General features: G+C 53.1%; 1 protein-coding gene across 1 annotated transcript; it reads left to right on the top strand.

Annotated features, from left to right (window-relative positions):
- The first annotated feature begins 68,673 nt into the window (after nt 1-68,673).
- On the top strand, nt 68,674-246,808 carry LOC144505674 (disintegrin and metalloproteinase domain-containing protein 33-like). The gene is made up of 7 exons (XM_078231835.1): nt 68,674-68,822; nt 122,199-122,278; nt 142,380-142,456; nt 219,498-219,576; nt 230,705-230,781; nt 245,959-246,143; nt 246,743-246,808. Exons 1-7 carry the CDS (start codon nt 68,720-68,722, stop codon nt 246,751-246,753), a joined length of 612 nt encoding a protein of 203 aa, XP_078087961.1. The 5' UTR covers nt 68,674-68,719; the 3' UTR covers nt 246,754-246,808.
- Nucleotides 246,809-250,000: the final 3,192 nt, after the last annotated feature.

Raw genomic sequence — 250,000 nt, 5'->3', positions numbered from 1 at the left:
GGAGGTCACAGTAAGAAGTCTCACAACACGAGTTAAAGTCCAACAGGTTTATTGGGTAGCAAAAGCCGCTAGCTTTCGGAGCGCTGCTCCTTCATCAGGTGAGTGGGATTTCAGTTTACAAACAGGGCAGAGAAAGACACAAACTCAATTTACAAAATAATGGTTGGAATGCGAGTCTTTACAGGTAATCAAGTCTGAAAGGTACAGACAATGTGAGTGGAGAGAGGGTTAAGCACAGGTTAAAGAGATGTGTATTGTCTCCAGACAGGACAGTTAGTGAGATTTTGCAAGCCCAGGCAAGTTGTGGGGGTTACAGATAGTGTGACTGTGGTAAGCCACTGTTAAGTTATTGCCTGTGTGTATGTGTTGTGATATGGTACAAACTAATAATGGCATGATGGGAAAAGTGGCTACTTGCTCGAGGTGATACTAACAAGAAACCACAGAACAAAGCAGCTGCTAAACCATCTGGCCCTCGGCCACACTAGTAGGGTCGAACTGAGGCTAACTGAGGTGCCCCATAAAAGGCTGCTGAAGAAGATTAGGGCACACGGAGTTGGGGGTAGTGTGTTAAAGTGGATTGGGGACTGGCTATCCGACAGGAAGCAAAGATTCGGAATAAATGGGTGTTTTTCCGGTTGGAGGAAGGTAACTAGTGGCGTGCCGCAGGGATCGGTACTCGGGCCGCAACTATTTACCATTTATATAGATGATCTGGAGGAGGGGACGGAGTGTAGGGTAACGAAGTTTGCAGACGACACAAAGATAAGTGGAAAAGTGAATCGTGTGGAGGACGGAGAAGATCTGCAGAGAGATTTGGACAGGGTGAGTGAGTGGGCGAGGATATGGCAAATGGAGTATAACGTTGAGAAATGCGAGGTTATACACTTTGGAGGAAATAATAACAAATGGGATTACTATCTCAATGGAAACAAATTAAAACATGCTACCGTGCAAAGGGACCTGGGGGTCCTTGTGCATGAGACGCAAAAGCCCAGTCTGCAGGTACAACAGGTGATCAAGAAGGCAAATGGGATGTTGGCCTATATTGCGAAGGGGATAGAATATAAAAGCAGGGATGTCTTGATGCACCTGTACAGGGCATTGGTGAGGCCGCAGCTGGAATACTGTGTGCAGTATTGGTCCCCTTATATGAGGAAGGATATATTGGCATTGGAGGGAGTGCAGAGAAGGTTCACCAGGTTGATACCGGAGATGAGGGGTTTGGATTATGAGGAGAGGCTGAGGAGATTGGGTTTGTACTCGTTGGAGTTTAGAAGGATGAGGGGGGATCTTATGGAGACTTATAAGATAATGCGGGGGCTGGATAGGGTGGAGGCGGAGAGATTCTTTCCACTTAGTAAGGAAGTTAAAACTAGAGGACACAGCCTCAAAATAAAGGGGGGTCGGTTTAAGACAGAGTTGAGGAGGAACTTCTTCTCCCAGAGGGTGGTGAATCTCTGGAATTCTCTGCCCACTGAGGTGGTGGAGGCTACCTCGCTGAATATGTTTAAAGCGCGGATGGATGGATTCCTGATCGGTAAGGGAATTAAGGGTTATGGGGATCAGGCGGGTAAGTGGTACTGATCCACGTCAGATCAGCCATGATCTTATTGAATGGCGGGGCAGGCTCGAGGGGCTAGATGGCCTACTCCTGCTCCTATTTCTTATGTTCTTATGTAACTCTGCTTATCTTAGGGAAGGGAAGTAATAAAACAGAACACAAGGCCAACTAGCCTTGTCTCAGGGTGTTTTGACAAGTACCCGAGAACTACATGCATAAACAAGATAAGGTTGTAGGTGAGGGAGTCACTGAACCATTTCGTTCCTTCCAAAGACAGGATAATGTTACTATTGATAAGACCGAGGGGCCTCGGAAGTCACGGTGAGATGCCACTTGTATTGACGTTGCCACTAATTGTATCTATTACTCATTTTCCACGTAAGCCCCTGTCAAAAAACCTAATACTGATTTTGTATAAATTGTGGACTGTTTCTGGGGCTAGGCGCGGATTTGGTGGAGGAACAAGCAGCTGTATCAAATGCTCTCCGACTTCAAGTTTTAGCCACCTTCTGCATGCAGAGTTTTGTTATTAAAGGCTTGTTATTTTGACGAGAATGAATTTGCAGAGTCTGTCTTTTACAAGTAATTAGCAGGAAAAGAGTTACACTTCAACAGTGTGACATGCCTGGACATGCCCCTGCCGGCCCTGCCTGAGACTCCTCCCCCCTCCCCGGGTATAAAGGTGACTGCTCCCAACGCCCCTGCCTCAGTCGCCGGACCAGTTCATCAGCCTGGGTGTGCTCCAAGTCTTTTGTGAATAAAAGCCTGTTTGTTCTTGCGCACTAACTAGTCGTCGCATAATTGACGGTGCATCAATTTTATTCACAAAAGTTTGGGATGGAGCAGATATTAAAACCCGATAAATTAGAACTGGACCCTCAAGCTGTAGGAGCCTCTAACAGCTTCGATCACTGGCTGCGATGTTTCAAAACTTTCCTCACCTCCGCCTCCGCCTCCGTCGTCCCGACCGAAACCGACAAGCTCCACGTGCTCCACGCCCGGGTAAGCGATCAAGTATTCTCGATGATTAGAGACGCTGAAACTTACGAGGATGCGATCGAACTTTTAAAAGGCCAGTACAACAAACAGTCTAATGTAATCTACGCCAGACATCTTCTGGCTACTCGCAGACAACAGCCAGGAGAATCGGGCGAGCAATTCCTGCGTGTGTTGCAAGCTCTTGGCAGGGCCTGCAACTGCAAGGCCGTAACAGCCGCCCAATCAGAGATGCCTATGTCACGGGTATCAGGTCAAACTATATCCGACAACGACTGCTGGAACAGGGTGGGCTGGATCTACAAAAGATTGTGGCACTTGCCGACTCGTTAGAGGTGGCCTTCCGTAATCTCGAGGCCTACACCCCCGACCACGGGAGCGCATCGTGGACGCCGCAGTCGCCGCCACCTCTGTACTCGGGAGGGCCGCAGGCCTACGCCACGCCACGTCCCACCAATGACCCGACCGCTGCGGCAGTCTCTGGAGGCCTGAAGTGCTACTTCTGCGGCCTGGGGAAGCACCCCCGACAACGATGCCCGGCGAAGGATGCGACCTGCTCCGGGTGTGGAAAGAAGGACCATTACGCGAGGGTATGCAAGGTGAAGTTGATCACCAAGCCCAGTAGCGCCGCGTGCGACCTGCCATCTTGGGCACCTTCAGCCGCGTGTGAGCCACACGGGCCACCATCTTGGACGCCATCAGCCGCGTGTGAGCCACACGGGCCACCATCTTGGACGCCATCAGCCACGTGGGGGCCGTGCGGGCTGCCATCTTGGACGCCTTCAGCCACGCCACAAGATCCAACGGTGGCTTCGGTTACGCTGGACCAATCCAGGCCTCACCAACTCGCCAGGTCCATGATGGACATCGAGGTAAATGGTTGCACTACAACCTGTTTATTTGACTGTGGGCGTACGGAGAGTTTTATTCACCCTAACACAGTGAGTCGCTACGCCCTTTCAGTACTGCCAGTGAAGCAAACGATCTCCATGGCTTCAAAGTCCCACTCGGTGGATGTCCTCGGGTACTGCGTGGCGACCCTGACTGTACGGGGCACAGTGTACAAAAACTTCAGGCTCCTCGTGCTGCCACAACTCTGCGCTGCCGTACTCCTGGGGCTAGATTTCCTGTGTCACCTTAAGAGTGTCACCATGGAGTATAATGGGCCTTTTCCCCCGCTCTCTGTTTGCAATCACCAGTTCTTAGATCGCCCACCACGCACCACCTGCAGCCTCTCAACCCTTAAAGTCACCCCTCCCTCACTGTTCGAAAATCACACCCCCGACTGCAAGCCCATCGCCACCAAGAGCAGATGGTACAGTGCTGGAGACAGGGCTTTTATCAGGTCCAAAGTACATCGGCTCCTAGGGGAGGGGATCATCGCGGCCAATACCAGCCCCTGGAGAGTCCAAGTAGTAGTTGTTAAGACTGGGGAGAAACATCGCATGGTCATTGACTACAGTCAGACCATTAACCGCTACCATTAACCAATGGACCGAATGGTAGACCAGAACGGGCTGCGGGCCACCTTCCCATACCTGGATAACATCACCATCTGCGGCCATGATCAGCAGGACCACGACGCCAACCTCCACAAATTCCTCCACACCGCCACACTCCTAGATCTGACCTATAATAAGGAGAAGTGCGTATTCTGCACACACCGCCTCGCCATCCTTGGTTGTGTTGTGGAAAAATCATCGGTCCTGATCCCGACCGCATGCGTCCCCTCCTGGAACTCCCCCTCCCCACCAGCCTCAAAGCACTGAGGAGATGCCTGGGCTTCTTCTCGTATTATGCCCAGTGGGTCCCCAATTATGCGGATAAAGCCCGTCCGCTCATCAAATCCACCTCTTTTCCCCTGACGGCAGAGGCCCGCCTGGCCTTCGACCGCATCAAAGCAGACATCGCAAAGGCCACGATGCACGCTGTAGACGAATCCATCCCGTTCCAGGTGGAGAGCGATGCGTCTGACTTCACCCTAGCCGCCACCCTTAACCAGGCGGGCAGACCTGTGGCCTTCTTTTCCCGAACCCTCCAAGGCCCTGAAATTCAACACTCCTCTGTCGAGAAGGAGGCCTAAGCCATAGTGGAAGCTGTACGGCACTGACGCCACTACTTAGCTGGTAAACAATTCACCCTACTCACGGACCAACGGTCAGTTGCATTCATGTTTAACAACATGCAACAGGCCAAGATCAAAAATGATAAAATATTGAGGTGGAGAATCGAGCTCTCCACCTACAATTACGACATCTTATACCGGCCCGGGAATCTCAATGAGCCCCCAGACGCCCTGTCCCGGGGAATATGTGCCAGCGCACAAATAGACCAATTGCAGACTCTCCACAACGACCTCTGCCACCCGGGGGTCACCAGGTTTTTTCACTTCATTAAAGCCCGTAACCTGCCCTACTCCATTGAGGAAGTCAGGTCTATAACCAGACACTGCCAGGTCTGCGCAGAGTGCAAGCCGCACTTCTATCGGCCAGACAGAGCACACCTCATAAAGGCCACCCACCCTTTCGAACGCCTTAGCGTCGACTTCAAAGGCCCCCTCCCCTCTTCTGACCGCAACATATACTTCCTCAACGTCATTGACGAATATTCACGTTTCCCCTTCGCTATTCCCTGCCCGGATATGACCTCAGCCACGGTCGTCAGGGCCCTGCACAGCCTCTTCACCCTGTTCGGTTTCCCTAGCTATATCCATAGCGACCGGGGATCCTCCTTTATGAGTGATGAGCTGTGACAGTACCTGCTCTCCAAAGGCATAGCCTCGAGTTGGACCACCAGCTACAACCCCAGGGGGAACGGACAGGTAGAGAGGGAGAACGCGACAGTCTGGAAGGCTGTTTTACTAGTTCTGAGGTCTAAAGGTCTTCCAGTCACCCGCTGGCAAGAGGTCCTCCCTGATGCACTACACTCAATTAGATCACTCCTTTGCACAGCTACCAATGCTACCCCTCATGAAAGAATGTTTGTTTTCCCCAGAAAATCCTCCTCGGGGACCTCACTACCGTCGTGGCTGACATCCCCAGGCCCTGTCCTGCTCCGGAAGCACGTGAGGACCCATAAGTCAGACCCCCTGGTCGAAAGGGTCCAACTCCTCCACGCCAACCCCCAATACGCCTATGTGGCGTACCCCGACAGGCGGGAGGACACGGTCTCTATTCGAGACCTGGCACCCGCAGGTGCCCCAGGGACCACGGCGACCCACAACCCCACACCCCCAACCCCCGTATACAGCACGCCTGAGCCCCAGGAGCCGCCACCACGCACCCGACAACCGGAAGGGACCACAAACGACTCGAGCGACTACGACCTGGCGCCTGAACCAACACCGCAGCCACCGGAACCGACACTACAACCGACACTACGGCGGTCGCAGCGGCAGATCAAACCCCCAGAGAGACTAAATCTGTAATTCTGTAAACATTGTTCCACCCACCTCACCCCCGCCGGACTCTTTTTAAAAGCAGGGGGTGAATGTGGTAAACCACTGTTAGTTTACTGCCTGTGTGTGTGTGTGACATGCCTGGACATGCCCCTGCCGGCCCTGCCTGAGACTCCTCCCCTCCCCGGGTATAAAGGTGACTGCTCCCAACGCCCCTGCCTCAGTCGCCGGACCAGTTCATCAGCATGGGTGTGCTCCAAGTCTTTTGAGAATAAAAGCCTATTTGATCTTGCGCACTAACTAGTCGTCGCATAATTGTTCCACTGGAGCAAGCAGAGAGGGAGTGATTTGTGGCAGGAGTGCTGGTGAGAGATTTATTTATTTAGTCACTTAGTGTGTTTTTTTTGCCTTTATTTTTCTAGTAGTATTAGAACATAGAACATCGAACATAGAACAGTACAGCACAGAACAGGCCCTTCGGCCCACGATGTTGTGCCGAGCTTTATATGAAACCAAGATCAAGCTATCCCACTCCCTATCATCCTGGTGTGCTCCATGTGCCTATCCAATAACCGCTTAAATGTTCCTAAAGTGTCTGACTCCACTATCACTGCAGGCAGTCCATTCCACACCCCAACCACTCTCTACGTAAAGAACCTACCTCTGATATCCTTCCTGTATCTCCCACCACGAACCCTATAGTTATGCCCCCTTGTAATAGCTCCATCCACCCAAGGAAATAGTCTTTGAACGTTCACTCTATCTATCCCCTTCATCATTTTATAAACCTCTATTAAGTCTCCCCTCAGCCTCCACCGCTCCAGAGAGAACAGCCCTAGCTCCCGCAACCTTTCCTCATAAGACCTACCCTCCAAACCAGGCAGCATCCTGGTAAATCTCCTCTGCACTCTTTCCAGCGCTTCCACATCCTTCCTATAGTGAGGTGACCAGAACTGCACACAATACTCCAAATGTGGTCTCACCAAGGTCCTGTACAGTTGCAGCATAACCCCACGGCTCTTAAACTTCAACCCCCTGTTAATAAAAGCTAACACACTATAGGCCTTCTTCACAGCTCTATCCACTTGAGTGGCAACCTTTAGAGATCTGTGGATATGAACCCCAAGATCTCTCTGTTCCTCCACAGTCTTCAGAACCCTACCTTTGATCCTGTAATCCACATTTAAATTAGTCCTACCAAAATGAATCACCTCACATTTATCAGGGTTAAACTCCATTTGCCATTTTTCAGCCCAGCTTTGCATCCTATCTATGTCTCTTTGCAGCCTACAACAGCCCTCCACCTCATCCACTACTCCACCAATCTTGGTGTCATCAGCAAATTTACTGATCCACCCTTCAGCCCCCTCCTCTAAGTCATTAATAAAAATCACAAAGAGCAGAGGACCAAGCACTGATCCCTGCGGCACTCCGCTAGCAACCTGCCTCCAATCCGAAAATTTTCCATCGATCACCACCCTCTGTCTTCGATCAGACACAGTAGGAAGTTTAACAACACCAGGTTAAAGTCCAACAGGTTTATTTGGTCGCAAAAGCCACACAAGCTTTCGGAGCTCTAAGCCCCTTCTTCAGGTGAGTGGGAATTCTGTTCACAAACAGAGCTTATAAAGACACAAACTCAATTTATATGAATAATGGTTGGAATGCGAATACTTACAACTAATCAAGTCTTTAAGAAACAAAACAATGTGAGTGGAGAGAGCATCAAGACAGGCTAAAAAGATGTGTATTGTCTCCAGACAAGACAGCCAGTGAAACTCTGTGGGAGTTACAAATAGTGTGACATGAACCCAATATCCCGGTTGAGGCCGTCCTCGTGTGTGTGGAACTTGGCTATCAGTTTCTGCTCAGCGACTCTGCGCTGTCGTGTGTCGCGAAGGCTGCCTTGGAGAACGCTTACCCGAATATCAGAGGCCGAATGCCCGTGACCGCTGAAGTGCTCCCCAACAGGAAGAGAACAGTCTTGCCTGGTGATTGTCGAGCGGTGAGGTGATGAATCAGACAGCCAGTTACCTATCCAATCGGCCAACTTTCCCTCTATCCCACACCTCCTCACTTTCATCATAAGCCGACCATGGGGGACCTTATCAAACGCCTTATTAAAATCCATGTATATGACATCAACTGCCCTACCTTCATCAACACACTTAGTTACCTCCTCAAAAAATTCTATCAAATTTGTGAGGCACGACTTGCCCTTCACGAATCCGTGCTGACTATCCCGGATTAATCCGCATCTTTCTAAATGGTCGTAAATCCCATCCCTAAGGACCTTTTCCATCAATTTACCAACCACCGAAGTAAGACTAACTGGTCTATAATTACCAGGGTCATTTCTATTCCCTTTCTTAAACAGAGGAACAACATTCACCATTCTCCAGTCCTCTGGCACCATCCCCTTGAAGGGCTAAATGGCCTCTTCCTGCTCCTATCTTCTATATTTCTGTGTTACATGGTTGAGAAACGAGGGAAGTTCATTGGCAGTCTGGACAAATAATAAATCAAATCAAATCCTCTCCCTCTCTCTTTATCTCTTTCTTTCTCCCTCTCTATTCCTCTCTCTCTCTCTCTCTCTGTTCCTCCCTCTTTCTGACTCTCTCACTCTCTTCTTTCTCATAGAGTACTACACTTCGGCCCATCGAGTCTGCACCGACGCATGAAAGGCCCTGACCTGCCCACCTAATCCCACTTGCCAGCACTTGGCTCATAGCCTTGAATGTTATGGCGTGCCAAGTACACATCCAGATACTTTTTAAAGGATGTGATGCATCCTACCTCCACCACCCTCCCAGGCTGCGCATTCCAGACCCTCACCACCCTCTGAGTAAAAATGTTTTTCCTCAAATCCCCTCTAAACCTCCCGCCCCTCACTTTTAACTTGTGTCCCCTCGTGACTGACCCTTCAAATAAGGGGAACAGATGCTCCCTATCCACCCTGTCCATGCCCCTCATAATCTTGAACACCTCAATCAGGTCGCGCCTCAGTCTTCTCTGCTCCAGAGAAAACAAGATGTGGAGATGCTGGCGTTGGACTGAGGTAAACACAGAAAGAAGTCTAACAACACCAGGTTAAAGTCCAACAGGTTTATTTGGTAGCAAAAGCCACTAGCTTTCGGAACTGGCTGTTCCTTCGTCAGGTGGGTGGGAGATCTGTTCACAAACAGGGCACAAAGACACAAACTCAAGTTACATGAATAATGATTGGAATGTGAGTCTTTACAGCTAATCAAGTCTTAAAGGTACAGACAATGTGAGTGGAGGGAGCATTAAGCACAGGTTAAAGAGATGTGTATTGTCTCCAGACAGGACAGCTCGTGAGATTTTGCACATCCAGGCAGGTTGTGGGGGTTACAGATAGTGTGACATGAACCCGATATCCCGGTTTAGGCCGTCCTCATGTGTGCGGAACCTGGCTATCAGTCTCTGCTCAGCGACTCTGTGCTGTCGTGTGATAGATGCCATCAGGCCCTGGGGCTTTGTCAGTTTTAATGTTCCCTAAAAAACCTAACACTTCCTCTCTTGTAATGGAGATTTTCTCGAACGGGTCAACACCTCCCTCCGAGACACTCCCGGTTAACACGCCCCTCTCCTTCGTGAATCCGCGTGTCTGTACGTGTCTGTCTGTGTCTGTGTTCATGTATGCATGCATGTGTGTGCCTGTGTGCATGTATGTGTGCATGTGTGTGTGTGCGCCTGTGTGCACATGTGTGTGCCTGTGTGCGTGTATGTTTGCGTGTCTGTGATGGACCGGTGTCCTGTCCTGGATGAAAGTTGCTGAGAACCCAATGCCCTGTCAGGATGGAATTCAACTTCCTGAGACCCCGAATCATAGGATCACACAGCGCAGAAGAGGCCCTTCAGCCCATCGAGTCTGCACCGACACATTAGAAACACCTGTCCTCCACCTAATCCCACTGGCCAGCACTTGGCCCGTAGCCCTGAATGTTATGATGCGCCAAGTCTTCATCCAGGTACTTTTTAAAGGATGTGAGGCATCCCGCCTCCACCACATCCCGCCTCCAGCATCCCGCCTCCAGCATCCCGCCTCCACCACATCCCGCCTCCAGCATCCCGCCTCCACCACATCCCGCCTCCACCACATCCCGCCTCCAGCATCCCGCCTCCACCACATCCCGCCTCCAGCATCCCGCCTCCACCACATCCCGCCTCCACCACATCCCGCCTCCACCACATCCCGCCTCCAGCATCCCGCCTCCACCACATCCCGCCTCCAGCATCCCGCCTCCACCACATCCCGCCTCCACCACATCCCGCCTCCACCACATCCCGCCTCCAGCATCCCGCCTCCACCACATCCCGCCTCCACCACATCCCGCCTCCACCACATCCCGCCTCCAGCATCCCGCCTCCACCACATCCCGCCTCCACCACATCCCGCCTCCAGCATCCCGCCTCCACCACATCCCGCCTCCAGCATCCCGCCTCCAGCATCCCGCCTCCACCACATCCCGCCTCCAGCATCCCGCCTCCACCACATCCCGCCTCCACCACATCCCGCCTCCAGCATCCCGCCTCCACCACATCCCGCCTCCAGCATCCCGCCTCCACCACATCCCGCCTCCACCACATCCCGCCTCCACCACATCCCGCCTCCAGCATCCCGCCTCCACCACATCCCGCCTCCAGCATCCCGCCTCCAGCATCCCGCCTCCAGCATCCCGCCTCCAGCATCCCGCCTCCAGCATCCCGCCTCCACCACATCCCGCCTCCAGCATCCCGCCTCCACCACATCCCGCCTCCACCACATCCCGCCTCCAGCATCCCGCCTCCACCACATCCCGCCTCCAGCATCCCGCCTCCACCACATCCCGCCTCCACCACATCCCGCCTCCACCACATCCCGCCTCCAGCATCCCGCCTCCAGCATCCCGCCTCCACCACATCCCGCCTCCACCACATCCCGCCTCCAGCATCCCGCCTCCACCACATCCCGCCTCCAGCATCCCGCCTCCACCACATCCCGCCTCCACCACATCCCGCCTCCAGCATCCCGCCTCCACCACATCCCGCCTCCAGCATCCCGCCTCCACCACATCCCGCCTCCACCACATCCCGCCTCCACCACATCCCGCCTCCACCACATCCCGCCTCCACCACATCCCGCCTCCACCACATCCCGCCTCCACCACATCCCGCCTCCACCACATCCCGCCTCCACCACATCCCGCCTCCAGCGCATTCCAGACTCTCACCACCCTCTGAGTAAAAAAGTTTTTCCTCAAATCCCCCCAAACCTCCCTCCCCTCACTTTTAACTTGTGTCCCCTCGTGACTGACGCTTCAACTCAGGGGAACAGCTGCTCCCTATCCACCCTGTCCGTGCCCCTCATAATCCTGAATACCTCAATCAGGTCGCCCCTCAGTCTTCTCTGTTCCAGAGAAAACAACCCAAACCTATCCAGTTTTAAAGTTTAGGTTTAAAGTTTATTTATTAGTGTCACAAGTAGGCTTACATTAACACTGCAATGAAGTTACTGTGAGAATCTCAGCGCCAGGTATCCGAGATCGATTCCTGGCTTGGATCAAATAAAATTCCTTATTGTCTAATTTTATATGTTCCAATCAGGGAGATCTGGAGCTGATTAGCCAGCAGGACAGTCATAGAGTCAAAGAGGTTTACAGCATGGAAACAGGCCCTTCGGCCCAACTTGTCCACGCTGCACTTTTTTAAAAAACCCCGAAATTAATCCCAATTGCCCGCATTTGGCCCATATCCCTCTATACCCATCGTACCCATGTAACTATCTGAATACTTTTTAAAAGACAAAATTGTACCTGCCTCTACTACTGGCAGTCTGGCAGCTTGTTCCAGACACTCACCACCCTCTGTGTGAATAAATTGCCCCTCTGGACACTTTTGTATCTCTCCCCTCTCACCTTAAACCTATGCCCTCTACTTTTAGACTCCCCTACCTTTGGGAAAAGATATTGACTATCTAGCTGATCTGGGCCCCTCATTATTTTATAGACCTCTATAAGGTCACCCCTCAGCCTCCTACGCTCCAGAGAAAAAAGTCCCTGTCTATTCAGCCTCTCCTTATAACTCAATCCATCAAGTCCCGGTAGCATCCTAGTAAATCTTTTCTGCACTCTTTCTAGTTTAATAATATCCTTTCTATAATAAGGTGACCAGAATTGCACACAGTATTCCAAGTGTGGCCTTACCAATGTCTTGTACAACTTCAACAAGACGCTCCAACTCCTGTATTCAATGTTCTGACCAATGAAACCAGAGAAGAACTAAGAACAATACAGCAGAGGAACAGGCCCTTTGGCCCTCCAAGCCTGCACCGCTCATGTGTTCCTAACTAGACCATCCGCTTGTATCCCTCTATTCCCAGTCTGTTCATGTGGCTATCTAGATAAGTCTTAAATGATCCCAGCGTGTCTGCCTGTGGTGAACCATCGTTGGTTCCCACCAGGTAGTACAGAGCCAGGGTCTGGCCAGTACTATGAGTCTGTATATATGTTACTGTTGGGGTTAGGGTTGGGCTGTTCTACCTGTATTATAGTTATTGTGGTACATCCCAGTCGGGCTCCGCCTCCTGGGAGAGGTATAAAGGTCACTGCTCTGTCTGGGAGCCTTCAGTCTGGGATCGTGTATTATATATGGTCGCTCGATTGTTGTAGTCAATAAAAGCCTTTATTTCCCCGAGTACCTCTAGCCTCGTGAGTTATATCGCGCATCAATTTTATTGACTATTAATTGAACTCTCGTCGTTGAAAAAAAAAGGAAAACGACACAGAGAGCATGGAGCAAATGCTTAAACCCGAACGTCTTACGCTGGACCCACGTGCGGCGGGCGGATCCAACACCTTCGACCACTGGTTGAAATGTTTTCAGGATTACCTCGAAGCCTCCGCAGCGGTCACCACAGACGACGACAGACTCCGGGTCCTCCACGCAAGGGTAAGCGACGCTGTATATTTAGCGATCCGTGCGGCCACCGACTACAAAGGGGCCCTCGAGCTTCTTAAGAAGCGCTACATTAAACCGCCAAACGAGATGCATGCTCGATACCTCTTAGCCACTCGACGGCGGCAGCCCGGCGAAACGACGGAACAGTATGCGTGCGAGCTCCTACAGCTAGCCAGGGGCTGTAACTGCAAAGCAGTGTCGGCAGACCAGAACATGAACGACCTCGCTCGAGATGCATTTGTGGCGGGAATCGGATCGTCTTATATCCGACTTCGGCTGTTGGAGCAAGGTAATCTCGATCTCACTAAGTCTATAGAGCTAGCGGATACGCTAGGCCTCCAAAAGCCTAGCGATGTATCCCAAAGACCACGTGGAGACAGCGTGGCAGGAGCAGTCACAGATCCCACCTCGTCCCTTGGGTCCGAAAAGCTGCGTGATGGTGTGCCCACCCTCGGGCCTGACGACGGCAGCAGCTCCAGGCGGCCCACGGTGTTACTTCTGTGGGGGAGTGAAGCACACTCGGCAGCGATGTCCCGCTAAAGCGGTATTGTGCTCCGCCTGCGGCAAGAAGGGGCATTATTCGAAGGTATGTCGATCCAAACTTCCATCCAGGAACAGCAGTGCGGCGTGTGACTCCCCGGAGCCGGGTTCCTCGTCGTCGGCATCGTCAAGGGTTTCTTCCACGTGTGAGGCCAGGACGTCGCCATTCCAGACGACGGAGTCGCAAGAGACGCGCGACCACCAGGGGTCGCTGATTTTGGCGCCATCGCCCACGTGCGACCTATGGGAGCAGCCATTTTGGTCGGCACCGACCGCGAATGACCAACAGGGGTCATCATCATCCATCTCAGCTGCCTGCAGTGGCGCTCATGAACCAACGGTGGCGTCGATCATCCTGGACCAGGCAAAGCCTCACAGACTCGACAAGTCCATGATGGACATACAGGTAAACAAACGCTTGATTTATTGTCTGTTTGAATGCGGGAGCACGGAGAGCTTTATTCACCCAGACGCTGTGAAGCGGTGTGGCCTCCAGATCCAACCTGTCAAGCAGACGATTTCGATGACATCAAGGTCGCGGTCTGTCACCGTGCTCGGGAGTTGCGTGGTAAATCTAACGGTGCAGGGCACGGTTTACGAGAGCTTCAAGCTCCTGGTGTTACCACACCTTTGCGCGCCAATACTCCTCGGACTAAATTTCATGGTCCACTTGAAGAGTGTAACCCTACAGTACGGTGGGCCACTCCCTCCGCTTTCAGTGGGAGAACTGCTGCCTCCAAATTGCCCAACGCGCTCCACCTGTAGCCTCTCAACGCTTAAGATTACCACACCCTCCCTATTTCAGAATCTTGTGCCAGGCTGCAAGCCCATCATGACTAAGAGTAGGCGTTACAGCGCTGAGGATCGGATCTTCATTCGATCTGAGGTTCAGCGGCTCCTCAAGGAAGGGATCATCCAACCTAGCGCTGGTCCTTGGAGAGCGCAGGTCGTGGTGGTCAAGAGTGGGAACAAACCCCGGATGGTCATTGACTATAGTCAGATCATTAAAAGATACACGCAGCTGGATGCGTATCCCCTCCCGCGCATATCTGACATGGTCAATCAGATTGCGCAGTACCGGGTGTTCTCCACCATCGACCTAAAGTCTGCCTACCACCAGCTCCCCATTCGCCCAGAGGACCGACAATACACGGCTTTTGAGGCGGGTGGTCGCTTGTACCATTTTCTAAGGGTTCCTTTTGGTGTCACCAATGGGGTCTCGGTCTTCCAGCGTGCTATGGACCGAATGGTGGACCATAACGGACTGCGGGCTACCTTCCCGTACCTGGATAACGTCACCATCTGCAGCCATGACCAGCAGGACCACGATGCCAACCTCCTTAAATTCCTACGCACTGCATCTCGCCTGAATCTGACCTACAACAGGGAGAAGTGTGTATTTCGCACGCGCCGCCTAGCTATCCTCGGATACGTGGTGGAAAACGGGGTCATTGGCCCTGATCCAGACCGTATGCGTCCCCTCCTCGAACGTCCCCTGCCCACTAGCGCAAAAGCACTGAGAAGATGTTTAGGCTTCTTCTCTTACTACGCACAGTGGGTTCCCAATTACGCGGACAAAGCCCGTCCGCTCATCAAGTCTACCTCTTTTCCCCGAGCACCAGAGGCTCGTTTGGCCTTTGAAAAACTAAAAGCCGACATTGCGAAAGCCACGATGCATGCTATCGATGAGTCCATCCCCTTTCAGGTGGAGAGCGATGCATCTGATTTCGCCCTGGCCGCCACACTTAACCAGGCGGGCAGGCCCGTCGCCTTTTTTTCCCGCACCCTCCAAGGCCCCGAAATTCGACATTCAGCGGTGGAAAAGGAGGCCCAGGCCATTGTGGAGGCCGTCCGGCATTGGCGCCATTACTTGGCGGGAAAACGGTTCACCCTGATCACGGACCAGCGGTCCGTGGTGTTCATGTTCAATAACACGTTACGGGGCAAGATCAAGAACGATAAGATCTTGAGGTGGAGAATCGAACTCTCCACCTATAATTACGACATCATGTATCGTCCAGGGAAACTCAACGAGCCCTCGGATGCCCTGTCGCGTGGAACATGCACCAGTATACAGGAGGACCGTTTGCAGGCTCTCCACAATGACCTCTGCCATCCAGGGGTCACTCGGCTCTACCACTTCGTAAAAGCCCGGAATCTACCCTACTCGGTGGAGGATGTCAGGTCCATAGCTAGAAGCTGCCGGGTATGCGCGGAATGCAAACCGCACTTCTACTGACCTGACCGGGCACAACTCGTTAAGGCCACTCGTCCCTTCGAAAGGCTGAGTGTGGACTTTAAGGGCCCCTTCCCTCGACAGATCGGAATGTGTACTTCCTCAACATCATTGATGAGTACTCACGATTCCCTTTTGTCATTCCCTGCTCTGATACAACCGCTGCCACGGTTATCAAGGCATTTCGTGATCTTTTCACCCTGTTCGGGTACCCCTGCTACATCCACAGCGATAGGGGCTCGTCGTTCATGAGCGATGACTTGAGGCAATACCTGCTCTCATACGGGATTGCCTCTAGTAGAACCACGAGCTACAACCCTAGGGGTAACGGACAGGTGGAACGTGAGAATGCTACAGTCTGGAAGGCTGTCTTACTGGCGTTGAAGTCAAAAAGCCTTCCAACCTCCCATTGCCAAGAGGTGCTCCCTGATGCGCTCCACTCCATACGCTCACTCCTGTGTACGGCAACCAACGCTACTCCCCATGAGAGGCTGTTTTCATTCCCTCGGAAGTCTTCCTCTGGGACCTCATTACCGTCTTGGTTGACGTACTCAGGACCTGTCCTCCTGCGGCGACATGTAAGGGCCCGCAAGTCCGACCCTTTGGTTGAACAGGTCCATCTCCTCCACGCCAACCCTCAGTATGCCTATGTGGCATACCCTGACGGGCGAGAGGACACTGTCTCCATGAGAGACCTGGCGCCAGCAGGGGACTTGGAAACCCCTGTCGCTCCCATACCTCCTGTTAGAGACCCCCCAACTATTGTTTCCCCTCCTGACATGGCAGCATCGGGACCGTCACTTAACCCTTTTACTCCTGTGGACAGCTTGCCTGAGTCCAGGAGATGGTCGCCACTTCAAGGCGTGTCCGAGCTCAACGGATTGTCATCACCTCGGGGTCAACCGGCCCATGAGACAGTGGAGGAACCGTTGGACACCGCCTTGGGGAGAACGCCACCGCGAGTGCCTACTCCGGTGTCATCGCCGGTGTTGAGGAGGTCACAACGACGGTGCGGTCCCCCTGACCGTCTGAACTTATAGACTGATGACCAATTATTCTGTGTTTTTTTTGTACCCCACCGGCCTTTGTCTTCAAAGGAGGGGTGAATGTGGTGAACCATCGTTGGTTCCCACCAGGTAGTGCTGAGCCAGGGTCTGGCCAGTACTATGAGTCTGTATATATGTTGCTGTTGGGGTTAGGGTTGGGCTGTTCTACATGTTACTGTTGGGGTTAGGGTTGGGCAGTTCTACCTGTATTATAGTTATTATGGTACATCCCAGTCGGGCTCCGCCTCCTGGGAGAGGTATAAAGGTCACTGCTCTGTCTGGGACCCCTCAGTCTGGGATCGTGTATTATATATGGTCGCTCTATTGTAGTAGTCAATAAAAGCCTTTATTTCCTCGAGCATCTCTAGCCTCGTGAGTTATATCGCGCATCACTGCCTCAACCACCTTGCTTGGCAGTGCATTCCAGGCCCCCACCACCCTCTGTGTAAAATACGTCCCCCACATATCTGTATTGAACCTTGCTCCCCTTACCTTGAACTTGTGACCCCTTGTGCATAGAACAGTACAGCACAGAACAGGCCCTTCGGCCCACGATGTTGTGCCGAGCTTTGTCTGAAACCAAGATCAAGCTATTTCCTCCCTATCATCCCGAGGTACTCCATGTGCCTATCCAATAACCGCTTAAATGTTCCTCAAGTTTCTGACTCCACTATCCCTGCAGGCAGTCCATTCCACACCCCAACCACTCTCTGCGTAAAGAACCTACCTCGGACATCCTTCCTATATCTCCCACCATGAACTCTATAGTTATGCTTGTGTTTGTCATTTCTGACCTGGGAAAAAGCTTCCAACTGTTCACCCTATCTATGCCCTTCATAATTTTATAAACTTCGATTAGGTCACCCCTCATTTCCAGGGAGAACAACCCTAGTTTACTCAATCTCACCTCATAGCTAATACCCTCCATACCAGGCAACATCCTGGTAAACCTCCTCTGCACTCTCTCCAAAGCCTCCACGTCCTTCTGGTAGTGTGGCGACCAGAACTGGACGCAGTATTCCAAATGTGGCCTAACCAGCGTTCTATATAACTGCAACATCATATGCCAACTTTTATACTCTATGCCCCGCCCAATAAAGGCAAGCATGCCATATGCCTTCTTCACCACCTTTTCCACCTGTGCTGCCACCTTTAAGGATCTGTGGACTTGCACACCCAGGTCCCTCTGTGTTTCTATATTCCTGATGGTTCTTCCATTTATTGTATAACTCCCCCTTACATTAGATCTACCAAAATGCATCACTTCGCATTTATCTCGATTAAATTCCACCTGCCATTTCTCCGCCCAATGTTCCAGCCTATCTCTATCCTACTGTATTCTCTGACAATGTTCATCACTATCCGCAACTCCAGCAATCTTTGTGTCGTCCGCAAACTTACTAATCACACCAGCTCCATCTTCCTCCAAATCATTTATATATATCACAAACAGCAGAGGTCCCAGTACAGAGCCCTGCGGAACACCACTAGTCACAGACCTCCAGCTGGAAAAAGACCCCTCCACTGCTACCCTCTGTCTCCTGTGGCCAAGCATTCCGAATGCCTTCTTCACCACTCTGTCCACCTGTGACTCCACTTTCAAGGAGCTATGAACATGTGCCCCTAGATCTCTTTGTTCTGTAACTCTCCCCAACGTCCTACCATTAACTGAGTAAGTCCTGCCCTGGTTCAATTTAACAAAATGCATCACCTCGCATTTGTCTAAATTAAACTCCATCTGCCATTCGTCAGCCCACTGGCCCAATTGATCAAGATCCTGTTGCAATTGGAGATAACTTTCTTCACTGTCCACCATGCCACCAATCTTGGTGTCATCAGCAAACTTACTAACCATGCCCCCTATATTCTCATCCAAATCACTAATATATCTTCGGGGGGGTTTAAACTAATTTGTCAGGGGGATGGGAAAATGAGCTGTCGTCCAGTCGCCAGTGTTGAGTGTAGTGAGGTACTGAGGAAGGTATCAAGGTCGCAGGAGTGTACCGGCAGACAGGAAGGTGGGTTGAAGTGTGTCTACCTCAATGCAAAGAGCATCCGGAATAAGGTAGGTGATCTTGGAGCGTGGATTGGTACTTGGGACTACGATGTTGTCGCCATTACAGAGACATGATTAGAACAGGGACAGGAATGGTTGTTGGAAGTTCCGGGGTATAGATGTTTCAGTAAGAGTAGGGAAGGTGGTAAAAGAGGTGGAGGAGTAGCATTGTTAATCAAGGATAGTTTAACGGCTGCAGAAAGGCAGTTCGAGGGGAATCTGCACACTGAGGTAATATGGGCTGAAGTTAGAAATAGGAAAGGAGCGGTCACGTTGTTAGGAGTTTACTATAGGCCCCCAAATAGTAATAGAGATGTGGAGGAAGAAATTGCAAAGCAGATTATGGATATGTGTGGGGGTCACAGGGTAGTTGTCATGGGTGACTTTAACTTTCCAAATATTGATTGGAACCTTTATAGGTCGAATAGTTCGGATGGGGCAGTTTTTGTACAGTGTGTGCAGGAGGGTTTCCTGACACAATGTGTGGATAGGCTGACAAGAGGTGGGGCCACATTGGATTTGGTACTGGGTAATGAACCGGGCCAAGTGTTAGATTTGGTTGTGGGAGAGCACTTTGGAGATAGTGACCACAATTTGGTGTCTTTTATTATTGCAATGGAGAGGGATAGGGCCGTACGGCAGGGCAAGGTTTATAATTGGGGGAGGGGTAATTATGATGCAATTAGGCAAGAATTAGGGAGCATAAGATGGGAACAGAAACTGTCAGGGAAAGGCACAAATGAAAAGTGGAGCTTGTTCAAGGAACAAATACTGGGTGTCCTTGATAGGTATGTCCCTGTCAGGCAGGGACGAAATGGCCGAGTGAGGGAACCATGGTTCACAAAAGAGGTTGAATGTCTTGTCAAGAGGAAAAAGGAAGCGTATGTAAGGATGAGAAAACAAGGTTCAGTTGGGTCGCTTGAGGGTTACAATGTAGCAAGGAATGAGCTGAAAAAGGGGCTGAGGAGAGCTAGGAGGGGACATGAGAAGTCCTTGGCTGGTCGGATCAAGGAAAACCCCAAGGCTTTTTACTCTTATGTGAGAAATAAAAGAATGACCAGGGTGAGGTTGGGGCCGGTCAAGGACAGTAGTGGGAACTTGTGTATGGAGTCAGAAGAGATAGGAGAGGTGATGAATGATTACTTTTCTTCAGTGTTCACCAAGGAGAGGGGCCATGTTTTTGAGGATGAGTGTGAGATACAGGCTGATAGGCTGGAGGAGGTAGATAGAACATAGAAAAAATACAGCACAAACAGGCCCTTCGGCCCACAAGTTGCGTCGGTCATGTCCCTACCTACCTAGGCCTATATATAGGCTTACCTATAACCCTCAATCCTATTAAGTCCTATGTACTCATCCAGAAGTCTCTTAAAAGACCCTATCGAGTTTGCCTCCACCACCACTGACGGCAGCCGATTCCATTCACCCACCACCCTCTGAGTGAAAAACTCACCCCTGACATCTCCTCTGTACCTACTCCCCAGCACCTTAAACCTGTGTCCTCTCGTAGCAGCCATTTCAGCCCTGGGAAAAAGCCTCCAAGAATCCACCCGATCTATACCTCTCAGCATCTTGTACACCTCTATCAGGTCACCTCTCATCCTTCGTCTCTCCAAGGAGAAAAGACCGAGCTCCCTCAACCTATCCTCATAAGGCACGCCAACCAATCCAGGCAACATCCTTGTAAATCTTCTCTGCACCCTTTCAATCATTTCCACATCCCTCCTGTAATGAGGTGACCAGAACTGAGCACAGTACTCCAAGTGGGGTCTGATGAGGGGCTTATAAAGCTGCATCATTATCTCCCGACTCCTGAACTCAATCCCTCGATTGATGAAGGCCAGCACACCATACGCCTTCTTAACCACCTCCTCTACCTGTGAGGCCGATTTAAGAGTCCTACGGACCCGGACCCCAAGGTCCTTCTGATCCTCTACACTGCTAAGAGTCTTACCCTTGATATTGTACTCCTTCATCCCATTTGACCTGCCAAAATGGACCACTACACATTTATCAGGGTTGAAGTCCATCTGCTACTTCTCCGCCCAGTCTTGCATCCTATCTATGTGAAGGGGGAGACCTTTATGCTCAAGACGACTTTTATGCTTAATATCATGGACATTTTTACGCGTGTATATCAAATTTATTTTGAAATATTGTCAGCAGCTCACAGCGATGCGATGACCCATGGGCACCCCTTCATCACTTCAGACAGCCTCATCACTTTAGACTCCGAGCAGGGAAAACATAGACAATAGCTCAACTGATTAGATGATGCAAGAAGCTCAAAACACAAAGGGAACCCTCCAGAAAGAGATCAGCCCAGGGAAATGGGTTCACATCATCATCAGCCACAGATCAATTCCATCTATCTATAATGGCTTTTTAATGTCTTGCTATTGTGCTACTGCTTTGTGTGATTAGCAGGCACTGATCATGTAACTGGTAGTAAATGATGAGCCTATTACCATATGTTTGGCGTGAAGTTCAAAACCCTATAAATTGTAAAGTGCACAATGGCCGGGCAGAGCAGTTGACGAGCAGCTGCCTCTCCCCAGGCCTGCAGTTTCTGTTATTTTAAACAGAGAATAAAGTTTGTATTGCCTTTTTGTACTGTACTCATGTCTGCTTGTCTTTTATGCTGGTAGGAAGCGAGAAACTTCCCCTTACAGTTTGGTGCCGAAACCCGGGAGGAAGCGACACTCGCTGGACCCACGGTGACAAGGATCAAGTGGGGGAGAAGTCAGTTTCAGACCGCCAGATTCCGGAAGGATCCGAGCGCCGTCGGGACCACGAGGGGACTTCCTCCAACCTGTATACCAGCTGTAGACTGAGTGGGTACAAAACGTGCACTTACACTGATTGGCTACTGCACAAATTTCACTGATTGAGAACTTTAAATTTGTAACACGGTCAGGTACACTGCTGTCGGCTACCTATTGGTCAGCTACCTATTGTGAGAGGGACGTGTAAGCGTCCACAAGAGGTGGACCATTGTCATGGCAGACCTTCATGTCCCTGCTCACCACCCGGTGCGCCAATAAGGGGGATAAAGGAAAAGGCCTTATTGGATGGCGGGTAGGTTAGGCACACCTCTGCCAGCCAGGAACTTAGGGAACCGAAAGGGTTGACAGATTCCAGAAACACTCACAATAGGAGCGGGGTACAGGCTAGGGGGAATGCGAAAAGTACAGAAAGACAAGAGAGAGAGAAAGGGAGACAGACAGAATGCCCCATGAAGGAGAGCCCGAGGAAAGATTGCCCCAGGACAGAGATTCCGAAGTAGGTTGCGCATACGTAGGGGGAGGAAGGGAGCAAGAGGACAGCCTCTCCCTGGAATGGGGGCCAGAAGGATCTCTTAGCCGAGCATTTGGGATACAACAGCAGAAACTAATCAGGGAAATGTGCACGGAGGGATGGGACTCCTGCCCGTCCTTCCCCCTACAGAGGGAATAGCCACCAACGGGACGCTTCTAAAAAGCTGCAGTAATTTTAGTTAAACAGTTAGTGATCGCGGTGCGTATAGAACATAGAACATAGAAGAGTACAGCACAGAACAGGCCCTTCGGCCCACGATGTTGTGCCGAGCTTTATCTGAAACCAAGATCAAGCTATCCCACTCCCTATCATCCTGGTGTGCTCCATGTGCCTATCCAATAACCGCTTAAATGTTCCTAAAGTTTCTGACTCCACTATCACTGCAGGCAGTCCATTCCACACCCCAACCACTCTCTGCGTAAAGAACCAGGTTTACCAGGAAAAGATATAGAGGAAAAGAACAAGAGTATTGCAAGTTTAGAGGCTCGGATCACAGAGTTACGAGCTGAACCCCGTAAAATTAGCGCGCCGGAGACCACCATGTCTTCGGAGTACCGCACACTTCCCAGTGCACCACCCGAGTACAAACCCGGCAGCGTCCAGAAATGTGCCCCGGTACAGAGGACAGCTAATGGCCAGGATCACGATAAAGCATTCACTCATAAGAACATAAGAACATAAGAAATAGGAGCAGGAGTAGGCCATCTAGCCCCTCGAGCCTGCCCCACCATTCAATAAGATCATGGCTGATCTGACGTGGATCAGTACCACTTACCCGCCTGATCCCCATAACCCTTAATTCCCTTACCGATCAGGAATCCATCCATCCGCGCTTTAAACATATTCAGCGAGGTAGCCTCCACCACCTCAGTGGGCAGAGAATTCCAGAGATTCACCACCCTCTGGGAGAAGAAGTTCCTCCTCAACTCTGTCTTAAACCGACCCCCCTTTATTTTGAGGCTGTGTCCTCTAGTTTTAACTTCCTTACTAAGTGGAAAGAATCTCTCCGCCTCCACCCTATCCAGCCCCCGCATTATATTATAAGTCTCCATAAGATCCCCCCTCATCCTTCTAAACTCCAACGAGTACAAACCCAATCTCCTCAGCCTCTCCTCATAATCCAAACCCCTCATCTCCGGTATCAACCTGGTGAACCTTCTCTGCACTCCCTCCAATGCCAATATATCCTTCCTCATATAAGGGGACCAATACTGCACACAGTATTCCAGCTGCGGCCTCACCAATGCCCTGTACAGGTGCATCAAGACATCTCTGCTTTTATATTCTATCCCCCTCGCAATATAGGCCAACATCCCATTTGCCTTCTTGATCACCTGTTGTACCTGCAGACTGGGCTTTTGCGTCTCATGCACAAGGACCCCCAGGTCCCTTTGCACGGTAGCATGTTTTAATTTGTTTCCATTGAGATAGTAATCCCATTTGTTATTATTTCCTCCAAAGTGTATAACCTCGCATTTATCAACGTTATACTCCATTTGCCATATCCTCGCCCACTCACTCAGCCTGTCCAAATCTCTCTGCAGATCTTCTCCGTCCTCCACACGATTCACTTTTCCACTTATCTTTGTGTCGTCTGCAAACTTCGTTACCCTACACTCCGTCCCCTCCTCCACATCATCTATATAAATGGTAAATAGTTGCAGCCCGAGTACCGATCCCTGCGGCACGCCACTAGTTACCTTCCTCCAACCGGAAAAACACCCATTTATTCCGACTCTTTGCTTCCTGTCGGATAGCCAGTCCCCAATCCACTTTAACACACTACCCCCAACTCCGTGTGCCCTAATCTTCTTCAGCAGCCTTATATGACCCCCTGGGATCGCAGGGGGTTTGTCACATTGGGAGGGGGACAGGATAAAGCACCAGGAAAGGATTGAAGCTCTATCCCGCGCCTCAAAGCTGCCCAAAGAAGCAGCAGTAATTAAAATCAAAGCGCACAGAAAAATAGAAACTCCAGAACAAGCAGGGAACGCTGCAGCTGATAAGGCAGCGCAGCAGGTTTTAAGTCACACTCTCCCAACAGCTAATCACCACAGATAGTGTGGACATAGTCCAGTTACACCGGGACACCCCCGAGGCAGAGAAGCAGGTCTCCCAGAAAGGGGCGGGAAACCAGATGCCCAGGGTGTCTGGAGGAAGGAAAGAAAGGTAATAGCCGCAGACTGCATCAGGCACACCCTGCTGCAGCTAAACCATGGCCGTGATCACACCGGCAGAAACGCCATGAACCATCTCCTGAGTAGGGATTGGTGGTGACCGGGGATGGGGAGAGACAGAGCTAAATACTGTCAGCGATGTATCACATGCGCGCAGCACAACCCCGGGTGACCCATAAAGACCAGAATGGATCACCAGCCAAGACCCCGGGGGCCGTGGGAAAATCTCCAGACAGATTTCACACGACCACTTCCCGCTTCAGGGGGCAAGAGATATTGTTTAGTCATAACTGACCAGTTCACCCGCTGGGTGGAAGCATTCCCCACCCGGGATCGCACTGCTTCCCCACCCGGGATCGCACTGCTTCCCCACCCGGGATCGCACTGCTTCCCCACCCGGGATCGCACCGCTTCCCCACCCGGGATCGCACCGCTTCCCCACCCGGGATCGCACTGCTTCCCCATCCGGGATCGCACTGCTTCCCCACCCGGGATCACACTGCTTCCCCACCCGGGATCGCACTGCTTCCCCACCCGGGATCGCACTGCTTCCCCATCCGGGATCGCACTGCTTCCCCACCCGGGATCGCACTGCTTCCCCACCCGGGATCGCACTGCTTCCCCATCCGGGATCGCACCGCTTCCACTGTGGCAAAAATCCCAGCGAGTGAAGTAATTCCCAGATGGGGGGTCCCTTTGCAGATCCACTCCGATCAGGGCACCCACTTCACGGGAACGGTTATGAAAAAGACATGCGAGTGGATGGGAATAAAGCAGAAGTTCCACATCCCCGACCATCCACAGAGTTCAGGATTGGGAGAGAGGATGAATCGGACCCTGAAGTCCACACTCGTAAAGGCTTTACATGGAAAACACAGCAGGTGGACAGAGGTCCGACCCACTGTGCTTATGGAACTCATCCCCAAATCGCGTTACGGGATTAACCCCTCACAAACTGATGACCAGGTGGGCCATGCAATTACCCCAAGGCACAATGACCGGAGGGGAAGATTTGGGACCCTTAAAAGAAAAAATCAAAATCAGCAGATATGTCTTAGAACTGAGTGAGCAGCTAAAAGAAATGAGACAGCAAGCGAGAGAACAGCAGGAAGTTTAAGATAAAGAAAGGCAGTACCCTGAACAGGCCACGCTGCCAAAAGCAGGATCCCAAGTAATGGTTAAATTGCTACCTGAAAGGCCTGGTCTAGCGCCCCCGGTGGTCGGGCCCACACCGAGTCCTCATTAGTGGGGATACCTGCGCCTGCCTCGAAATCAGGGGAAAGGGGCAATGGAAACATTGGACACAACTAAAAAGATGTGAAGACGGCAATGATCCAGTAACGCGAGTCTAATAATAATAATTGTACCTCCAAGCTCATTGTAGCTGTTTTTCGGGCAGGTCACAGCACCGGACAGGAAGATGTATAAATCGCTGTTTGTTTTTATGCTTTACTGTTTAGCAGGGGAGATTGTCTTTCAAACCGTTACCGACGCGAGTTGAATGTAAATACGTACTTGTATATGTCACGTGTATATGCTGAGAAATGGAATGCATCTAAATGCTGGATATGTGCCCACATTCCAATACATTCCAAAGGTGGAATCCCCCTCAGGCCAATCCCTTTAACAGCCCAAGAGACCGGAGAGTGGGTTATACAGGAAGCCGGCAGGAGCCTCACGCACCACCTTAAATCTATACAGGAGAAACTACAGTCTGCTGGGTGCAAGGCAGGGACACTCGGTAAATGGCGACTGCCGGGTTACGACCGCACACACCAGCCACCCTCCCCGACCCTGACAAACACCACTGGGATAGGGCGCCCAGTCGGGCCAGTCTGTATATCCAAAACAGGGACAGACAGGGCCCTCAGAGTAGGGAAGAGCGACTGTAACCAGGCCTTCAACATTACTCCAGCAGCACCCGATAGTTCCCTTCGAGTCCAGTGTGCACCAAACAGCACGGGGCAGATCCTTCTGCAGCCAGGAATTTTACACAGCCCTGCTGCTTATAATGGAACTTACTTTGTCTGCGGTCCCAGGGCACACCCTTGGTTATATAAATGATTTGGAAGAAGGTGTAATTGGTGTAATCAGCAAGTTTGCGGATGACACGAAGATGGCTGGAATTGCGGATAGCGAAGAGCATTGTCGGGCAATACAGCAGGATATAGATAGGCTGGAAAATTGGGCGGAGAGGTGGCAGATGGAATTTAATCCGGATAAATGCGAAGTGATGCATTTTGGAAGAAATAATGTAGGGAGGAGTTATACAATAAATGGCAGAGTCATCAGGAGTATAGAAACACAGAGGGACCTAGGTGTGCAAGTCCACAAATCCTTGAAGGTGGCAACACAGGTGGAGAAGGTGGTGAAGAAGGCATATGGTATGCTTGCCTTTATAGGACGGGGTATAGAGTATAAAAGCTGGAGTCTGATGATGCAGCTGTATAGAACGCTGGTTAGGCCACATTTGGAGTACTGCATCCAGTTCTGGTCGCCGCACTACCAGAAGGACGTGGAGGCGTTAGAGAGAGTGCAGAGAAGGTTTACCAGGATGTTGCCTGGTATGGAGGGTCTTAGCTATGAGGAGAGATTGGGTAGACTGGGGTTGTTCTCCTTGGAAAGACGGAGAATGAGGGGAGATCTAATAGAGGTATACAAGATTATGAAGGGTATAGATAGGGTGAACAGTGGAAAGCTTTTTCCCAGGTCGGAGGTGACGATCACGAGGGGTCACGGGCTCAAGCTGAGAGGGGCGAAGTATAACTCAGACATCAGAGGGACGTTTTTTACACAGAGGGTGGTGGGGGCCTGGAATGCGCTGCCAAGTAGGGTGGTGGAGGCAGGCACGCTGACATCGTTTAAGACTTACCTGGATAGTCACATGAGCAGCCTGGGAATGGAGGGATACAAACGATTGGTCTAGTTGGACCAAGGAGCGGCACAGGCTTGGAGGGCCGAAGGGCCTGTTTCCTGTGCTGTACTGTTCTTTGTTCTTTGTTCTTTGTTACCCCATGATTGGACAGGGACAGGGACATGCTATCTAAGCTATGCTATTCCCTACATACACCACATCCCCACCCTAAAGGACCATCCCCGGTGGAAGGGGGGGTAGGCAGAGGAGGGGGTTCTTTCCGTACCTGGGAGTCCTTTTCCCTTCCCTGGGAGAGCGAGGATTACAGATGGGCGAACTCACAGCACGAGTACAGAAAGAAGCTCGCATTCTGGAAGAAGTTGCGAATGCTACTGCGGAGGCTGTGGCAGAGGTAAACAGCGAGCTGACAGCCCTTAGGACAGTAGCCCTACAGAACCGCCTTGCCTTAGATTATCTCCTTGCGAGTAAGGGAGTTACCTGTGCCTTAATAGGAACAGAATGCTGTACATACATCCCTGACGCCTCAGAGAACCTCACCAATCTAGTGGAACACATTCACAACGAAGTGACAAAACTATATGAGATCCCCAACAGCAGCTGGATGGATTGGCTGATGGGGGGCTCATGGGGGACATTTTTAATACAGGGAGCCATGGTTCTAATTGGCACAGTCATTGCTTGCTGTGTGCTGTCAGTCTGTATAAGTGCAATTTGTAAAGGTTTTGTGCCCAGGCTAACTGCTGTCACCGCGTATCGCACCGAGACCCCTTCTCCACCGCAGCTCCGTGACCACACTGCCCAGGCAGCGACAACATTTATTTAAAGACCACCATGGAGACACCCCCAGCTGACACCCATCATTGGAGCTTAGAGGAACACGGATCACGCCAGGTCTGTCAACTGAGAAAAAACAAAGACTCTTTGATGAACTACCGAACATCTTTTAAACGCTCCGGAATCTCAACTCAGAAATCATCGGACGATTCAATTGAAATGGTGTCCTCACTGGGGCGCAAGGACGGTGCCCAGGAGCAAGAGGAGGGGTTGAAGGGGGTGACCTTTATGCTCAGGATGACTTTTATGCTTAATATCATGGACATTTTTACGCGTGTATATCAAATTTACTTTAAAATATTGTCAGCAGCTCACAGCAATGGGCACCCCTTCACCACTTCAGACAGCCTCATCACTTTAGACTCCGAGCAGGGAAAACATAGACAATAGCTCAACTGATTAGATTATGCAAGAAGCTCAAAACACAAAGGGAACCCTCCAGAAAGAGATCAGCCCAGGGAAATGGGTTCACATCATCATCAGCCACAGATCAATTCCATCTATCTATAATGGCTTTTTAATGTCTTGCTATTGTGCCACTGCTTTGTGTGATTAGCAGGCACTGATCATGTAACCGGGAGTAAATGATGAGCCTATTACCATATGTTTGGCGTGAAGTTCAAAACCCTATAAATTGTAAAGTGCACAATGGCCGGGCAGAGCAGTTGACGAGCAGCTGTCTCTCCCCAGGCCTGCGGTTTCTGTTATTTTAAACAGAGAATAAAGTTTGTGTTGCCTTTTTGTACTGTACTCATGTCTGCTTGTCTTTTATGCTGGTAGGAAGCATAAGAACATAAGAAATAGGAGAAATAGGGGCGGCACGGTAGCACAGTGGTTAGCACTGCTGCTTCACAGCTCCAGGGTCCCGGGTTCAATTCCCGGCTTGGGTCACTGTCTGTGTGGAGTTTGCACATTCTCCTCGTGTCTGCATGGGTTTCCCTCCGGGTGCTCCGGTTTCCTCCCACAGTCCAAAGATGTGCGGGTTAGGTTGATTGGCCATGCTAAAATTGTCCCTTAGTGTCCTGAGATGTGTAGGTTAGAGGGATTAGTGGGTAAAATATGTAGGGGGAGGGCCTGGGTGGGACTGTGGTCGGTGCAGACTCGATGGGCCGAATGGCCTCTTTCTGTATTGTAGGGTTTCTATGATTCTAGAATGATTCTAGGAGCAGGAGTAGGCCATCTAGCCCCTCGAGCCTGCCCTGCCATTCAATAAGATCATGGCTGATCTGAAGTGGATCAGTTCCACTTACCCGCCTGATCCCTATAACCCCTAATTCCCTTACCGATCAGGAATCCATCTATCCGTGATTTAAACATATTCAACGAGGTAGCCTCCACCACTTCAGTGGGCAGAGAATTCCAGAGATTCACCACCCTCTGAGAGAAGAAGTTCCTCCTCAACTCTGTCCTAAACTGACCCCCCTTTATTTTGAGGCTGTGCCCTCGAGTTCTAGCTTCCTTTCTAAGTGGAAAGAATCTCTCCACCTCTACCCTATCCAGCCCCTTCATTATCTTATAGGTCTCTATAAGATCCCCCCTCAGCCTTCTAAATTCCAACGAGTACAAACCCAATCTGCTCAGTCTCTCCTCATAATCAACACCCCTCATCTTTGGTATCAACCTGGTGAACCTTCTCTGCACTCCCTCCAAGGCCAATATATCCTTCCACAAATAAGGGGACCAATACTGCACACAGTATTCCAGCTGCGGCCTCACCAATGCCCTGTACAGATGCAGCAAGACATCTCTGGACGGCATGGTAGCACAGTGGTTAGCACTGCTGCTTCACAGCTCCAGGGACCTGGGTTCGATTCCCGGCTTTGGTCACTGTCTGTGTGGAGTTTGCACATTCTCCTCGTGTCTGCGTGGGTTTCCTCCGGGTGCTCCGGTTTCCTCCCACAGTCCAAAGATGTGCGGGTTAGGTTGATTGGCTATGCTAAAATTGCCCCTTAGTGTCCTGGGATGCATAGATTAGAGGGATTAGCAGGTAAATATGTAGGGATAAGAGGGTAGGGCCTGGGTGGGATTGTGGTCGGTGCAGACTCGATGGGCCGAATGGCCTCTTTCTGCACTGTAGGGTTTCTATGATTCTATGATTTCTATGATCTCTGCTTTTATATTCTATCCCCCTTGTGATATAGGCCAACATCCCATTTGCCTTCTTGATCACCTGTTGCACCTGCAGACTGGGTTTTTGCGTCTCATGCACAAGGGCCCCCAGGTCCCTCTGCACAGCAGCATGTTGTAATTTCTTTCCATTTAGATAATAATCCAATTTGCTATTATTTCTTCCAAAGTGAATAACCTCGCATTTGTTAACGTTATACTCCATCTGCCAGATCCTCGCCCACTCACTCAGCCTGTCCAAATCTCCCTGCACACCTTCTACGCCCTCCACACGATTCACTTTTCCACTTATCTTTGTGTCATCTGCAAACTTTGTTACCCTACACTCAGTCCCCTCCTCCAGATCGTCGATATAAATGGTAAATAGTTGAGGCCCCAGTACCGATCCCTGCGGCACGCCACTAGTTACCATCTGCCAACCAGAAAAACACCCATTTATTCCGACTCTCTGCTTCCTGTCGGATAGCCAATCCCCAATCAACGCTAACACCCTACCCCCAACTCCGTGTGACCCAATCTTCTTCAGCAACCTTTTGTGAGGCACCTTATCAAACGCCTTTTGGAAATCCAAAAACACCGCATCCACCGGTTCTCCTCCATCAACCGCCCTCGTCACATCTTCATAAAAATCCAACATGTTCGTCAAGCACGACTTTCCCCTCATGAATCCATGCTGCGTCTGCTTAATCAAACCATTCTTATCCAGATGGCCTGCTATTTCTTCTTTAATGATGGATTCCAGCATTTTCCCAACGACAGACGTTAAGCTGACCGGCCTGTAGTTACCCGCCTTTTGTCTATTTCCTTTTTTAAACAGCGGCGTAACATTAGCCGTTTTCCAATCCGCCGGCACTACCCCAGAATCCAACGAATTTTGATAAATAACCACTAACGCATCCGCTATTACCTCTGACATTTCTGTCAGTACCCTGGGATGCATTCCATCCGGGCGAGAAACTTCCCCTTACATATGTGACCAGTGGAGTGCCCCAGGGATCTGTTCTGGGACCCTTGCTGTTTGTCATTTTCATAAATGACCTGGATGAGGAAGTGGAGGGATGGGTTGGTAAGTTTGCTGACGACACCAAGGTAGGTGGTGTTGTGGATAGTTTGGAGGGATGTCAGAAGTTGCAGCAAGACATAGATAGAATGCAAGACTGGGCGGAGAAGTGGCAGATGGACTTCAACCCGGATAAGTGTGTAGTGATCCATTTTGGCAGTTCCAATGGGATGAAGCAGCAGTATAATATGAAGGGTACCATTCTTAGCAGTGTAGAGGATCAGAAGGACCTTGGGGTCTGGGTCCATAGGACTCTTAAATCGGCCTCGCAGGTGGAGGATGCGGTCAAGAAGGCGTACGGCGTACTAGCCTTCATTAATCGAGGGATTGAGTTTAGGAGTCGGGAGATAATGCTGCAGCTTTATAGGACCCTGGTTAGACCCCACTTGGAGTACTGCGCGCAGTTCTGGTCACCTCATTACAGGAAAGATGTTGAAGCCATTGAAAGGGTGCAGAGGAGATTTACAAGGATGTTGCCTGGATTGGGGGGCATGCCTTATGAGGGTAGGTTGAGGGAGCTTGGTCTCTTCTCCCTGGAGAGACGAAGGATGAGAGGTGACCTGATAGAGGTTTACAAGATGTTGAGAGGTCTGGATAGGGTAGACTCTCAGAGGCTATTTCCAAGGGCTGAAATGGTTGCTACGAGAGGACACAGGTTTAAGGTGCTGGGGGGTAGGTACAGAGGAGATGTCAGGGGTAAGTTTTTCACTCAGAGGGTGGTGGGTGAGTGGAATCGGCTGACGTCGGTGGTGGTGGAGGCAAACTCGTTGGGGTCTTTTAAGAGACTTCTGGATGAGTACATGGGATTTAATGGGATTGAGGGCTATAGATAGGCCTAGAGGTAGGGATATGATCAGCGCAACTTGTGGGCCAAAGGGCCTGTTTGTGCTGTGGCTTTCTATGTTCTATGTCACGCTGCAGCTTCTGACATCCCTCCAGACTATCCACAACACCACCAACCTTCATGTCGTCGGCAAACTTACCAACCCATCCCTCCACTTCCTCATCCAGGTCATTTATGAAAATGACAAACAGCAAGGGTCCCAGGACAGATCCCTGGGGCACTCCACTGGTGACCGACCTCCATTCAGAAAAAGACCCATCTACAACCACTCTCTGCCTTCTGAAGGCAAGCCAGTTCTGGATCCACAAGGCAACAGCCCCTTGGATCCCATGCCCTCTCACTTTCTCGCGATGTTTTGCATGGGGGACCTGATCAAACGCCTTCCTGAAGTCCATGTAAACCACATCTACTCCTTTTCCTTCGTCAATGTGTTGAGTGACAATTTCAAAGAACTCCACCAGGCTCGTAAGGCATGATTTGCCTTTGACAAAGCCATGCTGACTACTTTTGAGCATACTAAACTTCTCCAAATGTTCATAAATCTTGTCCCTCAGGATCATCTCCATCAACTTACCAACCACTGAGGTTAGACTCACCGGTCAGTAATTTCCTAGGCTATCCCTATTCCCTTTCTTGAATATAGGAACTACATCTGCAATCCTCCAAAATCTCTCCCGTCTCCATTGACGACGCAAAGATCATCGCCAGAGGCTCTGCAATCTCTTCCCTCGCCTCCCACAGTAACCTGGGGTACATCCCATCCGGTCCCGGCGACTTATCTATCTTGATGCTATTCGAAATTTCCAACACATCCTCATTCTTAATGTCCACAAACTCAATCTTTTCAGTCCTCCGCAATCCTGTAGTACAACCACCCAGGTCTTTTTCCACTGTGAATACCGAGGTAAAGTATTCATTAAGCTCCTCTGCTATTTCTTCTGGTTCTGTACAGACTTTCTCACCTTCACCTTTTATAGGTCCTATTCCTTCACATCTCATCCTTCTACTCTTCACAAATTTACAGGGAGTTGGGAAATAGGCTAAAAGGTAGGGCCTCCAGGGTGGCCATCTCTGGGCTGCTCCCAATGCCTCGTGCCAGTGAGGCTAAGAATAGGGAGTTAGTACAATTGAATGCTTGGCTAAAGGACTGGTCCAGGAGGGAGGGCTTCATTTTCCTAGATCAATGGGAAGTTTTCAGGAGAGGATGGCACCTGTACAAGAAGGACGGGTCACAACTAAGTTGGCTGGGACTTTTGCGAGTGCAGTTCGGGGGGGTTTAAACTAGTATGGCAGGGGGGTGGGGATCAAAATATTAGGTCTTCAAGTGTAGAGGCTGGGGACGAGCTTGGGGCCAGGACAAGGCTGGCAAAGAAGAAGAGCACTCTGGGGGAGGATGACCTCACTGGGCCTGGAGGTCTGGAGTGCTTATACTTCAATGGAAGGAGCGTAGCAGGTAAGACAGATGAACTTAGGGCCTTAATGCTCACGAGGAATTTGGATGTGGTTGCAGTGACAGAGACTTGGTTGAAAGAGGGACAGGACTGGCAGCTGAATATTCCGGGGTACAAGTGTTTTAGGCGAGACAGAGGAGGGGCCAAAAGAGGTGGGGGAGTAGCAGTATTAGTTGGAGAGCACATTACAGCGGTGCAGAGGGAGGACAATTCAGAGGGGTCATGTAACGAGTCACTCTGGGTGGAGCTTAGAAACAGGAAGGGCGCAGTCACTATGTTGGGGGTATACTACAGGCCCCCCAACAGCCCAAGGGAAGTGGAAGAACGGATATGTCAGGGGATACTGGGACTCTGAATGGTGAGGAATTTGTAAAATGCGTACAGGAGGGTTCTTTGGAACAATATGTAGATAGCCCGACTCGAGAGGGGGCTATACTGGACCTAGTACTGGGGAATGAGCCCGGTCAGGTCTTCAAAGTTTCGGTCTGGGAACATGTGGCAAATAGTGACCACAATTCTGTTAGCTTTAGGATAGTGATGGAAAAGGATGAGTGGTGTCCCAAGGGTAAGGTGTTGGATTGGGGGAAGGCTAACTTTAGTGGGATTAGGCAGAAATTGGCAGCTCTTGATTGGGAGAGGCTGTTTGAGGGTAAATCCACATCTGGCATGTGGGAGTCTTTTAAGGAACGGTTGTTAGGGCTACAGGACAGGCATGTGCCTGTAAAAAAGAAGGGTAGGAAGGGTAGGATTCGAGAACCGTGGATAACCAGGGAAATTGAGGGACTGGTCAAAAAGAAAAGAGAGGCATATGTTAGGTCCAGGCAGCTAAAAACGGAGGGAGCTCTGGAGGAGCACAAAGAAAGTAGGAAAGAACTCAAACGGGGAATTAGAAGGGCAAAAAGGGGTCACGAAATGTCCTTGGCAGACAGGATTAAGGAGAATCCCAAGGCATTTTATTCATACGTTAGGAACAAAAGGGTTGTCAGGAAAAAAAAAAATCGGACCTCTCAGGGACAATAGTGGGGAATTATGCTTGGAGCCCAAAGAAGTAGGGGAGATCTGAAATGAATACTTTGCATTGGTATTCACAAAGAGAGGAATGTGTTGACTGCGAGTGTCTCGGAGGGGAGTGTTGACCCGTTAGAGAAAATCTCCATTACAAGGGAGGAAGTGTGAGGTTTTTTAGGGAATATAAAGACTGACAAATCCCCAGGGCCTGATGGAATCTATCCAAGGCTGCTCAGGGAGACGAGAGATGAAATCGCTGGGCCTCTGACGCAAATCTTTGTCTCGTCACTGGACACAGGTGAGGTCCCAGAGGATTGGAGGATAGCTAATGTGGTCCCGTTATTATAGAAGGGTAGGAAGGATAACCCGGGTAATTATAGGCCGGTGAGCTTGACGTCCATGGTCGGGAAGTTGTTGGAGAGGATTCTTAGAGATAGGATGTATGCGCATTTAGAAAGGAATAAACTCATTAACGATAGTCAGCATGGGTTTGTGAGAGGGAGGTCATGCCTCACTGACCTGGTGGAGTTTTTTGAAGAAGTGACCAGAATGGTTGATGAGGGAAGGGCCGTGGATGTCGTCTATATGGACTTTAGTAAAGCGTTTGACAAAGTCCCTCATGGTAGGCTGGTGAAAAAGGTTGGATCTCATGGGATAAAGGGGGAGGTGGCTCGATGGGTGGAGAACTGGCTTGGTCACAGAAGACAGAGGGTGGTAGTGGAAGGGTCTTTTTCCGGCTGGATGCCTCTGACTAGTGGTGTTCCGCAGGGCTCTGTATTGGGACCTCTGCTGTTTGTGATTTATATAAACGATCTGGAAGAAGGTGTAACTGGGGTGATCAGTAAGTTTGCGGACGACACAAAATTGGCAGGACTTGCAGATGGTGAGGAGCATTGTCAGAGGCTACAGAAGGATATAGATAGGCTGGAAATTTGGGCAAAGAAATGGCAGATGGAGTTCAATCCTGATAAATGCGAAGTGATGCATTTTGGTAGAACTAACGTAGGGGGGAGCTATACGATAAATGGCAGAACCATAAAGGGTGTAGATACGCAGAGGGACTTGGGTGTGCAAGTCCACAGATCCTTGAAGGTGGCAGCACAGGTGGAGAAGGTGGTGAATAAGGCATATGGCATGCTTGCCTTTGTCGGACGGGCCATAGAGTATAAACGTTGGGGTCTGATGTTGCAGTTGTATAGAACGTTGGTTCGGCCGCATTTGGAATACTGCACCCAGTTCTGGTCGCCACACTACCAGAAGGACGTGGAGGCTTTAGAGAGAGTGCAGAGGAGGTTTACCAGGATGTTGCCTGGTATGGAAGGGCTTAGTTATGAGGAGAGATTGGGTAAACTGGGGTTGTTCTCCCTGGAAAGACGGAGGATGAGGGGTGACCTAATAGAGGTGTATAAAATTATGAAAGGCATAGATAGGGTGAACGGTGGGAAGCTTTTTCCCAGGTCGGTGGTGACGTTTACGAGGGGTCATAGGTGTAGTGAATAAAGTGGATGAGCTTAGAGCGTGGATTGCTGCTTCGAATTGTGATGTGGTGGCCATTACGGAGACTTGGATGTCTCAGGGACAGGACTGGGTGCTTCAGGTGCCGGGTTTTAGATGTTTCAGGAAGGACAGGGAGGGAGGCAAGAGAGGGGGGGGAGTGGCACTGTTGATCAGGGATAGTGTCACGGCTGTAGAGAAGGTGGACGCCGTGGAGGGATTGACTACGGAGTCTCTGTGGGTGGAGGTTAGGAACAGGAAGGGGTCGGTAACGTTGCTGGGTGTTTTCTATAGGCCGCCCAATAGTAACAGAGATGTTGAGGAGCAGATGGGGAAACAGATCCTGGAGAGATGTAGGAATAACAGAGTTGTCGTGATGGGAGATTTTAATTTCCCAAACATAGATTGGAATATCCCTAGGGCTAGGGGTTTGGATGGAGAGGAGTTTGTTAGGTGTGTTCAGGAGAGTTTCCTGACACAGTATGTGGATAAGCCTACTAGAGGAGAGGCTGTACTTGATCTGGTGCTGGCTAATGAACCTGGACAGGTGGAGGATCTCTCGGTGGGTGAGCATCTTGGGGATAGCGATCATAATTCTATCTCCTTCACGATAGCATTGGAAAGAGATAGGATCAGGCAGGCTAGGAAAGTGTTTCTCTGGAGTAAAGGGAAATACAGTGTCATCAGGGAGGAAATTAGACGGGTAAATTGGAAGGAGGCATTCTTGGGGAAAAGTACCGAAGGAAAGTGGAGGATTTTCAAGGAATGTTTGTCTGGAGCTCTGCATGACAACGTTCCGATGAGACAGGGGGGTGTTGGTAGGGTACGGGAACCGTGGTGCACGAAGGTTGTGATGAACCTGGTGAATAAGAAAAGAGAGGCGTACAGAAGGTTCAGAGAGCTAGGAGGTGTTAAGGATTTAGAGGAGTATACGGGATGTAGGAAGGAGCTTAAGAAGGAAATTAGGAGAGCGAGAAGGGGTCATGAGAAGGCCTTGGCGGGTAAGATTAAGGAGAATCCCAAGGCTTTCTACAAATATGTCAAGAGTAAAAGGATGAGATGTGAAGGCATAGGACCCTTAAAAGGTGAAGGGGGAAAAGTTTGTGTGGAACCGTTAGAAATGGCGGAGCTGCTTAATGAATACTTTACCTCGGTATTCACGGTGGAAAGGGATCTGGGTGGTTGTACTGCTGGTTTGCGGTGGACAGAAAGGATCGAGCATGTGGACATAAAGAAAGAGGATGTGTTGGAACTATTGAATGGCATCAAGGTTGGTAAGTCGCCGGGACCGGATGGGATGTACCCCAGGTTACTGTGGGAGACGAGGGAGGAGATTGCGGAGCCTTTGGCGATGATCTTTGCATCGTCGATGGAGACGGGAGACGTTCCGGAGGATTGGAGGATTGCAGATGTGGTCCCTATATTCAAGAAAGGGAACAGGGACAGCCCGGGAAATTACCGACCGGTGAGTCTAACCTCAGTGGTTGGTAAGTTGATGGAGAGGATCCTGAGAGACAGGATTTATGATCATCTAGAGAAGTTTAGTATGATCAAAAGTAGTCAGCACGGCTTTGTCAAGGGTAGGTCGTGCCTTACGAGCCTGGTTGAGTTCTTTGAAAATGTGACCAAACACATTGACGAAGGAAGAGCGGTGGATGTGGTCTATATGGACTTCAGCAAGGCGTTCGATAAGGTCCCCCATGCAAGACTTCTTGAGAAAGTGAGAGGGCATGGGATCCAAGGGGCTGTTGCCTTGTGGATCCAGAACTGGCTTGCCTGCAGAAGGCAGAGAGTGGCTGTGGAGGGGTCTTTCTCTGCATGGAGGTCAGTGACCAGTGGAGTGCCCCAGGGATCTGTTCTGGGACCCTTGCTGTTTGTCATTTTCATAAATGACCTGGATGAGGAAGTGGAGGGATGGGTTGGTAAGTTTGCTGACGACACCAAGGTAGGTGGTGTTGTGGATAGTTTGGAGGGATGTCAGAAGTTGCAGCGAGACATAGATAGAATGCAAGACTGGGCGGAGAAGTGGCAGATGGACTTCAACCCGGATAAGTGTGTGGTGATCCATTTTGGCAGATCCAATGGGATGAAGCAGCAGTATAATATGAAGGGTACCATTCTTAGCAGTGTAGAGGATCAGAAGGACCTTGGGGTCCGGGTCCATAGGACTCTTAAATCGGCCTCGCAGGTGGAGGATGCGGTCAAGAAGGCGTACAGCGTACTGGCCTTCATTAATCGAGGGATTGAGTTTAGGAGTCGGGAGATAATGCTGCAGCTTTATAGGACCCTGGTTAGACCCCACTTGGAGTACTGCGCGCAGTTCTGGTCACCTCATTACAGGAAAGATGTTGAAGCCATTGAAAGGGTGCAGAGGAGATTTACAAGGATGTTGCCTGGATTGGGGGGCATGCCTTATGAGGATAGGTTGAGGGAGCTTGGTCTCTTCTCCCTGGAGAGACGAAGGATGAGAGGTGACCTGATAGAGGTTTACAAGATGTTGAGAGGTCTGGATAGGGTAGACTCTCAGAGGCTATTTCCAAGGGCTGAAATGGTTGCTACGAGAGGACACAGGTTTAAGGTGCTGGGGGGTAGGTACAGAGGAGATGTCAGGTGTAAGTTTTTCACTCAGAGGGTGGTGGGTGAGTGGAATCGGCTGACGTCGGTGGTGGTGGAGGCAAACTCGTTGGGGTCTTTTAAGAGACTTCTGGATGAGTACATGGGATTTAATGGGATTGAGGGCTATAGATAGGCCTAGAGGTGGGGATGTGATCGGCGCAACTTGTGGGCCGAAGGGCCTGTTTGTGCTGTGGCTTTCTATGTTCTATGTTCATGGTGAGGGGGGGGGGAAGGGGGGGGTGGGGGGAGAGGTTTACCACGGATATCAGAAGGACGTATTTTACACAGAGGGTGGTGGGGGCCTGGAATGCGCTGCCGGACACACTGGGAATGTTTAAGACATATCTAGACAGCCACATGAACGGAGTGGGAATGGGGGGATACAAAAGAATGGTCTAGTTTGGACCAGGGAGCGGCGCGGGCTTGGAGGGCCGAAGGGCCTGTTCCTGTGCTGTACTGTTCATCGATGTATCTAGTGTATAGCATCGGTTGAAGGTCCTGCGCGGTGAAGAAGTCTTGTTCGAACATGTGCACGAAGATGTTGGCATATTGAGGTGCGAATTTGGTCCCCATGGCTGGTCCGTGTGTCTGGGTGAGGAACTGGTTGTTGAAGGTGAAGACATTGTGGTCCAGGATGAAGCGGATGAGTTGTAAAATTGCATCTGGAAACTGGCAGTTGACGGCATTGAGTACTGAGGCAGTTGCAGCAATGCCATCATCATGGGGGATGCTGGTGTAGAGAGCTGAGACATCCATTGTGACGAGGAGTGCTCCTGGTTCAACTGCTCCATGTGTGCTGAGTTTCTGTAGGAAGTCCGTCGTGTCGCGACAAAAGCTGGGGGTTCTTTGTACAATGGGTTTCAGGATGCCCTCGACGTAGCCGGAGAGGTTCTCGCACAGGGTTCCATTGCCCGATACGATGGGATGGCCAGGTGTTACGCACACACGAGGACGGCCTCACCCGGGATATTGGGTTCATGTCACACTATCTGTAATCCCCACAGCTTGCCTGGACTTGCAGAATTTCACTGGCTGTCCTGTCTGGCTGTCCTGTCTTGATGCTCTCTCCACTTTGTACCTTTAAGACTTGATTCGCTGTAAGTATTCGCATTCCAACCATTATTTTGTAAATTGAGTTTGTGTCTTTTTATGCCCTGTTTGTGAACAGAATTCCCACTCACCTGAAGAAGGAGCTTAAGGCTCTGAAAGCTTGTGTGGCTTTTGCTACCAAATAAACCTGTTGGACTTTAACCTGGTGTTGTTAAACTTCTTACTGTGTTTACCCCAGTCCAACGCCAGCATCTCCACATCACAGGGATAGTGCCAGAGGACTGGAGAGTGGTGAATGTTGTTCCTCTGTTCAAGAAAGGAAGTAGGAATGACCCTGGTAATTAGAGGCCGGTTAGTCTTACTTCGGTGGTCGGTAAGCTAATGGAAAAGGTCCTGAGTGATAGGATTTATGACCATTTGGAAAGATGCAGCTTAATCCGGGATAGTCAACACGGATTCGTGAAGGGGAAGTCTATAGAAGTCATAATGTGGACCTCTCTCACCCTCCTCAACCACCTCATACGAGAGGACACAGGTTTAAGGTGCTGGGGGGTAGGTACAGAGGAGATGTCAGGGGTAAGTTTTTCACTCAGAGGGTGGTGGGTGAGTGGAATCGGCTGACGTCGGTGGTGGTGGAGGCAAACTCGTTGGGGTCTTTTAAGAGACTTCTGGATGAGTACATGGGATTTAATGGGATTGAGGGCTATAGATAGGCCTAGAGGTAGGGATATGATCAGCGCAACTTGTGGGCCGAAGGGCCTGTTTGTGCTGTGGCTTTCTATGTTCTATGTTCTATACACCAGCTCTACAGAAAACGCTGCAGCCTGGAAACCAAGATCGAATCCATATTCTCAACTTGCGCTCAGGACGCGGACCAGCTGCGAAACTCTGCCAAGCAGACGAGACACAGGAACTGCACCATCTACATGCACACCAAGAACAGGAAACTTGAGAAACTCGGCATCGCCACCAGCAGCAACCAAGCCTCCCCCGGTACCACAGTAGGAAACAGTACCACTGCAGGGAAGTCCATTGTCAACTTGTCCGACTACACACTTCAACCAGATGAAATCGAAGTTCTCAGCCAAGGGCTCAACTTTTGCCCCACCACCAAAATAGACCCCATCAGTCTCGCAGCGGACACAGAGGAATTCATCAGGCGAATGAGGCTGCGGGAGTTCTTCCACAAACCCCAAGAGGCCAACAGTGAACACAATGAGATAGCCAATGAACCGGAACAGGCGACAGAGAGATCCGCAGTGCAACCGAAGAGGAAAGAGTTGAATTGGACTCCTCCGGAAGGCCGCTGCCCTCGACTTGACATGTATGCCCAAGCCGTCACGAGGTGCGTCAACACCAAATTCATCAGCCGCACTCACAAGACAGCCCCGAACATCACCCAAGCACAACGCAACGCCATCCATGCTCTCAAGACCAACCGCAACATTGTCATCAAACCAGCAGACAAAGGAGGGGCCATCGTCATACTGAACAGAACGGATTGCTGCAAAGAAGTGTACCGACAACTGAACAACGAGGAACACTACAGACAGTTACCCACAGATCCGACCAAAGAACACACCCGTCAACTCAACACTCTGATCAAGACCTTTGATCCGGACCTTCAGAGCACCCTCCGTGCTCTCATCCCACATACTCCCCGTGTTGGAGATCTCTACTGCCTCCCGAAGATACACAAGGCAAACACACCCGGCTGTCCCACCGTATCGGGCAATGGAACCCTGTGCGAGAACCTCTCCGGCTATGTCGAGGGCATCCTGAAACCCATTGTACAAAGAACCCCCAGCTTTTGTCGCGACACGACGGACTTCCTACAGAAACTCGGCACACATGGAGCAGTTGAACCAGGAGCGCTCCTCGTCACAATGGATGTCTCGGCACTCTACACCAGCATCCCCCACGACGATGGAATTGCTGCAACGGCCTCAGTGCTCAACGTCGACAACTGCCAATCTCCAGATGCAATTTTACACCTCATCCGCTTCATCCTGGACCACAATGTCTTCACCTTCAACAACCAGTTCTTCATCCAAACACACGGAACAGCCATGGGCACCAAATTCACACCTCAATATGCCAACATCTTCATGCACAGGTTCAAACAAGACTTCTTCACTGCACGGGACCTTCAACCGATGCTATACACTAGATACATCGATGACATTTTCTTCCTTTGGACTCATGGTGAACAATCACTGAAACAACTCTATGATGACATCAACAAGTTCCATCCCACCATCAGACTCACCATGGACTACTCTCCGGAATCGGTTGCATTCTTGGAACACACGCATCTCCATTAAGGACGGTCACCTCAGCACCTCACTGTACCGCAAGCCCACGGATAACCTCACGATGCTCCACTTCTCCAGCTTCCACCCTAAACACGTTAAAGAAGCCATCCCCTACGGACAAGCCCTCCGTATCCACAGGATCTGCTCGGATGAGGAGGATCGCTACAGACACCTCCAGACGCTGAAAGATGCCCTCATAAGAACAGGATATGGCGCTCGACTCATCGATCAACAGTTCCAACGCGCCACAGCGAAAAACCGCACCGACCTCCTCAGAAGACAAACACGGGACACAGTGGACAGAGTACCCTTCGTCGTCCAGTACTTCCCCGGAGCGGAGAAGCTACGGCATCTCCTCCGGAGACTTCAACATGTCATTGATGAAGACAAACATCTCGCCAAGGCCAGCCCCACACCCCCACTTCTTGCCTTCAAACAACCGCACAAACTCAAACAGACCATTGTCCGCAGCAAACTACCCAGCCTTCAGGAGAACAGTGACCATCTCACCACACAACCCTGCCACAGCAACCTCTGCAAGACGTGCCGGATCATCGACACAGATGCCATCATCTCACGTGAGAACACCATCCACCAGGTACACGGTACCTACTCTTGCAACTCGGCCAACGTTGTCTACCTGATGCGCTGCAGGAAAGGATGTCCCGAGGCATGGTACATTGGGGAAACCATGCAGACGCTACGACAACGGATGAATGAACACCGCTCGACAATCACCAGGCAAGACTGTTCTCTTCCTGTGGGGGAGCACTTCAGCAGTCACGGGCATTCAGCCTCTGATCTCCGGGTAAGCGTTCTCCAAGGCGGCCTTCACGACACACGACAGCGCAGAGTCGCTGAGCAGAAACTGATAGCCAAGTTCCGCACACATGAGGACAGCCTCAACCGGGATCTTGGGTTCATGTCACACTATCAGTAACTCCCACAGCTTGCCTCCTGAACTTGCAGAATCTCACTGGCTGTCCTGTCTGGAGGCAAGACACATCTCTTTAACCTGTGCTTAATGCTCCCTCCACTCACATTGTCTGTACCTTTAAGACCTGGTTGGCTGTAGAGATTCGCATTCTAATCAGTATTCTGTAACTTGATTTGGTGTCTCTGTGCCCTGTTTGAGAGCAGATATCCACTCCATCTGATGAAGGAGCAGCGCTCCGAAAGCTAATGGCATTTGCTACCAAATAAACCTGTTGGACTTTAACCTGGTGTTGTTAAAACTCTTACTGTATCTCATAGAAGACAGAGGGTGGTGATGGATGGAAAATTTTCAGACTGGAGACCAGTTACCAGCAGTGTACCACAGGGATCAGTGCTGGGTCATCTGCGAGTTGTGATTTTTATCAATGACTTGGAGGAGGGGGCTGAAGGGTGGGTCAGTAAATTTGCTGATGACACCAGGATTGGTGGAGTAGTGGATGAGGTGGAGGGCTGTTGTAGGCTGCAAAGAGACATAGATAGGATGCAGACCTGGGCTGAAAAATGGCAGATGGAGTTTAACCCTGATAAATGTGAGGTGATTCATTTTGGTAGGACAAATTTGAATGCGGATTACAGGGTCAAAGGTAGGGTTCTGAGGAATGTGGAGGAACAGAGAGATCTTGGGTTCATATCCACAGATCTCTGAAGGTTGCCACTCAAGTGGATAGAGCCATGAAGAAGACCTATAGTGTGTTAGCGTTTATTAACAGGGGGTTTGAGTTTAAGAGCCGTGGGGTTATGCTGCAACTGTACAGGACCTTGGTGAGACCACATTTGGAATATTGTGTGCAGTTCTGGTCACCTCACTATAAGGGCGTGGGAGCATTGGAAAGAGTGCAGAGGAGATTTACCAGGATGCTGCCTGGTTTGGAGGGTAGGTCTTATGAGGAAAGGTTGAGGGAGCTCGGGCTTTTCTCTTTAGAGCGGAGGAGGCTGAGGGGAGACTTAATAGAGGTTTATAAGATGATGAGGGGGATAGATAGAGTGGACGTTCAGAGACTATTTCCTCGGGTGGATGTAGCTGTTACTAGGGGGCATAACTATAGGGTTCATGGTGGGAGATATAGGAAGGATATCAGAGGTATGTTCTTTACGCAGAGAGTGGTTGGGGTGTGGAATGGACTGCCTGCAGTGATAGTGGAGTCGGACACTTTAGGAACGTTTAAGCGGTTATTGGATAGGCACATGGAGCACACCAGGATGATAGGGAACATAGAACATAGAATGCCTGGAGATCCTGTCTCTCAAAATACCTGCCAACAATTTATCCACCACAGATGTGAGGCTCACTGGCCTGTAGTTCCCAGGCTTTTCCCTGCAGTCCTTTTTAAACAAAGGCACAACATTTGCCACTCTCCAATCTTCAGGCACCTCACCCGTGACTATCGATGATTCAAATATCTCGGCTAGGGGACCCGCAATTTCCTCCCTAGCCTCCCACAACGTCCTGGGATATACCTCATCAGGTCCCGGGGATTTATCTACCTTGATGCGCTTTAAGACTTTCAGCACCTCCTTCTCAAGACTTCACTATTTATTTCCCCAAGTTCCCTAACATCCATGCTTTTCTCAACAGTAAATACTGATGAGAAATATTAATTTAGGATCTCACCCATCTCTTGTGGATCCGCACATAGATGACCTTGTTGACCCTTAAGAGGCCCTACTCTCTCCCTTGTTACTCTTTTGCCCTTTATGTATTTGTAGAAGCTCTTTGGATTCTCCTTTGCCTTATCTGCCAAAACAATCTTGTGTCCCCTTTTTGCCCTCCTGATTTCTCTCTTAACTCTACTCCTACACCCCCTATACTCTTCAAGGGATTCACTTGATCCCAGCTGCCTATGCATGTCATGTGCCTCTTTCTTCTTCTTGACCAGGGCCTCAATATCCCGAGTCATCCAGGGTTCCCTACTTCTCCCAGCCTTGCCCTTCACTGTAAGAGGAATGTGTTTACCCTGAACCCTGGTTAACACACTCCTCCCTGTAACTGGATAATCCCGGGAACATCAGACACTCCTCCCTGTAACTGGATAATCCCGGGAACATCAGACCCTCCTCCCTGTAACTGGATAATCCGGAACATCAGACCCTCCTCCCTGTAACTGGATAATCCCGGGAACATCAGACCCTCCTCCCTGTAACTGGATAATCCCGGGAACATCAGACCCTCCTCCCTGTAACTGGATAATCCGGAACATCAGAGCCTGGATTTGAGCAGGATAATTGAGTTTGGGAAAACTAGTCTGTCTCCAGGACTGATCTGAAATAAATTTATGTTTTTCGGATGGAGGTGTGCGAATCAGTGACTGGATTTTACCCACATTTCCCTGGATTAGGGAAAAGATTATTCCCACAATGAGGAGAACAGGACGCATTGTCACACAACACGGCAATCCCACTGCAGCCTGGAACACAGACATGGAATATATGTCAGACAGTTGGCACAGAATTAATCAGTGCAGGAGAGGCTCTTCAGCCCATCGTCACTGCACCGTCACGAGAAAAACACCTCAACTCCCTATATTTCTCTCTCTCTGGAGCAGCCATGATCGTAATGATTGGGGGAGCAGGAGGAGGCCATTCGGCCCTTCGAGCCTGCTCCCCCATTCATTACGATCATGGCTGATCATCCAACTCAATAACCTAATCCTGCTTTCTCCCCAGAACCTTTGACCCCATTCGCCCCAAGTGCTATATCCAGCCGCCTCTTCAATACACACAATGTTTTGGCATCAACTACTTCCTGTGGTAATGAATTCCACAGGCTCACCATTCTGAGTGAAGAAATGTCTCCTCATCTCCATCCTAAATGGTCTACCCTGAATCCTCAGACTGTCTCCTGGTTCTGGACGCCCCCACCATCGGGAACATCCTCCCTGCATCTACCCTGTCTGGTCCAGTTAGAATTTTATAAGTCTCTATGAGATCCCCCCTCATTCGTCTGAACTCCAGTGAAAACAATCCTAACCGAGTCAATGGGGTTATGCTGCAACTGTACAGGACCTTGGTGAGACCACATTTGGAATATTGTGTGCAGTTCTGGTCACCTCACTATAAGAAGGATGTGGAAGCGCTGGAAAGAGTGCAGAGGAGATTTACCAGGATGCTGCCTGGTTTGGACGGTAGGTCTTATGAGGAAAGGTTGAGGGAGCTAGGGCTGTTCTCTCTGGAGCGGAGGAGGCTGAGGGGAGACTTAATTGAGGTTTATAAAATGATGAAGGGGATAGATAGAGTGAACGTTCAGAGACTATTTCCTCGGGTGGATGTAGCTGTTACTAGGGGGCACAACTATAAGGTTCATGGTGGGAGATACAGGAGGGATGTCCGATGTAGGTTATTTACGCAGAGAGTGGTTGGGGTGTGGAATGGACTTCCTGCAGTGATAGTGGAGTCAGACACTGTCGGAACATTTAAGCGGTTATTGGATAGGCACATGGAGCACACCAGGATGATAGGGAGTGGGATAGCTTGATCTTGGTTTCAGATAAAGCTCGGCACAACATCGAGGGCCGAAGGGCCTGTACTGTGCTGTACTGTTCTATATTCTATGTTCTATCTCTCCTCATACATCAGTCCCGCCATCCCCAGGAACAGCCTGGTAAACCTCCGCTGCGCTCCCTCGAGAACAAGAACATCCTTCCTCAGAAAAGGAGACCAAAACTGCCCACAATACCCTCACACTCATTCCCACACACTTGCTCCCACAATACAAAAGGATATCTCTCCTCTCACAGTCTGTCCCACAGTCCCTTCTTTACTCCCTCAGTCTCTCTCTCACACTCCCTCCTTCTCTCTCTCTCCTCTCTGTCTCTCTCACACTCCCTCTCACACTCCCTCCTTCGCTCTCAGTCTGTCTCACACTCCCTCCTTCTCTCTCAGTCTGTCTCACACTCCCTCCTTCTCTCTCTCTCTCCTCTCTGTCTCTCTCACAGTCTGTCTCACACTCCCTCCTTCTCTCTCAGTCTGTCTCACACTCCCTCCTTCTCTCTCAGTCTGTCTCACACTCCCTCCTTCTCTCTCTCAAGCTCTCCCCTCAGTCTGCAGTGTACAGGGTTTGGAGCTGCCTTGTCCACAGCTTTGAGCTGTGTGTGAGGGACAGAAGCAGATAAGCTCCCTCCGCCCTGCTCAGTGTAAACCCTGGGGGGGGGGTGAGTGTGAGAGTGTGAGGAGTTTGCAATTCCTGTCTGCTCATTTAGAAATCTCTTTTGTCGACTGTGACACTTACCTGCAGAGTCGAAATTAAAACCGTCACACCGTCTGATTGTCAACTTTTCCAGAATGTTAACCTTCACAGCAAGTAGCCTCTCCCGCTGTAATCTGCACACGGGAACAAGTCACAATCACTGATCTTAATCATGTTCCTCAAGGCTGAGATTCCAGCAACAACATTCACCCAACCTCCTGCCTGCTGATGATGCACTGCAGGCCCCATTGGTCTGCAGATAATACAGAATGCTCACACTCTCACACTCGCCCCCCCCACACTCACTCGCTCACACTCACCCCCCCCACACTCACACTCTCACACACACCCCCCCACACACACTCTCACACTCACTCGCTCACACTCACCCCCCCCACACTCACACTCTCACACTCACCCCCCCCACACTCACACACTCACACTCACCCCCCCACACTCACTCGCTCACGCTCTCACACTCACCCCCCCCCACACACACACTCTCACACTCACTCGCTCACACTCACCCCCCCACACTCACACTCTCACACTCACCCCCCCACACTCACACTCTCACACTCACTCGCTCACACTCACCCCCCCCACACTCACACTCTCACACTCACTCGCTCACACTCACCCCCCCACACTCACTCTCACACTCACTCGCTCACACTCACAGTCTCACTCTCACTCGCTCACACTCACCGCCCCCACACTCACCCTCTCACACTCACCCCCCCCCAGACTCACCCCCCCCACACTCACCCCCACCCACACTCACCCCCCCCCACACTCACCCCCCCCCACACTCACCCCCCCCCACACTCACCCCCCCCCACACTCACCCCCCCCCACACTCACCCCCCCCACACTCACCCCCCCCACTCTCACCCCCCCCACACTCAACCCCCCACACTCAACCCCCCCACACTCACCCCCCCACACTCACCCCCCCCCCCCACACTCACCCCCCCCACACTCACCACCCCCACACTCACCCCCCCCACACTCACCCCCCCCACACTCACCCCCCCCACACTCACCCCCCCCCACACTCACCCCCCCACACTCACCCCCCCCACACTCACCCCCCCCACATTCACCCCCCCCACACTCACCCCCCCCCACACTCACCCCCCCCACACTCACTCCCCCCACACTCACCCCCCCCACACTCACCCCCCCACACTCACCCCCCCCACACTCACCCCCCCACACTCACCCCCCCCACACTCACCCCCCCCACACTCACCCCCCCCACACTCACCCCCCCCACACTCACACTCTCACACTCACTCGCTCACACTCACACTCTCACACTCACTCGCTCACACTCACACTCTCACACTCGCTCACACTCACTCGCTCACACTCACCCCCCCACACTCACACTCTCACACTCACCACCCCACACTCACACTCTCACGCTCACCCCCCCCACACTCACTCGCTCACACTCACCCCCCCACACTCACTCGCTCACACTCACACTCTCACACTCACCCCCCCCACACTCACACTCACACTCACCCCCCCCACACTCACACTCTCACACTCACCCCCTCACACTCACCCCCCCCACACTCACACTCTCACACTCACCCCCCCACACGCACACTCTCACACTCACCCCCCCCACACTCACACTCTCACACTCACACTCTCACACTCACCCCCCCCACACTCACTCGCTCACACTCACACTCTCACACTCACCCCCCCACACTCACACTCTCACACTCACCCCCCCCACACTCACACTCTCACACTCACCCCCCCCCACACTCACTCGCTCACACTCACCCCCCCACACTCACTCGCTCACACTCACACTCTCACACTCACCCCCCCCACACTCACACTCTCACACTCACCCCCCCCACACTCACACTCTCACACTCACCCCCTCACACTCACCCCCCCCACACTCACACTCTCACACTCACCCCCCCACACTCACACTCTCACACTCACCCCCCCACACTCACCCCCCCACACTCACACTCTCACACTCACCCCCCCCACACTCACACTCACACTCACACTCTCACACACTCACACTCACACTCACACTCACACTCTCACACTCTCACACTCACCCCCCCCCACACTCACACTCTCACACTCTCACACTCACCCCCCCACACTCACTCGCTCACACTCACCCCCCCACACTCACACTCTCACACTCACCCCCCCCACACTCACACTCTCACACTCACACTCTCACACTCACCCCCCCCACACTCACCCCCCCCACACTCACACTCTCACACCCCCCCCCACACTCACCCCCCCCACACACACTCTCACACTCACCCCCCCACACTCACACTCTCACACTCACCCCCCCCACACTCACAGTCTCACACTCACCCCCCCACACTCACTCGCTCACACTCACCCCCCCACACTCACACTCTCACACTCACCCCCCCACACTCTCACACTCACCCCCCCACACTCACACTCTCACAACCCCCCCCACACTCACCCCCCCCACACACACTCTCACACTCACCCCCCCCACACTCACACTCTCACACTCACTCGCTCACACTCACCCCCCCACACACACTCGCCCCCCCCACACACACTCGCCCCTCCCCCACACACTCGCCCCTCCCCCACACACTCGCCCCTCCCCTATACACTCCACCCCCCCCACACTCACACTCTCACACTCACCCCCCCCACACTCACACTCTCACACTCACCCCCCTCACACTCACCCCCCCACACACACACTCGCCCCCCCCACACACACTCGCCCCTCCCCCACACACTCGCCCCTCCCCCACACACTCGCCCCTCCCCCACACACTCGCCCCTCCCCCACACACTCGCCCCCACACACTCATAGTCGGCCCTGTGGTATTATCGCTAGATTATTAATCCAGAAACTCAGCTAATGCTCTGGGGACCCGGGTTCGAATCCCGCCACGGCAGATGGTGGAATTTGAATTCAATAAAAAATATCTGGAATTAAGAATCTACTGATGTCCGTGAAGCCGTTGACAATTGTCGGAAAAACCCATTTGGTTCACAAATGTCCTTTAGGGAATGAAATCTGCCGTCCTTACCCAGTCTGGCCTACATGTGACTCCAGAGCCATGGCAATGGGGTTGACTCTTAACTGCCCTCCAAGGGAAACTGAGGATGGGCAATAAATGCTGGGGAGCCAGTGACGCCCATGTCCCAGGAAGGAATAAAAAACTCACACTCTGACACACTTGTTAAGAATGGGTAAAGAGACCTTCCAATTAAGTCCTAATTTGAAGTCAATTATTCAATAGAAGTCTCTGATATGTGAAGGGGCGACCGGTGGCTTTGTTTTGTGGGTTGAGAGTTGTGTGGGGAGTTAGATCAAATGTATAAAGGTATTATATGAAGAAGCAGAACTTGTATCATTGTTACTCTACAGCAATAGTGAGGCTCAGACAGTGTAAAGTTTATTTATCAGTCACAAGTAAGGCTTACATTAACACTGCAATGAAGTCACTGTGAAATTCCCCAAGTCGCCACACTCCGGCGCCCGGCAGCAGAGGACGGCTGTTGGCTCCATGGAAAGGGTTACAAGTTACAACTTTTCAGGGAAAAAAAGAAAGACTTCACTCAAATTCTAAATCAACAAAGGAGTGATTAGGAGACAATGAAAGTCCACTGTGTGGAGTTTGCACATTCTCCTCGTGTCTGCGTGGGTTTCGTCCGGGTGCTCTGGTTTCCTCCCACAGTCCAAAGATGTGCGGGTTAGGTTGATTGGCCAGGTTAAAAATTGCCCCTTAGTCCTGAGATGTGTAGGTTAGAGGGGTTAGTGGGTAAATATGTGGGGTTAGGGCCTGGGTGGGATTGTGGTCAGTGCAGACTCGATGGGCCGAATGGCCTCCTTCTGCACTGTAGGGTTTCTATGATTTCTCTATGAAATGGCTGAACCCACAATAAAAACGTCAGGATAGGGACAATCCACCATCATTCTCTGACACTGAACCTTATCAAAGAACAAAGAAAATTACAGCACAGGAACAGGCCCTTCGGCCCCTCCAAGCCTGCACCGACCATGCTGCCCGACTGAACTAAAACCCCCGACCCTTCCGGGGACCGTATCCCTCTATTCCCATCCTATTCATGTATTTGTCAAGACGCCCCTTAAAAGTCACTACCGTATCCGGTTCCACTACCTCCCCCGGCAACAAGTTCCAGGCACCCACCACCCTCTGTGTAAAATATCTGCCTCGTACATCTCTGTTAAAACTTGCCCCTCGCACCTTAAACCTGTGCCCCCGAGTAATTGACTCTTCCACCCTGTGAAAAAGCTTCTGACTATCCACTCTGTCCATGCCTCTCATAATCTTGTAGACTTCTATCAGGTCTCCCCTCAACCTCCGTCGCTCCAATGAGAACAAACCATGTTTCTCCAACCTCTCCTCATAGCTAATGCCCTCCATACCAGGCAACATCCTGGTAAATCTTTTCTGTACCCTCTCCAAAGCCTCCACATCCTTCTGGTAGTGTGGCGACCAGAATTGAACACTATGTGGGAGTCTTTTAAGGAACAGTTGTTAGGGCTACAGGACAGGCATGTGCCTGTAAAAAAGAAGGATAGGAAGGGTAGGATTCGAGAACCGTGGATAACCAGGGAAATTGAGGGACTGGTCAAAAAGAAAAGAGAGGCGTATGTTAGGTCCAGGCAGCTAAAAATGGAGGGAGCTCTGGAGGAGTACAAAGAAAGTAGGAAAGAACTCAAACGGGGAATTAGAAGGGCAAAAAGGGGTCACGAAATGTCCTTGGCAGACAGGATTAAGGAGAATCCCAAGGCATTTTATTCATACGTTAGGAACAAAAGGGTTGTCAGGGAACAAATCGGACCTCTCAGGGAAAAAAGTGGGGAATTATGCTTGGAGCCCAAAGAAGTAGGGGAGATCCTAAATGAATACTTTGCGTCGGTATTCACAAAGGAGAGGGATGTGTTGACTGGGAGTGTCTCGGAGGGGAGTGTTGAACCGTTGGAGAAAATCTCCATTACAAGGGAAGAAGTGTTAGGTTTGTTAGAGAATATAAAGACTGACAAATCCCCAGGGCCTGATGGAATCTATCCAAGGCTGCTCAGGGAGACGAGAGATGAAATCGCTGGGCCTCTGACGCAAATCTTTGTCTCGTCACTGGACGCAGGTGAGGTCCCAGAGGACAGCTAATGTGGTCCCGTTATTTAAGAAGGGTAGGAAGGGTAACCCGGGTAATTATAGGCCGGTGAGCTTGACGTCCGTGGTGGGGAAGTTGTTGGAGAAGATTCTTAGAGATAGGATGTATGCGCATTTAGAAAGGAATAAACTCATTAACGATAGTCAGCATGGTTTTGTGAGAGGGAGGTCATGCCTCACTAACCTGGTGGAGTTTTTTGAAGAAGTGACGAGAATGGTTGACGAGGGAAGGGCCGTGGATGTCGTCTATATGGACTTTAGTAAAGCGTTTGACAAAGTCCCTCATGGTAGGCTGGTGAAAAAGGTTGGATAACATGGGATAAAGGGGGAGGTGGCTAGATGGGTGGAGAACTGGCTTGGTCACAGAAGACAGAGGGTGGTAGTGGAAGGGGCTTTTTCTCGCTGGAGGCCTGTGACTAGTGGTGTTCCGCAGGGCTCTGTATTGGGACCTCTGCTGTTTGTGATTTATATAAACGATCTGGAAGAAGGTGTAACTGGGGTGATCAGTAAGTTTGCGGACGACACAAAATTGGCAGGACTTGCAGGTAGTGAGGAGCATTGTCAGAAGCTACAGAAGGATATAGATAGGCTGGAAATTTGAGCAAAGAAATGGCAGATGGAGTTCAATCCTGATAAATGCGAAGTGATGCATTTTGGTAGAACTAATGTAGGGGGGAGCTATACGATAAATGGCAGAAACATAAAGGGTGTAGAGACGCAGAGGGACCTGGGTGTGCAAGTCCACAGATCCTTGAAGGTGACGTCACAGGTGGAGAAGGTGGTGAATAAGGCATATGGCATGCTTGCCTTTATAGGACGGGGCATAGAGTATAAAAGTTGGGGTCTGATGTTGCAGATGTATAGAACGTTGGTTCGGCCGCATTTGGAATACTGCGTCCAGTTCTGGTCGCCACACTACCAGAAGGACGTGGAGGCTTTGGAGAGAGTACAGAGGAGGTTTACCAGGATGTTGCCTGGTATGGAGGGGCTTAGTTATGAGGAGAAATTGGGTAAACTGGGGTTGTTCTCCCTGGAAAGACGGAGGATGAGGGGAGACTTAATAGAGGTGTATAAGATTATGAAAGGCATAGATAGAGTGAACGGTGGGAAATTTTTCCCCAGGTCGGTGGTGACGTTCAGGAGGGGTCATAGGTTCAAGGTGAAGGGGGGGAGGTTTAACACAGATATCAGAAGGACATATTTTACACAGAGGGTGGTGGGGGCCTGGAATGCGCTGCCAGGCAAGGTGGTGGAGGCGGACACACTGGGGACGTTTAAGACTTATCTAGATAGCCATATGAATGGAGTGGGAATGGAGGGGTACAAAAGAATGGTCTAGTTTGGACTAGGGAGCGGCGCGGGCTTGGAGGGCCGAAGGGCCTGTTCCTGTGCTGTATTGTTCTTTGTTCTTATATTCCAAGTGCGGCCTAAGTAAGGTTCTGTAAAGCTGCAACATGAGTTGCCAATTTTTAAACTCAATACCCCGGCCGATGAAGGCAAGCATGCCGTATGCCTAATTGACTACCTTCTCCACCTGCATTGCCACTTTCAGTGACCTGTGTACCTGTACACCCAGATCCCTTTGCCTATCAATTCTCCAAAGGTTCTGCCATTTACTGTATATTTCCTATCTGTATTAGACCTTCCAAAATGCATTACCTCACATTTGTCCGGATTAAACTCCATCTGCCATCTCTCCGCCCAAGTCTCCAACTGATCTATATCCTGCTGTATCCTCTGATGGTCCTCATTGCTATCCACAAATCCACCAACCCACAAACTTACTAATCAAACCAGTTACATTTTCCTCTAAATCATTTATATATATTACAAACAACAAAGGTCCCAGCACTGATCCCTGAGGAACGCCACTTGTCACAGCCCTCCATTCAGAAACACACCCTTCCACTGCTACCCTCTGTCTTCTTTGACCGAGCCAGTTTTGTATCCACCTTGCCAGCTCACCTCTGATCCCATGAGACTTCATCTTCTGCACCAGTCTGCCATGAGGGACCTTGTCAAAGGCTTTACTGAAGTCCATGTAGACAAATCCACTGCTCTATCCTCATCAATCATCTTCGTCACTTCCTCGAAAAACTCAATCAAGTTAGTGAGACGCGACCTCCCCTTCACTAAACCATGTTGCCTCTCACTAATCGTCCACTTATTTCCAAGTGGGAATAAATCCTGTCTCGAAGAATCCTCTCCAATAATTTCCCTACCACTGATGTAAGTTTCTTTCTACTTTCCTTGTATTCCACACTTGCTTCGTGTGTTCCCAGCCTCCGAGCTTTGATAAATGCTTCCTTTTTCTCTTTGACGAGGCTCACAATATCTCTCGTTATCCAAGGTTCCCAAAACTTGCCATACTTATCCTTCATCCTTACAGGAATGTGCCGGTCCTGAATCCCTATCAACTTACACTTGGAAGCCTCCCACATGCCAGATGTTGATTTGCCCTCAAACATCTAAGCAAAGTAAAGTAAAGTTTATTTGTTTGTCACAAGTAAGGCTTACATTAACACGACAATAGAGTTACTGTGAAGTTCCCCTCGTCGCCACACTCCGGCGCCTGTTCGGGTCAATGCACCCTAACCAGCGCATCTTTCAGACTGTGGGAGGAAACCGGAGCACCCGGAGGAAACCCACGCAGACAGACAGTGACCCGAGCCGGGAATCGAACCCATGTCCCTGGCACTGTGAGGCAGCAGTGCTAACCACAGTGCCACCGTGCCGCCCGTGTTATGTATTATGCCATAATGCCGCCTCCATAATGCCGCCCACCTGCCCCCAATCTACATTCTTCAGTTCCTGCCTAATATTGTTGTAATTAGCCTTCCCCCAATTTAGCACCTTCACTTGAGGGCTGCACTTATCTTTATCCATCAGTACCTTAAAGCTGACTGAATTGTGGTCACTGTTCCCGAACTGCTCCCCCACTGAAACATCGACCACCTGGCCGGGCTCATTCCCCAATACCAGGTCCAGTACGGCCCCTTCCCTGGTTGGACTATCTACATACTGTTTCAAGAAGCCCTCCTGGATGCTCCTTACAAACTCTGCCCCATCCACGCCCCTAGCACTCAGTGAGTCCCAGTCAATATCGGGGAAGTTAAAATCTCCCACCACAACAACCCTGTTACTTTTACACCTTGCCAAAATCTGCCTACACGTCTGTTCCTCTATCTCCCGCTGGTAGTTGGGTGGCCGATAGTGAACCCCCAACATTGTGATTACACCTTCCTATTCCTGAGCTCTACTCCATTTTGACCAATGGAGAAGCAAAGTCATCATGTGGACGATGGTAAGCGATTTGGGGAGAAGGAAACGAGGTTTGGCCTTTGCCTCTTTCTTTAAATTCACAAGTAAAATCAGACACTGAGTGTTTTCCAAATTGGATCATTTGAACTTGGAAGAAGGTCTGGACAATTTATTAAATTTCATGGATAAGAATTATCAGAAGGGTGACTTATTGAGTGTAAATGAAGCATGGTCAGAATTTGATAGATTTTGGAAATCAGAGGATATTTCCATTGGTGAGTGTGATGGAATTTAGTCGACGATATAAAAGTCTGCAAAAACACTGCCTGGAATTTCCACAGTCCGTGTTGGTATTTCAGTTACTGGACTCTGCTAAAGTGACCAATAAGGATAGGCTCCTGGTTTTTGACAGGAGTTAAATTTGCAGATAAAAACACCTTATTTGATCAAATGTTAGAAGCCTTGGAAACAATCTCTCCCTCTGCTTTTGATGACACAAGTGTGTCAGTCAGTGGTGAAGCAGAATGTGGCGGATACTGTTAACAGGATGGTGAAACAGACACAATCCGGCTACGGGAATGTGGCAGCAGATCAGGACCCAGAAATTACGAGGATAGAAACCCCTTTAATGTCTATAACAGGATGAAGGATATGGAGAATGGTAACAGAAAAATGAACCCCAGAAATGCCCAGGGTATGATAAATTGGTGTTTTCGGTGTGACTCTAAATTTCATTATGCTTTGACCTATCTGAAACAATCTAACAGTGTGTTTGATGCTACACATGACACGGAAGAAATGGAAAAAGAGTGACCAGAAAGACATTGTCATAATAATGAGAAGATTTACTCCTGTAATGAGAGTTTTGGTTGCAGACTCCTTTAATTGTGTTGTATTGGACAGTGGCTGCACATCTACCGTGTGTGGAATTGACTGGTTAAAATGTTACCTGGACTCTTTAAATGCTGAAAATCAGAACAAGGTGAAAGAATTTGAAAGTTCCACAAGTTTCAGGTCTGTGGATGATAATACCCTGACGTCACTGAAAAGAGCGGTGAGCCCTTGCAATATTGCCGGAGTGACTCATTTTATTAGCACAGATGTCGTGTCGAGTGAGATACCTTTGCTTCTGAGTAGACCATCGATGAAGAAAGCACACATGAAACTGGATATGGAAATTGATTAGGCAACAGTTTAGTTTAGTATGCTCATGAATACTCAGCATGGCTTTGTCAAAGGCAGATCGTGCCTTACGAGCCTGGTGGAGTTCTTCGAAAATGTGACTAAACACATTGACGAAGGGAAAGCGGTAGATGTGGTTTATATGGATTTTAGCAAGGCGTTCGATAAGGTCCCCCATGCAAGGCTTCTAGAAAAAGTGAGAGGGCATGGGATCCAAGGGGCTGTTGCCCTGTGGATCCAGAACTGGCTTGCCCAAAGGAGGCAGAGAGTGGGTATAGATGGGTCTTTTTCTAAATGGAGGTCGGTCACCAGTGGTGTGCCCCAGGGATCTGTTCTGGGACCCTTGCTGTTTGTCATTTTCATCAATGACCTGGATGAGGAAGCGGAGGGATGGGTTGGTAAGTTTGCCGACGACACGAAGGTTGGTGGGGTTGTGGATAGTCTGGAAGGATGTCAGAAGTTACAGAGGGACATAGATAGGATGCAAGACTGGGCGGACAAGTGGCAGATGGACTTCAACCCAGATAAATGCGTAGTGGTCCATTTTGGCAGGTCAAATGGGATGAAGGAGTCCAATATAGAGGGAAAGGCTCTTTGTACTGTAGAGGATCAGAAGGACCTTGGGGTCCGGGTCCATAGGACTCTAAAATCGGCCCCGCAGGTGGAGGAGGTGGTTAAGAAGGCATATGGTATGCTGGCCTTTATCAATCAAGGGATTGAGTTTAGGAGTCCGGGGATAATGATGCAGCTATATAAGACCCTCGTCAGACCCCACTTGGAGCACTGTGCTCAGTTCTGGTCGCCTCATTACAGGAAGGATGTGGAAAAGATTGAAAGGGTGCAGAGGAGATTTACAAGGATGTTGCCTGGATTGGGTGGCATGCCTTATGAGGATAGGCTGAGGGAGCTCGGACTTTTCTCCTTGGAGAGATGAAGGATGAGAGGAGACCTAATAGAGGTATATAAGATGTTGAGAGGCATAGATCGGGTCGACTCTCAGAGGCTTTTTCCCAGGGTGGAAATGTCTGCTACGAGAGGACACAGGTTTAGGTTGCTGGGGGGTAGGTACAGGGGAGATGTTAGGGGTAAGTTTTTCACACAGACGGTGGTGGGCGAGTGGAATCGGCTGCTGTCAGTGGTGGTGGAGGCGAACTCAATAGGGTCTTTTAAGAGACTCCTGGATGAGTACATGGAGCGTAATAGGATGGAGAGTTATAGGTAGATCTAGAAGGTAGGGATGTGTTCAGCACAACTTGTGGGCCGAAGGGCCTGTTTGTGCTGTCGTTTTTCTATGTTTCTATGCTTCTAATATAAAGGGAAAGACTCTTAGTACTGTAGAGGATCAGAAGGACCTTGGGGTCCAGGTCCATAGGGCTCTAAAATCGGCCCCGCAGATGGAGGAGGTGGTTAAGAAGGCGTATGGTGTGCTGGCCTTTATCAATCGAGGGATTGAGTTTAGGAGTCTGGGGATAATGATGCAGCTATATAAGACCCTCGTCAGACCCCACTTGGAGCACTGTGCTCAGTTCTGGTCGCATCATTGCAGGAAGCATATGGAAATGATTGAAAGGGTGCAGAGGAGATTTACAGGGATGTTGCCTGGATTGAGTGGCATGCCTTATGAGGATAGGCTGAGGGAGCTCGGTCTTTTCTCCTTGGAGAGACGTAGGATGAGAGGAGATCTAATAGAGGTATATAAAATGTTGAGAGGCATAGGTTGGGTGGACTCTCAGAGGCTTTTTCCCAGGGTGGAAATGGCTGCTACAAGAGGACACAGGTTTAAGGTGCTGGGGGGTAGGTGCAGGGGAAATGTTGGGGGGAAGTTTTTCACACAGAGGGTGGTGGGCGAGTGGAATCGGCTGCCATCAGTGGTGGTGGAGGCAAACTCAATAGGGTCTTTTAAGAGACTCCTGGATGAGTACATGGGACTTAAAAGGATGGAGGGTTATAGGTAGGTCTAAAAGGTAGGGATGTGTTCGGCACAACTTGTGGGGCTGAAGGGCCTGTTTTGTGCTGTAGTTTTTCTATGTTTCTATGTTTCTAACAGTTTTTGGAAAAACGGTGGACTTACAATTTACACAGTTGGGACACTATTGTATTCCCTTAATGACAAATACTTTTTTGGGTAAATGGGGTAAAGAGGTGTTATTAGCATCCGGAAATGGAACTCTAGCTGATAAAAAGCTCATTGTGTTGGAGCTGCATCAGCAATTTCTGCATCCGTCTTCTCGGAGGCTACAAAATTTATTAAAGGATGCAGAGGTAAGAGATGAAGACTATACTAAGCTGCTAGAACAGGTCAGTGATCAGTGTGAGGTTTGTAGGGAGTACAGAGGGACACCATCACGATCGATAGTAACTCTACCTTTGGCCAGAGATTTTAATGACATTGTCGCCAGGACCTTAAGATCTGGGATAAAGCAAACAATGTATTCATTTTGCACTTTGTAGATTTAGCCACCAGATTTAGTCAATCAACGGTTGTACGTAAAGAAGAGAGAGTAATCCTGGATCAGATAATGGAAAAATAGACAGAGACAGGAATGGGGCCACCGGCAAAGTTCCTTACAGACAACGGTAGGGAATTTGCTAATGATGAGTTTAGGGATGTGTGTGAAAACGTGAATATCATAGTCAGGAATACAGCCGCGGAAAGCCCATTTAGCAATGGGCTGTGTGAGAGAAACCATGCGGTAATAGATGACATGCTCCAGAAAACTTTGGCAGATGGACAAGTTGCAAGTTAAATTCAGCCTTAGAACGGGCAGTACATGCAAAGAATTCATTGCAGATGGTTGGGGGCTATAGTCCCTCTCAATTAGTATTTGGTGGGAATCCTAAAATTCCGTCCATTTTGAACATCCAGCCTCCAGTTTGGGAAGGAACTACAATTAGCTCTGCCTTTGTTGAGCATTTAAATGCATTGCAGAGAAGTAGAAGAGCATTTTTGGAAGCAGAAGTCTCTGAAAGAAAGAGCTTTAAGGCACAAATACCGTTTTTCAGCAAGGAGACATAGTATAACCATAAGTGATAATTTTAATGAATGGAAAGGCCCAGGGAAGGTTATCGGCATAGATGGCAAAACAATTGTTTTGCAACATGGTAATCAGACTGTTAGGGTTCATTCATCAAGGACAAAGGGTATAGATTACAAACTTGTGAATTTAGAAAAAGCAGATGAACATGAGGAGGTACCAGGGTCATCTGAAACTCACATGTTACAGAATTATGAGGACCAGTTAGCTGAAATAGACAGGCTATCTGTAGAGGAACACAATACTTTTGATAAACTCGAACAGGCCATTTTTCCGAAAGGACAACTGCCAAAGGTTGGTAGAAAAGTGACTTACTTGCCTGAAGGGTTTATCCAATGGAAGGATGCAAATGTCATGAGTAGAGAGGGAAGGCCACTGGAAAGTATAAACATTGCTTAAATGTACAGAATACAAGGGAGGATGTCAGGACCATGGATTGGGAACACAAAGTTCAAAACTGGAGGGCACAGAAACATAGTGTCAGCTCAGACAGTAAGTCCGACAGTGAATGTGATCATAGGAAGAGATCGAGAGCTATTGAAAAAACATCCCACAGCAGGAGGGAAAGATCAAGCAATGGTAGCACAGAACGAGATATTAGGTGGGATAAGGAACGCAGCTTGACAAGGTCTCAGAATAGGGGTAAGGCTACGAATGCTACTCGGAATAGAAGCCCACATGCTCGTGAGATTTTGGTGGTTTCAATAAATCAGATGAAAAAGTTATAAAAGATGTTAACCAGCAAGAACTGCATAGCTGGAGTGAATTTGGAGTATACACGGGAGTATCAGATAGGGGACAAAGAACTCTATCTCACAGATGGATTTACATGGAAAAGGTGTTTCCTGATGGAGATTATAAGGCGAAGGCCAGGCTTGTGGCAAGGGGGTTTGAAGAAAATATCGGAGACCAGAAGTTAAGGGTGGATTGACCTATGACAGGAAAGGTTATTTTAAAGATCTTCGTGGCTCTGTTAGCGACAAAGGCCTGGGAATGCAAATCTACAGGTATAAAAGCTGCCTTTTGCAGGGTCATCAACTTCAGAGAGATATTTTTTTCTGTCCTCTAAAGAGACAGCTAATACAGAAGGGGTACTCCGGAAGTTAAATAAATGTGTATATGGGCTAAATGATGCGTCTAGAGTTTGGTATTTTTCGGTCAGGTTGATTTTGTTAAAGCTAGGCTGTTGCCAGTTGAAAGTAGATCCCGCGATGTTTTACTGGCACGATGAAGGAAATTTTTCTGGTATCTTTACGATGCATGTCGATGATTTTTTTGTGAGGTGGCACGAGTGATTTTGAAGCTATTGTGATTTCTGGGCTGAGGAAGGAATTCAGGGTTAGAAGTCAGACTTCAGGCGCTTTCAAATATACTGGGCTGGAAATCGGACAGACGGAGCCAGGCACCACTTTACATCAGCAACCTTATTGGGAGAGTATCAGCCAATAGCAATCAGTCAGGGTCGGACTTCACAACAGAACGCAATGGTTTCTAAGACGGAAAAGAGGAACTGTGAAATTTGATTGGGAAACTGAATTGGCCAGGTAGACAGACCAGACCGGATGTTAGTTCTGATGTCCAAGAGTTGAGAACAAAAATGAATGATTTGATTTGATTTATTATTGTCACATGTATTAACATATAGTGAAAAGTATTGTTTCTTGCGCGCTGTGCAGACAAAACATACCGTTCATAGAGAAGCAAGTGAGAGAGTGCAGAATGTAGTGTTCCAGTCATACCTAGCGTGTAGAGAAAGATCAACTTAATGCAAGGTAGGTCCATTCAAAAGTCTGACAGCAGCAGGAAAGAAGCTGTTCTTGAGTCGGTTGGTACGTGACCTCAGACTTCTGTATCTTCTTCCCGATGGAAGAAGATGGAAGAGAGAATGTCCGGGGTGCGTGGGGTCCTTAATTATGCTGGCTGCTTTTCCCGAGGCAGCGGGAAGTGTAGACAGAGTCAATGGATGGGAGGCTGGTTTGTGTGATGGATTGGGCTACATTCACGACCTTTTGTAGTTCCTTGCGGTCTTGGGCAGAGCAGGAGCCATACCAAGCTGTGATACAACCAGAAAGAATGCTTTCTGTGGTGCATCTGTAAAAGTTGGTGAGAGTCGTAGCTGACATGCCAAATTTCCTTATGCTTCTGATAAAGTAGAGGCATTGGTGGGCTTTCTTTATAGTGTCGGCATGGGGGGGACCAGGACAGGTTGTTGGTGATCTGGACATTAAAAACTTGAAGCTCTCGACCCTTTCTACTTTGTCCCCGTTGATGTAGACAGGGGCATGTTGTCCTCCACACTTCCTGAAGTCGATGACAATCTCCTTCGTTTTGTTGACATTGAGGGAGAGATTATTGTTGCTGCACCAGTTCACCAGATTCTCTATCTCATTCCTGTACTCTGTCTCGTCATTGTTTGAGATCCGACCCACTACGGTGGTGTCGTCAGCAAACTTGAGAATTGACCGGTGGAAGACATGAGAGCAAACAAAACATTGGCCAAACTAAAAATGCAGGAGTGTGTATTGAGGTTCCTGGTTTTGGGTGATCGCAGGGACCTGAAACTCAGTTTACAGTGACACATCCTATGCCAATTTGTGTGATGGGTTTTCAACAACATTTTATAATATTTCTTTGGGGGAAAATGGTAAATGTTGGCCCCTTGTGTGGAAAACAAAGAAAATAAGGAGAGTGGTTAAAAGCACATTGGCCACCGAGACACTCCCCTGTAGAGGCAGTGGATATGGCCTTTTATATATCCCAGATATTAACAGAAATTTTGGGGTTAGGGGATTTGGGTAAAATACCCATTGAGTGTTACATTGACAATAAGTCCCTTTGGGAAAATGCGCACTTCACAGAGCGTAAACAAGAAAAGGCTGAGGGTCGACATAGCCAGCTTAAAGCAGATGCTGGACAAGGGGGAAATATCCAAAATTAATTGGGTTGATAGTAGCGATCAGTTATCAGATTGTTCTAGGAAGAGAGGGGCGAGTTCACAGAAACTTTTGGATGTTATTAAGGAAAGGCGTATCTTTCTGTGAATGTATGATATTTTATTCTTCAACAAATGTATATAAAAAATGGGCTGGGGAAATAGAATGTTTCTGTTTTCTGTGGAAACAATATTCATCAAAATATTATTTTTCCTCCAATGAAGCGGAGACGGTTAGGGATGGTTAGGGATGGTTAGGGATGGTGAGGAATGGTTAGGAATGGTTAGGGATGGTTAGGGATGGTTAGGGATGGTTAAGGATGATTAGGAATGGTTAGGAATGGTTAGGATGGTGAGGAATGGTTAGGAATGGTTAGGGATGGTTAGGAATGGTTAGGGATGGTTAGGGATGGTGAGGGATGGTTAGGAATGGTTAGGAATGGTTAGGGATGGTTAAGGATGATTAGGAATGGTTAGGAATGGTTAGGATGGTGAGGGATGGTTAGGAATGGTTAGGAATGGTTAGGGATGGTTAGGGATGGTTAGGAATGGTTAGGAATGGTTAGGGATGGTGAGGGATGGTTAGGGATGGTTAGGGATGGTTAGGAATGGTTAGGGATGGTGAGGGATGGTTAGAGATGGTTAGGGATGGTTAGGGATGGTTAGGAATGGTGAGGAATGGTAAGGAATGGTTAGGGATGGTTAGGAATGGTTAGGAATGGTTAGGGATGGTTAGGGATGGTGAGGGATGGTTAGGGATGGTTAGGAATGGTGAAGAATGGTTAGGAATGGTTAGGAATGGTTAGGGATGGTTAGGGATGGTTAAGAATGGTTAGGGATGGTTAGGGATGGTTAGGAATGGTTAGGAATGGTTAGGGAATGGTGAGGGATTGTTAGGGATGGTTAGGGATGGTTAGGAATGGTTAGGGATGGTTAAGAATGGTGAAGGATGGTTGGGGATGGTGAGGGATGGTTAGGGATGGTTAGGAATGGTTAGGGATGGTTAGGGATGGTTAGGGATGGTAAGGAATGGTAAGGAATGGTTAGGAATGGTTAGGGATGGTTAGGGATGGTTAGGGATGGTGAGGGATGGTGAGGGATGTTAGGAATGGTGAGGAATGGTTAGGAATGGTGAGGGATGGTTAGGAATGGTTAGGAATGGTTAGGGATGGTTAGGGATGGTGAGGGATGGTTAGGGCTGGTTAGGGATGGTGAGGGATGGTTAGGGATGGTTAGGGATGGTGAGGAATGGTTAGGGATGGTGAGGAATGGTTAGGGATGGTTAGGGATGGTTAGGGATGGTTAGGAATGGTGAGGAATGGTTAGGGATGGTTAGGGATGGTTACGACTGGCGAGGGATGGTTAGGGCTGGTTAGGGATGGTTAGGGATGGTTAGGGATGGTTAGGGATGGTGAGGGATGGTTAGGAATGGTGAGGAGTGGTTAGGGCTGGTTAGGGATGGTTAGGGATGGTTAGGGGTGGTGAGGGATGGTTAGGGATGGTGAGGAGTGGTTAGGGATGGTTAGGGATGGTTAGGGATGGTTAGGGATGGTGAGGAATGGTTAGGGATGGTTAGGGATGGTGAGGAATGGTTAGGGATGGTTAGGGATGGTTAGGGATGGTGTGGGATGGTTAGGGATGGTGAGGAGTGGTTAGGGATGGTTAGGGATGGTGAGGAGTGGTTAGGGCTGGTTAGGGATGGTGAGGAGTGGTTAGGGATGGTTAGGGATGGTGAGGAGTGGTTAGGGATGGTTAGGGATGGTGAGGAATGGTTAGGGATGGTGAGGGACGGTTAGGGATGGTTAGGGATGGTGAGGGACGGTTAGGGATGGTTAGGGATGGTTATGGATGGTTAGGAATGGTTAGGAATGGTTAGGGATGGTTAAGAATGGTGAGGGATGGTTAGGGATGGTTAGGGATGGTTAGGAATGGTTAGGAATGGTTAGGAATGGTTAGGGATGGTTAGGGATGGTTAGGGATGTTGAGGAGTGGTTAGGGATGGTTAGGGATGGTGAGGAGTGGTTAGGGATGGTTAGGGATGGTGAGGAGTGGTTAGGGCTGGTTAGGGATGGTGAGGAGTGGTTAGGGATGGTGAGGGATGGTGAGGAGTGGTTAGGGCTGGTTAGGGATGGTGAGGAGTGGTTAGGGATGGTTAGGGATGGTGAGGAGTGGTTAGGGCTGGTTAGGGATGGTGAGGGATGGTTAGGGATGGTTAGGGATGGTGAGGAGTGGTTAGGGATGGTTAGGGATGGTGAGGAGTGGTTAGGGATGGTTAGGGATGGTGAGGAGTGGTTAGGGATCGTTAGGGATGATGAGGAGTGGTTAGGGATGGTGAGGAGTGGTTAGGGATGGTTAGGGATGGTGAGGAGTGGTTAGGGCTGGTTAGGGATGGTGAGGAGTGGTTAGGGATGGTTAGGGATGGTGAGGAGTGGTTAGCCTCCACTCCAACCTGAAATATCAGTCACTGAATGGCACTCAGCGGGATATAGAAAGGGTTTACAGCAGGAACTGGGTGTTGGTGATGTTTGTGTGGAGTGGAATCAGAAAATAAAGCTGTTCATGAAGAAACAAGACTTGTGTTTCCTTTAGTGGACTGTAATCCTCAAACTCTCACACACACAATCACACTGACTGGCCCATCGTGGGAATCAGAGCGGGTGAGAAGCGGATCATGGGAAGGTCCACTGAATATGGGCTGGATTTTATGGATCCGGGATAAGCGCGGCTGTAAAACCCCACCAAACTCACAGACTCTCACCCTGACACTCCCAAACCCTCACCCTGACACTCCCAAACCCTCACCCTGACACTCCCAGACTCTCACCCTGACACTCCCAGACTCTCACCCTGACACTCCCAGACTCTCACCCTGACACTCCCAGACTCTCACCCTGACACTCCCAGACTCTCACCCTGACACTCCCAGACTCTCACCCTGACACTCCCAGACTCTCACCCTGACACTCCCAAACTCTCACTCTGACACTCCCAAACTCTCACTCTGACACTCCCAGACTCTCACCCTGACACTCCCAAACTCTCACCCCGACACTCCCAAACTCTCACTCTGACACTCCCAAACTCTCACTCTGACACTCCCAGACTCTCACCCTGACACTCCCAAACTCTCACCCCGACACTCCCAAACTCTCACCCTGACACTCCCAAACTCTCACCCCAACACTCCCAAACTCTCACCCTGACACTCCCAAACTCTCACCCCGACACTCCCAAACTCTCACCCCGACACTCCCAAACTCTCACCCTGACACTCCCAAACTCTCACCCCGACACTCCCAAACTCTCACCCTGACACTCCCAAACTCTCACCCCGACACTCCCAAACTCTCACTCTGACACTCCCAAACTCTCACTCTGACACTCCCAAACTCTCACCCTGACACTCCCAAACTCTCACTCTGACACTCCCAAACTCTCACCCTGACACTCCCAGACTCTCACCCCGACACTCCCAAACTCTCACCCTGACACTCCCAAACTCTCACCCCGACACTCCCAAACTCTCACCCTGACACTCCCAAACTCTCACCCCGACACTCCCAGACTCTCACCCTGACACTCCCAGACTCTCACCCTGACACTCCCAGACTCTCACCCTGACACTCCCAGACTCTCACACTCAGACAGCTGAAAGTATTGGGTGGATTTGAGTGGAATTCTGGGATTTGGGCTGGGATTTTCCAGCTGCGGTGAGTGGTGTTTGGGCTCAGTGCCCATTATCTGTTCTTGCAGTTTTAGCAGGAGATGTGAGTTTGGAGAGTTTGGGCCTGTGATTTTGGGTGGGATTGTGTTCTGGGGGTTTGGATTGGATTCTATGATTTTTCGGGGGGTTTTGTGGTCTGGGGCGGGTTTTCAATGGGATTCAGTTGTTTTGGGGACAGCACGCTGGCACAGTGGTTAGCACTGCTGCCGCACAGAGCCAGGGACCCGGGGCAGCACGGTGGCACAGTGGTTAGCACTGCTGTCTCACAGAGCCAGGGACCCGGGGCAGCACGGTGACACAGTGGTTAGCACTGCTCCCTCACAGCGCCAGGGACCCGGGGCAGCACGGTGACACAGTGGTTAGCTCTGCTGTCTCACAGAGCCAGGGACCCGGGGCAGCTCGGTGGCACAGTGGTTAGCACTGCTCCCTCACAGCGCCAGGGACCCGGGGCAGCACGGTGACACAGTGGTTAGCTCTGCTGTCTCACAGTGCCAGGGACCCGGGGCAGCACGGTGACACAGTGGTTAGCACTGCTGTCTCACAGTGTCAGGGACCCGGGGCAGCACGGTGGCACAGTGGTTAGCACTGCTCCCTCACAGTGCCAGGGACCCAGGGCAGCACGGTGACACAGTGGTTAACACTGCTCCCTCACAGTGCCAGGGACCCGGGGCAGCACGGTGACACAGTGGTTAACACTGCTGCCTCACAGTGCCAGGGACCCGGGGCAGCACGGTGACACAGTGGTTAACACTGCTGTCTCACAGTGCCAGGGACCCGGGGCAGCACGGTGACACAGTGGTTAACACTGCTGTCTCACAGTGCCAGGGACCCGGGGCAGCACGGTGACACAGTGGTTAGCACTGCTCCCTCACAGCGCCAGGGACCCGGGGCAGCACGGTGACACAGTGGTTAGCACTGCTCCCTCACAGCGCCAGGGACCCGGGGCAGCACGGTGACACAGTGGTTAGCACTGCTGTCTCACAGCGCCAGGGACCCGGGGCAGCACGGTGACACAGTGGTTAGCACTGCTGCCTCACAGTGCCAGGGACCCGGGGCAGCACGGTGACACAGTGGTTAGCACTGCTCCCTCACAGCGCCAGGGACCCGGGGCAGCACGGTGACACAGTGGTTAGCACTGCTGCCTCACAGCGCCAGGGACCCGGGGCAGCACGGTGGCACAGTGATTAGCACTGCTCCCTCACAGTGCCAGGGACCCGGGGCAGCACGGTGGCACAGTGATTAGCACTGCTGTCTCACAGTGCCAGGGACCCGGGGCAGCACGGTGACACAGTGGTTAGCACTGCTCCCTCACAGAGCCAGGGACCCGGGGCAGCACGGTGACACAGTGGTTAGCACTGCTCCCTCACAGTGCCCGGGACCCGGGGCAGCACGGTGACACAGTGGTTAGCACTGCTGTCTCACAGTGCCAGGGACCCGGGGCAGCACGGTAACACAGTGGTTAGCACTGCTGCCTCACAGCGGAAGGGTCCCGGGTTCGAGTCCCGGCTCGGGTCACTGTCTGTGTGGAGTTTGCACATTCTCCTCGTGTCTGTGTGGGTTTCCTCCGGGTGCTCCGGTTTCCTCCCACAGTCTGAGGGACGTGCTGGTTAGGGTGCATTTACCCTCAGAGTCGTCTTGGGGGGATTTGCGGAATAAATACCTGGGGTCACAGGGATAGGGCAGAGGGGTGGGATGGGTCTGGGTGAGAGGCTGAGTGGGTACAGTCTGGATGGGCGGAATGGCCTCTTTCTGCACAGTGGGAATTCTGTTCCAATGTTTTGGGCAGGAATCCGGATTTGGGGGATTTTGGGGGGATTGGGATGTTTTGGGAGGAACTGAGAGACAGCAGTTCAGTGCATCTGTGCCGGATTTGGAGCGGGTTCTGGGCGGGAGTTTGGGCGGGATTTGGAGCGGATTTGGGGGCGGGATTTGGGGCGGGTTCTGGGCGGGAGTTTGGGCGGGATTTGGAGCGGATTTGGGGGCGGGATTTGGGGCGGGTTCTGGGCGGGAGTTTGGGCGGGATTTGGAGCGGATTTGGGGGCGGGATTTGGGGCGGGTTCTGGGCGGGAGTTTGGGCGGGATTTGGAGCGGATTTGGGGGCGGGATTCAGTGAGTGAGCAGTGGGTGTTTCACTGGGGCGGGGCGGGATTTGGAGCGGATTCTGTGTGGGATTCCCGGCGGGTTTTGCCGCGGGGCTGGAGCGGGTTTGTGCCGGGATCAGTCCCGCTTTGGGAGCCGGGAATGGGAGCGGGAATGCGGCGGGAATCCCGCGCCGCTCTGAGCCTCCTGATTCTCCGCTGCTGCCTGAGCGCCGGAGCGGGAAGAGGGCGGGAACCGCGCCCCGGTAAGTGGATCCAATAGATCACAGATCACTAACAGATCCCCAACAGATCCCTAACTGATCCCAGATTGATCCCCAACAGCAGAACCCGCATCTTGGTAAGTGGATCCCACAGATTACTAATAGATCACCAACAGATCCTCAATAGATCACTAATAGATCCCAAATAGGGAACCCCACCCCAAAAAGTGAAACTGACAGATCCCCCAATAGATCCTAAACTCCGGATCCCCAATTCCAGTATCTCACGGTTGAAAGTTTATTTAAGTTTAAGACTAACATTAACACTGCAATGAAGTTACTGTGGAATTCCCCCAGTCGCCACACTCCGGTGCCTGTTCGGGTCAATGCCCCCAAACCAGCACGTCTTTCAGAATGTGGGAGGAAACCCATGCAGACACGGGGAGAACGTGCAGACTCCATACCGACAGTGACCCAAGCCAGGAATCGAACCCAGGTCCCTGGTGCCGTGAGCCACAACCCCCGCAACCCCCCCTCCCCCCCTCCCCCCCACCAACCCCCGCTCCCCCCCACCAACCCCCACCCCCTCCCCACCCTGGCAACCAGCTCCAGGATGGAATGTACAAAGAACAAAGAACAGTACAGCACAGGAAACAGGCCCTTCGGCCCTCCAAGCCTGTGCCGCTCCTTGGTCCAACTAGACCAATCGTTTGTATCCCTCCATTCCCAGGCTGCTCATGTGACTATCCAGGTAAGTCTTAAACGATGTCAGCGTGCCTGCCTCCACCACCCTACTTGGCAGCGCATTCCAGGCCCCCACCACCCTCTGTGTAAAAAACGTCCCTCTGATGTCTGAGTTTTACTTCGCCCCTCTCACCTTGAGCCCGTGACCCCTCGTGATCGTGACTCCGACCTGGGAAAAAGCTTCCCACTGTTCACCCTATCTATACCCTTCATAATCTTGTATACCTCTATTAGATCTCCCCTCATTCTCCGTCTTTCCAAGGAGAACAACCCCAGTCTACCCAATCTCTCCTCATAGCTAAGACCCTCCATACCAGGCAACATCCTGGTAAACCTTCTCTGCACTCTCTCTAACGCCTCCACGTCCTTCTGGTAGTGCGGCGACCAGAACTGGACGCAGTACTCCAAATGTGGCCTAACCAGTGTTCTATACAGCTGCATCATCAGACTCCAGCTTTTATACTCCATACCCCGTCCTATAAAGGCAAGCATACCAGATGCCTTCTTCACCACCTTCTCCACCTGTGTTGCCACCTTCAAGGATTTGTGGACTTGCACACCCAGGTCCCTCTGTGTTTCTATACTCCTGATGACTCTGCCATTTATTGTATAACTCCTCCCTACATTATTTCTTCCAAAATGCATCACTTCGCATTTATCCGGATTAAACTCCATCTGATGAAGGAAGGGCCGTGGATGTCGTCTATATGGATTTCAGTAAGGCATTTGACAAAGTCCCACATGGCAGGTTGGTTAAGAAGGTTAAGGCTCATGGGATACAAGGAGAAGTGGCTAGATGGGTGGAGAACTGGCTTGGCCATAGGAGACAGAGGGTAGTGGTCGAAGGGTCTTTTTCCGGCTGGAGGTCTGTGACCAGTGGTGTTCCGCAGGGCTCTGTACTGGGACCTCTGCTATTTGTGATATATATAAATGATTTGGAAGAAGGTGTAACTGGTGTAATCCGCAAGTTTGCGGATGACACGAAGATGGCTGGAATTGCGGATAGCGAAGAGCATTGTCGGGCAATACAGCAGGATATAGATAGGCTGGAAAATTGGGCGGAGAGGTGGCAGATGGAATTTAATCCGATAAATGCGAAGTGATGCATTTTGGAAGAAATAATGTAGGGAGGAGTTATACAATAAATGGCAGAGTCATCAAGAGTATAGAAACACAGAGGGACCTAGGTGTGCAAGTCCACAAATCCTTGAAGGTGGCAACACAGGTGGAGAAGGTGGTGAAGAAGGCATATGGTATGCTTGCCTTTATAGGACGGGGTATAGAGTATAAAAGCTGGAGTCTGATGATGCAGCTGTATAGAACGCTGGTTAGGCCACATTTGGAGTACTGCGTCCAGTTCTGGTCGCCGCACTACCAGAAGGACGTGGAGGCATTAGAGAGAGTGCAGAGAAGGGCCTGTTTCCTGTGCTGTACTGTTCTTTGTTCTTTTGCCACCTCTCCGCCCAATTTTCCAGCCTATCTGTATCCTGCTGTATTGCCCGACAATGCTCTTCGCTATCCGCAATTCCAGCCATCTTCATGTCATCCGCAAACTTGCTGATTACACCAGTTACACCTTCTTCCAAATCATTTATATATATCACAAATAACAGAGGTCCCAGTACAGAGCCCTGCGGAACACCACTGGTCACAGACCTCCAGCCGGAAAAAGACCCTTCGACCACTACCCTCTGTCTCCTATGGCCAAGCCAGTTCTCCACCCATCTAGCCACTTCTCCTTGTATCCCATGAGCCTTAACCTTCTTAACCAACCTGCCACGTGGGACTTTGTCAAATGCCTTACTGAAATCCATATAGACGACATCCACGGCCCTTCCTTCATCAACCGTTTTTGTCACTTCCTCAAAAAACTCCACCAAATTTGTAAGGCACGACCTCCCTCTTACAAAACCATGCTGTCTGTCACTAATGAGATTGTTCCGTTCTAAATGCACATACATCCTGTCTCTAAGAATCCTCTCCAACAACTTCCCTACCACGGACGTCAAGCTCACCGGCCTATAATTTCCTGGGTTATCCCTGCTACCCTTCTTAAACAACGGGACCACATTCGCTATCCTCCAATCCTCAGGGCCCTCACCCGTGTCCAAAGAAGCGACAAAGATTTCCGTCAGAGGCCCAGCAATTTCATCTCTCGTCTCCCTGAGCAGTCGAGGATAGATGCCATCAGGCCCTGGGGCCTTGTCAGTTTTAATGTTCCCTAAAAAACCTAACACTTCCTCTCTTGTAATGGAGATTTTCTCTAACGGGTCAACACCTCCCTCCGAGACACTCCCGGTTAACACGCCCCTCTCCTTCGTGAATACCGATGCAAAGTATTCATTTAGGATCTCCCCTATTCCCTTGGGTTCTGAGCATAATTCCCCTCCTTTGTCCCTGAGAGGTCCGATTTTCTCCCTGACAACTCTTTTGTTCCTAACGTATGAATAGAATGCCTTAGGATTCTCCTTAATCCTGCCTGCCAAGAACATCTCGTGACCTCTTTTTGCCCTTCTAACTCCCCGTTTGAGTTCTTTCCTACTCTCTCTGTATTCCTCCAGAGCTCCATCTGTTTTCAGTTGCCTGGACTTAACGTACGCCTCCCTTTTCATTTTAATCAGATCTTCAATTTCCCTGGTTATCCACGGCTCTCGAATCCTACCTTTCCTATCTTTCCTTTTTACAGGCACATGCCTATCCTGCAGCCTTATCAATAGTTCCTTAAAAGACTCCCACATGCCAGACGCGGACTTACCCTCGAACATCCTCTCCCAATCAACATCCACCAATTCCTGCCTAATCCGGCTATAGTCAGCCTTCCCCCAATTTAGCACCCTGCCCGTAGGACAGCACTCATTCTTGTCCATTACTATCCTAAAGTTAACAGAGTTGTGGTCACTATTTGCCACATGTTCCCCTACCGAAACTTTGACGACCTGACCGGGCTCATTTCCCAGAACTAGGTCCAGTATAGCCCCCTCTCTAGTCGGGCTATCTACATACTGTTCCAAAGAACCTTCCAGTACGCATTTTACAAATTCCTCCCCGTCCGGACCCCCAGCTCTCAGCACTTTCCAGTCTGTGCCAGGGAAATTAAAGTCCCCCACTACAACAACCCTATGTTTTCTGCACCTATCCAGAATCTCCTGACATATCCTTTCCTCCACTTCCCGTGGGCTGTTGGGTGGTCTGTAGTACACCCCCAGCATAGTGACTGCACCCTTCCTGTTTCTGAGTTCCACCCACAGCGACTCAGTACATGACCCCTCTAAGTTGTCTACCCTCTGCACGGCGGTAATATGCTCCTTAACTAATATCGCTACTCCCCCACCTTTTTTAGCCCCTCCTCTGTCTCGCCTAAAACACTGATACCCCGGAATATTCAGCTGCCAGTCCTGTCCTTCTTTTAACCAAGTTTCCGTCACCGCAACCACATCCAAATTCCGCACAAGCATTAAGGCCCTAAGTTCGTCTGTTTTACCCGTTACACTCCTCGCATTGAAGCAGATGCACTCCAGACCTCCAGGCCCAGTCAGGTCCTCCTCCTCCAGAGTGCTCCTCTTCTTAGCTAGCCTTGCCCTGGCCCCCAGCTCAACCCCAGCCTCAGTATTTACTGACCTCCTGTTTTGTTCCCCACCCCCCTGCCACACTAGTTTAAATCCTGCCGAAACACTCTAGCAAAACTCCCAGCCAGGATATTTGCTCCCTTCCAGTTAAGGTGTAACCCATCCTTTCTGTACAGTTGCCATCCTGACTTGAAGATTTCCCAGTTATCTATGAATTTAAAACCCTCCCTCTTGCACCAGTCCTTTAGCCACGCGTTCAACTGGAGAATCTCCCTGTTCCGAGCCTCACTTGCACTAGGCACCGGGAGCAGTCCAGAGATTGCTACCCTGGAGGTCTTACTTTTTAGCCTCGCACCCAACTCCCTGAATTTCTCTCGTATGACCCCCCTGCTCTTCCTACCTACATCATTTCCCCCAATGTGTACAATCACATCCGTTTGACTACCTTCCTTTTTAAATATGCTTCCTACCCTCTCGGAGACATCCAGTACCCCGGCACCAGGGGTAGGAGCACATTTGAGGGGCTGAATGGCCAGGTGCTGGTCCAGGGTCTGATGTTGCCGGTGATAGTGTTTGAAGAGGGTGAGAGGGCTTTCGGTGGGAGTCAATGTGGGGCAGCAGCATGGCAATGAACTGCAGAGGGTTCAGCTGCACCAGCTGTTATTCAGACAAACAGCACAGCTATTACCCTGAGTAACACACTCAAACAATCCCGCTTATTGTCACAGTCAGTCACGAGTATTGTGAGTGGGTTCAGTCTCTGCCTGAAACTCCACTAAACTTCACTAAAACCACAGAGAAAGAACGACTGATACCTGGGATCCAGTTCCACACACACTGACTCTCACTGGGGTACGGGTTCCACACACACTGAGTCTCACTGGGGTACGGGTTCCACACACACTGTCTCTCACTGGGGTACGGGTTCCACACACACTGACCCTCACTGGGGTACGGGTTCCACACACACTGACCCTCACTGGGGTACGGGTCCCACACACACTGACTCTCACTGGGGTACGGGTTCCACACACACTGACCCTCACTGGGGTACGGGTTCCACACACACTGACCCTCACTGGGGTACGGGTTCCACACACACTGTCTCTCACTGGGGTACAGTTCCACACACACTGTCTCTCACTGGGGTACGGGTTCCACACACACTGACTCTCACTGGGGTACGGGTCACACACACACTGACTCTCACTGGGATCCAGTCCCACACACACTGACTCTCACTGGGGTACGGGTCCCACACACACTGACTCTCACTGGGGTACGGGTCCCACACACACTGACTCTCACTGGGGTACGGGTCCCACACACACTGTCTCTCACTGGGGTACGGGTCCCACACACACTGACTCTCACTGGGATACGGGTCCCACACACACTGACTCTCACTGGGGTACGGGTTCCACACACATTGACCCTCACTGGGGTACGGGTTCCACACACACTGACCCTCACTGGGGTACGGGTTCCACACACACTGTCTCTCACTGGGGTACAGTTCCACACACACTGACTCTCACTGGGGTTCGGGTTCCACACACACTGACCCTCACTGGGGTACGGGTTCCACACACACTGACTCTCACTGGGGTACGGGTTCCACACACACTGACTCTCACTGGGGTACGGGTCCCACACACACTGTCTCTCACTGGTGTACGGGTCCCACACACACTGACTCTCACTGGGGTACGGGTTCCACACACACTGTCTCTCACTGGGATACGGGTTCCGCACACACTGACTCTCACTGGGGTACAGGTTCCACATACACTGACTCTCACTGGGGTACGGGTTCCACACACACTGACTCTCACTGGGGTACGGGTCCCACACACACTGACTCTCACTGGGGTACGGGTCCCACACACACTGACTCTCACTGGGGTACGGGTTCCACACATACTGTCTCTCACTGGGATACGGGTTCCGCACACACTGACTCTCACTGGGGTACGGGTTCCACACACACTGACTCTCACTGGGGTACGGGTCCCACACACACTGTCTCTCACTGGGGTACGGGTCCCACACACACTGTCTCTCACTGGGATACGGGTCCCACACACACTGACTCTCACTGGGGTACGGGTTCCACACACACTGTCTCTCACTGGGATACGGGTTCCGCACACACTGACTCTCACTGGGGTACGGGTTCCACACACACTGACTCTCACTGGGGTACGGGTCCCACACACACTGTCTCTCACTGGGGTACGGGTCCCACACACACTGTCTCTCACTGGGATACGGGTTCCACACACACTGACTCTCACTGGGGTACGGGTCCCACACACACTGACTCTCACTGGGGTACGGGTCCCACACACACTGTCTCTCACTGGGATACGGGTTCCACACACACTGACTCTCATTGGGGTATGGGTCCCACACACACTGACTCTCACTGGGGTACGGGTCCCACACACACTGACTCTCACTGGGGTATGGGTCCCACACACACTGACTCTCACTGGGGTACGGGTTCCACACACACTGACCCTCACTGGGGTACGGGTTCCACACACACTGACCCTCACTGGGGTACGGGTTCCACACACACTGACTCTCACTGGGGTACGGGTTCCACACACACTGACCCTCACTGGGGTACGGGTTCCACACACACTGACCCTCACTGGGGTACGGGTTCCACACACACTGTCTCTCACTGGGATCCAGTCCCACACACACTGACTCTCACTGGGGTACGGGTCCCACACACACTGACTCTCACTGGGGTACGGGTCCCACACACACTGACTCTCACTGGGGGACGGGTCCCACACACACTGACTCTCACTGGGGTACGGGTTCCACACACATTGACCCTCACTGGGGCACGGGTTCCACACACACTGACCCTCACTGGGGTACGGGTTCCACACACACTGTCTCTCACTGGGGTACAGTTCCACACACACTGACTCTCACTGGGGTACGGGTTCCACACACACTGACTCTCACTGGGGTACGGGTCCCACACACACTGTCTCTCACTGGGGTACGGGTCCCACACACACTGACTCTCACTGGGGTACGGGTTCCACACACACTGTCTCTCACTGGGATACGGGTTCCGCACACACTGACTCTCACTGGGGTACGGGTTCCACACACACTGACTCTCACTGGGGTACGGGTCCCACACACACTGACTCTCACTGGGGTACGGGTTCCACACACACTGTCTCTCACTGGGATACGGGTTCCGCACACACTGACTCTCACTGGGGTACGGGTTCCACACACACTGACTCTCACTGGGGTATGGGTTCCACACACACTGACTCTTGCTGGGGTATGGGTCCCACACACACTGACTCTCACTGGGGTACGGGTCCCACACACACTGACTCTCACTGGGGTACGGCTCCCACACACACTGTCTCTCACTGGGGTACGGGTTCCGCACACACTGACTCTCACTGGGGTACGGGTTCCACACACACTGACTCTCACTGGGGTACGGGTTCCACACACACTGACTCTCACTGGGGTACGGGTTCCACACACACTGACTCCCACTGGGGTATGGGTTCCACACACACTGACTCTCACTGGGGTACGGGTTCCACAAACACTGTCTCTCACTGGGGTACAGTTCCACACACACTGACTCTCACTGGGGTACGGGTTCCACACACACTGACTCTCACTGGGGTACGGGTCCCACACGCACTGACTCTCAATGGGGTACGGGTTCCACACACACTGACTCTCACTGGGGTACGGGTCCCACACACACTGACTCTCACTGGGGTACGGGTTCCACACACACTGACTCTCACTGGGGTACGGGTTCCACACACACTGACTCTCACTGGGGTACGGGTCCCACACACACTGTCTCTCACTGGGGTACGGGTCCCACACACACTGTCTCTCACTGGGATACGGGTTCCACACACACTGACTCTCACTGGGGTATGGGTCCCACACACACTGACTCTCACTGGGGTACGGGTCCCACACACACTGACTCTCACTGGGGTATGGGTCCCACACACACTGACTCTCACTGGGGTACGGGTTCCACACACACTGACCCTCACTGGGGTACGGTTTCCACACACACTGACCCTCACTGGGGTACGGGTTCCACACACACTGACCCTCACTGGGGTACGGGTTCCACACACACTGTCTCTCACTGGGATCCAGTCCCACACACACTGACTCTCACTGGGGTACGGGTCCCACACACACTGACTCTCACTGGGGTACGGGTCACACACACACTGACTCTCACTGGGGTACGGGTCCCACACACACTGACTCTCACTGGGGTACGGGTTCAACACACATTGACCCTCACTGGGGTACGGGTTCCACACACACTGACCCTCACTGGGGTACGGGTTCCACACACACTGACTGTCACTGGGGTACGGGTCCCACACACACTGTCTCTCACTGGGATACGGGTTCCGCACACACTGACTCTCACTGGGGTACGGGTTCCACACACACTGACTCTCACTGGGGTACGGGTTCCACACACACTGACTCTCACTGGGGTACGGGTCCCACACACACTGACTCTCACTGGGGTACGGGTCCCACACACACTGACTCTCACTGGGGTACGGGTTCCACACACACTGTCTCTCACTGGGATACGGGTTCCGCACACACTGACTCTCACTGGGGTACGGGTTCCACACACACTGACTCTCACTGGGGTACGGGTCCCACACACACTGTCTCTCACTGGGGTACGGGTCCCACACACACTGTCTCTCACTGGGATACGGGTTCCACACACACTGACTCTCACTGGGGTACGGGTCCCACACACACTGACTCTCACTGGGGTACGGGTCCCACACACACTGACTCTCACTGGGGTACGGCTCCCACACACACTGTCTCTCACTGGGGTACGGGTTCCGCACACACTGACTCTCACTGGGGACGGGTTCCACACACACTGACTCTCACTGGGGTACGTGTTCCACACACACTGACTCTCACTGGGGTACGGGTTCCACACACACTGACTCTCACTGGGGTATGGGTTCCACACACACTGACTCTCACTGGGGTATGGGTTCCACACACACTGACTCTCACTGGGGTACGGGTTCCACAAACACTGTCTCTCACTGGGGTACAGTTCCACACACACTGACTCTCACTGGGGTATGGGTTCCACACACACTGACTCTCACTGGGGTACGGGTTCCAACAACACTGACTCTCACTGGGGTACGGGTCCCACACGCACTGACTCTCAATGGGGTACCGGTTCCACACACACTGACTCTCACTGGGGTACGGGTTCCACACACACTGACTCTCACTGGGGTACGGGTTCCACACACACTGACTCTCACTGGGGTACGGGTCCCACACACACTGTCTCTCACTGGGGTACGGGTCCCACACACACTGTCTCTCACTGGGATACGGGTTCCACACACACTGACTCTCACTGGGGTATGGGTCCCACACACACTGACTCTCACTGGGGTACGGGTCCCACACACACTGACTCTCACTGGGGTATGGGTCCCACACACACTGACTCTCACTGGGGTACGGGTTCCACACACACTGACCCTCACTGGGGTACGGTTTCCACACACACTGACCCTCACTGGGGTACGGGTTCCACACACACTGACCCTCACTGGGGTACGGGTTCCACACACACTGTCTCTCACTGGGATCCAGTCCCACACACACTGACTCTCACTGGGGTACGGGTCCCACACACACTGACTCTCACTGGGGTACGGGTCACACACACACTGACTCTCACTGGGGTACGGGTCCCACACACACTGACTCTCACTGGGGTACTGGTTCAACACACATTGACCCTCACTGGGGTACGGGTTCCACACACACTGACCCTCACTGGGGTACGGGTTCCACACACACTGTCTCTCACTGGGGTACAGTTCCACACACACTGACTCTCACTGGGGTACGGGTTCCACACACACTGACTCTCACTGGGGTACGGGTCCCACACACACTGTCTCTCACTGGGGTACGGGTCCCACACACACTGACTCTCACTGGGGTACGGGTTCCACACACACTGTCTCTCACTGGGATACGGGTTCCGCACACACTGACTCTCACTGGGGTACGGGTTCCACACACACTGACTCTCACTGGGGTACGGGTCCCACACACACTGTCTCTCACTGGGGTACGGGTCCCACACACACTGTCTCTCACTGGGATACGGGTTCCACACACACTGACTCTCACTGGGGTACGGGTCCCACACACACTGACTCTCACTGGGGTACGGGTCCCACACACACTGTCTCTCACTGGGATCCAGTCCCACACACACTGACTCTCACTGGGGTACGGGTCCCACACACACTGACTCTCACTGGGGTACGGGTCCCACACACACTGACTCTCACTGGGGGACGGGTCCCACACACACTGACTCTCACTGGGGTACGGGTTCCACACACATTGACCCTCACTGGGGCACGGGTTCCACACACACTGACCCTCACTGGGGTACGGGTTCCACACACACTGTCTCTCACTGGGGTACAGTTCCACACACACTGACTCTCACTGGGGTACGGGTTCCACACACACTGACTCTCACTGGGGTACGGGTCCCACACACACTGTCTCTCACTGGGGTACGGGTCCCACACACACTGACTCTCACTGGGGTACGGGTTCCACACACACTGTCTCTCACTGGGATACGGGTTCCGCACACACTGACTCTCACTGGGGTACGGGTTCCACACACACTGACTCTCACTGGGGTACGGGTCCCACACACACTGACTCTCACTGGGGTACGGGTTCCACACACACTGTCTCTCACTGGGATACGGGTTCCGCACACACTGACTCTCACTGGGGTACGGGTTCCACACACACTGACTCTCACTGGGGTATGGGTTCCACACACACTGACTCTTGCTGGGGTATGGGTCCCACACACACTGACTCTCACTGGGGTACGGGTCCCACACACACTGACTCTCACTGGGGTACGGCTCCCACACACACTGTCTCTCACTGGGGTACGGGTTCCGCACACACTGACTCTCACTGGGGTACGGGTTCCACACACACTGACTCTCACTGGGGTACGGGTTCCACACACACTGACTCTCACTGGGGTACGGGTTCCACACACACTGACTCCCACTGGGGTATGGGTTCCACACACACTGACTCTCACTGGGGTACGGGTTCCACAAACACTGTCTCTCACTGGGGTACAGTTCCACACACACTGACTCTCACTGGGGTACGGGTTCCACACACACTGACTCTCACTGGGGTACGGGTCCCACACGCACTGACTCTCAATGGGGTACGGGTTCCACACACACTGACTCTCACTGGGGTACGGGTCCCACACACACTGACTCTCACTGGGGTACGGGTTCCACACACACTGACTCTCACTGGGGTACGGGTTCCACACACACTGACTCTCACTGGGGTACGGGTCCCACACACACTGTCTCTCACTGGGGTACGGGTCCCACACACACTGTCTCTCACTGGGATACGGGTTCCACACACACTGACTCTCACTGGGGTATGGGTCCCACACACACTGACTCTCACTGGGGTACGGGTCCCACACACACTGACTCTCACTGGGGTATGGGTCCCACACACACTGACTCTCACTGGGGTACGGGTTCCACACACACTGACCCTCACTGGGGTACGGTTTCCACACACACTGACCCTCACTGGGGTACGGGTTCCACACACACTGACCCTCACTGGGGTACGGGTTCCACACACACTGTCTCTCACTGGGATCCAGTCCCACACACACTGACTCTCACTGGGGTACGGGTCCCACACACACTGACTCTCACTGGGGTACGGGTCACACACACACTGACTCTCACTGGGGTACGGGTCCCACACACACTGACTCTCACCGGGGTACGGGTTCAACACACATTGACCCTCACTGGGGTACGGGTTCCACACACACTGACCCTCACTGGGGTACGGGTTCCACACACACTGACTGTCACTGGGGTACGGGTCCCACACACACTGTCTCTCACTGGGGTACGGGTCCCACACACACTGACTCTCACTGGGGTACGGGTTCCACACACACTGTCTCTCACTGGGATACGGGTTCCGCACACACTGACTCTCACTGGGGTACGGGTTCCACACACACTGACTCTCACTGGGGTACGGGTTCCACACACACTGACTCTCACTGGGGTACGGGTCCCACACACACTGACTCTCACTGGGGTACGGGTCCCACACACACTGACTCTCACTGGGGTACGGGTTCCACACACACTGTCTCTCACTGGGATACGGGTTCCGCACACACTGACTCTCACTGGGGTACGGGTTCCACACACACTGACTCTCACTGGGGTACGGGTCCCACACACACTGTCTCTCACTGGGGTACGGGTCCCACACACACTGTCTCTCACTGGGATACGGGTTCCACACACACTGACTCTCACTGGGGTACGGGTCCCACACACACTGACTCTCACTGGGGTACGGGTCCCACACACACTGACTCTCACTGGGGTACGGCTCCCACACACACTGTCTCTCACTGGGGTACGGGTTCCGCACACACTGACTCTCACTGGGGACGGGTTCCACACACACTGACTCTCACTGGGGTACGTGTTCCACACACACTGACTCTCACTGGGGTACGGGTTCCACACACACTGACTCTCACTGGGGTATGGGTTCCACACACACTGACTCTCACTGGGGTATGGGTTCCACACACACTGACTCTCACTGGGGTACGGGTTCCACAAACACTGTCTCTCACTGGGGTACAGTTCCACACACACTGACTCTCACTGGGGTATGGGTTCCACACACACTGACTCTCACTGGGGTACGGGTTCCAACAACACTGACTCTCACTGGGGTACGGGTCCCACACGCACTGACTCTCAATGGGGTACCGGTTCCACACACACTGACTCTCACTGGGGTACGGGTTCCACACACACTGACTCTCACTGGGGTACGGGTTCCACACACACTGACTCTCACTGGGGTACGGGTCCCACACACACTGTCTCTCACTGGGGTACGGGTCCCACACACACTGTCTCTCACTGGGATACGGGTTCCACACACACTGACTCTCACTGGGGTATGGGTCCCACACACACTGACTCTCACTGGGGTACGGGTCCCACACACACTGACTCTCACTGGGGTATGGGTCCCACACACACTGACTCTCACTGGGGTACGGGTTCCACACACACTGACCCTCACTGGGGTACGGTTTCCACACACACTGACCCTCACTGGGGTACGGGTTCCACACACACTGACCCTCACTGGGGTACGGGTTCCACACACACTGTCTCTCACTGGGATCCAGTCCCACACACACTGACTCTCACTGGGGTACGGGTCCCACACACACTGACTCTCACTGGGGTACGGGTCACACACACACTGACTCTCACTGGGGTACGGGTCCCACACACACTGACTCTCACTGGGGTACTGGTTCAACACACATTGACCCTCACTGGGGTACGGGTTCCACACACACTGACCCTCACTGGGGTACGGGTTCCACACACACTGTCTCTCACTGGGGTACAGTTCCACACACACTGACTCTCACTGGGGTACGGGTTCCACACACACTGACTCTCACTGGGGTACGGGTCCCACACACACTGTCTCTCACTGGGGTACGGGTCCCACACACACTGACTCTCACTGGGGTACGGGTTCCACACACACTGTCTCTCACTGGGATACGGGTTCCGCACACACTGACTCTCACTGGGGTACGGGTTCCACACACACTGACTCTCACTGGGGTACGGGTCCCACACACACTGTCTCTCACTGGGGTACGGGTCCCACACACACTGTCTCTCACTGGGATACGGGTTCCACACACACTGACTCTCACTGGGGTACGGGTCCCACACACACTGACTCTCACTGGGGTACGGGTCCCACACACACTGTCTCTCACTGGGATACGGGTTCCACACACACTGACTCTCACTGGGGTATGGGTCCCACACACACTGACTCTCACTGGGGTTCGGGTCCCACACACACTGACTCTCACTGGGGTATGGGTCCCACACACACTGACTCTCGCTGGGGTACGGGTTCCACACACACTGACCCTCACTGGGGTACGGGTTCCACACACACTGACCCTCACTGGGGTACGGGTTCCACACACACTGTCTCTCACTGGGGTACAGTTCCACACACACTGTCTCTCACTGGGGTACGGGTTCCACACACACTGACTCTCACTGGGGTACGGGTTCCACACACACTGACCCTCACTGGGGTACGGGATCCACACACACTGACCCTCACTGGGGTACGGGTTCCACACACACTGTCTCTCACTGGGATCCAGTCCCACACACACTGACTCTCACTGGGGTACGGGTCCCACACACACTGACTCTCACTGGGGTATGGGTCCCACACACACTGACTCTCACTGGGGTACGGGTCCCACACACACTGACTCTCACTGGGGTATGGGTCCCACACACACTGACTCTCGCTGGGGTACGGGTTCCACACACACTGACCCTCACTGGGGTACGGGTTCCACACACACTGACCCTCACTGGGGTACGGGTTCCACACACACTGTCTCTCACTGGGGTACAGTTCCACACACACTGTCTCTCACTGGGGTACGGGTTCCACACACACTGACTCTCACTGGGGTACGGGTTCCACACACACTGACCCTCACTGGGGTACGGGATCCACACACACTGACCCTCACTGGGGTACGGGTTCCACACACACTGTCTCTCACTGGGATCCAGTCCCACACACACTGACTCTCACTGGGGTACGGGTCCCACACACACTGACTCTCACTGGGGTACGGGTCCCACACACACTGACTCTCACTGGGGTACGGGTCCCACACACACTGACTCTCACTGGGGTACGGGTTCCACACACATTGACCCTCACTGGGGTACGGGTTCCACACACACTGACCCTCACTGGGGTACGGGTTCCACACACACTGTCTCTCACTGGGGTACAGTTCCACACACACTGACTCTCACTGGGGTACGGGTTCCACACACACTGACTCTCACTGGGGTACGGGTCCCACACACACTGTCTCTCACTGGGGTACGGGTCCCACACACACTGACTCTCACTGGGGTACGGGTTCCACACACACTGTCTCTCACTGGGATACGGGTTCCGCACACACTGACTCTCACTGGGGTACGGGTTCCACACACACTGACTCTCACTGGGGTACGGGTTCCACACACACTGACTCTCACTGGGGTACGGGTCCCACACGCACTGACTCTCACTGGGGTACGGGTCCCACACACACTGACTCTCACTGGGGTACGGGTTCCACACACACTGTCTCTCACTGGGATACGGGTTCCGCACACACTGACTCTCACTGGGGTACGGGTTCCACACACACGGACTCTCACTGGGGTATGGGTTCCACACACACTGACTCTTGCTGGGGTATGGGTCCCACACACACGGACTCTCACTGGGGTACGGGTCCCACACACACTGACTCTCACTGGGGTACGGGTCCCACACACACTGGGGTACGGGTTCCACACACACTGACCCTCACTGGGGTACGGGTTCCACACACACTGACCCTCACTGGGGTACGGGTCCCACACACACTGACTCTCACTGGGGTACGGGTCCCACACACACTGACTCTCACTGGGGTACGGGTCCCACACACACTGACTCTCACTGGGGTACGGGTTCCACACACGCTGACTCTCACTGGGGCACGGGTTCCACACACACTGACTCTCACTGGGGTACGGGTCCCACACACACTGACTCTCACTCAGGTACGGGATCCAAACACACTGACTCTCACTGGGGTACGGGTCCCACACACACTGACTCTCACTGGGGTACGGGTCCCACACACACTGACTCTCACTGGGGTACGGGTTCCACACACACTGACTCTCACTGGGGTACGGGTTCCACACACACTGACTCTCACTGGGGTATGGGTTCCACACACACTGACTCTCACTGGGGTACGGGTTCCACACACACTGACCCTCACTGGGGTACGGGTTCCACACACACTGACCCTCACTGGGGTACGGGTTCCACACACACTGACCCTCACTGGGGTACGGGTTCCACACACACTGTCTCTCACTGGGATCCAGTCCCACACACACTGACTCTCACTGGGGTACGGGTCCCACACTCACTGACTCTCACTGGGGTACGGGTCACACACACACTGACTCTCACTGGGGTACGGGTCCCACACACACTGACTCTCACTGGGGTATGGGTTCAACACACATTGACCCTCACTGGGGTACGGGTTCCACACACACTGACCCTCACTGGGGTACGGGTTCCACACACACTGTCTCTCACTGGGGTACAGTTCCACACACACTTACTATCACTGGGGTACGGGTTCCACACACACTGACTCTCACTGGGGTACGGGTCCCACACACACTGTCTCTCACTGGGGTACGGGTCCCACACACACTGACTCTCACTGGGGTACGGGTTCCACACACACTGTCTCTCACTGGGATACGGGTTCCACACACACTGACCCTCACTGGGGTACGGGTTCCACACACACTGTCTCTCACTGGGGTACAGTTCCACACACACTGTCTCTCACTGGGGTACGGGTTCCACACACACTGACTCTCACTGGGGTACGGGTTCCACACACACTGACCCTCACTGGGGTACGGGATCCACACACACTGACCCTCACTGGGGTACGGGTTCCACACACACTGTCTCTCACTGGGATCCAGTCCCACACACACTGACTCTCACTGGGGTACGGGTCCCACACACACTGACTCTCACTGGGGTACGGGTCCCACACACACTGACTCTCACTGGGGTACGGGTCCCACACACACTGACTCTCACTGGGGTACGGGTTCCACACACATTGACCCTCACTGGGGTACGGGTTCCACACACACTGACCCTCACTGGGGTACGGGTTCCACACACACTGTCTCTCACTGGGGTACAGTTCCACACACACTGACTCTCACTGGGGTACGGGTTCCACACACACTGACTCTCACTGGGGTACGGGTCCCACACACACTGTCTCTCACTGGGGTACGGGTCCCACACACACTGACTCTCACTGGGGTACGGGTTCCACACACACTGTCTCTCACTGGGATACGGGTTCCGCACACACTGACTCTCACTGGGGTACGGGTTCCACACACACTGACTCTCACTGGGGTACGGGTTCCACACACACTGACTCTCACTGGGGTACGGGTCCCACACGCACTGACTCTCACTGGGGTACGGGTCCCACACACACTGACTCTCACTGGGGTACGGGTTCCACACACACTGTCTCTCACTGGGATACGGGTTCCGCACACACTGACTCTCACTGGGGTACGGGTTCCACACACACGGACTCTCACTGGGGTATGGGTTCCACACACACTGACTCTTGCTGGGGTATGGGTCCCACACACACGGACTCTCACTGGGGTACGGGTCCCACACACACTGACTCTCACTGGGGTACGGGTCCCACACACACTGGGGTACGGGTTCCACACACACTGACCCTCACTGGGGTACGGGTTCCACACACACTGACCCTCACTGGGGTACGGGTCCCACACACACTGACTCTCACTGGGGTACGGGTCCCACACACACTGACTCTCACTGGGGTACGGGTCCCACACACACTGACTCTCACTGGGGTACGGGTTCCACACACGCTGACTCTCACTGGGGCACGGGTTCCACACACACTGACTCTCACTGGGGTACGGGTCCCACACACACTGACTCTCACTCGGGTACGGGATCCAAACACACTGACTCTCACTGGGGTACGGGTCCCACACACACTGACTCTCACTGGGGTACGGGTCCCACACACACTGACTCTCACTGGGGTACGGGTTCCACACACACTGACTCTCACTGGGGTACGGGTTCCACACACACTGACTCTCACTGGGGTATGGGTTCCACACACACTGACTCTCACTGGGGTACGGGTTCCACACACACTGACCCTCACTGGGGTACGGGTTCCACACACACTGACCCTCACTGGGGTACGGGTTCCACACACACTGACTCTCACTGGGGTACGGGTTCCACACACACTGACCCTCACTGGGGTACGGGTTCCACACACACTGACCCTCACTGGGGTACGGGTTCCACACACACTGTCTCTCACTGGGATTCAGTCCCACACACACTGACTCTCACTGGGGTACGGGTCCCACACACACTGACTCTCACTGGGGTACGGGTCCCACACACACTGACTCTCACTGGGGTACGGGTCCCACACACACTGACTCTCACTGGGGTACGGGTTCCACACACATTGACCCTCACTGGGGCACGGGTTCCACACACACTGACCCTCACTGGGGTACGGGTCCACACACACTGTCTCTCACTGGGGTACAGTTCCACACACACTGACTCTCACTGGGGTACGGGTTCCACACACACTGACTCTCACTGGGGTACGGGTCCCACACACACTGTCTCTCACTGGGGTTCCGGTACCACACACACTGACTCTCACTGGGGTACGGGTTCCACACACACTGTCTCTCACTGGGATACGGGTTCCGCACACACTGACTCTCACTGGGGTACGGGTTCCACACACACTGACTCTCACTGGGGTACGGGTTCCACACACACTGACTCTCACTGGGGTACGGGTCCCACACACACTGACTCTCACTGGGGTACGGGTCCCACACACACTGACTCTCACTGGGGTACGGGTTCCACACACACTGTCTCTCACTGGGATACGGGTTCCGCACACACTGACTCTCACTGGGGTACGGGTTCCACACACACTGACTCTCACTGGGGTATGGGTTCCACACACACTGACTCTTGCTGGGGTATGGGTCCCACACACACTGACTCTCACTGGGGTACGGGTCCCACACACACTGACTCTCACTGGGGTACGGCTCCCACACACACTGTCTCTCACTGGGGTACGGGTTCCGCACACACTGACTCTCACTGGGGTACGGGTTCCACACACACTGACTCTCACTGGGGTACGGGTTCCACACACACTGACTCTCACTGGGGTACGGGTTCCACACACACTGACTCTCACTGGGGTATGGGTTCCACACACACTGACTCTCACTGGGGTACGGGTTCCACAAACACTGTCTCTCACTGGGGTACAGTTCCACACACACTGACTCTCACTGGGGTATGGGTTCCACACACACTGACTCTCACTGGGGTACGGGTTCCACACACACTGACTCTCACTGGGGTACGGGTCCCACACGCACTGACTCTCAATGGGGTACGGGTTCCACACACACTGACTCTCACTGGGGTACGGGTTCCACACACACTGACTCTCACTGGGGTACGGGTTCCACACACACTGACTCTCACTGGGGTACGGGTCCCACACACACAGTCTCTCACTGGGGTACGGGTCCCACACACACTGTCTCTCACTGGGATACGGGTTCCACACACACTGACTCTCACTGGGGTATGGGTCCCACACACACTGACTCTCACTGGGGTACGGGTCCCACACACACTGACTCTCACTGGGGTATGGGTCCCACACACACTGACTCTCACTGGGGTACGGGTTCCACACACACTGACCCTCACTGGGGTACGGTTTCCACACACACTGACCCTCACTGGGGTACGGGTTCCACACACACTGACCCTCACTGGGGTACGGGTTCCACACACGCTGTCTCTCACTGGGATCCAGTCCCACACACACTGACTCTCACTGGGGTACGGGTCCCACACACACTGACTCTCACTGGGGTACAGGTCACACACACACTGACTCTCACTGGGGTACGGGTCCCACACACACTGACTCTCACTGGGGTATGGGTTCAACACACATTGACCCTCACTGGGGTACGGGTTCCACACACACTGACCCTCACTGGGGTACGGGTTCCACACACACTGTCTCTCACTGGGGTACAGTTCCACACACACTTACTATCACTGGGGTACGGGTTCCACACACACTGACTCTCACTGGGGTACGGGTCCCACACACACTGTCTCTCACTGGGGTACGGGTCCCACACACACTGACTCTCACTGGGGTACGGGTTCCACACACACTGTCTCTCACTGGGATACGGGTTCCGCACACACTGACTCTCACTGGGGTACGGGTTCCACACACACTGACTCTCACTGGGGTACGGGTCCCACACACACTGTCTCTCACTGGGGTACGGGTCCCACACACACTGTCTCTCACTGGGATACGGGTTCCACACACACTGACTCTCACTGGGGTACGGGTCCCACACACACTGACTCTCACTGGGGTACGGGTCCCACACACACTGTCTCTCACTGGGATACGGGTTCCACACACACTGACTCTCACTGGGGTATGGGTCCCACACACACTGACTCTCACTGGGGTACGGGTCCCACACACACTGACTCTCACTGGGGTATGGGTCCCACACACACTGACTCTCACTGGGGTACGGGTTCCACACACACTGACCCTCACTGGGGTACGGGTTCCACACACACTGACCCTCACTGGGGTACGGGTTCCACACACACTGTCTCTCACTTGGGTACAGTTCCACACACACTGTCTCTCACTGGGGTACGGGTTCCACACACACTGACTCTCACTGGGGTACGGGTTCCACACACACTGACCCTCACTGGGGTACGGGATCCACACACACTGACCCTCACTGGGGTACGGGTTCCACACACACTGTCTCTCACTGGGATCCAGTCCCACACACACTGACTCTCACTGGGGTACGGGTCCCACACACACTGACTCTCACTGGGGTACGGGTCCCACACACACTGACTCTCACTGGGGTACGGGTCCCACACACACTGACTCTCACTGGGGTACGGGTTCCACACACATTGACCCTCACTGGGGTACGGGTTCCACACACACTGACCCTCACTGGGGTACGGGTTCCACACACACTGTCTCTCACTGGGGTACAGTTCCACACACACTGACTCTCACTGGGGTACGGGTTCCACACACACTGACTCTCACTGGGGTACGGGTCCCACACACACTGTCTCTCACTGGGGTACGGGTCCCACACACACTGACTCTCACTGGGGTACGGGTTCCACACACACTGTCTCTCACTGGGATACGGGTTCCGCACACACTGACTCTCACTGGGGTACGGGTTCCACACACACTGACTCTCACTGGGGTACGGGTTCCACATACACTGACTCTCACTGGGGTACGGGTCCCACACGCACTGACTCTCACTGGGGTACGGGTCCCACACACACTGACTCTCACTGGGGTACGGGTTCCACACACACTGTCTCTCACTGGGATACGGGTTCCGCACACACTGACTCACACTGGGGTACGGGTTCCACACACACTGACTCTCACTGGGGTATGGGTTCCACACACACTGACTCTTGCTGGGGTACGGGTCCCACACACACTGACTCTCACTGGGGTACGGGTCCCACACACACTGGGGTACGGGTTCCACACACACTGACCCTCACTGGGGTACGGGTACCACACACACTGACCCTCACTGGGGTACGGGTCCCACACACACTGACTCTCACTGGGGTACGGGTCCCACACACACTGACTCTCACTGGGGTACGGGTCCCACACACACTGACTCTCACTGGGGTACGGGTTCCACACACGCTGACTCTCACTGGGGCACGGGTTCCACACACACTGACTCTCACTGGGGTACGGGTCCCACACACACTGACTCTCACTCGGGTACGGGATCCAAACACACTGACTCTCACTGGGGTACGGGTCCCACACACACTGACTCTCACTGGGGTACGGGTCCCACACACACTGACTCTCACTGGGGTACGGGTTCCACACACACTGACACTCACTGGGGTACGGGTTCCACACACACTGACTCTCACTGGGGTATGGGTTCCACACACACTGACTCTCACTGTGGTACAGTTCCACACACACTGACTCTCACTGGGGTATGGGTTCCACACACACTGACTCTCACTGCGGTACGGGTTCCACACACACTGACTCTCACTGGGGTACGGGTCCCACACACACTGTCTCTCACTGGGGTACGGGTCCCACACACACTGACTCTCACTGGGGTACGGGTTCCACACACACTGTCTCTCACTGGGATACGGGTTCCGCACACACTGACTCTCACTGGGGTACGGGTTCCACACACACTGACTCTCACTGGGGTACGGGTTCCACATACACTGACTCTCACTGGGGTACGGGTCCCACACGCACTGACTCTCACTGGGGTACGGGTCCCACACACACTGACTCTCACTGGGGTACGGGTTCCACACACACTGTCTCTCACTGGGATACGGGTTCCGCACACACTGACTCTCACTGGGGTACGGGTTCCACACACACTGACTCTCACTGGGGTATGGGTTCCACACACACTGACTCTTGCTGGGGTATGGGTCCCACACACACGGACTCTCACTGGGGTACGGGTCCCACACACACTGACTCTCACTGGGGTACGGGTCCCACACACACTGGGGTACGGGTTCCACACACACTGACCCTCACTGGGGTACGGGTACCACACACACTGACCCTCACTGGGGTACGAGTCCCACACACACTGACTCTCACTGGGGTACGGGTCCCACACACACTGACTCTCACTGGGGTACGGGTCCCACACACACTGACTCTCACTGGGGTACGGGTTCCACACACGCTGACTCTCACTGGGGCACGGGTTCCACACACACTGACTCTCACTGGGGTACGGGTCCCACACACACTGACTCTCACTCGGGTACGGGATCCAAACACACTGACTCTCACTGGGGTACGGGTCCCACACACACTGACTCTCACTGGGGTACGGGTCCCACACACACTGACTCTCACTGGGGTACGGGTTCCACACACACTGACTCTCACTGGGGTACGGGTTCCACACACACTGACTCTCACTGGGGTATGGGTTCCACACACACTGACTCTCACTGTGGTACAGTTCCACACACACTGACTCTCACTGGGGTATGGGTTCCACACACACTGACTCTCACTGGGGTATGGGTTCCACACACACTGACTCTCACTGGGGTACGGGTCCCACACACACTGACTCTCACTGGGGTACGGGTTCCACACACACTGACTCTCACTGGGGTACGGGTTCCACACACACTGACTCTCACTGGGGTACGGGTCCCACACACACTGACTCTCACTGGGGTACGGGTTCCACACACACAGACTCTCACTGCGGTAGGGGTTCCACACACACTGACTCACACTGGGGTACGGGTTCCACACACACTGACTCTCACTGGGGTACGGGTTCCACACACACTGACTCTCACTGGGGTACGGGTTCCACACACACTGACTCTCACTGGGGTACGGGTCCCACACACACTGACTCTCACTGGGGTTCGGGTTCCACACACACTGACTCTCACTGGGTACGGGTTCCACACACACTGACTCTCACTGGGGTACGGGTCCCACACACACTGACTCTCACTGGGGTACGGGTCCCACACACACTGTCTCTCACTGGGGTACGGGTCCCACACACACTGTCTCTCACTGGGATATGGGTTCCACACACACTGACTCTCACTGGGGTACGGGTCCCACACACACTGACTCTCACTGGGGTACGGGTTCCACACACGCTGACTCTCACTGGGGTACGGGTTCCACACACACTGACTCTCACTGGGGTACGGGTCCCACACACACTGACTCTCACTCGGGTACGGGTCCCACACACACTGACTCTCACTGGGGTACGGGTCCCACACACACTCACTCTCACTGGGGTACGGGTTCCACACACACTGACTCTCACTGGGGTACGGGTCCCACACACACTGACTCTCACTGGGGTACAGGTCCCACACACACTGACTCTCACTGGGGTACGGGTCCCACACACACTGACTCTCACTGGGGTACGGGTTCCACACACGCTGACTCTCACTGGGGTACGGGTCCCACACACACTGACTCTCACTGGGGTACGGGTCCCACACACACTGACTCTCACTGGGGTACAGTTCCACACACACTGAGTCTCACTGGGGTACGGGTCCCACACACACTGACTCTCACTGGGGTACAGGTTCCACACACACTGACTCTCACTGGGGTACAGTTCCACACACACTGACTCTCACTGGGGTACGGGTCCCACACACACTGACTCTCACTGGGGTACAGGTTCCACACACACTGACTCTCACTGGGGTACGGGTCCCACACACACTGACTCTCACTGGGGTACGGGTCCCACACACACTGACTCTCACTGGGGTACGGGTCCCACATACACTGACTCTCACTGGGGTACGGGTCCCACACACACTGACTCTCACTGGGGTACGGGTCCCACACACACTGACTCTCACTGGGGTACGGGTCCCACACACACTGACTCTCACTGGGGTACGGGTCCCACACACACTGACTCTCACTGGGGTACGGGTCCCACATACACTGACTCTCACTGGGGTACGGGTCCCACACACACACTGACTCTCACTGGGGTACGGGTTCCACACACAGTGACTCTCACTGGGGTACAGTTCCACATACACTGACTCTCACTGGGGTATGGGTCCCACACACACTGACTCTCACTATTGTATGGGTCCCACACACACTGACTCTCACTGGGGTTCGGGTCCCACACACACTGACTCTCACTGGGGTACGGGTTCCACACACACTGACTCTCACTGGGGTATGGGTCCCACACACACTGACTCTCACTGGGGTACGAGTCCCACACACACTGACTCTCACTGGGGTACGGGTCCCACACACACTGACTCTCACTGGGGTTCAGTTCCACACACACTGACTCTCACTGGGGTACGGGTCCCACACACACTGACTCTCACTGGGATACGGGTCCCACACACACTGACTCTCACTGGGGTACGGGTCCCACACACACTGACTCTCACTGGGGTACGGGTTCCACACACATTGACCCTCACTGGGGTACGGGTTCCACACACACTGACCCTCACTGGGGTACGGGTTCCACACACACTGTCTCTCACTGGGGTACAGTTCCACACACACTGACTCTCACTGGGGTACGGGTTCCACACACACTGACTCTCACTGGGGTACGGGTCCCACACACACTGTCTCTCACTGGGGTACGGGTCCCACACACACTGACTCTCACTGGGGTACGGGTTCCACACACACTGTCTCTCACTGGGATACGGGTTCCGCACACACTGACTCTCACTGGGGTACGGGTCCCACACACACTGACTCTCACTGGGGTACGGGTCCCACACACACTGGGGTACGGGTTCCACACACACTGACCCTCACTGGGGTACGGGTTCCACACACACTGACCCTCACTGGGGTACGGGTCCCACACTCACTGACTCTCACTGGGGTACGGGTCCCACACACACTGACTCTCACTGGGGTACGGGTCCCACACACACTGACTCTCACTGGGGTACGGGTTCCACACACGCTGACTCTCACTGGGGCACGGGTTCCACACACACTGACTCTCACTGGGGTACGGGTCCCACACACACTGACTCTCACTCGGGTAAGGGATCCAAACACACTGACTCTCACTGGGGTACGGGTCCCACACACACTGACTCTCACTGGGGTACGGGTCCCACACACACTGACTCTCACTGGGGTACGGGTTCCACACACACTGACTCTCACTGGGGTACGGGTTCCACACACACTGACTCTCACTGGGGTACGGGTTCCACACACACTGACTCTCACTGGGGTACGGGTTCCACACACACTGACTCTCACTGGGGTACGGGTCCCACACACACTGACTCTCACCGGGGTACGGGTTCCACACACACTGACTCTCACTGGGGTACGGGTTCCACACACACTGACTCTCACTGGGGTACGGGTCCCACACACACTGACTCTCACTGGGGTACGGGTTCCACACACACTGACTCTCACTGCGGTACGGGTTCCACACACACTGACTCACACTGGGGTACGGGTTCCACACACACTGACTCTCACTGGGGTACGGGTTCCACACACACTGACTCTCACTGGGGTACGGGTTCCACACACACTGACTCTCACTGGGGTACGGGTCCCACACACACTGACTCTCACCGGGGTACGGGTTCCACAGACACTGACTCTCACTGGGGTACGGGTTCCACACACACTGACTCTCACTGGGGTACGGGTCCCACACACACTGACTCTCACTGGGGTACGGGTTCCACACACACTGACTCTCACTGCGGTACGGGTTCCACACACACTGACTCACACTGGGGTACGGGTTCCACACACACTGACTCTCACTGGGGTACGGGTTCCACACACACTGACTCTCACTGGGGTACGGGTTCCACACACACTGACTCTCACTGGGGTACGGGTCCCACACACACTGACTCTCACTGGGGTTCGGGTTCCACACACACTGACTCTCACTGGGTACGGGTTCCACACACACTGACTCTCACTGGGGTACGGGTCCCACACACACTGACTCTCACTGGGGTACGGGTCCCACACACACTGACTCTCACTGGGGTACGGGTCCCACACACACTGACTCTCACTGGGGTACGGGTCCCACACACACTGACTCTCACTGGGGTACGGGTCCCACACACACTGACTCTCACTGGGGTACGGGTTCCACACACACTGACTCTCACTGGGGTACGGGTCCCACACACATTGACTCTCACTGGGGTACGGGTCCCACACACACTGACTCTCACTGGGGTACGGGTCCCACACACACTGACTCTCACTGGGGTACGGGTTCCACACACGCTGACTCTCACTGGGGTACGGGTTCCACACACACTGACTCTCACTGGGGTACGGGTCCCACACACACTGACTCTCACTGGGGTACGGGTCCCACACACACTGACTCTCACTGGGGTACGGGTCCCACACACACTGACTCTCACTGGGGTACGGCTTCCACACACACTGACTCTCACTGGGGTATGGGTCCCACACACACTGACTCTCACTGGGGTACGAGTCCCACACACACTGACTCTCACTGGGGTACGGGTCCCACACACACTGACTCTCACTGGGGTTCAGTTCCACACACACTGACTCTCACTGGGGTACGGGTCCCACACACACTGACTCTCACTGGGATACGGGTCCCACACACACTGACTCTCACTGGGGTACGGGTCCCACACACACTGACTCTCACTGGGTTACGGGTTCCACACACACTGACTCTCACTGGGGTACGGGTCCCACACACACTGGCTCTCACTGGGGTACGGGTTCCACACACACTGACTCTCACTGAGGTACGGGTCCCACACACACTGACTCTCACTGGGGTACGGGTCCCACACACACTGACTCTCACTGGGGTACGGGTCCCACACACACTGACTCTCACTGGGGTACGGGTCCCATACACACTGACTCTCACTGGGGTACGGGTCCCACACACACTGACTCTCACTGGGATACAGTTCCACACACACAGTGACTCTCACTGGGGTACGGGTTCCACACACACTGACTCTCACTGGGGTACGGGTTCCACACACACTGACTCTCACTGGGATACAGTTCCACACACACACTGACTCTCACTGGGGTACGGGTTCCACACACACTGACTCTCACTGGGGTACGGGTTCCACACACACTGACTCTCACTGGGATACGGGTTCCACACACACTGACTCTCACTGGGATACAGTTCCACGCACACTGACTCTCACTGGGGTACGGGTTCCACACACACTGACTCTCACTGGGGTACTGGTTCCACACACACTGTCTCTCACTGGGGTACGGGTTTCACACACACTGAGTCTCACTGGGGTACGGGTTTCACACACACTGACTCTCACTGGGATACGGGTTTCACACACACTGACTCTCACTCGGGTACGGGTTCCACACACACTGACTCTCACTGGGGTACGGGTTCGACACACACTGACTCTCACTGGGGTACGGGTTCCACACACACTGACTCTCACTGGGGTACGGGTCCCACACACACTGACTCTCACTGGGGTATGGGTCCCACACACACTGACTCTCACTGGGGTACAGGTCCCACACACACTGACTCTCACTGGGGTACGGGTTCCACACACACTGACTCTCACTGGGGTACGGGTTCCACACACACTGACTCTCACTGGGGTATGAGTCCCACACACACTGACTCTCACTGGGGTACGGGTTCCACACACACTGACTCTCACTGGGGTATGAGTCCCACACACACTGACTCTCACTGGGGTACGGGTTCCACTCACACTGACTCTCACTGGGGTATGGGTTCCACACACAGTGACTCTCACTGGGGTACGGGTTCCACACACACTAACTCTCACTGGGATATGGGTCCCACACACACTGACTCTCACTGGGATACGGGTCCCACACACACTGACTCTCACGAGGGTACGGGTTCCACACACACTGACTCTCACTGGGGTACGGGTTCCACACACACTGACTCTCACTGGGGTATGGGTTCCACACACACTGACTCTCACTGGGGTACGGGTTCCACAAACACTGTCTCTCACTGGGGTACAGTTCCACACACACTGACTCTCACTGGGGTATGGGTTCCACACACACTGACTCTCACTGGGGTACGGGTTCCACACACACTGACTCTCACTGGGGTACGGGTCCCACACGCACTGACTCTCAATGGGGTACGGGTTCCACACACACTGACTCTCACTGGGGTACGGGTTCCACACACACTGACTCTCACTGGGGTACGGGTTCCACACACACTGACTCTCACTGGGGTACGGGTCCCACACACACAGTCTCTCACTGGGGTACGGGTCCCACACACACTGTCTCTCACTGGGATACGGGTTCCACACACACTGACTCTCACTGGGGTATGGGTCCCACACACACTGACTCTCACTGGGGTACGGGTCCCACACACACTGACTCTCACTGGGGTATGGGTCCCACACACACTGACTCTCACTGGGGTACGGGTTCCACACACACTGACCCTCACTGGGGTACGGTTTCCACACACACTGACCCTCACTGGGGTACGGGTTCCACACACACTGACCCTCACTGGGGTACGGGTTCCACACACGCTGTCTCTCACTGGGATCCAGTCCCACACACACTGACTCTCACTGGGGTACGGGTCCCACACACACTGACTCTCACTGGGGTACAGGTCACACACACACTGACTCTCACTGGGGTACGGGTCCCACACACACTGACTCTCACTGGGGTATGGGTTCAACACACATTGACCCTCACTGGGGTACGGGTTCCACACACACTGACCCTCACTGGGGTACGGGTTCCACACACACTGTCTCTCACTGGGGTACAGTTCCACACACACTTACTATCACTGGGGTACGGGTTCCACACACACTGACTCTCACTGGGGTACGGGTCCCACACACACTGTCTCTCACTGGGGTACGGGTCCCACACACACTGACTCTCACTGGGGTACGGGTTCCACACACACTGTCTCTCACTGGGATACGGGTTCCGCACACACTGACTCTCACTGGGGTACGGGTTCCACACACACTGACTCTCACTGGGGTACGGGTCCCACACACACTGTCTCTCACTGGGGTACGGGTCCCACACACACTGTCTCTCACTGGGATACGGGTTCCACACACACTGACTCTCACTGGGGTACGGGTCCCACACACACTGACTCTCACTGGGGTACGGGTCCCACACACACTGTCTCTCACTGGGATACGGGTTCCACACACACTGACTCTCACTGGGGTATGGGTCCCACACACACTGACTCTCACTGGGGTACGGGTCCCACACACACTGACTCTCACTGGGGTATGGGTCCCACACACACTGACTCTCACTGGGGTACGGGTTCCACACACACTGACCCTCACTGGGGTACGGGTTCCACACACACTGACCCTCACTGGGGTACGGGTTCCACACACACTGTCTCTCACTTGGGTACAGTTCCACACACACTGTCTCTCACTGGGGTACGGGTTCCACACACACTGACTCTCACTGGGGTACGGGTTCCACACACACTGACCCTCACTGGGGTACGGGATCCACACACACTGACCCTCACTGGGGTACGGGTTCCACACACACTGTCTCTCACTGGGATCCAGTCCCACACACACTGACTCTCACTGGGGTACGGGTCCCACACACACTGACTCTCACTGGGGTACGGGTCCCACACACACTGACTCTCACTGGGGTACGGGTCCCACACACACTGACTCTCACTGGGGTACGGGTTCCACACACATTGACCCTCACTGGGGTACGGGTTCCACACACACTGACCCTCACTGGGGTACGGGTTCCACACACACTGTCTCTCACTGGGGTACAGTTCCACACACACTGACTCTCACTGGGGTACGGGTTCCACACACACTGACTCTCACTGGGGTACGGGTCCCACACACACTGTCTCTCACTGGGGTACGGGTCCCACACACACTGACTCTCACTGGGGTACGGGTTCCACACACACTGTCTCTCACTGGGATACGGGTTCCGCACACACTGACTCTCACTGGGGTACGGGTTCCACACACACTGACTCTCACTGGGGTACGGGTTCCACATACACTGACTCTCACTGGGGTACGGGTCCCACACGCACTGACTCTCACTGGGGTACGGGTCCCACACACACTGACTCTCACTGGGGTACGGGTTCCACACACACTGTCTCTCACTGGGATACGGGTTCCGCACACACTGACTCACACTGGGGTACGGGTTCCACACACACTGACTCTCACTGGGGTATGGGTTCCACACACACTGACTCTTGCTGGGGTACGGGTCCCACACACACTGACTCTCACTGGGGTACGGGTCCCACACACACTGGGGTACGGGTTCCACACACACTGACCCTCACTGGGGTACGGGTACCACACACACTGACCCTCACTGGGGTACGGGTCCCACACACACTGACTCTCACTGGGGTACGGGTCCCACACACACTGACTCTCACTGGGGTACGGGTCCCACACACACTGACTCTCACTGGGGTACGGGTTCCACACACGCTGACTCTCACTGGGGCACGGGTTCCACACACACTGACTCTCACTGGGGTACGGGTCCCACACACACTGACTCTCACTCGGGTACGGGATCCAAACACACTGACTCTCACTGGGGTACGGGTCCCACACACACTGACTCTCACTGGGGTACGGGTCCCACACACACTGACTCTCACTGGGGTACGGGTTCCACACACACTGACTCTCACTGGGGTACGGGTTCCACACACACTGACTCTCACTGGGGTATGGGTTCCACACACACTGACTCTCACTGTGGTACAGTTCCACACACACTGACTCTCACTGGGGTATGGGTTCCACACACACTGACTCTCACTGCGGTACGGGTTCCACACACACTGACTCTCACTGGGGTACGGGTCCCACACACACTGTCTCTCACTGGGGTACGGGTCCCACACACACTGACTCTCACTGGGGTACGGGTTCCACACACACTGTCTCTCACTGGGATACGGGTTCCGCACACACTGACTCTCACTGGGGTACGGGTTCCACACACACTGACTCTCACTGGGGTACGGGTTCCACATACACTGACTCTCACTGGGGTACGGGTCCCACACGCACTGACTCTCACTGGGGTACGGGTCCCACACACACTGACTCTCACTGGGGTACGGGTTCCACACACACTGTCTCTCACTGGGATACGGGTTCCGCACACACTGACTCTCACTGGGGTACGGGTTCCACACACACTGACTCTCACTGGGGTATGGGTTCCACACACACTGACTCTTGCTGGGGTATGGGTCCCACACACACGGACTCTCACTGGGGTACGGGTCCCACACACACTGACTCTCACTGGGGTACGGGTCCCACACACACTGGGGTACGGGTTCCACACACACTGACCCTCACTGGGGTACGGGTACCACACACACTGACCCTCACTGGGGTACGAGTCCCACACACACTGACTCTCACTGGGGTACGGGTCCCACACACACTGACTCTCACTGGGGTACGGGTCCCACACACACTGACTCTCACTGGGGTACGGGTTCCACACACGCTGACTCTCACTGGGGCACGGGTTCCACACACACTGACTCTCACTGGGGTACGGGTCCCACACACACTGACTCTCACTCGGGTACGGGATCCAAACACACTGACTCTCACTGGGGTACGGGTCCCACACACACTGACTCTCACTGGGGTACGGGTCCCACACACACTGACTCTCACTGGGGTACGGGTTCCACACACACTGACTCTCACTGGGGTACGGGTTCCACACACACTGACTCTCACTGGGGTATGGGTTCCACACACACTGACTCTCACTGTGGTACAGTTCCACACACACTGACTCTCACTGGGGTATGGGTTCCACACACACTGACTCTCACTGGGGTATGGGTTCCACACACACTGACTCTCACTGGGGTACGGGTCCCACACACACTGACTCTCACTGGGGTACGGGTTCCACACACACTGACTCTCACTGGGGTACGGGTTCCACACACACTGACTCTCACTGGGGTACGGGTCCCACACACACTGACTCTCACTGGGGTACGGGTTCCACACACACAGACTCTCACTGCGGTAGGGGTTCCACACACACTGACTCACACTGGGGTACGGGTTCCACACACACTGACTCTCACTGGGGTACGGGTTCCACACACACTGACTCTCACTGGGGTACGGGTTCCACACACACTGACTCTCACTGGGGTACGGGTCCCACACACACTGACTCTCACTGGGGTTCGGGTTCCACACACACTGACTCTCACTGGGTACGGGTTCCACACACACTGACTCTCACTGGGGTACGGGTCCCACACACACTGACTCTCACTGGGGTACGGGTCCCACACACACTGTCTCTCACTGGGGTACGGGTCCCACACACACTGTCTCTCACTGGGATATGGGTTCCACACACACTGACTCTCACTGGGGTACGGGTCCCACACACACTGACTCTCACTGGGGTACGGGTTCCACACACGCTGACTCTCACTGGGGTACGGGTTCCACACACACTGACTCTCACTGGGGTACGGGTCCCACACACACTGACTCTCACTCGGGTACGGGTCCCACACACACTGACTCTCACTGGGGTACGGGTCCCACACACACTCACTCTCACTGGGGTACGGGTTCCACACACACTGACTCTCACTGGGGTACGGGTCCCACACACACTGACTCTCACTGGGGTACAGGTCCCACACACACTGACTCTCACTGGGGTACGGGTCCCACACACACTGACTCTCACTGGGGTACGGGTTCCACACACGCTGACTCTCACTGGGGTACGGGTCCCACACACACTGACTCTCACTGGGGTACGGGTCCCACACACACTGACTCTCACTGGGGTACAGTTCCACACACACTGAGTCTCACTGGGGTACGGGTCCCACACACACTGACTCTCACTGGGGTACAGGTTCCACACACACTGACTCTCACTGGGGTACAGTTCCACACACACTGACTCTCACTGGGGTACGGGTCCCACACACACTGACTCTCACTGGGGTACAGGTTCCACACACACTGACTCTCACTGGGGTACGGGTCCCACACACACTGACTCTCACTGGGGTACGGGTCCCACACACACTGACTCTCACTGGGGTACGGGTCCCACATACACTGACTCTCACTGGGGTACGGGTCCCACACACACTGACTCTCACTGGGGTACGGGTCCCACACACACTGACTCTCACTGGGGTACGGGTCCCACACACACTGACTCTCACTGGGGTACGGGTCCCACACACACTGACTCTCACTGGGGTACGGGTCCCACATACACTGACTCTCACTGGGGTACGGGTCCCACACACACACTGACTCTCACTGGGGTACGGGTTCCACACAAAGTGACTCTCACTGGGGTACAGTTCCACATACACTGACTCTCACTGGGGTATGGGTCCCACACACACTGACTCTCACTATTGTATGGGTCCCACACACACTGACTCTCACTGGGGTTCGGGTCCCACACACACTGACTCTCACTGGGGTACGGGTTCCACACACACTGACTCTCACTGGGGTATGGGTCCCACACACACTGACTCTCACTGGGGTACGAGTCCCACACACACTGACTCTCACTGGGGTACGGGTCCCACACACACTGACTCTCACTGGGGTTCAGTTCCACACACACTGACTCTCACTGGGGTACGGGTCCCACACACACTGACTCTCACTGGGATACGGGTCCCACACACACTGACTCTCACTGGGGTACGGGTCCCACACACACTGACTCTCACTGGGGTACGGGTTCCACACACATTGACCCTCACTGGGGTACGGGTTCCACACACACTGACCCTCACTGGGGTACGGGTTCCACACACACTGTCTCTCACTGGGGTACAGTTCCACACACACTGACTCTCACTGGGGTACGGGTTCCACACACACTGACTCTCACTGGGGTACGGGTCCCACACACACTGTCTCTCACTGGGGTACGGGTCCCACACACACTGACTCTCACTGGGGTACGGGTTCCACACACACTGTCTCTCACTGGGATACGGGTTCCGCACACACTGACTCTCACTGGGGTACGGGTCCCACACACACTGACTCTCACTGGGGTACGGGTCCCACACACACTGGGGTACGGGTTCCACACACACTGACCCTCACTGGGGTACGGGTTCCACACACACTGACCCTCACTGGGGTACGGGTCCCACACTCACTGACTCTCACTGGGGTACGGGTCCCACACACACTGACTCTCACTGGGGTACGGGTCCCACACACACTGACTCTCACTGGGGTACGGGTTCCACACACGCTGACTCTCACTGGGGCACGGGTTCCACACACACTGACTCTCACTGGGGTACGGGTCCCACACACACTGACTCTCACTCGGGTAAGGGATCCAAACACACTGACTCTCACTGGGGTACGGGTCCCACACACACTGACTCTCACTGGGGTACGGGTCCCACACACACTGACTCTCACTGGGGTACGGGTTCCACACACACTGACTCTCACTGGGGTACGGGTTCCACACACACTGACTCTCACTGGGGTACGGGTTCCACACACACTGACTCTCACTGGGGTACGGGTTCCACACACACTGACTCTCACTGGGGTACGGGTCCCACACACACTGACTCTCACCGGGGTACGGGTTCCACACACACTGACTCTCACTGGGGTACGGGTTCCACACACACTGACTCTCACTGGGGTACGGGTCCCACACACACTGACTCTCACTGGGGTACGGGTTCCACACACACTGACTCTCACTGCGGTACGGGTTCCACACACACTGACTCACACTGGGGTACGGGTTCCACACACACTGACTCTCACTGGGGTACGGGTTCCACACACACTGACTCTCACTGGGGTACGGGTTCCACACACACTGACTCTCACTGGGGTACGGGTCCCACACACACTGACTCTCACCGGGGTACGGGTTCCACAGACACTGACTCTCACTGGGGTACGGGTTCCACACACACTGACTCTCACTGGGGTACGGGTCCCACACACACTGACTCTCACTGGGGTACGGGTTCCACACACACTGACTCTCACTGCGGTACGGGTTCCACACACACTGACTCACACTGGGGTACGGGTTCCACACACACTGACTCTCACTGGGGTACGGGTTCCACACACACTGACTCTCACTGGGGTACGGGTTCCACACACACTGACTCTCACTGGGGTACGGGTCCCACACACACTGACTCTCACTGGGGTTCGGGTTCCACACACACTGACTCTCACTGGGTACGGGTTCCACACACACTGACTCTCACTGGGGTACGGGTCCCACACACACTGACTCTCACTGGGGTACGGGTCCCACACACACTGACTCTCACTGGGGTACGGGTCCCACACACACTGACTCTCACTGGGGTACGGGTCCCACACACACTGACTCTCACTGGGGTACGGGTCCCACACACACTGACTCTCACTGGGGTACGGGTTCCACACACACTGACTCTCACTGGGGTACGGGTCCCACACACATTGACTCTCACTGGGGTACGGGTCCCACACACACTGACTCTCACTGGGGTACGGGTCCCACACACACTGACTCTCACTGGGGTACGGGTTCCACACACGCTGACTCTCACTGGGGTACGGGTTCCACACACACTGACTCTCACTGGGGTACGGGTCCCACACACACTGACTCTCACTGGGGTACGGGTCCCACACACACTGACTCTCACTGGGGTACGGGTCCCACACACACTGACTCTCACTGGGGTACGGCTTCCACACACACTGACTCTCACTGGGGTATGGGTCCCACACACACTGACTCTCACTGGGGTACGAGTCCCACACACACTGACTCTCACTGGGGTACGGGTCCCACACACACTGACTCTCACTGGGGTTCAGTTCCACACACACTGACTCTCACTGGGGTACGGGTCCCACACACACTGACTCTCACTGGGATACGGGTCCCACACACACTGACTCTCACTGGGGTACGGGTCCCACACACACTGACTCTCACTGGGTTACGGGTTCCACACACACTGACTCTCACTGGGGTACGGGTCCCACACACACTGGCTCTCACTGGGGTACGGGTTCCACACACACTGACTCTCACTGAGGTACGGGTCCCACACACACTGACTCTCACTGGGGTACGGGTCCCACACACACTGACTCTCACTGGGGTACGGGTCCCACACACACTGACTCTCACTGGGGTACGGGTCCCATACACACTGACTCTCACTGGGGTACGGGTCCCACACACACTGACTCTCACTGGGATACAGTTCCACACACACAGTGACTCTCACTGGGGTACGGGTTCCACACACACTGACTCTCACTGGGGTACGGGTTCCACACACACTGACTCTCACTGGGATACAGTTCCACACACACACTGACTCTCACTGGGGTACGGGTTCCACACACACTGACTCTCACTGGGGTACGGGTTCCACACACACTGACTCTCACTGGGATACGGGTTCCACACACACTGACTCTCACTGGGATACAGTTCCACGCACACTGACTCTCACTGGGGTACGGGTTCCACACACACTGACTCTCACTGGGGTACTGGTTCCACACACACTGTCTCTCACTGGGGTACGGGTTTCACACACACTGAGTCTCACTGGGGTACGGGTTTCACACACACTGACTCTCACTGGGATACGGGTCCCACACACACTGACTCTCACTGGGATACGGGTCCCACACACACTGACTCTCACTGGGGTACGGGTTCCACACACATTGACCCTCACTGGGTTACGGGTTCCACACACACTGACCCTCACTGGGGTATGGGTTCCACACACACTGTCTCTCACTGGGGTACAGTTCCACACACACTGACTCTCACTGGGGTACGGGTTCCACACACACTGACCCTCACTGGGGTACGGGTTCCACACACACTGACTCTCACTGGGGTACGGGTTCCACACACACTGACTCTCACTGGGATACGGGTTCCACACACACTGACTCTCACTGGGATACAGTTCCACGCACACTGACTCTCACTGGGGTACGGGTTCCACACACACTGACTCTCACTGGGGTACTGGTTCCACACACACTGTCTCTCACTGGGGTACGGGTTTCACACACACTGAGTCTCACTGGGGTACGGGTTTCACACACACTGACTCTCACTGGGATACGGGTTTCACACACACTGACTCTCACTCGGGTACGGGTTCCACACACACTGACTCTCACTGGGGTACGGGTTCGACACACACTGACTCTCACTGGGGTACGGGTTCCACACACACTGACTCTCACTGGGGTACGGGTCCCACACACACTGACTCTCACTGGGGTATGGGTCCCACACACACTGACTCTCACTGGGGTACAGGTCCCACACACACTGACTCTCACTGGGGTACGGGTTCCACACACACTGACTCTCACTGGGGTACGGGTTCCACACACACTGACTCTCACTGGGGTATGAGTCCCACACACACTGACTCTCACTGGGGTACGGGTTCCACACACACTGACTCTCACTGGGGTATGAGTCCCACACACACTGACTCTCACTGGGGTACGGGTTCCACTCACACTGACTCTCACTGGGGTATGGGTTCCACACACAGTGACTCTCACTGGGGTACGGGTTCCACACACACTAACTCTCACTGGGATATGGGTCCCACACACACTGACTCTCACTGGGATACGGGTCCCACACACACTGACTCTCACGAGGGTACGGGTTCCACACACACTGACTCTCACTGGGGTACGGGTCCCACACACACTGACTCTCACTGGGGTATTGGTTCCACACACACTGACTCTCACTGGGGTATGAGTTCCACTCACACTGACTCTCACTGGGATATGGGTCCCACACACACTGACTCTCACTGGGGTATGAGTTCCACACACACTGACTCTCACTGGGATATGGGTCCCACACACACTGACTCTCACTGGGGTACGGGTTCCACACACACTAACTCTCACTGGGGTACGGGTCCCACACACACTGACTCTCACTGGGGTACGGGTTCCACACACACTGTCTCTCACTGGGGTACAGTTCCACACACACTGTCTCTCACTGGGGTACGGGTTCCACACACACTGACTCTCACTGGGGTACGGGTCACACACACACTGACTCTCACTGGGATCCAGTTCCACACACACTGACTCTCACTGGGGTACGGGTCCCAGACACACTGACTCTCATAGGGGTACGGGTCCCACACACACTGACTCTCACTGGGGTACGGGTCCCACACACACTGTCTCTCACTTGGGTACGGGTCCCACACACACTGACTCTCACTGGGATACGGGTCCCACACACACTGACTCTCACTGGGGTACGGGTTCCACACACATTGACCCTCACTGGGTTACGGGTTCCACACACACTGACCCTCACTGGGGTATGGGTTCCACACACACTGTCTCTCACTGGGGTACAGTTCCACACACACTGACTCTCACTGGGGTACGGGTTCCACACACACTGACCCTCACTGGGGTACGGGTTCCACACACACTGACTCTCACTGGGGTACGGGTTCCACACACACTGACTCTCACTGGGGTACGGGTCCCACACACACTGTCTCTCACTGGGGTACGGGTCCCACACCCACTGACTCTCACTGGGGTACGGGTTCCACACACACTGTCTCTCACTGGGATACGGGTTCCGCACACACTGACTCTCACTGGGGTACAGGTTCCACACACACTGACTCTCACTGGGGTACGGGTTCCACACACACTGACTGTCACTGGGGTACGGGTCCCACACACACTGACTCTCACTGGGGTACGGGTCCCACACACACTGACTCTCACTGGGGTACGGGTTCCACACATACTGTCTCTCACTGGGATACGGGTTCCGCACACACTGACTCTCACTGGGGTACGGGTTCCACACACACTGACTCTCACTGGGGTACGGGTCCCACACACACTGTCTCTCACTGGGGTACGCGTCCCACACACACTGTCTCTCACTGGGATACGGGTCCCACACACACTGACTCTCACTGGGGTACGGGTTCCACACACACTGTCTCTCACTGGGATACGGGTTCCGCACACACTGACTCTCACTGGGGTACGGGTTCCACACACACTGACTCTCACTGGGGTACGGGTCCCACACACACTGTCTCTCACTGGGGTACGGGTCCCACACACACTGTCTCTCACTGGGATACGGGTTCCACACACACTGACTCTCACTGGGGTACGGGTCCCACACACACTGACTCTCACTGGGGTACGGGTCCCACACACACTGTCTCTCACTGGGATACGGGTTCCACACACACTGACTCTCACTGGGGTATGGGTCCCACACACACTGACTCTCACTGGGGTACGGGTCCCACACACACTGACTCTCACTGGGGTATGGGTCCCACACACACTGACTCTCACTGGGGTACGGGTTCCACACACACTGACCCTCACTGGGGTACGGTTTCCACACACACTGACCCTCACTGGGGTACGGGTTCCACACACACTGACTCTCACTGGGGTACGGGTTCCACACACACTGACCCTCACTGGGGTACGGGTTCCACACACACTGACCCTCACTGGGGTACGGGTTCCACACACACTGTCTCTCACTGGGATCCAGTCCCACACACACTGACTCTCACTGGGGTACGGGTCCCACACACACTGACTCTCACTGGGGTACGGGTCCCACACACACTGACTCTCACTGGGGTACGGGTCCCACACACACTGACTCTCACTGGGGTACGGGTTCCACACACATTGACCCTCACTGGGGCACGGGTTCCACACACACTGACCCTCACTGGGGTACGGGTTCCACACACACTGTCTCTCACTGGGGTACAGTTCCACACACACTGACTCTCACTGGGGTACGGGTTCCACACACACTGACTCTCACTGGGGTACGGGTCCCACACACACTGTCTCTCACTGGGGTACGGGTCCCACACACACTGACTCTCACTGGGGTACGGGTTCCACACACACTGTCTCTCACTGGGATACGGGTTCCGCACACACTGACTCTCACTGGGGTACGGGTTCCACACACACTGACTCTCACTGGGGTACGGGTTCCACACACACTGACTCTCACTGGGGTACGGGTCCCACACACACTGACTCTCACTGGGGTACGGGTCCCACACACACTGACTCTCACTGGGGTACGGGTTCCACACACACTGTCTCTCACTGGGATACGGGTTCCGCACACACTGACTCTCACTGGGGTACGGGTTCCACACACACTGACTCTCACTGGGGTATGGGTTCCACACACACTGACTCTTGTTGGGGTATGGGTCCCACACACACTGACTCTCACTGGGGTTCGGGTCCCACACACACTGACTCTCACTGGGGTACGGCTCCCACACACACTGTCTCTCACTGGGGTACGGGTTCCGCACACACTGACTCTCACTGGGGTACGGGTTCCACACACACTGACTCTCACTGGGGTACGGGTTCCACACACACTGACTCTCACTGGGGTACGGGTTCCACACACACTGACTCTCACTGGGGTATGGGTTCCACACACACTGACTCTCACTGGGGTACGGGTTCCACAAACACTGTCTCTCACTGGGGTACAGTTCCACACACACTGACTCTCACTGGGGTATGGGTTCCACACACACTGACTCTCACTGGGGTACGGGTTCCACACACACTGACTCTCACTGGGGTACGGGTCCCACACGCACTGACTCTCAATGGGGTACGGGTTCCACACACACTGACTCTCACTGGGGTACGGGTTCCACACACACTGACTCTCACTGGGGTACGGGTTCCACACACACTGACTCTCACTGGGGTACGGGTCCCACACACACTGTCTCTCACTGGGGTACGGGTCCCACACACACTGTCTCTCACTGGGATACGGGTTCCACACACACTGACTCTCACTGGGGTATGGGTCCCACACACACTGACTCTCACTGGGGTACGGGTCCCACACACACTGACTCTCACTGGCGTATGGGTCCCACACACACTGACTCTCACTGGGGTACGGGTTCCACACACACTGACCCTCACTGGGGTACGGTTTCCACACACACTGACCCTCACTGGGGTACGGGTTCCACACACACTGACCCTCACTGGGGTACGGGTTCCACACACACTGTCTCTCACTGGGGTACAGTTCCACACACACTTACTATCACTGGGGTACGGGTTCCACACACACTGACTCTCACTGGGGTACGGGTCCCACACACACTGTCTCTCACTGGGGTACGGGTCCCACACACACTGACTCTCACTGGGGTACGGGTTCCACACACACTGTCTCTCACTGGGGTACGGGTCCCACACACACTGACTCTCACTGGGGTACGGGTCCCACACACACTGACTCTCACTGGGGTACGGGTTCCACACACACTGTCTCTCACTGGGATACGGGTTCCGCACACACTGACTCTCACTGGGGTACGGGTTCCACACACACTGACTCTCACTGGGGTACGGGTCCCACACACACTGTCTCTCACTGGGGTACGGGTCCCACACACACTGTCTCTCACTGGGATACGGGTTCCACACACACTGACTCTCACTGGGGTACGGGTCCCACACACACTGACTCTCACTGGCGTACGGGTCCCACACACACTGTCTCTCACTGGGATACGGGTTCCACACACACTGACTCTCACTGGGGTATGGGTCCCACACACACTGACTCTCACTGGGGTACGGGTCCCACACACACTGACTCTCACTGGGGTATGGGTCCCACACACACTGACTCTCACTGGGGTACGGGTTCCACACACACTGACCCTCACTGGGGTACGGGTTCCACACACACTGACCCTCACTGGGGTACGGGTTCCACACACACTGTCTCTCACTGGGGTACAGTTCCACACACACTGTCTCTCACTGGGGTACGGGTTCCACACACACTGACTCTCACTGGGGTACGGGTTCCACACACACTGACCCTCACTGGGGTACGGGATCCACACACACTGACCCTCACTGGGGTACGGGTTCCACACACACTGTCTCTCACTGGGATCCAGTCCCACACACACTGACTCTCACTGGGGTACGGGTCCCACACACACTGACTCTCACTGGGGTACGGGTCCCACACACACTGACTCTCACTGGGGTACGGGTCCCACACACACTGACTCTCACTGGGGTACGGGTTCCACACACATTGACCCTCACTGGGGTACGGGTTCCACACACACTGACCCTCACTGGGGTACGGGTTCCACACACACTGTCTCTCACTGGGGTACAGTTCCACACACACTGACTCTCACTGGGGTACGGGTTCCACACACACTGACTCTCACTGGGGTACGGGTCCCACACACACTGTCTCTCACTGGGGTACGGGTCCCACACACACTGACTCTCACTGGGGTACGGGTTCCACACACACTGTCTCTCACTGGGATACGGGTTCCGCACACACTGACTCTCACTGGGGTACTGGTTCCACACACACTGACTCTCACTGGGGTACGGGTTCCACACACACTGACTCTCACTGGGGTACGGGTCCCACACGCACTGACTCTCACTGGGGTACGGGTCCCACACACACTGACTCTCACTGGGGTACGGGTTCCACACACACTGTCTCTCACTGGGATACGGGTTCCGCACACACTGACTCTCACTGGGGTACGGGTTCCACACACACTGACTCTCACTGGGGTATGGGTTCCACACACACTGACTCTTGCTGGGGTATGGGTCCCACACACACGGACTCTCACTGGGGTACGGGTCCCACACACACTGACTCTCACTGGGGTACGGGTCCCACACACACTGGGGTACGGGTTCCACACACACTGACCCTCACTGGGGTACGGGTTCCACACACACTGACCCTCACTGGGGTACGGGTCCCACACACACTGACTCTCACTGGGGTACGGGTCCCACACACACTGACTCTCACTGGGGTACGGGTCCCACACACACTGACTCTCACTGGGGTACGGGTTCCACACACGCTGACTCTCACTGGGGCACGGGTTCCACACACACTGACTCTCACTGGGGTACGGGTCCCACACACACTGACTCTCACTCGGGTACGGGATCCAAACACACTGACTCTCACTGGGGTACGGGTCCCACACACACTGACTCTCACTGGGGTACGGGTCCCACACACACTGACTCTCACTGGGGTACGGGTTCCACACACACTGACTCTCACTGGGATACGGGTTCCACACACACTGACTCTCACTGGGGTATGGGTTCCACACACACTGACTCTCACTGGGGTACGGGTTCCACAAACACTGTCTCTCACTGTGGTACAGTTCCACACACACTGACTCTCACTGGGGTATGGGTTCCACACACACTGACTCTCACTGGGTACGGGTTCCACACACACTGACTCTCACTGGGTACGGGTTCCACACACACTGACTCTCACTGGGGTACGGGTCCCACACACACTGACTCTCACTGGGGTTCGGGTTCCACACACACTGACTCTCACTGGGTACGGGTTCCACACACACTGACTCTCACTGGGGTACGGGTCCCACACACACTGACTCTCACTGGAGTACGGGTCCCACACACACTGACTCTCACTGGGGTACGGGTCCCACACACACTGACTCTCACTGGGGTACGGGTCCCACACACACTGACTCTCACTGGGGTACGGGTCCCACACACACTGACTCTCACTGGGATACGGGTTCCACACACACTGACTCTCACTGGGGTACGGGTCCCACACACATTGACTCTCACTGGGGTACGGGTCCCACACACACTGACTCTCACTGGGGTACGGGTCCCACACACACTGACTCTCACTGGGGTACGGGTTCCACACACGCTGACTCTCACTGGGGTACGGGTTCCACACACACTGACTCTCACTGGGGTACGGGTCCCACACACACTGACTCTCACTCGGGTACGGGTCCCACACACACTGACTCTCACTGGGGTACGGGTCCCACACACACTGACTCTCACTGGGGTACGGGTCCCACACACACTGTCTCTCACTGGGATACGGGTTCCACACACACTGACTCTCACTGGGGTATGGGTCCCACACACACTGACTCTCACTGGGGTACGGGTCCCACACACACTGACTCTCACTGGGGTATGGGTCCCACACACACTGACTCTCACTGGGGTACGGGTTCCACACACACTGACCCTCACTGGGGTACGGTTTCCACACACACTGACCCTCACTGGGGTACGGGTTCCACACACACTGACCCTCACTGGGGTACGGGTTCCACACACACTGTCTCTCACTGGGGTACAGTTCCACACACACTTACTATCACTGGGGTACGGGTTCCACACACACTGACTCTCACTGGGGTACGGGTCCCACACACACTGTCTCTCACTGGGGTACGGGTCCCACACACACTGACTCTCACTGGGGTACGGGTTCCACACACACTGTCTCTCACTGGGGTACGGGTCCCACACACACTGACTCTCACTGGGGTACGGGTCCCACACACACTGACTCTCACTGGGGTACGGGTTCCACACACACTGTCTCTCACTGGGATACGGGTTCCGCACACACTGACTCTCACTGGGGTACGGGTTCCACACACACTGACTCTCACTGGGGTACGGGTCCCACACACACTGTCTCTCACTGGGGTACGGGTCCCACACACACTGTCTCTCACTGGGATACGGGTTCCACACACACTGACTCTCACTGGGGTACGGGTCCCACACACACTGACTCTCACTGGGGTACGGGTCCCACACACACTGTCTCTCACTGGGATACGGGTTCCACACACACTGACTCTCACTGGGGTATGGGTCCCACACACACTGACTCTCACTGGGGTACGGGTCCCACACACACTGACTCTCACTGGGGTATGGGTCCCACACACACTGTCTCTCACTGGGATACGGGTTCCGCACACACTGACTCTCACTGGGGTACTGGTTCCACACACACTGACCCTCACTGGGGTACGGGTTCCACACACACTGTCTCTCACTGGGGTACAGTTCCACACACACTGTCTCTCACTGGGGTACGGGTTCCACACACACTGACTCTCACTGGGGTACGGGTTCCACACACACTGACCCTCACTGGGGTACGGGATCCACACACACTGACCCTCACTGGGGTACGGGTTCCACACACACTGTCTCTCACTGGGATCCAGTCCCACACACACTGACTCTCACTGGGGTACGGGTCCCACACACACTGACTCTCACTGGGGTACGGGTCCCACACACACTGACTCTCACTGGGGTACGGGTCCCACACACACTGACTCTCACTGGGGTACGGGTTCCACACACATTGACCCTCACTGGGGTACGGGTTCCACACACACTGACCCTCACTGGGGTACGGGTTCCACACACACTGTCTCTCACTGGGGTACAGTTCCACACACACTGACTCTCACTGGGGTACGGGTTCCACACACACTGACTCTCACTGGGGTACGGGTCCCACACACACTGTCTCTCACTGGGGTACGGGTCCCACACACACTGACTCTCACTGGGGTACGGGTTCCACACACACTGTCTCTCACTGGGATACGGGTTCCGCACACACTGACTCTCACTGGGGTACTGGTTCCACACACACTGACTCTCACTGGGGTACGGGTCCCACACACACTGACTCTCACTGGGGTACGGGTTCCACACACACTGTCTCTCACTGGGATACGGGTTCCGCACACACTGACTCTCACTGGGGTACTGGTTCCACACACACTGACTCTCACTGGGGTACGGGTTCCACACACACTGACTCTCACTGGGGTACGGGTCCCACACGCACTGACCCTCACTGGGGTACGGGTTCCACACACACTGACCCTCACTGGGGTACGGGTCCCACACACACTGACTCTCACTGGGGTACGGGTCCCACACACACTGACTCTCACTGGGGTACGGGTCCCACACACACTGACTCTCACTGGGGTACGGGTTCCACACACGCTGACTCTCACTGGGGCACGGGTTCCACACACACTGACTCTCACTGGGGTACGGGTCCCACACACACTGACTCTCACTCGGGTACGGGATCCAAACACACTGACTCTCACTGGGGTACGGGTCCCACACACACTGACTCTCACTGGGGTACGGGTCCCACACACACTGACTCTCACTGGGGTACGGGTTCCACACACACTGACTCTCACTGGGGTACGGGTTCCACACACACTGACTCTCACTGGGGTATGGGTTCCACACACACTGACTCTCACTGGGGTACGGGTTCCACAAACACTGTCTCTCACTGTGGTACAGTTCCACACACACTGACTCTCACTGGGTTATGGGTTCCACACACACTGACTCTCACTGGGGTACGGGTTCCTCACACACTGACTCTCACTGGGGTACGGGTCCCACACACACTGACTCTCACTGGGGTACGGGTTCCACACACACTGACTCTCACTGGGGTACGGGTTCCACACACACTGACTCTCACTGGGGTACGGGTCCCACACACACTGACTCTCACTGGGGTACGGGTTCCACACACACTGACTTTCACTGCGGTACGGGTTCCACACACACTGACTCACACTGGGGTACGGGTTCCACACACACTGACTCTCACTGGGGTACGGGTTCCACACACACTGACTCTCACTGGGGTACGGGTTCCACACACACTGACTCTCACTGGGGTACGGGTCCCACACACACGGACTCTCACTGGGGTACGGGTTCCACACACACTGACTCTCACTGGGGTACGGGTCCCACACACACTGACTCTCACTCGGGTACGGGTCCCACAGACACTGACTCTCACTGGGGTACTGGTCCCACACACACTGACTCTCACTGGGGTACGGGTCCCACACACACTGACTCTCACTGGGGTACGGGTTCCACACACGCTGACTCTCACTGGGGTACGGGTCCCACACACACTGACTCTCACTGGGGTACGGGTCCCACACACACTGACTCTCACTGGGGTACAGTTCCACACACACTGAGTCTCACTGGGGTACGGGTCCCACACACACTGACTCTCACTGGGGTACAGGTTCCACACACACTGACTCTCACTGGGGTACAGTTCCACACACACTGACTCTCACTGGGGTACGGGTCCCACACACACTGACTCTCACTGGGGTACAGGTTCCACACACACTGACTCTCACTGGGGTACGGGTCCCACACACACTGACTCTCACTGGGGTACGGGTCCCACACACACTGACTCTCACTGGGGTACGGGTCCTACACACACTGACTCTCACTGGGGTACGGGTCCCACACACACTGACTCTCACTGGGGTACGGGTCCCACACACACTGACTCTCACTGGGGTACGGGTCCCACACACACTGACTCTCACTGGGGTACGGGTCCCACACACACTGACTCTCACTGGGGTACGGGTCCCACATACACTGACTCTCACTGGGGTACGGGTCCCACACACACACTGACTCTCACTGGGGTACGGGTTCCACACACAGTGACCCTCACTGGGGTACAGTTCCACATACACTGACTCTCACTGGGGTATGGGTCCCACACATACTGACTCTCACTATTGTATGGGTCCCACACACACTGACTCTCACTGGGGTTCGGGTCCCACACACACTGACTCTCACTGGGGTACGGGTTCCACACACACTGACTCTCACTGGGGTATGGGTCCCACACACACTGACTCTCACTGGGGTACGAGTCCCACACACACTGACTCTCACTGGGGTACGGGTCCCACACACACTGACTCTCACTGGGGTTCAGTTCCACACACACTGACTCTCACTGGGGTACGGGTCCCACACACACTGACTCTCAGTGGGATACGGGTCCCACACACACTGACTCTCACTGGGGTACGGGTCCCACACACACTGACTCTCACTGGGTTACGGGTTCCACACGCACTGACTCTCACTGGGGTACGGGTCCCACACACACTGGCTCTCACTGGGGTACGGGTTCCACACACACTGACTCTCACTGAGGTACGGGTCCCACACACACTGACTCTCACTGGGGTACGGGTCCCACACACACTGACTCTCACTGGGGTACGGGTCCCACACACACTGACTCTCACTGGGGTACGGGTCCCATACACACTGACTCTCACTGGGGTACGGGTCCCACACACACTGACTCTCACTGGGATACAGTTCCACACACACAGTGACTCTCACTGGGGTACGGGATCCACACACACTGACTCTCACTGGGGTACGGGTTCCACACACACTGACTCTCACTGGGATACAGTTCCACACACACTGACTCTCACTGGGATACAGTTCCACACACACTGACTCTCACTGGGGTACGGGTTCCACACACACTGACTCTCACTGGGGTACGGGTTCCACACACACTGACTCTCACTGGGATACAGTTCCCCACACACTGACTCTCACTGGGATACGGGTTCCACACACACTGACTCTCACTGGGATACAGTTCCACGCACACTGACTCTCACTGGGGTACGGGTTCCACACACACTGACTCTCACTGGGGTACTGGTTCCACACACACTGTCTCTCACTGGGGTACGGGTTTCACACACACTGAGTCTCACTGGGGTACGGGTTTCACACACACTGACTCTCACTGGGATACGGGTTTCACACACACTGACTCTCACTCGGGTACGGGTTCCACACACACTGACTCTCACTGGGGTACGGGTTCGACACACACTGACTCTCACTGGGGTACGGGTCCCACACACACTGACTCTCACTGGGGTACAGGTTCCACACACACTGACTCTCACTGGGGTACGGGTCCCACACACACTGACTCTCACTGGGGTACGGGTCCCACACACACTGACTCTCACTGGGGTATGAGTCCCACACACACTGACTCTCACTGGGGTACGGGTTCCACTCACACTGACTCTCACTGGGGTATGGGTTCCACACACAGTGACTCTCACTGGGGTACGGGTTCCACACACACTAACTCTCACTGGGATATGGGTCCCACACACACTGACTCTCACTGGGGTATGAGTTCCACACACTCTGACTCTCACTGGGATATGGGTCCCACACACACTGACTCTCACTGGGGTACGGGTTCCACACACACTAACTCTCACTGGGGTACGGGTCCCACACACACTGACTCTCACTGGGATATGGGTCCCACACACACTGACTCTCACTGGGATACGGGTCCCACACACACTGACTCTCACGAGGGTACGGGTTCCACACACACTGACTCTCACTGGGGTACGGGTCCCACACACACTGACTCTCACTGGGGTATTGGTTCCACACACACTGACTCTCACTGGGGTATGAGTTCCACACACACTGACTCTCACTGGGGTATGAGTTCCACACACACTGACTCTCACTGGGGTATGAGTTCCACACACACTGACTCTCACTGGGGTATGAGTTCCACACACACTGACTCTCACTGGGGTACGGGTTCCACACACACTGACTCTCACTGGGGTACAGTTCCACACACACTGACTCTCACTGGGATACGGGTCCCACACACACTGACTCTCACTGGGATACGGGTTCCACACACACTGACTCTCACTGGGATACGGGTTCCACACACACTGACTCTCACTGGGGTACAGCTTCCACGCACACTGACTCTCACTTGGGTACGGGTTCCACACACACTGACTCTCACTGGGGTACGGGTTCCACACACACTGACTCTCACTGGGATACGGGTCCCACACACACTGACTCTCACTGGGATACGGGTTCCACACACACTGACTCTCACTGGGATACGGGTTCCACACACACTGACTCTCACTGGGGTACAGCTTCCACGCACACTGACTCTCACTGGGATATGGGTCCCACACACATTGGTTCTCACTGGGGTACAGGTTCCACACACACTGACTCTCACTGGGGTATGGGTACCACGAACATTGACTCTCACTGGGGTATGGGTCCCACAGTAAGAAGTTTAACAACACCAGGGTGAGGTCCAACAGGTTTATTTGGTTGCAAAAGCCACACAAGCTTTCGGAGCCCCAAGCCCCGTCTTCAGGTGAGTGGGAATTCTGTTCACAAACAGAGCATGTAAGAACATAAGAAATAGGAGCAGGAGTAGGCCATCTAGCCCCTCGAGCTTGCCCCGCCATTCAACAAGATCATGGCTGATCTGACGTGGATCTGTACCACTTACCCGCCTGATCCCCATAACCCTTAATTCCCTTACCGCTCAGGAATCCATCCATCCGCGCTTTAAACATATTCAGCGAGGTAGCCTCCACCACCTCAGTGGGCAGAGAATTCCAGAGATTCACCACCCTCTGGGAGAAGAAGTTCCTCCTCAACTCTGTCTTAAACCGACCCCCCTTTATTTTGAGGCTGTGTCCTCTAGTTTTAACTTCCTTACTAAGTGGAAAGAATCTCTCCGCCTCCACCCTATCCAGCCCCCGCATTATCTTATAAGTCTCCATAAGATCCCCCCTCATCCTTCTAAACTCCAACGAGTACAAACCCAATCTCCTCAGCCTCTCCTCATAATCCAAACCCCTCATCTCCGGTATCAACCTGGTGAACCTTCTCTGCACTCCCTCCAATGCCAATATATCCTTCCTCATATAAGGGGACCAATACTGCACACAGTATTCCAGCTGCGGCCTCACCAATGCCCTGTACAGGTGCATCAAGACATCCCTGCTTTTATATTCTATCCCCCTCGCAATATAGGCCAACATCCCATTTGCCTTCTTGATCACCTGTTGTACCTGCAGACTGGGCTTTTGCGTCTCATGCACAAGGACCCCCAGGTCCCTTTGCACGGTAGCATGTTTTAATTTGTTTCCATTGAGTTTCTATACTCCTGATGACTCTGCCATTTATTGCATAACTCCTCCCTACATTATTTCTTCCAAAATGCATCACTTCGCATTTATCCGGATTAAATTCCATCTGCCACCTCTCCGCCCAATTTTCCAGCCTATCTATATCCTGCTGTATTGCCCGACAATGCTCTTCGCTATCCGCAATTCCAGCCATCTTTGTGTCATCCGCAAACTTGCTGATTACACCAGTTACACCTTCTTCCAAATCATTTATATATATCACAAATAGCAGAGGTCCCAGTACAGAGCCCTGCGGAACACCACTGGTCACAGACCTCCAGCCGGAAAAAGACCCTTCGACCACTACCCTCTGTCTCCTATGGCCAAGCCAGTTCTCCACCCATCGAGCCACTTCTCCTTGTATCCCATGAGCCTTAACCTTCTTAACCAACCTGCCATGTGGGACTTTGTCAAATGCCTTACTGAAATCCATATAGATGACATCCACGGCCCTTCCTTCATCAACCGTTTTTGTCACTTCCTCAAAAAACTCCACCAAATTTGTAAGGCACGACCTCCCTCTTACAAAACCATGCTGTCTGTCACTAATGAGATTGTTCCGTTCTAAATGCACATACATCCTGTCTCTAAGAATCCTCTCCAACAACTTCCCTACCACGGACGTCAAGCTCACCGGCCTATAATTTCCTGGGTTATCCCTGCTACCCTTCTTAAACAACGGGACCACATTCGCTATCCTCCAATCCTCAGGGACCTCACCCGTGTCCAAAGAAGCGACAAAGATTTCCGTCAGAGGCCCAGCAATTTCCTCTCTCGTCTCCCTGAGCAGTCGAGGATAGATGCCATCAGGCCCTGGGGCTTTGTCAGTTTGAATGTTCCCTAAAAAACCTAACACTTCCTCTCTCGTAATGGAGATTTTCTCTAACGGGTCAACACCTCCCTCCGAGACACTCCCGGTTAACACGCCCCTCTCCTTCGTGAATACCGATGCAAAGTATTCATTTAGGATCTCCCCTATTCCCTTGGGTTCTAAGCATAATTCCCCTCCTTTGTCCCTGAGAGGTCCGATTTTCTTCCACACACTGACTCTCACTGGGGTACGGGTTCCACACACACTGACTCTCACTGGGGTATGGGTTCCACACACACTGACTCTCACTGGGATACGGGTTCCACACACACTGACTCTCACTGGGGTACGGGTTCCACACACACTGACTCTCACTGGGGAACGGGTTCCACACACACTGACTCTCACTGGGGTACGGGTTCCGCACACACTGACTCTCACTGGGGTACGGGTTCCACACACGCTGACTCTCACTGGGATACGAGTTCCACACACACTGTCTCTCACTGGGATACGAGTTCCTCACACCCGCAGTCGTTTAGTGTGTGTTGTGTTCGAGTCTTTAGCCTGTTTTTTGGTGATGTGATGTGAGGTTGATTGGATTTCTGTGCTCCATCTGCAGAGTTTACCCACGGTGTTCCTGTTGTTCCATATTGGCTGGGACCAGATCACAGTTTGCGAGTCATAAGAGCAGGAACACAGGTCAGTGGAAACCTTCTCCAGTAGAATATTACCATAAAAGGGGCAATTTACCATGGCCAATCCATCTCACTGCTCATCCTTGGCCTGCCAGAGGAAACTGGAGCTCTCAGTCAAGGACAAAGAAAATTACAGCACAGGAACAGGCCCTTCGGCCCCTCCAAGCCTGCACCGACCATGCTGCCCGACTGAACTAAACCCCCCTACCCTTCCGGGGACCATATCTCTCTATTCCCATCCTATTCATGTATTTGTCAAGATGCCCCTTAAAAGTCACTACCGTATCCGCTTCCACTCCCCCGGCAACGAGTTCCAGGCACCCACCACCCTCTGTGTAAAAAATCTGCCTCGTACATCTCCTTTAAACCTTGCCCCTCGCACCTTCAACCTGTGCCCCCGAGTAATTTACTCTTCCACTCTGGGAAAAAGCTTCTGACGATCCACTCTGTCCATGCCTCTCATAATATTGTAGACTTCTATCAGGTCTCCCCTCAACCTCCGTCGTTCCAGTGAAAACAAACCAAGTTTCTCCAACCTCTCCTCATAGCGAATGCCCTCCATACCAGGCAACATCCTGGTAAATCTTTTCTGTACCCTCTCCAAAGCCTCCACATCCTTCTGGTAGTGTGGCGACCAGGATTGAACACTATATTCCAAGTGCGGTCTAACTAAGGTTCTATAAAGCTGCAACATGAGTTGCCAATTTTTAAACTCAGTGCCCCAGTGATGAAAGCAAGCATGCCGTATGCTTCTTAACTACCTTCTCCACCTGCATTGCCACTTTCAGTGATCTGTGTACCTGTACACCCAGATCCCTCTGCCTATCAATACTCTTAAGGGTTCTGCCATTTACTGTATATTTCCTATCTGTATTAGACCTTCCAAAATGCATTACCTCACATTTGTCCGGATTAGACTCCATCTGCCATCTCTCCGCCCAAGTCTCCAACTGATCTATATCCTGCTGTATCCTCTGATGGTCCTCATCGCTATCCGCAAATCCACCAACCTTTGTGTTGTCTGCAAACTTACTAATCAAACCAGTTACATTTTCCTCCAAATCATTTATATATATTACAAACAGCAAAGGTCCCAGCACTGACCCCTGAGGAACACCACTCGTCACAGCCCTCCATTCAGAAACGCACCCGTCCACTGCTACCCTCTGTCTTCTTTGACCGAGCCAGTTTTGTATCCACCTTGTCAGCTCACCTCTGATCCCAATGCGACTTCACCTTCTGCACCAGTCTGCCATGAGGGACCTTGTCAAAGGCCTTACTGAAGTCCATGTAGACAACATCCACTGCCCTACCCTCATCAATCATCTTCGTCACTTCCTCGAAAAACTCGATCAAGTTAGTGAGACGCGACCTCCCCTTCACAAAACCATGTTGCCTCTCGCTAATATGTCCACTTATTTCCAAGTGGCAATAAATCCTGTCTCGAAAAATCCTCTCCAAAACTTTCCCTACCACTGATGTAAGGCTCACCGGCCTGTAATTACCTGGATTATTCTTGTTACCATTCTTAAACAAACAAACAACATTGGCTATTCTCCAATCCTCTGGGACCTCCCCTGTAGCCAGTGAGGTTACAAAGATTTCTCTCAAGGCCCCAGCAATTTCCTCCCTTGCCTCTCTCAGTATTCTGGGGTATATCCCATCAGGCCCTGGGGACTTGTCTACCGTAATGTTTCTCAAGAACCCCAATACCTTTTCCTTTTTGATCACAAGATGACTCAAACTATCTACACATCCTTTCCCAGACTCATCATCCACCAAGTCCTTCTCTTTGGTGAATACTGACACAAGGTACCCATTTAATACCTCGCCTGAGGCCGGAATCCAGATCCTGGCGCTGTGAGACAGCAGTGCTAACCACTGTGTCACCGTGCTGCCCCGGGTCCCTGGCACTGTGAGGGAGCAGTGCCAACCACTGTGTCACCGTGCTGCCCTGGGTCCCTGGCACTGTGAGGCAGCAGTGCTAACCACTGTGTCACCGTGCTGCCCCGGGTCCCTGGCACTGTGAGACAGCAGTGCTAACCACTGTGTCACCGTGCTGCCCCGGGTCCCTGGCTCTGTGAGACAGCAGTGCTAACCACTGTGCCACCGTGCTGCCCCGGGTCCCTGGCTCTGTGAGACAGCAGTGCTAACCACTGTGTCACCGTGCTGCCCCGGGTCCCTGGCACTGTGAGGGAGCAGTGCTAACCACTGTGTCACCGTGCTGCCCCGGGTCCCTGGCACTGTGAGACAGCAGTGCTAACCACTGTGTCACCGTGCTGCCCCGGGTCCCTGGCACTGTGAGACAGCAGTGCTAACCACTGTGTCACCGTGCTGCCCCGGGTCCCTGGCACTGTGAGACAGCAGTGCTAACCACTGTGTCACCGTGCTGCCCCGGGTCCCTGGCACTGTGAGGGAGCAGTGCTAACCACTGTGTCACCGTGCTGCCCCGGGTCCCTGGCACTGTGAGACAGCAGTGCTAACCACTGTGTCACCGTGCTGCCCCGGGTCCCTGGCACTGTGAGACAGCAGTGCTAACCACTGTGTCACCGTGCTGCCCCGGGTCCCTGGCACTGTGAGGTAGCAGTGCTAACCACTGTGCCACCGTGCTGCCCCGGGTCCCTGGCGCTGTGAGGCAGCAGTGCTAACCACTGTGTCACCGTGCTGCCCCGGGTCCCTGGCGCTGTGAGGCAGCAGTGCTAACCACTGTGTCACCGTGCTGCCCCGGGTCCTTGGCTCTGTGAGACAGCAGTGCTAACCACTGTGTTACCGTGCTGCCCCGGGTCCCTGGCACTGTGAGGGAGCAGTGTTAACCACTGTGTCACCATGCTGCCCCGGGTCCCTGGCACTGTGAGACAGCAGTGCTAACACTGTGTCACCGTGCTGCCCCGGGTCCCTGGCGCTGTGAGGGAGCAGTGCTAACCACTGTGTCACCGTGCTGCCCCGGGTCCCTGGCGCTGTGAGGGAGCAGTGCTAACCACTGTGTCACCGTGCTGCCCCGGGTCCCTGGCACTGTGAGGGAGCAGTGCTAACCACTGTGTCACCGTGCTGCCCCGGGTCCCTGGCGCTGTGAGACAGCAGTGCTAACCACTGTGTCACCGTGCTGCCCCGGGTCCCTGGCGCTGTGAGGGAGCAGTGCTAACCACTGTGCCACCGAGCTGCCCTGGGTCCCTGGCGCTGTGAGGGAGCAGTGCTAACACTGTGTCACCGTGCTGCCCTGGGTCCCTGGCACTGTGAGGGAGCAGTGCTAACCACTGTGTCACCGTGCTGCCCCGGGTCCCTGGCGCTGTGAGGGAGCAGTGCTAACCACTGTGTCACCGTGCTGCCCCGGGTCCCTGGCGCTGTGAGGCAGCAGTGCTAACCACTGTGTCACCGTGCTGCCCCGGGTCCCTGGCACTGTGAGGGAGCAGTGCTAACCACTGTGTCACCGTGCTGCCCCGGGTCCCTGGCACTGTGAGACAGCAGTGCTAACCACTGTGTCACCGTGCCGCCCCGGGTCCCTGGCGCTGTGAGACAGCAGTGCTAACCACTGTGTCACCGTGCTGCCCCGGGTCCCTGGCACTGTGAGACAGCAGTGCTAATCACTGTGTCACCGTGCTGCCCCGGGTCCCTGGCACTGTGAGGGAGCAGTGCTAACCACTGTGTCACCGTGCTGCCCCGGGTCCCTGGCACTGTGAGACAGCAGTGCTAACCACTGTGTCACCGTGCTGCCCCGGGTCCCTGGCACTGTGAGACAGCAGTGCTAACCACTGTGTCACCGTGCTGCCCCGGGTCCCTGGCACTGTGAGGGAGCAGTGCTAACCACTGTGCCACCGTGCTGCCCTGGGTCCCTGGCACTGTGAGACAGCAGCGCTAACCACTGTGTCACCGTGCTGCCCCGGGTCCCTGGCGCTGTGAGACAGCAGTGCTAACCACTGTGTCACCGTGCTGCCCCGGGTCCCTGGTGCTGTGAGACAGCAGTGCTAACCACTGTGTCACCGTGCTGCCCCGGGTCCCTGGCACTGTGAGGGAGCAGTGCTAACCACTGTGTCACCGTGCTGCCCCGGGTCCCTGGTGCTGTGAGACAGCAGTGCTAACCACTGTGTCACCGTGCTGCCCCGGGTCCCTGGTGCTGTGAGACAGCAGTGCTAACCACTGTGTCACCGTGCTGCCCCGGGTCCTTGGCTCTGTGGGGCAGCAGTGCTAACCACTGTGTCACCGTGCTGTCCCGGGTCCCTGGCACTGTGAGGGAGCAGTGCTAACCACTGTGTCACCGTGCTGCCCCGGGTCCCTGGCACTGTGAGGGAGCAGTGCTAACCACTGTGTCACCGTGCTGTCCCGGGTCCCTGGCACTGTGAGGGAGCAGTGCTAACCACTGTGTCACCGTGCTGCCCCGGGTCCCTGGCACTGTGAGGGAGCAGTGCTAACCACTGTGTCACCGTGCTGCCCCGGGTCCCTGGCGCTGTGAGGGAGCAGCGCTAACCACTGTGTCACCGTGCTGCCCCGGGTCCCTGGCGCTGTGAGGGAGCAGTGCTAACCACTGTGCCACCGTGCTGCCCCGGGTCCCTGGCACTGTGAGACAGCAGTGCTAACCACTGTGTCACCGTGCTGCCCCGGGTCCCGGGCACTGTGAGGGAGCAGTGCTAACCACTGTGTCACCGTGCTGCCCCGGGTCCCTGGCACTGTGAGGGAGCAGTGCTAACCACTGTGTCACCGTGCTGTCCCGGGTCCCTGGCACTGTGAGGGAGCAGTGCTAACCACTGTGTCACCGTGCTGCCCCGGGTCCCTGGCACTGTGAGGGAGCAGTGCTAACCACTGTGTCACCGTGCTGCCCCGGGTCCTTGGCTCTGTGAGGGAGCAGTGCTAACCACTGTGTCACCGTGCTGCCCCGGGTCCCTGGCACTGTGAGGCAGCAGTGCTAACCACTGTGTCACCGTGCTGCCCCGGGTCCCTGGCGCTGTGAGACAGCAGTGCCAATCACTGTGTCACCGTGCTGCCCCGGGTCCCTGGCACTGTGAGGGAGCAGTGCTAACCACTGTGTCACCGTGCTGCCCCGGGTCCCTGGCACTGTGAGGGAGCAGTGCTAACCACTGTGTCACCGTGCTGCCCCGGGTCCCTGGCACTGTGAGGGAGCAGTGTGAACCCACTGTGTCACCGTGCTGCCCCGGGTCCCTGGCACTGTGAGGGAGCAGTGTGAACCCACTGTGTCACCGTGCTGCCCCGGGTCCCTGGTGCTGTGAGACAGCAGTGCTAACCACTGTGTCACCGTGCTGCCCCGGGTCCTTGGCTCTGTGGGGCAGCAGTGTTAACCACTGTGTCACCGTGCTGCCCCGGGTCCTTGGCGTTGTGAGGGAGTAGTGCTAACCACTGTGTCACCGTGCTGCCCCGGGTCCCTGGCGCTGTGAGGGAGCAGTGCTAACCACTGTGTCACCGTGCTGCCCCGGGTCCCTGGCACTGTGAGGGAGCAGTGCTAACCACTGTGCCACCGTGCTGCCCTGGGTCCCTGGCACTGTGAGACAGCAGCGCTAACCACTGTGTCACCGTGCTGTCCCGGGTCCCTGGCACTGTGAGGGAGCAGTGCTAACCACTGTGTCACCGTGCTGCCCCGGGTCCCTGGCACTGTGAGGGAGCAGTGCTAACCACTGTGTCACCGTGCTGCCCCGGGTCCCGGGCGCTGTGAGGCAGCAGTGCTAACCACTGTGTCACCGTGCTGCCCCGGGTCCCTGGCGCTGTGAGGGAGCAGTGCTAACCACTGTGTCACCGTGCTGCCCCGGGTCCCTGGCACTGTGAGGGCAGCAGTGCTAATCACTGTGTCACCGTGCTGCCCCGGGTCCCTGGCACTGTGAGGCAGCAGTGCTAACCACTGTGTCACCATGCTGCCCCGGGTCCCTGGCACTGTGAGGGAGCAGTGCTAACCACTGTGTCACCGTGCTGCCCCGGGTCCCTGGCGCTGTGAGGGAGCAGTGCTAACCACTGTGTCACCGTGCTGCCCCGGGTCCCTGGCACTGTGAGGGCAGCAGTGCTAATCACTGTGTCACCGTGCTGCCCCGGGTCCCTGGCACTGTGAGACAGCAGTGCTAACCACTGTGTCACCATGCTGCCCCGGGTCCCTGGCACTGTGAGGGAGCAGTGCTAACCACTGTGTCACCGTGCTGCCCCGGGTCCTTGGCTCTGTGGGGCAGCAGTGCTAACCACTGTGTCACCGTGCTGCCCCGGGTCCCTGGCGCTGTGAGACAGCAGTGCCAATCACTGTGTCACCGTGCTGCCCCGGGTCCCTGGCACTGTGAGACAGCAGTGCTAACCACTGTGTCACCGTGCTGCCCCGGGTCCCTGGCACTGTGAGGGAGCAGTGCTAACCACTGTGTCACCGTGCTGCCCCGGGTCCCTGGCACTGTGAGGGAGCAGTGCTAACCACTGTGTCACCGTGCTGCCCCGGGTCCCTGGCACTGTGAGGGAGCAGTGCTAACCACTGTGTCACCGTGCTGCCCCGGGTCCCTGGCACTGTGAGGGAGCAGTGCTAACCACTGTGTCACCGTGCTGCCCTGGGTCCCTGGCACTGTGAGACAGCAGTGCTAACCACTGTGTCACCGTGCTGCCCCGGGTCCCTGGCACTGTGAGGCAGCAGTGCTAACCACTGTGTCACCGTGCTGCCCCGGGTCCCTGGCACTGTGAGGGAGCAGTGCTAACCACTGTGTCACCGTGCTGCCCCGGGTCCCTGGCGCTGTGAGACAGCAGTGCTAACCACTGTGTCACAGTGCTGCCCCGGGTCCCTGGCACTGTGAGGGAGCAGTGTTAACCACTGTGTCACCGTGCTGCCCCGGGTCCCTGGCGCTGTGAGGGAGCAGTGCTAACCACTGTGTCACCGTGCTGCCCCGGGTCCCTGGCACTGTGAGGGAGCAGTGCTAACCCACTGTGTCACCGTGCTGCCCCGGGTCCCTGGCGCTGTGAGGGAGCAGTGCTAACCACTGTGTCACCGTGCTGCCCCGGGTCCCTGGCACTGTGAGGGAGCAGTGCTAACCACTGTGTCACCGTGCTGCCCCGGGTCCCTGGCACTGTGAGACAGCAGTGCTAACCACTGTGTCACCGTGCTGCCCCGGGTCCCTGGCGCTGTGAGGGAGCAGTGCTAACCACTGTGTCACCGTGCTGCCCCGGGTCCCTGGCACTGTGAGGGAGCAGTGCTAACCCACTGTGTCACCGTGCTGCCCCGGGTCCCTGGCGCTGTGAGGGAGCAGTGCTAACCACTGTGTCACCGTGCTGCCCCGGGTCCCTGGCACTGTGAGGGAGCAGTGCTAACCACTGTGTCACCGTGCTGCCCCAGGTCCCTGGCGCTGTAAGGGAGCAGTGCTAACCACTGTGTCACCGTGCTGCCCCGGGTCCCTGGCACTGTGAGGGAGCAGTGCTAACCACTGTGTCACCGTGCTGCCCCGGGTCCCTGGCACTGTGAGGGAGCAGTGCTAACCACTGTGTCACCGTGCTGCCCCGGGTCCCTGGCACTGTGAGACAGTAGTGCTAACCACTGTGTCACCGTGCTGCCCCGGGTCCCTGGCGCTGTGAGGCAGCAGTGCTAACCACTGTGTCACCGTGCTGCCCCGGGTCCCTGGCGCTGTGAGGGAGCAGTGCTAACCACTGTGTCACCGTGCTGCCCCGGGTCCCTGGCTCTGTGAGGGAGCAGTGCTAACCACTGTGTCACCGTGCTGCCCCGGGTCCCTGGCGCTGTGAGGCAGCAGTGCTAACCACTGTGTCACCGTGCTGCCCCGGGTCCCTGGCGCTGTGAGGGAGCAGTGCTAACCACTGTGTCACCGTGCTGCCCCGGGTCCCTGGCTCTGTGAGGCAGCAGTGCTAACCACTGTGTCACCGTGCTGCCCCGGGTCCCTGGCACTGTGAGGGAGCAGTGCTAACCAATGAGCCACCGTGCTGCCCCGGGTCCCTGGCGCTGTGAGGCAGCAGTGCTAACCACTGTGTCACCGTGCTGCCCCGGGTCCCTGGCGCTGTGAGGCAGCAGTGCTAACCCACTGTGTCACCGTGCTGCCCTGGGTCCCTGGCTCTGTGAGGGAGCAGTGCTAACCCACTGTGTCACCGTGCTGCCCTGGGTCCCTGGCTCTGTGAGGGAGCAGTGCTAACCACTGTGTCACCGTGCTGCCCTGGGTCCCTGGCACTGTGAGGCAGCAGTGCTAACCCACTGTGTCACCGTGCTGCCCTGGGTCCCTGGCTCTGTGAGGGAGCAGTGCTAACCACTGTGTCACCGTGCTGCCCCGGGTCCCTGGCTCTGTGAGACAGCAGTGCTAACCACTGTGTCACCGTGCTGCCCCGGGTCCCTGGCACTGTGAGACAGCAGTGTTAACCACTGTGTCACCGTGCTGCCCCGGGTCCCTGGCGCTGTGAGGCAGCAGTGCTAACCACTGTGTCACCGTGCTGCCCCGGGTCCCTGGCGCTGTGAGGGAGCAGTGCTAACCACTGTGTCACCGTGCTGCCCCGGGTCCCTGGCTCTGTGAGGGAGCAGTGCTAACCACTGTGTCACCGTGCTGCCCCGGGTCCCTGGCGCTGTGAGGCAGCAGTGCTAACCACTGTGTCACCGTGCTGCCCCGGATCCCTGGCGCTGTGAGGGAGCAGTGCTAACCACTGTGTCACCGTGCTGCCCCGGGTCCCTGGCTCTGTGAGGGAGCAGTGCTAACCACTGTGTCACCGTGCTGCCCCGGGTCCCTGGCACTGTGAGGGAGCAGTGCTAACCACTGTGTCACCGTGCTGCCCCGGGTCCCTGGCACTGTGAGGCAGCAGTGCTAACCACTGTGTCACCGTGCTGCCCCGGGTCCCTGGCGCTGTGAGGGAGCAGTGTGAACCCACTGTGTCACCGTGCTGCCCTGGGTCCCTGGCGCTGTGAGGCAGCAGTGCTAACCACTGTGTCACCGTGCTGCCCCGGGTCCCTGGCTCTGTGAGACAGCAGTGCTAACCACTGTGTCACCGTGCTGCCCCGGGTCCCTGGCACTGTGAGACAGCAGTGTTAACCACTGTGTCACCGTGCTGCCCCGGGTCCCTGGCACTGTGAGGCAGCAGCGCTAACCCACTGTGCCACCATGCTGCCCCGGGTCCCTGGCACTGTGAGGGAGCAGTGCTAACCACTGTGTCACCGTGCTGCCCCGGGTCCCTGGCACTGTGAGGGAGCAGTGCTAACCACTGTGTCACCGTGCTGCCCCGGGTCCCTGGCACTGTGAGGGAGCAGTGCTAACCACTGTGTCACCGTGCTGCCCCGGGTCCCTGGCACTGTGAGGGAGCAGTGCTAACCACTGTGTCACCGTGCTGCCCCGGGTCCCTGGCACTGTGAGGGAGCAGTGCTAACCACTGTGTCACCGTGCTGCCCCGGGTCCCTGGCTCTGTGAGACAGCAGTGCTAACCACTGTGTCACCGTGCTGCCCCGGGTCCCTGGCACTGTGAGACAGCAGTGCTAACCACTGTGCCACCATGCTGCCCCGGGTCCCTGGCACTGTGAGGGAGCAGTGCTAACCACTGTGTCACCGTGCTGTCCCGGGTCCCTGGCGCTGTGAGGCAGCAGTGCTAACCACTGTGTCACCGTGCTGCCCCGGGTCCCTGGCACTGTGAGGGAGCAGTGCTAACACTGTGCCACCGTGCTGCCCCGGGTCCCTGGCACTGTGAGGGAGCAGTGTTAACCACTGTGTCACCGTGCTGCCCCGGGTCCCTGGCGCTGTGAGGGAGCAGTGTTAACCACTGTGTCACCGTGCTGCCCCGGGTCCCTGGCACTGTGAGACAGCAGTGCTAACCACTGTGTCACCGTGCTGCCCCGGGTCCCTGGCACTGTGAGGGAGCAGTGCTAACCACTGTGTCACCGTGCTGCCCCGGGTCCCTGGCTCTGTGAGACAGCAGTGTGAACCCACTGTGTCACCGTGCTGCCCCGGGTCCCTGGCTCTGTGAGACAGCAGTGCTAACCACTGTGTCACCGTGCTGCCCCGGGTCCCTGGCACTGTGAGGGAGCAGTGCTAACCACTGTGTCACCGTGCTGCCCCGGGGCCCTGGCACTGTGAGGGAGCAGTGCTAACCACTGTGTCACCGTGCTGCCCCGGGTCCCTGGCGCTGTGAGGGAGCAGTGCTAACCACTGTGTCACCGTACTGCCCCGGGTCCCTGGCACTGTGAGGCAGCAGTGCTAACCACTGTGTCACCGTGCTGCCCCGGGTCCCTGGCACTGTGAGACAGCAGTGCTAACCACTGTGTCACCGTGCTGCCCCGGGTCCCTGGCTCTGTGAGGGAGCAGTGCTAACCACTGTGTCACCGTGCTGCCCCGGGTCCCTGGCACTGTGAGGGAGCAGTGCTAACCACTGTGTCACCGTGCTGCCCCGGGTCCCTGGCACTGTGAGGGAGCAGTGCTAACCACTGTGTCACCGTGCTGCCCCGGGTCCCTGGCACTGTGAGGGAGCAGTGCTAACCACTGTGTCACCGTGCTGCCCCGGGTCCCTGGCTCTGTGAGGGAGCAGTGCTAACCACAGTGTCACCGTGCTGCCCCGGGTCCCTGGCACTGTGAGACAGCAGTGCTAACCACTGTGTCACCGTGCTGCCCCGGGTCCCTGGCACTGTGAGGGAGCAGTGCTAACCACTGTGTCACCGTGCTGCCCCGGGTCCCTGGCTCTGTGAGACAGCAGTGCTAACCACTGTGTCACCGTGCTGCCCCGGGTCCCTGGCACTGTGAGACAGCAGTGCTAACCACTGTGTCACCGTGCTGCCCCGGGTCCCTGGCACTGTGAGACAGCAGTGCTAACCACTGTGTCACCGTGCTGCCCCGGGTCCCTGGCACTGTGAGGGAGCAGTGCTAACACTGTGTCACCGTGCTGCCCCGGGTCCCTGGCACTGTGAGACAGCAGTGCTAACCACTGTGTCACCGTGCTGCCCCGGGTCCCTGGCACTGTGAGACAGCAGTGCTAACCACTGTGTCACCGTGCTGCCCCGGGTCCCTGGCACTGTGAGGGAGCAGTGCTAACACTGTGCCACCGTGCTGCCCCGGGTCCCTGGCACTGTGAGGGAGCAGTGCTAACCACTGTGTCACCGTGCTGCCCCGGGTCCCTGGCACTGTGAGGGAGCAGTGCTAACACTGTGTCACCGTGCTGCCCCGGGTCCCGGGCACTGTGAGGGAGCAGTGCTAACCCACTGTGTCACCGTGCTGCCCCGGGTCCCTGGCGCTGTGAGGCAGCAGTGCTAACCACTGTGTCACCGTGCTGCTCCGGGTCCCTGGCGCTGTGAGGCAGCAGTGTGAACCCACTGTGTCACCGTGCTGCCCCGGGTCCCTGGCGCTGTGAGGCAGCAGTGTGAACCCACTGTGTCACCGTGCTGCCCCGGGTCCCTGGCGCTGTGAGGCAGCAGTGCTAACCACTGTGCCACCGTGCTGCCCCGGGTCCCTGGCGCTGTGAGGGAGCAGTGCTAACCACTGTGTCACCGTGCTGCCCCGGGTCCCTGGCGCTGTGAGGGAGCAGTGCTAACCACTGTGTCACCATGCTGCCCCGGGTCCCTGGCACTGTGAGGCAGCAGTGCTAACCACTGTGTCACCATGCTGCCCCGGGTCCCTGGCTCTGTGAGACAGCAGTGCTAACCACTGTGCCACCATGCTGCCCCGGGTCCCTGGCACTGTGAGGGAGCAGTGCTAACCACTGTGTCACCGTGCTGCCCCGGGTCCCTGGCACTGTGAGGGAGCAGTGCTAACCACTGTGTCACCGTGCTGCCCCGGGTCCCTGGCACTGTGAGGGAGCAGTGCTAACCACTGTGCCACCATGCTGCCCCGGGTCCCTGGCACTGTGAGGGAGCAGTGCTAACCACTGTGTCACCGTGCTGCCCTGGGTCCCTGGCTCTGTGAGGGAGCAGTGCTAACCACTGTGTCACCGTGCTGCCCCGGGTCCCTGGCTCTGTGAGACAGCAGTGCTAACCACTGTGTCACCGTGCTGCCCCGGGTCCCTGGCACTGTGAGACAGCAGTGTTAACCACTGTGTCACCGTGCTGCCCCGGGTGCCGGGCACTGTGAGGGAGCAGTGCTAACCACTGTGTCACCGTGCTGCCCCGGGTCCCTGGCACTGTGAGGGAACAGTGGTAACCCACTGTGTCACCATGCTGCCCCGGGTCCCTGGCTCTGTGAGACAGCAGTGCTAACCACTGTGCCACCATGCTGCCCCGGGTCCCTGGCACTGTGAGGGAGCAGTGCTAACCACTGTGTCACCGTGCTGCCCCGGGTCCCTGGCACTGTGAGGGAGCAGTGCTAACCACTGTGTCACCGTGCTGCCCCGGGTCCCTGGCACTGTGAGGGAGCAGTGCTAACCACTGTGTCACCGTGCTGCCCCGGGTCCCTGGCACTGTGAGGGAGCAGTGCTAACCACTGTGCCACCATGCTGCCCCGGGTCCCTGGCACTGTGAGGGAGCAGTGCTAACCACTGTGTCACCGTGCTGTCCCGGGTCCCTGGCGCTGTGAGGCAGCAGTGCTAACCACTGTGTCACCGTGCTGCCCCGGGTCCCTGGCACTGTGAGGGAGCAGTGCTAACACTGTGCCACCGTGCTGCCCCGGGTCCCTGGCGCTGTGAGGGAGCAGTGTTAACCACTGTGTCACCGTGCTGCCCCGGGTCCCTGGCTCTGTGAGACAGCAGTGCTAACCACTGTGCCACCGTGCTGCCCCGGGTCCCTGGCACTGTGAGGGAGCAGTGCTAACCACTGTGTCACCGTGCTGCCCCGGGTCCCTGGCACTGTGAGGCAGCAGTGCTAACCACTGTGCCACCGTGCTGCCCCGGGTCCCTGGCTCTGTGAGACAGCAGTGTGAACCCACTGTGTCACCGTGCTGCCCCGGGTCCCTGGCTCTGTGAGACAGCAGTGCTAACCACTGTGTCACCGTGCTGCCCCGGGTCCCTGGCACTGTGAGGGAGCAGTGCTAACCACTGTGTCACCGTGCTGCCCCGGGGCCCTGGCACTGTGAGGGAGCAGTGCTAACCACTGTGTCACCGTGCTGCCCCGGGTCCCTGGCGCTGTGAGGGAGCAGTGCTAACCACTGTGTCACCGTACTGCCCCGGGTCCCTGGCACTGTGAGGCAGCAGTGCTAACCACTGTGTCACCGTGCTGCCCCGGGTCCCTGGCACTGTGAGACAGCAGTGCTAACCACTGTGTCACCGTGCTGCCCCGGGTCCCTGGCTCTGTGAGGGAGCAGTGCTAACCACTGTGTCACCGTGCTGCCCCGGGTCCCTGGCACTGTGAGGGAGCAGTGCTAACCACTGTGTCACCGTGCTGCCCCGGGTCCCTGGCACTGTGAGGGAGCAGTGCTAACCACTGTGTCACCGTGCTGCCCCGGGTCCCTGGCACTGTGAGGGAGCAGTGCTAACCACTGTGTCACCGTGCTGCCCCGGGTCCCTGGCTCTGTGAGGGAGCAGTGCTAACCACTGTGTCACCGTGCTGCCCCGGGTCCCTGGCACTGTGAGACAGCAGTGCTAACCACTGTGTCACCGTGCTGCCCCGGGTCCCTGGCACTGTGAGGGAGCAGTGCTAACCACTGTGTCACCGTGCTGCCCCGGGTCCCTGGCTCTGTGAGACAGCAGTGCTAACCACTGTGTCACCGTGCTGCCCCGGGTCCCTGGCACTGTGAGACAGCAGTGCTAACCACTGTGTCACCGTGCTGCCCCGGGTCCCTGGCACTGTGAGACAGCAGTGCTAACCACTGTGTCACCGTGCTGCCCCGGGTCCCTGGCACTGTGAGGGAGCAGTGCTAACACTGTGTCACCGTGCTGCCCCGGGTCCCTGGCACTGTGAGACAGCAGTGCTAACCACTGTGTCACCGTGCTGCCCCGGGTCCCTGGCACTGTGAGACAGCAGTGCTAACCACTGTGTCACCGTGCTGCCCCGGGTCCCTGGCACTGTGAGGGAGCAGTGCTAACACTGTGCCACCGTGCTGCCCCGGGTCCCTGGCACTGTGAGGGAGCAGTGCTAACCACTGTGTCACTGTGCTGCCCCGGGTCCCGGGCACTGTGAGGGAGCAGTGCTAACCCACTGTGTCACCGTGCTGCCCCGGGTCCCTGGCGCTGTGAGGCAGCAGTGCTAACCACTGTGTCACCGTGCTGCCCCGGGTCCCTGGCGCTGTGAGGCAGCAGTGCTAACCACTGTGCCACCGTGCTGCCCCGGGTCCCTGGCGCTGTGAGGGAGCAGTGCTAACCACTGTGTCACCGTGCTGCCCCGGGTCCCTGGCGCTGTGAGGGAGCAGTGCTAACCACTGTGTCACCATGCTGCCCCGGGTCCCTGGCACTGTGAGGCAGCAGTGCTAACCACTGTGTCACCATGCTGCCCCGGGTCCCTGGCTCTGTGAGACAGCAGTGCTAACCACTGTGTCACCGTGCTGCCCCGGGTCCCTGGCTCTGTGAGACAGCAGTGCTAACCACTGTGCCACCATGCTGCCCCGGGTCCCTGGCACTGTGAGGGAGCAGTGCTAACCACTGTGTCACCGTGCTGCCCCGGGTCCCTGGCACTGTGAGGGAGCAGTGCTAACCACTGTGTCACCGTGCTGCCCCGGGTCCCTGGCACTGTGAGGGAGCAGTGCTAACCACTGTGCCACCATGCTGCCCCGGGTCCCTGGCACTGTGAGGGAGCAGTGCTAACCACTGTGTCACCGTGCTGTCCCGGGTCCCTGGCGCTGTGAGGCAGCAGTGCTAACCACTGTGTCACCGTGCTGCCCCGGGTCCCTGGCACTGTGAGACAGCAGTGCTAACACTGTGTCACCGTGCTGCCCCGGGTCCCTGGCACTGTGAGGGAGCAGTGCTAACCACTGTGCCACCGTGCTGCCCCGGGTCCCTGGCGCTGTGAGGGAGCAGTGTTAACCACTGTGTCACCGTGCTGCCCCGGGTCCCTGGCACTGTGAGACAGCAGTGCTAACCACTGTGCCACCGTGCTGCCCCGGGTCCCTGGCACTGTGAGGGAGCAGTGCTAACCACTGTGTCACCGTGCTGCCCCGGGTCCCTGGCTCTGTGAGACAGCAGTGTGAACCCACTGTGTCACCGTGCTGCCCCGGGTCCCTGGCTCTGTGAGACAGCAGTGCTAACCACTGTGTCACCGTGCTGCCCCGGGTCCCTGGCTCTGTGAGACAGCAGTGCTAACCACTGTGTCACCGTGCTGCCCCGGGTCCCTGGCGCTGTGAGGGAGCAGTGCTAACCACTGTGTCACCGTGCTGCCCCGGGGCCCTGGCACTGTGAGGGAGCAGTGCTAACCACTGTGTCACCGTGCTGCCCCGGGTCCCTGGCGCTGTGAGGGAGCAGTGCTAACCACTGTGTCACCGTACTGCCCCGGGTCCCTGGCACTGTGAGGCAGCAGTGCTAACCACTGTGTCACCGTGCTGCCCCGGGTCCCTGGCACTGTGAGACAGCAGTGCTAACCACTGTGTCACCGTGCTGCCCCGGGTCCCTGGCTCTGTGAGGGAGCAGTGCTAACCACTGTGTCACCGTGCTGCCCCGGGTCCCTGGCACTGTGAGGGAGCAGTGCTAACCACTGTGTCACCGTGCTGCCCCGGGTCCCTGGCACTGTGAGGGAGCAGTGCTAACCACTGTGTCACCGTGCTGCCCCGGGTCCCTGGCTCTGTGAGGGAGCAGTGCTAACCACTGTGTCACCGTGCTGCCCCGGGTCCCTGGCACTGTGAGGGAGCAGTGCTAACCACTGTGCCACCGTGCTGCCCCGGGTCCCTGGCTCTGTGAGGCAGCAGTGCTAACCACTGTGTCACCGTGCTGCCCCGGGTCCCTGGCACTGTGAGGGAGCAGTGCTAACCACTGTGTCACCGTGCTGCCCCGGGTCCCTGGCTCTGTGAGACAGCAGTGCTAACCACTGTGTCACCGTGCTGCCCCGGGTCCCTGGCACTGTGAGACAGCAGTGCTAACCACTGTGTCACCGTGCTGCCCCGGGTCCCTGGCACTGTGAGACAGCAGTGCTAACCACTGTGTCACCGTGCTGCCCCGGGTCCCTGGCACTGTGAGGGAGCAGTGCTAACACTGTGCCACCGTGCTGCCCCGGGTCCCTGGCACTGTGAGGGAGCAGTGCTAACCACTGTGTCACCGTGCTGCCCCGGGTCCCTGGCACTGTGAGGGAGCAGTGCTAACCACTGTGTCACCGTGCTGCCCCGGGTCCCTGGCACTGTGAGGCAGCAGTGCTAACCACTGTGTCACCGTGCTGCCCCGGGTCCCTGGCACTGTGAGGGAGCAGTGCTAACCCACTGTGTCACCGTGCTGCCCCGGGTCCCTGGCGCTGTGAGGCAGCAGTGCTAACCACTGTGTCACCGTGCTGCCCCGGGTCCCTGGCACTGTGAGGGAGCAGTGTGAACCCACTGTGTCACCGTGCTGCCCCGGGTCCCTGGCGCTGTGAGGCAGCAGTGTGAACCCACTGTGTCACCGTGCTGCCCCGGGTCCCTGGCGCTGTGAGGCAGCAGTGCTAACCACTGTGCCACCGTGCTGCCCCGGGTCCCTGGCGCTGTGAGGGAGCAGTGCTAACCACTGTGTCACCGTGCTGCCCCGGGTCCCTGGCGCTGTGAGGGAGCAGTGCTAACCACTGTGTCACCGTGCTGCCCCGGGTCCCTGGCGCTGTGAGGGAGCAGTGCTAACCACTGTGTCACCATGCTGCCCCGGGTCCCTGGCACTGTGAGGCAGCAGTGCTAACCACTGTGTCACCATGCTGCCCCGGGTCCCTGGCTCTGTGAGACAGCAGTGCTAACCACTGTGCCACCATGCTGCCCCGGGTCCCTGGCACTGTGAGGGAGCAGTGCTAACCACTGTGTCACCGTGCTGCCCCGGGTCCCTGGCACTGTGAGGGAGCAGTGCTAACCACTGTGTCACCGTGCTGCCCCGGGTCCCTGGCACTGTGAGGGAGCAGTGCTAACCACTGTGCCACCATGCTGCCCCGGGTCCCTGGCACTGTGAGGGAGCAGTGCTAACCACTGTGTCACCGTGCTGTCCCGGGTCCCTGGCGCTGTGAGGCAGCAGTGCTAACCACTGTGTCACCGTGCTGCCCCGGGTCCCTGGCACTGTGAGGGAGCAGTGCTAACACTGTGCCACCGTGCTGCCCCGGGTCCCTGGCGCTGTGAGGCAGCAGTGTGAACCCACTGTGTCACCGTGCTGCCCCGGGTCCCTGGCACTGTGAGACAGCAGTGCTAACCACTGTGCCACCGTGCTGCCCCGGGTCCCTGGCACTGTGAGACAGCAGTGCTAACCACTGTGCCACCGTGCTGCCCCGGGTCCCTGGCACTGTGAGACAGCAGTGTGAACCCACTGTGTCACCGTGCTGCCCCGGGTCCCTGGCACTGTGAGGGAGCAGTGCTAACCACTGTGCCACCGTGCTGCCCCGGGTCCCTGGCTCTGTGAGACAGCAGTGTGAACCCACTGTGTCACCGTGCTGCCCCGGGTCCCTGGCACTGTGAGGGAGCAGTGCTAACCACTGTGTCACCGTGCTGCCCCGGGTCCCTGGCACTGTGAGGGAGCAGTGCTAACCACTGTGTCACCGTGCTGCCCCGGGTCCCTGGCTCTGTGAGGGAGCAGTGCTAACCACTGTGTCACCGTGCTGCCCCGGGTCCCTGGCACTGTGAGGGAGCAGTGCTAACCACTGTGCCACCGTGCTGCCCCGGGTCCCTGGCTCTGTGAGGCAGCAGTGCTAACCACTGTGTCACCGTGCTGCCCCGGGTCCCTGGCACTGTGAGGGAGCAGTGCTAACCACTGTGTCACCGTGCTGCCCCGGGTCCCTGGCACTGTGAGACAGCAGTGCTAACCACTGTGTCACCGTGCTGCCCCGGGTCCCTGGCACTGTGAGACAGCAGTGCTAACCACTGTGTCACCGTGCTGCCCCAGGTCCCTGGCACTGTGAGACAGCAGTGCTAACCACTGTGTCACCGTGCTGCCCCGGGTCCCTGGCACTGTGAGACAGCAGTGCTAACCACTGTGTCACCGTGCTGCCCCGGGTCCCTGGCACTGTGAGGGAGCAGTGCTAACACTGTGCCACCGTGCTGCCCCGGGTCCCTGGCGCTGTGAGGCAGCAGTGTGAACCCACTGTGTCACCGTGCTGCCCCGGGTCCCTGGCGCTGTGAGGCAGCAGTGCTAACCACTGTGCCACCGTGCTGCCCCGGGTCCCTGGCGCTGTGAGGGAGCAGTGCTAACCACTGTGTCACCGTGCTGCCCCGGGTCCCTGGCGCTGTGAGGGAGCAGTGCTAACCACTGTGTCACCGTGCTGCCCCGGGTCCCTGGCGCTGTGAGGGAGCAGTGCTAACCACTGTGTCACCGTGCTGCCCCGGGTCCCTGGCACTGTGAGGCAGCAGTGCTAACCACTGTGTCACCATGCTGCCCCGGGTCCCTGGCGTTGTGAGGGAGTAGTGCTAATCACTGTGTCACCGTGCTGCCCCGGGTCCCTGGCACTGTGAGACAGCAGTGCTAACCACTGTGTCACCGTGCTGCCCCGGGTCCCTGGCGTTGTGAGGGAGTAGTGCTAATCACTGTGTCACCGTGCTGCCCCGGATCCCTGGCACTGTGAGACAGCAGTGCTAACCACTGTGCCACCGTGCTGCCCCGGGTCCCTGGCACTGTGAGGGAGCAGTGCTAACCACTGTGCCACCGTGCTGCCCCGGGTCCCTGGCACTCAACCTATCCTCATATGGCATGCTCCCCAACCCAGGCAACATCCTTGTAAATCTCCTCTGCACCCTTTCTATGGCTTCCAAATCCTTCCTGTAATGAGGCAACCAGAACTGAGCACAGTACTCCAAGTGTGGTCTGACCAGGGTCTTATATAGCTGCAACATTATCTCACGACTCCAAAACTCAATTCCCCGATTGAAGAAGGCCAGCACACCATACGCCTTCTTAACCACAGCCTCAACCTGCACAGCTGCTTTGAGCGTCCTATGAATTCGGACCCCAAGATCGGTGTGGGGCTCGGTGTGGGGTTCGGTGTGGGGCTCGGTGTGGGGCTCGGTGTGGGGCTCGGTGTGGGGTTCGGTGTGGGGCTCGGTGTGGGGTTCGGTGTGGGGCTCGGTGTGGGGTTCGGTGTGGGGTTTGGTGTGGGGCTCGGTGTGGGGTTCGGTGTGGGGTTCGGTGTGGGGCTCGGTGTGGGGCTCGGTGTGGGGTTCGGTGTGGGGTTTGGTGTAGGGTTCGGTGTGGGGCTCGGTGTGGGGCTCGGTGTGGGGCTCGGTGTGGGGCTCGGTGTGGGGCTCAGTGTGGGGTTCGGTGTGGGGCTCGTTGTGGGGCTCGGTGTGGGGTTCGGTGTGGGTTCCGTTCTGGGGCTCGGTGTGGGGCTCGGTGTGGGGTTCGGTGTGGGGCTCGGTGTGGGGCTCGGTGTGGATTTGGTGTGGGGTTCGTTGTGGGGCTCGGTGTGGGGTTCGGTGTGGGGCTCGGTGTGGGGCTCGGTGTGGGGTTCGGTGTGGGGTTCGGTGTAGGGTTCGGTGTGGGGCTCGGTGTGGGGCTCGGTGTGGGGCTCGGTGTGGGGCTCGGTGTGGGGCTCGGTGTGAATTTGGTGTGGGGTTCGGTGTGGGGCTCGGTGTGGATTTGGTATGGGGTTCGTTGTGGGGCTCGGTGTGTGGTTCGGTGTGGGGCTCGGTGTGGGGTTCGGTGTGGGGTTCGGTGTGGGGCTCGGTGTGGGGCTCGGTGTGGGGCTCGGTGTGGGGTTCGGTGTGGGGCTCGGTGTGGGGCTCGGTGTGGGGCTCGGTGTGGGGTTCGGTGTGGGGCTCGGTGTGGGGTTCGGTGTGGGGCTCGGTGTGGGGCTCGGTGTGGGGCTCGGTGTGGGGTTCGGTGTGGGGTTCGGTATGGGGTTCGTTGTGGGGCTCGGTGTGGGGTTCGGTGTGGGGCTCGGTGTGGGGCTCGGTGTGGGGCTCGGTGTGGGTTTCGGTGTAGGGTTCGGCTTGGGGTTCGGCGTGGGTTCGGCGTGGGGTTCGGTGTGGGGCTCGGTGTGGGGTTCGTTGTGGGGCTCGGTGTGGGGTTCGGTGTGGGTTCCGTTGTGGGGCTCGGTGTGGGTTTCGGTGTAGGGTTCGGCGTGGGGTTCGGCGTGGGGCTCGTTGTGGGGCTCGGTGTGGGGTTCGGTGTGGGGTTCGGTGTGGGGCTCGGTGTGGGGCTCGGTAGGCGCTGGATGAGCTGAGTTTACTGTTTGTGGATTGCAGGTTTCCTATCCTGATCGAGGTACAGTGAGTCTGTCTCTCAGAGAAACAGAGTTATTCCTGGAGCTCGAACGCAATGAGTGAGTACGGCGATCTCAGTCCATCTTGTCTAATAGATCCCTCAAACCCACACAAATAGAAAAAGGTTTTGAACACGGAAATAGGCCATTCAGCCCTAAAGGTCAGTGCTTGTTGTAAAAAGATAGCCAGGATAACTGATGAGGGAAGGGTTGTGGATGTAGTTTATAGACACAAGCTTTAGGAATACAGTTACTCCGAGGATTGAAAACAGATGGGTGACGGTGAGAGGGGCTGGGAGGAAGCAGTCCGTGCAGGGATCCCCGGTGGTCGTTCCCCTTAGCAACAAGTATTCCGCTTTGGATACAGTTGAGGGGGATGACATACCAGTGGGGAGCCGCAGTGAGAGGATCTCCAGCACTGTGTCCGTCTCTGTGGCTCGGGAGGGAAAGGGGGAGAGCGGGAGGGCGATAGTTATTGGGGACTCGTTAGTTAGAGGGATAGATAGGAGGTTCTGTGGCAGCAAAAGAGACTCAAGGATGGTATGTTGCCTACCGGATGCCAAGGTCCGTGATGTCTCAGACCGTGTTTTCCAAATTCTGAAGGGGGAGGGGAAACAGTCACAAGTCGTGGTGCACATTGGTACCAATGACATAGGTAAGAGAAGGGACGGGGATTTAAAGCAGGAATTTCTGGAGCTGGGCTGGAAGCTGAGAGCCAAGACGAAACATGTGGTCATCTCTGGTACGTTGCCGGTACCACGTGATAGCGAGTTGAGGAACAGGGAGAGAGTGCAGTTAAATGTGTGGTTGCAGGGATGGTGTAGGAGGGAGGGTTTCAGATACGTGGATAATTGGAACACGTTCTGGGGAAGGTGGGACCTGTACAAACAGGACGGGATGCACCTGAACCAGAGGGGCACCAATATCCTCGGAGGGAAATTTGTTACGGCTCTTCAGGGGGGTTTAAACTAATTTGTCAGGGGAGTGGGAAAGGGAGTTGTAGTCCAGAAGTCAGTGAGGGTGGTGAGGTATTGGGGAAGGTATCAGGGTCAAGGGTGGGTACTGGTAGACAGGAAGGTGGGTTGAAGTGTGTCTACTTCAATGCAAGGAGCATCCGGAACAAGGTAGATGAACTTGGGGCGTGGATTGGTACTTGGGACTACGATGTTGTGGCCATTACGGAGACGTGGGTAGAACAAGGACAGGAATGGTTGTTGGACGTTCCGGGGTATAGATGTTTCACTAAGTGTAGGGAAGCTGGTAAAAGAGGTGGAGGAGTGGCATTGTTAATCAAGGATAGTTTAACGGCTGCGGAATGGCACTTCGTGGGGGATCTGCACACTGAGGTAATATGGGCTGAAGTTAGAAATAGGAAAGGAGCGGTCACGTTGCTAGGAGTTTACTATAGGCCCCCAAATAGTAATAGAGATGTGGAGGAAGAAATTGCTAAGCAGATTATGGATATGTGTGGGGGTCACAGGGTAGTTGTCATGGGGGACTTTAACTTTCCAAATATTGATTGGAACCTTTGTAGGTCAAATAGTTCAGATGGGGCAGTTTTTGTGCAGTGTGTGCGGGAGGGTTTCCTGACACAATATGTGGATGGGCCGACTAGAGGTGAGGCCACATTGGATTTGGTACTGGGAAATGAACCGGGCCAAGTGTTAGATTTGGTTGTGGGAGAGCAATTTGGAGATAGTGACCACAATTCGGTGTCTTTTGTTATTGCAATGGAGAGGGATAGGGCCGTACGGCAGGGCAAGGTTTACAATTGGGGGAGGGGTAATTATGATGCGATTAGGCAAGAATTGGGGGGCATAAGTTGGGAACAGAAACTGTCAGAGAAAGGAACTAATGAAAAGTGGAACTTTTTCAAGGAACAAATACTGGATGTCCTTGATAGGTATGTTCCTGTCAGGCAGGGAGGAAATGGCCGAGTGAGGGAACCATGGTTCACGAAAGAGGTGGAATGTCTTGTGAAAAGGAAGAGGGAAGCTTATGTAGGGATGAGGAAACAAGGTTCAGATGGCTCGATTGAGGGTTACAAGTTAGCAAGGAATGAGCTGAAAAAGGGGCTGAGGAGAGCTAGGAGGGGACATGAGAAGTCCTTGGCGGGTCGGATCAAGGAAAACCCCAAGGCTTTTTACTCTTATGTGAGGAATAAAAGAATGACCAGGGTGAGGTTAGGGCCGGTCAAGGACAGTAGTGGGAACTTGTGTATGGAGTCAGTAGAGATAGGCGAGGTGATGAATGAATACTTTTCTTCAGTGTTCACCAAGGAGAGGGGCCATGTTTTTGAGGAAGAGAAGGTGTTACAGGCTAATAGGCTGGAGGAAATAGATGTTCGGAGGGAGGATGTCTTGGCAGTTTTGAATAAACTGAAGGTCGATAAGTCCCCTGGCCCTGATGAAATGTATCCTAGGATTCTGTGGGAGGCAAGGGATGAGATTGCAGAGCCTTTGGCTTTGATCTTTGGGTCCTCGCTGTCCACGGGGATGGTGCCAGAGGACTGGAGAATGGCGAATGTTGTTCCTCTGTTTAAGAAAGGGAATAGAAATGACCCTGGTAATTATAGACCGGTTAGTCTTACTTCGGTGGTTGGTAAATTGATGGAAAGGGTCCTTAGGGATGGGATTTACGACCATTTAGAAAGATGCGGATTAATCCGAGATAGTCAGCACGGATTCGTGAAGGGCAAGTCGTGCCTCACAAATTTGATAGAATTTTTTGAGGAGGTAACTAAGTGTGTTGATGAAGGTAGGGCAGTTGATGTCATATACATGGATTTTAGTAAGGCGTTTGATAAGGTCCCCCATGGTCGGCTTATGATGAAAGTGAGGAGGTGTGGGATAGAGGGAAAGTTGGCCGATTGGATAGTTAACTGGCTGTCTGACCGAAGACAGAGGGTGGTGGTCGATGGAAAATTTTCGGATTGGAGGCAGGTTGCTAGCGGTGTGCCGCAGGGATCAGTGCTTGGTCCTCTGCTCTTTGTGATTTTTATTAATGACTTAGAGGAGGGGGCTGAAGGGTGGATCAGTAAATTTGCTGATGACACCAAGATTGGTGGAGTAGTGGATGAGGTGGAGGGCTGTTGTAGGCTGCAAAGAGACATAGATAGGATGCAAAGCTGGGCTGAAAAATGGCAAATGGAGTTTAACCCTGATAAATGTGAGGTGATTCATTTTGGTAGGACAAATTTAAATGTGGATTACAGGGTCAAAGGTAGGGTTCTGAAGACTGTGGAGGAACAGAGAGATCTTGGGGTCCATATCCACAGATCTCTAAAGGTTGCCAGTCAAGTGGATAGAGCTGTGAAGAAGGCCTATAGTGTGTTAGCTTTTATTAACAGGGGGTTGGAGTTTAAGAGCCGTGGGGTTATGCTGCAACTGTACAGGACCTTGGTGAGACCACATTTGGAATATTGTGTGCAGTTCTGGTCACCTCACTATAGGAAGGATGTGGAAGCGCTGGAAGGAGTGCAGAGGAGATTTACCAGGATGCTGCCTGGTTTGGAGGGTAGGTCATATGAGGAAAGGTTGAGGGAGCTAGGGCTGTTCTCTCTGGAGCGGAGGAGGCTGAGGGGAGACTTAATAGAGGTTTATAAAATGATGAAGGGGATAGATAGAGTGAACGTTCAAAGACTATTTCCTCGGGTGGATGGAGCTATTACAAGGGGGCATAACTATAGGGTTCGTGGTGGGAGATACAGGACGGATATCAGAGGTAGGTTCTTTACGCAGAGAGTGGTTGGGGTGTGGAATGGACTGCCTGCAGTGATAGTGGAGTCAGACACTTTAGAAACATTTAAGCGGTTCTTGGATAGGCACATGGAGCACACCAGGATGATAGGGAGTGGGATAGCTTGATCTTGGTTTCAGATAAAGCTCGGCACAACATCGTGGGCCGAAGGGCCTGTTCTGTGCTGTACTGTTCTATGTTCTATGTTATATGTTCTATGTTCTATGTTTATGGGAACTTTAGTAAAACGTTTGACAAGGTCCCACATGGCAGACTGGTACAAAAACTAAAATCACATGGGATGCGGGGTGGGCTGGATGGATGGATACAGAGCTGCACTACTGGTTCAGGAGAACATAGTGGGAAGTCTCGCGGCGCCAGGTTGGAGTCCAACAGGTTTATTTGGTCGCAAAAGCCACTAGCTTTCGACAACGCTCGACAATCACCAGGCGAGACTGTTCTCTTCCTGTGGGGGAGCACTTCAGCGGTCATGGGCATTCAGCCTCTGATCTTCGGGTAAGCGTTCTCCAAGGCGGCCTTCACGACACACGACAGCGCAGAGTCGCTGAGCAGAAACTGATAGCCAAGTTCCGCACACACGAGGACGGCCTCAACCGGGATCTTGGGTTCATGTCACACTATCTGTAACCCCCACGACTTGCCTGGGCTTGCAAAATCTCACGAACTGTCCTGGCTGGAGACAATACACATCTCTTTAACCTGTGCTTAACCCTCTCTCCACTCACATTGTCTGTACCTTTAAGATTTGATTACCTGTAAAGATTCGCATTCCAATCATTATTTTGTAAATTGAGTTTGTGTCTTTATATGCCCTGTTTGCGAACAGAACTCCCACTCACCTGAAGAAGGGGCAGCGCTCCGAAAGCTAATGGCTTTTGCTCCCAAATAAACCTGTTGGACTTTAACCTGGTGTTGTGAGACTTCTTACTGTGTTTACCCCAGTCCAACGCCGGCATCTCCACATAAGGAGAATATCACAGCTGTACTCCGGGAGGACACCTCGGAGGGTTCATACAGCGAGGCAATATGGGAATAGGAAGGGTGTAGTCACAATGTTGGGGGTTCACTATCGGCCACCCAACTGCCAGCGGGAAATAGAGGAACAGATATGTAGGCAGATTTTGGCAAGGTGTAAAAGTAACAGGGTTGTTGTGGTGGGAGATTTTAACTTCCCCGATATTGACTGGGACTCACTTAGTGCTCGGGGCGTGGATGGGGCAGAGTTTGTAAGGAGCATCCAGGAGGGCTTCTTGAAACAGTATGTAGATAGTCAAACTAGGGAAGTGGCCATACTGGACCTGATATTGGGGAATGAGCCTGGCCAGGTGGTCGATGTTTCAGTAGGGGAGCAGTTCAGGAACAGTGACCACAATTCAGTAAGCTTTAAGGTACTGATGGATAAAGATAAGTGTAGTCCTCAAGTTAAGGTGTTAAATCGGGAGAAGACTACAACAACATTAGGCAGGATCTGGAGAGTGTCGATTCGGGGAGGCTTTTTGAGGGTAAATCAACATCCGACATGTGGGAGTCTTTCAAATGTCAGTTGATTGGAATTCAGGACCGGCATGTTCCTGTTAGGATGGAGGATAAGTGTGGCAAGTATCAGGAACCCTGCATAACGAGGGATATTAGAAACATAGAAAAACTACAGCACAAAACAGGCCCTTCGGCCCCACAAGTTGTGCCGAACATATCCCTACCTTTTAGGCCTACCTAAAAGGTAGGGATATGTTCGGCACAACTTGTGGGGCCGAAGGGCCTGTTTTGTGCTGTCGTTTTTCTATGTTTCTATGTTTATACCCTTTACACAATAGATGGACCGACATCTAGCCATTATCACATCGTTGTAATCAAGTAGGTGATCGATGGTTCACACGTCATTATAAGAACATAAGAACATAAGAAATAGGAGCAGGAGTAGGCCATCTAGCCCCTCGAGCCTGCCCCGCCATTCAATAAGATCATGGCTGATCTGACGTGGATCAGTACCACTTACCCGCCTGATCCCCATAACCCTTAATTCCCTTACCGATCAGGAATCCATCCATCCGCGCTTTAAACATATTCAGCGAGGTAGCCTCCACCACCTCAGTGGGCAGAGAATTCCAGAGATTCACCACCCTCTGGGAGAAGAAGTTCCTCCTCAACTCTGTCTTAAACCGACCCCCCTTTATTTTGAGGCTGTGTCCTCTAGTTTTAACTTCCTTACTAAGTGGAAAGAATCTCTCCGCCTCCACCTTATCCAGCCCCCGCATTATCTTATAAGTCTCCATAAGATCCCCCCTCATCCTTCTAAACTCCAACGAGTACAAACCCAATCTCCTCAGCCTCTCCTCATAATCCAAACCCCTCATCTCCGGTATCAACCTGGTGAACCTTCTCTGCACTCCCTCCAATGCCAATATATCCTTCCTCATATAAGGGGACCAATACTGCACACAGTATTCCAGCTGCGGCCTCACCAATGCCCTGTACAGGTGCATCAAGACATCCCTGCTTTTATATTCTATCCCCCTCGCAATATAGGCCAACATCCCATTTGCCTTCTTGATCACCTGTTGTACCTGCAGACTGGGCTTTTGCGTCTCATGCACAAGGACCCCCAGGTCCCTTTGCACGGTAGCATGTTTTAATTTGTTTCCATTGAGATAGTAATCCCATTTGTTATTATTTCCTCCAAAGTGTATAACCTCGCATTTCTCAACGTTATACTCCATTTGCCATATCCTCGCCCACTCACTCAGCCTGTATAGACAAATACAGACATGAACATGTTAACATCACATTGTCTTATGAATGGATACATGGGACTTCATAGGATGGAGGGTTATAGGTCGGCCTAAAAGGTAGGGATATGTTCGGCACAACTTGTGGGGCCGAAGGGCCTGTTTTGTGCTGTAGTTTTCTATGTTTCTATGTTCTATTTCCCACGTCAGTGACCATCAATGGTTTAGTTTTGGCTCATTCATATAATAATTGGTTTTCCTGCATTTATGTATTCCCATTCCCATTTGTGGCTAGTCTCTTTAACAGACCCTTTTGTCCTGGGACTGTCCCTATTTCCACTGGCTTCCTGCAGTATCTAATTCCTGCATGTTTTAATTTACAAGTAGTTGTCTGGGCTAAGAGTCAGTGCCTGTTTATGGTCTCTCTCCCAGTTAACTCTTTATGTGCCAGGCAGTCATTTTTAAAGTGTACTCATCTGTATATTTTTCACTGTAAACATCTATGACTCTATGACCCACAGCAATGTGGTTGACTTTCAACTGCCCTCGATTGACTAGGGATGGGCAATGAATGCTGGCCAGCCAGTGACGCTCATATCCCACGAATGAACAAAAGAAATGGGTGAGATACTAAATGAATACTTTGCCTCAGTATTCACCAAAGAGAGGGACTTGATGGATGAGGAGCCGAGGGTAGGGTGTGTAGATATTCTGGGTCATGTTGATATCAAAAAGGAGGAGGTATTGGGCATCTTAAAACGCCCTTAAGTCCCCAGGGCCGGATGGGATTTACCCCAGAATACTGAGGGAGGCAAGGGGGGAAATTGCCACGGCCTTGAGAGAAATCTTTGTGTCCTCATTGGCTACAGGTGAAGTTCCAGAGGACTGGAGAATAGCCAATGTTTAAGGAGGGCAGCAGGGATAATCCAGGAAATTATAGGCCGGTGAGCCTGATGTCAGTGTTAGGGAAAATATTGGAAAAGATTCTTAGGGACAGGATTTACTCACATTTTGAAACAAATGGACGTATTTGTGAGAGGCAGCATGGTTTTGTGAAGGGGAGGTCGTGTCTCACGAACTTGATCAAGTTTTTCGAGGAAGTGACGAAGATGAGTGACAGTGGAGAGTGACAGTTGGGGAAGTGTGGGGAAGTTTTTTTTTTTGTTTTCTTTTTTTTCTTGCTGGTAATGGCTTCAGGGATGGCAGTTCAGGCAGTATGCTGCATCTCCTGTGGGATGTATGTGGTGAGGAAATCCAGTAGTGTTTCAGGAGATTTTAGTTGTAAGAAGTGCATTAGATTGCAGCTTCTGGAGGAGCGTGTAAAGGAGCTGGAGGGGGAGGTAGAGGAACTCCGCATAATTCGGGAGGCGGAGGTGGAAGTTGATAGGAGTTATAGAGAAATAGTAACTCCTAGAAATGAGGCTTGGGTCAATGCCAGGAGGAGGGGTAAGAAGCAATCGGGAAGACAATCCCCTGGGGCGGTTCCCCTCCATAATAGGTTTTCGGTGCTGGAGGCTACAGTTGAGGAGGAATCAACTGAGCATAGAGAGCAGATCTCTGGGGGTGAGCCGAGTGAGAAAGCTCAGGTGGTTAGGGGCTGTAAAAGACTGGGCCTTGTGATTGGGGACTCCACAATTAAGGGGACAGATAGGAGGGTCGGAACTAAAGGTAGGGACTCAGGGTTGGTGTGTTGCCTACCAGGGGCTGGGGTCCGGGATGTGTCTGACAGGGTATTCAGGATTCTTAGGGGGGAGGGAGATAAACCACAAGTTATTGTACATGTGGGGACACACGACATAGGGAGGATAGGGGAAGGGGATATTAGGCAGGGATTTATGGAGTTGGGGTGGAAACTAAAGGCCAAGACTGACAGAGTGGTTATCTCTGGACTCTTGCCTGTACCATGGGATAGTTTAGAGAGGAATAGGGAGAGGGAAGGTTTGAATTCATGGCTGAGGGGATGGTGCAGGAGGGAGGGGTTCAGGTACTTAAGCAATTGGGGCTCGTACTGGGGAAGGTGTGACCTCTATGAGAAGGATGGTCTACACCTTAATCAGAAGGGGACCAATATCCTGGGGGGTAAATTTGCTAAGGCCATGCAAGGAGGTTTAAACTGATTCGGGGGGGGGGAGGGATCCTGAGTAGTGGGGCTGAAAGTGAGGGATGCATGGATGGGGACTGCAATGCACGGCATTGCAGAGGTGGGGTGGAGCAGGGTTTGAAATGTGTATACTTCAATGCCAGGAGTATTCGCAATAAAGTGGGTGAACTTGCAGCGTGGATCAGTACCTGGGACTTCGATGTTGTGGCTATTTCAGAGACATGGATAGAGCAGGGGCAGGAATGGATGCTGCAGGTCCCGGGGTTCAAATGTTTTAGTCGAAGTAGGGAAGGAGGTAGAAGAGGGGGAGGGGTAGCATTATTGGTCAGAGATTGTATCACAGTGTCAGAGAGGAGGTTTGATGAGGACTTATCTGTTGAGGTAGTATGGGCGGAGATTAGAAATAGGAGAGGAGAGGTCACCCTGTTGGGAGTCTTTTATAGACCTCCTAAAAGTTCTAGAGAGGTTGAGGAAAGGATTGCGGAGTCAATCCTGCTTAGGAGTGAAAGTAATAGGGCAATTGTTATGGGGGATTTTAACTTGACTAATATTGACTGGAATTGTTATAGCTCTAGCTCGTTAGAGGGGTCAGTTTTTGTTCAAAGCGTGCAGGAAGGTTTTTTGACTCAGTATGTAGACAGGCCAACTAGAGGTGAGGCTACATTGGATCTGGTGCTGGGAAATGAGCCAGACCAGGTGCTAGACTTGGAAGTTGGTGTGCATTTTGGTGATAGTGACCACAATTCGGTTACGTTCACCTTAGTGATGGAAAGGGATAGGCATGAACCTCGGGCCAGTGGTTTTAGCTGGGGGAAGGGTAATTATGAGGCTATTAGGAGAGAATTAGGAAACATAGGTTGGACTAGGAGATTACAGGGACTGGGAACGTCCGACATGTGGAGTTTTTTCAAGGAGCAGCTACTGCGAGTCTGTGATAGGTATGTCCCTGTCAGGCAAGGAGGAATTGGTAGGGCTAGGGAACCGTGGTGCACCAAAAAAGTTTCTTTGTTGGTTAAAAAGAAAAAGGAGGCTTATGTTCGGATGAGACGTGAGCACTCGGGTAGTGCACTAGAAAGCTTTAGTTTGGCTAAGAGGGAGTTGAAGAGCGAGCTTAGAAGGGCTAAAAGAGGACATGAGAAGACTTTGGCGGATAGGGTTAAAGAGAATCCTAAGGCGTTCTATAGGTATGTCAAGAACAGAAGGTTGGTTAGGGCAAGTTTAGGGCCAGTTATAGATGGCAGAGGGAAGTTATGTGTGGAACCGGAGGAGATTGGTGAAGCATTGAACCAATATTTCTCTTCGGTGTTCACGCAAGGGGACATGAATATAGCTGAGGAGGACACTGGGTTGCAAGGGAGTAGAATAGACAGTATTACAGTTGATAAGGAGGATGTGCAGGATATTCTGGAGGGTCTGAAAATAGATAAATCCCCTGGTCCGGATGGGATTTATCCAAGGATTCTCTGGGAGGCAAGAGAAGTGATTGCAGAGCCTCTGGCTCTGATCTTCAGGTCGTCGTTGGCCTCTGGTATAGTACCAGAAGATTGGAGGTTAGCGAATGTTGTCCCATTGTTTAAGAAGGGGAACAGAGACTTCCCCGGGAATTATAGACCGGTGAGTCTCACTTCTGTTGTCGGCAAGATGTTGGAAAAAATTATAAGGGATAGGATTTATAGTTATTTGGAGAGTAATGAATTGATAGGTGATAGTCAGCATGGTTTTGTGGCAGGTAGGTCGTGCCTTACTAACCTTATTGAGTTTTTTGAGAAAGTGACCAAGGAGGTGGATGGGGGCAAGGCAGTGGACGTGGTATATATGGATTTTAGTAAGGCGTTTGATAAGGTTCACCATGGTAGGCTTCTGCAGAAAATGCAGATGTATGGGATTGGGGGTGATCTAGGAAATTGGATCAGGAATTGGCTAGCGGATAGGAAACAGAGGGTGGTGGTTGATAGTAAATATTCATCATGGAGTGCGGTTACAAGTGGTGTACCTCAGGGATCTGTTTTGGGGCCACTGCTGTTTGTAATATTTATTAATGATCTGGATGAGGGTATAGTTGGGTGGATTAGCAAATTTGCTGATGACACCAAAGTCGGTGGTGTGGTAGACAGTGAGGAAGGGTGTCGTAGTTTGCAGGAAGACTTAGACAGGTTGCAAAGTTGGGCCGAGAGGTGGCGGATGGAGTTTAATGCGGAGAAGTGTGAGGTAATTCACTTTGGTAGGAATAACAGATGTGTTGAGTATAGGGCTAACGGGAGGACTTTGAATAGTGTGGAGGAGCAGAGGGATCTAGGTGTATGTGTGCATAGATCCCTGAAAGTTGGGAATCAAGTAGATAAGGTTGTTAAGAAGGCATATGGTGTCTTGGCGTTTATTGGTAGGGGGATTGAATTTAGGAGTCGTAGCGTTATGTTGCAACTGTACACAACTCTGGTGCGGCCGCACTTGGAGTACTGTGTGCAGTTCTGGTCCCCACATTACAGGAAGGATGTGGAGGCTTTGGAGAGGGTGCAGAGGAGGTTTACCAGGATGTTGCCTGGTATGGAGGGGAGATCCTATGAGGAGAGGCTGAGGGATTTGGGATTGTTTTCGCTGGAAAGGCGGCGGCTAAGAGGGGATCTTATTGAAACATATAAGATGATTAGAGGTTTAGATAGGGTGGATAGTGATAGCCTTTTTCCTCTGATGGAGAAATCCAGCACGAGGGGGCATGGCTTTAAATTGAGGGGGGGTAGTTATAGAACCGATGTCAGGGGTAGGTTCTTTACCCAGAGGGTGGTGAGGGATTGGAATGCCCTGCCAGCATCAGTAGTAAATGCGCCTAGTTTGGGGGCGTTTAAGAGATCCGTAGATAGGTTCATGGACGAAAAGAAATTGGTTTAGGTTGGAGGGTCACAGTTTTTTTTTAACTGGTCGGTGCAACATCGTGTGCCGAAGGGCCTGTTCTGCGCTGTAATGTTCTATGTTCTATGTTCTATGATTGATGAGGGTAGGGCAGTGGATATTGTCTACATGGACTTCAGTAAGGCCTTTGACAAGGTCCCTCATGGCAGACTGGTGCAGAAGGTGAAGTCGCATGGGATCAGAGGTGAACTGGCAAGGTGGATACAAAACTGGCTCGGTCAAAGAAGGCAGAGGGTAGCAGTAGAGGGGTGAATGGAATGGTGGGCTGTGACGAGCAGTGTTCCACAGGGATCAGTTCTGGGACCTTAGTTGTTTGTAATATATATAAATGATTTGGAAGAAAATGTAGCTGGTCTGATTAGTACGCAGATGGCACAAAAACTGGTGGAGTTGTGAATAGTGACGAGGATTCCATGTGCATAGATCCCTGAAAGTTGGCACCCAGGTTGATCGGGTTGTTAAGAAGGCATACGGTGTGTTAGCTTTTATTGGTAGAGGGATTGAGTTTCGGAGCCACGAGGTCATGTTGCAGCTGTACAAAACTCTGGTGCGGCCGCACTTGGAGTATTGAGTACAGTTCTGGTCGCCGCATTATAGGAAGGATGTGGATGCATTGGAAAGGGTGCAGAGGAGATTTACTAGGATGTTGCCTGGTATGGTGGGAAGGTCTTATGAGGAGAGGCTGAGGGACTTGAGGTTGTTTTCGTTAGAGAGAAGAAGGTTAAGAGGTGACTTAATAGAGGCATACAAGATGATCAGAGGATTAGATAGGGTGGATAGTGAGAGCCTTTTTCCTCGGATGGTGTTGGCTAGCACGAGGGGACATAGCTTTAAATTGAGGGGTGAGAGATATAGGACAGATGTTAGAGGTAGTTTCTTTACTCAGGGAGAAGTAAGGGTGTGGAATGTCCTGCCTGCAGCAGTAGTGGACTCGCCAACATTAAGGGCATTTAAATGGTCATTGGATAAACATATGGATAATATTGGAATAGTGTAGGTTAGATGGGCTTTAGATTGGTTTCACTGGTCGGCGCAACATCGAGGGCCGAAGGGCCTGTACTGCGCTGTAATGTTCTATGTTCTATGATTGTCAGAGGATACAGCAAGCTATAGACCGTTTGAAGACTTGGGCGGAAAAATGGCAGATGGAGTTTAGAACAAAGAACAAAGAAAATTACAGCACAGGAACAGGCCCTTCGGCCCTCCAAGCCTGCACCGACCATGCTGCCCGACTTAACTAAACCCCCCTACCCTTCCGGGGACCATATCCCTCTATTCCCATCCTATTCATGTATTTGTCAAGACGCCCCTTAAAATTCACTACCGTATCTGCTTCCACTACCTCCCCCGGCAGTGAGTTCCAGGCACCCACCACTCTCTGTGTAAAAATACTTGCTTCGTACATCTCCTTTAAACCTTGCCCCTCGGACCTCAAACCTGAGCCCCCGAGTAATTGACTCTTCCACCCTGGGAAAAAGCTTCTGACTATCCACCCTGTCCATGCCTCTCATAATCTTGTAGATTTCTCTCAGGTCTCCCCTCAACCTCTGTCGTTCCAGTGAGAACAAACCAAGTTTGTTTCTTTACTCAGAGAGTGGTTGGGGTGTGGAATGGACTGCCTGCAGTGATAGTGGAGTCAGACACTTTAGGAACATTTAAGCGGTTATTGGATAGGCACATGGAGCACACCAGGATGATAGGGAGTGGGATAGCTTGATCTTGGTTTCAGATAAAGCTCGGCACAACATCGTGGGAGTCCAAAGATGTGCGGGTTAGGTTGATTGGCCATGTAAAAATTGCCCTTAGTGTCCTTAGATGCATAGGTTAGACGGATTAGTGGGTAAATATGTAGGGATATGGGGGTAGGGCCTGGGTGGGATTGTGGTCGGTGCAGACTCGATGGGCCGAATGGCCTCTTTCTGTACTGTAGGGTTTCTATGATTTCTATGAAGGGCCTGTTCTGTGCTGTACTGTTCTATGTTCTACGTTTCTCCAACCTCTCCTCATAGCTAATGCCCTCCATGCCAGGCAACATCCTGGTAAATCTTTTCTGTACCCTCTCCAAAGCCTCCACATCCTTCTGGTAGTGTGGCGACCAGAATTGAACACTATATTCCAAGTGTGGCCTAACTAAGGTTCTATAAAGCTGCAACATGACTTGCCAATTTTTAAACTCAATGCCCTGGCCGATGAAGGCAAGCATGCCGTATGCCTTCTTGACTACCTTCTCCACCTGCATTGCCACTTTCAGTGACCTGTGTACCTGTACACCCAGATCCCTCTGCCTATCAATACTCTTAAGGGTTCTGCCATTTACTGTATATTTCCTATCTGTATTAGACCTTCCAAAATGCATTACCTCACATTTGTCCGGATTAAACTGCATCTGCCATCTCTCCACCCAAGTCTCCAACTGATCTATATCCTGCTGTATCCTCTGATGGTCCTCATCGCTATCCGCAAATCCACCAACCTTCGTGTCATCCGCAAACTTACTAATCAAACCAGTTACATTTTCCTCCAAATCATTTATATATATTACAAACAGCAAAGGTCCCAGCACTGATCCCTGAGGAACACCACTTGTTACAGCTCTCCATTCAGAAACACACCCTTCCACTGCTACCTTCTGTCTTCTTTGACTGAGGAAGAGTTTTAACAACACCGGGTTAAAGTCCAACAGGTTTATTTGGTAGCAAATGCCATTAGCCTTCGGAGCGCCGCTCCTTCGTCAGATGGAGTGGATATCTGCTCTCAAACAGTGCATACAGAGACACTTTGACTTCTTCGACTGAGCCAGTTTTGTATCCACCTTGCCAGCTCACCTCTGATCCCATGCGACTTCACCTTCTGCACCAGTCTGCCATGAGGGACCTTGTCAAAGGCCTTACTGAAGTCCACGTGGACAACATCCACTGCCCTACCCTCATCAATCATCTTTGTCACTTCCTCGAAAAACTCGATCAAGTTAGTGAGACACGACCTCCCCTTCTCAAAACCATGTTGCCTCACACTAATACGTCCACTTATTTCTAAGTGGGAATAAATCCTGTCTCAAAGAATCCTCTCCAATAATTTCCCTACCACTGATGTAAGGCTCACCGGCCTGTAATTACCTGGATTATTCTTGCTACCCTTCTTAAACAAAGGAACAACATTGGCGATTCTCCAATCCTTTGGGACCTCCCCTGTAGCCAGTGAGGATACAAAGATTTCTCTCAAGGCCCCAGCAATTTCCTCCCTTGCCTCTCTCAGTATTCTGGGGTATATCCCATCAGGCCCTGGGGACTTGTCTACCTTAATGTTTCTCAAGAACCCCAATACCTCCTCCTTTTTGATCACAACATGACTCAAACTATCTACACACCCTTTCCCAGACTCATCATCCACCAAGTCCTTCTCTTTGGTGAATACTGACGCAAAGTACTCATTTAATACCTCACCCATTTCCTCTGGCTCCACGCATAGATTCCCTCCCTTGTCCTGGAGTGGGCCAACCCTCTCCCTGGCTACCCTCTTGCTCTTTATATATGTGTAAAAAGCCTTGGGATTTTCCTTAATCCAGCTGGCCAATGCTTTTTCGTGACCCCTTTTAGCCCTCCTTACTCCTTGCTTAAGTTTCTTTCTACTTTCCTTGTATTCCACACTTGCTCCTATCAGGTTGCCCCTCAACCTCCATCGCTCCAGTGAGAACAAACCAAGTTTCTCCAACCTCTCCTCATAGCTAATGCCCTCCATGCCAGGCAACATCCTGGTAAATCTTTTCTGTACCCTCTCCAAAGCCTCCACATCCTTCTGGTAGTGTGGCGACCAGAATTGAACACTATATTCCAAGTGTGGCCTAACTAAGGTTCTATAAAACTGAAACATGACTTGCCAATTTTTAAACTCAAGGGACTGAGGGACTAAGGTTGTTTTCGTTTGAGAGAAGAAGGTTAAGAGCTGACTTATTAGAGGCATACAAGATGATCAGAGGATTAGATAGGGTGGATAGTGAGAGCCTTTTTCCTCGGATAGTGATAGCTAGCACGAGGGGACATAGCTTTAAATTGAGGGGTGATAGATATAGGACAGATGTCAGAGGTAGGTTCTTCACTCAGAGAGTAGTAAGGGCGTGGAATGTCCTACCTGCAGCAGTAATGGACTCGCCAACATTAAGGGCATTTAAATGGTCATTGGATAAACATATGGATGATATTGGAATAGTGTAGGTTAGATGAGCTTTAGATTGGTTTCACTGGTCGGCGCAACATCGAGGGCCGAAGGGCCTGTACTGCGCTGTAATGTTCTATGTTCTATGCTTCGTGTGTTCCCAGCCTCCTAGCTTTGACAAATGCTTCCTTTTTTCTCTTTGACGAGGCTCACAATATCGCTCGTTATCCAAGGTTCCCAAAACTTGCCATACTTACCCTTCATCCTTACAGGAATGTGCCGGTCCTGAATCCCTATCAACTTACACTTGAAAGCCTCCCACATGCCAGATGTTGATTTGCCCTCAAACATCTGCCCCCAATCTACATTCTTCAGTTCCTGCTGAATATTGTTGTAATTAGCCTTCCCCCAATTTAGCACCTTCACTTGAGGACTACACTTATCTTTAACCATCAGTACCTTAAAGCTTACTGAATTGTGGTCACTGTTCCCAAACTGCTCCCCGACTGAAACATCGACCACCTGGCTGGGCTCATTCCCCAATACCAGGTCCAGTACGGCCCCTTCCCTGGTTGGACTATCTACATACTGTTTCAGGAAGCCCTCCTGGATGCTCCTTACAAACTCTGCCCCATCCACACCCCGAGCACTAAGTGAGTCCCAGTCAATATAGGGGAAATTAAAATCTCCCACCACAACAACCCTGTTACTTTTACACCTTGCCAAAATCTGCCGACATATCTGTTCCTCTATCTCTCGCTGACAATTGGGCGGCCTATAGTAAACCCCCAACATTGTGACGACACCCTTCCTATTCCTGAGCTCTACCCATGTTGCCTCGCTGTCTGAGCCCTACGAGGTGTCCCCCGCAGCACAGCTGTGATATTCTCCTTAGTAAGGAGTCTAACAACACCAGTTTAAAGTCCAACAGGTTTATTTGGCAGGAAAAGCGACAAGCTTTCAGAGCGCTGCTCCTTCGTCTCCTTAGCAGTCTCCTACGGGCTCCTACGGGCAGGGTGCTAAATTGGAGGAAGGCTGACTATAGCCGGATTAGGCAGGAATTGGTGGATGTTGATTGGGAGAGGATGTTCGAGGGTAAGTCCGCGTCTGGCATGTGGGAGTCTTTTAAGGAACTATTGATAAGGCTGCAGGATAGGCATGTGCCTGTAAAAAGGAAAGATAGGAAAGGTAGGATTCGAGAGCCGTGGATAACCAGGGAAATTGAGGATCTGATTAAAATGAAAAGGGAGGCGTACGTTAAGTCCAGGCAACTGAAAACAGATGGAGCTCTGGAGGAATACAGAGAGAGTAGGAAAGATCTCAAACGGGGAGTTAGAAGGGCAAAAAGAGGTCACGAGATGTTCTTGGCAGGCAGGATTAAGGAGAATCCTAAGGCATTCTATTCATACGTTAGGAACAAAAGAGTTGTCAGGGAGAAAATCGGACCTCTCAGGGACAAAGGAGGGGAATTATGCTTAGAACCCAAGGGAATAGGGGAGATCCTAAATGAATACTTTGTATCGGTATTCACGAAGGAGAGGGGCGTGTTAACCGGGAGTGTCTCGGAGGGAGGTGTTGACCCGTTAGAGAAAATCTCCATTACAAGAGAGGAAGTGTGAGGTTTTTTAGGGAACATTAAAACTGACAAAGCCCCAGGGCCTGATGGCATCTATCCTCGACTGCTCAGGGAGACGAGAGATGAAATTGCTGGGCCTCTGACGGAAATCTTTGTCGCTTCTTTGGACACGGGTGAGGTCTCTGAGGATTGGAGGATAGCGAATGTGGTCCTGTTGTTTAAGAAGGGTAGCAGGGATAACCCAGGAAATTATAGGTCGGTGAGCTTGATGTCCGTGGTAGGGAAGTTGTTGGAGAGGATTCTTAGAGACAGGATGTATGTGCATTTAGAACGGAACAATCTCATTAGTGACAGACAGCATGATTTTGTAAGAGGGAGGTCGTGCCTTACAAATTTGGTGGAGTTTTTTGAGGAAGTGACAAAAACGGTTGATGAAGGAAGGGCCGTGGATGTCGTCTATATGGATTTCAGTAAGGCATTTGACAAAGTCCCACGTGGCAGGTTGGTTAAGAAGGTTAAGGCTCATGGGATACAAGGAGAAGTGGCTAGATGGGTGGAGAACTGGCTTGGCCATAGGAGACAGAGGGTAGTGGTCGAAGGGTCTTTTTCCGGCTGGAGGTCTGTGACCAGTGGTGTTCCGCAGGGCTCTGTACTGGGACCTCTGCTATTTGTGATATATATAAATGATTTGGAAGAAGGTGTAACTGGTGTAATCAGCAAGTTTGCGGTTGACACGAAGATGGCTGGACTTGCGGATAGTGAAGAACATAAGAACATAAGAACATAAGAACATAAGAACATACGAAATAGGAGCAGGAGTAGGCCATCTAGCCCCTCGAGCCTGCCCCGCCATTCAATAAGATCATGGCTGATCTGACGTGGATCAGTACCACTTACCCGCCTGATCCCCATAACCCTTAATTCCCTTACCGATCAGGAATCCATCCATCCGCGCTTTAAACATATTCAGCGAGGTAGCCTCCACCACCTCAGTGGGCAGAGAATTCCAGAGATTCACCACCCTCTGGGAGAAGAAGTTCCTCCTCAACTCTGTCTTAAACCGACCCCCCTTTATTTTGAGGCTGTGTCCTCTAGTTTTAACTTCCTTACTAAGTGGAAAGATCTCTCCGCCTCCACCCTATCCAGCCCCCGCATTATCTTATAAGTCTCCATAAGATCCCCCCTCATCCTTCTAAACTCCAACGAGTACAAACCCAATCTCCTCAGCCTCTCCTCATAATCCAAACCCCTCATCTCCGGTATCAACCTGGTGAACCTTCTCTGCACTCCCTCCAATGCCAATATATCCTTCCTCATATAAGGGGACCAATACTGCACACAGTATTCCAGCTGCGGCCTCACCAATGCCCTGTACAGGTGCATCAAGACATCCCTGCTTTTATATTCTATCCCCCTCGCAATATAGGCCAACATCCCATTTGCCTTCTTGATCACCTGTTGTACCTGCAGACTGGGCTTTTGCGTCTCATGCACAAGGACCCCCAGGTCCCTTTGCACGGTAGCATGTTTTAATTTGTTTCCATTGAGATAGTAATCCCATTTGTTATTATTTCCTCCAAAGTGTATAACCTCGCATTTATCAACGTTATACTCCATTTGCCATATCCTCGCCCACTCACTCAGCCTGTCCAAATCTCTCTGCAGATCTTCTCCGTCCTCCACACGATTCACTTTTCCACTTATCTTTGTGTCGTCTGCAAACTTCGTTACCCTACACTCCGTCCCCTCCTCCAGATCATCTATATAAATGGTAAATAGTTGCGGCCCGAGTACCGATCCCTGCGGCACGCCACTAGTTACCTTCCTCCAACCGGAAAAACACCCATTTATTCCGACTCTTTGCTTCCTGTCGGATAGCCAGCCCCCAATTCACTTTAACACACTACCCCCAACTCCGTGTGCCCTAATCTTCTTCAGCAGCCTTTTATGGGGCACCTTATCAAACGCCTTTTGGAAATCCAAAAACACCGCATCCACCGGTTCTCCTCCATCAACCGCCCTAGTCACATCTTCATAAAAATCCAACATGTTCGTCAAGCACGACTTTCCCCTCATGAATCCATGAAGAGCATTGTCGGGCAATACAGCAGGATATAGATAGGCTGGAAAATTGGGCGGAGAGGTGGCAGATGGAGTTTAATCCGGATAAATGCGAAGTGATGCATTTTGGAAGAAATAATGTAGGGAGGAGTTATACAATAAATGGCAGAGTCATAGAAATCATAGAAACCCCTACAATCATCAGGAGTATAGAAACACAGAGGGACCTAGGTGTGCAAGTCCACAAATCCTTGAAGGTGGCAACACAGGTGGAGAAGGTGGTGAAGAAGGCATATGGTATGCTTGCCTTTATAGGACGGGGTATAGAGTATAAAAGCTGGAGTCTGATGATGCAGCTGTATAGAACGCTGGTTAGGCCACATTTCGAGTACTGCGTCCAGTTCTGGTCGTCGCACTACCAGAAGGACGTGGAGGTGTTAGAGAGAGTGCAGAGAAGGTTTACCAGGATGTTGTTTTGAGGAGAGATTGGGTAGACTGGGGTTGTTCTCCTTGGAAAGACGGAGAATGAGGGGAGATCTAATAGAGGTGTACAAGATTATGAAGGGTATAGATAGGGAGAACAGTGGGAAGCTTTTTCCCAGGTCGGAGGTGACGATCACGAGGGGTCACGGGCTCAAGGTGAGAGGGGCGAAGTATAACTCAGACATCAGAGGGACGTTTTTTACACAGAGGGTGGTGGGGGCCTGGAATGCGCTGCCAAGTCGGGTGGTGGAGGCAGGCACGCTGACATCGTTTAAGACTTACCTGGATAGTCACATGAGCAGCCTGGGAATGGAGGGAAACAAACGATTGGTCTAGTTGGACCAAGGAGCGGCACAGGCTTGGAGGGCCGAAGGGCCTGTTTCCTGTGCTGTACTGTTCTTTGATCTCTTTGTTCTTAACATATTCTCCTTAACCAGTAGTGCAACTCCTCCACCCCTTTTACATCCCCCCCATCCTGCCTGAAACATCTGTATCCTTGAATGTTAAGCTGCCAATCCTGTCCTTCCCTTAACCAAGTCTCTGTAATGGCAACAACATTATAGTTCCTCATACTAATCCAAGCTCTAAGTTCATCTGCCTTACCTGTAACACTTCTTGCATTGAAACAAATGCACTTCAGTCCACCAGATCCTCTTTGATTAGCAACCCCACCCTGCCTGCTGTTTCTCTGAGTCTTACTGGCCCTACTCTCTGGTTACCCTTCAGCTAATTCACCTTTGCTTTGGGTCCCACCCCCCTGACAAACTAGTTCAAATCCTCCCGTGTGACAATAGCAAACTTCCCGGCCAGAATATTTATGTCCTTCCAGTTTAGATGCAACCCGTCCTTGTACAGGTCCCACCTGCCCTGGAAGAGACCCCAATGGTCCAGATATCTGAAACCCTCCCTCCGACACCAGCTGTTTAGCCGTGTTGAGCTGCACTATCTTCCTATCCCTACCCTCACTAGCACGTGGCACAGGGAGTAATCCTGAGATTACAACCCGAGAGATCCTGCTTTTTAACTTTCTACCTAACTCCCTAACCTGCTGCTGCAGGACCTCATCACTCTTCCTGCCTATGTCATTGGTACCAATATGTACGGCTGCAGGAAGGCATTTCGAAGGGGATCTGCCTACAGAGGTAATATGGGCTGAGGTTAGGAATGGGAAAGGAGCGGTCACGTTGTTAGGAGTTTACTACAGGCCCCCAAATAGTAATAGAGATGTGGAGGAAGAAATTGCTAAGCAGATTATGGATATGTGTGGGGGTCACAGGGTAGTTGTCATGGGGGACTTTAACTTTCCAAATATTGATTGGAACCTTTGTAGGTCAAATAGTTTGGATGGGGCAGTTTTTGTGCAGTGTGTGCAGGAGGGTTTCCTGACACAATATGTGGATAGGCCGACAAGAGGTGGGGCCACATCGGATTTGGTAATGGGAAATGAACTGGGCCAAGTGTTAAGATTTAGTTGTGGGAGAGCACTTTGGAGATAGTGACCACAATTCGGTGTCTTTTGTTATTGCAATGGAGAGGGATAGGGCCGTACGGCAGGGCATAGTTTACAATTGGGGGAGAGGTAATTATGATGCAATCAGGCGGGAATTAGGAAGCATAGGTTGGGAACAAAAACTGTCAGGCAAAGGCACGAATGATAAGTGGAACTTTTTCAAGGAACAAATACTGCGTGTCCTTGATAGGTATGTCCCAGTCAGGCAGGGAGGAAATGGCCGAGTGAGGGAACCATGGTTCACAAAAGAGGTGGAATGTCTTGTCAAGAGGAAGAAGGAAGCGTATGTTAGGTTGAGAAAACAAGGTTCAGTTGGCTCGATGGAGGGTTACAAGTTAGCAAGAAATGAGCTGAAAAAGGGGCTTAGGAGAGCTAGGAGGGGGCATGAGAAGTCCTTGGTGGGCCGGATCAAGGAAAACCCCAAGGCTTTTTACTCTTATGTGAGGAATAAAAGAATGACCAGGGTGAGGTTGGGGCCGGTCAAGGACGGTAGTGGGAATTTGTGCATGGAGTCAGAAGAGATAGGAGAGGCGATGAATGAATACTTTTCTTCGGTGTTCACCAAGGAGAGGGGCCATGTTTTTGAGGAAGAGAGGGTGTCACAGGCTGATAGGCTGGAGGAAGTCGATGTTCGGAGGGAAGATGTACTAGCAATTTTGAATAAACTGAAAGTTGATAAGTCCCCTGGGCCTGATGAAATATATCCTAGGATTCTTTGGGAGGCAAGGGATGAGATAGCAGAGCCTTTGGCTTTGATCTTTGGGTCCTCGCTGTCCACGGGGGTGGTGCCAGAGGACTGGAGAGTGGCGAATAAAGAACAAAGAACAGTACAGCACAGGAAACAGGCCTTTCAGCCCTCCAAGCCTGTGCCGCTCCTTGGTCCAACTAGACCAATCGTTTGTATCCCTCCATTCCCAGGCTGCTCATGTGACTATCCAGGTAAGTCTTAAACGATGTCAGCGTGCCTGCCTCCACCACCCTACTTGGCAGCGCATTCCAGGCCCCCACTACCCTCTGTGTAAAAAACATCCCTCTAATATCTGAGTTATACTTCGCCCCTCTCACCTTGAGCCCGTGACCCCTCGTGAACGTCACCTCCGACCTGGGAAAAAGCTTCCCACTGTTCACCCTATCTATCCCCTTCATAATCTTGTATACCTCTATTAGATCTCCCCTCATTCTCCGTCTTTCCAGGGAGAACAACCCCAGTTTACCCAATCTCTCCTCATAGCTAAGACCCTCCATACCAGGCAACATGTGGTATGGTACCAGGCAACATGTTGTTCCTCTGTTTAAGACAGGGAATAGAAATGACCCTGGTAATTATAGGCCGGTTAGTCTTACTTCGGTGGTCGGTAAGTTGATGGAAAAGGTCCTTAGGGATAGTATTTACGACCATTTAGAAAGATGCAGATTATTCCGGGATAGTCAGCACGGATTTGTGAAGGGCAAGTCGTGCCTCACAAATTTGATAGAATTTTTTGAGGAGGTAACTAAGTGTGTTGATGAAGGTAGGGCAGTTGATGTCATATACATGGATTTTAGTAAGGCATTTGATAAAGTCCCCCACGGTCGGCTTATGAAGAAAGTAAGGATGTGTGGGATAGAGGGAAGTTTGGCCGATTGGATAGGTAACTGGCTATCTAACAGAAGACAGAGGGTGGTGGTGGATGGAAAATTTTTGGACTGGAAACTGGTTACCAGCGGAGTGCCACAGGGATCAGTGCTTGGTCCTCTGCTATTTGTAATTTTTATAAATGACTTGGAGGAGGGGGCTGAAGGGTGGATCAGTAAATTTGCTGATGACACCAAGATTGGGGGAGTAGTGGATGAGGTGGAGGGCTGTTGTAGGCTGCAAAGAGAAATAGATAGGATGCAGAGCTGGGCTGAAAAATGGCAAATGGAGTTTAACCCTGACAAATGCGAGGTGATTCACTTTGGTAGGACTAATTTAAATGTGGATTACAGGGTCAAAGGTAGGGTTCTGAAGACTGCGGAGGAACAGAGAGATCTTGGGGTTCATATCCATAGATCTCCGAAGGTTGCCACTCAAGTGGATAGAGCTGTGAAGAAGGCACATAGTGTGTTGGTGTTCATTAACAGGGGGTTTGAGTTTAAGAGCTGTGGGGTTATGCTGCAACTGTACAGGACCTTGGTGAGACCACATTTGGAATATTGTGTGCAGTTCTGGTCACCTCACTACAAGAAGGATGTGGAGACACGGGAAAGAGTGCAAAGGAGATTTACCAGGATGCTGCCTGGTTTGGAGGGTAGGTCTTATGAGGAAAGGTTGAGGGAACCTGGGCTTTTCTCTTTGGAGCGGAGGAGGTTGAGAGGAGACTTGATAGAGGTTTATAAGATGATGAGGGGGATAGATAGAGTGAACGTTCAAAGACTATTTCCTCGGGTGAATGGAGCTATTACAAGGGGGCATAACTATTGGGTTCATTGTGGGAGATAGAGGAAGGATGTCCGAGGTAGGTTTTTTACTCAGAGAGTGGTTGGGGTGTGGAATGGACTGCCTGCAGGGATAGTGGAGTGAGACACTTTCGGAACATTTAAGAAGCTATTGGATAGGCACATGGAGTACTTCGGGATGATAGGGAGGAAATAGCTTGATCTGGGTTTCAGACAAACCTCGGCTCAACATTGTGGGCCGAAGGGCCTGTTCTGTGCTGTACTGTTCTATGTTCTATGTTCTATGTACCACGACCTCTGGCTGTTCACCCTCTCCCTTCAGAATGCTTTCTGTCCGTTTAGAGACATCCTGGACCCTGGCACCAGGGAGGAAACATCCCATCCTGGAGTCTCTGTCACGTCCACAGAAGCGCCTATCTGTACCCCTAACTATCGAGTCCCCTATAACTATTCCTCTGGTTCTCTTTGTCCCTCCCTGCTTAACAACAGAGCCAGCGGTGGCGCCACTGCTTTGGCTGCTGCTGCTGGTATCCCCTGATAGGCCATCTCCCCCAACAGTATCCAAAACGGTATACCTGTTAGAGAGGGGGATGACCACAGGGGATTCCTGCACTGACTGCCTGCCCCTTCTAGCGGTCACCCATCTATCTGCCTGCACCTTGGGTGTGACCACGTCTCTAAAGCTTCTATCTATGATGCTTTCCACCATCTTCATGCTCCTCAGTGCATCCAGCTGCTGCTCCAACCTATCCATGCGGTCTGTGAGGAGCTGCAATTGGGTGCACTTCCTGCAGACGTAGTCGTCCAAGACGCTGGAAGCGTCACGGATCTCCCACATCTCACACATGCAGCACTTAATCCAGGCAAGTGTGAGGTCATGCATTTTAGAAGATACAATGTATGAAGGAATTATACAGTAAATGGCAGAACCCTTAAGAGTATTGATAGGCAGAGGGATCTGGGTGTACAGGTACACAGGTCACTGAAAGTGGCAATGCAGGTGGAGAAGGTAGTCAAGAAGGCATACGGCATGCTTGCCTTCATCAGCTGGGGTATTGAGTTTAGAACATAGAACATAGAAAGCCACAGCACAAACAGGCCCTTCGGCCCACAAGTTGCGCCGATCACATCCCCACCTCTAGGCCTATCTATAGCCCTCAATCCCATTAAATCCCATGTACTCATCCAGAAGTCTCTTAAAAGACCCCAACGAGTTTGCCTCCACCACCACCAACGTCAGCCGATTCCACTCACCCACCACCCTCTGAGTGAAAAACTTACCCCTGACATCTCCTCTGTACCTACCCCCCAGCACCTTAAACCTGTGTCCTCTCGTAGCAACCATTTCAGCCTTTGGAAATAGCCTCTGAGAGTCTACCCTATCCAGACCTCTCAACATCTTGTAAACCTCTATCAGGTCACCTCTCATCCTTCGTCTCTCCAGGGAGAAGAGACCAAGCTCCCTCAACCTATCCTCATAAGGCATGCCCCCCAATCCAGGCAACATCCTTGTAAATCTCCTCTGCACCCTTTCAATGGCTTCAACATCTTTCCTGTAATGAGGTGACCAGAACTGCGCGCAGTACTCCAAGTGGGGTCTAATCAGGGTCCTATAAAGCTGCAGCATTATCTCCCGACTCCTAAACTCAATCCCTCGATTAATGAAGGCCAGTACGCCGTACGCCTTCTTGACCGCATCCTCCACCTGCGAGGCCGATTTAAGAGTCCTATGGACCCGGACCCCAAGGTCCTTCTGATCCTCTACACTGCTAAGAATGGTACCCTTCATATTATACTGCTGCTTCATCCCATTGGATCTGCCAAAATGGATCACCACACACTTATCCGGGTTGAAGTCCATCTGCCACTTCTCCGCCCAGTCTTGCATTCTATCTATGTCTCGCTGCAACTTCTGACATCCCTCCAAACTATCCACAACACCACCTACCTTGGTGTCGTCAGCAAACTTACCAACCCATCCCTCCACTTCCTCATCCAGGTCATTTATGAAAATGACAAACAGCAAGGGTCCCAGAACAGATCCCTGGGGCACTCCACTGGTCACTGACCTCCATGCAGAGAAAGACCCCTCCACAGCCACTCTCTGCCTTCTGCAGGCAAGCCAGTTCTGGATCCACAAGGCAACAGCCCCTTGGATCCCATGCCCTCTCACTTTCTCAAGAAGTCTTGCATGGGGGACCTTATCGAACGCCTTGCTGAAGTCCATATAGACCACATCCACCGCTCTTCCTTCGTCAATGTGTTTGGTCACATTTTCAAAGAACTCAACCAGGCTCGTAAGGCACGTTTAAAAATTGGCAAGTCATGTTGCAGCTTTATAGAACCTTAGTTAGGCTACACTTGGAATATAGTGTTCAATTCTGGTCGCCACACTACCAGAAGGATGTGGAGGCTTTGGAGAGGGTACAGAAAAGATTTACCAGGATGTTGCCTGGTATGGAGGGCATTAGCAATGAGGAGAGGTTGGAGAAACTTGGTTTGTTCTCACTGGAATGACAGAGATTGAGAGGTGACCTGATAGAAGTCTACAAGATTATCAGTGGCATGGACAGAGTGGATAGTCAGATGCTCTTTCCGAGGTTAGAAAAGTCAAGCACTAGGGGACATAGGTTCAAGGTGCGTGGGGATAGGTTTAGAGGAGATGTGTGAGGCAAGTTTTTTTACACAGAGGGTGGTGAATGTCTGGAACGCGCTGCCCGGGGAGGTGGTGGGAGCAGGTACGATAGCAGCATTTAAGGGGCAACTAGACGATGACATGAATACGACGGGAATGGAAGGATACGGACTCCGTGAGTGCATATGGTTTTAGTTTAGGCAGGCATCATGATCGGCGCAGGCTTGGAGGGCCGAAGGGCCTGTTCCTGTGCTGTACTGTTCTTTGTTCTTTGTAGAACTGGCTTGGTGATAGAAATATAGTAGATAGGACTGGATACTACAGGTGCCGGGATTCAGATGTTTCAGGAAGGACAGGGGGGAGGCAAGAGAGGGGGTGGAGTGGCACTGCTGATCAGGGATAGTGTCACAGCTGTAGAGAAGGTGTATGCTGTGGAGGGATTGTCTACAGAGTCTCTGTGGGTGGACGTTCGGAGTGGGAAGGGGTCGATCACTTTGCTGGGAGTTTTCTATGGGCCGCACAATAGTAACAGGGAGGTGGAGGAGCGGATAGGGAAACAGATCCTGGAGAGTTGCAATAATAGCAGAGTTGTTGTGATGGGAGACTTTAATTTCCCAAACATAGATTGGAATATCCCCAGGGTAAGGGGATTGGATGGGGAGGAGTTCGTTAGGTGTGTTCAGGAGGGTTTCCTGACACAGCATGTGGACAAGCCTACAAGAGGAGAGGCTGTACTTGATCTGATACTGACCAATGAACCTGGACAGGTGTCAGATCTCTCAGTGGGAGAGCATCTTGTGGATAGCGATCATAACTCTATCTCCTTTAGGCTTGCATTGGAAAAAGAGAGGATCAAGCAAGCTAGGAAAGTGTTTATATGGAGTAAGGGGAAATATGAAGACATAAGGCAGCAAATTAGAGGAGTAAATTGGAAGGAGGTATTCTCGTGGAAATGTACTGAAGAGAGGTGGCAGTTTTTCAAGGAATGTCTGTCCAGGGTTCTACAGGACAATGTTCCGAGCAGACAGGGAGGAGTTGGTAGGTTAAAGGAACCGTGGTGCACGAAAGCTGTGCAGGACCTAGTCGAGAAGAAAAGGAAAGCTTGGCGAAGATAGGGATCTAGATGAGTATACGACTTGTAGGAAGGGACTAAAGAAGGAAATTAGGAGAGCCAGAAGGGGTCACGAGAAGGCCTTGGCAAGTAGAATTAAGGAAAACCCTAAGGCGTTCTATAAATATGTGAAGAGTAAAAGGATGAGATGTGAAGGCGGGAAAATCAGTACGGAACCAGTAGAAATGGCAGAGGTGCTTAATGAGTACTTTGCCTCGGTTTTCACAGAGGAGAAGGACCTGGGTGGATGTACTGTGGGCTTGCGGTGGACTGAAAAGATTGAGTATGTGGACTTTAACAAAGAGGTTGTGCTGGAATCTTTGAATGGCATCAAGATAGATAAGTCGCCGGGTCCGGATGGGATGTACCCCAGGTTACTGTGGGAGGCGAGGGAAGAGATTGCAGAGCCTCTGGCGATGATCTTTGCGTCGTCGATGGAGACGGGAGAGGTGCCGTAGGATTGGAAGATTGCGGATGTGGTTCCTATTTTCAAGAAGGGGAATAGGGATAGCCCAGGAAATTACCGAGCGGTGAGTCTAACCTCAGTGGTTGGTAAGCTGATGGAGAAGATCCTGAGGGATAAGATTTATGAGCATTTGGAGAGGTTTAGTATGCTCAAGAATACTCAGCATGGCTTTGTCAAGGGCAGATCGTGCCTTACGAGCCTGGTGGAGTTCTTCGAAGATGTGACTAAACACATTGACGAAGGGAAAGCGGTAGATGTGGTTTATATGGATTTTAGCAAGGCGTTCGATAAGGTCCCCCATGCAAGGCTTCTAGAAAAAGTGAGAGGGCATGGGATCCAAGGGGCTGCTGCCCTGTGGATCCAGAACTGGCTTGCCCAAAGGAGGCAGAGAGTGGGTATAGATGGGTCTTTTTCTAAATGAAGGTCGGTCACCAGTGGTGTGCCCCAGGGATCTGTTCTGGGACACTTGCTGTTTGTCATTTTCATAAATGACCTGGATGAGGAAGTGGAGGGATGGGTTGGTAAATTTGCCGACGACACGAAGGTTGGTGGGGTTGTGGATAGTCTGGAGGGATGTCAGAAGTTACAGAGGGACATAGATAGGATGCAAGACTGGGCGGAGAAGTGGCAGATGGACTTCAACCCAGATAAATGTGTAGTGGTCCATTTTGGCAGGTCAAATGGGATGAAGGAGTACAGTATAAAGGGAAAGACTCTTAGTACTGTGGAGGATCAGAAGGACCTTGGGGTCCGGGCCCATAGGACTCTAAAATCGGCCCCGCAGGTGGAGGAGGTGGTTAAGAAGACGTATGGTGTGCTGGCCTTTATCAATCGAGGGATTGAGTTTAGGAGTCCGGGGATAATGATGCAGCTGTATAAGATCCTCGTCAGACCCCACTTGGAGTACTGTGCTCAGTTCTGGTCGCCTCATTACAGGAAGGATGTGGAAAAGATTGAAAGGGTGCAGAATGTTGCCTGGATTGAGTGGCATGCCTTATGAGGATAGGCTGAGGGAGCTCGGTCTTTTCTCCTTGGAGAGACGTAGGATGAGAGGAGACCTAATAGAGGTATATAAGATGTTGAGAGGCATAGATCGGGTGGACTCTCAGAGGCTTTTTCGCAGGGTGGAAATGGCTGCTACGAGAGGACACAGGTTTAAGGTGCTGGGGGGTAGGTACAGGGGAAATGTTCGGGGGAAGTTTTTCACACAGAGGGTGGTGGGCGAGTGGAATCGGCTGCCGTCAGTGGTGGTGGAGGCAAACTCAATAGGGTCTTTTAAGAGACTCCTGGATGAGTACATGGGACTTAATAGGATGGAGGGTTATAGGTAGGCCTAAAAGGTAGGGATATGTTCGGCACAACTTGTGGGGCCGAAGGGCCTGTTTTGTGCTGTAGTTTTTCTATGTTTCTATTCGGAGCAAGAGGAGGCCATTTGGCCCATCGAGCCTGCTCCCCCATCCATCACGATCATGGCTGATCATCCAACTCAATAGCCTAATCCTGCTTTCTCCCCATAACCTTTGATTCCGTTTGCCCCAAGTGCTATATCCAACCGCCTCTTGAATACATTCAATGTTTTGGCATCAACTACTTCCTGTGGTAATGAATTCCACAGGCTCACCATTCTTTAGGTGAAGAAATGTCTCCTCACCTCCGTCCTAAATGGTCTATCCTGAATCCTCAGACTGTGTCTCTTGGTTCTGGATGCCCCCACCATCGGGAAGAAGGCAGAGGGTAGCGGTGGAAGGGTGTTTTTCAGAATGGGGATCTGTAGCTAGTGGTGTTCCGCAGGGATCAGTGCTGGAACCTCTGTTGTTGTAGTATATATAAATGATCTGGAGGAAAATGTGGGTGGTGTGATGAGTAAGGTTGTGGGTGACAGGAAGATTGGCAGAGTTGCAGGTTTTGCAGGCTGAGTTGCCTCTTCTCAGTGTCTCAGTAACAGAGGAAGTGATTGGCTGAGAGGGAGATTTTGTTTTTACACAGTGAGCTTGTGATTTTGAGCTTCCGTCCCTGAATGCCGTTCAGAACTTTCCAACGATCTGCAGAAAACGTTCTGCTGAGCTGGTGAGGTGAATTGGATTCAATAGCTAGCGCTGGCATGTGGAACTGAGTGGCCTGTGTGTGCTGTCGAATGGTGATGTCACTGAGTGGTTTCCTGGCTGACTTCACGCTGAAGTAAACTGATGATCTGCTGCTTTCTGTTTGAATAAAATGCGAGGAAACATCCAGACCGCAAACAGAATGATTCATACAGCTGCAATATTCTCATTGGAAATCAGGAACTAGCGGGACTTACTCATACAGAGCGTGTGGCAACAAAACATCACGTCCAAAACAAGATCAAAGCTGATGTGATGAAAGGCAATGGAGTGAATCGAATTAGAAATCGAGCGGATTCCCACCAACACATCTCCTGTTCCACCAGAGGCCCAAACATCCTCCACCACTGCTACACAAATATCATGATGTGAAGATGCCGGCGTTGAACTGGGATAAGCACAGTAAGAAGTCTCCCAACACCAGGTTAAAGTCCAACAGGTTTATTTGGTAGCACAAACCACAAAGAACAAAGAACAATACAGCACAGGAACAAGCCCTTCGGCCCTCCAAGCCCGCGCCGCTCCCTGGTCCAAACTAGACCATTCTTTTGTATCCCTCCATTCCCACTCCATTCATGTGGCTATCGAGATAAGTCTTAAACGTTCCCAGTGTGTCCGCCTCCACCACCTTGCCTGGCAGCGCATTCCAGGCCCCCAGCACCCTCTGTGTAAAATATGTCCTTCTGATATCTGTGTTAAACCTCCCCCCCTTCACCTTGAACCTATGACCCCTCGTGAACGTCACCACCGACCTGGGGAAAAGCTTCCCACCGTTCACCCTACCTTAAGAAGGTTAAGGCTCATGGGATACAAGGGGAAGTGGCTAGATGGGTGGAGAACTGGCTTGGCCATAGGAGACAGAGGGTAGTGGTCGAAGGGTCTTTTTCCGGCTGGAGGTCTGTGACCAGTGGTGTTCCGCAGGGCTCTGTACTGGGACCTCTGCTATTTGTGATATATATAAATGATTTGGAAGAAGGTGTAACTGGTGTAATCAGCAAGTTTGCGGATGACACGAAGATGGCTGGACTTGCGGATAGCGAAGAGCATTGTCGGGCAATACAGCAGGGTATAGATAGGCTGGTAAATTGGGCGGAGTGGTGGCAGATGGAGTTTAATCCGAATAAATGCGAAGTGATGCATTTTGGAAGAAATAATGTAGGGAGGAGTTATACAATAAATGGCAGAGTCATCAGGAGTATAGAAACACAGAGGGACCTGGGTGTGCAAGTCCACAAATCCTTGAAGGTGGCAACACAGGTGGAGAAGGTGGTGAAGAAGGCATATGGTATGCTTGCCTTTATAGGACGGGGTATAGAGTATAAAAGCTGGAGTCTGATGATGCAGCTGTATAGAACGCTGGTTAGGCCACATTTGGAGTACTGGGTCCAGTTCTGGTCGCCGCACTACCAGAAGAACGTGGAGGCGTTAGAGAGAGTGCAGAGAAGGTTTACCAGGATGTTGCCTGGTATGGAGGGTCTTAGCTATGAGGAGAGATTGGGTAAACTGGGGTTGTTCTCCCTGGAAAGACGGAGAATGAGGGGAGATCTAATAGAGGTGTACAAGATTATGAAGGGGATAGATAGGGTGAACAGTGGGAAGCTTTTTCCCAGATCAGAAGTGACGTTCATGAGGGGTCACGGGCTCAAGGTGAGAGGGGTGAAGTATAACTCAGATATTAGAGGGACGTTTTTTACACAGAGGGTGGTGGGGGCCTGGAATGCGCTGCCAAGTAGGGTGGTGGAGGCAGGCACGCTGACATCGTTTAAGACTTACCTGGATAGTCACATGAGCAGCCTGGGAATGGAGGGATACAAACGATTGGTCTAGTTGGACCAAGGAGCGGCACAGGCTTGGAGGGCCGAAAGGCCTGTTTCCTGTGCTGTACTGTTCTTTGTTCTATTCTTTTCATAATTTTATACACCTCTATTAAGTCTCCCCTCATCCTCCGTCTTTCCAGGGAGAACAACACCAGTTTACCCAATCTCTCCTCATAACTAAGCCCCTCCATACCAGGCAACATCCTGGTAAACCTCCTCTGTACTCTCTCCAAAGCCTCCACGTCCTTCTGGTAGTGTGGCGACCAGAACTGGACGCAGTATTCCAAATGCGGCCGAACCAACGTTCTATACATCTGCAACATCAGACCCCAACTTTTATACTCTATGCCCCGTCCTATAAAGGCAAGCATGCCATATGCCTTCTTCACCACCTTCTCCACCTGTGACGTCACCTTCAAGGATCTGTGGACTTGCACACCCAGGTCCCGCTGCGTCTCTACACCCTTTATGGTTCTGCCATTTATCATATAGCTCCCCCCTACATTAGTTCTACCAAAATGCATCACTTCGCATTTATCAGGATTGAACTCCATCTGCCATTTCTTTGCCCAAATTTCCAGCCTATCTATATCCTTCTGTAGCCTCTGACAATGTTCCTCACTATCTGCAAGTCCTGCCTTCGGAGCGCTCCTCCATCACCTGATGAAGGAGCAGCGCTCTGAAAGCTCATGCTACCAAATAAACCTGTTGGACTTTAACCTGGTGTTGTGAGACTTCTTACTGTACACAAACATCAAACATGCCTATCGCTCTATTGCCCGCCCACACTTTGGCAAATCAGGCCACAAGGCTGTGCTCCTGCTCCCGGCTTACAGGCAAAAACTGAAGCGGGAGAATCCATCAAAGAAAGTTGTGCAATGTTGGTCTGAGGAATGGGATAATCTCCTACGGGGCTGCTTGGAGTCAGTGGACTGGTCAGTATTTAAAAACTCTGTGACCAGCCTGAACGAGTACACCACTACAGTAACTGACTTCATTAGTAAGTGTGTTGAAGACTGTGTGCCAAAGAAGCAAATCCGTGTGTTTACCAACCGGAAACCATGGATGAACAGGGATATCCACTGCTTGCTGAAGTCCAGGTCTGAGGCGTTCAAGTCAGGTGACCCTGATCTATACAAGAAAGCCAGATACAATCTAAGGAGATCCATCAAAGATCCAAAAAGACGGTACCGGACCAAGCTGGAGTCCCAGGCTCGCCACACTGACCCCCGCTGACTATGGCAAGGTCTGCAAGACATAACAGGCTACAAGATGAAGTCATATCAAATCACCGGCTCCAGCGCACCCTTCCCTGATGAGCTCAATGCATTGTCCGCCCGTTTTGAGCAAGAGGTCAGTGAGGGTACGCCCTCCATCCTGGCAGCCCTGGATGAACCTGTATCTGGGGTCATCATTGTAGATGTCAGAGCAGCTTTCTCAAAGGTCAACCCATGGAAAGCGATTGGCCCGGATGGGGCCCGGACGAGCACTCAGATCCTGCGCGGATCAGCTGGCGGAGGTATTCACAGACATCTTCAATCTCTCTTTACAACAATCAGAGGTCCCTGTCTGCTTCAAGATTTACCCTATCAAGCTTTACTGTTGTTTGTTCTTTGTTCTTTATCAACACCATCATCCCAGTACCAAATATTGATTGGAACCTTTGTAGGTCGAATAGTTTGGATGGGGGCACTTTTTGTGCAGTGTGTGCAGGAGGGTTTCCTGACACAATATGTGGATAGGCCGACAAGGGGTGAGGCCACATTGGATTTGGTACTGGGAAATGAACCGGGCCAAGTGTTAGATTTGGTTGTGGGAGAGAACTTTGGAGATAGTGACCACAATTCGGTGTCTTTTGTTATTGCAATGGAGAGGGATAGGGCCGGACGGCAGGGCAAGGCTTACAATTGGGGGAGAGGTAATTATGATGCGATTAGGCAAGAATTAGGGGGCATAAGATGGGAACAGAAACTGTCAGGGAAAGGCACTGATGAAAAGTGGAACTTTTTCAAGGAACAAATACTGGGTGTCCTTGATAGGTATGTCCCTGTCAGGCAGGGAGGAAATGGCCGAGTGAGGGAACTGTGGTTCACGAAAGAGGTGGAATGTCTTGTGAAAAGGAAGAGGGAAGCTTATGTAGGGATGAGGAAACAAGGTTCAGATGGCTCGATTGAGGGTTACAAGTTAGCAAGGAATGAGCTGAAAAAGGGGCTGAGGAGAGCTAGGAGGGGACATGAGAAGTCCTTGGCGGGTCGGATCAAGGAAAACCCCAAGGCTTTTTACTCTTATGTGAGGAATAAAAGAATGACCAGGGTGAGGTTAGGGCCGGTCAAGGACAGTGGTGGGAACTTGTGTATGGAATCAGTAGAGATAGGCGAGGTGATGAATGAATACTTTTCTTCAGTGTTCACCAAGGAGAGGGGCCATGTTTTTCAGGAAGAGAAGGTGTTACAGGCTAATAGGCTGGAGGAAATAGATGTTCGGAGGGAGGATGTCTTGGCAGTTTTGAATAAACTGAAGGTCGATAAGTCCCCTGGGCCTGATGAAATGTATCCTAGGATTCTTTGGGAGGCGAGGGATGAGATTGCAGAGCCTTTGGCTTTGATCTTTGGGTCCTCGCTGTCCACGGGGATGGTGCCAGAGGACTGGAGAGTGGCAAATGTTGTTCCTCTGTTTAAGAAAGGGAATAGAAATGACCCTGGTAATTATAGACCGGTTAGTCTGACTTCGGTGGTTGGTAAATTGATGGAAAAGGTCCTTAGGAATGGGATTTACGACCATTTAGAAAGATGCGGATTAATCCGGGATAGTCAGCATGGATTTGTGAAGGGCAAATCGTGCCTCACAAATTTGATAGAATTTTTTGAGGAGGTAACTAGGTGTGTTGATGAAGGTAGGGCGGTTGATGTCATATACATGGATTTTAGTAAGGCGTTTGATAAGGTCCCCCATGGTCGGCTTATGATGAAAGTAAGGAGGTGTGGGATAGAGGGAAAGTTGGCCGATTGGATAGGTAGCTGGCTATCTGATCGAAGACAGAGGGTGGTGGTGGATGGAAAATTTTCGGACTGGAGGCAGGTTGCTAGCGGAGTGCCGCAGGGATCGGTGCTTGGTCCTCTGCTCTTTGTGATTTTTATTAATGACTTAGAGGAGGGGGCTGAAGGGTGGATCAGTAAATTTGCTGATGACACCAAGATTGGTGGAGTAGTGGATGAGGTGGAGGGGTGTTGTAGGCTGCAAAGAGACATAGATAGGATGCAAAGCTGGGCTGGAAAATGGCAAATGGAGTTTAACCCTGATAAATGTGAGGTGATTCATTTTGGTAGGACTAATTTAAATGTGGATTACAGGGTCAAAGGTAGGGCTCTGAAGACTGTGGAGGAACAGAGAGATCTTGGGGTCCATATCCACAGATCTCTAAAGGTTGCCACTCAAGTGGATAGAGCTGTGAAGAAGGCATATAGTGTGTTAGCTTTTATTAACAGGGGGTTGGAGTTTAAGAGCCGTGGGGTTATGCTGCAACTGTACAGGACCTTGGTGAGACCGCATTTGGAATATTGCGTGCAGTTCTGGTCACCTCACTATAAGAAGGATGTGGAAGCGCTGGAAAGAGTGCAGAGGAGACTTACCAGGATGCTGCCTGGTTCGGAGTGTCGGTCTTATGAGGAAAGGTTGAGGGAGCTGGGGCTGTTCTCTCTGGAGCGGAGGAGATTGAGGGGAGACTTAATAGAGGTTTATAAAATGATGAAGGGGATAGATCGAGTGAACGTTCAAAGACTATTTCCTCGGGTGGATGGAGCTATTACAAGGGGGCATAACTATAGGGTTCATGGTGGGAGATATAGGAAGGATATCAGAGGTAGGTTCTTCACGCAGAGAGTGGTTGGGGTGTGGAATGGACTGCCTGCAGTGATAGTGGAGTCAGACACTTTAGGAACATTTAAGCGGTTATTGGATAGGCACATGGAGCACACCAGGATGGTAGGGAGTGGGATAGCTTGATCTTGGTTTCAGATGAAGGTCGGCACAACATCGTGGGCCGAAGGGCCTGTTCTGTGCTGTAATGTTCTATGTTCTATGTTCTATGTAAAGAAAAGCTAAGCAGCGTGTCTTAATGACTATTGTCCGGTGGCTCTAAGATCCATCATTATGAAGTGCTTTGAATGGTTAGTCATGGCACGAATCAATTCCAGCCTCCCGGACTGCCTGGATCCACTACAGTTTGCCTAACGCTGCAACAGGTCCACAGCAGACGCCATCTCCCTGGTCTAGGTGTTCCAGGGTTGAGTGTAGGGCCAGAGACATGGCCCTGAATACAAGAGCAGGGATGTACTTCTGAGGCTGTACAAGGCTCTGGTCAGACTCCATTTGGAGTATTGTGGGCAGCTTTGGGCCCCGTATCTAAGGAAGGATGTGCTGGCCTTGGAAAGGGTCCAGAGGAGGTTCACAAGAATGATCCCTGGAATGAAGAGCTTGTCGTATGAGGAACGGTTGAGGACTCTGGGTCTGTACTCGTTGGAGTTTAGAAGGATGGGGGGGATCTTAGTGAAACGTACAGGCTACTGCAAGGCCTGGATAACGTGGACGTGGAGAGGATGTTCCCACTAGTAGGAAAAACTAGAACCAGAGGGCACAGCCTTAGGCTAAAGGGACAATCCTTTAAAACAGAGATGAGGAGGAATTTCTTCAGCCAGAGAGTGGTGAATCTGTGGAAATCTTTGCCACAGAAGGCTGCGGAGGCCAGGTCATTGAGTGTCTTTAAGACAGAGATAGATAGGTTCCTGATGGATAAGGGGATCACAGGTCATTGGGAAAAGGCAGGAGAATGGGGATGAGAAAAATATCAGCCATGATTGAACGGCGGAGCAGACTCGATGGGCCGAGTGGCCTAATTCTGCTCCTATGTCTTATGGTCTTATGGTGTTGGTGAGGCCACACCTGGAGTATCGTGTGCAGTTTTGGTGCCCTTATCTGAGGAAGGATGTCCTTGCTATAGAGGGAGTGCAGCGAAGGTTTACCAGGCTGATTCCTGGGATGGCAGATCTGTCATTATGAGGAGAGACTAAGTCGGTTAGGATTATATTCACTGGAGTTTAGAAGAGTGAGAGGGGATCTCACAGAAACTTATACAATTCTAACAGGGTTTGACAGGGTAGATTCAGAAAGAATGTTCCCGATGGTGAGGGAGTCCAGAACTAGGGGTCAGAGTTTGAGGATAAGGGGGAAACCTTTTAGATCTGAGGTGAGGAGAAATTTCTTCACACAGAGGGTGGGTGAATGTGTGGAATTCACTCCCACAGAAAGTAGTTGAGGCCAAAACATTGTCTGATTTCAAGAAGAAATTAGATATCGCTCTTGGGGCTAAAGGGATCAAAGAACAAAGAACAGTACAGCACAGGAAACAGGCCCTTCGGCCCTCCAAGCCTGTGCCGCTCCTTGGTCCAACTAGACCAATCGTTTGTATCCCTCCATTCCCAGGCTGCTCATGTGACTATCCAGGTAAGTCTTAATCGATGTCAGCGTGCCTGCCTCCACCACCCTACTTGGCAGCGCATTCCAGGCCCCCACCACCCTCTGTGTAAAAAACGTCCCTCTGATATCTGAGTTATACTTCGCCCCTCTCAGCTTGAGCCCGTGACCCCTCGTGATCGTAACCTCCGACCTGGGAAAAAGATTCCCACTGTTCACCGTATCTATACCCTTCATAATCTTGTACACCTCTATTAGATCTCCCCTCATTCTCCGTCTTTCCAGGGAGAACAACCCCAGTTTACCCAATCTCTCCTCATAGCTAAGACCCTCCATACCAGGCAACATCCTGGTAAACCTTCTCTGCACTCTCTCTAATGCCTCCACGTCCTTCTGGTAGTGCGGCGACCAGAACTGGATGCAGTACTCCAAATGTGGCCTAACCAGCGTTCTATACAGCTGCATCATCAGACTCCAGCTTTTATACTCTATACCCCGTCCTATAAAGGCAAGCATACCATATGCCTTCTTCACCACCTTCTCCACCTGTGTTGCCACCTTCAAGGATTTGTGGACTTGCACACCTAGGTCCCTCTGTGTTTCTATACTCCTGATGACTCTGCCATTTATTGTATAACTCCTCCCTACATTATTTCTTCCAAAATGCATCACTTCGCATTTATCCGGATTAAACTCCATCTGCCACCTCTCTGCCCAATTTTCCAGCCTATCTATATCCTGCTGTATTGCCCGACAATGCTCTTCGCTTTCCGCAAGTCCAGCCATCTTCGTGTCATCCACAAACTTGCTGATTACACCAGTTACACCTTCTTCCAAATCATTTATATATATCACAAATAGCAGAGGTCCCAGTACAGAGCCCTGCGGAACACCACTGGTCACAGACCTCCAGCCGGAAAAAGACCCTTCGACCACTACCCTCTGTCTCCTATGGCCAAGCCAGTTCTCCACCCATCTAGCCACTTCTCCTTGTATCACATGAGCCTTAACCTTCTTAACCAACCTGCCATGTGGGACTTTGTCAAATGCCTTACTGAAATCCATATAGACGACATCCACGGCCCTTCCTTCATCAACCGTTTTTGTCAGTTCTTCAAAAAACTCCACCAAATTTGTAAGGCACGACCTCCCTCTTACAAAACCATGCTGTCTGTCACTAATGAGATTGTTTCGTTCTAAATGCACATACATCCTGTCTCTAAGAATCCTCTCCAACAACTTCCCTACCACGGACGTCAAGCTCACCGGCCTATAATTTCCTGGGTTATCCCTGCTACCCTTCTTAAACAACGGGACCACATTCGCTATCCTCCAATCCTCAGGGACCTCACCCGTGTCCAAAGAAGCGACAAAGATTTCCGTCAGGGCCCAGCAATTTCATCTCTCGTCTCCCTGAGCAGATCGAGGGGTATGGGGGGAGGAAGGGGGGATCAGGATATTGAATTCAATGATCAGCCATGATCGTGATGAATGGTGGAGCAGGCTCGAAGGGCTGAATGGCCTCTCCTGCTTCTAGTTTCCATGTTTCTATGTTCTCCCCGTGCCTGTGTGGGTTTCCTAAAAATAAAAATAAAAACCCATCTGGGTCACTAATGTCCTTTAGGGAAGGAAATCTGCCGTCCTTACCTGGTCTGGCCTACATGTGACTCCAGAGCCACAGCAATGTTGCTGAATATCAACTGCTCTCCAAGGGCAACGAGGGATGGGTAATAAATGCTGTCCCAGCCAGCGACACCCCACATCCTGGGAATGAATCCCATTGCCCCAATTCTCCTGTTCTAAACCTCTCTATTCAAACCTGTATCTCTGGCTTATTCTTCTCGTGGAAGTGGAAACAATCTGTTTCTGTCCATCTCTCTCATCCTTTCACTATTTTAAATACATCATCTCTTACTTTCCAATTGATGTGAATGGACAGCTATGAGGTTTGACTTTGCAGCTGTCCTGAGTGCTGGTAGTTGGAGCTGTTCGTTGGAGGTTATTTGTTGAAATGTGGCTATGATCTCACTGTCAGTGGTTGTGGTTTTCATGTTACTGATTCCTGGAAGCAAGAACGGTTCACTGATAAACTTTATCAAGTCAGTGACAGGAAGTGAGGAAGTGGTGCGAGATCAAAGCAGGTGAAGCTGCAAACCTTGTGTTGAAAAGCCTCTTCCCAGTGAGAGTGTGCCAGACCAGTTGGCACCTTTCTGTGTTCAGGCAGACCTGCTCAGGCCACTGGAACTGCTTCCAAAGAACTCCAGGTCATTGAAGTCAGAGAATCCTGGCCAGACACTCGGTACTTCACATGCCAATGTCTGTGTTTTAAAGGAAGTTGCAATGAGCCAGGTTGTGTGGTGGGGTTCAGAGGGATGTGTTACGGGGTGTAATTGGACCACTGCAGGATGTGTGACAGTTAGTGAACTATGTGATTGCTAACTCTCAGTCTGAGCTGCAGCTTTGCTTGGTTAAATTACCCATATCCTGTGCCCCAGCTAATGAAACCAAACATTCTGTATGCCATCCTCATCACCCGATCTCCCTGTGCTGCCACAAACAATAAAGAACAGCACAGAAACAGGCCCTTCGGCCCACCAAGTCTGTGCCGACACAGATGCCTCTCTAATCTAATATTTTCTTGCCTCTACGTGGTCCATATCCCTCTATTCGCTGCCTATTCATGTATCGATCCAGATGCCTCTTGAACGTTGTTATAGAATCTGCTTCCACCACCTCCTCCGGCAGCACGTTCCAGGCATTCACCACCCTCTGTGTGAAAAACTTACATCTCTTTTAAACTTTCCCCCCCTCACTTTCAACCTGTGCCCCCGAATAATTGACCCTTCAACCCTGGGAAAAAGACTCCGACTATCCACTCTATCCAAGTCTGTCATAATCTTGTAAACCTCTATCCGGTCCCCCCTCATCCTCCGACGCTCCAATGAAAACAATCCAAGTTTGTTCAACCTTTCTTCATAGTCCATATCCTCCAAACCAGGCAACATCCTGGTAAATCCTTTCTGCACCCTTTCCAATGCATCAACATCCTTCCGATAGTGTGGCGACCAGAATTGTACACAACACTCCAAATGCGGCCTAACCAAAGTCTTATACAGCTGCAACATGATTTTCCAATTCCTATACTCAACACCCTGACCAATGAAGGCCAGCATGCCATACGCCTTCCTGACCCCCCTTGCCCACCCGAGTAGCACAGTGGTTAGCACAGCTGCCTCACCGCGCCAAGAACCCGGATTTGATTCCTGGCTTGGGTGACTGTCTGTGTGGAGTCTGCATGTTCTTCCCCTGCGTGGGTTTCCTCCCACAGTCTGAAAGACGCTCTGGTTAGGGTGCATTCACCCGAACAGGCGCCAGACTGTGGCGACTAGGGGAATTTCACAGTAACTTCATTGCAGTGTTAATGTAAGCCTTACTTGTGACTAATAAATAAACTTTGACTTGAAACCAGAGCTGCCACTTTCGGGGACTGTGGATCTGCAGTGTATCTTGTCTGGTGGATATTGAGTTTTTCGAAAATAGAATCATAGAAATCATAGAAACCCTACAGTGCAGAAGGAGGCCATTCGGCCCATCGAGTCTGCACCGACCACAATCCCACCCAGGCCCTACCCCCACATATTCACCCGCTAATCCCTCTAACCTACGCATCCCAGGACTCTAAGGGGCAATTTTTAAACCTGGCCAATCAACCTAACCCGCACATCTTTGGACTGTGGGAGGAAACCGGAGCACCCGGAGGAAACCCACGCAGACACAAGGAGAATGTGCAAACTCCACACAGACAGTGACCCGAGCCGGGAATCGAACCCGGGACCCTGGAGCTGTGAAGCAGCAGTGCTAACCACTGTGCTACCGTGCCGCCAATTGGCCTTTCAATTTCATTCTCCCTGTCAACTTCTGAAGTGGAACAGTGGAAGATACTTTTCTAACTGGAGGTCTGTGTCTGAATCTACCCTGTCTAACCCTGTTAGAATTGTATAAGTTTCTATGAGATCCCCTCTCACTCTTCTAAACTCCAGTGAATATAATCCTAACCCACTTAGTCTCTCCTCCTGTGACAGACCTGCCATCCCAGGAATCAGCCTGGGAAACCTTCGCTGCACTCCCTCTATAGCAAGGACATCCTTCCTCAGATAAGGACACCAAAACTGCACACGATACCCCAGGTGTGGCCTCACCAACGCCCTGTACAGTTGCAGCAAAATGAACACAATATTCAGCAAGATGATGACACCGGAACTCTACCACCTTGTCTGCCACGGAATCAGAGCGGCCGCGGGTCTGATAACGGAAATCTCCGTGAACCTCTGGCGGGAATTCTGCTCTCGCTCGAGCGTGGCAGTAAAATCCCGTCCATAGCCTTTTCCCCACGGAAGGGGAATTGAAAACTGGAGGTCACAGGTTAAAGGTGAGGGGGAAAGATTTAAAAGGGACCTGAGGGGCAACTTCTTCACACAGAGGGTGGAGCGTGTATGGAATGAGCTGCCAGAGAAAGCGGTTGAGGCAGCTTCAATAACAACGTTTAAAAATGATGTGGAGATGCCGGCGTTGGACTGGGGTAAACACAGTAAGAAGTCTCACAACACCAGGTTAAATCCAACAGGTTTATCTGGTAGCACGAGCTTTCAGAGCGCTGCCGCTTCATCAGGTGAGTGCCACTGGTGTCATCAGGCTCACCTGAGGAAGGAGCAGTGCTCTGAAAGCTCGTGGTACCCCAGATAAACCTGTTGGACTTTAACCTGAAGTACATGGATCGGAAAGGATTATTGGGATACAGACCAAACGTGGAGAATTGGGACTAGCTGGGAGGGCACCATGACCAGCATGGACCTGTTGGGCCGAAGGGCCTGTTTCCATGCTGTATTTCTCTGTGACACGATTTGATTTGATTTATTATTGTCACATGTATTAACATAGTGAAAAGTATTGTTTCTTGCTCGCTATACAGACAAAGCATACCGTTCATAGAGAAGAAAATGAGAGAGTGCAGAATGTAGTGTTACAGTCATAGCTAGGATGTAGAGAAAGGTCAACTTAATTCCAGGTAGATCCATTCAACAGTCTGACAGCAGCAGGGAAGAAGCTGTTCTTGAGTCGGTTGGTACGTGTCCTCAGACTTTTGTATCTTTTTCCCGACAGAAGAAGGTGGAAGAGAGAATGTCCGGGGTGTGTGGGGTCCTTGATTATGCTGGCTGCTTTTCCCGAGGCAGCGGGAAGTGTAGACAGAGTCAATGGATGGGAGGCTGGTCTGTGTGATGGATTGGGCTCCATTCACGACATTTGTAGTTTCTTGCGGTCTTGGGCAGAGCAGGAGCCAGACCAAGCTGTGATACAACCAGAAAGAATGCTTTCTATGGTACATCTGTAAAAGTTGGTGAGAGTCATAGCTGACATGCCAAATTTCCTTATGCTTCTGAGAAAGTAGAGGTGTTGGTGGGCTTTCTTAACTATAGTGTTGCCATGGGGGGACCAGGACAGGTTGTTGGTGATCTGGACACCTAAAAACTTGAAGCTCTCGACCCTTTCTACTTCGTCCCCGTTGATATAGACAGGGGCATGTTCTCCTTTACGCTTCCTGGAGTCGATGACATCTCCTTTGTTTTGTTGACATTGAGGGAGAGATTATTGTCACCGCACCAGTTCACCAGATTCTCTATCTCATTCCTGTTCTCTGTCTCGTCATTGTTTGAGATCCGACCCACTACGGTGGTGTCATCAGCAAACTTGAGAATCGAATTAGAGGGGAATTTGGCCACACAGTCAGAGGTGTATAAGGAGTATAGTAGGGGGCTGAGAACACAGTCTTGTGGGGCACCGGTGTTGAGGATGATCGTGGAGGAGGTGTTGTTGTCTATCCTTACTGATTGTGGTCTGTGAGTTAGGAAGTTCAGGATCCAGTCGCAGAGGGAGGAGCCGAGGCCCAGGCCACGGAGTTTGGAGATGAGTGTTGTGGGAATAATGGTGTTGAAGGCTGAGCTGTAGTCAATAAATAGGAGTCTGACATAGGTGTCCTTGTTATCCAGGTGTTCCAGGGTTGAGTGCAGGGCCAGGGTGATGGCGTCTGCAGTGGACCTGTTGTGGCAGTAGGCAAACTGTAGTGGATCCAGGCAGTCCGGGAGGCTGGAATTGATTCGTGCCAGAGACAGAGACTTCCCCGGGAATTATAGACCGGTGAGTCTCACTTCTGTTGTCGGCAAGATGTTGGAAAAAATTATAAGGGATAGGATTTATAGTTATTTGGAGAGTAATGAATTGATAGGTGATAGTCAGCATGGTTTTGTGGCAGGTAGGTCGTGCCTTACTAACCTTATTGAGTTTTTTGAGAAAGTGACCAAGGAGGTGGATGGGGGCAAGGCAGTGGACGTGGTATATATGGATTTTAGTAAGGCGTTTGATAAGGTTCACCATGGTAGGCTTCTGCAGAAAATGCAGATGTATGGGATTGGGGGTGATCTAGGAAATTGGATCAGGAATTGGCTAGCGGATAGGAAACAGAGGGTGGTGGTTGATAGTAAATATTCATCATGGAGTGCGGTTACAAGTGGTGTACCTCAGGGATCTGTTTTGGGGCCACTGCTGTTTGTAATATTTATTAATGATCTGGATGAGGGTATAGTTGGGTGGATTAGCAAACTTGCTGATGACACCAAAGTCGGTGGTGTGGTAGACAGTGAGGAAGGGTGTCGTAGTTTGCAGGAAGACTTAGACAGGTTGCAAAGTTGGGCCGAGAGGTGGCGGATGGAGTTTAATGCGGAGAAGTGTGAGGTAATTCACTTTGGTAGGAATAACAGATGTGTTGAGTATAGGGCTAACGGGAGGACTTTGAATAGTGTGGAGGAGCAGAGGGATCTAGGTGTATGTGTGCATAGATCCCTGAAAGTTGGGAATCAAGTAGATAAGGTTGTTAAGAAGGCATATGGTGTCTTGGCGTTTATTGGTAGGGGGATTGAATTTAGGAGTCGTAGCGTTATGTTGCAACTGTACACAACTCTGGTGCGGCCGCACTTGGAGTACTGTGTGCAGTTCTGGTCCCCACATTACAGGAAGGATGTGGAGGCTTTGGAGAGGGTGCAGAGGAGGTTTACCAGGATGTTGCCTGGTATGGAGGGGAGATCCTATGAGGAGAGGCTGAGGGATTTGGGATTGTTTTCGCTGGAAAGGCGGCGGCTAAGAGGGGATCTTATTGAAACATATAAGATGATTAGAGGTTTAGATAGGGTGGATAGTGATAGCCTTTTTCCTCTGATGGAGAAATCCAGCACGAGGGGGCATGGCTTTAAATTGAGGGGGGGTAGTTATAGAACCGATGTCAGGGGTAGGTTCTTTACCCAGAGGGTGGTGAGGGATTGGAATGCCCTGCCAGCATCAGTAGTAAATGCGCCTAGTTTGGGGGCGTTTAAGAGATCCGTAGATAGGTTCATGGACGAAAGGAAATTGGTTTAGGTTGGAGGGTCACAGTTTTTTTTTTAACTGGTCGGTGCAACATCGTGGGCCGAAGGGCCTGTTCTGCGCTGTAATGTTCTATGTTCTATGTTCTATGACTAACTTTAGTTAGTTTAGACGAGTCTATGACTCTCAGAGGGTCATGAATATGTGGAATGCTTTAACCTAGAGGTGGTGTCATTATGTTTGTAGAAGGTTGAGGTAGATTTGAGACAATGCAGCACCCCCTCAGTACTGACCCTCTGACAGTGCGGCACTCCCTCAGTACTGACCCTCTGACAGTGCAGCACTCCCTCAGCACTGACCCTCTGACAGTGCAGCACTCCCTCAGCACTGACCCTCTGACAGTGCAGCACCCCCTCAGTACTGACCCTCTGACAGTGCAGCACCCCCTCAGTACTGACTCTCTGACAGTGCAGCACCCCCTCAGCACTGACCCTCTGACAGTGCGGCACCCCCTCAGCACTGACCCTCTGACAGTGCGGCACTCCCTCAGTACTGACCCTCTGACAGTGCGGCACCCCCTCAGCACTGACCCTCTGACAGTGCGGCACCCCCTCAGCACTGACCCTCTGACAGTGCGGCACTCCCTCAGCACTGACCCTCTGACAGTGCAGCACCCCCTCAGTACTGACTCTCTGACAGTGCAGCACCCCCTCAGCACTGACCCTCTGACAGTGCGGCACTCCCTCAGTACTGACCCTCTGACAGTGCGGCACTCCCCCAGCACTGACCCTCTGACAGTGCGGCACTCCCTCAGCACTGATCCTCTGACAGTGCAGCACTCCCTCAGTACTGACCCTCTGACAGTGCAGCACTCCCTCAGCACTGACCCTCTGACAGTGCGGCACTCCCCCAGCACTGACCCTCTGACAGTGCGGCACTCCCCCAGCACTGACCCTCTGACAGTGCGGCACTCCCTCAGCACTGATCCTCTGACAGTGCGGCACTCCCTCAGTACTGACCCTCTGACAGTGCGGCACTCCCTCAGTACTGACCCTCTGACAGTGCGGCACTCCCTCAGCACTGACCCTCTGACAGTGCGGCACTCCCTCAGTACTGACCCTCTGACAGTGCAGCACTCCCTCAGTACTGACCCTCTGACAGTGCGGCACTCCCTCAGCACTGACCCTCTGACAGTGCGGCATTCCCTCAGCACTGACCCTCTGACAGTGCGGCACTCCGTCAGTACTGACCCTCTGACAGTGCGGCACTCCCTCAGTACTGACCCTCTGACAGTGCAGCACTCACTCAGTACTGACCCTCTGACAGTGCGGCACTCACTCAGTACTGACCCTGTGACAGTGCAGCACTCACTCAGTACTGACCCTCTGACAGTGCGGCACTCCCTCAGTACTGACCCTCTGACAGTGCGGCACTCCCTCAGTACTGACCCTCTGACAGTGCGGCACTCCCTCAGCACTTGCACTCTGACAGTGCGGCACTCCCTCAGCACTGACCCTCTGACAGTGCGGCACTCCCTCAGCGCTGACCCTCTGACAGTGCAGCACTCCCTCAGTACTGACTCTCTGACAGTGCAGCACTCCCTCAGCACTGACCCTCTGACAGTGCAGCACTCCCTCAGCTCTGACCCTCTGACAGTGCAGCACTCCCTCAGCACTGACCCTCTGACACTGCGGCACTCCCTCAGCTCTGACCCTCTCACAGTGCAGCACTCCCTCAGCACTGACCCTCTGACAGTGCGGCACTCCCTCAGTACTGACCCTCTGACAGTGCGGCACTCCCTCAGTACTGACCCTCTGACAGTGCGGCACTCCCTCAGTACTGACCCTCTGACAGTGCGGCACTCCCTCAGTACTGACCCTCTGACAGTGCGGCACTCCCTCAGCGCTGCTGTGGGGGTGTGTATTCTTGTTCTGTGTCTTGCTGTCTGGTGTGGAAATGATGAGATTGTGAGTCTGGGAGTGATGAATTGTGGGTGAAAGGGCAGGGGAGAGAGTGCGGGATTTGTATGTCTGGATATTTGCAGTGACTCTGTCAGCGGGGAACTCAGTGGCCCGTCTGTGCGGAGAGGCCGCTAAGGGAAGTGGAGGCAGTGATAGATTGGCTTTGTATGGTCAGTAAATTCTGTTGTAATCTGACTGCAGGGATGTGTGAGAGGCACTGGCCGTCAGCCAGTCCTTTTATGGTGAATGGAATAACCGCATTGGCTGAGAGGAGATGAGGAAATTCTGGCACATCTGGATTGTGGAGGTCACGGAGAGCACAGCGAGTTCACACGACTGGGGTCACTGTGTTTTGTCTCAGTCAGACTGACTCTCTGTATCTCTCTGAAGGATACTCAGCTGAAGAAAATCTCCTGTTCTCAGAGTGTTCCTCCGTTAACCTTAGCTTCTGGAAATCTCTCTCAATTACACTGCACTTGGGAATGTTTACCCTGTTTAAAGGGAGTGTCTCTAAATCACATTGGAGTTCGGATGTCTCTCAAAACTTCTTTTTATTCATTCATGGGACATGGGCGTCGATGGCGAGCCAGCATTTATTGCCTATCCCTAGTCAGAGAGTCATCGAGGTTTACAGCATGGAAACAGGCCCTTCGGCCCAACTTGTCCATGCTGCCCTTGACTACGGAGTCTCTGTGGGTGGAGGTTAGGAACAGGAAGGGGTCGGTAACGTTGCTGGGTGTTTTCTATAGGCCGCTCAATAGTAACAGAGATGTTGAGGAGCAGATGGGGAAACAGATCCTGGAGAGATGTAGGAATAACAGAGTTGTCGTGATGGGAGATTTTAATTTCCCAAACATAGATTGGAATATCCCTAGGGCTAGGGGTTTGGATGGAGAGGAGTTTGTTAGGTGTGTCCAGGAGAGTTTCCTGACACAGTATGTGGATAAGCCTACTAGAGGAGAGGCTGTACTTGATCTGGTGCTGGCTAATGAACCTGGACAGGTGGAGGATCTCTCGGTGGGTGAGCATCTTGGGGATAGCGATCATAATTCTATCTCCTTCACGATAGCATTGGAAAGAGATAGGATCAGGCAGGCTAGGAAAGTGTTTCTCTGGAGTAAAGGGAAATACAGTGTCATCAGGGAGGAAATTAGACGGGTAAATTGGAAGGAGGCATTCTTGGGGAAAAGTACCGAAGGAAAGTGGAGGATTTTCAAGGAATGTTTGTCTGGAGCTCTGCATGACAACGTTCCGATGAGACAGGGGGGTGTTGGTAGGGTACGGGAACCGTGGTGCACGAAGGTTGTGATGAACCTGGTGAATAAGAAAAGAGAGGCGTACAGAAGGTTCAGAGAGCTAGGAGGTGTTAAGGATTTAGAGGAGTATACGGGATGTAGGAAGGAGCTTAAGAAGGAAATTAGGAGAGCGAGAAGGGGTCATGAGAAGGCCTTGGCGGGTAAGATTAAGGAGAACCCCAAGGCTTTCTACAAATATGTCAAGAGTAAAAGGATGAGATGTGAAGGCATAGGACCCTTAAAAGGTGAAGGGGGAAAAGTTTGTGCGGAACCGTTAGAAATGGCGGAGCTGCTTAATGAATACTTTACCTCGGTATTCACGGTGGAAAGGGATCTGGGTGGTTGTACTGCTGGTTTGCGGTGGACAGAAAGGATCGAGCATGTGGACATAAAGAAAGAGGATGTGTTGGAACTATTGAATGGCATCAAGGTTGGTAAGTCGCCGGGACCGGATGGGATGTACCCCAGGTTACTGTGGGAGGCGAGGGAGGAGATTGCGGAGCCTTTGGCGATGATCTTTAGAACATTACAGCGCAGAACAGGCCCTTCGGCCCACGATGTTGCACCGACCAGTTAAAAAAAAACTGTGACCCTCCAACCTAAACCAATTTCTTTTCGTCCATGAACCTATCTACGGATCTCTTAAACGCCCCCAAACTAGGCGCATTTACTACTGATGCTGGCAGGGCATTCCAATCCCTCACCACCCTCTGGGTAAAGAACCTACCCCTGACATCGGTTCTATAACTACCCCCCCTCAATTTAAAGCCATGCCCCCTCGTGCTGGATTTCTCCATCAGAGGAAAAAGGCTATCACTATCCACCCTATCTAAACCTCTAATCATCTTATATGTTTCAATAAGATCCCCTCTTAGCCGCCGCCTTTCCAGCGAAAACAATCCCAAATCCCTCAGCCTCTCCTCATAGGATCTCCCCTCCATACCAGGCAACATCCTGGTAAACCTCCTCTGCACCCTCTCCAAAGCCTCCACATCCTTCCTGTAATGTGGGGACCAGAACTGCACACAGTACTCCAAGTGCGGCCGCACCAGAGTTGTGTACAGTTGCAACATAACGCCACGACTCCTAAATTCAATCCCCCTACCAATAAACGCCAAGACACCATATGCCTTCTTAACAACCCTATCTACTTGATTCCCAACCTTCAGGGATCTATGCACACATACACCTAGATCCCTCTGCTCCTCCACACTACTCAAAGTCCTCCCGTTAGCCCTATACTCAACACATCTGTTATTCCTACCAAAGTGAATTACCTCACACTTCTCCGCATTAAACTCCATCCGCCACCTCTCGGCCCAACTTTGCAACCTGTCTAAGTCTTCCTGCAAACTACGACACCCTTCCTCACTGTCTACCACACCACCGACTTTGGTGTCATCAGCAAATTTGCTAATCCACCCAACTATACCCTCATCCAGATCATTAATAAATATTACAAACAGCAGTGGCCCCAAAACAGATCCCTGAGGTACACCACTTGTAACCGCACTCCATGATGAATATTTACTATCAACCACCACCCTCTGTTTCCTATCCGCTAGCCAATTCCTGATCCAATTTCCTAGATCACCCCCAATCCCATACATCTGCATTTTCTGCAGAAGCCTACCATGGTGAACCTTATCAAACGCCTTACTAAAATCCATATATACCACGTCCACTGCCTTGCCCCCATCCACCTCCTTGGTCACTTTCTCAAAAAACTCAATAAGGTTAGTAAGGCACGACCTACCTGCCACAAAACCATGCTGACTATCACCTATCAATTCATTACTCTCCAAATAACTATAAATCCTATCCCTTATAATTTTTTCCAACATCTTGCCGACAACAGAAGTGAGACTCACCGGTCTATAATTCCCGGGGAAGTCTCTGTTCCCCTTCTTAAACAATGGGACAACATTCGCTAACCTCCAATCTTCTGGTACTATACCAGAGGCCAACGACGACCTGAAGATCAGAGCCAGAGGCTCTGCAATCACTTCTCTTGCCTCCCAGAGAATCCTTGGATAAATCCCATCCGGACCAGGGGATTTATCTATTTTCAGACCCTCCAGAATATCCTGCACATCCTCCTTATCAACTGTAATACTGTCTATTCTACTCCCTTGCAACCTACCGTCTCCATCTACTCCTTTGCATCGTCGATGGAGACGGGAGAGGTTCCGGAGGATTGGAGGATTGCAGATGTGGTTCCTATATTCAAGAAAGGGAACAGGGACAGCCCGGGAAATTACCGACCGGTGAGTCTAACCTCAGTGGTTGGTAAGTTGATGGAGAGGATCCTGAGAGACAGGATTTATGATCATCTAGAGAAGTTTAGTATGATCAAAAGTAGTCAGCACGGCTTTGTCAAGGGCAGGTCGTGCCTTACGAGCCTGGTTGAGTTCTTTGAAAATGTGACCAAACACATTGACGAAGGAAGAGCGGTGGATGTGGTCTATATGGACTTCAGCAAGGCGTTCGATAAGGTCCCCCATGCAAGACTTCTTGAGAAAGTGAGAGGGCATGGGATCCAAGGGGCTGTTGCCTTGTGGATCCAGAACTGGCTTGCCTGCAGAAGGCAGAGAGTGGCTGTGGAGGGGTCTTTCTCTGCATGGCGGTCAGTGACCAGTGGAGTGCCCCAGGGATCTGTTCTGGGACCCTTGCTGTTTGTCATTTTCATAAATGACCTGGATGAGGAAGTGGAGGGATGGGTTGGTAAGTTTGCTGACGACACCAAGGTAGGTGGTGTTGTGGATAGTTTGGAGGGATGTCAGAAGTTGCAGCGAGACATAGATAGAATGCAAGACTGGGCGGAGAAGTGGCAGATGGACTTCAACCCGGATAAGTGTGTGGTGATCCATTTTGGCAGATCCAATGGGATGAAGCAGCAATATAATATGAAGGGTACCATTCTTAGCAGTGTAGAGGATCAGAAGGACCTTGGGGTCCGGGTCCATAGGACTCTTAAATCGGCCTCGCAGGTGGAGGATGCGGTCAAGAAGGCGTACGGCGTACTGGCCTTCATTAATCGAGGGATTGAGTTTAGGAGTCGGGAGATAATGCTGCAGCTTTATAGGACCCTGGTTAGACCCCACTTGGAGTACTGCGCGCAGTTCTGGTCACCTCATTACAGGAAAGATGTTGAAGCCATTGAAAGGGTGCAGAGGAGATTTACAAGGATGTTGCCTGGATTGGGGGGCATGCCTTATGAGGATAGGTTGAGGGAGCTTGGTCTCTTCTCCCTGGAGAGACGAAGGATGAGAGGTGACCTGATAGAGGTTTACAAGATGTTGAGAGGTCTGGATAGGGTAGACTCTCAGAGGCTATTTCCAAGGGCTGAAATGGTTGCTACGAGAGGACACAGGTTTAAGGTGCTGGGGGGTAGGTACAGAGGAGATGTCAGGGGTAAGTTTTTCACTCAGAGGGTGGTGGGTGAGTGGAATCGGCTGACGTCGGTGGTGATGGAGGCAAACTCGTTGGGGTCTTTTAAGAGACTTCTGGATGAGTACATGGGATTTAATGGGATTGAGGGCTATAGATAGGCCTAGAGGTGGGGATGTGATCGGCGCAACCTGTGGGCCGAAGGGCCTGTTTGTGCTGTGGCTTTCTATGTTCTATAATAGTAAATATTCATCATGGAGTGCGGTTACAAGTGGTGTACCTCAGGGATCTGTTTTGGGGCCACTGCTGTTTGTAATATTTATTAATGATCTGGATGAGGGTATAGTTGGGTGGATTAGCAAATTTGCTGATGACACCAAAGTCGGTGGTGTGGTAGACAGTGAGGAAGGGTGTCGTAGTTTGCAGGAAGACTTAGACAGGTTGCAAAGTTGGGCCGAGAGGTGGCGGATGGAGTTTAATGCGGAGAAGTGTGAGGTAATTCACTTTGGTAGGAATAACAGATGTGTTGAGTATAGGGCTAACGGGAGGACTTTGAATAGTGTGGAGGAGCAGAGGGATCTAGGTGTATGTGTGCATAGATCCCTGAAAGTTGGGAATCAAGTAGATAAGGTTGTTAAGAAGGCATATGGTGTCTTGGCGTTTATTGGTAGGGGGATTGAATTTAGGAGTCGTAGCGTTATGTTGCAACTGTACACAACTCTGGTGCGGCCGCACTTGGAGTACTGTGTGCAGTTCTGGTCCCCACATTACAGGAAGGATGTGGAGGCTTTGGAGAGGGTGCAGAGGAGGTTTACCAGGATGTTGCCTGGTATGGAGGGGAGATCCTATGAGGAGAGGCTGAGGGATTTGGGATTGTTTTCGCTGGAAAGGCGGCGGCTAAGAGGGGATCTTATTGAAACATATAAGATGATTAGAGGTTTAGATAGGGTGGATAGTGATAGCCTTTTTCCTCTGATGGAGAAATCCAGCACGAGGGGGCATGGCTTAAAATTGAGGGGGGGTAGTTATAGAACCGATGTCAGGGGTAGGTTCTTTACCCAGAGGGTGGTGAGGGATTGGAATGCCCTGCCAGCATCAGTAGTAAATGCACCTAGTTTGGGGGCGTTTAAGAGATCCGTAGATAGGTTCATGGACGAAAAGAAATTGGTTTAGGTTGGAGGGTCACAGTTTTTTTTTTAACTGGTCGGTGCAACATCGTGGGCCGAAGGGCCTGTTCTGCGCTGTAATGTTCTATGTTCTATGTTCTATGTTCTAAACCTCCTGCCCCTCACTTTTAACTTGTGTCCTCTCATGACTGACCCTTCAACTAACGTGAACAGCTGCTCCTCATCCACCCTGTCCATGCCCCTCATAATCCTGAGCATTTCAATCAGGTCACCCCTTCAGTCTTCTCTGCTCCAGAGAAAACAACCCAAGCCTATCCAACCTCTCTTCATAACTGAAACGCTCCGTCCCAGGCAGCATCCTGGTGAATCTCCTCCGCACCCCCTCTAGTGCGATCACGTCCTTCCACTGCAAATATCTACAAGGAAAGTAGAAAAAAACTTAAGCAAGGAGTAAGGAGGGCAAAAAGGGGTCACGAAAACCATTGGCCAGCAGGATTAAGGAAAATCCCAAGGCATTTTATACATATATAAAGAGCAAGAGGGTAGCCAGGGAGAGGGTTGGCCCACTCAAGGACAAGGGAGGGAATCTATGTGTGGAGCCAGAGGAAATGGGCGAGGTATTAAATGAGTACTTTGCGTCAGTATTCACCAAAGAGACGGACTTGGTGGATGATGAGTCTGGGAAAGGGTGTGTAGATAGTTTGAGTCATCTTGTGATCAAAAGGAGGAGGTATTGGGGTTCTTGAGAAACATTAAGGTAGACAAGTCCCCAGGGCCTGATGGGATATACCCCAGAATACTGAGAGAGGCAAGGGAGGAAATTGCTGGGGCCTTGAGAGAAATCTTTGTATCCTCACTGGCGAGAGGGGAGGTCCAGTAAGAAGTTTAACAACACCAGGTTAATGTCCAACAGGTTTATTTGGTAGCAAAAGCCACACAAGCTTTCGGAGCCTGTTGGAACTGGCACCAAAGAACAAAGAACAATACAGCACAGGAAACAGGCCCTTCGGCCCTCCAAGCCTGTGCCGCTCCTTGGTCCAACAAGACCAATCGTTTGTATCCCTCCATTCCCAGGCTGCTCATGTGACTATCCAGGTAAGTCTTAAACGATGTCAGCGTGCCTGCCTCCACCACCCTACTTGGCAGCGCATTCCAGGCCCCCACCACCCTCTGTGTAAAAAACATCCCTCTAATATCTGAGTTATACTTCGCCCCTCTCACCTTGAGCCCGTGACCCCTCGTGAACGTCACTTCTGATCTGGGAAAAAGCTTCCCACTGTTCACCCTATCTATCCCCGTCATAATCTTGTACAGCTCTATTAGATCTCCCCTCATTCTCCGTCTTTCCAGGGAGAACAACCCCAGTTTACCCAATCTCTCCTCATAGCTAAGACCCTCCATACCAGGCAACATCCTGGTAAACCTTCTCTGCACTCTCTCTAACGCCTCCACGTCCTTCTGGTAATGCGGCGACCAGAACTGGACGCAGTACTCCAAATGTGGCCTAACCAGTGTTCTATACAGCTGCATCATCAGACTCCAGCTTTTATACTCTATACCCCGTCCTATAAAGGCAAGCATACCATATGCCTTCTTCACCACCTTCTCCACCTGTGTTGCCACCTTCAAGGATTTGTGGACTTGCACACCTAGGTCCCTCTGTGTTTCTATACTCCTGATGACTCTGCCATTTATTGGATAACTCCTCCCTACATTATTTCTTCCAAAGTGCATCACTTCGCATTTATCCGGATTAAACTCCATCTGCCACCTCTCTGCCTAATTTTCCAGCCTATCTATATCCTGCTGTATTGCCCGACAATGCTCTTCGCTATCCTCAAGTCCAGCCATCTTCGTGTCACCTGCAAACTTGCTGATTACACCAGTTACACCTTCTTCCAAATCATTTGTATATATCACAAATGGCAGAAGCTGCCAGTTTCCAGATGCAATTTTACATCTCATCCGCTTCATCCTGGACCACAATATCTTCACCTTCAACAACCAGTTCTTCATCCAGACACAGGGAACAGCCATGGGGACCAAATTCGCACCTCAATATGCCAACATCTTCATGCACATGTTCGAACAAGACTTCTTCACCGCATGGGACCTTCAACCGATGCTATACACTAGATACATCGATGACATTTTCTTCCTTTGGACTCATGGTGAACAATCACTGAAACAACTCTATGATGACATCAACAAGTTCCGTCCCACCATCAGACTCACCATGGACTACTCTCCGGAATCGGTTGCATTCTTGGACACACGGATCTCCATTAAGGACGGTCACCTCAGCACCTCACTGTACCGCAAGCCCACGGATAACCTCACGATGCTCCACTTCTCCAGCTTCCACCCTAAACACGTTAAAGAAGCCATCCCCTACGGACAAGCCCTCCGAATACACAGGATCTGCTCGGATGAGGAGGATCGCAACAGACACCTCCAGACGCTGAAAGATGCCCTCATAAGAACAGGATATGGCGCTCGACTCATTGATCAACAGTTCCAACGCGCCACAGCGAAAAACCGCACTGACTTAGAACATAAGAACATAAGAAATAGGAGCAGGAGTAGGCCATCTAGCCCCTCGAGCCTGCCCCGCCATTCAATAAGATCATGGCTGATCTGACGTGGATCAGTACCACTTACCCACCTGATCCCCATAACCCTTAATTCCCTTACCGATCAGGAATCCATCCATCCGCGCTTTAAACATATTCAGCGAGGTAGCCTCCACCACCTCAGTGGGCAGAGAATTCCAGAGATTCACCACCCTCTGGGAGAAGAAGTTCCTCCTCAACTCTGTCTTAAACCGACCCCCCTTTATTTTGAGGCTGTGTCCTCTAGTTTTAACTTCCTTACTAAGTGGAAAGAATCTCTCCGCCTCCACCCTATCCAGCCCCCGCATTATCTTATAAGTCTCCATAAGATCCCCCCTCATCCTTCTAAACTCCAACGAGTACAAACCCAATCTCCTCAGCCTCTCCTCATAATCCAAACCCCTCATCTCCGGTATCAACCTGGTGAACCTTCTCTGCACTCCCTCCAATGCCAATATATCCTTCCTCATATAAGGGGACCAATACTGCACACAGTATTCCAGCTGCGGCCTCACCAATGCCCTGTACAGGTGCATCAAGACATCCCTGCTTTTATATTCTATCCCCCTCGCAATATAGGCCAACATCCCATTTGCCTTCTTGATCACCTGTTGTACCTGCAGACTGGGCTTTTGCGTCTCATGCACAAGGACCCCCAGGTCCCTTTGCACGGCAGCATGTTTTAATTGACTTCCTCAGAAGACAAACACGGGACACAGTGGACAGAGTACCCTTCGTCGTCCAGTACTTCCCCGGAGCGGAGAAGCTACGGCATCTCCTCCGGAGCCTTCAACATGACATTGATGAAGACGAACAGCTCGCCAAGGCCATCCCCACACCCCCACTTCTTGCCTTCAAACAACCGCACAACCTCAAACAGACCATTGTCCGCCGCAAACTACCCAGCCTTCAGGAGAACAGTGACCATGACACCACACAACCCTGCCACAGCAACCTCTGCAAGACGTGCCGGATCATCGACACAGATGCCATCATCTCACGTGAGAACACCATCCACCAGGTACACGGTACATACTCTTGCAACTCGGCCAACGTTGTCTACCTGATACGCTGCAAGAAAGGATGTCCCGAGTCATGGTACATTGGGGAAACTATGCAGACGCTGCGACAACAGATGAATGAACACCGCTCGACAATCACCAGGCAAGACTGTTCTCTTCCTGTTGGGGAGCACTTCAGCGGTCACGGGCATTCGGCCTCTGATATTCGGGTAAGCGTTCTCCAAGGCGGCCTTCGCGACACACGACAGCGCAGAGTCGCTGAGCAGAAACTGATAGCCAAGTTCCGCACACACGAGGACGGCCTCAACCGGGATATTGGGTTCATGTCACACTATTTGTCACCCCCACAGTTGCCTGGACCTGCACAGTTTCACTGGCTGTCTTGTCTGGAGACAATACACATCTTTTTAGCCTGTCTTGATGCTCTCTCCACTCACGTTGTTTTGTTTCTTAAAGACTTGATTAGCTGTAAGTATTCGCATTCCAACCATTATTCTGTAAATTGAGTCTGTGTCTTTATATGCCCTGTTCGTGAACAGAATTCCCACTCGCCTGAAGAAGGGGCTTAGAGCTCCGAAAGCTTGTGTGGCTTTTGCTACCAAATAAACCTGTTGGACTTTAACCTGGTGTTGTTAAACTTCTTACTGTGTTTACCCCAGTCCAACGCCGGCATCTCCACATCATACAGGGGAGGTCCCAGAGGATTGGAGAATAGCCAAAGTTGTTCCTTTGTTTAAGAAGGGGAGCAAGAATAATCCAGGTAATTACAGGCCGGTGAGCCTTACATCAGTGGTAGGGAAATTATTGGAGAGGATTCTTCGAGACAGGATTTATTCCCACTTGGAAATAAGTGGACGTATTAGTGAGAGGCAACATGGTTTTGTGAAGGGGAGGTCGTGTCTCACGAACTTGATCGAGTTTTTCGAGGAAGTGATGAAGATGATTGATGAGGGTAGGGCAGTGGATGTTGTCCACGTGGACTTCAGTCAGACCTTTGACAAGGTCCCTCATGGCAGACTGGTGCAGAAGGTGAAGTCGCATGGGATCAGAGGTGAGCTGGCAAGGTGGATACAAAACTGGCTCCGTCAGAGAAGACAGAAGGTAGCAGTGGAAGGGTGCATTTCTGAATGGAGGGCTGGGACAAGTGGTGTTCCTCAGGGATCAGTGCTGGGACCTTTGCTGTTTGTGATATATAAAAATGATTTGGAGGAAAATGAAACTGTATTGACTAGTAAGTTTGCGGACAACACAAAGGTTGGTGGATTTGCGGATAGTGATGAGGACCATCAGAGGATACAGCATGATATAGATCAGTTGGAGACTTGGGCGGAGAGATGGCATATGGAGTTTAATCCGGACAAATGTGAGGTAATGCATTTTGGAAGGTCTAAGACAGATAGGAAATATACAGTAAATGGCAGAACCCTTGAGAGTATTGATAGGTAGAGGGATCTGGGTGTACAGGTACACAGGTCACTGAAAGTGGCAACGCAGGCGGAGAAGGTAGTCAAGAAGGCATACGGTATGCTTGCCTTCATTGGCCGGGGTATTGAGTTTAAAAATTGGCAAGTCATGTTTGAGCTTTATAGAACCTTAGTTAGGCCGCACTTGGAATATAGTGTTCAATTCTGGTCGCCAAACGACCAGAAGGATGTGGAGGCTTTGGAACATAGAACATAGAACAGTACAGCACAGAACAGGCCCTTCGGCCCACGATGTTGTGCCGAGCTTTATCTGAAACCAAGATCAAGCTATCCCACTCCCTATCATCCTGGTGTGCTCCATGTGCCTATCCAATAACCGCTTCAATGTTCCTAAAGTGTCTGACTCCACTATCACTGCAGGCAGTCCATTCCACACCCCAACCACTCTCTGCGTAAAGAACCTACCTCTGATATCCTTCCTGTATCTCCCACCACGAACCCTATCGTTATGCCCCCTTGTAATAGCTCCATCCACCCGAGGAAATAGTCTTTGAACGTTCACTCTATCTATCCCCTTCATCATTTTATAAACCTCTATTAAGTCTCCCCTCAGCCTCCTCCGCTCCAGAGAGAACAGCCCTAGCTCCCTCAACCTTTCCTCATAAGACCTACCCTCCAAACCAGGCAGCATCCTGGTAAATCTCCTCTGCACTCTTTCCAGCGCTTCCACATCCTTCTTATAGTGAGGTGACCAGAACTGCACACAATATTCCAAATGTGGTCTCACCAAGGTCCTGTACAGTTGCAGCATAACCCCACTGCTCTTAAACTCCAACTTTAATAAAAGCTAACACACTATTGGGAAAGCTTTAAAGAAAAACAAAGAACGACTAAGAAAGCGATTAAGAAAGGAAAGATAGATTATGAAACTAAACTAGCTCAAAATATAAAAAATGATAGTAAAAGTTTTTACAAGTATATAAAAAGGAATAGAGTGGCTCGAGTGAATGTTGGACCCTTGGAAGATGAGGGGGGATTTAATAGTGGAAAACGAGGAAATGGCTGAGACTTTAAATAAGTTCTTCGTGTCGGTCTTCACGGTGGAAGACACAAATAGTTTGCCGAATATTAGAGATCGAGAGTTGGTGGGAGGGGAGGTCCTTCATACAATTACTGTTACTAAGGAGGTGGTGCTTGGTAGACTAATAGGACTGAAGGTAGACAAGTCCCCGGGCCCGGATGGAATGCATCCCAGGGTACTGAAAGAAATGGCTGAGGTAATAGCAGATGCGTTAGTAGTAATTTATCAAAATTCGCTGGACTCTGGGGTAGTGCCGGCTGACTGGAAAACAGCTACTGTTACGCCGCTGTTTAAAAAAGGAAGTAGACAAAAGGCGGGTAACTACAGGCCGGTTAGCTTAACGTCCGTAGTTGGGAAGATGCTAGAGTCCATTATTAAAGAGGAAATAACAGAGCACCTGAATAAGAATGGTTCGATCAAGCAGACACAGCATGGATTCATGAAGGGAAAGTCGTGTTTGACGAATCTACTGGACTTTTATGAAGATGTCACGAGTGCGGTTGACAGAGGGGAACCGGTGGATGTGGTGTTTTTAGATTTCCAGAAGGCGTTCGATAAGGTGCCTCACAAAAGGTTGCTGCAGAAGATTGGGGTACACGGAGTTAGGGGTAAGGTGTTGGCGTGGATTGGGGATTGGCTATCTAACAGGAAGCAGAGAGTTGGGATAAATGGGTGCTTTTCTGGTTGGCAGTTGGTGACCAGTGGCGTGCCGCAGGGATCGGTGCTGGGGCCTCAATTGTTTACCATTTACATAGATGATCTGGAGGAGGGGACTGAATGTAGGGTATTCAAGTTTGCTGATGACACGAAGGTGAGTGGGAAAGCGAATTGCGTGGAGGACGTGGAAAGTCTGCAGAGAGATTTGGATAGGCTGAGCGAGTGGGCGAGGATCTGGTAGATGGAATATAACGTTAGCAAATGTGAGGTTATCCACTTTGGAAGAAATAATAGTAAATTGGAATATTATTTAAATGGAGAAAAATTACATTGTGCGACTGTGCAGAGGGACCTGGGGGTCCTTGTGCACGAATCGCAAAAACTCAGTCTGCAGGTGCAGCAGGTGATCAAGAAGGCGAATGGAATGTTGGCCTTTATCGCGAGGGGGATAGAATATAAAAGCAGGGAGGTCTTGCTACAACTGTACAAGGCACTGGTGAGGCCGCAACTGGAGTACTGTGTGCAGTTTTGGTCCCCTTATTTGCGAAAGGATATATTGGCCTTGGAGGGAGTGCAGAGAAGGTTCACCAGGTTGATACTGGAGATGAGGGGTGTAGCTTATGAGGAGAGATTAAACAGATTGGGTCTGTACTCGTTGGAGTTTAGAAGGATGAGGGGTGATCTTATAGAGACATATAAGATAATGAAGGGGCTGGATAGGGTAGAGGTGCAGAGATTCTTTCCACTTAGAAGGGAAACCAGAACTAGAGGGCACAGCCTCAAAATAAGGGGGGGCCGGTTCAGAACAGAGTTGAGGGGGAACTTCTTCTCTCAGAGGGTAGTGAATCTCTGGAATTCTCTGCCTATTGAAGTGGTGGAGGCTTCCTCGTTGAATCTGTTTAAATCACGGGTAGATAGTTTTCTGATCGATAAGGGAATTAGGGGATATGGGGAGCAGGCGGGTAAGTGGAACTGATTCGCTTCAGATCAGCCATGATCTTGTTGAATGGCGGGGCAGGCTCGAAGGGCCAGATGGCCTACTCCTGCTCCTATTTCTTCTGTTCTTATGTTCTTATAGGCCTTCTTCACAGCTCTATCCACTTGAGTGGCAACCTTTAGAGATCTGTGGATATGGACCCCAAGAGCTCTCTGTTCCTCCACAGTCTTCGGAACCCTACCTTTGACCCTGTAATCCACATTTAAATTAGTCCTACCAAAATGAATCACCTCACATTTATCAGGGTTAAACTCCATTTGCCATTTTTCAGCCCAGCTTTGCATCCTATCTATGTCTCTTTGCAGCCTACAACACCCCTCCACCTCATCCACTACTCCACCAGTCTTGGTGTCATCAGCAAATTTACTGATTCACCCTTCAGCCCCCTCCTCTAAGTCATTAATAAAAATCACAAAGAGCAGAGGACCAAGCACTGATCCCTGTGGCACTCGGCTAGCAACCTGCCTCCAGTCCGAAAATTTTCCATCCACCACCACCCTCTGTCTTCGATCAGACAGCCAGTTACCTATCAAATCGGCCAACTTTCCCTCTATCCCACACCTCCTTACTTTCATCATAAGCCGACCATGGGGGACCTTATCAAACGCCTTACTAAAATCCATGTATATGACATCAACTGCCCTACCTTCATCAACACACCTAGTTACCTCCTCAAAAAATTCTATCAAATTTGTGAGGCACGACTTGCCCTTCACAAATCCGTGCTGACTATCCCGGATTAATCCGCATCTTTCTAAATGGTCGTAAATCCCATCCCTAAGGCCCTTTTCCATCAATTTACCAACCACCGAAGTAAGACTAACCGGTCTATAACTACCAGGATCATTTCTATTCCCTTTCTTAAACAGAGGAACAACATTCGCCACTCTCCAGTCCTCTGGCACCATCCCCGTGGACAGTGAGGACCCAAAGGTCAAAGCCAAAGGCTCTGCAATCTCATCCCTTGCCTCCCAAAGAATCCTAGGATATATTTCATCAGGCCCAGGGGACTGATCGACCTTCAGTTTATTCAAAACTGCGAGGACATTCTCCCTCCGAACATCTTTTTCCTCCAGCCTATTAGCCTGTAACACCTTCTCTTCCTCAAAAACATGGCCCTTCTCCTTGGTGAACACTGAAGAAAAGTATTCATTCATCACCTCGCCTATCTCTACTGACTCCATACACAAGTTCCCACTACTTTCCTTGACCGGCCCTAACCTCACCCTGGTCATTCTTTTATTCCTCACATAAGAGTAAAAAGCCTTGGGGTTTTCCTTGATCCGACCCACCAAGGACTTCTCATGTCCCCTCCTAGCTCTCCTCAGCCCCTTTTCCAGCTCATTCCTTGCTAACGTGTAACCCTCAATCGAGCCATCTGAACCTTGTTTCCTCATCCCCACATAAGCTTCCCTGTTCCTTTTCACAAGACATTCCACCTCTGTTGTGAACCATGGTTCCCTCACTCGGCCATTTCCTCCCTGCCTGACAGGGACATACATATCAAGGACACCCAGCATTTGTTCCTTGAAAAAGTTCCACTTTTCATTAGTGCCTTTCCCTGACAGTTTCTGTCCCCATCTTATGCCCCCTAATTCTTGCCTAATCGCATCATAATGACCTCTCCCCCAATTGTAAACCTTGCCCTGCCGTACGGCCCTATCCCTCTCCATTGCAATAACAAAAGACACCGAATTGTGGTCACTATCTCCAAAGTGCTCTCCCACAACCAAATCTAACACTTGGCCCGGTTCATTACCCAGTACCAAATCCAATGTGGCCTCACCTCTTGTCGGCCTATCCACATATTGTGTCAGGAAACCCTCCTGCACACACTGCACAAAAACTGCCCCATCTGAACTATTTGACCTACACAGGTTCCAATCAATATTTGGAAAGTTAAAGTCCCCCATGACAACTACCCTGTGACCCCCACACATATCCATAATCTGCTTAGCAATTTCTTCCTCCACATCTCTATTACTGTTTGGGGGCCTATAGTAAACTCCTAACAACGTGACCGCTCCTTTTCTATTTCTAACTTCAGCCCATATTACCTCAGTGTGCAGATCCCCCTCGAAGTGCCTTTCCGCAGCCGTTAAACTATCCTTGATTAACAATGCCACTCCTCCACCTCTTTTACCAGCTTCCCTGCACTTACTGAAACATCTATACCCCAGAACGTCCAACAACCATTCCTGTCCTTGTTCTACCCACGTCTCCGTAATGGCCACAACATCGTAGTCCCAAGTACCAATCCATGCCCCAAGTTCATCTACCTTGTTCCGGATGCTCCTTGCATTGAAGTAGACACACTTCAACCCACCTTCCTGTCTACCGGTACCCACCCTTGACCTTGATACCTTCCCCAATACCTCACCACCCTCAACACTGACTTCTGGACTACAACTCCTTTTCCCACTCCCCTGACAAATTAATTTAAACCCCCCTGAAGAGCCGTATCAAATTTCCCTCCCAGGATATTGGTGACCCTCTGGTTCAAGTGCTGTTTGTACAGGTAACACCTTCCCCAGAATGTGTTCCAATTATCCAGAATGTGTTCCAATTATCCACGGGACCGGATGGGATGTACCCCAGGTTACTGTGGGAGGCGAGGGAGGAGATTGCGGAGCCTTTGGCGATGATCTTTGCATCGTCGATGGAGACGGGAGAGGTTCCGGAGGATTGGAGGATTGCGGATGTGGTTCCTATATTCAAGAAAGGGAACAGGGACAGCCCGGGAAATTACCGACCGGTGAGTCTAACCTCAGTGGTTGGTAAGTTGATGGAGAGGATCCTGAGAGACAGGATTTATGATCATCTAGAGAAGTTTAGTATGATCAAAAGTAGTCAGCACGGCTTTGTCAGGGGCAGGTCGTGCCTTACGAGCCTGGTTGAGTTCTTTGAAAATGTGACCAAGCACATTGACGAAGGAAGAGCGGTGGATGTGGTCTATATGGACTTCAGCAAAGCGTTCGATAAGGTCCCCCATGCAAGACTTCTTGAGAAAGTGAGAGGGCATGGGATCCAAGGGGCTGTTGCCTTGTGGATCCAGAACTGGCTTGCCTGCAGAAGGCAGAGAGTGGCTGTGGAGGGGTCTTTCTCTGCATGGAGGTCAGTGACCAGTGGAGTGCCCCAGGGATCTGTTCTGGGACCCTTGCTGTTTGTCATTTTCATAAATGACCTGGATGAGGAAGTGGAGGGATGGGTTGGTAAGTTTGCTGACGACACCAAGGTAGGTGGTGTTGTGGATAGTTTGGAGGGATGTCAGAAGTTGCAGCGAGACATAGATAGAATGCAAGACTGGGCGGAGAAGTGGCAGATGGACTTCAACCCGGATAAGTGTGTAGTGATCCATTTTGGCAGATCCAATGGGATGGAGCAGCAGTATAAAATGAAGGGTACCATTCTTAGCAGTGTAGAGGATCAGAAGGACCTTGGGGTCCGGGTCCATAGGACTCTTAAATCGGCCTCGCAGGTGGAGGATGCGGTCAAGAAGGCGTTCGGCGTACTGGCCTTCATTAATCGAGGGATTGAGTTTAGGAGTCGGGAGATAATGCTGCAGCTTTATAGGACCCTGGTTAGACCCCACTTGGAGTACTGCGCGCAGTTCTGGTCACCTCATTACAGGAAAGATGTTGAAGCCATTGAAAGGGTGCAGAGGAGATTTACAAGGATGTTGCCTGGATTGGGGGGCATGCCTTATGAGGATAGGTTGAGGGAGCTTGGTCTCTTCTCCCTGGAGAGACGAAGGATGAGAGGTGACCTGATAGAGGTTTACAAGATGTTGAGGGGTCTGGATAGGGTGGACTCTCAGAGGCTATTTCCAAGGGCTGAAATGGTTGCTACGAGAGGACACAGGTTTAAGGTGCTGGGGGGTAGGTACAGGGGAGATGTCAGGGGTAAGTTTTTCACTCAGAGGGTGGTGGGTGAGTGGAATCGGCTGACGTCGGTGGTGGTGGAGGCAAACTCGTTGGGGTCTTTTAAGAGACTTCTGGATGAGTACATGGGATTTAATGGGATTGAGGGCTATAGATAGGCCTAGAGGTGGGGATGTGATCGGCGCAACTTGTGGGCCGAAGGGCCTGTTTGTGCTGTGGCTTTCTATGTTCTATGTTCTATGTATCTGAAACCCTCCCTCCTACACCATCCCTGCAACCACATGTTTAACTGCACTCTCTCCCTGTTCCTCAACTCGCTATCACATGGTACCGGCAACGTACCAGAGATGACCACATGTTTTGTCTTGGCTCTCAGCTTCCAGCCCAGCTCCAGAAATTCCTGCTTTAAATCCCCGTCCCTTCCCTTACCTATGTCATTGGTACCAATGTGTACCACGACTTGTGACTGTTTCCCCTCCCCCTTAAGAATCCGGAAGACACGGTCCGAGACGTCACGGACCCTGGCATCCGGTAGGCAACAAACCATCCTCGAGTCTCTTTTGCTGCCATAGAATCTCCTATCTATCCCTCTAACTAACGAGTCCCAATAACTATTGCCCTCCCGCTCTCCCCCTTACCCTCCCGAGCCACAGAGACGGACACAGTGCTGGAGATCCTCTCACTGCGGCTCACCACTGGTATGTCATCCCCCTCAACCGTATCCAAAGCGGAATACTTGTTGCTGAGGGGAACGACCACCGGGGATCCCTGCATGGACTGCTTCCTCCCAGCCCCTCTCACCGTCACCCATCTGTTTTCATTCCTCGGAGTAACTGTATCCCTAAAGCTTCTGTCTATGGCCACCTCTGCCTCCCGAATGATCCTAAGTTCATCCAACTCCAGCTCCAGTTCCCTAACACGGTTTTGGAGGAGCTGCAGATGGGTGCACTTCCCACAGGTGTAATCAGCAGGGACACTGTCGTCGTCCTTCACCTCAAACATAGTGCAAGAGGAACATAGCACTGCCTGTACACCCATCCCCTCGAGATACCTTGCCAGTACCAGGTAGAAACAGCAAAAATGAATTAAAACTCACCCCTGCTCGCCCTGTCCCCCGAAGCCCTGTGAGCCAAAGCTTTATAGCTCACACTCTGCTTCCCACGCACTCCACTGCCTGCTCCCGACGCTGCCCGCTGTATACTGCAGCCTACCTTTTATACTTCGCGCGCTTAAAAAACCCTTCCCAGACTCCTTAGCAGCCCACTTCCGGTTTTCACTTTAAACTTAAGAAAAATACTACTACAAAAGTAAAGGCCAAAAAAAACCACACACTAACTGACTAAATAAATAAATAATTCAATCAATCTCTCACCAGCACTCCTGCCTCAAATCACTCCCTCTCTGCTTGCTCCAGTGGTACAATCTTTGGAGAGGGTACAGAAAAGACTTACCAGGATGTTGCCTGGTATGGAGGGCATTAGCTATGAGGAGAGGTTGGAGAAACTTGGTTTGTTCTCACTGGAGCGACGGAGGTTGAGGGGAGACCTGATAGAAGTCTACAAGATTATGAGAGGCATGGACAGAGTGGATAGTCAGAAGCTTTTTCCCAGGGTGGAAGAGTCAATTACCAGGGGGCACAGGCTTAAGGTGCGAGGGGCAAGGTTTAAAGGAGATGTACGAGGCAGATTTTTTACACAGAGGGTGGTGGGTGCCTGGAACTCGTTGCCGGGGGAGGGAGTGGAAGCGGATACGGTAGTGACTTTTAAGGGGCGTCTTGACAAGTACATGAATAGGATGGGAATAGAGGGATATGGTCCCCGGAAGGGTAGGACGTTTTAGTTCAGTCGGGCATCAAGGTCGGTGCAGGCTTGGAGGGCCGAAGGGCCTGTTTCTGTGCTGTAATTTTCTTTGTTCCTATAATGTGGCGACCAGAACTGCACAAAGTGCTCCAGCTGTGACCTCACCAAAGTTCTATACAACTCCATCATGACCTCTCTGCTTTTGTAATCTATACCCCGATTGATAAAGGCGAGTGCGCCATATGCCTTTTTCACCACCCTATTAACCTGCTTTTCCGTCTTCAGAGATCTATGGATAAACACACCAAAGTCCCTCTGTTCCACAGAACTTCCCAGTGTCCTACCATAAAGTTTATTTATTAGTCAGAACATAGAAACCCTACAGTGCAGAAAGAGGCCATTCGGCCCATCGGGTCTGCACCGACCACAATCCCACCCCGGCCCTACCCCCATATCCCTACACATTTACCCACTAATCCCTCTAACCTACGCATCTCAGGACACTAAGGGGCAATTTTAACCTGGCCAATCAACCTAACCCGCACATCTTTGGACTGTGGGAGGAAACCGGACCACCCGGAGGAAACCCACGCAGACACGAGGAGAATGTGCAAACTCCACACAGACAGTGACCCGAGCCGGGAATCGAACCCGGGACCCTGGAGCTGTGAAGCAGCAGTGCTAACCACTGTGCTAACATTCATTGAATATTTTCTTGTTAAATTACTCCTTCCAAAGTGAATCACCTCACACTTTTCAGGGTTAAATTCCATCTGCCACTTATCCGCCCATTTGACCATCTCGTCTCTCTTCCTGTAACCCAAGACTGTAGCCTCACTGTTAACCATTGAAGCAAACGCACTCCGGACCTCCAGTCCCACCAAGCCCCGTGGCCTCCACTGTTCTTACTCTGCGCGATGTTTATCTCAGTCTCAATTTTCCCCCTGTCTCTCTGCACTTACTGGCCTGCTGTTCCGGGAGTTAGACTGAGCACAGTAAGAAGTCTCACAACACCAGGTTCAAGTCCAACAGGTTCATTTGGTCGCAAAAGCCACAAGCTTTCGGAGCGCTGCTCCTTCGTCAGGTGAGTGGGAATTCTGTTCACAAACAGGGCATATAAAGACACAAACTCAATTTACAAAATAATGGTTGGAATGCAGTCTTTACAGGTAACCAAGTCTTAAAGGTACAGACAATGTGAGTGGAGAGAGGGTTAAGCACAGGTTAAAGAGATGTGTATTGTCTCTGTTCGGACTGTTAGTGAGATTTTGAAGCCCAGGTAAGGCATGGGGGTTAAAAAATAGTGTGACATGAACCCAAGATCCCGGTTTAGGCCGTCCTCATGTGTGCGGAACTTGACTATCAGTCTCTGCTCAGCGACTCTGCGCTGTCACGTGTCGTGAAGGCTGCCTTGGAGAACGCTTACCCGAAGATCAGAGGCTGAATGTCCGTGACTGCTGAAGTGCTCCCCAATAGGAAGAGAACACTCCTGCCTGGTGATTGTCGAGAGGTGTTCATTCAGCCATTGTCGTAGCGTCTGCATGGTCTCCTCAATGTACCATGCCTCGGGACATCCTTTCCTGCAGCGTATCAGGTAGACAACGTTGGCTGAGTTGCAAGAGTAGGTACCGTGTACCTGGTAGATGGTGTTCTCACGTGAGATGATGGCATCCGTGTCGATGATCCGGCACGTCTTGCAGAGGTTGCTGTGGCAGGGTTGTGTGGTGTCATGGTCACTGTTCTCCTGAAGGCTGGGTAGTTTGCTGTGGACAATGGTCTGTTTGAGGTTGTGCGGTTGTTTGAAGGCAAGAAGTGGGGGTGTGGGGATGGCCTTGGCGAGATGTTTGCCTGCATCGATGACATGTTGAAGGCTCCGGAGGAGATGTCGCAGCTTCTCCGCTCCAGGGAAGTACTGGACGACGAAGGGTACTCTGTCCACCTTGTCCCGTGTTTGTCTTCTGAGGAGGTCGGTGCGGTTTTTCGCTGTGGCGCGTCGGAACTGAGTCGAGCACCATATCCTGTTCTGATGACACCAAGATTGGTGGAGTAGTGGATGAGGTGGAGGGCTGTTGTAGGCTGCAAAGAGACATAGATAGGATGCAAAGCTGGGCTGAAAAATGGCAAATGGAGTTTAACCCTGATAAATGTGAGGTGATTCATTTTGGTAGGACGAATTTAAATGTGGATTACAGGGTCAAAGGTAGGGTTCTGAAGACTGTGGAGGAACAGAGAGATCTTGGGGTTCATATCCACAGATCTCTAAAGGTTGCCACTCAAGTGGATAGAGCTGTGAAGAAGGCCTATAGTGTGTTAGCTTTTATTAACAGGGGGTTGGAGTTTAAGAGCCGTGGGGTTATGCTGCAACTGTACAGGACCTTGGTGAGACCACATTTGGAGTATTGTGTGCAGTTCTGGTCACCTCACTATAGGAAGGATGTGGAAGCGCTGGAAAGAGTGCAGAGGTGATTTACCAGGATGCTGCCTGGTTTGGAGGGTAGGTCTTATGAGGAAAGGTTGCGGGAGCTAGGGCTGTTCTCTCTGGAGCGGAGGAGGCTGAGGGGAGACTTAATAGAGGTTTATAAAATGATGAAGGGGATAGATAGAGTGAACGTTCAAAGACTATTTCCTCGGGTGGATGGAGCTATTACAAGGGGGCATAACTGTAGGGTTCGTGGTGGGAGATACAGGAAGGATATCAGAGGTAGGTTCTTTACGCAGAGAGTGGTTGGGGCGTGGAATGGACTGCCTGCAGTGATAGTGGAGTCAGACACTTGAGGAACATTTAAGCGGTTATTGGATAGGCACTTGGAGCACACCAGGATGATAGGGAGTGGGATAGCTTGATCTTGGTTTCAGATAAAGCTCAGCACAACATCGTGGGCCGAAGGGCCTGTTCTGTGCTGTACTGTTCTATGTTCTATGTTCTTATGAGGGCATCTTTCAGCATCTGGAGATCTCCTCATCTGAGCAGATCCTGTGTATGCAGAGGGCTTGTCCGTAGGGGATGGCTTCTTTAACGTGTTTAAGGTGTAGGGTGGAAGCTGGAGAAGTGGAGCATCGTGAGGTTATCCGTGGGCTTAGAAACATAGAAACATAGAAAAACTACAGCACAAACAGGCCCTTCGGCCCCACAAGTTGTGCCGAACACATCCCTACCTTCTCGACCTACCTATAACCCTCCATCCTATTAAGCTCCATGTACTCATCCAGGAGTCTCTTAAAAGACCCTATTGAGTTTGCCTCCACCACCCTGACGGCAGCCGATTCCACTCGCCCACCACCCTCTGTGTGAAAAACTTACCCCTAACATTTCCCCTGTACCTACCCCCCATCACCCTAAACCTGTGTCCTCTCGTAGCAGACATTTCCACCCTGGGAAAAAGCCTCTGAGAGTCCACCCGATCTATGCCTCTCAACATCTTATACACCTCTATTAGGTCTCCTCTCATCCTTCGTCTCTCCAAGGAGAAAAGACCGATCTCCCTCAGCCTATACTCATAAGGCATGCCACTCAATCCAGGCAACATCCTTGTAAATTTCCTCTGCACCCTTTCAATCTTTTCCACATCCTTCCTATAGTGAGGCGACCAGAACTGAGCACAGTACTCCAAGTGGGGTCTGACGAGGGTCTTACATAGCTGCATCATTATCCCCGGACTCCTAAACGCAATCCCTCGATTGATAAAGGCCAGCACACCATACGCCTTCTTAACCACCTCCTCCACCTGCGGGGCCGATTTTAGAGTCCTATGGAGCCGGACCCCAAGGTCCTTCTGGTCCTCTACCGTACTAAGAGTCTTTCCCTTAATATTGTACTCCTTCATCCCATTTGTCCTACCAAAATGGACCACGACGCATTTATCTGGGTTGAAGTCCAAAACATAGATGATTTGGAGTTGAGGACCAAGTGTAGTATGTCAGAATTTGCAGATGACACTAAGATGAGTGGCAGAGCAAAGTGTGCAGAGGACACTGAAAGTCTGCAAAGGGATATAGATAATCTAAGTGAGTGGGCGAGGGTCTGGCAGATGGAGTACAATGTTGGTAAATGTGAGGCCATCCATTTTGGTAGGAATAACAGCAAAATGGACTATTATTTAAATGGTAAAAATTTGCAGCATGCTGCTGTGCAGAGGGACCCGGGTGTCCTTGTGCAGGAATCTCGAGTTGGTTTGCAGGTGCAGCAGGTAATTAAGAAGGCAAATGGAATTTTGTCCTTCATTGCGAGAGGGATGGAGTTTAAAAACAGCGAGATTATGTTGCAGCTGTATAAGGTGCTGGTGAGGCCACACCTGGAGTACTGTGTACAGTTTTGGTCTCCTTACTTGAGAAAGGATATACTGGCACTGGAGGGGGTGCAGAGGAGATTCACTAGGTTGATTCCGGAGTTGAGAGGGTTGGCTTATGAGGAGAGACTGAGTAGGCTGGGGCTATACCCATTGGAATTCAGAAGAATGAAGGGAGATCTTATAGAAACATATAAGATGATGAAGGGAATAGATAAGATAGAAGCAGGGAAGTTGTTTCCACTGGCGGGTGAAACTAGAACTAGGGAGCATGGCCTCAAAATAAGGGGAAGCAGATTTAGGACTGAGTTGAGGAGGAACTTCTTCACACAAAGGGTTGTGAATCTGTGGAATTCCCTGCCCAGTGAAGCAGTTGAGGCTACCTCATTGAATGTTTTTGAGGGAAGGATAGATAAATTTTTGAACAGTAAAGGAATTAAGGGTTATGGTGAGCGGGCGGGTAAGTGGAGCTGAGTCCACAAAAAGATCAGCCATGATCTTAATGAATGGCGGAACAGGCTCGAGGGGCCAGATGACCTACTCCTGCTCCTAGTTCTTATGTTCTTAAGATCCCGGTTGAGGCCATCCTCATATGTGCGGAACTTGGCGATCCAGTTTTTGCTCAGCGATTCTGCGTTGTCGTGTGTCGTGAAGGCCGCCTTGGAGACGCCTTGAACATAAGGACGGCCTCAACCGGAATCTTGGGTTCATGTCACACTATCTGTAACTCCCATGACTTGCCTGGGCTTGCAAAATCTTACTAACTGTCCTGGCTGGAGACAATACACATCTGTGCTTAACCCTCTCTCCACTCACTTTACAAGATAATAGTTGGAAGGCGAGTCTGTACCTTTAAGACTTGATTGCCTGAAAAGACTCGCATTCCAACTATGATCTTGTGTCTCAAGATGCCCTGTTTGTGAACAGAAGTTCCGATGAGACAGGGGGGTGTTGGTAGGGTACGGGAACCGTGGTGCACGAAGGTTGTGATGAACCTGGTGAATAAGAAAAGAGAGGCGTACAGAAGGTTCAGAGAGCTCGGAGGTGTTAAGGATTTAGAGGAGTATACGGGATGTAGGAAGGAGCTTAAGAAGGAAATTAGGAGAGCGAGAAGGGGTCATGAGAAGACCTTGGCGGGTAAGATTAAGGAGAATCCCAAGGCTTTCTACAAATATGTCAAGAGTGAAAGGATGAGATGTGAAGGCATAGGACCCTTAAAAGGTGAAGGGGGAAAAGTTTGTGCGGAACCGTTAGAAATGGCGGAGGTGCTAAATGAATACTTTACCTCGGTATTCACGGTGGAAAGGGATCTGGGTGGTTGTACTGCTGGTTTGCGGTGGACAGAAAGGATCGAGCATGTGGACATAAAGAAAGAGGATGTGTTGGAACTATTGAATGGCATCAAGGTTGGTAAGTCGCCGGGACCGGATGGGATGTACCCCAGGTTACTGTGGGAGGCGAGGGAGGAGATTGCGGAGCCTTTGGCGATGATCTTTGCATCGTCGATGGAGACGGGAGAGGTTCCGGAGGATTGGAGGATTGCAGATGTGGTTCCTATATTCAAGAAAGGGAACAGGGACAGCCCGGGAAATTACCGACCGGTGAGTCTAACCTCAGTGGTTGGTAAGTTGATGGAGAGGATCCTGAGAGACAGGATTTATGATCATCTAGAGAAGTTTAGTATGATCAAAAGTAGTCAGCACGGCTTTGTCAAGGGCAGGTCGTGCCTTACGAGCCTGGTTGAGTTCTTTGAAAATGTGACCAAACACATTGACGAAGGAAGAGCGGTGGATGTGGTCTATATGGACTTCAGCAAGGCGTTCGATAAGGTCCCCCATGCAAGACTTCTTGAGAAAGTGAGAGGGCATGGGATCCAAGGGGCTGTTGCCTTGTGGATCCAGAACTGGCTTGCCTGCAGAAGGCAGAGAGTGGCTGTGGAGGGGTCTTTCTCTGCATGGAGGTCAGTGACCAGTGGAGTGCCCCAGGGATCTGTTCTGGGACCCTTGCTGTTTGTCATTTTCATAAATGACCTGGATGAGGAAGTGGAGGGATGGGTTGGTAAGTTTGCTGACGACACCAAGGTAGGTGGTGTTGTGGATAGTTTGGAGGGATGTCAGAAGTTGCAGCGAGACATAGATAGAATGCAAGAATGGGCGGAGAAGTGGCAGATGGACTTCAACCCGGATAAGTGTGTAGTGATCCATTTTGGCAGATCCAATGGGATGAAGCAGCAGTATAATATGAAGGGTACCATTCTTAGCAGTGTAGAGGATCAGAAGGACCTTGGGGTCCGGGTCCATAGGAATCTTAAATCGGCCTCGCAGGTGGAGGATGCGGTCAAGAAGGCGTACGGCGTACTAGCCTTCATTAATCGAGGGATTGAGTTTAGGAGTCGGGAGATAATGCTGCAGCTTTATAGGACCCTGGTTAGACCCCACTTGGAGTACTGCGCGCAGTTCTGGTCACCTCATTACAGGAAAGATGTTGAAGCCATTGAAAGGGTGCAGAGGAGATTTACAAGGATGTTGCCTGGATTGGGGGGCATGCCTTATGAGGATAGGTTGAGGGAGCTTGGTCTCTTCTCCCTGGAGAGACGAAGGATGAGAGGTGACCTGATAGAGGTTTACAAGATGTTGAGAGGTCTGGATAGGGTAGACTCTCAGAGGCTATTTCCAAGGGCTGAAATGGTTGCTACGAGAGGACACAGGTTTAAGGTGCTGGGGGGTAGGTACAGAGGAGATGTCAGGGGTAAGTTTTTCACTCAGAGGGTGGTGGGTGAGTGGAATCGGCTGACGTCGGTGGTGGTGGAGGCAAACTCGTTGGGGTCTTTTAAGAGACTTCTGGATGAGTACATGGGATTTAATGGGATTGAGGGCTATAGATAGGCCTAGAGGTAGGGATATGATCAGCGCAACTTGTGGGCCGAAGGGCCTGTTTGTGCTGTGGCTTTCTATGTTCTATGTTCTAGAAGTCCCATTCACCTGATGAAGGGACAGTGCTCCGAAAGCGAGTGGCTGTGAATCATAGAAAAAAACTACAGCACAATACAAAGTTGAACATGTCCCTATCTTAGCGATTACTAGGCTTACCTATAACCCTCTATCTTACTAAGTTCCATGTACTTATCTAAAGGTCTCTTAAAAGACCCTATCGAATCCGCCTCCACTACCGTTGCTGGCAGCCCATTCCACGCACCCACCACCCTCTGATTGAAAAACTTACCCCTGACATCTCCTCTGTACCTACTCCCCAGCGCCTTAAACCTGTGTCCTCTTGTGGCAGCCATTTCAGCCCGAGGAAAAAGCCTCTGACTATCCACTTGATCAATACCTCTCAACATCTTATACACCTTTATCAGGTCACCCCTCATCCTTCATCTCTCCAAGGAGAAAAGGCCGAGCTCACTCAGCCTATCCTCATAAGGCATGCTCCCCAACCCAGGCAACATCCTTGTAAATCTCCTCTGCACCCTTTCTATGGCTTCCACATCCTTCCTGTAATGAGGCGACCAGAACTGAGCACAGTACTCCAAGTGTGGTCTGACCAGGGTCTTATATAGCTGCAACATTATCTCACGACTCCTAAACTCAATTCCTCGATTGATGAAGGCCAGTACACCATACGCTTTCTTAACCACAGCCTCAACCTGCACAGCTGCTTTGAGCGTCCTATGAACCCGGACCCCAAGATCCTTCTGATCTTCCACTCTGCCAAGAGTCCTACCATTAATATTATATTCCGCCATCCTATTTGACCTGCCAAAATGAACCACCTCACACTTATCTGGGTTGAACTCCATCTGCCACTTCTCCGCCAGTCTTGCATCCTATCAATGTCTCGCTGCAACTTCTGACATCCCTCCACACTACCCACAACACCTCCAACCTTTGTGTCATCAGCAAACTTACCAACCCATCCCTCCACTTCCTCATCCAGGTCATTTATAAAAATCACAAAGAGTAAGGGTCCCAGAATGGATCCCTGGGGCACTCCACTGGTGACCGACCTCCATGCAGAATATGACCCATCTATAACCACTCTTTGCCTTCTGTGGGCAAGCCAGTTCTGGATCCACAAAGCAATGTCCCCTTGGATCCCATGCCCCCTCACTTTCTCAATAAGCCTTGCATGGGGCACCTTATCAAATGCCTTGCTGAAGTCCATATATACTACATCTACTGCTCTTCCTTCATCAATGTGTTTAGTCACATCCTCAAAAAATTCAATCAGGCTCATAATGCATGATCTGCCTTTGACAAAGCCATGCTGAGTATTCTTAATCATATTATACCTCTCCAAATGTTCATAAATCCTGCCTCTCAGGATCTTACCCGTCAACTTACCAACCACTGAGGTTAGACTCACCGGTCTATAATTTCCAGGGCTATCTCTACTCCCTTTCTTGAATAAAGGAACAACATCCGCAATCCTCCAATCCTCCGGAACCTCTCCCGTCTCCATTGATGATGCAAAGATCATCGCCAGAGGCTCAGCAATCTCCTCTCTCGCCTCCCACAGTAGCCTGGGGTGCATCTCATCCGGTCCCGGCGACCTATCTAACTTGATGCTTTTCAAAAGCTCCAACACACCCTCTTTCTTAATATCTACATGCTCAAGCTTTTCAGTCCGCTGCAAGTCGGCAGTACAACCACCAAGATCCTTTTCCATAGTGAATACTGAAGTAAAGTATTCATTAAGTACCTCTGCTATTTCTTCCGGTTCCATACAAACTTTCCCACCGTCACACTTGATAGGTCCTATTCTTTCACGTCTTATCCTCTTGCTCTTCACATACTTGTAGAATGCCTTGGGGTTTTCCTTAATCCTGCCTGCCAAGGCCTTCTCATGACCCCTTCTGACTCTCCTGATTTCCTTCTTAAGATCCTTCCTATTAGCCGTATACAAAGCCCTGTACAAAGAACAAAGAACAGTACAGCACAGGAAACAGGCCCTTCGGCCCTCCAAGCCTGTGCCGCTCATTGGTCCAACTAGACCATTCGTTTGTATCTCTCCATTCCCAGACTGCTCATGTGACTATCCAGGTAAGTCTTAAACGATGTCAGCGTGCCTGCCTCCACCACCCTACTTGGCAGCGCATTCCAGGCCCCCACCACTCTCTGTGTAAAAAACGTCCCTCTGATATCTGAGTTATACTTCGCCCCTCTCACCTTGAGCCCGTGACCCCTCGTGATCGTCACCTCCGACCTGGGAAAAAGCTTCCCACTGTTCACCCTATCTATACCCTTCATAATTTTGTACACCTCTATTAGGTCTCCCCTCATTCTCCGTCTTTCCAGGGAGAACAACCCCAGTTTACCCAATCCCTCCTCACAGCTAAGACCCTCCATACCAGGCAACATCCTGGTAAACCTTCTCTGCACTCTCTCTAAAGCCTCCACGTCCTTCTGGTAGTGCGGCGACCAGAACTGGACGCAGTACTCCAAATGTGGCGTAACCAGCGTTCTATACAGCTGCATCATCAGACTCCAGCTTTTATACTCTATACCCCGTCCTATAAAGGCAAGCATACCATATGCCTTCTTCACCACCTTCTCCACCTGTGTTGCCACCTTCAAGGATTTGTGGACTTGCACACCTAGGTCCCTCTGTGTTTCTATACTCCTGATGACTCTGCCATTTATTGTATAACTCCCCCCTACATTAGTTCTTTCAAAATGCATCACTTCGCATTTATCTGGATTAAATTCCATCTGCCACCTCTCCGCCCAATTTTCCAGTCTATCTATATCCTGCTGTATTGCCCGACAATGTTCATTGCTATCCGCAAGTCCAGCCATCTTCGTGTCAGAGAACATAGAACATAGAACAGTACAGCACAGAACAGGCCCTTCGGCCCACGATGTTGTGCCGAGCTTTATCTGAAACTTGCTGATAACACCAGTTACACCTTCTTCCAAATCATTTATATAAATCACAAATAGCAGAGGTCCCAGTACAGAGCCCTGCGGAACACCACTGGTCACAGACCTCCAGCTGGAAAAAGACCCTTCGACTCTTCTAGATCTCTAACATTACTGAGCTCCCTGAACCTTTTGTGCTACCAAGAACATAAGAACATAAGAACATACGAAATAGGAGCAGGAGTAGGCCATCTAGCCCCTCGAGCCTGCCCCGCCATTCAATAAGATCATGGCTGATCTGACGTGGATCAGTACCACTTACCCGCCTGATCCCCATAACCCTTAATTCCCTTACCGATCAGGAATCCATCCATCCGCGCTTTAAACATATTCAGCGAGGTAGCCTCCACCACCTCAGTGGGCAGAGAATTCCAGAGATTCACCACCCTCTGGAGACATAAGTCTCCTTCTTCCTCTTCACAAGAGATTCAACCTCCTTAGTAACCCACGGTTCCCTCACACGTCTGCTTCCTCCCTGCCTGACAGGTACATATTTATCAAGGACGCGTAGTAGCTGTTCCTTGAACAAGTTCCACATTACAATTGTGCCCATCCCCTGCAGTTTCCTTCCCCAACCTATGCCGGCTAAATCTCGCCTAATCGCATCATAATTTCCTCTCCCCCAGCTATAACTCTTGCCCTTCGGTATATACCTATCCCTTTCCATTGCTAAGGTAAACGTAATCGAATTGTGGTCACTGTCACCAAAGTGTTCACCTACCTCCAAATCTAACACCTGGCCTGGTTCATTACCCAGTACCAAATCCAATGTGGCCTCGCCTCTTGTTGGTCTATCTACATACTGCGTCAGGAAGCCTTCCTGCACACACTGACACCTCTGACATCTCCACATCACGGTTAGACCGAGTTCAGGGAGTAATTGGATTGCACTGTGCTGTGTAGCTGGTAAATGATTGGTCCTTTAACTGTGTGTTTGATTGACAGCCAGCTATACAGCGCCGGTTACCTGGAAAGACATTATCAACAGGATGGTACACCAGTGACCATGACTCCAAATGACACGGTGAGTGCTGATTGGTGAGGATGAGGAGGACGGGGAGGCGGGGCATCGGTTGGGGCATCGAGTTTAAGAACTAGGAGCAGGAGTCGGCCACCTGGCCCCTCGAGCCTGCTCCACCATTCAATAAGATCATGGCTGATCTTTTTGTGGACTCAGCTGCACTTACCCGCTCGCTCACCATAACCCTTAATTCATTTACTGTTCAAAACTTTATCTATCCTTCCCTCAAAAACATTCAATGAGGTAGCTTCAACTGCTTCACTGGGCAGGGAATCCCACAGATTCACAACCCTTTGTGTGAAGAAGTTCCTCCTCAACTCAGTCCTAAATCGGCTTCCCCGAGGAGGCTATGCCGGCTAGTTCCAGTTTCACCTCCCAGTAGAAACAACTTCCCTGCTTCTATCTTATCTATTCCCTTCATAATCTTATATGTTTCCATAAGATCTCCCCTCATTCTTCTGAATTCCACTGAGTATAGCCCCAGTCTACTCAGTCTCTCTTCTTATGCCAGCCCTCTCAACTCCGGAATCAACCTAGTGAATCTCCTCTGCACCCCCTCCAGTGTCAGTATATCCTTTCTCAAGTAAGGAGACCAAAACTGTACACAGTACTCCAGGTGTGGCCTCACCAGCACCTCCTTCGGTTGGAGCAGCAGTTGAAAGCACTGAGGAGCATGAAGATGGTGGAAAGCCATCTATTAACGATAGAGGGTTGGCAGCAGGAGAAATACTTAATACAATTAATGTTACCAGAGAGGCAGTGCTGGGTAGACTAATGGGACTGAAGGTGGACAAGTCCCCGGGTCCGGATGGAATGCATCCCAGGGTATTGAAAGAAATATCAGAGGTAATAGTGGATGCGTTAGTGATTATTTATCAAAACTCATTGCATTCTGGGGTAGTGCCGGTTGATTGGAAAATGGCTAATGTTACGCCGCTGTTTAAAAAAGGAAGGAGACAAAAGGCGGGTAACTATAGGCCGGTCAGCTTAACGTCTGTAGTAGGGAAAATGCTGGAATCCATTATTAAAGAGGAGATAGCAGGGCATCTGGATAGAAATGGCTCGATCAATCAGACGCAGCATGGATTCATGAGGGGAAAGTCATGCTTGACGAACATGTTGGATTTCTATGAAGATGTGACTAGGGCGGTTGATGGAGGAGAACCGGTGGATGCGGTGTTTTTGGATTTCCAAAAGGCGTTTGATAAGGTGCCCCATAAAAGGCTGCTGAAGAAGATTAGGGCACACGGAGTTGGGGGTAGTGTGTTAAAGTGGATTGGGGACTGGCTAACCGACAGGAAGCAAAGAGTCGGAATAAATGGGTGTTTTTCCGGTTGGAGGAAGGTAACTAGTGGCGTGCTGCAGGGATCGGTACTCGGGCCGCAACTATTTACTATTTATATAGATGATCTGGAGGAGGGGACGGAGTGTAGGGTAACGAAGTTTGCAGACGACACAAAGATAAGTGGAAAGGTGAATCGTGTGGAGGACAGAGAAGATCTGCAGAGAGATTTGGACAGGCTGAGTGAGTGGGCGAGGATATGGCAAATGGAGTATAACGTTGATAAATGCGAGGTTATACACTTTGGAGGAAATAATAACAAATGGGATTACTATCTCAATGGAAACAAATTAAAACATGCTACCGTGCAAAGGGACCTGGGGGTCCTTGTGCATGAGACGCAAAAGCCCAGTCTGCAGGTACAACAGGTGATCAAGAAGGCAAATGGGATGTTGGCCTATATTGCGAGGGGGATAGAATATAAAAGCAGGGATGTCTTGATGCACCTGTACAGGGCACTGGTGAGGCCGCAGCTGGAATACTGTGTGCAGTATTGGTCCCCTTATATGAGGAAGGATATATTGGCATTGGAGGGAGTGCAGAGAAGGTTCACCAGGTTGATACCGGAGATGAGGGGTTTGGATTATGAGGAAAGGCTGAGGAGATTGGGTTTGTACTCGTTGGAGTTTAGAAGGATGAGGGGGGATCTTATGGAGACTTATAAGATAATGCGGGGGCTGGATAGGGTGGAGGCGGAGAGATTCTTTCCACTTAGTAAGGAAGTTAAAACTAGAGGACACAGCCTCAAAATAAAGGGGGGTCGGTTTAAGACAGAGTTGAGGAGGAACTTCTTCTCCCAGAGGGTGGTGAATCTCTGGAATTCTCTGCCCACTGAGGTGGTGGAGGCTACCTCGCTGAATATGTTTAAAGCGCGGATGGATGGATTCCTGATCGGTAAGGGAATTAAGGGTTATGGGGATCAGGCGGGTAAGTGGTACTGATCCACGTCAGATCAGCCATGATCTTATTGAATGGCGGGGCAGGCTCGAGGGGCTAGATGGCCTACTCCTGCTCCTATTTCTTATGTTCTTATGTTCTTAAAGCATCATAGATCGAAGCTTTAGAGGGTGGTGAGTGTCTAGAACAAGCTGCCAGAGGTAGTAGTAGAGGCGGGTACAATTTTATCTTTTAAAAAGCATTTAGAGAGTTACATGGGTCAGATGGGTACAGAGGGATATGGGGCAAATGCGGGCAATTGGGATTAGTTTAGGGGTTTTTTAAAAAAAGGACGGCATGGACATGTTGGGCCGAACGGCCTGTTTCCATGCTGCAAACCTCTATGACTACTACCTCTGGCAGCTTGTTCTAGACACTCACCACCCTCTGTGTGAAAAAATTGCCCCTCTGGACACTTTTGTATCTCTCCCCTCTCACCTTGAACCTATGCCCTCTAGTTTTAGACTCCCCTACCTTTGGGAAAAGATATTGACTATCTAGCTGACCTGTGCCCCTCATTATTTTATAGACCTCTATCAGGTCGGGGGGATCAATTGGGCCAGTGGGCTGAGGGGGTCAGCCTCCTACGCTCCAGAGAAAAAAGTCCCAGTCTATTCAGCCTCTCCTTATAACTCAATCCATCAAGTCCCGGTCGCATCCTAGTAAATCTTTTCTGCACTCTGACAGTGTGGCACTCCCTCAACACTGATCCTGTGACAGTGCGGCACTCCTTCAGTTGCCCTTGAGAAGGTGATGTTGAGCTGCCTTCTTGAATCGCTGCAGTCCATGTTTTGTGGGTTGACCCACAATGCCGTTAGGGAGGGAATTCCAGGATTTTGACCCAGTGACAGTGAAGGAACGGCGATATATTTCCAGTCAGGATGGTGAGTGGTTTGGAGGGGAACTTGCAGGTGGTGGTGTTCCCATGTGTCTGCTGTCCTTGTCCTTCTCGATGGAAGTGGTCGTGGGTTTGGAAGGTGCTGTCTAAGGATCTTTGGTGAATTGCTGCAGTGCATCTTGTAGATAGTACACACTGCTGCTACTGAGCGTCGGTGGGGGAGGGATTGAATGTTTGTAGATGAGGTGCCAATCAAGCGGGGCTGCTTTGTCCTGGATGGTGTTGTTGGAGCTGCACCCATCCAGGCAAGTGGGGAGTATTCATAGAATCACACAACACAAAGGAGGTCCTTCGACCCATCAAGTCCACACCAACACATTAGAAACACCTGACCTGCCCACCTAGTCCCACTGGCCAGCACCCGGTCCATAGCCCTGAATCTTATGATGCGCCATGTGCTCATCCAGGTACTTTTTAAAGGATGTGAGGCATCCCGCCTCCACCACCCTCCCAGGCAGCGCATTCCGGACCCTCACCTTCTGGGTAAAAAGGTTTTTCCTCAAATCCCCCCTAAACCTCCTGCCACTCACTTTTAACTTGTGTCCTCTCATGACTGACCCTTCAACTAACGTGAACAGCTGCTCCTCATCCACCCTGTCCATGCCCCTCATAATCCTGAGCATTTCAATCAGGTCACCCCTTCAGTCTTCTCTGCTCCAGAGAAAACAACCCAAGCCTATCCAACCTCTCTTCATAACTGAAACGCTCCGTCCCAGGCAGCATCCTGGTGAATCTCCTCCGCACCCCCTCTAGTGCGATCACGTCCTTCCACTGCAAATATCTACAAGGAAAGTAGAAAAAAACTTAAGCAAGGAGTAAGGAGGGCAAAAAGGGGTCACGAAAACCATTGGCCAGCAGGATTAAGGAAAATCCCAAGGCTTTTTACACAGATATAAAGAGCAAGAGGGTAGCCAGGGAGAGGGTTGGCCCACTCAAGGACAAGGGAGGGAATCTATGTGTGGAGCCAGAGGAAATGGGCGAGGTATTAAATGAGTACTTTGCGTCAGTATTCACCAAAGAGACGGACTTGGTGGATGATGAGTCTGGGAAAGGGTGTGTAGATAGTTTGAGTCATGTTGAGATCAAAAGGAGGAGGTATTGGGGTTCTTGAGAAACATTAAGGTAGACAAGTCCCCAGGGCCTGATGGGATATACCCCAGAATACTGAGAGAGGCAAGGGAGGAAATTGCTGGGGCCTTGAGAGAAATCTTTGTATCCTCACTGGCTACAGGGGAGGTCCAGTAAGAGGTTTAACAACACCAGGTTAAAGTCCAACAGGTTTGTTTGGTAGCAAAAGCCACACAAGCTTTCGGAGCTTGTTGGAACTGGCACCAAAGAACAAAGAACAATACAGCACAGGAAACAGGCCCTTCGGCCCTCCAAGCCTGTGCCGCTCCTTGGTCCAACTAGACCAATCGTTTGTATCCCTCCATTCCCAGACTGCTCATGTGACTATCCAGGTAAGTCTTAAACGATGTCAGTGTGGCTGCCTCCACCACCCTACTTGGCAGCGCATTCCAGGCCCCCACCACCCTCTGTGTAAAAAACATCCCTCTAATATCTGAGTTATACTTCGCCCCTCTCACCTTGAGCCCGTGACCCCTCGTGATCGTCACTTCTGATCTGGGAAAAAGCTTCCCACCGTTCACCCTATTTATCCCCTTCATAATCTTGTACAGCTCTATTAGATCTCCCCTCATTCTCCGTCTTTCCAGGGAGAACAACCCCAGTTTACCCAATCTCTCCTCATAGCTAAGACCCTCCATACCAGGCAACATCCTGGTAAACCTTCTCTGCACTCTCTCTAACGCCTCCACGTCCTTCTGGTAGTGCGGCGACCAGAACTGGACGCAGTACTCCAAATGTGGCCTAACCAGCGTTCTATACAGCTGCATCATCAGACTCCAGCTTTTATACTCTATACCCCGTCCTATAAAGGCAAGCATACCATATGCCTTCTTCACCACCTTCTCCACCTGTGTTGCCACCTTCAAGGATTTGTGGACTTGCACACCTAGGTCCCTCTGTGTTTCTATACTCCTGATGACTCTGCCATTTATTGTATAACTCCTCCCTACATTATTTCTTCCAAAATGCATCACTTCGCATTTATCCGGATTAAACTCCATCTGCCACCTCTCTGCCCAATTTTCCAGCCTGTCTATATCCTGCTGTATTGCCCGACAATGCTCTTCGCTATCCTCAAGTCCAGCCATCTTCGTGTCATCTGCAAACTTGCTGATTACACCAGTTACACCTTCTTCCAAATCATTTGTATATATAACAAATGGCAGAAGCTGCCAGTTTCCAGATGCAATTTTACATCTCATCCGCTTCATCCTGGACCACAATATCTTCACCTTCAACAACCAGTTCTTCATCCAGACACACCGAATAGCCATGGGGACCAAATTCGCACCTCAATATGCCAACATCTTCATGCACATGTTCGAACAAGACTTCTTCACCGCACGGGACCTTCAACCGATGCTATACACTAGATACATCGATGACATTTTCTTCCTTTGGACTCATGGTGAACAATCACTGAAACAACTCTATGATGACATCAACAAGTTCCATCCCACCATCAGACTCACCATGGACTACTCTCCGGAATCGGTTGCATTCTTGGACACACGCATCTCCATTAAGGACGGTCACCTCAGCACCTCACTGTACCGCAAGCCCACGGATAACCTCACGATGCTCCACTTCTCCAGCTTCCACCCGAAACACGCTAAAGAAGCCATCCCCTACGGACAAGCCCTCCGAATACACAGGATCTGCTCGGATGAGGAGGATCGCAACAGACACCTCCAGACGCTGAAAGATGCCCTCATAAGAACAGGATATGGCGCTCGACTCATCGATCAACAGTTCCAACGCGCCACAGCGAAAAACAGCACCGACCTCCTCAGAAGACAAACGCGGGACACGGTGGACAGAGTACCCTTCGTTGTCCAGTACTTCCCCGGAGCGGAGAAGCTACGGCATCTCCTCCGGAGCCTTCAACATGTCATTGATGAAGACGAACAGCTCGCCAAGGCCATCCCCACACCCCCACTTCTTGCCTTCAAACAACCGCACAACCTCAAACAGACCATTGTCCGCAGCAAACTACCCAGCCTTCAGGAGAACAGTGACCACGACACCACACAACCCTGCCACAGCAACCTCTGCAAGACGTGCCGGATCATCGACACAGATGCCGTCATCTCACGTGAGAACACCATCTACCAGCTACACGGTACATACTCTTGCAACTCGGCCAACGTTGTCTACCTGATACGCTGCAGGAAAGGATGTCCCGAGGCATGGTACATTGGGGAAACCATGCAGACGCTGCGACAACGGATGAATGAACACCGCTCGACAATCACCAGGCAAGACTGTTCTCTTCCTGTTGGGGAGCACTTCAGCGGTCACGGGCATTCGGCCTCTGATATTCGGGTAAGCGTTCTCCAAGGTGGCCTTCGCGACACTCGACAGCGCAGAGTCGCTGAGCAGAAACTGATAGCCAAGTTCCGCACCCACGAGGACGGCCTCAACCGGGATATTGGGTTCATGTCACACTATTTGTCACCCCCACAGTTGCCTGGACCTGCAGAGTTTCACTGGCTGTCTTGTCTGGAGACAATACACATCTTTTTAGCCTGTCTTGATGCTCTCTCCACTCACGTTGTTTTATTTCTTAAAGACTTGATTAGCTGTAAGTATTCGCATTCCAACCATTATTCTGTAAATTGAGTCTGTGTCTTTATATGCTCTGTTTGTGAACAGAATTCCCACTCGCCTGAAGAAGGGGCTTAGAGCTCCGAAAGCTTGTGTGGCTTTTGCTACCAAATAAACCTGTTGGACTTTAACCTGGTGTTGTTAAACTTCTTACTGTGTTTACCCCAGTCCAATGCCGGCATCTCCACATCATACAGGGGAGGTCCCAGAGGATTGGAGAATAGCCAATGTTGTTCCTTTGTTTAAGAAGGGTAGCAAGAATTATCCAGGTAATTACAGGCCGGTGAGCCTTACATCAGTGGTAGGGAAATTATTGGAGAGGATTCTTCGAGACAGGATTTACTCCCACTTGGAAATAAGTGGACGTATTAGTGAGAGGCAACATGGTTTTGTGAAGGGGAGGTCGTGTCTCACGAACTTGATCGAGTTTTTCGAGGAAGTGATGAAGATGATTGATGAGGGTAGGGCAGTGGATGTTGTCTACATGGACTTCAGTCAGACCTTTGACAAGATCTCTCATGGCAGACTGGTGCAGAAGGTGAAGTCGCATGGGATCAGAGGTGAGCTGGCAAGGTGGATACAAAACTGGCTCCGTCAGAGAAGACAGAAGGTAGCAGTGGAAGGGTGCATTTCTGAATGGAGGGCTGGGACAAGTGGTGTTCCTCAGGGATCAGTGCTGGGACCTTTGCTGTTTGTGATATATAAAAATGATTTGGAGGAAAATGAAACTGTATTGACTAGTAAGTTTGCGGACAACACAAAGGTTGGTGGATTTGCGGATAGCGATGAGGACCATCAGAGGATACAGCATGATATAGATCAGTTGGAGACTTGGGCGGAGAGATGGCATATGGAGTTTAATCCGGACAAATGTGAGGTAATGCATTTTGGAAGGTCTAAGACAGATAGGAAATATACAGTAAATGGCAGAACCCTTGAGAGTATTGATAGGTAGAGGGATCTGAATGTACAGGTACACAGGTCACTGAAAGTGGCAACGCAGGCGGAGAAGGTAGTCAAGAAGGCATACGGCATGCTTGCCTTCATTGGCCGGGGTATTGAGTTTAAAAATTGGCAAGTCATGTTTGAGCTTTATAGAACCTTAGTTAGGCCGCACTTGGAATATAGTGTTCAATTCTGGTCGCCAAACGACCAGAAGGATGTGGAGGCTTTGGAACATAGAACATAGAACAGTACAGCACAGAACAGGCCCTTCGGCCCACGATGTTGTGCCGAGCTTTATCTGAAACCAAGATCAAGCTATCCCACTCCCTATCATCCTGGTGTGCTCCATGTGCCTATCCAATAACCGCTTAAATGTTCCTCAAGTGTCTGACTCCACTATCACTGCAGGCAGTCCATTCCACACCCCAACCACTCTCTGCGTAAAGAACCTACCTCTGATATCCTTCCTATATCTCCCACCATGAACCCTATAGTTATGCCCCCTTGTAATAGCTCCATCCACCCGAGGATATAGTCTTTGAACGTTCACTCTATCTATCCCCTTCATCATTTTATAAACCTCTATTAAGTCTCCCCTCAGCCTCCTCCGCTCCAGAGAGAACAGCCCTAGCTCCCTCAACCTTTCCTCATAAGACCTACCCTCCAAACCAGGCAGCATCCTGGTAAATCTCCTCTGCACTCTTTCCAGCACTTCCACATCCTTCTTATGGTGAGGTGACCAGAACTGCACACAATATTCCAAATGTGGTCTCACCAAGGTCCTGTACAGTTGCAGCATAACCCCACGGCTCTTAAACTCCAACCCCCTGTTAATAAAAGCTAACACACTATAGGCCTTCTTCACAGCTCTATCCACTTGAGTGGCAACCTTTAGAGATCTGTGGATATGGACCCCAAGATCTCTCTGTTCCTCCACAGTCTTCAGAACCCTACCTTTGACCCTGTAATCCACATTTAAATTAGTCCGACCAAAATGAATCATAGAACCATAGAACCATAGAAAATTACAGCTCAGAAACAGGCCTTTTGGCCCTTCTTGTCTGTGCCGAACCATTTTATGCCTAGTCCCACTGACCTGCACTTGGACCATATCCCTCCACACCCCTCTCATCCATGAACCTGTCCAAGTTTTTCTTAAATGTTAAAAGTGACCCCGCATTTACCACTTTATCCGGCAGCTCATTCCACACTCCCACCACTCTCTGCGTGAAGAAGCCCCCCCCTAATATTCCCTTTAAACTTTTCTCCTTTCACCCTTAACCCATGCCCTCTGGTTTTTTTCTCCCCTAGCCTCAGCGGAAAAAGCCTGCGGAATCACCTCACATTTATCAGGGTTAAACTCCATTTGCCATTTTTCAGCCCAGCTTTGCATCCTATCTATGTCTCTTTGCAGCCTACAACAGCCCTCCACCTCATCCACTACTCCACCAATCTTGGTGTCATCAGCAAATTTACTGATCCACCCTTCAGCCCCCTCCTCTAAGTCATTAATAAAAATCACAAAGAGCAGAGGACCAAGCACTGATCCCTGTGGCACTCTGCTAGCAACCTGCCTCCAGTCCGAAAATTTTCCATCCACCACCACCCTCTGTCTTCGATCAGATAGCCAGTTACCTATCCAATCGGCCAACTTTCCCTCTATCCCACACCTCCTTACTTTCATCATAAGCCGACCATGGGGTTCCTTATCAAACGCCTTACTAAAATCCATGTATATGACATCAACTGCCCTACCTTCATCAACACACTTAGTTACCTCCTCAAAAAATTCTATCAAATTTGTGAGGCACGACTTGTCCTTCACGAATCCGTGCTAACTATCCCGGATTAATCCGCATCTTTCTAAATGGTCGTAAATCCCATCCCTAAGGACCTTTTCCATCAATTTACCAACCACCGAAGTAAGACTAACCGGTCTATAATTACCAGGGTCATTTCTATTCCCTTTCTTAAACAGAGCAACAACATTCGCCACTCTCCAGTCCTCTGGCACCATCCCCGTGGACAGTGAGGACCCAAAGATCAAAGCCAAAGGCCCTGCAATCTCATCCCTTGCCTCCCAAAGAATCCTAGGATATATTTCATCAGGCCCAGGGGACTTATCGACCTTCAGTTCATTCAAACCTGCCAGGACATCCTCCCTCCGAACATCTATTTCCTCCAGCCTATTAGCCTGTAACACCTTCTCTTGCTCAAAAACATGGCTCCTCTCCTTGGTGAACACTGAAGAAAAGTATTCATTCATCACCTCGCCTATTTCTACTGACTCCAGTCGAGATAGGCGAGGGGGAAGCTTTTCACACAGAGGGTGGTGGGCGAGTGGAATCGGCTGCCGTCAGTGGTGGTGGAGGCAAACTCAATAGGGTCTTTTAAGAGACTCCTGGATGAGTACATAGGACTTAATAGGATGGAGGGTTATAGGTAGGCCTAAAAGGTACGGATATTTTCGGCACAACTTGTGGGGCCAAAGGGCCTGTTTTGTGCTGGAGTTTTCTATGTTTCTATGTTAACTCACCTCTCCCTTGCTTGTGGTCCTCCTGCCGACTTTTTTTTTGGTTAGAGGAGGAGGGAGGGAAGGAAACACTGAAGTCGTGTTTGGGGCTAAACCGTCCCCTCACAGCAGCTCCTCCACAAACCACCTTCTGGTCACAGTGACTGCACTTATGCAAATGTGAACTGCAACCGCCAATCACCTTCACCAGTAAGTTAGTTTTATACGCACAATGACGCTCAGCTCCGCCCTCCGACTGCTCCCTGCAGACTAGGTGCTATCTAACCCCTTCTTGCAAACATACAATGTTTTGCCTTCACCTATTACTTGTGGCTGACTTGGGTGAAGAAATAGAAAAGGTACATCACTTCAGCCCGCGCTGCTGTACCGGACATGACACCAGATTAAAACCATCTCTTCTGCCTGTCCTTCACCAGGTTGACACCTCAGTTTGAGGTCTGCCTGGTGCTGCTCCTGGCATTGCTCTCCTGCTCTGCTGAACCAGGGTTGATCCCTGGCTTGTTGGGAATGGTTGAGTGAGGGATTTGCCAGGAAGTGAGATTCTGGGACAGAGGGAATGCTGCAATGACCAGGAGCAGAATTCCTCACTGATATTAACCTGGGGAAACTGAGGACCAATGAACAAGGCAGCTGCAATGGAGTACGCAGTCTGATTGGTCTGACCAATGATTACCAATGGTTACCGTGATTGGTAACCAATGGGATTGGAACTTGCTGTCTGATGCTGTGCTTCGTTCCACAGGAACACTGCGTGTACCAGGGTCGTGTGAGAGGTTACCAGGGGTCATGGCTGGCACTCAGCCTCTGTTCCGGTCTCAGGTAAGATCCCAAGCTGGGGATTGTTAGGGTCACGCTGGAACCCTGAGGGCAGAGGGCAGCCAGTCACGTGCCTGATTATTGGTGCATTGGGCCTGCTTTAAATATCAAATCTCATTGGATGGAAAATCCAAAATCCTTCAGTCGAGGGCTTGGTTTTGTTTGGGACTGTTTGGAGGCTCAAGGATCAGTGCCAGGAGTTTTTGTCATTGGGGTTGGTGGTCCAGGTGAGGTCAGGGGGCAGGTTGAGGTCAGGGTGTGGGCAGCCAGGGGCAGTGGGTAGGGCAGGGTCAGAGGTCAGTACGAGGGTCAAGGATGATGATGGAATATCAGGGGGTCAGTGCCCGAGGCGGCACGGTAGCGCAGTGGTGAGCACTGCTGCTTCACAGCTCCAGGGTCCCGGGTTCGATTCCCGGCTCGGGTCACTGTCTGTGTGGAGTTTGCACATTCTCCTCGTGTCTGCGTGGGTTTCCTCCGGGTGCTCCGGTTTCCTCCCACAGTCCAAAGATGTGCGGGTTAGGTTGATTGGCCAAGTTAAAAATTGCCCCTGAGATGCGTAGGTTAGAGAGATTAGCGGGTAAATATGTGGGGGTAGGGCCTGGGTGGGATTGTGGTCGGTGCAGACTCGATGGGCTGAATGGCCTCCTTCTGCACTGTAGGGTTTCTATGATTTCTATGAAAGGTTAGGGGGTCAATTCTGCTTCAAGGGTCAGTGGTCAGGTCCTGGGTGTAGATTGGGTTTTGGGTTTGAACAGGGGATTGGCTCCGAGAGACATTGCAGAGGAGTTCAGAGGTTGCTATTGGTCTCTTGATGGTGGGTTTTATATGTCCAAGGTGCTATATAAATGCTGAGATCCTCCGAATATTTGTGACGGATTTACATGTGATGCTGAGGAACACAAGGCAATGGGCCAGTGCTGCAAATGGGATTAGAATGGTTGGCTGGTTTGTCTTTGACCAGCACAGTCGCAATGGGCCGAAGGGTCTGTTCCGTGTGGGTGGGTCCGTGTGGGTGGGTCAGTGTGGGTGGGTCAGTCGGTGTGGGTCAGTCGATGTGGGTCAGTCGGTGTGGGTCAGTCAGTGTGGGTCAGTGTGGATCAGTCGGTGTGGGTCAGTCAGTGTGGGTCAGTCAGTGTGGGTCAGTCGGTGTGGTTCAGTCGGTGTGGGTCAGTCGGTGTGGGTCAGTCGGTGTGGGTCAGTCGGTGTGGGTCAGTCGGTGTGGGTCAGTCGGTGTGGGTCAGTGTGGGTCAGTCGGTGTGGGCCAGTCGGTGTGGGTCAGTCGGTGTGGGTCAGTTGGTGTGGGTCAGTCGGTGTGGGTCAGTCGGTGTGGGTCAGTGTGGGTCAGTAGGTGTGGGTTAGACGGTGTGGGTCAGTGTAGGTCAGTCAGTGTGGGTCAGTCGGTGTGGGTTAGACGGTGTGGGTCAGTCGGTGTGGGTCAGTCGGTGTGGGTCAGTCGGTGTGGGTCAGTCGGTGTGGGTTAGACGGTGTGGGTCAGTCGGTGTGGGTCAGTCAGTGTGGGTCAGTGTGGGTCAGTCGGGGTGGGTCAGTCGGTGTGGGTCAGTGTGGGTCAGTCGGTGTGGGTCAGTCAGTGTGGGTTAGACGGTGTGGGTCAGTCAGTGTGGGTCAGTCGGTGTGGGTCAGTCGGTGTGGGTCAGTCGGTGTGGGTCAGTGTGGGTCAGTCGGTGTGGGTCAGTCGGTGTGGGTCAGTCGGTGTGGGTCAGTGTGGGTCAGTCGGTGTGGGTCAGTTGGTGTGGGTCAGTCAGTGTGGGTCAGTCGGTGTGGGTCAGAGTGGGTCAGTCGGTGTGGGTCAGTGTGGGTCAGTCAGTGTGGGTCAGTCGGTGTGGGTCAGTCGGTGTGGGTCAGTCGGTGTGGGTCAGTCAGTGTGGGTCAGTCAGTGTGGGTCAGTCGGTGTGGGTCAGTCGGTGTGGGTCAGTCGGTGTGGGTCAGTCGGTGTGGGTCAGTGTGGGTCAGTCGGTGTGGGTCAGTGGGTGTGGGTCAGTCAGTGTGGGTCAGTCGGTGTGGGTCAGTCGGTGTGGGTCAGTCGGTGTGGGTCAGTGTGGGTCAGTCGGTGTGGGTCAGTGGGTGTGGGTCAGTCAGTGTGGGTCAGTGTGGGTCAATCGGTGTGGGTCAGTCGGTGTGGGTCAGTCAGTGTGGGTCAGTCGGTGTGGGTCAGAGTGGGTCAGTCGATGTGGGTAAGTCTGGGTCAGTCAGTGTGGGTCAGTCGGTGTGGGTCAGTCGGTGTGGGTCAGTCGGTGTGGGTCAGACGGTGTGGGTCAGTCGGTGTGGATCAGTCAGTGTGGGTCAGTCGGTGTGGGTCAGTCAGTGTGGGTCAGTCGGTGTGGGTCATTCGGTGTGGGTCAGTCGGTGAAGATCAGTCGGTGTGGGTCAGTCGGTGTGGGTCAGTGTGGGTCAGTCAGTGCGGGTCAATTGGTGTGGGTCAGTCAGTGTGGGTCAGTGTGGGTCAGTGGGTGTGGGACAGTCGGTGTGGGTCAGTGTGGGTCAGTCAGTGTGGGTCAGTCGGTGTGGGTCAGTGTGGGTCAGTCGGTGTGGGTCAGTCGGTGTGGGTCAGTCGGTGTGGGTCATTGTGGGTCAGTCGGTGTGGGTCAGTCGGTGTGGGCCAGTCGGTGTGGGTCAGTCGGTGTGGGTCAGTCAGTGTGGGTCATTGTGGGTCAGTCAGTGTGGGTCAGTCGGTGTGGTTCAGTCGGTGTGGGTCAGTCGGTGTGGGTCAGTCGGTGTGGGTCAGTCGGTGTGGGTCAGTCGGTGTGGGTCAGTCAGTGTGGGTCAGTCGGTGTGGGTCAGTGTGGGTCAGTCGGTGTGGGTCAGTCAGTGTGGGTCAGTCGGTGTGGGTCAGTGTGGGTCAGTGTGGGTCAGTCAGTGTGGGTCAGTGTGGGTCAGGCGGTGTGGGTCAGTCGGTGTGGGTCAGTCGGTGTGGGTCAGTCGGTGTGGGTCACTGTGGGTCAGTCGGTGTGGGTCATTCAGTGTGGGTCAGTGTGGGTCAGTCGGTGTGGGTCAGTCGGTGTGGATCAGTCGGTGTGGGTCAGTCGGTGTGGGTCAGTGTGGGTCAGTCGGTGTGTGTCTGACGGTGTGGGTCAGTCGGTGTGTGACAGTGTGGGTCAGTCAGTGTGGGTCAGTGTGGGTCAGTCGGTGTGGGTCAGTCGGTGTGGGTCACTCGGTGTGGGTCAGTCGGTGTGGGTCAGTCGGTGTGGGTCCGTCGGTGTGGGTCAGTCGGTGTGGGTCAGTCAGTGTGGGTCAGTCGGTGTGGGTCAGTCGGTGTGGGTCAGTCGGTGTGGGTCAGTCGGTGTGGGTCAGTCAGTGTGGGTCAGTCGGTGTGGGCCAGTCGGTGTGGGTCAGTCGGTGTGGGCCAGTCGGTGTGGGTCAGTCGGTGTGGGTCAGTCGGTGTGGGTCAGTCGGTGTGGGTCAGCGTGGGTCAGTCGGTGCGGGTCAGTCGGTGTGGGTCAGTGTGGGTCAGTCGATGTGGGCCAGTCGGAGTGGGTCAGTCAGTGTGGGTCAGTCAGTGTGGGTCAGTCGGTGTGGGTCAGTCGGTGTGGGTCAGTGTGGGTCAGTCTGTGTGGGTCAGTCGGTGTGGGTCAGTCGGCGTGGGTCAGTGTGGGTCAGTCGGTGTGGGTCAGTCGGTGCGGGTCAGTCGGTGTGGGTCAGTCAGTGTGGGTCAGTCGGTGTGGGTCAGTCGGTGTGGGTCAGTGTGGGTCAGTCGGTGCGGGTCAGTCGGTGTGGGTCAGTGTGGGTCAGTCGGTGTGGGTCAGTCGGTGTGGGTCAGTCGGTGTGGGTCAGTCGGTGCGGGTCAGTCAGTGTGGGTCAGTCAGTGTGGGTCAGTCGGTGTGGGTCAGTGTGGGTCAGTCGGTGTGGGTCAGTCGGTGTGGGTCAGTCAGTGTGGGTCAGTCGGTGTGGGTCAGTGGGTGTGGGTCAGTCGGTGTGGGTCAGTGGGTGTGGGACAGTGGGTGTGGGTCAGTGGGTGTGGGTCAGTCGGTGTGGGTCAGTCGGTGTGGGTCAGTGTGGGTCAGTCGGTGTGGGTCAGTGGGTGTGGGTCAGTGGGTGTGGGTCAGTGTGGGTCAGTCAGTGTGGGTCCGTCGGTGTGGGTCAGTGTGGGTCAGTCAGTGTGGGTCAGTCGGTGTGGGTCAGTCGATGTGGGTCATTCGGTGTGGGTCAGTGCGGGTCAGTCGGTGTGGGTCAGTCGGTGTGGGCCAGTCGGTGTGGTTCAGTCGGTGTGGGTCAGTCGGTGTGGGTCAGTGGGTGTGGGTCAGTGGGTGTGGGTCAGTCGGTGTGGGACAGTCGGTGTGGGTCAGTCAGTGTAGGTCAGTGTGGGTCAGTCGGTGTGGGTCAGTCGGTGTGGGTCAGTGTGGGTCAGTCGGTGTGGGTCAGTCAGTGTGGTTCAGTGTGGGTCAGTCGGTGTGGGTCAGTCGGTGTGGGTCAGTGTGGGTCAGTCGGTGTGGGTCAGTCAGTGTGGGTTAGACGGTGTGGGTCAGTCAGTGTGGGTCAGTCGGTGTGGGTCTGTCGGTGTGGGTCAGTCTGTGTGGGTCAGTCGGTGTGGGTCAGTGTGGGTCAGTCGGTGTGGGTCAGTCGGTGTGGGTCAGTCGGTGTGGGTCAGTCGGTGTGGGTCAGTGTGGGTCAATCGGTGTGGGTCAGTCGGTGTGGGTCAGTCAGTGTGGGTCAGTCGGTGTGGGTCAGAGTGGGTCAGTCGGTGTGGGTCAGTGTGGGTCAGTCAGTGTGGGTCAGTCGGTGTGGGTCAGTCGGTGTGGGTCAGTCGGTGTGGGTCAGACGGTGTGGGTCAGTCGGTGTGGATCAGTCAGTGTGGGTCAGTCGGTGTGGGTCAGTCGGTGTGGGTCAGTTGGTGTGGGTCAGTAGGTGTGGGTCAGTCAGTGTGGGTCAGTCAGTGTGGGTCAGTCAGTGTGGGTCAGTCAGTGTGGTTCAGTCGGTGTGGGTCAGTCAGTGTGGGTCAGTCGGTGTGGGTCAGACGGTGTGGGTCAGACGGTGTGGGTCAGTCGGTGTGGGTCAGTCGGTGTGGGTCAGTCGTTGTGGGTCAGTCGGTGTGGGTCAGTCGGTGTGGGTCAGTCGGTGTGGGTCAGTGTGGTTCAGTCGGTGTGGGTCTGTCGGTGTGGGTCAGTCGGTGTGGGTCAGTCGGTGTGGGTCATTCGGGGTGGGTCAGTGTGGGTCAGTCGGTGTGGGTCAGTGGGTGTGGGTCAGTGTGGGTCAGTCGGGGTGGGTCAGTGTAGGTCAGTCAGTGTGGGTCAGTTGGTGTGGGTCAGTCAGTGTGGGTCAGTCGGTGTGGGTCAGTCGGTGTGGGTCAGTCGGTGTGGGTCAGTCAGTGTGGGTCAGTCGGTGTGGGTCAGTTGGTGTTGGTCAGTCGGTGTGGGTCACTCGGTGTGGGTCACTCGGTGTGGGTCAGCCGGTGTGGGTCACACGGTGTGGGTCAGTGTGGGTCAGTCGGTGTGTGTCAGTCGGTGTGGGTCAGTCGGTGTGGGTCAGTCAGTGTGGGACAGTCGGTGTGGGTCAGTCAGTGTGGGTCAGTCAGTGTGGGTCAGTCAGTGTGGGTCAGTCGGTGTGGGTCAGTCAGTGTGGGTCAGTCGGTGTGGGTCAGTCAGTGTGGGTCAGTCGGTGTGGGTCAGTCAGTGTGGGTCAGTCGGTGTGGGTCAGTGTGGGTCAGTCGGTGTGGGTCAGTCGGTGTGGGTCAGTCGGTGTGGGTCAGTCAGTGTGGGTCAGTCAGTGTGGGTCAGTCGGTGTGGGTCAGTCAGTGTGGGTCAGTCGGTGTGGGTCAGTGTGGGTCAGTCGGTGTGGGTCAGTCGGTGTGGGTCAGTCGGTGTGGGTCAGTCAGTGTGGGTCAGTCAGTGTGGGTCAGTCGGTGTGGGTCAGTCAGTGTGGGTCAGTCGGTGTGGGTCAGTCGGTGTGGGTCAGTCGGTGTGGGTCAGTCGGTGTGGGTCAGTCGGTGTGGGTCAGTGTGGGTCAGTCTGTGTGGGTCAGTCGGTGTGGGTCATTCGGTGTGGGTCGGTCGGTGAAGATCAGTCGGTGTGGGTCAGTCGGTGTGGGTCAGTGTGGGTCAGTCAGTGCGGGTCAATTGGTGTGGGTTAGTCAGTGTGGGTCAGTGTGGGTCAGTGGGTGTGGGTCAGTGGGTGTGGGTCAGTCGGTGTGGGTCAGTGTGGGTCAGTCAGTGTGGGTCAGTCGGTGTGGGTCAGTCAGTGTGGGTCAGTCGGTGTGGGTCAGTCGGTGTGGGTCAGTCGGTGTGGGTCAGTGCGGGTCAGTCGGTGTGGGTCAGTCGGTGTGGGCCAGTCGGTGTGGGTCAGTCGGTGTGGGTCAGTCGGTGTGGGTCAGTCGGTGTGGGTCAGTCGGTGTAGGTCAGTCTTTGTGGGTCAGTGTGGGTCAGTCAGTGAGGGTCAGTCGGTGTGGGTCAGTGTGGGTCAGTCAGTGTGGGTCAGTGTTGGTCAGTCGGTGTGGGTCAGTGTGGGTCAGTCAGTGTGGGTCAGTGTGAGTCAGTCGGCGTGGGTCAGTCGTTGTGGGTCAGTCGGTGTGGGTCGTTCTGTGTGGGTCAGTGTGGGTCAGTCGGTGTGGGTCAGTCGGTGTGGGTCAGTCGGTGTGGGTCATTGTGGGTCAGTCAGTGTGGGTCAGTCAGTGTGGGTCAGTGTGGGTCTGTCGGTGTGGGTCAGTCAGTGTGGGTCAGTCGGTGTGGGTCAGTCAGTGTGGGTCAGTCAGTGTGGGTCAGTCAGTGTGGGTCAGTGTGGGTCAGTCGGTGTGGGTCAGTCAGTGTGGGTCAGTCAGTGTGGGTCAGTCGGTGTGGGTCAGTCAGTGTGGGTCAGTCGGTGTGGGTCAGTCGGTGTGGGTCAGTGTGGGTCAGTCGGTGTGGGTCAGTCAGTGTTGGTCAGTGTGGGTCAGTCGGTGTGGGTCAGTCGGTGTGGGTCAGTCGGTGTGGGCCAGTCGGTGTGGGTCAGTCGGTGTGGGTCAGTCGGTGTGGCTCAGTGTGGGTCAGTCGGTGTGGGTCGGTGTGGGTCAGTCGGTGTGGGTCAGTCGGTGTGGGTCAGTCGGTGTGGGTCAGTGTGGGTCAGTCGGTGTGGGTCAGTGTGGGTCAGTCGGTGTGGGTCAGTCGGTGTGGGTCAGTGTGGGCCAGTCGGTGTGGGTCAGTCAGTGTGGGTCAGTCGGTGTGGGTCAGTGTGGGTCAGTCGGTGTGGGCCAGTCGGTGTGGGTCAGTCGGTGTGGGTCAGTCGGTGTGGGTCAGTCGGTGTGGGTCAGTGTGGGTCAGTCGGTGTGGGTCAGTCGGTGTGTGTCAGTCGGTGTGGGTCAGTCGGTGTGGGTCAGTCAGTGTGGGTCAGTGTGGGTCAGTCGGTGTTGGTCAGTGTGGGTCAGTCGGTGTGGGTCGGTGTGGGTCAGTGTGGGTCAGTCGGTGCGGGTCAGTCGGTGTGGGTCAGTCAGTGTGGGTCAGTCAGTGTGGGTCAGTCAGTGTGGGTCAGTGTGGGTCAGTCGGTGTGGGTCAGTCAGTGTGGGTCAGTCAGTGTGGGTCAGTCGGTGTGGGTCAGTCAGTGTGGGTCAGTCGGTGTGGGTCAGTCGGTGTGGGTCAGTGTGGGTCAGTCGGTGTGGGTCAGCCAGTGTTGGTCAGTGTGGGTCAGTCGGTGTGGGTCAGTCGGTGTGGGTCAGTCGGTGTGGGCCAGTCGGTGTGGGTCAGTCGGTGTGGGTCAGTCGGTGTGGCTCAGTGTGGGTCAGTCGGTGTGGGTCGGTGTGGGTCAGTCGGTGTGGGTCAGTCGGTGTGGGTCAGTCGGTGTGGGTCAGTGTGGATCAGTCGGTGTGGGTCAGTCGGTGTGTGTCAGTCGGTGTGGGTCAGTCGGTGTGGGTCAGTGTGGGTCAGTCGGTGTGGGTCAGTCGGTGTGTGTCAGTCGGTGTGGGTCAGTCGGTGTGGGTCAGTCAGTGTGGGTCAGTGTGGGTCAGTCGGTGTTGGTCAGTGTGGGTCAGTCGGTGTGGGTCGGTGTGGGTCAGTGTGGGTCAGTCGGTGTGGGTCAGTCAGTGTGGGTCAGTCGGTGAGGGTCAGTGTGGGTCAGTCGGTGTGGGTCAGTCAGTGTGGGTCAGTCGGTGTGGGTCAGTCAGTGTGGGTCAGTCAGTGTGGGTCAGTCAGTGTGGGTCAGTGTGTGTCAGTCGGTGTGGGTCAGTCGGTGCGGGTCAGTCGGTGCGGGTCAGTCGGTGTGGGTCAGTGTGGGTCAGTCGGTGTGGGTCAGTCAGTGTGGGTCAGTCAGTGTGGGTCAGTCAGTGTGGGTCAGTCGGTGTGGGTCAGTCAGTGTGGGTCAGTCGGTGTGGGTCAGCCAGTGTGGGTCGGTGTGGGTCACTCAGTTTGTGTCAGTCGCTGTGGGTCAGTCGGTGTGGGTCAGTGTGGGTCAGTCGGTGTGGGTCAGTGTGGGTCACTCGGTGTGGGTCACTCGGTGTGGGTCACTCGGTGTGGGTCAGTGTGGGTCAGTCGGTGTGGGTCAGTCGGTGTGGGTCAGTCGGTGTGGGTCAGTCGGTGTGGGTCAGTCTGTGTGGGTCAGTCGGTGTGGGTCATTCGGTGTGGCTCAGTCGGTGAAGATCAGTCGGTGTGGGTCAGTCGGTGTGGGTCAGTGTGGGTCAGTCAGTGCGGGTCAATTGGTGTGGGTTAGTCAGTGTGGGTCAGTGTGGGTCAGTGGGTGTGGGTCAGTGGGTGTGGGTCAGTCGGTGTGGGTCAGTGTGGGTCAGTCAGTGTGGGTCAGTCGGTGTGGGTCAGTGTGGGTCAGTCAGTGTGGGTCAGTCGGTGTGGGTCAGTCGGTGTGGGTCAGTCGGTGTGGGTCAGTGCGGGTCAGTCGGTGTGGGTCAGTCGGTGTGGGCCAGTCGGTGTGGTTCAGTCGGTGTGTGTCAGTCGGTGTGGGTCAGTCGGTGTGGGTCAGTCGGTGTGGGTCAGTCGGTGTGGGTCAGTCGGTGTGGGTCAGTCGGTGTGGGTCAGTCGGTGTGGGTCAGTCGGTGTGGGTCAGTCGGTGTAGGTCAGTCTTTGTGGGTCAGTGTGGGTCAGTCAGTGAGGGTCAGTCGGTGTGGGTCAGTGTGGGTCAGTCAGTGTGGGTCAGTGTTGGTCAGTCGGTGTGGGTCAGTGTGGGTCAGTCAGTGTGGGTCAGTGTGGGTCAGTCGGTGTGGGTCAGTCGTTGTGGGTCAGTCGGTGTGGGTCGTTCGGTGTGGGTCAGTGTGGGTCAGTCGGTGTGGGTCAGTCGGTGTGGGTCAGTCGGTGTGGGTCATTGTGGGTCAGTCAGTGTGGGTCAGTCAGTGTGGGTCAGTGTGGGTCTGTCGGTGTGGGTCAGTCAGTGTGGGTCAGTCGGTGTGGGTCAGTCAGTGTGGGTCAGTCAGTGTGGGTCAGTCAGTGTGGGTCAGTGTGGGTCAGTCGGTGTGGGTCAGTCAGTGTGGGTCAGTCAGTGTGGGTCAGTCGGTGTGGGTCAGTCAGTGTGGGTCAGTCGGTGTGGGTCAGTCGGTGTGGGTCAGTGTGGGTCAGTCGGTGTGGGTCAGTCAGTGTTGGTCAGTGTGGGTCAGTCGGTGTGGGTCAGTCGGTGTGGGTCAGTCGGTGTGGGCCAGTCGGTGTGGGTCAGTCGGTGTGGGTCAGTCGGTGTGGCTCAGTGTGGGTCAGTCGGTGTGGGTCGGTGTGGGTCAGTCGGTGTGGGTCAGTCGGTGTGGGTCAGTCGGTGTGGGTCAGTGTGGGTCAGTCGGTGTGGGTCAGTGTGGGTCAGTCGGTGTGGGTCAGTCGGTGTGGGTCAGTGTGGGCCAGTCGGTGTGGGTCAGTCAGTGTGGGTCAGTCGGTGTGGGTCAGTGTGGGTCAGTCGGTGTGGGCCAGTCGGTGTGGGTCAGTCGGTGTGGGTCAGTCGGTGTGGGTCAGTGTGGGTCAGTCGGTGTGGGTCAGTCGGTGTGTGTCAGTCGGTGTGGGTCAGTCGGTGTGGGTCAGTCAGTGTGGGTCAGTGTGGGTCAGTCAGTGTTGGTCAGTGTGGGTCAGTCGGTGTGGGTCGGTGTGGGTCAGTGTGGGTCAGTCGGTGCGGGTCAGTCGGTGTGGGTCAGTGTGGGTCAGACGGTGTGGGTCAGTCGGTGTGGGTCAGTCAGTGTGGGTCAGTCGGTGTGGGTCAGTCAGTGTGGGTCAGTCGGTGAGGGTCAGTGTGGGTCAGTCGGTGTGGGTCAGTCAGTGTGGGTCAGTCGGTGTGGGTCAGTGTGGGTCAGTCAGTGTGGGTCAGTCAGTGTGGGTCAGTGTGTGTCAGTCGGTGTGGGTCAGTCGGTGCGGGTCAGTCGGTGCGGGTCAGTCGGTGTGGGTCAGTGTGGGTCAGTCGGTGTGGGTCAGTCAGTGTGGGTCAGTCAGTGTGGGTCAGTCAGTGTGGCTCAGTCGGTGTGGGTCAGTCAGTGTGGGTCAGTCAGTGTGGGTCAGTCGGTGTGGGTCAGTGTGGGTCAGTCGGTGTGGGTCTGTCAGTGTGGGTCAGTCGGTGTGGGTCAGACGGTGTGGGTCAGACGGTGTGGGTCAGCCGGTGTGGGTCAGTCAGTGTGGGTCAGTCAGTGTGGGTCAGTCAGTGTGGGTCACTCGGTGTGGTCAGTGTGGGTCAGTCGGTGTGGGTCAGTCAGTGTGGGTCAGTCAGTGTGGGTCAGTCGGTGTGTGTCAGTCGTTGTGGGTCAGTGTGGGTCAGTCGGTGTGGGTCAGTCGGTGTGGGTCAGTCGGTGTGGGTCAGTCGGTGTGGGTCAGTCGGTGTGGGTCAGTCGGTGTGGGTCAGTGTGGGTCAGTCGGTGTGGGTCAGTCAGTGTGGGTCAGTCGGTGTGGGTCAGTCGGTGTGGGTCAGTCGGTGTGGGTCAGTCGGTGTGGGTCAGTGTGGGTCAGTCGGTGTGGGTCAGTCGGTGTGGGTCAGTGTGGGTCAGTCGGTGTGGGTCAGTCGGTGTGGGTCAGTCGGTGTGGGTCAGTGTGGGTCAGTCGGTGTGGGTCAGTCAGTGTGGGTCAGTCGGTGTGGGTCAGTCAGTGTGGGTCAGTGTGGGTCAGTCGGTGTGGGTCAGTCGGTGTGGGTCAGTCGGTGTGGGTCAGTGTGGGTCAGTCGGTGTGGGTCAGTCAGTGTGGGTCAGTGTGGGTCAGTCAGTGTGGGTCAGTCGGTGTGGGTCAGTCGGTGTGGGCTTGTCGGTGTGGGTCAGTCGGTGTGGGTCAGTGTGGGTCAGTCGGTGTGGGTCAGTGTGGGTCAGTCGGTGTGGGTCAGTCTGTGTGGGTCAGTGTGGGCCAGTCGGTGTGTGTCAGTCAGTGTGGGTCAGTCGGTGTGGGTCAGTGTGGGTCAGTCGGTGTGGGCCAGTCGGTGTGGGTCAGTCGGTGCGGGTCAGTCAATGTGGGTCAGTGTGGGTCAGTCGGTGTGGGTCAGTCGGTGTGGGTCAGTGTGGGTCAGTCGGTGTGGGTCAGTCGGTGTGGGTCAGTCGGTGTAGGTCAGTCGGTGTGGGTCAGTCAGTGTGGGTCAGTGTGTCAGTCGGTGTGGGTCAGTGTGGGTCAGTCGGTGTGGGTCGGTGTGGGTCAGTGTGGGTCAGTCGGTGCGGGTCAGTCGGCGTGGGTCAGTGTGGGTCAGTCGGTGTGGGTCAGTTGGTGTGGGTCAGTCGGTGTGGGTCAGTCAGTGTGGGTCAGTCAGTGTGGGTCACTCAGTGTGGCTCAGTCGGTGTGGGTCAGTCGGTGTGGGTCAGTCAGTGTGGGTCAGTCAGTGTGGGCCAGTCGGTGTGGGTCAGTGTGGGTCAGTCAGTGTGGGTCAGTCAGTGTGGGTCAGTCAGTGTGGGCCAGTCGGTGTGGGTCAGTCAGTGTGGGTCAGTCAGTGTGGGTCAGTCGGTGTGGGTCAGTCGGTGTGGGTCAGTCAGTGTGGGTCAGTCAGTGTGGGTCAGTCGGTGTGGGTCATTCAGTGTGGGTCAGTCGGTGAGGGTCAGTGTGGGTCAGTCGGTGTGGGTCAGTCAGTGTGGGTCAGTCGGTGTGGGTCAGTCAGTGTGGGTCAGTCGGTGTGGGTCAGTCGGTGTGGGTCAGTCGGTGTGGGTCAGTGTGGGTCAGTCAGTGTGGGTCAGTCAGTGTTGTTCAGTGTGGGTCAGTCGGTGTGGGTCAGTCGGTGCGGGTCAGTCGGTGCAGGTCAGTCGGTGTGGGTCAGTGTGGGTCAGTCGGTGTGGGTCAGTGTGGGTCAGTCGGTGTGGGTCAGTCGGTGTGGGTCAGTCAGTGTGGGTCAGTCGGTGTGGCTCAGTCGGTGTGGGTCAGTCAGTGTGGGTCAGTCAGTGTGGGTCAGTCGGTGTGGGTCAGTGTGGGTCAGTCGGTGTGGGTCAGTCGGTGTGGGTCAGTCGGTGTGGGTCAGTCGGTGTGGGTCAGTCAGTGTGGGTCAGTCAGTGTTGGTCAGTCGGTGTGGGTCAGTCAGTGTGGGTCAGTCTGTGTGGGTCACTCGGTGTGGTCAGTGTGGGTCAGTCGGTGTGGGTCAGTCGGTGTGGGTCAGTCGGTGTGGGTCAGTCGGTGTGGGTCAGTCGGTGTGGGTCAGTCGGTGTGGGTCAGTCAGTGTGGGTCAGTGTGGGTCAGTCGGTGTGGGTCAGTCAGTGTGGGTCAGTCTGGGTCAGTGGGTGTGGGTCAGTCGGTGTGGGTCAGTCGGTGTGGGTCAGTCGGTGTGGGTCAGTGCGGGTCAGTCGGTGTGGGTCAGTGTGGGTCAGTCGGTGTGGGTCGGTCGGTGTGTGTCAGTCAGTGTGGGTCAGTCGGTGTGTGTCATTCGGTGTGGGTCAGTCGATGTGGGTCGGTCGGTGTGTGTCAGTCGGTGTGGGTCAGTGTGGGTCAGTGGGTGTGTGTCAGTCGGTGTGGGTCAGTCGGTGTGGGTCAGTCGGTGTGGGTCAGTCGGTGTGGGTCAGTGTGGGTCAGTCAGTGTGGGTCAGTGTGGGTCAGTCGGTGTGGGTCAGTGTGGGTCAGTCGGTGTGGGTCAGTCGGTGTGGGTCAGTCGATGTGGGTCAGTCGGTGTGGGTCAGTCGGTGTGGGTGTGTCGGTGTAGGTCAGTCGGTGTGGGTCAGTCAGTGTTGGTCAGTCGGTGTGGGTCAGTCGGTGTGGGTCAGTCGGTGTGGGTCAGTCGGTGTGGGTCAGTGTGGGTCAGTCGGTGTGGGTCAGTCGGTGTGGGTCAGTCTGTGTGGGTCAGTTGGTGTGGGTCAGTGTGGGTCAGTGGGTGTGGGTCAGTGGGTGTGGGTCAGTCGGTGTGGGTCAGTCGGTGTAGGTCAGTCGGTGTGTGTCAGTGTGGGTCAGTGGGTGTGGGTCAGTGGGTGTGGGTCAGTGTGGGTCAGTGGGTGTGGGTCAGTGGGTGTGGGTCAGTCGGTGTGGGTCAGTCGGTGTGGGTCAGTCGGTGTGGGTCAGTCGGTGTGGGTCTGTGTGGGTCAGTGGGTGTGGGGCAGTCGGTGTGGGTCAGTCGGTGTGGGTCAGTCGGTGTTGGTCAGTGTGGGTCAGTGGGTGTGGGTCAGTGGGTGTGGGTCAGTCGGTGTGGGTCAGTGGGTGTGGGTCAGTGGGTGTGGGTCAGTCGGTGTGGGTCAGTCGGTGTGGGTCAGTCGGTGTGGGTCAGTCGGTGTGGGTTAGTCGGTTTGGTCAGTGTGGGTCAGTGGGTGTGGGTCAGTCGGTGTGGGTCAGTCGGTGTGGGTCAGTCGGTGTGTGTCAGTCGGTGTGGGTCAGTGTGGGTCAGTCGGTGTGGGTCAGTCGGTGTGTGTCAGTCGGTGTGGGTCAGTGTGGGTCAGTCAGTGTGGGTCAGTCAGTGTGGGTCAGTCGGTGTGGGTCAGTCGGTGTGGGTCAGTCGGTGTCGGTCAGTCGGAGTCAGTGGGGGTCGGTACCGATCGGCGGGGGTCAGTGGGGGGTCAGTGGGGGTCAGTGGGGGTCGGTACGGATCGGCGGGGGTCAGTGGGAGTCAGTGGGAGTCAGTGGGGGTCGGTACGGATCGGTGGGGGTCAGTGGGAGTCAGTGGGGGTCGGAACGGATCGGCGGGGGTCAGTGGGAGTCAGTGGGGGTCGGTGCGGATCGGCGGGGGTCGTTGGGGTCGGTGGGGGGTCAGTGGGGGTCAGTGGGGGTCAGTGGGGGACGGTACGGATCGGCGGGGGTCAGTGGGGGTCAGTGCGAGTCAGTGGGGGTCGGTACGGATCGGCGGGGGTCGGTGGGGGTCGGTGGGGGGTCAGTGGGGGTCAGTGGGTGTTGGTACGGATCGGCGGGGGTCAGTGGGGGGTTAGTGGGGGTCGTTGGGGGTCGGCGGGGGTCAGTGGGGGTCGGTGGGGGTCAGTGGGGGTTAGTGGGGGTTGGTACGGATCGGCGGGGGTCAGTGGGGGGTCAGTGGGGGTCGGTACGGATCGGCGGGGTTCAGTGGGGGGTCAGTGGGGGTCGGTACGGATCGGCGGGGGTCAGTGGGGGTTGGTACGGATCGGCGGGGGTCAGTGGGGGTCAGTGGGAGTCAGTGGGGGTTGGTACGGATCGGCGGGGCTCAGTGGGAGTCAGTGGGGGGTCAGTGGGGGTCGGTACGGATCGGCGGGGGTCAGTGGGAGTCAGTGGGGGGTCAGTGGGGGTCGGTACGGATCGGCGGGGGTCAGTGGCGGTCGGTGGGGGTCAGTGGTGGTCGGTGGGGGGTCGGTACAGATCAGCGGGGGTCGGTGGGAGTCAGTGGGGGTTGGTACGGATCGGCGGGGGTCAGTGGGAGTCAGTGGGGGGTCAGTGGGGGTCAGTGGGGGTCGGTACGGATCGGCGGGGGTCAGTGGGAGTCAGTGGGGGGTCAGTGGGGGTCGGTACGGATCGGCGGGGGTCAGAGGGAGTCAGTGGGGGTCGGTACGGATCGGCGGGGGTCAGTGGGGGTCAGTGGGGGTCGGTGGGGGTCAGTGGGGGTCGGTGGGGGGTCGGTACAGATGGGCGGGGGTCAGTGGGAGTCAGTGGGGGTTGGTACGGATCGGCGGGGGTCAGTGGGAGTCAGTGGGGGGTCAGTGGGGGTCAGTGGGGGTCGGTACGGATCGGCGGGGGTCAGTGGGAGTCAGTGGGGGGTCAGTACGGATCGGCGGGGGTCAGTGGGAGTCAGTGGGGGTCGGTACGGATCGGCGGGGGTCAGTGGGGGTCAGTGGGGGTCGGTGGGGGTCAGTGGGGGTCGGTGGGGGGTCGGTACAGATCGGCGGGGGTCAGTGGCGGTCAGTGGGGGGTCAGTGGGAGTCGGCCGGTCAGTTTTTGACGTTTCTTTCGGTTTTTTCCAGCGGTGTTGTCGTTTTGGACACCAATAACAGTTACTATTTACAGCCAATCACAGACAGCGGCAACCAGCATCACATCCTCTATAGGACAGATCATCTACCAATCAGGACAGGTACCTGTGGTCAGCAGGTCAACAGCCAATCAAAGATCAGCATAACTGAGGGGTTTTCTTCATCAACGTCACAGGGTAAGAGCAGCGTCATCGAGAGAGCTGATTGGACCAGAGACCGGGAGATGGTGGGGTGAGGGTTATGGGGTCGGTGAGGTGTCGGCGAGGGGTCAGTGAGGGGTCGGCGAGGGGTCCGTGAGGGGTCGGCGAGGGGTCGGTAAGGGGTCAGTGAGGGTTATGGAGTTGGCGAGGGGTCGGCGAGGGGTCAGTGAGGGTTATGGAGTTGGTGAGGGGTCGGCGAGGGGTCAGTGAGGGTTATGGAGTTGGTGAGGGGTCGGCAAGGGGTCGGCGAGGGGTCAGTGAGTGGTCAGTGAGGGGTCGGCGAGGGGTCGGCGAGGGGTCGGCGAGGGTTATGGAGTTGGTGAGGGGTCGGCGAGGGGTCGGCAAGGGGTCGGCGAGGGGTCAGTGAGGGTTATGGAGTTGGTGAGGGGTCGGCGAGGGGTCGGCGAGGGGTCGGCGAGGGGTCGGCGAGGGGTCAGTGAGGGTTATGGAGTTGGTGAGGGGTCGGCGAGGGGTCGGCAAGGGGTCGGCGAGGGGTCGGCGAGGGGTCGGCGAGGGGTCGGCGAGGGGTCGGCGAGGGTTATGTTTTGGTCTCAATCTCATTTTGATTGCTGCAGGTGCGTCGTGACTCCTCGGAACATCGAAAATACGTCGAACTTTACATGGTGGCTGACAACAGACAGGTCGGAGCGCGAGGGGGTCGGGGAGCGTGAAGGGGTCGGGGCTGCGTGAGGGGGTCGGGGAACGTGAGGGGGTCGGGGAAGGCGACGGGGTCGGGGAGCACGAGGGGGTCGGGGAGCGTGAGGGGGTCGGGGCTGCGCGAGGGGGTCGGGGAACGTGAGGGGGTCGGGGAGGGCGACGGGGTCGGGGAGCACGAGGGGGTCGGGGAGCGTGAAGGGGTCGGGGCTGCGCGAGGGGGTCGGGGAACGTGAGGGGGTCGGGGAGGGCGACGGGGTCGGGGAGCACGAGGGGGTCGGGGAGCACGAGGGGGTCGGGGAGCGTGAGGGGGTCGGGGCTGCGCGAGGGGGTCGGAGAACGTGAGGGGGTCAGGGCTGCGCGAGGGGGTCGGGGAGCGCGAGGGGGTCGGGGAGGGCGACGGGGTCGGGGAGCACGAGGGGGTCGGGGAGCACGAGGGGGTCGGGGAGCGTGAGGGGATTGGGGCTGCGCGAGGGGGTCGGAGAACGTGAGGGGGTCAGGGCTGCGCGAGGGGGTCGGGGAGCGTGAGGGAGTCGGGGAGGGCGACGGGGTCGGGGAGCACGAGGGGGTCGGGGCTGCGCGAGCGGGTCGAGGAGAGTGAGGGGGTCGGGGAGTGCGACGGGGTCGGGGAGCACGAGGGGGTCGGGGAGGGCGACGGGGTCGGGGAGCACGAGGGGGTCGGGGCTGCGCGAGCGGGTCGAGGAGCGTGAGAGGGTCGGGGAGTGCGAGGGGGTCGGGGAGGGCGACGGGGTCGGGGAGCGCGAGGGGGTCGGGGAGGGCAACGGGGTCGGGGAGCACGAGGGAGTCGGGGAGCGCCAGGGGGTCGGGGAGCGTGAGGGGGTCAGGGAGCGTGAGGGGGTCGGGGAGCGCGAGGGGGTCAGGGCTGCGCGAGGGTGTTGCGGAGCGCGAGGGGATCGGGGATCGAGAGGAGGTCGGGGGAGAGCGAGGAGGTCGTGGCTGCGCGAGGGGGTCGGGGGGCGCGAGGGGGTCGGGGGCGTGACGGGGTCGGGGGGCGTGAGGGTGTCGGGGATCGAGAGGAGGTCGGGGGGCGCGTGGGGGTCGGGTATCGAGAGGAGTTCGGGGGGCGCGTGGGGGTCGGGTATCGAGAGGAGGTCGGGGTGCGCGAGGGAGTCGGGTATCGAGAGGACGTCGGGGGCGCGTGGGGGTCGGGTATCGAGAGGAGGTCGGGGGCACGTGGGGGTCGGGTATCGAGAGGAGGTCGGGGGCACGTGGGGGTCGGGTATCGAGAGGAGGTCGGGGGCGCGTGGGGGTCGGGTATCGAGAGGAGGTCGGGGGCGCGTGGGGTCGGGTATCGAGAGGAGGTCGGGGGCGCGTGGGGGTCGGGGATCGAGAGGAGGTCGGGGGCGCGTGGGGGTCGGGTATCGAGAGGAGGTCGGGGGCGCGTGGGGGTCGGGGATCGAGAGGAGGTCGGGGGCGCGTGGGGGTCGGGGATCGAGAGGAGGTCAGGGGCGCGTGGGGTCGGGTATCGAGAGGAGGTCGGGGCTGCGCGAGGGGATCGGGGGGGCGCGAGTGGTCGGGGCGCGAGTGGGTCAGGGGCGCGAGTGGGTCAGGGGGCGCGAGGGGGTTGGGGAGCCCGAGGAGGTCGGGGGGCGCGAGTGGGTCGGGGGGCACGAGTGGGTCGGGGGTGCAAGTGGGTCAGGGGGCGCGAGTGGGTCGGGGGTGCGAGGGGGTCGGGGAGCGCGAGGGGATCGGGGGGGCGCGAGTGGGTCGGGGGCGCGAGGGGGTTGGGGAGCGCGAGGGGGTTGAGGGGCGCGAGAAGGTCGGGGGCGCGAGGGTGTTGGGAAGCACGAGGGGGGTCAGGGATCGCGAAGGGGTCCTGGATAGCGAGGGAGTCAGGGAGCGTCAAGGGGGATGTGGGGCACGGGTGGGGGTCGTCGAGCGCGCCGGGTTCGGGGAGCGCGAGGGGGGTCGGGGATTGTGACGGGATCGGGGAACGTGAGATGGGCGGGGGGCACAAAGCGGGGGGTTGGGCCACGGTAGGGGGGTCGTGGGGCGCAGGGGCGTCGGGGAGCGCGAGGGGGTCGGGGAGCGCGAGACGGGCGGGGGGCACAAGGGGGGGTTGGGCTACGGGACGGGGTCGTGGAGTGCAGGAGGGTCGGGGAGCACGGGGGGGGGGGGGTGTCGGGGGGCGCGGGGTGGTCGGGAGTGCGACCACTCTGTCCATGCCTCTCATAATCTTGTAGACTTCTATCAGGTCTCCCCTCAACCTCCGTCGCTCCAGTGAGAACAAACCAAGTTTCTCCAAACTCTCCTCATAGCTAATGCCCTCCATACCAGGCAACATCCTGGTAAATCTTTTCTGTACCCTCTCCAAAGCCTCCACATCCTTCTGGTAGTGTGGCAACCAGAATTGAACACTATATTCCAAGTGCGGCCTAACTAAGGTTCTACAAAGCGTCAACATGTCTTGCCAATTTCTAAACTCAATGTCCTGGCCGGTGAAGACAAGCATGCCGTATGCCTTCTTGACTACCTTCTCCACCAGCATTGCCACTTTCAGTGACCTGTGTACCTGTACACCCAGATCCCTCTGCCTATCAATACTCTGAAGGGTTCTGCCATTTACTGTATATTTCCTATCTGTATTAGACCTTCCAAAATGCATTCTACAGCCCTCTACAACCATTCTCTGTCTTCTGTCAAGAACAGTAAGAAGTTTAACAACACCAGGTTAAAGTCCAACAGGTTTATTTGGTAGCAAAAGCCACACAAGCTTTCGGAGCTGCAAGCCCCTTCTTCAGGTGAGTGGGAATTCTGTTCACAAACAGAGCATATAAAGACACAGACTCAATTTACATGAATAATGGTTGGAATGCGAATACTTACAACTAATCAAGTCTTTAAGAAACAAAACAATGTGAGTGGAGAGAGCATCAAGACAGGCTAAAAAGATGTGTATTGTCTCCAGACAAGACAGCCAGTGAAACTCTGTGGGGGTTACAAATAGTGTGACATGAACCCAACATCCCGGTTTAGGCCGTCCTCATGTGTGCGGAACTTGGCTATCAGTTTCTGCTCAGCGACTCTGCGCCGTCATGTGTCGCGAAGGCCGCCTTGGAGAACGCTTACCCGAATATCAGAGGCCGAATGCCCGTGACCGCTGAAGTGCCCCCCAACAGGAAGAGAACAGTCTTGCCTGGTGATTGTCGAGCGGTGTT

The sequence above is a fragment of the Mustelus asterias genome, chromosome 1, assembly GCF_964213995.1.
Source record: "Mustelus asterias chromosome 1, sMusAst1.hap1.1, whole genome shotgun sequence".
Taxonomy (NCBI): Eukaryota; Metazoa; Chordata; class Chondrichthyes; order Carcharhiniformes; family Triakidae; genus Mustelus; species Mustelus asterias.
The sequence above is the reverse complement of the archived record's forward strand: the minus strand, read 5'-3'. Positions and strand labels throughout refer to the sequence as shown.

Excerpts from the sequence above, each read along its gene's own strand:
- LOC144505674 (XM_078231835.1), top strand. The coding sequence starts at position 68,720 with ATGGGAGCGGGAATGCGGCGGGAATCCCGCGCCGCTCTGAGCCTCCTG. Across the intron at positions 68,823-122,198 it reads AGGGCGGGAACCGCGCCCCG|AGTTTACCCACGGTGTTCCT; the intron begins GTAAGTGGATCC and ends CTCCATCTGCAG. Across the intron at positions 122,279-142,379 it reads TCATAAGAGCAGGAACACAG|GTTTCCTATCCTGATCGAGG; the intron begins GTCAGTGGAAAC and ends TGTGGATTGCAG.